The sequence below is a fragment of the Macrotis lagotis genome, chromosome X (genome assembly GCF_037893015.1).
Source record: "Macrotis lagotis isolate mMagLag1 chromosome X, bilby.v1.9.chrom.fasta, whole genome shotgun sequence".
Classification (NCBI taxonomy): domain Eukaryota; kingdom Metazoa; phylum Chordata; class Mammalia; order Peramelemorphia; family Peramelidae; genus Macrotis; species Macrotis lagotis.
In genome coordinates, this window is record NC_133666.1 from 596,949,515 (window position 1) to 597,237,872 (window position 288,358).

The 288,358-nt window shown below is 34.8% G+C and overlaps 1 long non-coding RNA gene across 4 annotated transcripts; it reads left to right on the forward strand.

Annotated features, from left to right (window-relative positions):
• Positions 1-35,098: 35,098 nt before the first annotated feature.
• On the forward strand, positions 35,099-220,162 carry LOC141499694 (uncharacterized). 4 transcript variants are annotated; one of them, XR_012471730.1, is made up of 6 exons: positions 35,099-35,470; positions 78,644-78,732; positions 202,935-203,074; positions 210,569-210,614; positions 214,733-214,809; positions 218,698-220,162. It is a non-coding gene; the product is annotated as an uncharacterized LOC141499694 (long non-coding RNA). The 4 variants fall into 4 exon arrangements; XR_012471729.1 differs by lacking the exon at positions 218,698-220,162 and having other exon boundaries at positions 35,101-35,470; positions 214,733-218,667; XR_012471731.1 differs by lacking the exons at positions 214,733-214,809; positions 218,698-220,162 and adding an exon at positions 213,457-214,010 and having other exon boundaries at positions 35,101-35,470.
• The last annotated feature ends 68,196 nt before the right edge of the window (positions 220,163-288,358 follow it).

Below are 288,358 nucleotides of genomic sequence, written 5' to 3' on the forward strand. Positions count from 1 at the left end.
ATTTTCTACATTTCTTTTGATCTTGGTTACATTGGTTTTATCTGTGCAAAAGCTTTTTAATTTAATGTAATTGAAATCATCTTAGTGGTTTTTGGTGATGTTCTCCAACTCTTCCTTAGTCATAAACTGTTCCCCTTTCCATAGATCTGACAGGTAAACTAGTCCTTGATCTTCTAATTTGCTTATAGTATTGTTTTTTATGTCTGTGTCCTGTAACCATTTGGATCTTATCTTGGTAAAGGGTGTGAGGTGTTGGTCTAATCTAAGTTTCTTCAATACTAACTTCCAATTATCCCAACAGTTTTTATCAGAGAGGGAGTTTTTATCCCAATGGCTGGACTCTTTGGGTTTATCGAAGAGCAGATTACTGTAATCATCTCCTGCTTTTACACCTAGTCTATTCTACTGGTCTACCACTCTATTTCTTAGCCAATACTAAACAGTTCTGATGACTGATGCTTTACAATATAATTTTAGATCAGGTAGGGCTAAGCCACCTTCTTTTGCACTTTTTTTCCATTAAGCTCCTGGCAATTCTTGACTTTGTATTTCTCCATATGAATTTACTTACAATTTTTTCTAACTAATTAAAGTAATTTTTTGGAATTTTGATTGGTAGGGCACTAAACAGATTGTTTGGTTTTGGTAGAATTGTCATATTTATAGTTCTGTTCATTTCAATCAACATCAATTCATGAATGCTTATCCAGGCTTTTCTGAAATCCCTTCCCTCAATAATTTCTTATAGAACAATAATATTGTATCACTTACATATATCACAATATTTTCAGTCATTCCCCAATTGATGGGCATCTCCTCAATTTCCAATTCTTTGCCAATATAAAAAGAACTGCTATGAATATTTTTGCACATGTGGAATTTTTACCCTTTTTACTTGATCTCTTCAGGATGCAGACCCCCCCCCCCCCAAAGTGATTTTGCTAGATCAAACAGTATGCATTGTTTTATTTTCCTTTGGTCATAATTCCAAAGGCTGGATCAGTTCACAACTTCAATCAACAATGTGTTGCCCATCACTTCCAGCATTGATAATTTTCCTTTCTAGACAGTGACCAATCTGAAAGGTGTTTTAATTTGATTTTCTCTAATCAATAATGATCTAGAGCAATTTTTCATATGAATATAGTTAACTTTGATTTCATCCCCTTAGAATTGCCTTTCCATATCCTTTGGCCATTTATCAATTGGGGAATTATTTGTTTTATTTTAAAAATTTGACTCAGTTTTGTATATATTTTACAAATGAGTCATTTAATAGAAACACTAGTTGTAAAAATTGTTTTCCAACTTATTACATTTATTTTAATCTTGGTTGCATTGGTTTTGTTTGTGCAAAAACTTTTAATGTAATCAAAATTATCCAATTTGTTTTTTAAAATATTCTCTATCTCTTATTTCATCCTAAGCTACTCCTGTTTTCAAAGATTTGAAAATCAATTGACTTATAATATTATCTTTTATGTCTTAATCCTATATCTATTTCTACCTTATCTTGGTATAGGCAGTGAGATATTGTGCTATGCCTAGTTTCTGCCACAATATCTTTCAGTTTTCCAAGCAGTTTTTTTTAATCAAATAATGAGTTCTTTTTCCAGAAGCTAGAATCTTTGGGTTTATCAAAGAGGAGATTAATATAGTCATTATTGCTCTTTTTTTGTACCTAATCTATTCCATAGATTCACTACACTATTTCTTAGCCAGTACCAAACTGATACTTTATAAAATAATTTTAGATCTAGTATGTCTGGGCCAACTTGCATTGTATTTTGTTTTTCATTAATTCCCCTGATATTCTTGACCTTTTGTTCCTCTATATGAATTTAGCTATTTTTTTCTGTTTTACTAAAGTAATTTTTTTGGAAGTTTGATTTGTATGGCACTGAAGAAGTAATTTAATTTAGGTAAAATTGTCATTTTTATGATATTAGCTTGGCCTACCCATGAGTAATTGACAGTTATTTAAATATGATTTTATTTGGGTGAAAAGTATTTTATGGTTGTTTTCATATAAGTTTCTGAGTGTGCCTTGGCAAGTAGATTCCCAAGTACTTTATGTTGTATTTTAAATAGAGTTTCTCTTTCTATCTCTTATGTATCTTCCTAGTAATAGAAATGCTGAGGATTTATGTGGGTTTATTTTATATAGTGTGATTAAAGTTGCAAAATTGTTTCCAGTTGTTTTTTTTTAATTATTTTTCTGGTATTCTCTGGGTATACCATCATTTCATCTGCAAAGAGTGAGGGCTTTGTGTCTTTGTTACTGATTCTAATTCCTTCAATTTTTTTCCTTCTATTATTGCTAAAGCTAACAATAATGCAATATTGAATAATACTGGTGATAATGGACATTCTTGTTTCACCCCTGATCTTATTGAGAGTATTTCTAGCTTTTCCCTATTACATATAATATTGTTGATGGTTTTATATAGATACTACTTATCGCTTTAAGGAATATTCAATTTATTCTTACACTCTCTAGTGTTTTTAATAAGAAAGGGCATTGTATTTTGTCAAAAACTTTTTCAGCATTTTGTGAGATAATTGTATGATTTCTACTAGGTTTATTATTGATATGGTCAATTATGCTGATAGTTTTCCTAATATTGAACCAAGCCTGCATTCCTGGTATGAATCTTACTTGATCATAGTAAGTTATCTTAGGGATGACTTAACTGTAATAACTTTGTTAATATTTTATTGAAAAATTTTACATCCATATTCATTAGGGAAATTGGTCATAATTTTCTTTCTCTGTTTTGACTCTTCCTGGTTTAAGTATCAGTATTGGTATTTCACAGTATTGGTGTCATGGATAAAATTTGGCAGAACTGTGCTTATTTTTTCAAATAGTTTATGTAGAATTGGAAATGGTTGGTGAATACATCTGACCTTTGAGATTTTTTTCTTAGTGAGTGCATTGATAACTTGTTCAATTTCTTTTTCTGAGATCAGATTATTTTAGTATTTAATTTCCTCTTATTTTAACCTGTCAGTTTATACTTTTGCAAACATTATTTTTTTAAAAAATAATAAGTAGTTATATTTATTTTGTTTTTATATCTTGGATATCAAATCTTTATTTCATAATTTGATACAAAAAGTTTTTTTTTCCTATTCCACCAATCTTTTTCTTTCTTTCTTTTTCTTTTTTACTTTTCAGTTTTTGCAAGGCAATGGGGTTAAATGACTTGCCCAAGGTCAAATAGTTATGTAATTAAGTGGTTGAGGCTGGATTTGAACTCAGGTCCTCCTGACTTCAGGGCAGGTACTCTATCAACTGCACCACCTAGCTGCCTCCAATTATTTTCTTATTCTAGATGCACTAATATTGTCTTTGCAGATGCTTTTCAATTTTATGTGTATGAACTCATCTTTTTTATTTTCATATTGATCTCTATCTCTTGATGGCTAAATAAAATCTCTCCTTCCTATAACTATGAGAGCTATAGAATCTGCTCCTTTTCCAATTTTCAATAGTGTGATCTTTAATATTAATGCCACATCTTTTCTTTTCTTTTTTTTGTAAGGCAATGGGGTTAAATGACTCATCCAAAGTCACAAAGTAGCAAATGTTGAAATTCAGAGGTGAACTCAAGTCCTCCTGACTTCAAGGTGAGTTCTCTATCTACTGTGCCACCTAGCTGCCCATCTTTTTAAATGAATTGTGTATGGTGTATACAATAACTGTGTAAATAATTGTATGGTTTAACAAAATATCTCTTATTCTCTTCATTATTTCAGTAGAATAAAATCTAAGGTAATGAATAGGCCCAAGAGAAGCTTATTCAGTTTCCCAATCTATGTCTGATCCTCTTCAGGATTCAAAAACTTAAATTTTAGCTGAAATTCTTTCTTTTCCATTGTTATACTTCCTTTACATAGTTAACTCCTATGAATATATTTTTGTAACTATTCAGCCATTTCACTTAGATGATTCTCAAATTTATTGACATACAGTTGAGCAAAATAGTTCTGAATTGTTCCTTTAATTTCCTTCTCATTGGTGGTATATTCATCTTTTTCACTTTTGATAGTGGTAATTTTGTTTTCTTCTTTCTTTTTTTTAATCAAATTAACCAAAAGTTTATCTGTTTCATCAGATTTTTTCTTAAAACCATTCTTGGTTTTATTTATTTATTGGTTCAATAGTTTTATTACTTTCAATTTTATTAATTTCACCTTTAATTTTCAGAATTTCTAATTTGGTATTTAATTGAGAATGTTTAATTTGTTCTTTCTTTAATTTTTTTAGTTTCATGCTGAATTCATCAGCCTCTTCTTTCTTTATTTTAAATAAGTAAGCATTTAAAGATAATATATTTACCCTAATAACTGCCTTGTCTGTATCCCATCAGCATTGAAATATTGTCTTGTTATTGTCATTACCTTAGATGAAATTATTATTTCTTTCTATGATTTAATGTTTGATCCACTTATTCTTTAAAATTAGACTATTTAGTTTCTAATTAGTTTTATGGGTATCTCTCCAGAGCCTTTTATTGCATATTATTTTTTTATATCTTCATCTGAAAAGGATACATTCAATATTTCTGCTTTTCTGCATATGATTATGAAGTTTTTAATGCACTAATATGCACTAATATATGGTCAATTTCTATGTAATATAGAAAAAAAGGTCTATTCCTTTCTATTTCCATTCAATTGTGTCCAGATGCCTATCAAATCTAAATTTTTTTGGTTTTTTTGGGGGGTGGAAAGGCAATGGGGTTGAGTGACTTGCCCAAGGTCATACAGCTAGGTAGTTATTAAGTGTCTGAGGCTGGATTTGATTTTAGATCCTCCTGACTCCAGGACTGGTGCTCTATCCATTGTGCCACCTAGCTGCCCCCAAATCTAAGTTTTTTTTTTAACATTCTATTCACCTCCTTAACTTCCTTCTTGTTTATTTTATGGTTAGATTGATGTAATTCTGAGAGAGGAAAGTTGAGGTCTCCCACCAGTAGAGTTTTGCTGTCTATGTCTTCCTGTAACTCATTTAGTTTCTCCTTTAATATTTTGGATGTTATACTATTTGGTGCATGCATGTTTAGTATAGAAATTAATTCATTGTCTATAGTACCTTTTAGGAGAATATAGTTTCCTTCCTTTTTCCTTTTAATGAGATATATAATTGTAATTGCTTCTTCTGAGATAAGGATACTACCCCTCCTTTTTTTTTCACTTCAGCTGATGTATAATAGATTCTGCTCCAGTCTTTTACTTTTACTTTGCGAATATATTTCTCAAATATATTTCCTGTAAGCAGCATATTGGAGGATTTTGGTTTTTAATCCATTTTAATATCCCCTTCCATTTTTATGGGAGAGTTCATCCCATTCCCATTCACAATTACCCATCCATTGCTATCTCACCTCCATTTGCATTTTCCCCCACCTTTCACCTTATCCCTCCTCCTCAGTATTTTGCTTCTGAATACCACCTCCCTCAATGTGTTCCCCCTTCTATCCACCACCTTCCTTTGTCTTTGCCCTTTCTTTTTCTTCCTTCCCTTCTTTCTATTAGTCCCACCTCTCCTACCCCACCCCAGAGAGAGAGAGAGAGAGAGAGAGAGAGAGAGAGAGAGAGAGTGAGAGAGAGAGAGTGCTTATATGTTAATTGTTCTTTGAGTCAAATTCAGTGAGATTAAGATTCAGGCAGTTCACACCTCCTCCCTGTTTTTCCTCTAGTGTTATAGATCCTTTGCATGTATTCATGTGATGTATTTGCTCCATTTTATCACCCCATTCCTCCCATCTTTTTCAGTTCCCTGCCTTTTTTATTGTACTAATTTTTTTAAATCAATCCATCAACATCATGAATGTCCATACCTTCAGCATAAGTGTATATTCTTCTCTAACAGAGTTATCATTCTCAAGAGTCATGAGACTTTCCCTCCCAGGTAGGGAAGTAACCAGTTTAATCTAAAACAGATTTTTTTTCTTTTCCTTGTTTACCTTTTCATGTATCTCTTGAATCTCCTGTTTGAGATCAAATTTTCTGTTCAGCTTTGGTCTTTTCATCAGGAAAATTTGAAATTCATCAAATATGCATCTTTTCCCCTGAAAGAGAAGGGTCAGTTTTTTTGGATAGCAGATTCTTGGTTGTAATCCAAGTTCCTTTGTTCTCCAGAATAACATATTCCAGGCCATTTACTCCTTTAACTTTGATGCAGCCAGGTCCTGAATTGTTTCTTTCTGGTCATTTGCAGGATTTTCCTCCATGATCTGATAATTCTGCCATCTGACCACAATATTCCTTGGTATTTTCAATTTGAGATCCCTTTAATAAGGGGATTGATGGATCCTTTCAGTGACAGTTTTGCCTTCTGATTCCAGGATATCAGGACAGTTCTCCTTAACTAGATCCTGAAGTTCATAGAGTCCAGGTTCTTTTTTTTTTTTGATCAGGCTTTTCAGGTTGTCCTGTGATGTTTAAATTATCTCTGGATCTATTTTCCAGGTCAGTTGTTTTGTCAATGAGATGTTTTATATTTTCTTCTATTTTTCATTTTTTTAAAAAAAAATGTTTATCAGATTCTTATTGTCTCATAAATTCATTATCTTCTACTAGTCCTAATTTATTTTTCAGATAGGTATTTTTTCCATATAGCTTTGTATCTCCTTTTCCATTTGGTCCTTTTTTTAAAGGAGTTGTTATCTTTTTCCATTCACTCAATTGTGTTTTTGAAGGAATTATTTTATTTTTTGCATTTATCCAATTGCATTTTTAAAGGATTTATTTTCTTCTTCATTTTTGTTGCGATGTTAATTTTATCTTGCACATGTTAATTTTCTCTTGTATTTGCTTTCCAAATTTTTCCATTTGATTTTTAAACTCCTTTTTGATCTCTTCTAAAAATATCTTTCTTGGCTGGAGATCAATTCATATTCTCCTCTGAAGAATCACATATAGCACCACTTCTGTCCTTTTCTGAGCCAGTATCCTTATCTTAAGGTAACATTCAGTAGACTTTGCTTTGTCCTGAACTTTCTTCATTTTGGAATGGTATTTTTCTCTAGGGGAAATAGTCCCTCTTGTGCTAGGGGAGGGACTGGTTTGCATACCTTTGGTGTTGAGAACCCTTTGGTGTTTACTGAAGTTAGGAACTCTGGGGGATTTATTTAGTGAACCAACCAGTAAGGAATGCCAGAAACTTTTTCTGGATTGTCTGTGATGTGAATGTCTGCCACCCCACTCCTGGTGCTTGGGCCTGGATCTTGTTTGTCCTCTCACAGTCTAGTCAGTGGGCTAGGCCATCAGGACTAGAAATATCAGACATTCTTTCTGGACATTCGTCATTGGGAAAGTCCCCCACCCATGCCTTTGGAAAAGGTGTGAAAAATTGGGGATGTTTCTGTGTTTTCACTGGGAAAAACCAGGACCTACCACAGGAATACTGGGGCTAGCAGTTCAGCAGTCCACACTAACTATGCTGGCTGGCTGGATCTCTCCCAATCTACTCAAAGCACATACCACAAAGGCTTCCATTCCTTGGGCACCCCCATACTCCCCAGTGACAGACCTTGATGGAAGATGTTCCTCTTTGTTCTTTTGTGGGTTATGTTACTTCAAAATCTGTTAAGTGGAATGAGGGTTGTTTCTGAGACAAAAATAGGAGAGCTTAAAATAGTGCCTGGCTTCTCTTTGCCATCTTGGCCAGAATCCTTTAATTCTTATAAATTTGACTCAGTTCTCTACATATATTTTAGAAAAGAATCCTTTATCAAAAAAATCTATATGTGAAAATTGTTTACCAATTTTCTGCATTCCTTTTAATCTTGATTGAATTGGATTTTTTGTGCAAAACCTTTTTAATTTAATGTAGTCAAAATTTTGAAATTCAAACTATTTTCTTTCACTTACTTGGTCATAAACTTTTTTCCTCTCCAGAGATCTAACAGAAAGTTTATTCTCCTAATCTCTATGTTAGCACCCTTTATGTCTAACTCCTCTACCCATTTTGACCTTATTTTGGTATAGAGGGTGAGTTAGTCTGTGCCTAAGTTTTGCAAGACTATTTTCCAACTTTTCCAATTTTTGTCTAATAGTGAGTTCTTGGACCAGAAGCTGGAATCCTTAGATTTATCAAACAGTAGATTACTACAGTCATTTATTACTATGGGTTTTTTTTTTGTACCTAACTATTGTACTGATCCATTTCCCTATTTTAACTGTGCTGGCTGAATGGGCGCTCTGGGCAACCTCACTATCTTTGAGGATGAGAGCAATTTTTTTGGCACATTGTTCCTGGTACATAGTAGCTATAAGGTTAAACTTAAGAGGAGTTTCTCAAAGTCAAAAAAGGCCTGAAGAGTCTGGCCTGATAGTCACCTCTCACCTGATTCACCTCATAGTTACCTCTCTGTTAAAAAGAATATTTGAACTTAGATTCACTCCAAATTCCATTTTCAGGCCTATTATTAAAGCCTTTCTTGCTTGGTAGGCCCAGGCAGTGAGTATGTTCCATTGGAATAGCTTTTGAGACCCCAATGTCATATCCATCCCATAAGGCATAAAAGAATAGTAGTAGAGCTATTAATTAAAAGTGCTTTCCAATTTTTAAGCCAATTGTCTCATTATAGATCTGTTTGGTAGGTAGCAATAAATTATTACAAATATATTTTGTTAATATGTTCATCATAGTAATGATTGTCCTCAAAATTTAACAAAGTACTTTACATGCATTATTTTATTTTAATTCAATGATGAAGAAACTGAAACTCAACCTGGCTAAGTGACTTGTTCATTGGGAAACTGTTGGAAAGACTCAGCATGGTACAGTGCAAACATTACATGATCTAGAGAAACAGAACAAGCTTCAAACCTACCTCAAATATTCTTAGCAGTTTTGAACCTCAGTACTCAGGACAGGTTTAAAACCTGACAAGTTTGTATTCTATACTAATTCTGTAAGTCTCACTCCCTTTTTACAGGTGAAGAAACTGAGGTTTAACATGTTGGTTTAACATGTTAGTATAACTTATCCACAGAGTCTATCTAAATCATGAATCCAGGACTCCTGAACCTAAATTCAGAGAATTTTCTTTCAGAGTCCTTATGAGGATAGTGAGTTTAAGGTGATCTCTTTCAAAATGAGACCCAGATTAAATTGTAAGGTAGCAAACGACATTTGCAGAACAGGTCAAATCCAGTCCAGTCCTCCTTCCTTTTTCTTATTAAGATCAGAAAGAATTTTTTTGACATTTATATATAAAATTTTATTGAAATCAAAAATGTTAAAAAAAATTCAAAAGAAAAAACTAACAACTACCATTTAGCATTCTTTGTTCGAGGGCAACAAGTGGTCAAGTTTTGGATCATATTTTTTTTATCCTTTGGATTAGAGGAATGGAAAAAAAAGAAAGGAATTGCCTATAAAGAATATTGTGTGTGACCTCAGAGATGAAAAGAAAACCCCAAACCAACCCTCCCCAAAACCCAGAATTCCAGAATTCTTTCAACAACTTGAAGGAGGAAATTACCTGAGGCCATCTTTCATAACTGCCCTGTGGGTGACAGACAACATATTCAGGCTCTGAGATTAGCCGTGGTTTCTGAGGTGACATTGCTTTTCACTTAAGGATAAATTATTCTTGGAACTAATTCTTAAGTACTCTGAACAAATGGAACCATCTTCCAGTGTCATGTGGCTCCTTTCATTTGTTTCTTAAACAGATGCATTATTATGTTTCACACCAGGAAAACCCTTTTGGCCCTCCATGTTTTTCTGTTTTTCTTTCTATGTTGGGGCAGTCACAGAACAGAATCAAGTTCCACAATTCATCTTGGACCAGTCATTCAGTGCTCCCTCCTTACACTGCCCTCTCTCAGGATTTTTTCCCTTCATCTTTTTTTTTTAATTACCTGGAGAGTATTTCCTTTTGACAGAGTGTGGGAAAACTCTTCTTCTTTGTGGGAGACTACTTATCTTCAATGGATTTGAATCTACTCCCAATCCCTTCCAAGTCCCAGAAGAATGAGGCTTTATAAAGATGTGGATGAATGTCTTTGACTTCCTTCCTTCTCTGTGTAAACAGGGTATGGGCCATAGCTCCTGCCTCCCTCCAACCCCACCCCCCACCTCCCATACCACCACACTTTTCCATACAAATCATATACAATGGAATGAATCACAGTTGGTAGATTCTGAAGCATACAGAAGTTAGAGTGAAAAGAAAAAAGTAATTATTAACAATAGTATTATAGAAAGGATTAACTTTAATCTGACTTTGAGAATGTTATACGATAAGACAAACTGCTGGCTGTTATTTCCTAAATTGAATATTACCCTGTACTGTGGAATTGAAAACGTTGATAGTGTGAAGAGCAAGAAAATCAGGTGAGACCTCATTGAAGTGAAGTTTTACAGATCCTGGTTATTTGGTTACTTGGTTATCAGCCTCTGCAAACACAAAATTATTGTATACCTCTCCTCTCCCATGTTGTGTGAGATCCTGAAGTCTGATGCATTGGGTTATGCAGAAAACTACAGTTCATAAGATATAGTAGAGATTACCCTGTGTCAAAAAGTCAAGGTTGGTTAAAGCTTTTATAGCTTTTGAATCCTTCCATTTATATCAAATGATTGGCTCCATTTTCAAAACTGTATGTTCCTGCAAGACTTTCTCTCTATCCCCCAAAACGTTCTCTTATTTTCTCACTTAGAGAGAGTACTCTCTTACATGGTTTAAGCTAAGTTCCACATTCCAGGTTTAACAGATAGTCTCTCTCCCTAGTGGAAGAGAATTGAATTGGGGGTTGCTAATTAAAGACTGAGAGTTCCTTTGAATAGTGAATTCATTCACATACTTCCCTGGGATTTTAAAACTGCTCAGGATTTATTATAGAAGGTTACAAAATGGACAGATTGAAAACATTTCTCCTCCTAGAAAGAATATCAAGGACTTTGAGGACAGGCTACGTGAGATTGGGGGGGGGGGAGGGAGAGAAGACAGAGAGAACCATAAAGGCTGGCTAAGGACCGGCTTTGTATGGTCACATGGTATAGGAACCTATGGTTTCCCAGCAGGGCCTAGACTGGGAGCACATGGCCTAAGAAAGAGATAGAGATAGCCATCATTGAAAGGTGGGTGAAGGTAAGGTCAAGTAGAAGAGAGAAGGGGCATTGCTTCTTCTTAAATGCACTTAAATGGGTTGGACAAGGATGGTGCTTGGGGAGTGGTCCAACACCTGGCTCAGGTATAGGCAAGGTATTTACTAGTCCTTCCTGTCCCAAGGTGTGTGTCCTATTAAGTCCACCATGTCATTTCCTGTCCCACTAGCATAAGCTTGACTCAGAAATGGCCAAGCTCAGGTAGCTGGAAACCAGAAGCTGGGGGAAAGGGAAAGTTGGGTGAAAGGTGAACAATCTAAGGCCACTCCCATCCTGGAATGGAATTACTTGGAGCAACAACATTCCCCAGAAAGGTACAAGTAATATTTTTCCTTTCCTCAACATTTGTTTCCAATCACAACATCTCCCTTGCATCAACTGTAATTGCAACCTCCTATTCAAATTTGGTTTAATCTTGGGGGAGGGGAAAGGAGGGGGAAGAGGCATTTGGAATCATCACAGTGGATAGATTTGTCTCACAATAAGAAAAAGATTTAGATTTAAATAAGCCCATTAACAGTTCCCTCATTTGTAAAATATGGATAGTAATACTTGTGGTTCCTACTTCACACAGTTGATATAAAGCTCACATAAGATAATCTATGTTTTTATTTTGCAAACCTAAAAGTATAGTATAAATATTTTACTGTTACTGGTTTAAAATCATTAAAATTATCGATTTCCTTTCATTGTGTGCCTTTAAATTCAGTTTTATGAACAAAAGGTTCATTAAAAACATTCATTATACATACAACTTTGGTCTAAGCATTGGGAATAAAAACAAAGAAATTTCTGTAGGCAGAGAACTTATTTCCAATTATAAGGGAATAATACATATACAAGGAAGCATAATGGAAGTTCTGTTACCAACAAATGTAGAGGAAGTGGACAAAGTTCTTCAAGAAATATGGTTAAAGAAAAGTTATATTTAATGAAAGATCAAAGAAAGTTTCAAGGAGGAGGTGGTTCCTGAGTTGGGCTTTCAAGAAAGAAGAATTTCAAAAGATTTTGTTGTGGAAAGAGTACATTCCAGGCTTAACAGATAGTGTCTGTGAATTCTTAAAGGTGAAAGATAGAAGAAAATCAGAGAACAGTTTATTGTCCAATAATATTCCCAATTTAACTGGAATAAGGACTGTAAGACATCAAATAGGTTTGGAAATATAGACTGTAACTGATTTTGACTAAGAATTCAGGTCCAGATTTTTTTGTTTTGCCTATGTAATAGAGATTCACCACTACCATCATCATAACCACCACCACCATCACCACCACAGCATCACTATCATCACCACCATCATCATCATCATAGCATGAAGCTAGTTAGTATTACATAGCACTTTAAGGTTTGGGAGTACACTTTTTATGTTAGTTCATATGATTTTTCATAATAATCTTGCAAAGGTAGATGCTGTTTTTAGCCATATTTTTGCAGAAGAAAAATTTGAGATTATAAGAGGTACACTTGCTCAGGGTTGCACAGCTATTTAAAAAAGTGTTTAAGGCAGGGAATGATTCAAATTCAGATCTTCATTACTCCAGGCCCCTCAACCAGCCACCCTGCTGCTAATAAGTTATCTTATTAATAAGCTAATAAGTTCTATTAATCTGTCAACCAATGCTTAATATCTACCTATTGTTATCATGGTGCTCCTCTAAACATTTGAGATAAGAAGACAAAAATATAATTGCTTCTACTTTCAAAGAGTTTATGTTCTATCAGGAATCTATGTATCTATTTATATATGTGTAAGTGCACGTATATACAAAGAACTTTAAAGAGTAGCAGAAATTCTGTATAATTGGGGAGGGACTATTCATGGTGACTGTAATAATGTCTTCAGTTTATTTAATACTTTAGTTTTAAAAAGCACTTTTTATTCACAATTAACTTGTGAAGTCAATTTGCTAATATCCCCAATTTATAGAGAGACTGAGTGGCAGTCCAGGGTCATACAACTAAAAATATCATCAATCAATCAAATATACCTTCTCCTGACTTCCCTTCTCTCCACAAAATCAAGAGAAAACTTCTAGGTTAAATTTGAGAGGGTATTGGTGTATATAACAGTTTTGTGACTTTGGACATTGTTTCTTCTTTTCCTATCTCAGTTTCTTCCTCTGTAAAATAAGGAGGCTAACCTTGACAATTTCTAAGGACCCTCAATATATAAATCCATAATCCTGTGACTATGAATTATCAAAGGCTTGTTTAATACTCTCTTTAACCCCATGGCACTGTTCTCTATTAATGTTACAACTCTATGACTGTACCTCTTTGTTCTCTAATCATGGTTTCTTTAAGGAACATCTTAGACTACTTTTACCACAATCCCTTTCTCTTTGTGATTTGGACTAGTCACATGGACATTGAAATACTAAGAACAAAACATTGTTTTGTTCTGGTGATTAAAGGCTCACTAAACTGAACTTGCAGGTGACTATTTACTCGGAGTTCAAGAATATTACATATTTTTAAATAGAGCACCAAGGTACACAACCATAGACATGTCACTCAGAATAAAAAGCTATCAGAGCTGGATGGAACTCTGAACTTCTCGATGATTGCTTATATCACCATCGTTCCAGTTGCCAGGTTTCAGTGTCAAGTTCAACTCCTTCTTACTTAACCAACATATGGAATCAGTTGCCAAATTGTATTTGATCTTTTTCTGCAGCATTTCTCATTTATTTTTCCTCCCCATTTGTGCAGTCACCATCCTACTTCATATCCTTATCAACTCTTGCCTTGATAATTGGGATGACTTTTTTATTTCTCCAAATCAGTTTATCCTCTATTCAGTTATCAGAGTGATTTTCTTAAAATTTGGGTCTAACTATGTCAGTATTCCAATTCATTCCACTCAAAGTGGACTTCCTTATCTCCAGGTTCAAATATAAAATCTTCATTTTGGCATTTGAAGCTCTCTATGACCTGTCCTTCCCTTATTTCCCCAGAATTCTTATATATTATTCATTTCATGTACTCTTCAATACATCATCCTATTTGTTATTTCTCACATATGATGCTCTAACCCTTCTCTGACCTTTTGCTCTGGCTTCTCTGTAGATCTAGAAAACTTTTCTTTCTCTATCACCTACCCTCAGATTTTCTGGTGATATAACTTACAGAGCAAATCTTTTCTGGTTTTGCTGGTGTCTTCCCTTCTAAAGTGAACTTTTATCTACTATGTATATGTCTTGTATATACATATATATGTGTGTATATATATATATATATATATATAATATCATCCCCCTATTATATTAGATTGTAAGATACTTGGTTTTATTTTTTATCAGAAATAACAAGATTTATTCATGATAGTAAGTGTTTTAAATGTTTTGCAGCTTGATTGATTTGTGAAACTCATACATAAACAAAAAATTCTATTTTATAAATTCTTTTAAAATAGTCATCCAAACATTGCTTAAGACTTCCAATGATGGTGAAATCATTATCCAGTCAGTCAATAAATAAATATCTAATAAATACCTACACTGTCTCAGGCATTATATACTGTATATAGAAAGAGCAGTATTAAGAACATTACATATTTATTAATACAGCCTAAGATTATATATCCTTTATTTGCCCCAGAAGTAGAACTAGGAGTAATGGATAAAAGTTGATAAGAGGGGGCAGCTAGGTGGTGCAGTGGATAAAGCACCAGCCCTGGACTCAGGAGTACCTGGGTTCAAATCCAGTCTCAGACACTTAATAATTACCCAGCTGTGTGGCCTTGGGCAAGCCACTTAACCCCATTTGCCTTGCAAAAACCTAAAAAAAAAAGTTGATAAGAGGCAGATTTAGGTTCATTTGACCATGTTTTCCATTATATACATGCTGTAGCACAGGTTACGTATTGTATATTGTTAGCCATGTTGTTTCTGTAGTATCTCTCAAGTGCTACTTTCTATCAGGCCGAGGTCTAATGAATATTCTGTTAACACTGTACTCAGGCAAAAGAAAGTCCCTGGCCTTGAGTATCCAACAACCTAATGATGAAGATAATAACATGCAATCAATGATGTACAAATTATATGAATGATAAATGAAAAATAATCAAAAAAGGGACAGTATTAGAATTAAGAGAGGCCATGAAGGTAGTATTTTAATGGGGCCTGAAGGAAATTAGGGAAAGCCTGGTCAAGCTCTGTTTGTTGGAATGTTTTCTCTTACATGAAATTTATACTTATTTCTCTTCAACTATCACACATTTTTCATAGTTTTGCCTTCTGGGGACAAGCAGAGCATACCTAATCTCTTTTCTGTGTGACAGCTCTTTAAATACATGAAGACAGATACCAAGTCCCCATAAGTCTTTTTGTCTTGAGGTTAGGCATCCCTTTTTCTTTCATTTAAATTTCAACTTACCCTGGTCTCAAGTCCTTTCACCAAAGTAGTTACATTGCTCCAACTGACATTATAATCTCTCTTGAAATATGGAGAGTATAAAGAGAGCAGTATCAAGGACATTACATCTTTATTAATACAGCTTAATAACTTTATTTGTCCCAGAAGTAGAACTAGGAGTAGTGGATAAAAGTTCATGGAAGGCAGATTTAGGCTCATTTGACATGTTTTCTGTTATGTACATGCTGTAGCACATGAATGATTACAATTAAATTACATTTTTATCAGTCAATTAATACTGTCACTTTTACAGTTAGTTGCATGCCTTCCTTTTCTTTCCTGAACTTTCTCTGTAATGCTCCAGAAACCTCTGTATCCTGAAAGCTCCCTTTCATATCTGTAATTCATATAGCAGAAATACACTCCACCCACTCCATTTAATTGATTGGTTATTCTAGAATCTCCATTTTAAGGCTGAAATCCAGGTCAGTCATGTCTTTATTTCTCTCAGTGCTTCACTCCTAACTCTTTAGGAATTTCTCTATGATATCTCTATATACGATACCTTTGTCTCTTTCTCATCCCCACCTTTCAGCTAGCTCCCTTTTTGTGTGTGTTTATTCCTCTTTCACCAGAAGGCAAGCTCCTGTAGATCTGAGATTGTTTTTCTGCTTCTGTTTATGTTTCCAGAAATTAATTCAGTATCTAGCACAAAGTCAGTGTTTAACTTGATTTGCCTTAGTCACCTATGCTTTGCTCTATTTATGATTGATTTTTGTGTATCATTCACATATCTCTAATTTTTAAATGTGCATGTATTGTTGCAGTACTCTCTCAGGTGATATTTTGTATCTGGTCAAGTCTATTAAATATTCTGTTAACACTGTACTCAGGGGGCAGCTAGGTGGCACAGTGTATAGAGCACTGGCTCTGGAGTCAGGAGTACCTTGGGTTCTAATCTGGTCTCAGACCCTTAATAATTACCTAGCTGTGTGGCCTTGGGCAAGCCACTTAACCCCATTGCCTTGCAAAGAAAAACAAAAACAAAAAACTCCACTGTACTCAGGCAAAATAAAGTCCCTGGACTTGAGTATCCCACAACCTAATAATGGCTACAATTTTTCTACTCCCTTATTAGCTAGTATCAATGTCTCCCTTCAGGAAGGGTTAGCAAAGAATATTTAAATGACATTTATTTATGTTCTGTTAGCCATATCTAGATAGACTCATATGAACACATATAATCTACATGGGCAACCCATGCATTCTTTGACACATATCAAAAACTAGATGCATACAGAAGTGGAATGAGGTTTTTCTCAGGAAATAGTGAGTCCCAACTTTTAAATGAAAGGCGAGATTGGTGGCTACTTATCAAGTATAATAGGGGAGATGCTTATTTGGAAAGAGGTTGAACCGCATTTTAGTGCTTTCTGGTTTCAAAATTCTGTGAGTCTTTGACATTCCTTAGAGGGCAAATATTTGTACAGTGAAGTAGCTTGCAATGAATTTGCAGGCAATGAGTCTGTGTGAAAGTAAATCAATAAAATATTAAAGTTGTTCAAAAGAGTGTGTGCCAACCTTTGAGATAAATTAAAAAAGGGCTGTTGAAAAATCATCTGTTGTGTTACTAAAGAAGACAATTTTTCATTTGGATCTATCAGTCCTAGAATATTTATTAGAAAACCAGTCACAAGCTTTGTTAGAATGACTAAATGGGTAAAAAAACTAGAATTTAGCCCTGTTTCTCTTAGAGGTTTCTTCCATCTCCCTTCTCTAATTATTTTGATTTTTTCCTCCCATTTTTCGTGAATTTCTAAGCTAGACACAAAGTGTTAATCATCCCCCACCTGTTGATCAAATCTAAAAGACCTAGCCATCGAACCATGTTGTCCTCATATGGAAGTAAAGAACCAGCAAGCAACATATAATCCTCCGTACTGAGGTGATCCTGAACATTTGGTGCTTATCTTTGAGTTTCATACTCAACATTCAAACTCATTCATTTAGTATAAAGTGGGGTGTGCTATGGTTTGTTTCCTATATAGCTTTCTTATGGCCATATATGTCTGCCTAGACATGGCCCACAGGAAGGCATGAATATATGTTATAAGTGTATGATGATGTGTTTTACATGTAATATGTATGCATGTGTTTATGCACACAAACATACAGCACATATATATATATACAAATATATGTATATACATATATATATGTATATATCTGCCTGTCTGTCCATCTATCTATTGATCTATTTATCTATCTGTTTCTATAGTCTCCTTTGCCTAATCTTCTCCAAGGGAGAAATTTATTCCTATCAAGAAAGGAAACAGAAAGTTGAGAACAAAGATAGACACTCTAATCTCCACAGGGAAAGGGTACTGGACTAAAATTATATTTACTTATCCCCCCATATTATTAATCTAAGGGAAATAATTTTAAGGTTCAAGCTGAACTCCTGATTGTCAGTCTTTAACAGAAAAGGATAATCCAAAACTATATATCCAAGGCTTGATTCTTTACCAAATAGAGATTCTACAAGGAATACATAGTAAATAAATTTATTTATCCAATATGGTTGAAAATAGAAATCAGTAGAAGTAAATAGATGAGAATATATATCAGACAATACCAGACTTAAAGACTTCTCATATTAGGAATATGCTAATTAAATTCAACCAAGAGATAAGAGCCCCAGTTTTCATTCAAAGGGATAGTTCCCAAATTCTCTAATGTGGTAATCTGTCACTAGTAACAAGAATGAGGTGCTGATCCTCCATATGTTGTTTCTTTCCACATTACATCTTTTTCTCTAGGAAATGAAAGAGAATCCAGAATTGCAGGTCTTTTCTCTCAAGACTAGAAGAAAGAAAAACAGGATCTTTCTTCTCACTTGAGCTCTTGCCAACTCTACCTCTCACATGGGCAATGGACCTTGTAACCACAGATTACACAAGAACCTTAGAATCTCAGAAGTGAAAGGGACATTGATGATCATCTGCTCTAATCCTTTCTCAAAGCATCAGAAGTCTGAACTGAATTGAACAGGAGTCATTCATTAACAGACTGAATGATGAAGATTGCAGCAGTGATGAAAAGTTCAGTGTCTAAATGGCAGACAATTCCCTTGTTGGATCTTTGCAATTTTAAATATACCTCCCCATAAACTTCTCCCCATAACTGCAGCACAGCCTTAGTTCTAATTTCTGTAGCCACAGAACAAACAGGTTCAAATTCTAATCCTATTATTTATTACTTTTGTGACTTTGGGCAAGTGATTTTAAGAATCTCATTTTGTTCATTTGTAAAATGAGAGAACTGGATTAGTTTTTTAATGTTCTCAAATCTATTGCATTCTGGGTTAAACACCCTTGATTTATAACATGTATTTTGGATATTGCAGCATTTTTTTCTATGTATCATAGGTATGGCTGCTTGCAATTTCATCTTTGAAACTCAGGGTCTGTGATCCTGATTCTCTGAACTGATGAGAAAATAATAGAGTAAGTAAATATTACTTAAATGATATGGACAAACTGGTATATAAGATGAGTATCAAATTAGTGTAAGCAAAGGTAATTGTAGGACAAAATGTTGACTTAGAAGAGGAAGAACATTAATCCAATACACAAAAATTAAATGGAGGAAAATGAAAATCCAAATGATGATAGTCTTAGATAGTAATGGATTAAATGATCCAATAAAATGAAAGAGAATAACAGAATAAGAACATTAAATCCAATCATCATTAACTGTATGTCTCCATGACTGTCCTATCCCTCTAGCTCCTAAAAGTTGGAATATACTCTACCACAGATACATATGGCATTTTTGGGAAGAGTAGGCTCAATTTTAGAGTATAGAGCTGAAAATGTACATAAATTTCTGGCAAAGGCAACTTACAGTCTTTGACACTTCAAATTCTTAAGACACATTTTCTCTTTGTGAAGTCCTAAATCCACTTCTTGAGTGCAAAAATGATGCTGGGTAGATTGTTGGACTCCTCAGGCTCAGTTTTTCTTTGAGATTTGACTCTCTTCTCTTCTGCTGGGGAACTGTTTCCTTCTCTGTCCTTTTCTCTCCATGCCTACCTGGACTAGATCTCTGATCACTGCACATTGTGTCTTCTGCTGAATCAATAGCTATTCTTCAAAATTACATGACCAATGAGGAAGGGTGATAAGGAGAAATTAACTTTCCTTTCCCACCCCAAAGTTTCCCACATGCATCTTCTGGATAGCTCTCAAAATCTTGAACATAAGCTAATATAATCCATTTAAGGTTATTTCAAGCCCTAAAGACATGACTAATTTATTTACCCAGTCAATCACATTATTCTACTTTTTATTTGATCACAGAGGTGTTTGTGCCTAATTAAAGGAATCAGACTAGTTTAATACTTTTTTATTACTTTATGATTAAATTTTGGATCTTCTGTGTTGACATCCAATGAGGTGGGGATGGGAATTCCCTCCACAACAGAAATAAAAGAAGGAAAATGATTCAAAAAATGCTCATTACTCATATCTGACTAAGTCAGTATGATAAAAACTATAGTACTAAAATGAAATTATTAATTTATATGTGTAATACTGTACTGATTATACTATCAAATGAGCATCAATAATTTGAAGAATAGGTTTTTAAAATGTGATATATGAATATAATTGATTATTATCATGCTATAAAAACTACCAAAATAAGGATATGAAGGGGGAAAAACAGACATATGGTCCCCTGCAAAAGAGAAGAGAGTCAGAACATGAAGAAAAACTCACCCTGGGCAGTTCAGCAATCTACCCAAGTTGTAATTGCAGGGTTTTTGCTAGTGAACTATTAACATTTCAAACTATGTGTTCAAGATTGTGTATGGAGATAAGGGAGGTTATATTGGATGGGATAAACTGAGAGAGAATGTGAGTGGACCAAAGCATCAAAGGTCACAAAAGTACAATGAGTTTGGTAACTGTGAATAAGAGTCAATGAGATCAGAGTATAGAAGATAGTGATTGGAGAATATAATTTCAAAGTTTGAAATGTTGGAGATGGTTAAGGTACAAGAAATATGTATATCTAGAATGTGACCATGTCAGTAGGTAAAAGTGAGTGAGTGGAGAAAGAGGGTACTGGAACTGAGGAATTTTAGTAATCATGAATTCAGTTGTCCTGGAGAAGGAGGGCAGGCTATGAAGTATAAAAATGTGACTGAACCTGTACTAAAAAAATTGAGAAAGTTGGATGTTGAATTACTAAATGGAAGAAGACAACTCTGCTGGGTAGAAAGGGTTAGATAAAAAGTAATAATAAAAATTGGAAGAAAAAATAAAAGGTTTTTTACACAATGGAAGCAAAAAATAATAGTCTAGAAAGAGCAATGAAGAGTATTGAAAGTAATTAAAGGGCTGGCCACCAGGGGACAGGGTTGCAAGAGGGGTGATTTTCTCATGGGAGAGACATAGTTCCATTTAGGAAGAAAAGGGAAGGTATGTGGATTGAAAAATTTAAGGATATAGTGGAGTCCATAGTAGGGTACAGGAAAAGAGAAGCTCTAATAGGCACCATAGAATGATGGTGATAGATATATTGGAATGTAGTAAGCTGAATAAAAGCAAATATGATTTAAAAAGGTCAGGAATATCATCATTAATTTTTGGACCTAAGGCCAGGGAATTGAATAATTATATTAGAATAGGATTAGAGTGTCAAACAAAAGGTAGATAGACATAGTATTTTCTGTTGATGGTAAAAAGAAACTACATGGATGTAGCACCAGCCATATAGTCAGGTGAACCCGATTTCAATTCCAGTCTCAGCCACTTAATAATTGCTTAGCTGTGTGGCTTGGGGAAACTAACCCTATTGTCTTAAATAAAAATAAAATAAAAAACATAGAAACTTCTACAAAAGTTCTCTCTAGAAGTTGGGTCATTGGTCCCCTATTTTTTATTTGACTTCTCTTCTACAGATTTCTTCCTAGTATGCTTTTCTTCTTATTTGATTCATCCAAGCATTTGAGCTCTAGGTCACTGTGGGTGAGAAGGGAGGCTTCCTTAGGCTATTGCTATCCATGAAATTTGAAAAATCATTGAGAACAGAAAATGTGCAACAGAACTGGAAGAGGTAGGGTAAGTCAGAAGTCAGAGAGCTCCAGAGACAAGGCTTCTCAGGAAATCTCATAAAGTTTCTGGTACCTCAAGGAACCGATGTGTCCTTGGACCAAGAATGCCTTGATTAACTTCAGCAATAAAAAGTAGTGTCTCTGAGAGGGAGGTGATGGCTAGATATAACTGCCCCACCAAGACTGTTTAGGAACACATCTTCTTAGCAGCCTGTAATTGTTGTTGGGAATATATATATTATCATCTATAAATAAGCAGCTCCTAGTCCTGCTCACAGACAATAAATTGCTTTAATCTTAACTAAACCTTGCTTCTATTTTGAATTTTTAATGAAGAACTATTTTAAAAACACTTTTCTTTTTCTCTGGCTCAAATTCACACAAAAATTTCCTTTTAACTGCTCTTCTACCTTATCACCCTCACGTCTGATTTAATTGCGATCAATTGGACGTTGGCCTTTCCTGATAATGCTTTCCATCCTTCTACTCATCACAAGCCATCTGCCATATAAGATCAACTCTGCTCCTTTATATGTCTGTCCTCTTGTCTATTCCCATCATTCTCTTTTTCATTCAACTGCATAAAAAGATAAGAAAACAAATCAGGACAACTTGATTAACATGAGAAACAGTTTATCACTCATTTTTCCTCTAGCACATTCTAGATGCACAGACTGGAGGATATCATCTGCCAGAATAATAAAAGTCTTCTACTTAATAATAATAACTAAAATTTTATTGCTGCAAAGTTTGTCTCATGAGCATTATTTTTATACCTAAAAAACAGTTAGATAAATAGTATAAGTATTATTATCCAAATTTTATAAATGTAGTAACAAATATTTTAAAAGACTCACCTGTGTTCACAGAGCTAGTAAGTTCCTAAGGTAATATTCAAAACTCAAGCCTTCCTAACTTCAGACTCAGAACTCTATGATGCCACCTAGCACCCTGTAGTGGTGTATTGTGAAATGCTATAATATCAAATGATTTACAATTGAAGACCATTCAAGATACAGTAATGCAGATCATGCTGCATGCAGATCATGAACAGATCATGAACAGTATTAGTAATCAGTCATATCTCCTTCTTTATGATCCCATTTGGGGTTTTGTGGCAAAGATCCTGGAGTGGTTTTACATTTTCTTCTCTGGCCCATTTACAAATGAGGAAACTGAAGCAAACTGGGTTAAGTCACTTGCCCAGGGTCTTTTGTCACTGTATTGTTGAGAAAAGCTGTCTAAAAATAGTTAGTCATCACACAATGTTGCAATTCTGTGTATAGTTTTCTCCTGATTCTGATTACTTCATTAACCATCAGTTTATATAATTCTTTACAGGTTTTTCGGAAATCTGCCTGTTCATGATTTCTTGTAGAACAGTAGTATTCCATCACATATACATATAGTAAATAGTGAATATATATATATATATATTTAAAACAACTTGCTTAACCATCCCCAATTGATGGGAATCCCTTCAATTTCCAATTCTTTTCCGCTGCAAAAAAGAACTGCTATCAATATATATGTGTTCCTTTCCCCCTTCTTTTTGTTCTCCTTATACAGTTCTAGTAGTCATATTCTTGGATCATAAGGTATAGATAGGTTGCTTACTCTTTGTATATAGTTCCATCAGGCTCAACACAATGATTGTTCATGAGTCCATCAACAATGTCTCAATTTTCCCACATCTCCTTCAACATTCATCATTTCCTTTTGCTGTCTTAGTAGCCAGTCTGATAGATTGGAGACATTACCTCAGGGTTATTTTAAATTATATTTTCCTAATGAATAATGATTTAGAGCATTTTTTTAAATGACTTTAGATAACTTTAATTTCTTTCTCTAAAAATTGCCTACTCATATCCTTTGACAATTTATCAGTTGGGAATGTTATATATTCTTATAAATCTGATTAAGTTCTCTATATATTTTAAAAATGAGTCCTTTATTAGAAAGACTGATTGTAAAAGTTGCTGAAAGGAATCTTAAAAATGTCTTGTCCAAACTTCTCATTTCTTTCAGATGAAGGAACTAAGTCACAGAGAAGTGATCTGCCCAAGGTCAGAAAGGCAGAGCTGCAAATTTACGTCTTCTAATTTCTTGGATAGAGACCTAAACGTTGTTCTTGCTGTCATATGCCTAACTCTGCTAAGTACTGTAAGTACAAGGTAGAACCATCATAAATTTTGAATTGAAAGGTACCTTCGAGTCTATTGAGTATGAGTACCTCAGTATACATATGAAACAGAAGCTAAGAAAGTTTAAGTGACTTGTCCTTTATAAAATAGTTCATAAATATCTAAGGCAAGATTTAAATTCAGGTCTTCCTGACTTCAAGTCCTGGCCTCTCCCCATTGTACCACCAACCTGAATTCAGTGACTTTAGTGACTATCCCTATTTACTTTTTCTAGGATTCAAAGGGGCAAAAAAGAGCAGATCATCAGTCTGCTGGGCATTTTACTCTTTCTCTAAACTAATCTATATCAATCATTTATTTGACCCAAACATTTCTTTTACTCCCTGCTAAACAAAACCAATCATACATGATTCCATTTTAACAGGTCACCTAAGTTCCAAATATCTTTTAATATTTGAACCTACATCACTTGATTCCAAATATTAAAAGATAATTACCTTTTCTTTGCAACCATACAGCTTAAATTTATTAGAATAATATTGGCACACCATGAGTTACTCCCCTCCCCCTTCTAGGAAAGTCTTATTCATTCATAAATCCTAAATTTTAACTCTTATAACTCCATGCTAGAGGCCCATTTGGGAACTTTGATAATATTGGGTTTAAAATCCCCATCTGATACTCAGTATGAAGGAAATTTGTTTCCATGGGAGGAAATTATATGACTCTAATGCAGGGGCAGAGACAGATTATGTTATCAAAAAACTCCACTTTTTCCATCCAAATACAGTGTATCAATAAATCAATAAATAAACATCTAGCAAGCGTTTCCCAAACACTCAAAGAGACTACATTTAATTGGATTCTAATTGTGCAGTTACAGGTGAGATATGACATAGGCGGTCAGGGAAGGAAAAGCTGCTTGTGAACTGTAGTAGAAGAGGTGTGATACTATTCATTGAATTTGTGTAGATTTAAAAGAGAGTAGAAGGCATGATCTTGATGGGAGGTGGAGCTTCAGTCTAAATGGAAAGTATAGCTTAATTCCAAATATAATAAAATTCTTACCACTATTGCTTCAACAATATTTTATTGTATTTGTTTAAAACAGAACTGATCCAGTAGGCAGACTGCATTTTAGGACCTCACTGTCAATTGCATACCAAAAAAAATCCACCCCTGGATATCAGCTATTTCTGCTTTGCAACCAAAGTCACTGAGAATTTCATGAAGGAAACATAAAAGTATTTAACTCAGCCTGATTGGTTGAGAGGCAGAATGAGTAACCTTATTACTTAATGTGAATCTCAGAAGGACAAGAAATTAAAGGTAAACTATAAACATCTTCATCAGCTGATCCCTGCTCATCCAAATACAGCCTCCTCTCTTCTCTTTTCACTCTATTTATCTGGAAGTTTGGGGAATTTCTTCCAGTTCATTAATAGACTCTTCTGGTCCTAATTTGTACTATGATCCAGAAGAATCATTCTGTGAAAGACTAGAAAGGCACAGAGAGAATATAAGAAGTATTTCCAGTAAATTTAATGTATATTTATACAGAATATAATGTGACCTAAGAGAGATGATCTTGGGATGGAGCTAGAAAGAAAAATGCTGTGTAATGAATTACTCAAACATTTATGAAGGGCTTTTTACATTTCAGACATTCTGTTAGACACTGGGGATAAAAACAAAAATCAAACAATTTCTGCTTTCAGGATGCTTGCTGTTATTTGTCCTTGATTCTTGAAGACAATCAATGACATCACAAGACTCAAAGTGCTTAATTACTCCTAAAGAAATATATATGTATACATACATACATATATACATACATATATGTACACACACACACACACACACACACACACATATATATATATATATATATATATATATATATATATATATATATATATATATATATATATATATATATCTCAGGGCAATTCCTGAAACATTTAGTTTCTATGGAAAGAAAGGAGTAAAGGGGATTCTTGGTGAGTTGTCAGATTTTTAAAAGTGAAATATGGGGCAAGGTTGATTATTACATTGTAAGGATTAATTGAAAGGTACATAGGATATTTGAAGGATGAGGTAGATGCTATGGTGGGTATAATAGAGAATAACATAGAAAAGTAGTCAGCTAATAACAATTTATTAATAACCATTTATTATTAGTAGATACTACTGTATGTTGTACTTAGTACTAGGGATAGAAAGTAATGCAAAAGACAGTCCCTTTCCTCAAGGAGCTCTCAGTACAAAGAAGTTTTATTTAAAAAACCATGGAAACAACTATGTACAAGTAAACTATATGGAGAATAAATAGGAAATAATGAGTAGGAAAAAAGGCACTGTATTAAACAAGGATTGGGAAAGGTTTTCTGCAAAAGGTGGAATTTTAATTGAATACTGAAGGAAGTCCAGGAAACCAGGAGGTAGAGATGAGGGGGGAGAACATTCCAGGCTTGGAGTCCAGCAACTGAAAGGATATGGACTCAGGAGATGTAGTATAAGGATTGCATGCTGTACCAAGGTTCCAATTTAGATTAAATAACAAACATGTAGTAAACTAGTTGGCATGAATTTTGTGATGTCTTCTAGCTCTGTTCAGTGCTTATGAGTCATGGTTTAAAAAAAAGCAGATGGAATAATTCCTGCTTTGGGCTTGGCAGTGCAGCCAGTGATAGGGCAAGGGAATAAAAGATATGAGAAAGACTTCTGTGTAGTGAAACTGCTTCACCAAGGGGTCAAGATGGAGAGAACAACTATTTAGTCAAAGGACTACTGTTCAGTCTTAGGTGAATACTTGAGAAAGCTCTCGGAATAGAGTTTAGTGGTCATGGTGAAGAAAAAGAACTGCATTAGGAGATGTAAAACACAGGGAAAGGTGACATGATAAATTATCATAACCAGAAAAAGAAATGTCAGAGATCTTGAATATGAAAATGTAATGTCCATGGGACATAGAATGATTAATGATATGACTATTCTTTATATGGAGTAGATGAAGTAATATTGGAATTGAATGGAATGAGGAACTAGGGACTAGGAATTTAGAACATTTGAGGGAACATTGGTATTTATGTTAAAGATCTCTAGTGTAAGGGCAAGATTTGAGGTAGTGAGGGAGATTATGATATGGGCAGTAAACTCATTGTGGAGGAAAAGTCACCAGGCTTTGTGAGATAATAAAAGCTACCAGATTTAGGATAGCATGAATCTTAAAGAAGAAACTACTTAATGATGTTGGAAGTGGGAGAATATAGACGTGAGAGTGAGGATCAAAGAGTATTCCAACTCTGATTCCAAGATCAATGAATCAATGGGTATGAAAGAAAGTTCAATTAGTACTGAAAAGGGTAGCCAGGGGTGTTAGTGTTCATGATTATGAAAGTGAAACTACTCCTCTTGGGAGGATACTTGCTATTCACAGTTGAATGAAATAGGATATATATCAAATAAAGGGAATGTTTATTAATGAAGTTGACCAGAGAATAGCAGCATGGTGGGTTCAGGTTGAATTAGTAAGAAAGTAGTCCAACTGCCCAAAATATAGGACTTTGGAAATGGTGGTGAGCTCAACAGAAGTAGGAGTGACTTCTGGATGAAATATGATGAGTTCAGTTTTAGATATTTGATTTTGAGATCTATTATGAAGAATTAGCCTGAGAGTTGTTTTATCATTTCATAGAAATTTGCTAGCTATGTGATTTTTAGAGTTAATTTAAAGAAGACAACTTACTTCTTTATTTTTCATCTCATGGTAGGGAGTGCCAGAGGAAAGCAGATGTCTAGATGAGGCAGTACAGTTGCTTCAAGCCCACACCCCTGAAGCAAAGTCTGATAGCTTTATAAACAATTATGGTCTCAGTAGGAATTGTAAACTTTCCTTTCAAAATATGATCCCCTTCAGAAAAAAAAAAAAACAACCAAACAAAACAACAGAACGGAAAGTGGTGATAACACACAGAGTTCCTTTGGGGTGCAAAGAATAGTATTTTATAATTGAAGGGGTTTTGTTCCAAAGATGATTTTTTTTTCCTTTTGTGACCAGTGGTGATTTGGATAAAGACAGAAACAGTAGTTGATGAGAGTCTAAGAAGCAATCTCATCCTCTAACACATTGATTATCATGGTTAATTGGTTGGGAAAAGAACAAAGAGTATTGTGGAACTGTTGATATGAATAGCAGTATGGTGTATGCAATATTAACTCTGTTTGCAGAGGACTATCAGCCTAAGCTGATATAAGGAACACTAGGAAAAAAGTAGTTAAGCTACTAGGCAGTTTTCTGGTCAGCTCATAAATGACTATGAAATGGCAGTAAGCACAATTCCTATTTATTTGTGCCTACAGCTGAGAGAAGGCAGCAGAACAAAGATGTGGCCTTTTGGTCCTCCTGTGAGCATCTTCCATACCTGCTGAGCTTAGTGAAGTTCTACTACAACAAAAATTCAGGGTCAAAACTAAGACTGTGAGCAATTTATATCTTTCTGGGATGTGTGCAGTTTTAGAAAATTGAATGTGGAAAGGGCTCTGGATTTAAAATCAAAAGACCTGGGTTTGAGCCCTCTTATTAATTAGGGGACAGTGGGCACATAAATCACATAAAATTCTTTGAATCCTTTCAGGTTAATGAAGACACTAGACTATATGATCCCTAAGTATTCTTCTAGTACTGATTTTTAATGTACCCCCGCAAACTGTCTAAAACCACATTTAGAAGTGAGGGGAAAGATGGAGAGTTTGATTTTTTCCTTGCCTTTTATTTTTTTTAACATCTACTGTTTCTTTTGAGTCTTGGAAAAATCATATATGGTAGGAGTTTCAAGCATTCTTTGTCTTCTACAGAAAGGGACAGCTCAGTGGCACAGTGGATAGAGCACTGACCTTGGAGACAGGAGAACCAAGGTCTGAATCCATCCTCAGATGCTTGATGCTTACTAGCTTGGGCAAGTCACTTAACCCTGATTACATCCAGGGCCATCTCCAGTGTCCTCACACAAATCCAATTCATGTTCTTGTCATGGAATCATATCCAAGATATCATGGTCTTCTTGAATAATGAAGGACAAACATTATTATTATTCTATTGAAAAGAATGTAAGTTAAACAAATGATGAGATGACATTTTAATCCATTTTTTCACAAGATTCTCACTCAGGTATGATAGATAATGGTACGAGGTATACAACTCTAGTATTAAAGATAGAAAGACCTGAATTTGAATCCTGCCTCAATCACACTAGTTTGTTTAATTCCAAGAATCTGTCTGTCTTGGTTTTTTATCTGAAAAATAAAGATAATAACAGCACCCTCTTCACAGAATTATTGTGAGGATCAAAGAAGACCACTGGATGAAAAACACTCTACGAACTTTAAAGACCTATATAAGTGCTATTAAGAGAATTATAATTGCCAAAATCAGAATTATTTTTAAAATAATTACCATAATCATCTTTATTATTATTATTATTACTTCATTATAATTATAACACATTTGATCCTCCTAATTGGATTCTAATCTTGTTGAAGGAAGGGAATTGTATTTTATTTCATCTTTGTAGGTTTCTTAGCACATATTTATATCTGAGTGGATCTCTGATTTCATTTTTATAGATATTTCTCTTCACAGGAAATAATATAATTTCCTCATCCCTACTTAGGTGGAGTAGTGAATAGACCACTGACCTTGGATTCAGAAGGACAAGAGTTCGAATTTGACCTCAGACACTTGACACTTACTAGCTGTGTGAACTTAAGCAAGTCACTTAACCCTGATTGCCTTATATCCAGGATCATCTCGAGTTGTCCTTATCCATATCTGGCCACTGGATCTAGATGGAGGAGAAAGTGAGGCTGGTGATTTAGCACAGTACCTTCTCACTCAAATCCAATTCATGTGATTGTCATGGCATCACCTCCTGATGTTGTGGCCTTCAAGGACAAAGGAAAGAGAAGACACTTTCACACCAAAATCTATGACAACTTCTGTTGCATCATATTTTCTTTTGGGTTTACACTACAACAGTCATCAGTGACTAAGGAGACCTTGCTCAGTGAGTCACAGGAGTTACATTGTCCTCATACAACTTGAAATGCCTCTTTTCTAAGACTTTTTATTTGTCCAAGGCTATTCTTCTCTCTCTCTCTCTCTCTCTCTTTTTTTAAAATGTTTTTTTGAAAGGTAATGGGGTTAAGGGGCTTGCCCAAGGCCACACAGCTAGGTAATTATTAAGTGTCTTTTAAGTGTCTGAGGCCGGATTTGAACTCCTGACTCCAGGGCCAGTGCTCTATCTACTGTGCCACCTAGCGGCCCCCCTTCCCCTGGCTATTCTTTTTTACATGTGGAGATAGTATTCAACATTCATCTATTTGTAAGCTTTTGACTTCCACATTTTTCTACTTCCCTCCCTTCCCTCTCCCTCCCCATGACAGCTAGCAATTCATGCACATGTATTCCATATTATTCATGCTGTGAAGGAAGAATTAGAACTCAAGGAAAAAATGAGGGAAAAAACATTAAAAAATCGTTTTTAAAAAAGTGAATATAGTTTGCTTTGCTCTGCATGCAGATTCCATAGTTTTTTCTCTAGCTGTGGATGGATTTTCCAACAGAGCCTTTTAGAATTGTCTAAGGATATTCTGAGACACATATGAGGCATATTGCATGTATGTTCTTGGCAGTCAGATAGACGTACTACATGTGAATTAGTTTGCCAGGTTTTGATGAGGATAAGATCTAAAAAGGGTAGAAGATCCCTACTTTAGAATTCCAGTTCAAAATCTATGCTCCTTTGAGCTCCTTCATGCTCAGGATTTGATGGCATGTTCAGCAGTAGCTGTTTCCTAGTACATTCTGAATATTCTTAAGTTAATGTACTAGGTACTCTCTGGAAATTGCCCTTTTTCCATTAAATCATTTAGTTTCTGATAGTAGAATTTCTTCCAAATGTCTCATAGACCCACAAGTCACTGAACTTAGAAATAATGCCATTTTAAATTGTATAAGGTAGGGTAACTGAGAGAACTGCTATTCAATCTGATCCTCTCATTCTGATGAGATTATGGAACATGCACTTATGTTGAAAAGCCTTCTCAGGTAGATAGACTTGCAAACCCATCTTTTACTGATTGCATTTCAGAGATTATTTATAGGTATTATTCATATTTTTCAGGCAAAAAACTGAAGAATGCAAAAGCTAAGATGATAGGTTAGTCTTAGACATATGGTTTGACTTTTAGCCTTCAAACTCATTCATCTATCTGATGAGGTAGCTCAATGGAAGCTAATGATGATATTACAGAGAGGCAGTAGAGTAGAGGGAGAAAGGGAAAGGAAGGAAATGAGCATTTATTTTTCTCTTACTATACCAGTCACTGTATTAAGTGCTTCACAGATATCATCTATCTCCTTTGATCTTCAAGACAACCTTGTAAAATATTTGCTATTACTATCCTCCTTCTGTAGATGAGGAAACTGAGGTTAAATGACTAGCATTGGGTCACACACCTCATAAGTGTCAGTCTGGATTTGAACTCAGTTCTTCCTTACTCTAAGTCTAGTGTTCTATGATTGAAATGAACTTATTGACCTTTAAATCCCTTCTTGTTCTAAATCAATGATCCTATAGATAAAGGATATTTTGGAAATTGATCACCAGGGACAAGGACTTTTTTAAAAAAATCTCAATACTGTTATACTTTATCACTTCATTTTTATGTTGCTTAATTATTCATAATAAAAATTATATAAATATATTTTAACATTCACATTTATCTGTGATTTCTTTGTTGTGGAAACTCCCTCTGTTAGGTAGACTATAGCCCTAGGATGACTTCAGTAGTTGATGTGGTCAGTCTGGTAATGAACAATTCTGAAGTTAGAACTGATCTGGTTCTCTGAAAACTGATATACATTCATTTACCAGCTCATTCTTTGAGATTGTTTCATTGATTAGGACCTGTCAGAGCTTCTTCTCCACTGGAATGACTTGGCTTCCTTAGCAAACCTAGGGTCTACTCCATGCAGCATAGTTATTTTAGAATGAAAATTACAGTTTTAATTCTGAAGAACTATAAGCTTATATATATATATCATTAAATCAATCAACAAACAAACATTTATACAGACTGCAGGGAGGTACAACTAGGAGACAAAAGACAGCTCCTACCCCTTACATCTTTACTTTCTAATGCGAAAGTAATGCAAAGAAATATATAAAAAGTAAGTTTTATATTTAGGACAAATAGGAAATTAAAAGAGAAAAAGCACCAGAATTAAGAGGGGTTAGGGAAAGTTTCCTTTAGTAGGTAGAATTTTAACCTACCTAAAAGGAAGACCTAAAGGAAGCCAGAGAGGAAGAAGGAGAGTATTCCAGGCTTGGTAGAGAGCCAGAGAAAATCCTCAGAACTGACATGGAGTATCTTGATTATAAGACCATTCAGAAAGCCAGTGTCACTGGATTAAAGAACTTGGGGGTTAGATCTTTTATTTTTTAGGTGAAAGAAATATGCTTCAAAGAAGTTGAGGTACTGGCTTAAGTTTAAAAAGAGAGTAAATGGCAAAACCCAAGTTTTTAAGCTATCCCCTTTCCAATTATGATACTTATAGAGTTGATAACACCTTACATTTTTATGGTAAAAGTTTATTTTATGGTAATGTTTACAGGATCATTTTTTCCTAACTGTCCTGTGAAGTTGATAATATAAGAACTGCTTCTTCTAGACTGACTCTAAGAGCCATAACATCAGAGCAGATGGGTGAAATTTAACTAATTCTGTAACAGAAGAAATGTTAGGCATAGGAAAATGTTCTATAATTAATCTTTACCCTCATTTCAGTGCTCAAACTTATCTCACCAAAAGCTACTTGAAGCATGCTCCCATCTCATTGTCCAAGCTATCAAACCACTTGAGACATATCTGTACCCATCCATTCCCATCCCATTGTTATCTAGAATAAAGACCCCATTTGGAGTTTTCTTGGCAAAGTATTGGAGAGGTTTTTGATTTCCTTCTTCAGTACATTTTATAGATGAGGACCGAGGCAACAAAGATTAAGTGACAAGCCCAGGTACATGTACCTTGTAGCTGTTCTTCCTTTGTTCTCCAAGAAAAGCAATGCCATCACAAAGATGATTTCTTAACTTGCCAATGAATTGGGTTTCAGTGAGACAGAGCTGTACAATGTCATCAACCTCTCCTCCCAAGTCTACAGAGTCCATTAGCGAAACAAGAAGACCATGACATCAGGAAGTGACAAGCAAGTGTATTGGATTTGAGCAATGAGGATGCTGTGCTAGGTCACTAGCCTCATTTCCTTCTCCAGAGCCATCTAGGTCAGATATGAATCAGAGCAACTGGAGATGGCCTTGGATGTGAGATAATCAGGGTTAAATGACTTGTCCAAAGTCACACAGTTAGCCAGTGTCAAGTGTCTGAAACCAGATAAGAACTCAGATTCTCTTGACTTCAGGTCTGGTGTCCTACTCACTGTGTCACTTAGCTGCCCTTAAGTGCTAGGTAAGAATTGAAGCAAAAGATGGCCTAATTTACCATCATAAAAGGATTAGTCTGAAAGAGGAAGACCCTCAGAGTTTCTGGTTAGAACAAGAAAATCATGCTAACTGTACTCTAAGTCCTCAAAATCCAAACAATGAGCAAGGAAGATTTGGTCTGGGTCCTGTTATTGGTCATTCAGTGAAAACAGAATCACCCAAGATAGTAAGTAACCAATGTCAGATTAGGAAAGATGTGTCTTCCTGAAACTAGGTCTGATAATCTATTTACTGGGCAACTTAGCTGTCCATAACTTTTGATAAGCAAGCTTAAATTGAAGCAGGAGGAAATGTTAAGAGAGATATGTTTTATATTAGTCTTGCCCATGTACATGACCACATACTTTATCTAGACACTGACTTACCTACCTCCCATCCCATTGTCCAAGGCAAAATATGAGATGAGGTCAGTGAATTTTTAGTGAAGTAATTTATCCTTCCCAGACTAGGACTCTGATAAATCTTTGTCCCCAGGCATAAAAGTCCTTATCAACAAAACAATAGATCCCTTCCTTAACCTGAAAGGATTAAGTCTTTGACCTACCACCCTCATCAGCATATCTCATTATCCCTTCTTTGCTCTCTGAGCTATGTCCTCCTTAAAAGCTCACTCACTCCTCAGTTGAGGTTTGTCTTCCAGTGAAGCTAGCCTGCTGGGGGGGGGGGGGGGGGGGGGATTGATTCCCTCATCCCTATACCCTGTATCCCCTGCTTGCTTGCCTTCCTTTGGAGGGCAACCCCCTCTGAAAGTATGTGACCCCCCAAATTCTCCTGCCCTGATGACCCTCTCTTATTGCTTATAACTTGATGGTTCATCCTTCTTTGGAGGAGCCTGCTCTTGGGAAGCATAATTCCCCATATGATGATTCTTTCTCTTCTATACTTTTCCTTACTGCTCTTTAGGGCTAGGTTCTTTGCTTTAGCTTCCTTCTCTGCTTAAGGATCAGTGTTTTCCTGCCTTCACTTTAGTCTTTCTTTCCCTTAGTTTCTGCTTATCACAATAAATTCCCCTGCCTCTATTACCTTTCCTTACAGTTGGCTTTCCTTGTTTTTGAGGGCAGCCAACTCTGAGGAGTATGATTTCCCAAACTCTTCCACCCACTTCTCCAATCTGAATCCATGTTGAACTAATCATAGTCACACTTGTAACTGGTTCTCTTTCTTCCCTCTTAGCTGTTTTTGATATTCTCTCCAGCCCAGTTTGCAAATCGTTTCTTCTTTGCTTAATTTCACTACTTCTATTGAAATACACTATTATCTAGTTGCTTCTTCAAAGTGAAGTTTTTGTAGTAACTTGTGAAATTTTTCAGGAACCTGTGAATTAAAATTTAATCTTTTCTTACCACCCTCCCTAAGTCAGAGAGCTGGTGGTTTCTTCAACCAAAACAAACACACATGGATCCTTAAGCCTGTTTTTCAAGATCCCCATTCTCAGGGCAGCTAGGTAGCACAGTGAATAAAGCACTGTCCTGGAGTCAGGAGGACCTGAGTTCAAATCCGACCTCAAATATTTAATAATTGCCTAGCTGTGAGATGTTGGGCAAGTCACTTAACCCCATTGCTTTAAATAAATAAATTTAAAAAAAATATCCCCATTCTCCCAGCTATATAATGGTAACGATGAAGTGATTGGTTCCCTGAGCTTCACCTAGGGAACAAGAAGCAAAATGACTAATAGTAGCATTTTGTTTATCGGGGAACAAAAGACCATAGCTTCCTCCCCTCTGCCTCCCAATTAAGGAGAGCTGGAACTGAATCAAGAAACTATTCACATGTTCCCAGTAGTTCTTTGAGTGAAGGAATACTAGCTGTCAGTTTATTTAAAAACCTTTAAGATTGAACTCCCTTCCTGGAATATTTCCTTGTCATGGCAGAGGAGATTGTGTAGCTCATTGAAATATGAACTATGTCCTACAGGATTCTCTAAGACAGATAAGCCATACTGGAGAGTTCTGACAAAACTTGATCCATTGGAAAAAGAAATGGCAAACCAATACAGTATTTTTGCTAAGAAAACTCCAAGGTCAGTATTAATATGTATGACAATGGCGGATGAGATCTTCAGGTCCAGTGTAGTCCACAGAGTCACAAAGAGTCTGACATGACTATACAACAACGAATAAGATGAATCAGTGGGAATCCAGAACTGTAAGTCACACTCAAGAACTGCATACATTTCAATTATTATTGTTGTGATCATTACTCCTGGGCCAATAGCTTAAATATAAATGAATAACTGGGTTCTAGAAATGTCCTTTTAAATGATTTACAAACAATATGTGTAGCCATTTTCATATATGTCTGACTTTTTGTGACTGCATTTGTGATTTTCTCAGCAAAGATACTGGAGTCATTTATTATTTCATTCTCTATCTCATTTTATAACTGAGAAAATTGAGGCTAACAGGACTGAAATAGCATCACATAGCATTTTTGCCCCTGTTCCACCTAACTGTCCATTTCTGAACAATATTGAGTATCAGTAAGATCAGCAACATTTAAATAAGTTAAATTCAAGTTATTAAATATCATAAGAAAGTTTTATTTACTCTGTTTCTATCAGCAGTTTTCTGTTGACTGATTCCTAGTAACTTGCTCGAAGTGATTGTAATTAATTTGTACTGTTCTTTTTTTTCCTGCTTTTTATTTTTTTTTAAGCTCTCAAGCATTTTAAGGGTCTTTCCATATTGCCTTATATTCCTCCTACTTGTTATCTTATTTGCATTTAGTAATCCTCTACATTAATGTGCCACAGTTTAGTCAACAAGTCTTCTAAGATGCAAGTATTTTTTTCATATTTCTAAATAATAATACTATGAACATCCTGAGATATATGCATCTTCTTTTTGGTTTTGTTTTTGTGTCTGATAACACTTTCATGGTATTTTCCCAAGCAAGCAAAAATTGGGTCAAAGGATAGGATTATTTCTGTAACTTTTATAACATATTGCCAGATTGTTCTCAAAAAAAGATTCGACAAGTTTACAGTTCCACTTAGAAAGAATGTGTGCATTTTTTAATGTCCTTGCCAGCCTTGTGCTTCAATGCTTTTATTTATTTATTTGCTATTTGATAGAGATGAGGAGATAACTCAATTTAGTAAGGTTGAGCATTTTTAAAGAATGTTATTAAAGTTTTCTCTTGAAAATTTTGATACATTTGTACACATTTTAGAAGTTACTTATGTCCTTAGACATATGTCCTTAGACATCATATTCTTATTCATTCTGCTTGTCATAATCATTTTCCCTAATTTTTTTTCCTTTGATAATGAAGACTTTTTTTGGTAATAGTGCTTCTTTTTTTGACAAAGTGTACTGAAGAGACATGATAGCCTATTATCTTACCATGAGCATGGAAAATCTTTATTTCACTAATATACCCATTGTCCATCCTATTTGTTATTTCTTTCATCTTAAATTTTTCATTATTAGGTCACTGTTTGGGATTACATTCTTAGATCTTTCTTGGATTTGGGACCTGAGCAATTTATATTTTAAATTCTGTAATTTTTAATCACATAGAATCATAGGTTTAAAAATAGAAGGTATGTCATAGGTCACCTAGTACAAGTCCTTCATTTTGCAGAGAAGGAAACTAAGGCCTATATGGTTTAATTGATAGCCTAAGGCAAGTGGGACCAAGAGAAAGCTGGTGACCCAGTAGATAGAATACTAGAACTGTAATAAGGGAGACCTGAGTACAAATGTGATTTCGAAATTCATTCATTGTATAAACCTCAACAAGATATTTATTTTCTTTTTGACTCAGATTACTTAAAGGTAAAACAAGGATATAATAACACCTACTGCTTGTTGACCCCTAATTACAAATTCCATTATATCAGGTGTCATTTCTTTCTTTCTTTCTTTCCCTCTCTCTCTCTTCTTTCCTTCCTTCCTTCCTTCCTTCCTTCCTTCCTTCCTTCCTTCCTTCCTTCCTTCCTTCCTTCCTTCCTTCCTTCCTTCCTTTCTTTCTTTCTTTCTTTCTTTCTTTCTTTCTTTCTTTCTTTCTTTCTTTTTCTTTCTTTTCTTTCTTTCTTAAAGGTTATACATGTACAATTATATTACACATGTTTCTATATTAGTTACCCTGTGAAAGAAGAATCAGAATAAAGGGGGAAAACTAGAAGAAACATAAAAAGCAAAAAAGAAATTTGTGCTGACATTCTGGAGGGGAAGAATCGCATTGCTTTCCCGGATGTCTTCAGCATATCTGACAAGGCAATCCTTTTAATGGATTGTCTGATATCTAGCTCCTCCATTCCATCCTGAATTGGGGACTACTCCATTCTTTGATTGGAAAAATCAAAAATGACTTTTCCAATCTGGACTTCTGATGTCAAAATATATATCAACACTAATTTGGGACTCCATTTTGTGAGGATTAGCTTTCTAGTCAGACCTCCAATGTGCATATCCATAATCAACAAGGTTAGGGGAATTATTAATAAATACTTATGTTAACCCAATTCTGTTTCCTATTTCTTGAGGCCAAGCCCTTAAGATTAATGCTTGTCCCTTGTTAGGACAAACTCTGAAGGTTGATACATTTTTAATCTAATTATTATTTTTAAGACCAGACTCATGGAAATTTTGCGATATTTGCAAAATATTCAGTGTCTAGTATTCTGGAGCTGTTAAATACATGCTCATTTCCTTCCCACAAGGTTACATAGATAGTAAACATCAGTGACCTGAAACCTGAATTTAGGTATTCTGATGCTAGAAACAGGCTATCTTCCACTAATATCTTGAGCCAGTAACTCTCCTCTCTCGGGTCTTCTTCCCTTGAGTTCTGTTGATTGCTCTTAATAGCAAATTCATCATCTCTATTACCCTCACTCCCTTATCTTTTAGCGATGAGTAAGATACACTAAGGGAATATGACAGAAATTGTAAGAGATAGAAATAAGGACATTGGTAGCTTTTCTCATGTAGACATCTTTCATTTAAAGGAAGAAGAGAGTCATTTAGATAGTGCAGTAGAAATAGGATTTTACTTAGAGCCAGGAAGACTTTGGGTTCAAAGCCTACCTTTGCCAGTTATTAAATGTGTGACCCTGAGTGCATCACTCAACTCATCTGTAAAATGGGGATAGTAATGGCACACCTAGTTTCCAAGGTTGTTTCAAGAATAAATTGAGATAATATAGAAACTGTTTTTCTTCTTTTTTAAAAAATTTATTTAATTTGTTTTGTTAAATATTTCCAAATAATGCATAAAATTAATATTATTTACAATTTGAATTTTTAAATTCTCTCCATCCTCTTTCCTATCTCATCTCCTTAAAAAGTCAAGCAATTTGATATTGATTGCATATGAAGTCAGGCAAAATATATTTCTATATTAGCCATATTGCAAAAGAAAACACAGACAAATAAAACATAAGAAAATAAATAACAAAAGAATTTTTCAGTCTTCATTCAGAGTTTAGGTATTCTCTCTGGAGGTAGATACCATTTTTCCTTATGGTTTCTGTGGACTTGTCCTGAATCTTTGTCTTGCTCACAGTAGTTGTCCCTCAATATTGCTGTAACTGTATTCAAAATTATCCTTGTTCTATATCTTTCACTTTACATTGTTTGTATTCCCAACTTTTTCTGAAATCATCATTTCTTATAATGCAATTGTTCCTTTTATATCTGAGAAATGAGGCATTTATCAGGGAAATTTGTTCCAATTTTGCCCAGTTTTCTGTTTTACTTCTAATTTTGATTGCACTAGTATTAATTTTAAGAACTTAGAATTTTCCATTTTACTTCCTGTGATTCTCTCTATCTCTTATTAGATCATAAATTCTTGCCTTATCCATAGATCTGACAGGTACATTTTCCCATGCTCTCCTATTTTACTTTAGATATCATTCTTTATTCATAAACCATTAATCTATTTTGATCATAACTTAGTTTGCAGCAGGAGATGTTGGTCTATTCCTAAGTTATGGCAAATTGTTTTTTGTCAAATTTTTAATTCTTACCCCCCAAAGTTTGTATCTTTGGGTTTATCAAACATCAGATTACCATAATTACTAATTATAAGATTACTGTATATTGTAGGCCTAATCTATATCCCCTGATCCACCATTCTATTCCTTAGCCAATACAAGATTGTTTTGATGATATCCATATTGTAATATATTTAATATATGAAATTTATAGGTCTCCTTTCACATTTTTTTCCCACTGATTCCCTTACAAGTCTTGAATTTTTGTTCTTTGATGAATTTTGCCATTTTTTGGCAGTTTGATGAGCATGTCATTGAATAAGTAAATAGACTTGGAAATGCTTCATATTTTGTATTGTCAACAGTTATTTTAAATGAAATTTCTCTTTTTATCTCTTGCTGCTAGGTTTTGTTGGGATTATATAGAAATGTTGATGATTTATTTGAAACTTTTAAAGGTGATTCTCTGAGTTTTTCAAAGTATGTCATTATGGCATTTGTAAAGAGTGATAATTTTGTTTCCTCATTACCTATTTCTATTCTTTCAATTTCTTTTTCTTGTCTTACTTTTATAGAGAGCATATCTGATGATATTGTCCTTTTTTTCTTTCTTTTTTTTAGGTTTTTGTAAGGCAATGGGGTTAAGTGACTTACCCAAGGTCACACAGCTAGGCAATTATTAAGTGTCTGAGGTCAGATTTGAACTCAGGTACTCCTGACTCCAAGGCCAGTGCTCTATCCACTGTGCCACCTAGCTGCCCCCCTTTGTTTTCTAAGAAGACACCATGCCATGCATGTGAATTGGATTTGAATGAAGGGGGTTGTGCTAAATTGCCAGCCTCACTTTCTTCTCTGGAGTTACTGGGTCCAGTAGCCAGATATGAATCAGGCTGACTGGAGATAACCTAGGCTGTGAGGCAATCAGGATTAAGTGACTTGTCCAAGGTTATACAGCTAGTAAGTATTGAGTGACTGAGGCATATTTGAACTCAGATCCTCCTGATTCTAGGAACAGTGCCCACTATGCCATTTCACATGTCAAGCATAATATCAAATAATAGTAGCAATAATAGACATTTTTCCTCCATACCTGATTTTATTGGGAAGATTTCAAGTTTATCCTCATTTCAGATAATGCTTCCTCTTGGTTTTAGATAGATGCTACTTATCATAAGAAAGTCACCATTGCTTTATAATTTTTTAATAGAAATGGGATTATTTTAATGGTTTTTTTCTACATGTATTGACATAGCCACATTGAACCAGTGATGCATTCTGGTATAAATCCCACCTGCTATGACCTCTATAATATATTGCCTTAATCTTTTTTCTTTGGATTCTATTTAAAATTTTTTTATTTGAATCTAGAATTTCTTGATTCTGAATTCAGTACAGTATTCATAGCACTCATCACCTAGTAAGGAATTGAGCTTATTGGATAAATAATGAAAAAGTGATTGAAGGAAAAACTATTTTAAGTATTTACTATATATGCCCAAGCTTTTCTTTTTTAGTTTTTTGCAAGGGAAATGGGGTCAAGTGGCCTGCCCAAGGCCACACAACTAGACAATTACCAAGTGCCAGAGACCAGATATGAACCCAGGTGCTCCTGACTCCAGGGCCAGTGCTTTATCCACTGCTCCACCTAGCTGCCCCCACAGCCAAACTTTTTGAAAAAGTTTGTGACTAAAAATCCAAATGCAAAGATTGTTTTTTACCCTTAAGAAACTTCATTGGAATGGAATAAACAATATACATAGGAGAATGATGTTCAATTACTGCCACTAACTGTTCCAGAAAACTATAGGAATGAAAAGTGGGGATCATAGAGAAGATTGACATCTACTAACAGAATAGATTTAACAGTGATTCATGGTTCTGGAACCTGGAAGGGGGTAGAAAAGGAAAAGTGGCAAAGTGTATAGTAAGGATTTAAAGGAAGTGTACAAGTGGTATGAATGAAGAATGGCTGTGACTTTCCTGAAATAGGCAGTCATCTATCAACTATGAAGTACCCCAGAATCCTTATGGAAATGGGAAACAATAGGCAAAATAAGTTTTGATGAGAGCTCAGTTTAGAGTATACTGTACACTATGACCTCTGGAATATATCATAATAATAGTTTGAATTTAACAGTGATTTAAGTTTTTATGAGGTTTTTCCTTTTATTTCAAATATCTCTGCATATTAAAGATTTTGTTCAGTCATGTCCAATTCTTTCTGACCCCATTTGGGCTTTCTTAGCAAAGATACTAAAGTGATTTTCCATTTCCTTCTTCATCTCATTTGACAGTTGAGGAACTGAGACATACAGGCTTCATTGACTTGTCCAGGTTCCTGACTCAGGACCAGCATTCTGCATATTAGGACACCTAGTTTCCCATTAAAGTCCATAGGGAAGGTATTATTATCCTTATTTGTAGAGGAGGAAAATTAGGTTCAGGAATATTTGGAGACTCACTATTTATTATATAAGTACTATACTGTGTTAAACCAGTTCTCAGACACAACTCTCCTGACTTCATAGACTGTTTACTTGTTATATACTATTCTATGGTAGATTATGTTGTAGTATCCTATATGAGTTGCAAGAGGGAAGATCTTGGAATTTAGAGTTAGAAGGATCTATGCTTAGGTATAAATTCAACTTTTCATAAATGAAATTGAGACCCATTGTGGTTAAATGACTTGCTCAAGTTCACAGAAGTAGATGGTTAAGCCAATATACCAGCATGGGCTGGCCACATTGTTAGAATGTCAAATGTACCTTGCCCAAAACACCATTTTAATGAGAACTCACACAGGGCAAGTGCTCACAAAGGGATCAGAAGAAGCAATATTGGGACACCCTGAAGGTCTCTCTTAAGACCTTTAGAATTGACTGTGCAGCATGGAAACCACTGGCACAGGACTGTCCAGTATGGCATGTCCTCAGCAGTGAGGGTGCTGCACCATATGGGGAAGGCAGAGTTGAAGCAGCTCAAAGGAAATGTGAAATACTAAATTTGGAGTCAACATCCCAGGTGTCCACATGGACTATTTGTGCCTGATTTGTTGTAAAGAATTCTAAATCTATACTGATCTGATTAGTCACAGACCAAGGGTTGTAAGAATTCGCTTTGAACATTGTGATTTCATTTTGGTCTTTTTTGATAACAAAAAAAACCAATAACCAACCAACCAACCATTATGAACTCCAAAACTCATGACCTTTCTGTTTCACTAACTTATAATACAGATAGTATAATCTTGAAAGATAAGACTAAGGAGTTTGTACTTCATTCTGTAGAAAGGGATTTATCATTTAGGTAAGATAATAGACAATAAAAATAACTAAATTTCTGTTTTGGAAGGTGACAGTAGAATACTTAATATTCATATCAGTTTTTTTAATTTTTCTAGTGCTAAGAGTGGATATGAACCAATCTGATCTATTCTGTGGTTTACCTAGTTTTTCATCTTGTCAAATTTATATTAGACCGAATGGCAAATATATCATTTGAGCTTTTTTTGCCTTTGAATGAAGATATTTTCATTATTAATTTTTGACTTTCTTCCCTTTTCTGGCAACAATCAGTAAGTCCTGACAGGAGGTAACATCTAGAGGTCAGAAAATAGTGAATCAAATAGCTGTCGCACTTTGTGTGTCTGGCAATATGCCTCAGAGGAAGTAAATATAAAGACCATTCCAGTCATACCATGCATACCTATTTCAGGATTTCTCCTGAATCCTTTCTCAGGATAGGAAAAAGCAAAGTTGACTTTATAATGGCTTTGCAAAATATCCTTGCTTGAACTCAGGTCTTCTTGAACTCAATTGCCTTCCAGCCAAACATTGGTTCCTCCTTGGAATTTGCCTGTGATAGGTACCTTTTGACACAAATATACCTTTCAGTATAATATGAACCCTCACAGTTCACTTAAGATCAAATGAGATACTTGTTAATCACTTCAACAAAATTTAAAGATAAATGTTTAAAGTCACATTTCCTCCTCATAATTAGGTTTATATCTTTAGACTTGCAAGGTCCTTTTGCTGCTTTATTGTTGGAATTAAAGATTTACTTAACCTGATTTCTCATCACCTATCCTTACAGGAGGTAAGACAAATGCATACCTGCATCTACCATCCAATCCTTCATTTCCTTCTCTCCTCCACCACTCTGAACAAAACTCCAAGAATGTGTGTGTGTGTGTGTGTGTGTGTGTGTGTGTGTATATATATATATATATATATATATATATATATATGTACTGGAAAATGGAATATATAGATTCTAACAATACAATACAAAAAGAACTTAGAAAAGTCTTTTTTTAATTTTTTAATTTTTTTTAATTTATTTTTTATTCTCATTTTGTACAAATTTTTTTTTACATTAATAAAATATTCTTGTTTACAAGTAAACAAAATACCCCTCCCCCATGAATATAGATAGACTTGCTTGGGTGAAAAAAGTAAAGGGGAGAGAAAAAAAATTAAAATTAAAAGAAATAATAGTAATAATTGTAGGTATGGACAAAGCACCAGCCCTGGAGCCATGAGCAACCAAGCCCACATCCAGCCCCATAGACCCAACAATCACCCAGCCATGTGACATGCAAGCCACCTGATCCCCACTGCCCTGCAAAAATCAAAAAGAAGAAAAAAAAAGACCCAAAATAAAATAAAATAGTAATAATAGTAGGGGTGGCTGGGTGGCAGACGGAGCATTGGCCCTTCAGCCAGGAGCACCTAGGTCCAAATCCGGCCCCAGACACTCAAAGATCACCCTACTATATGACCCCAGGCAGGCCACCCAGCCTCACTTGCCCTGCACCCTCCCCCAAATAATAATAACAAAAAATGTGCTTCAGTCTTTGTTCCAACACCAACAACTCTGTCACCGGTGGCACATTCTTTATGATAAGTCCATCACAAAAGTTACTTCCATATTTTTCCAACATTGCCATTGCTGATTGCAATTCCCTTCTTTCTTATTTCTCCACTATCATGTATTATATTTTCTCTCTCCTTTCACTCTGACTCTGCTTTAGGGTCACTGAGTGGCGCAGCAGACAGAACCCTGGTCCTGGGGCCAAGAAGCCCTGAGCCCCCATACCACCCCTTAGGCCCAGAATCCACCTGGCCCTGTGGTCCTGGGCAGGCCTTCCAATCCCAGCCCCTTGCAAGAAGTAAAAAAGAAAATGTGTTATATCTGACCACTCCCTCCCATGGTCCATCCTCTCCTCCTTTATTCACATCCCCACCCCTTCCCCCTGCTCCCCCCTCCTTCTTACTCCAGATGTCTATACCCCATTGAGTATATTTGCTGTTTCCTCTCCTAGCCATCTCTGATGAGAGCAAAGGTTCCCTCATTCCCCCTTGCCTCCCCCCTTCCATATCATTACAATAGCTCATTGTAATAAAAAAAAATCTTATTATGTGGAATATCTTGGCCTATTCTCCCTCTCCTTTTTCTTTCTCCCATTCCATTTCCCTTTTTTTCTACTGACTCCATTTTTACACCATATTTTATCTTCGAATTCAGCTTTCTCCTGTGCTTCAACTATAAAAGCTCCCTCTACCTGCTCTATTAACTGAGAAGGTTCATATGAATATTATCAGTATCATTTTTCTATACATGCAGTTCATCCTCATTAAGTCCCTCATATTTCCCCCTTCTCCTCCAATCTCCATGCTTCACCTGAGTCCTGTATCTGAAGATCAAACCTTCTGTTCAGCTCTGGCCATTCCAAAAGGAACCTTTGAAATTCCCCTGCTTCATTGAAAGTCCATCTTTTTCCCTGGAAGAGGACATTCAGCCTTGCTGGGTAGTTCATTCTTGGCTGTATTCTAAGCTCTTTTGCCTTCCAGTATATTGTATTCCAAGCCCTACGAGCTTCCAATGTAGTTGCTGCGAAGTCCTATGTGATCCTGACTGCAGCTCCACGATATTTGAACTGTGTCCTTCTGGCTGCTTGTAATATTTTCTCTTTGACTTGGGAGTTCTGGAACTTGGCTATAATATTTCTAGGGGTTGGTTTTTTGGAATCTCTTTCTCGGGGGGATCAGTGTATTCTCTCCATTTCTATTTTGCCCTCTGCTTCTAGAATATCAGGGCAATTTTCCTGTAGTAATTCTTTGAAAATGATGTCAAGGCTCTTTTCCTGATCATGACTTTCAGGTATTCCAATAATTTTTAAATTATCTTTCCTAAGTCTGTTTTCCATATCAGTTTTTTTCAATGAGATATTTCACATTTTCTTCTAATCTTTCATTTTTTTGGTTTTGGAGTATTAATTCCTGATTTCTAGCAAATTCATCAATCTCCCTGAATTCTATTCTTTGTCTGAAGGATTTGTTCTCCTCAGAGAGTTTTCTTATCTCTTTTTCCATCCGGACAATTTTGCTTTTTAAAGCATTCTTCTCCTCAATAACTTTTTGAACTATTTTATCCATTTGACCTAAGCTGGTTTTTAGCATGCTATGTTCTTCAGCATTTTTTTGGATTCCCTTGACTAAGCTGCTGACTTCATTTTCATGTTTTTCCTGCATCTCTCTCCTTTCTTTTTCCAGTTTTTCTTCCAACTCCCTCATTTGATTTTCAAAGTCTTTTTTGAGCTCTGTCATAGCCTGAGACCAATTTCTGTTTTTCTTGGAGTCTTTAGATGCAGGAGCTTGTGCTTCCTCATCTTCAAACTGAGTATTTTGATCCTTCTTGGGCTCATTTGCAAAATATTTTTCAATAATCTTCCTTTTGTTCCTCTGCTTGCTCATTTTTCCAGTCTGGGCCTGGTTTTGGGGTGCTTCCTGAGCTTTTGGGGCACTCCCACAAGGGTCTCAGTGTGTGAGACTCTGTCCTCCCTCCTGGTCTGTGAATGACCATATGTACCCCCCCCCTCTCTGCCATGGGGCCGAGGTGGGGGGGGGGGCGCTGCTGTTCTATGGGGCCGGGCCTAGACTGTGATCAGGATCTGAATGTGGTCAGAGCCCCAGAGTCCTGTTCCAGAGGCAGAGGACAGAAGAACTCTGCAGTCTCTCTTCACTCCCCTCCCTCATCTCAATGGGCTCATGCCCTGGAGGCTCCTGCTTACTGGCTCTGCCTGCTTCTGTTTCCTGGATCAGGGCTGGGGAAAGACTAAGCTGCTAGCTGTGTGCCTTGAGGGCTGGGCTCCATGTGCTTGCTCTGGCAGAGGTCCCCAACTGTTTCCCCACTTTGTGCCCGGTGCTCCCCAGGGTGCAGCTCAGGGGACTCCCCCGCTGCTGTGAGTGGCTCCCAGTGCCCTCGGGCTGCCTCAGGGAGGCCGAAGTTCTTTCGCTCTGGGGGGGGGCCACACCTCCTGCGGGCCACCCCTCGACCCAGACCCTGGGGAGTAGAGCCTTTCTTCTCTTTTCCAGCTTACCTTGAGTAGGAGAACTGCCTCACTGGTTCCCTTTGTGGGTTCTGTCTCTCGAAAATTTAGTTAGAGTCCTTAGTTTATGAGTTTTTATCAGAGAGCTCCTAAGACTGGATCCCTTCATGTCCCCATCTTGGCTCCGCCCCCCTAGAAAAGTTTTTAAAGAAAAACTACTAAAAAACTTTTAAAGGAAAGCTACTCAGCTTTAGTCACCTCCTATGTTGAGTATTTTATAATTAAGCAAATAGTAAATTGTCAGTACATATCATTGTGTTTGTGTGGTAAAATATCTGGTAGATAATAAGTGATTAAAATAGTTCTTTTCTGTATACATATATATATATATACATATATGTATATATATGTATATATATATATATATATATATATATATATATATATATATATATATATAATCTGGCATTGTGTTATTTCCTGGGACATTGTTCTAAGTCAATGTTTTGAACCTTTGTTTCTGGGCCAATTAAGTTTCAAAGATAGCTTTATTTTAATTTAAAAATAACCCCTTTCCCCAAATCCATTGATATGGGACTCTTTCCTTGTTGGTATAAATGAATGACCTGACCTATATGAAGGATATCCCACTTTTTAGACCTCCAAGTAAGAATTGTGAAGACTAGTCTTGTCCTAGCAAAGCATCTAGCCAGTTTCCAGTTTTGAGAGAGAAGATGGAAGAGGCCAACTCTGCATCCTGATAAAGGAAAAGACCCTGAGAAGACTTGAAAAGAGTGGGCAGACTCCATCATCCCCCTATTTTCAGACTGCCACTCTACAGATTTCAGGAAATTTGCCCTTGGGTGAGATCTAGTAACTGCTCTCTTGACTAAGCTGAGTTATTTATCTCCAATGGGAGACTTTCTTCATTCTATATAATTTTATATATCCTCTTCTCTGAATTTATTTTTATTATTTCTGTTTTGATAGGGTTTGGATAAATGGATGTCTTTCATTATCTTTATGTAGTCATTATGAACCTGGTATTAGGTGAGAAAGGTGTCAAATCTGGGATATAGACTTTTAGTCTCCCTTTCCTCCTCAAAATGACAGAGTGGTTAAAGTTAGATGGAACTCAATCACACTCCTAAACAAACAATATTTAAGAGATACATATACTATCCCAGTATCTTATCCCTCTCTAAGAAAAGTAGAGAAGTAACCTTTGGCCCCAGACTCCTGCTTTCTCCACTGACTAGAATGAAAGTCTTAAAAAAGAAAGGGCAGGGGAGGGTGAGAGGAAAAAGGCAAGGCTAGAGGTATCTAGTTTGCTTTTCTTTGAGTCACACAAGGATAAGTTCTAGGAATAGATGGAGCTTCACTATACAGTTCAGAATATGACTGCCACTGTGGTCTAATAATGGTTTCATGATTCTGTGTTCACAAAGCAGTAGACTGGTGCTCCAAAAGACTAGCTAGACCTGGATATAGCTAGCACATCCTGTGATGTGAGAGTCAGTCACATAGAAGTGATACTTGAAGTGAGAGAATGAATGAATAATTTTCTGAGCTAGAGACAGAGAAAAGATAATTTCTTCTGTTAATATACCTAGAGAATGAATTGTTAATGAATTCCACAGACTGAACTTAAACTCCAGAAAAGGAATTGGTGTTTAGTTAAGAAAAGAAAGAGAAAGATAACAGGATAGAATCATCCAAGTGAGACCTCCTAGAGGGAATGAATTTCCATTGAAGAGGTCTTCCACATTCTGATCCCATGTATTTTGACAGAAACTCTGGCCTTCTTGTTAAGACCACACATGTGGACTTTGACTCTATGAGCAATTGAATAACACAAAGAAAACATTTCCACATTTTATCTTACAGTAACAATTCTGGCCAGAGCAGAGACTATCAAGGGAACTATGCCTGTCAGTATACTTCAAGTTTTATGGATGGTCTCTAGATTTGGATCACCCACTGCTTACATTAAAAATAAATATTAATAGCCAGGATTGAATCTTTGTTGATCCCTTCCCTGCCTTTATTTACCACACCCAGAAAACACCCCATCTTATTCATTTCTCCTATTGAACATATCACATATCATGTGGTGTAGTGGAAGGAAGCCTGTATCTGGAATCAAAGACTAGGGATCTACTCTCATTTGGTAACTGTGTATCTACTGAAAAGTCTGCCTATTTATCCTTGGCAATATCCCAAATACAGTTAATATCAAATTTTCTTCAGCTGTTTGGAATGGGAGTATAGGAAGAAGAAAAGCTCGCCTCTCCCCCAGTCAGATCATTAAGATTCTAAAAAAAAAAACCCATGATTTCACTGAGGCCCTGGTTTTCTATGTTGCACGTCATAGTGGAATCTGGGATAGATATAAAGGCAGGAAGACCAAAGTTTGAATTTTGCCTCTTGCACTTACAAGCAGTATTTCACCTCACTGAATTGTTTAGAACCACTTCCTGTACAAAATAAGAATAAGATTTGTAGCCATCTTATACAGTTGTTACAAGGATGAAAAGAATTATCATTGCCATTCTTTGAAATTATTCTTCCACAACTCTTTCATTTCTCATAAAAAATCATAGAAGAAAATTGTTTTCACTGTTTGTCTTCTCTTTCTTACCTTCCACTCACTTCATGAACTCTCTCACATCTCTCCTACTCTCTTCCCCTTTTGCTTTTTTCTCTTTTCCTGTTCTTTTTCTTTTCTCCTTTTTGATTTTCTTTTCCTCTCCTTCCCTTTCATCTCTTTCTCTTTCTTCTTCATTACTCTTCTTCTTTCTCTTCCCCCTCTTACTCTTCTTTATCCTTCCCTCTTTTCAGGTTCTCCCCCTTTCTCCTTTTTGCTCTTCCACTTCCTTCTCTCTTCCTCTTTCTTTGTACTCCTTCCCTATTATTTTTATACTTTCTCTCTCTCTCTTCTCCTTTCATGCTTTGTCCTTTTTTTCTTTACATATACACTATGATTTCCACAGTTTCTTTTTCTTCTTTGTGTGATTTTCTTTTTGTAAATACCTCCCACATTTAGATATTATTCCTGAACTCCAGTACTATGTTGTTAACTGTATGTTGAATGTCTATACCTAGATGACCCACAGGCATCTCAACCTCCATTTTTTTTTCAAAGAAGAACTTGTCTCACTTCCTCTAAACTGTTTCTTTTCTTTTTTTTTATGCTTTTGCAAGGCAATGGGGTTAAGTGACTTGCCCAAGGCCACACAGCTAGGTAATTATTAAGTGTCTGAGGTGGGATTTGAACTCAGGTACTCCTGATTCCAGGGCTGGTGCTCTAGCCACTGTGTCACCTAGCTGTCCCTCTCTAAACTGTTTCTAATTTTGTAGGGGAAACCACTGACCTGGAAATTCTAGTTTTTGAATATAGGAATCACATTGACCCTTATTCATCCTAGATTTCAAATCAGTTGCCAAGTCTTGTCAATTCTATCTTAAAAGCATCCACTCATCCCACAACCATGCATGGAATATTATCTCCTTTCACCTATATTTCTTAGAACCCTCAGTATCCTTCAAAGCTCAATTTAATTGCTAAACTACAATGTAACTTCCCATCACGAGGACCTTTGGAGGAAACAGCATTATCAAAATCCTTGTTGTTTTAGAGTAAATGATATTCTACTTAAATTCTCTTTCCTTATCCAAAAGAAAACTGAGACAAAGAATTTATGTTTCTTGGCCAATATCATAGGCAGAGATGGAATTCAAACTGTTTTCAGACTCCTGATGATCTAAGGTCTTCTCTCACTGTACCACATTATCCTGCCACATGGAAGCTCTGTGATTTTTTTTTTTTGTTTCCTTACGTTAAAATAGTTAACATTTACATTATACTCATGTCAAGCACTATGTTATTATTATTATTATTATTCCCATTTACAGGTGAGGAATCTAAGGCAAAGAGCATTTAGTTGAATTGCTTAGAGTGATGTAGTTAATAAATGTCTGAGTTGAGATTTGAACTCATATCTTTTTGTCTTCACCACCTAGTTGTAGGTCAAGTACCACCCATGGTACAGGGATATCTCTGGTCTCATTTACCTATCTCCAACTTCAGCTTTGTTCATGCTTCTAAAAAACATAACCTGGAAGAATTTGAAAGATTACTGGAGGCAGGGAAGGATGCCGCTTGGACACTTCAAACAGCAATGAGATTTTTCTGATTTAAATTCTGTCACATTGAATCCTACTTTGGTCAGAACAAAACCTTTTTGCAATTGACAATGTAAGCCCTCTTCTCCATGTGGCAGAGATAAAAATAGGTTTCTTGCTTTGGGGAGTGCAATCACACTTCACCTTTTATTTCCCTCTTCCACACTTCCTCTTCTCCCCTCTCCAAAGCAGAGAGCCTTAGAAAATGACAAGCTTAGTGTTCTCAGATTGGGATATGGCAATATTAGGAATAGGGAGTGAGCTGGTAATTTCATTAGTATAGGGAACCTTGAAGTGGGGAAATTCTTTCAGTGGAAGGAGACTGATTCTTAGATAGCTTGCCTGGGACACTCAGGGGTTAAGCAGTTTGGCCAAGGACACCATACAAACTGTATGTGGCTTTAAATTAAGTTTTGGCTCAGGGTCAGCTTTCTATCTACTATACTATGCTGCTTCTCATTATAGTTCACATTTCTAGAATCAATTCAGTTCAACAGAGTACTTTTCTCACATTAATCCTGTGAACTAGGAACTATTAGTATTATTATCCTATTCCAGATAAGGAAACTGAGGCACAGAAGTATGACGTGATCTTCTCATGGTCATATGGTTACTAAGGTTTGAGGTTAAGACTCAAAGACCAGTAGTAATGTGCTTTTTTACTTTAAAGATTTTTTTATTTCATTAGGAAAGAAGAGGATTACCATCTCTAATGTTTCTGCACTGCTCATAAAACTTGCATGTCTTAGTTTATGGTCTTTGTGACTTTCTGTGGATAAGGATAAATAATGATTTATTGCATAATTCATTGATGATAATCCTCCCTTTTTTTTTTTAGCAAGGTTGTTCCTCAGACAATCAGCTGGAGAGATATCTGAGGCATATTTCATTTTAAGAAAATGTGCCAGTTAGTATTTCCATTGGCATAACCTCTGAAAGCCAAAAGGTAACATTCCTTTTTGTCATCAGCTATCAGAATAAGACGTACCAAAAACAATAGCTAAGATTTCTAAAATGCTTTAATAAAACATTTCAAACATTTTCTAGTCTTCACAATTAATATTTTCTGAAGTCGATGTAGGAATTTTGATATTCTTATTTTAGAGATGAGGAAGCCAAGGCACAAAGAAGTTATATAGCTAACATGACAGATTCCACCAAACTTCATCATTGTTCTCTTTTCCAATTCATCTGTAACATTATTTTTAGTTTTTTCCTAAACACTGCTTTTATCATGGTAAAAAAAAAACCTGAAGTCTTCCAAAGTACTCACAAAATAAATTCCCATGTCATTAATTTGGTATTCAAGGTGTTCTATGATTTAATCCTAAAATCACTTACTAGAATTATTTCCTACTTTCTGGGGAAAAAAACCCACATTGTGGTCAAATTGAACTATCTACTATGCCTTTAAAACATCTAATTTCCCTTTCTCCACTTTGGGGAACTCATTTTCCCCCTGACTAGAATTCATTCATCATTTTAACAAATGTTTAGCAAATTATCTTCTTTGTACAATGCACTGTGTAAGGTGAATTTATAAGTAACATCTGCCCAAATAGAGCAGACAATGAAGAATTAATCCCATTCTCTTTCATTTCCCCTTCAAATGTCATCTCCTCCATGAATCTCAATCTGCTTCTGTACTCCAGTAGAATGATGTTTGAGTCTTTTTCTATGATCTACCTTATTTTAGTTGTATTCTTTTTTTTTCATTAAATAACCCATTTTACTAGAAAGTAAGGTCCTAAAGAGGAAGGACTTCAACTTTGTATACTTCCTAATACTAGCATGTCTCCATGAACACTGTTGACAGCAAAATATTTGCTGAATGTTAGCTTTTTTTTGTCTGAATTAAAATATCATATTAAAAATCTTAGCCAGAATCCCAGTCCTTGGAGCCCATCAATTTTTTTTTCCTCTGATGCATTTGTCAGTTCTGTAATGGGGAGATTTTTGTTTAAGTATTGATTAAATAAAAGGAAAGTTCATAGCTAAAGAGGTAGAAAGAGTTTCAGAGACCAATTAACCCAATGTTTTATTTTATAAATTAACAAAATAATACCAGGGGTAGTGGGGATAAGTGAATTTTCCAAGGTCATAAAATTGGAAACCATCAAAGTAAGGATTTGAATGCGATAGGACTCTTCTAACTATGGCATTCTTCCTCTATTGATTTGAGACTCTGAGTGTACAGAATTTATAAAGAAAGATGGATATCACACAGTTAAATAGTGCCCTCTCCATTTCCATCTCTGGGCTGGATCTATGATCACAGCACTCAGAATGGAGGACCTTCTATTTTCACTCTCTCAGCCTTCTATGATCTTCATTGATCAAATACATAACATTTTCTATGTCAAGAAAAATTGAATCATGACTTTTCAACAATAAAAAGAATCTTAGTAATTCTCTTATCTATTTTCTTCATTTGAAAAGATTAACTGGATGTTAAGCTGAGAAATGTGAAATTCAGAAAGGTGAAATGATTGTCTAGGATCCTTAAACAGTGGCAAAGCTTTTTCTACTGAAACTACTCTCTTCAAAGGTAATAATGATCCTTTCGTTGCCAAATACAATGAACTTTTCTCAATCCTGTTTTCCTTGAAGTCTTTGACACTGTTTTTGACACATTCTCCATGATAATCTCTTCTTACTAGGTTTTTGGGACAGCATTCTCTTCTAGTTCTTCTTCTACCTTCCAGACCACTTATTCTTTAGACATTTTTGTTGAATAAACATCATCCAACCTTCGATGTTACACAAGGTGTTTTTTTCCTGGACCCTCTTGTCTTCTTCCTTTATACTACTTTACTTGGTGATCTCATTAGATTCCATGGATTTATGCCATCTCCTTGCTGATGTTCCTCAAATTTAACTATCCTCCCCTAAATTTTCTATTGACCTCCAATCTTACATCTTCAACTGTTTTTCAGACATCTTTAACTGGATTTCAGTTTAAATGGGATTTCAGTTTAAAATTCAGTTTAAATTGGATTTCAGGTTAAAATTAGCATGTCTAAGTGTGCTTATCTTTCTGTCTCACTCTCCTCCCTTCTTTCTTTACCTATTGTTGTTGTCTTTGTTTTTTGAAGAAGACCAGTGACATCATGGGTGAAGTCTTGACTTGAGCACTAGAGTTACACAATATTGTCAGCTTCACTCTCTCTTCCAGAGTCACTGAAGTCCATTGGTAAGATAAAAGTAAAGATAGCCAGCAATAGTCTGGGCTTCAGTGAATGACCTTAGTGTCTTCAAAGCCTGATCAAGCTCCAAACAGCTTCAACTGTCTCCATGACAATTGGGAGGAAGTTTCACATTCATGGAATAGATATCCCCTAATTCACCCATGAGTTTGAGTTCGGATACCCTCAACTTGGTTTAAAGCCCTCAAAACTACAATAGTTTTCTGGAGTGAAACAACTGAACATAACACAATATCTTGCAGCCATATATGAAAATTGGGTGATGAGCAGCACTGAAAAGGATTCAGTAAGTCCTCGCATCAGTGACATTAGCTTTTCTGAACACCCAATACACTCCATATTTTAGCAGTCCCTCTTAATCAAAACCTTGGCAACATTCTGGACTCCTCACTATTTCTCACCTTCCCATATCCAAGCTGTTGCCATATTGATTTCATGCATATAATAATTCTCAGTCCCTTTCTCTCTTCTGAAACTGCTGTGTTTCTAAGGCAGGCCTCCAATCACCTCACTCCCTGGACTATTGCAATAGTCTGTTGGTTGGTGTTCTTGCCTCACATTTCTTTCCATTTCAATGTATCATCCAAGTAGTCAGCAACATTACAAATATCTATGATACTGTGCCTGTTCAATAAATTTCAATGGTTCCCTATTGTCTTTGCAAATAAAATGCAAAATCCTCTTTTTGATGTCCAAAGCCCTTCATAACCTAACCCCCTCTTACTTTTCTAGTCTTCTTCAACTTTATTCCCTGATCCATATTCTTTAATCCAGTAACATTGGCCTCATTTGCTGTTCTATGTACAAGTACTTTACCTTTTGGCTTCAGGCTTTTTCTCTGTCTAGCACCCTCTTTCTTATCTTTTACCTCTTGACTTCCCTCACTTCCTTTAAGTCCCAATTAAAAATCCATCTTTTATTGAAAACTTTTTTCCAACTCTTCTTAATTTTAGTGCCCTTCCTTCTTTTAATCATTCCCTATTTAACTAGTATTTAGCATTTATATATTGTCTGTTTATGGTGTTCGCTACCAGACTGTGAGCTCCTTGAGAGCAGGGGCTATCTTATGCCATTATTTAAACCGCCAACAGGTAACAAAGTGTCTGGTACATAGGTAGGTGATTAATAAATGTTTATTAACTGATTCACTGACTGATTGAAGCCCAATCTCTTGAATACTCCTTCAAATTTTTCACCTTGACCTAAGAGGTCACCATAGTCTTCTCACTAAGGTAGAAGTAAACCAAAAAATCTGATTTCCATCAGGGAATGCTTTAACAACAACAAAAAATATTTCAATTAATCAGAAAATCCTGTTTGCCAGATCCTTTCAGAGCATTCTGGTTAATTGAAAGCTTATTTGACTAGAAGTGTCAACATCCTGTGTGTCAAAAATGATCTGACTACTGCAAACTCTTTGTTTATTCATTTTGAACCATGGTCTTTGAACACATCCTAATTAACTGCCAGGCAGAATGGCTGCTTGGAATCTCTAATTGCTTTCAGAAGTGTCCTCGGGGGAACAGGAATCCTTGTTCATAAATCATATTGGGGAGGAGTCTGTCCATCTTGATATGTCATGAATGTCCTTTGCATTCACAGATGACTTTGCTGATGGTGGTTCTTTCATTATTATTATTATTATTATTAATATTATTATTATTATTACTACTATGATGGTAGTATCCTAAGACAGAAATACCAATCTGATTTCAGCAGTATAGTGCTTTCAGTCTTTCATATTTTACAAATAAAAATTTTTCCCACCTACTTGCCCAGGTCTTGACTCAACTTCAGGTTTCTAGCTCCCCAAACTTCCTCCTTTTTAAAAGGTTTCTTCATCATCCATTCTCCTGTGGGAGGAGGATGGGGAATAGTAAGGACTCAGAATTTTTGCTTGTTCCTGCTATATACCAATCTGTTTAGTTTTTGTTAGTGGTTGTCACTCTTTTGGGCAGCAAGGTGGTGCAGTGGATAGAGTGCTGCTCCTGGACCTCTTCCTGAGTTAAAATTTGCACTCAGACACTTATTAGCTTTGTGACCCTAGCAAGGAATCAATCCTGTTTGCCTCAGTGTCCTTATCTATAAAATTAACTAGAGAAGTAAACAGAAAACCATTTCAGTTTCTTTGCCAAGAAAACTCCAAATAGGGTCACAAAGACTCAGGCATGACTGAACAACAACAAACATTATTTCACTTACTTTAATAACAGAATCCCTCATTTCTCTTAAGACCAAACTTCTATGATCTTTTCAATAAAGCCTCTCCCCAGGAAGTAATTAAGAGTGATGCTTCTATAGTCAGGAAGATCCAAACAATTTACTAGCCATATGATCTTGGACAAATCTTTCAACCTCTAATCACCTCAATTTCCTCTTCTGTAAAATAGAGATAATAATAACAATCATTTCTCTGGGTACTTCAAAGGATAAACTGAGGTATAGTTGTAAAGTGCTTAGCATGATATCTGCCATGTGGTAGGCAATAAAAAAATACTTATTCCCTTTCCCTTCCTTTTTATTCCTGTAACACTAGTATCTTTTCTCCTTAAACTGTCTTTTATTTTGTATTTATTCTGATCTTGTCAATAATTGTATATGTGATCTCCCCCAATAGAATGATACCCTCTTCACCAGGGTAAAAACTGTTTCATTTTTGTCTTTGTAGCTCTAATGCCAAGTTCAGTCTACTATATATTTGGTACTTAATAAATGTTGGGAAGTTAGCTTGGATTGTGGAGAGAGAACTGGACTTAAAGTCAAAAAGATCTGAGACCAAACCTGGCACTGGACATTTACTAGTTGTATATTCCTGGACAAATCAAAAAACTTCAGTCCCCTCATTTATATAAAGGGTATTATAATAGTACCTCTTTACTAATTTATTATGAGGATCAACTATCATATTTTCAACGTACTTTGCAAACTGATGCTTCTATCATCACATCTCCTCGTCCATCATCATCATCATCATCATCATCATCATCATCATCTTCTTCTTCTTTTCTTTTTCCTTCTTCTTTTCCTTCTTCTTCACATTCTCCTCCTTTTCTCAAACAGTGGAGACTTTCAGTTGACCATTGCATAAGTGATGTTGTAGAGAGAATTCTTGGACAAGCACTCATTTAATTAAATATATTCTGTCTATTTTACAATCTTAGATCCTATAATCCTGTGAGAACATCATAACCTCATGAGTAAATGTACTTCCCCTAGTGAAGCAAGTCTCAATTCATCCACCCTCTCCTGAACATTTCCTTCTTAAGTCCTCCATAGAGGGAATCTGTTAGTCTATAAAAAGTAAGTAATTTCTATGTGCCAGTGTTAGAGTTACAAAGAAAAGCAAAAGACAGTCATTGACCCCAAGGAGTTTTTGTTCTAATGGTGGAAAGGAGATTGTATAATGAATGAATGAAAAAGTATCTATTAGGAGTTCAATCTACTAAAATCACTATACTGAGCACTGGTGATATAAGTATAAAATTAAGAAATTCCTGACTATCAAGGTGTTCAATTACTAATTGGGCAAGACATCACTGGAATATTTAGCTTCAGGAGGGGATGTTATAAAAAAGGGCAGCATCAAGAAGAATGACAAGGTCTAGTTGTTCCTAGAATACATGGACAGGTTAGACAGCAATACTTGGGGGTCTAGATTACCAACTTTTGTGGAGGTCCACAATTATTATTATTGCATTTCAAAGGAAGAAACAAGGATGGACATAAAGAAAATTGGACAGGAAAATAATAGTCAAGTAGATAAGTTGATTTAGCCATTCATCCATGCATCAATCGACATTTATTAGTATGTATGTGTCATATATATGTACATGTATGTAAATATATACATATATATTTATATATGTATATATATATACATATCTTGATAAATACCTGTTTAAAAAAGTTTAGTGAATTCTTAAAATATTATAATACTGGGGTCTATCAGTCAGTCTTTATTCTATTAGAAAGAATTATGGAAATATGCTTGTCTTCTTGATCAGACTGGTGGGGATAAACCTTACAAAAGGGGTTTTTGTCTTTTAGTGAAGTTTTTCTATTATTTTCTCTCTCTCCTTTTGTAATTGCAAACAGCAGCCCTAAATTTCATTCTCATGTCAATTCTTTCACTCTTTGGTTTCACCATTAGAATGATAGATCTTAGAGTGGAATAATAGGTGTAAATTTGACCTATCTAGGCTATGTAAAGATTAATTTAGGTTAAAGAGTGTCTTCCAGTGTGGAAGTCACAATATAAAGTGATTCCTTTGACTCGGGAAAGGAAGAAATCTTAAATCATTTATCCGATTAGAAAAAAATTTCATTAGCCATAATTTTGCTTAGTAATAAGAACACCCAACCCAGAGTCAAAAATTGAGTCATGTCATTTTCGAGGCAAATACTTAAAAGAGCATCCCAGATATTTGCCACCTACTTTGTCTTTTTGGTATTTTTGTCAAGGACCTTTTTTTTGTTTATTTATTTTATGTTATTATAAAAATCTTGTTGTGAGAGTAAACATAAATTCCTCCTCCCCCCCCCCCCCCAAAATGAGAAATCACAACAATAACGAGAGAGAAAAAAATACACTTCAGTCTGTGTTCAGATTCCAATGGCTCTGTTTCCAGGATGAGTTATATTCTTTATCATAAGTCCACCAAAGAAGTTACTTCAATTTTTTTCCCACAGTTGCTATTACTAGCTCTATTTCCCTACACTCTATTCCTTCCCATTCTCAATTATTCTATTCTCTCTCTCCTTTCACCCTGTCTCTATTCAAAAGTGTGTTATATCTGAGTATTCTCTCCCACATTCTTCCCTCTTTCACCTACTCCCCCCCTTCTTCCCAACCCCATTCCTCCTTATCCAATCCCTTTCTTCTCAATTTTCCTTAGGGTAAGATATATTTCTATACCCTATTAAGTGAGTATGTTATTTCCACTCTGAGTCATTTCTGATGAGAATGAAGGGTCACTTATTCCCCGTTACCTTCCCCCATTCCACTCCATTTAAAAAGATTTTTCTTGATTCTTATGTGAAATATCTTAGCTCCTTCTTCCTTTCCTTTCTCTTCCTCCCAGTACCCTCCTTTATCATCCATTGACTCCATCTTTTTACTATATTATACCATTATATTCATCTTCTTCCTGTGTCTTCTCTCTCTCTCTCTCTCTCTCTCTCTATATATATATATATATATATATATATATATATATATATATACTCCTTCTAACTGCTCTTATAAATGAGAAAGTTCATATGAGTTATCAGTATCTTCTTCCCATGCAGGAATACAAACAGTTCAACATCATTAAATTCCTCATAGTTAGTCCTTCCCATCCAGTCTCTCTATGGTTCACCTGAATCCTGAATTTGAAGATCAAACTTTATGTTCAGCTTTGCTTGCATCAATAGGAAAATTTGAAAGTCCCTGTTTCATTGAAAGTACATCTTTTACCCTGAAAGAGGATGTTCAGTTTTGTTCGGTAGTTGATTCTCAGTTATAAACCAATATCGTTTTCCTTCCAGAATTTCATACTCCAAGCTGTATGAGCCCTTAATGTAGATGCTACCTGATCTTGTGTAATTCTATTAGAGCCACAGCAGTTGAATTATTTGTTTCTGGCTGCTTTTAGTATTTTCTCTTTGACTTAGGAGTTTTGGAATTTGGCTAAAATATTGCTGAACGTTTTTCTTTAGGGATCTCTTTCAGGAGGTGATCAGTCAATTACCTCAATTTCTATTTTACCCTCTGCTTCTAGGATGTCAGTGCAGCTTTGCTGTGTTATTTCTTGAAAAATGAAGTCTAGGCTCCTTTCCTGGTCATGACTTTCAGGTAGCCCAATAATTTTAAAATTATCTCTTCTGAATCTGTTTTTGAGGTCAGTTGTTTTTCCAATGAGGTATTCACATTTTCTGTTATTTTTTTGAAATAGTTTTATGTCCTCCTGATTTCTCTCAAAGTCATAAGCTTCCTTTAGTTCCATTCTGCATTTGAAGTAGTTATTTTCTTCAGAGAGCTTTTTTATGTCCTTTTCGAGCTGGCCAATTCTGCTTTTTAATACATTCATCTCCTCATTTGCCTTTTGTGCTGCCTTTTTCATTTGGCCTAAACTGGTTTTTAATCATATGTTTTTCCTTTAGTATATTTTTGTTTTTCTTTCACCAAGCTGCTGACTTGGTTTTCATGATTTATCTTCATTGCTCTCATTTCTCCTGCCAATTTTTCCTGTACCTCCTTTAATTGCTTTGTTTTTGAGCTCATTCATAGCCTGATCCCATTTCCTATTTCTCTTGGAGGCTTTGGATACAGAAGCTTCAAGTGTGTCATCTTCTGAATCTTCCATGTGACAAAGTAATTTTCTATGGTCAGATTCTTCTTCTTCTTTTTCTTTTGCCCATTTCCTTAGCCTATGACTGATTTACTGCACTTCCAAGGTGTTATGGGGATTTTGGGGACAACCCACAGGGACCTTAATTTCTCCAAGGTCTTATGAGAGCCTCTGACTACTCTTTTGCCTGCGCTTTGGTATGTGGATGACCACAGGCCCTCCCCTCTGCACTGGAGCTGTGAGGAGGGTCCCTGCTTGGCTCTGATGGTATGGGAGCCCCAACTGCAACCTGGATCTGTGTGGGCAAACAGCAGAGTCCTGCCACAGGGAGCACAGAGAGGCCTCTGCAGTCTCCCCCAATTCTCTTACCATCTGTGGACTGGGCTCTGGAAGTGTAGGCTGGGTTCCCTCATTCCTGCAGCAGGTTCTCATTGCAGGGCTGCTCTGAGGTCAGCACTTGCTCTGGTGTGGCAGAGTTTTCTCACCACCCCTTCAAGCTGTTTTGGATTATCCCTTGGCCAGGAGGTCTGGAAACTGCCCCCTCTGCCATGACCCAGGTGCACCCAGGGATCTAGGTACTCTGCCCAGCTGTGCATTGGCTTTTTCCAACCCCTGGTCCTGATGAAACAGACCTTTCCTGTGGAGCTTTCAGGTTGTCTTGGACTGGGAATTTGTATCACTCAGTCTTTCTGTGGGTTCTGCCCCTCTAAATTTTTGCTAATCATAATTTGATAGTTTTTTGGGGAATGAGTTTCTGGGAATTCCCACCTTCACCCTGCCATCTTGACTCCACCCCCTCAAGGATCTTTTTTGAAATCTAGGCAGCATTTTTTTTAAAAACAAATCAAATTTATAGATGATAGAATTAGAAGATATTGTTACCCTGTTTTATGATAGACTTTGGATTGAAAAAGATATCAACAGGCTTCAATAAGTGTTACAATCAAATAGAATGAGATAGAGAATCATGGATAGAGAATAGTTAAGTGTGAAAAAAATATAGGTGGTTAATAGACTGAAGAATCCAATATGAAGTAACTATGTGAGCTTCTACATCCATCCCTTGTCTCTACTTATAGCACAAGGACTCTAATTCAGGCCCTCTTTATTGTAATATTTCAATGACCTCTTAATTGGTCTTGCATTCATCTCTTCAATCCATTTTTTTACATAGATGTCAAAAGGGATTTTTGTAAGTCCTGGCATTTCACAACCTGACCAAAACCTATCTTTCTAATCTTATCATGTTACTTCAAGCTGATCATATTTCTTGTTCTTCATAAATGATAGGCAGCTTTTCAATTCTGTGAACAACAGTGGTCTAACTTTCCTCTCATATCTGTAACCCAGGACCCCTAGTTTATTTCAAGGTTTGGTATAAATATCACCTTAAAAAAGTCTGTCTTCAAGCTGGTGGAAACAAATTCTTCTTATCTACCCATTCTTCCAGAGGAAGTTTTCATATGCTTGGTGTAGAAATTTCCCTGACTCACTGATCTCTCTTCAGTCATTGGTCACCTTTAAATTGAGATGGTTTTACTAGGGTATGACCACTACATATGCTATATCTTCTGTGGAAGAGCCACAGGTGAAAGCTATGTGGACACTGAAGATGGATGAGCTTCCCTGAAAAAGACCTTAGCAAGACCTTACACCATAAATACTCCACACACCCATAGCAATTCATGAAATCCCCCCATCACAAAGTATTTATTTTGCATGCATGCATCCTATATTTACTTATTGTGAAGAAAAATCCTTCCAGAAGATTTCAAGTTTCTTGACTGAAGGAATTGCCTCACTTTTGTGGCAATTTAGAATCCAGCATAAGGACTGGCAAATACCAACATCTTAATAAATTTTCATTAAGTTGAATTGTCCAATCCAATATTGTCCAAAAATCTATTATGATATTAAACTGCCAATGATCAAATTGGAAATGTAATAATTTTGTGTTACCCTGTTCTAGTCAGACCACATTTATATTATTCTATTTAGTTTAGCTTATTCACTCAATGGATAGAACATTGAGACTTCAGTCAAGAAGACCTGAGTTTAATCTAGCTTCAGATATTTACTAACTGCCTGAACCTGTACAAGTCATTTGACTTCTTCTGTTTGATTCAGTTTCTTCATTTGTCAAATGTGGAAAATAGCTCACAAATTTGTATGAGGATCAGATGAAATATTTGTGAAGCTATTTGCAAACTTGAAAACCTTATATAAATGCTAGTATCATTGTTATCACATTTTAAGAACATTGACAAATTAAAGAGTATCCAAGAACAATGACCCGGATATTAATGAATCTAGATTCTATATCTGGTGATGAAGAAGTCAGTGAAGTTTAACCTGAAGATGAAGACTTGTAAAATGAGGGAGAATAATAACTATATTTAAATACTTGAAATGATTTTAAGTTGGAAGAATGATTAGTTTCAGAGCGCTATGCTAGGACTGAAATATGCAGTGGCACAAATTCAACCTCTACATAGAGGAAAAATATAAATGCTCACAAATATACACAACTTCCTAACCACTGAAACTATTGAAATGTAGAATGAAATGTCTCCTTTCTAAATGTTCAAGGAGAAATATTAGGGAAATATTCACCTGGCATTTTCTGTATTATTAAGGAAATATTATCCAGCACCTCAACCCATTTTGAGATTTAAATTCACTGAGAAAAAACCAACTTCAAGTATTCCCCCCACCTCTTCCTTTAACCTTCTAGCTTTAGAGACAGGGAATAAACTAAGATGTTAAATTTAAAAATAAGGCTTTATTAAACTGAATAGTATAGGGTTAGAAATAGAATCCTATTAGAGCTGTGAAAATAATTATTTGCCAGCTTCTGTGTGATAGGACAGTGGCTTTCTTTCAATTCATCATGGTTACTTCTGATTACACTTAGTTATAGAATCATAGGACTCGAAGGACCTTAGAGGTCATCTAACCCAGCATCCTCATTTACTGATGATGAAACTGAGTGCCAGAAAGTGACTTGTCTAAATGTCAAATACCAGCATCATAAGCATATCAAATACAGGATTATATAACTTAATATTGGGAGCAATTTTAGAGATCTCTATTCCTCAGCCTCATTTTAGATACAAGGAAAGTTGGAAGAAGGGAAAACATTGGTAATACAAATAAAAATAAAAAGATAAATAGTTCTTGCCCTCAAGGAGTTAGGTTTTTTAAAAATCATTTAAGATACAATATAAAAGGAAGCTGTGATTGGAGACTGACAAAGAAAATGAAAACTTGTCTGTTCCCCTCAAAAAATGGCACTCACAAATAGGAGAAGGGTATAGATCTTGCATGTGGATATTCCAGAATGAGAAGCCTGCAGCTTTGTTCCCAGGTAAGGAGACCCCAGGTCTAGAGGGAAGTCCCAGGATAATATATCAGCAGAAGAAGTTTGAAAGAAGACCCCAAACTAGACCCCAAAATATTAGTTCACTAATCTAAAGAGAAAACATGATAAATAGTAAATTGGGATTTGAATCCAAGTCCTTCATCTGCACTTGCCATTACACAACATTTTGTTATTCTGTGTTATGAGCAGCTACATGGTTCAGTGAATAGAGCACCAGTCCTGAAATCAGGAGAACCTGAATTCAAATCTGAACTCAGACACTTGCCCATTACTAGTTGTGTGACCTTGGGTGAGTCACTTAACCCTGATTGCTTCATATCCAGGGCCATCTCTAGTTGTCCTGATTCATATCTGAACACAGGACCCAGATGATTCTAGAGGAGAAAGTGGAACTGTGACTTAGCACAACATCCCTTCACCCAAATCCAATTTACATACTTTTTGTGGCATCACCTCCCTAATATCATGATCTTTGAGAATGAAGGGCAATCAGGGTAGCTAGGTGGCACAGTGGATAGAGCACTGGCCCTGGAGTCAGGAGGACCTGTGTTCAAATCTTGTCTCAGACACTTAATAACTACATAGCTATGTGACCTTGGGCAAATCACTTACCCCCATTGCTTTGCAAAAACTCCCAATATAAAATGAAATGAAATGAAATGAAATAAAATAAAATAAAATAAAACAAGAGAATGAAGGGCAAATGTCTTCACCTGGCCTGCCAGGGTGTGTGTCTGACAGAGGGCTGGATTGCTTAAAAGCTCTGCTTGCTCTTTCCACCATGCTGACCTCAGCCAGATTGCCAGCTACCTTCTCTTCTCCATAGTCCACCCTCCTGCCCTCTCTCTTGTGCTATTTATGGCATCTGCTCCCATTGCCACTACTACTGTTGATGATGCCCCTTCTTTCCTTAGCTTTACTTTATGTACCTTGTTGTCTCCTTAAAGAACTCTGTGTATTAACTTAAACTTTTTTGCCTCTTTCATGTAAAGTAATTAAGTCCATTATAGCCCTTCTTTCTCTTTCTCCCAGTACATACCTTTCTCACCATTTAGTCCATATTTAAAATATTATAATCTTCAAATTCAACTTCCTCTTGTCCCTTGTCTATATATGTTCCTTCTAACTGCCCTAATAAATGAGAAGGTTCATATGAGTTAACAATATTTTCTTCCCATGCAGAAATACCTGCACTTCAACATCATTAAGTCCTTCATGATTTGGCCTTCCCATTCACTCTATGTTTTACCTAAATCCAGTACTTGACCATCAAACTCTCTGTTCATCTCTGCTTGTTTCATCAGGAAAGTTGAAAGTCCCCTATTTCATTGACGATCCATCCTTTCCCCTGAAAGAGTATATTGAGTTTTGCTAGGTAGTTAAATCTTGGTTGTAATCCAAGCTCTCTTGTCTTTCAGAATATCATATTCCAAGCCCTACAAGCCCTTAATGTAGAAGCTGCTAATTCTTGTGTTATTTTGATTGCAGCTCCACAATATTTTCATTGTTTCTTTCTGTTTGCTTGAAATATTTTCTCCTTGACTTGGGAGAGTTGAAATTTGGCTATAATATTCCTGACAGTTTTCATTTGGGATCTCTTTCAGGAGGTGATTGGTGGACTTTTCAAGTTCTGTTTTACTCTCTGCTTCTAGAATTTCAGGGCAGTTTACCTGGAGCATTTCTTTTTTTTAAATTAATTTTTATTAAAGATATTATTTGAGTTTTACAATTCCCCCCATCTTGCTTCCCCCCCCCCAGAAAGCACTCTGTCAGTCTTTACTTTGTTTCCATGTTGTACCTTGATCCAAATTGGGTGTGATGAGAGAGAAATCAATCATATCCTTAAAGAAGAGAAGTCTAAGAGGTGACAAGATCAGACAATAAGATGTCTGTTTTTTTCTAAATTAAAGGGAATAGTCCTTGAACTTTGTTCAAACTCCGCAGTTCCTTATCTGGATACAGATGGCACTCTCCTTTGCAGACAGTCCAAAATTGTTCCTGATTGTTGCATTGATGGAATGAGCGAGTCCTTCAAGTTTGAACATCACTCCCATGTTGCTGTTAGGGTGTACAGTGTTTTTCTGGTTCTGCTCATCTCACTCAGCATCAGTTCCCTGGAGTATTTCTTGAAAAAAAATGAAGTATAGGGTTTTTTAGTCATAACTTTCAAGTAGTCTAATAATTTTTAAATTATTTCTCTTGGATCTGTTTTCCAGGTCAGTTGTTTTTCCAATGAGATATTTCACATTTTCTCCTAGTTTTTAATTATTTTGATTTTGTTTTATAATTTCTCTATTTCCTCACAAAGGTCATTGGCTTCTCATAGCTTCATTCTACATTTGAAGGAATTATTTTCTTCAGAGAGCTTTTTTTATCTCCTTTTCCATCTGGCCAATTCTACTTTTTTAAGACATTCTTCTCCTCATTGACCTTTTTTGACTGCTTTTTTCATTTGACCTAAACTGGTTTTTAAGATGTTATTTTATTCAATATTTTTGGTATCTCTTTCACCAACTTGCTGTCTTGGTTTTCATGATTTTCCCACATTTCTCTCATTTCTCTTCCAAATTTTTTCTGCAACCTCCCTTATTTGATTTTCAAAATTTTTTTGAGCTCTTCTATATCCTGAGAAAAATTCATATTTTTCTTGGCAGCTTTGGATACAGAAGCTTTAACTTTGTTATCTTCTGAGTGTGCATTTTATTGTCCTTAGGAACAAAGTAATTATTTATGGTCAGAATTTTTTCTTTCATTGTTTGCTCATTTTCCCAACCTATAGCTTGATTTTTTACTCCTTGTTAAGGTGGGGTTCTGCTTCCAGGGTGGAGGATGCACTGAGGGGTCTCAATTCCTCTAAGGTCTTCTGAGAGACTCTGGGCAATAAAATTCCTTAGCAAATCAAAAGAGTCCTGCCTCAGGAATAGCAAAGAGACCTTTGCAGCCCCCCCCCCCCCTTTACTATACATGGACTAAACGCTCTGCAAACAACTGCCAGTGACTCTGAGCCAGGTGACTCCCCAGGTCTGCTGGGGGTTCTCAGGCCAGGGCTGCTCTGAGGTCTGTGCTGGACTGGCCTCCACTCTCACTCTGGTGGGTCAGAGTATTCTTGATGACCTTTTCGTTTTCCTCGGCACTCCCTGGACTGATAGATTTGGAAAATGCCACCACTTCCACCAACCCAGGTGCCCTCAGGGATCCAGGAAACCCTGATATCTGTTCCTGATTGCCTGGAGCCAGTTCTCTCAGGCTGTGCTACAAGTCCTTTCTAATCCCCATATAATAGAACTTTCCCTTCCAAGTTGTCTCCAACTGGAAAATTGTTTCACTCAAGCTTTTGGTGGGTTCTGCCACTCTAGAAGTTGGTTATTTAAAAGTATTTGGAATGGTTGGCTGAGAATTTGCTCAAGCCTCCACTCCACCATGTTGGCTCCACCTCCCATTAAACCTAAGGTCTTTTTCAGGTCACAGTTTGAGTGAAGCAAAGCCCATTCAGTGATCAAGGTTACTTAAGAGAAAGGAGGCAAAGAGACCTAGAATGACCAGTTTTTCTTAGTTCAAAAATGAATTCAACTTAAATGGTAAGACTCTCAGGGCTTTTCAGTTAGTAAAACAGATAAGTAAGAAATGAAGCAAAGAATAGTCACTCTTTCATAATTAAACAAAAAAGAATCACTCTGGTAGGGGACACTCAGGTTTTCTGGCCAAAGCAAAAATAATTTCCATTTCCATTTACTCTAAATCAATCAAGGTCCAAACAAACAATGAGCAAGTGGGCTTACCTTAAACTACCTTGGGACTGACTAGTAGACCTCTAAGGGGTGCTACAAGATGCACAATCTACAAATGATAAGAATTTTCTCTTGCATGGTCTCTAGCTAGTGCAAAGAATCCTGAGCAAGCATAGAGTGCTGAAACATTTTTCCCTGAAGTGTAAATGCAAGAAGTACTAGTTTTGATGAGTTCTGAAGTCTATGAGTATCCGGGTATGACTGTATCAATACTGTACTGAACATTATGTGATGATTTTAAGGATTCAAATATGGATAATGTAGTGTTTTTAAAGATGCTCTGTAAACATAAAATTTCAGGCAAAAATTTTCCTAACAGATTTTTTAAAAAATTTATTTAATTAAGCCAATGGGAGTTAAGTGGCTTGCCCAAGGTCACACAGGCAATACTTAAGTGTCTGAGGTCAAATTTGAACTCAGGTCCCCCTGACTCTACAATCAGTGCTCTATCCACTGTGCCACCTAGCTGCCCCCACCAATTGATTTTTGATATTATTTATGTTCATTTAAACTATCTTGATCCTGAATCACTGAATGATAGTTTTATTTTGTTGTTTTGTTTTTCTCATTGCTCACCTAAGTTCTCTCCTTCATTCTTAGGCACCTTTTTTTTTCTTTTTACTTTATTTATGTCAGTGGCCTATTCATTTACCTCCTACCTGATGGTCACAACTTGTGGAACTAAAAATAAATTACACTGAATACTGAGCTACCTACCATCTATTAATCAAAGAGTTTGTGTTTCTTCAACTTTAGAGACTGAAGTTACAAAACAAGCTCTTTAGAGAGAATTTAATTCTCACCACTGTGTCAACAATTTTCATATTTGTCAAAAGGTGACTTAGTAGCATGTTGGGTTATGGTTTTATGGTTCACCTTAAAATTTCTTCCCTACATTTGCATGAATAGGTTACTAATTATACAATTAATCTGTCCCATTTCTCTATCTAGGAAAAAGATCTATCACAGAAAGATTTTAAGAAATATAATACTCAGTACAAAATAAGTGCTGTTCTGACTATCTTCAGACATTATTAATCATTATTTATTTCTCACATCAACTCTTTCAAAGATTTCTTAAAGTAAGGAAACTTTTGAAGTAGCCAAATAAACTTTGTGGTCCCTTCTTGATTTGGTAAGAAATAATGGACTCTAATATATTGCTCCCATATTGCTTGTGTTTGAATCTTCAAACAGCTTTACAAGCAAAAGACTTTACAGAGTTCTCTATAGTGACTGCAATTTATCTTCTGAGTATTTCTCCTTCAGTGAATAGTCTCTATTCTCACTGTCTTTTCTCCTCATTTTTATTGTTGCTCCACAAAAAACCCACCTATTTTCTGTTTTACAATGTTTTGTTTCATCCAAAAGAGAGAGTATTACAACTTTTATATTGGGCCTGTTTAAAATCTAGTGATGATGTTTTTTTAATCAGAAGAAAAATATATCTAATTTATTCTTTTGCGCAATTCTCTGATTTTTGAAGGTTCCTCTGGGAAAAAAAAAGACAAAATTTTGTATTGAATAGCTTAAAATTGCCTATTAACTATGCATATACTTCTAGGAATTTTATCTCCTGATTCTTTCATAAGCTTGCTTTTTATGCTTTAAGAAGTTAGATATTTTTTCCTTTTACCAAAACTTGCATTTATGGGGCAGCTAGGTGGCATAGTGGATAAATCACTGGCCTTGGAGTACCTGGGTTCAAATCTGGTCTCAGACACTTAATAATTACCTAGCTGTGTGGCCTTGGGCAAGCCACTTAACCCCATTTACCTTGCAAAAACCTAAAAAACAAAAAACAAAACAAAAAAAAACTTGCATTTAAAAACACATTTGAAAAGAATAATATGCAATTTACAAATATCTAACAATTTTCAGATAGATATCTGTCTGTATTTCATTCTCTTTTATAAATCTGAAATTTCTGAAAGGGCAAGGATTAACTTTTATATGAAGTTTGTATGCAAAATAGTGACATGATCCTATAGGGATTCTATCATTAAGGTTAGCTGTGCCTGGGAACAAATATTTTCCACAGAGGGCTTTCCTAACTATACTAAGAAATAAGGAAGCTCAAAGAGGGGAACAGATTGTTACTTGTGGTTCATACTATCATGATATTGGAGAAGGCAAATAATATAAGAAGGTAGAATTACCCCATTATTATCTTGCTTCCCTTTTTTTCTAGCAGGAATGTATTCTTCACGGTGTTAAAAGGAAGACCAAAAAAACTTTAGTGGGGAGTTGAAAACCAAGATAAATGAGGAAATAAAGAGATGGCAAGAGCATATATGTTTGCCCCTATTGAAATCAAATCACCTCACCAGGAAAAAGAAAACAAGATTTCAGAAAAATGAAATTTCAAATGTGAATGCAGGAGCCTCAATGTTTGAATAAAACAATCCTGAAGTCATTTAGGAAAATTTGAGACAAGTAAATATAGTTGATTTCAAGAAAACAAAAAAGAAAAAGAAAATGGAAAAAAGTTGTTTTTTCAAATTGTAGGCAATGATTTTTGTTTTAAATCCTGGCTAAATTCTACAATTCATGATTAATGGAATAGTTAGAAAAGCAAGCAGTGATTTATATTAGACAGCATAGAATTATTGTGACTATGTTGTATCAGATTGATGCTGATAAAAATGTAGTTGGTTAAGTTTGGATGGCACAGAGAGAATTCATGTAAAAGACTGACTCTGACCCAGAAGAAATTTTAGGAAACAAAAAAGGTTTATTTAAGTATTGCCATGGTTAGCAAAGCTAAAGGAAATAAAGACTAAAGACAGAGACAGTTAGAAGCCATTGATCCCTTAAGGGGCATTAGCAGTAGCAGGACCAAAGTTGCTATGAGAGGATGAACAATAAGAAAAGTTATAGGAGCATGAAAGATTACTTGAGGGATTCTCCAGAAGACAAGTCATCAGGGGGAAAAAATAAGGAAGAGTATAGGGGAAGGAGAATTTATTTGGGGGATCTTGCTCCCCCAGAGTAGATTGCCCTGCTAAAGTAAGATGAACAACTCAACTGAATAGAGGGTGAACTTTTAAGGGGTACCTAGGGAACCATAGAAATAGTTGGGAGGGCTGGTAGCTCAGGGAGTGGAGATAAGGTAAAGAGCTTAAGGAATGGTTGATCAAGTTGCAGTCATTTCAGGATAAGGCAAGGGTCTATTGCTTTTTGCTAGGAGCTTGTTTTATGTCTGAAGGCAGGGATTTACCAGAAGTCCTTGCCTGGGAGGAGCAAGGCATTTTTCTAGAAGTTCATTGATCTTATCTCATAGCTAGGAAAATGGGATGGGGTGGTGGATCACTGTTAATGTAAGGTACATAGTACAGAGGGAACAGATTAATTGCAGAATATTAACATTACCTCTACTTTAAGTTTAATTTCTTTCTCTTCATTGATGGAGCTATGGCTATCCTTTACATAACAACATTCTTGTTTTTCAGAAAGACATTTGAGAAATGGACTAATACTAATATTGGTAAAATAGAGAACTATGGAATGATCATCTAATTATATGGATTAGGGAATTTTTAAATAATTGGATCTGAGGAGAGATGATAAATGGATGGATGTCAACTTGGAGGGCATACTACTAGGAAATGACACATATATATCTCTCTTCTCAAATTAGTCTTAAAAATAAGATATTCAAGACTTGGGTGGGTTTATGTATTTCATTATTGTCAATTTTTTTGGTGATTTGAGGTTTAGAGTATTTATCTCAGGATATATATCTAATACCTCAGATGAGGATATACATAGACTTCAAAAAATCTAAATTAACAAAGCAAATCTAATAAGATGAAAATTAATAGGAATCCATATAAATTTACTCTTGAACTAAAAGCAAACAAAGAAAACCTCAATATAGTTATAAGATGGGGAATGCTTGACTGGGCAACATTTTATATGTAAAGTCCTAGATGGATTTCTGGGAATGCAACTTTAAGAGATTTAGAATAAATGATAAAAACTAAATTTAATAGATAGGAGTACACTCAACAGAAAAAAGAAAATGAGAGTCTACTCTAGTGGTTCCATTTATGTAATATTGCATTCAAATTTAGAGACCTATTTTATGGAGATCATCAGCAATCTGAAACACATTCAGGAAGAAGGCCACACAAATTGGGCCAGGAATTTTAAACTGTACTATTCGAGAAACTGAATGAAATGTGGAACTGAACAGGAAGAGAAAGTATGTGGGAGGCCTGAAGAGTTGTCATAAATATTTGAAGATTGTTGTGTGAAAGAGATTAGTCTTGTGTTTTGTTTAGGAGAGAGATATGAGGTAATTTATATGAATATGACAGAAAAAAAAAAGATTTTAATTTGATGCAAATACTATTAGAACTCAAAGTGGAGTGGGCTGCCTGGGTTGCTACTGCATTCCTCTTTTCTCATCAGGAGATGATAGGATAGATTAAGAGATAAAAGAGGAGTTGGATACCATCCAGTTCAACCCCTTTATATTACAGACGAAATTTAGGTTGGGAGAGACTAAGTAATTCACTCCAAATTACATAGTAAGACTCTGAATTTGGATTTGAAATTGAGATCAAGTCTAGGGATCTATCTTCTGTCCCTCCTAGCTGCCTCATAATTATTAAGAAGAGACTGTTGATGTGTTTTGCAGGCATATAAACAAACAGAGAAGTCCAGGATCTGAGTCAAAAGTAACCCATAACTCCAAGGAATTCTTATTATTAAAATCAATTAACTGATGTTTATTAATGGTGGGCATGGTAATAAATGCTGGAGACACAAAAATAGACAAAAAATTACTCTCCTCAAAGAATTTACTGACAATGGATTATCAAGCTACTATTTGAAGGATATGACATGATTCATATTTCAGGTAGAGGTGGGGATATGAAGTCCCTTCCAAATGTGAGCTGCTAATGTTCTGTATTGCAACAGGATTTTACTATGTGAGATTATGTTTTGTGGGATATTGTTTGAAGCAAAGCAGATCTAAATTTCAGTGGAGACAGCTAGATGACTCAGTAGATAAGGTGCTGGGCCTAGAATCAGGAAGACCCAAGTTCAAAATTCAGAATCAGACATTTATTAATTGTGTGACCCAAAGCAAATCACCTTTACTTCTCTGTTTCTGCAACTGAAAATAGATGTAATAGTAATACTATTTAATACTTACTATGTCTCAATATAGAAAAAATGACAAGTCACTCTAATATCTTTGCCAAGAAAACTCCATGGATAGCATTGGTGTGTTATCATTTACATTCTCATGAAGAGTCAGATACGATTGAATGACTCAACAACATATATCAAGAAATGGGTTCACTACTATTTGGAATTATGACCAAAGGGCAATAAAACTGTGCTTACCCTTTTATCTTCACTACTGTGTCTATATCCTGAAGAGATCACAAAAAGGATAAAATTCCTACACATTCAAAAATATTCATAGAGGCTTTTAATAGTAGCATAGAATTATAAATTGAGGGATTCCCATCAACTGAGGAATGGCTGAGCAAATTGTGATATATGTATGTGATGGAACATTATTGTTATATAAGAAATCATGAGAGAGCGAGAGGATTTCAGAAAAGCTTGAAAAGAATTGTATGAATTGATGCTGAATGAAATGAGCAGAACCAACACATTATACACACTAAAAAGAACATTGGATGATGATCAGCTATAATGGACTTGTTCATTTCAACAGTACAATAATCAAAGAAAAATTTAAAAGACATGATGGAAAATATCATTCATATCCAGAGAAGGAACTGTGGAGTTTAAATGAAATCCCAAACTTAATATCTTCAATTTTTAAAAGTTGGTTATGTTTTATATCATTTCCCCCGTCTCTAATGATTCTTTCTTCTGTTTGGATTTGATTCTTCTCTCACAATATGATCAATATATGTATTGTTTAGTATTATTATTATAAATGTAGAACCTACATTAGATTGTTTTCTGTTAGGGGGAGGAGGAAGGAAAGGAAGGGAAGGAGAACAATTTAAACTGAAAACCTTAAAAAAATAATGATCAGTAGAAATTACTATTGTATGAAGATGGAAAAATAAGCAAATAAATATTTTAAAAATCAATAATAAAAAATAAAGCAGAACATTATACAAATAAAAAAGAAGTATACTCACTTCTTATAAAAAAGAGCAAGGTACTGATCCTCAAGCAACTTGTGTTCTAATAGGAGATTGAGTCTTTCTGACTCAAGGCGGATACACATTACCACTTTGCTGCCTAGATCTAGTTTTACATAATGCAAAAGCTAAGATCCCATGATAAACAGTTATTTGTCCAAGTTATCGACAGAGCTAGTACTAGATCCCATTCTCTGACTCCTAATTCAGTGCCATTTCTGTGTCACAATTTTGATTATACACTATTAAAAATAAGCATGAAATTTTTGTTTAATTTTAGTAATTAGAAATGAAAGCAACATTTTTTTCTTCTGCAGCAAGCTCTTTTTCCCCAATGATTAAATTTTGTTTACTCTTCTTTTTTTGTCATCTGTGACTTTGGATATTGAATTTCATAGTTGAAGTCCAGAAACCCTGGAGCAACAACATTTCATAATGGTATTGAATCCCCCAAGTCTAGAAAGCCAAATGAAAATTCCTTCTTACTAGAGATACCAGACCCTCACAAACCTTGAGAAAGGTTTGACATAACTCAGGTGTTTATGGAATTTTTATTAGTCATTTTTCAGTCATACAGCTATGAAGAGACTTATTAACATTCTGAATGTTATCATCCTGATACTAATCCTAGAAAACCAGGAGGCAATCATAATTTATGCTGGTGCTTTGAGTGATTTGAAAAATTTTTCATCACAGCAATATGAAAAAGACAATTTTCTCTTTATTTGTTTAGTGCCTTATGTTTCTTCCCCTCTTCTTATGGTATCACTGAAGAAGGAAAATAAAAACTTTCTGTTATACTGGGGTGATAAAAATCATTTAACATTAAGCAGTTATTTCTTGAACCACCAGCTCTGGTTGTGATTAAGTTATGTTAGGAAGCACAATGGCTAGAGAAGGAAGGTCAATTTAAGGAGAATTACTAGTAACTTATTGCTTATTTTATCAGCAGGTAGTATGGTGGGGTGGTAAGAGATTTAGTCCAGAATCCAATCCAATTCATCAGACATTTTATTAAATAATCATCATGTGTAAAGTTCTATTTTAATTGCTTGGGATTTAAAGACATAAACATAGACACATATACAGACATATACAGACACACATACATACATACACCTACTCATGAAATAGCCCCTGTCCTCAAGGAGTTTACATTTTATTTGTGGTAATGTTAGAGGTAGTAAATCTAAATCTGAGCCCAAGTACTGATATTAATATGTGTTTGATAATAGAAAAGCCATACCAACTCTCTGAACCTATTTCCTTATCTGTAAAATGAGGATTGTAATTATATGAGGAACTCATGAAATGTTTTCTATATGTGTACCTTGCTATTTCTGTATTTTAGGGTTAAACTCAATCTTCCCATAAATTCCCTATTTGTCTATAGAAGCTGAACCCCTGAAGTCCAGGGGGACATTGGAAATGTATTTGCTAAAAGCTGGCTTCCTGTATTAAAAAAATTATTAAATCAACATGTATATATATATGTATATATATATATATATATGTATATATATATATATGTATGTATATTCTGCTTTTTTAAATCAAAAATATTACCCAATATTCTCCCATCCTACCTCTAGGGAAATTATACAATATAACAAACAATATCCTTAAGAAAATGAAAAGAAAAACAGAAAAAAAAATCAGTAAAACTGAACAATTTCATTGAAAATTTGTAATATATCATACTTGTGCATGCCTTAGCTCTGCAAAGAGTGGGATCAAGGTATCTTTTTGATATTGTTTCCCTGGAGCACTACTTATTTTTTTGATTTTGAAACATTCATTTTTTTAGATTATTTTGTTGTTTTCTTTCTATTTATATTAAAATAATCATGTATATTTTCTTGTTTCAACTTACTTCTCTATGAAATCTCATCATGAGTCTTTCCATATTTCTCTTAATTCATTATATTCCTTATTTCTCATAGCACAAAAAACATCATATTATGTTTTATATCATACTTTACCTAGTCGTTTTCCAATCTATATTTCCTTTTCCTCAAAAAGTGTTGCTACCAAAATTTTGTTGTATATGAACCCTTTTTTCTTAACAATTAGCTCAGTTAATTTTTTCTATGTGAATTTAGATGTTAAGTAGCATATACATTTAATATTTATGTTGATGTGTTGTCTAGGATTTATTTCAGCATTAGATAAGATTCTGTTTTTTCAGTTTTTGCAAGGCAATGGGGTTAAGTGGTTTGCCCAAGGCCACACAGCTAGGTAATTAAGTGTCTGAGGCTGGATTTGAACTCAGGTACTCCTGACTCCAGGGCTGGTGCTCTATCCACTGCGCCACCTAGCTGGCCCATGAGATTCTTAATTGTTTCTTTTTTATATTGTGAATTTCTTTTGACTGATAGAATGATTACAACTGCTTTTTTTACATCCTCCTGATACATAGTAAATGATATTCTAATTTCTATTTTCTATTCTCTATATAGCTTTGCTTTTTAAGTATATTTCTCATTAACAAGAGATTGTAGAAAATTTTTTACCAGATTTGTCCCTCTTTTTGTCTTATTATATTATTTATTCACACTTAAAGTTATGAGTTGGGTTTATATTTTCTTTCATTTATATCTAATATTTTTTTTCTAAATAAGGACTTTCTTTTGATCTTCTTTTGCTATCAGTTAATAGTACTTTGTTTCTCCAGTTATTATTAGTTAACCAACTTTAAGGCAGTCCTATTCCCCCTGGCTCTCTTTTCCTCATCCTCAACATCCCCCTTCCCATTTGTCCCTTTTCTCCCTATTTTTAAAGTTTTGCTTCTTTTTTTTTTTTTTTTTTGCAAGGCAAATGGTGTTAAGTGGCTTGCCCAAGGCCACACAGCTAGGTAATTATTAAGTGTCTGAGGCCGGGTTTGAACTCAGGTACTCCTGACTCCAGGGTTGGAGCTCTATCCACTGCAGCACCTAGGCACCCCCAAAGTTTTGCTTCTTAACTTATTAATTCCCCTTTCTTCTTTTCCTTTTTTTCTCTTTCAGTTGTCAGCAAGAAAAATCCCCTTACCTCATTTCCCCTTCAACTTGCTTTATTAGATTTATTTTTGCAATTTTCAGTGCCTTTTCCTAAAAATGATTTTTCCCCTCATTTATTTATCATTATCCTTCATTATCCAATCATTATCCCATTCCTATCTACAAGACTTCTATTCATAGATTCACAGCTCTTATTCATATCTTCTTTCATTAGTCTCTATTCCTTATGAAATTAAAGTGTCTAGGATAACTATTTTGAGTTCTCCCTTTTAAACAACTTCAATGTCAGTGCTTTGTAGATATTGTTCCCAATTCAATTTTTTCCATGCTTTCTCTCTCTCTCTAAGGATAAAGAAATGAAGGGATGGACCCCACATATGAAGTGAGGACTCCATGAGTATGGAATGAGGTGTTATTATAGAGTGTGGTTCAAAGGGAGGAGAAAAGTCATCTTAGTTTCTTTTCTCTCCACCCTTCTTCAAAAGAGACTTTGAATACTGCCAAGAGGAGAAACAAAAAGTTGGGGAAAGAGGCTCCTGCTCTGCTCTCCTCAGATAGAGGGAGTATTGGATTAGAAGTACATACATCTTGGGGGGCAGCTAGGTGGCACAGTGGATAGAGCACTGGACCTAGAATCAGGAATACCTGAGTTCAAATCTGGCCTCAGACACTTAATAATTACCTAGCTGTGTGGTCTTGGGCAAGCCACTTAACCCCATTGCCTTGTAAAAAAACAAGTACACATATCTCCCTTATATTTCATTCCATGATGGAATATCTTTGGGTTTCATGTAACTTTTGATTGTTATATCATTTGGGGAGAAATCGAATACTCCAAGCTGTGTAGTCAAAACCTGATTTCCTTCCCCTCAAATACCACTACAATGAACACACCTAATGAAAAGCAAAGAAACCCATTTTTTTCAAATTATAGTAAAACAAAAATCAAAGGAGATATAAATAGGAGTCTTATACCAGATAATACAGAATGTAAGATCTCTTTCACTGAGTAAGCTAATGTACTTCAACCAAGAGAATGTCCTGGATCTCACCCAAGGGGAAACTCCTTATGGACTCTTGCTTGGTTCTCTCAGGTCTCCCCAGAGTCTTTTCCTTCAGAAACTTAAAATGTCATTGGTCTCTTCCATCTTTTTTTTTTAAAAGCTAGAATCTAAAAGCACTCATTGATGAGTCTCTACAGAGAGATTGACCCAATACAGAAGCTCTTACATCTTATCTTCTGTGCCCTGCTTCTCATTTAGGGCAGGAAATTAATCTCCACTAATAAAAGGAGAATGACATGTCAATGGGATAGATTGGGCTTATACATCTTTAAAGCAAGAGTTAGAGAATAGGTCAGGTATTGGGAGATTTAATCCATTATGACACAGATTTCTTCCTTGACCATTACTTCCTTTTGTTTTACTTTTACCCTTAATTTTTTTTAGGTTTTTTTTTTGCAAGGCAATGGGTTTAAGTGACTTGCCTAAGGCCACATAGCTAGGTATTTATTAAGTGTCTGAGCCCAGATTTGAACTCAGGTGCTCCTGACTCCAGGGCCTGTGCTCTATCCCCTATGCTACCTAGCCACCCCTACCCTTAACTTCTATAGTTTTTGTCAGATATTTCTTTCTGGTTCCTCTCATTATTTTGTTGCTATTCTAGTGTTTTCTTTTTAACACAAAACATTCCTTTATTCCGCCCCCCCCCCTTATTCTAGAGTAAATATTTTATACTTTTGCCTTCCTTGGTAGTTTCTCTCTCTTGTGCTTCTATTATCTAGAATGTTTGCAAAGTAAATGATCTCCTTACAATCTAGATTTCTTTTTAGGAATTTCTTCTTTATATGCAAAGGATTTTTAATGTCATTTGCAGAATTTGTTGCTTGATAAGTTTAAATATTATGTGCCTTTGATTTCAAAATACAGTTTTTTTCTTTTCTTATTTGAGACAATATTGAGTTTTGTTTTTTTTTCCTCTGGATGTGGATGGCACATCCACAGGTTCCCCCAGGGAAGGTGTGCTAGATCTTTGAACTACTGAGAGGAGCTGTATCCATCATAATTGATCAACTCACAATGTTGCTGTTAATGTAAGTTTCCTGCTTGCTATCTTATAGGTTGTATAAAGTGATGGCACATTTACATTCAATTACTTAGTATTGCAGAATAATAGCAGATGTGTGGGGGAAGGGAATGTATCACAGAGAACATGCTATCTAAGAACCTAAAAACAGAATTGCACTACTGTCAGTCAATCAGACTGCAAGTATTTATACACTATGTGTCAGGCAATTGGCTAAGTGATGGGGATACAAAGAAAGGCAAAAAATATTCTTTGCTCTTTGAAGCTCACAATGTAATCAAGAATACAAGAATATGTACAAAGAAACTATAAACAGGAGAAATAGGGAATTATAAAGAGAGGTAAGTCTCAATTTAAAATGGATTAGAAAATGGTTCCTGTAGGAGGTGAGATTTAAATTGAGACTTGAAGGAAGCCATGAATGTTAGAAGGCAGAGATGAGGAGGGAGAGCATTCCAATCATTGGAGATAGGCAGAGAAATTGAGTGAAGGTGACTTATTCATGGGGCTTCAATCAGGACAGTGCTATGAGATCAAAGTGCACATTTGAAGTTTTAAAGTGTAAGACTGAAAAGATTTGGAGGGGGGTTTATTGTGAAGGGGTTTCAGAAAAGAAAAAATTGTATTTGATCTTAAAAGTGATAGGGAGCTAATGGAATTATGCAAGATGGGGGGAGGAATGCAACATGGTCAGAACTTCAATTTAAAAAATCACTGGTAAGTGAATGGTATATTCCCTATATTAGGGAAAGAATTATGGTAGGCATCAGATTCACCAGTATTCTATAAGATAGTTCATTTGTGATGTAATGAGGGCTTATATCAATTTGGTGACAGTACCAAAGGAGAAAAGGGCCATCTTTGAGAGATATTGCAAAGATGAACTCAACAAACCTTGGCAACATATTGGATATGTTGGATATATAGAAATAGTGAAACCTTGATGATGAAACCTAGGTTTTAGGTGTGGGGAATTAGAGGATGATGGTCCCCTTGATGGTAGTAGGGAAGTTTGGAAGGGGAGAGGGTCTATGAGGAAGAGAATGCTTTTCCTTTTGGACATGTTGAGTTTAAGATGTCTAAGGTATCCACCAGACATCTAATGTAACATGTGTAAAAAAGGAGAGAGTTTGTTTTTTTCTTTAAAAATAAAGTCTATGGGGTCACCTAGGTGGCACAGTGGCTAGAGCACTGGCCCTGGAGTCAGGAAGACCAAATCCGACCTCAGACACTTAATCTTTACCCAGCTGTGTGACCTTGGGGAAATCACTTAACACCATTGCCTTGGGGAAAAAAACAAATACAAAATATATAAAAATAAAGTCTAGGTCTACATATAGAATAATATTCAAAGAAATCCTTTTTTTGTGAAAACCTGGTAACAAAGTGGATGCCCATAAATGAAGATGGTTCTGCAAATTATAATCTAGGAATATAATAGAATATTTTTGCCTCCTAAGAAATGATAAGAGAAATATGGGAAGACTTGAATGACTAGATGCAGAGGAAAGAAGGTAGATCTCAGAAAATAGTACATAATGATCTAAATGAAACTATAACCTTTTAAATTTTCTTGACTTAAATTTTCATTATTTCTTAACCTTGAAGAAGAAATGAGAAAATTCAGGTTCCTCCTTTCACTGAAGGTATTGGGAGATGAAGAAATAGAGTATTGCACAGATTGTTGGACATGGTTGCTCTGTTTTTGTTTATTTGGCTTTTGTTGTTTTTTTGTTACTAAGAAACTGTCATTGAATAAATGGAACTTTCTGGAAGTGACTATGATAAACAAAAAAAAAACAAATAAAAAATTTCAGAAATATTTAAAAACAAATAATAAATGCATACTTACATATATTAGAATGGGTTCTAACTCTACTTCCAATTAATTATAGTAGAGACAGATACTGAAATAAACTGAAATAGTAAATATATCTTTAATCATTTTGAGAGTATAATGCTTTGACTGTTGGCTATAGTGAGCTAATACCACACAGAAAACATTTTTATGACTGACTGAATCAAATCCAATTCTAGGTCTATTTATAAAAATAACAATTACTCTCTTAATGAGCTCAGAAAAGCAGTTCAATTAAGTGCAAGGCAGGGGAGTGGTCCCATAATATGCTTCACATATGTATACATCAAAAATCCATCAGATAAATATGTGCCACTTAGAAATAACACATTACTCCAAATATGGTCAAATCAAACCATAGTTCAGAAGACCCATCATCTCAGTTTTTTTGAACAATAATTATTGATTTGGGGTTTATCTATAACAATTCTTCCTCTCTCAGAATTTTTAACTATATCATTACCTCTTCCTCAGTCTGCAATATATTAGTTAGTATGATTGTATCTTCTCAGTCTGAAGTCTATGATGTTCTTAATCTTAGTTATACTTGAATCAAGGCTGGGATGAGAAGTATTCTTTCACTTCTTCACTCATTTGTTCATTCAATTGGTATTTATTTGGGAAGAAAATGTAAGTTGTTTTTCTTTTTCCTCAAGGAGTTTATGTTTACAATCCACTCAATGGGGAAAATACATAGTACAGAAAGCATACTATATATACACACGTATGAGAAATGTAAAATTTATACAAATTAAATAAAGATAATCAGCCTAAGGGAGAGGTTAAAAGCATTTTTTCAATCAATACCTTTTTTATTCATTTAACAAAATTTAAATATTAATGTAATATTTAAATATTTTCCCAATATTTAAATATTACATATAACACACACACACACATATATATATATATATATATATACATATATATATATATATATATATATATATATATATATGAAGTTCAGAGAAATAGATTTCAATGTAATGTAAAGAAATCATCCTAACCATTAACTCTGCTCCAAACTGGAATTAACTATCTTGGAAAGTAGTATGACCTGTCATTCTGGGTATTCAAGAAGAGTTTGGATGACCACTGTATAAAATTGTTTTGTGGGAGATTCCTGCATAGCCAGACTTGACTAGATGACTATTAATGATTTTCCTTTTCTGTAATATAAGGTACAAGGCATTATTTTAGTAAAAGCATCCTCTCAGGCTTCAAAAAACTTACAGTTTAGTAAGAATGATTATCAACATCCGATACTCCTTCCTCCTATAAGCTCCTAACTAGGAAATTCATCAGCATGTAAGCAGTGTTTGCTTCAATACTCACCTTTCATCAATAGCCCCATTTACATCTGCCTCTCTATTTGTGGGGCTGGAGGGTAGAGCAAATAGGAAAACAAAAACTGCTTTCTATGTTCTCCTTTACTGAAGGTTCAAAATCCAAGCCATCTTTGCATTTTCCACCAGCTGCTCTGCTTGGTTCTGAGTTTATCCATCATCATACCTCTAAGTTAAGATCCTTCTGGCAGTGCATCCTATCTGCTTAAAGTTTCCTTTAGTATATCATATCCCCCCCATTAGATTGTAAAGTTTTATCTTTCATTTTCTTATTTGAATTCCCAGCATTTAACATAGTAGCTGGCACATTATAGATGCTTAATAATTATTTATTGTATCTTATTATGTGATTTTATATATATATATATATATATATATATATATCGATAAATATAATACAAATTAGAATAGGGTCAATAGGTTCTTACATCTAAACCTGGAGCTCCTCAGAGGTGATCTTGCTTAACACCCTCATTTTCAGATGATGAAACTAAAGCTCAAGGAGGTTGAATGACTTGGCCATGGTTATAGAACTAGTAAATATCAGAGGAAGGATCTGAACCTGAAGTCTCTGAGTCTCTAGTCATTACTGTTTTCCCTGATTTGTGATATTATCCATATATTAAATTCATGGAAGTAACAAAAATAATTTGAAATCAGATAAGGGAAAACTTCATGATGAGATAATCAAAGAAGTTTTTCTGAAGACAGTTGCATTTAAGAGGAGTCTTGAAGAAAAGGAAAAAAAGGTAAACAGATTGAAATGAAGGGTATTTCCAGACTTGTGAGACAACACAGACAAAATTATAAAGATAAGACATGATGGACAACATGACTCATATATAGGGGACAGTAAATAATATAGCCTGCTTGAAGTGTAAAACATTTGAAATGGTAAAAACAAATGAATAAAATTGCCCCAAAGACTAAAATTGTAAGGTTATTCTGAATTGGCCAGTATTTTGAGACAGGAAATTTATTATGTTCAATAGAGACAATGAGGAATTAATGAATTTTTTTTGAACATGGGAATGACATTAGCAGTTTTGTACACAAGAAAGACTAATCTGAAAGTAATATAAAGCATGGATTTGTAGTGGATAGAGCACTGGCCCTGGAATCAGGAGGACCTGAGTTCAAATCCAGTCTTAGACCCTTAATAATTACCTAGTTGTGTGATCTTGGGCAAGTCACTTAACTCCATTGCTTTGCAAAAGCCACCTCCCCCAAAATAAAAAAAAAAAAGAATGTATATGTTGGACAGGCATTTCAATGGATAGAATGCTGGACATGGATTCAGGAAAGGTTGAGTTTAAATCATGTTTTAAATACTTAATACTTATGAGATCCTAGGCAAGTTTCTTAAACTCCCTGAATCTCAGTTTTCTCACTTATAAAATGGGAATAATAATAGCTTCTACCTTACTGTGTTATTATGAAGACCAAACATGATAAGTATATAAAATATTTTGCAAACTGTAAAAAGTGCTATACCAATGTTAGTTTTTAATCACTATTCTTGTATTCTGATACTTTCCCATTTCAATGAAGTTCCTTTCCTCAAGTCTCATCTATGATTACCTTAATCTGACCCCTTCAATGGGCTCTAAGCAATGAAAGAAAACAAATGTTCAAGAGTAAATCAGGCCAAAAAGAAGAAATGCTGAAAATAAGGAAGATCTAGTTATAAAGACATGTTTTAGATAATGTTAGAGCTACATCAGAATGTAAAATACAAACAATGGTTTTGAGATATGAGACATCTGAGCTAGGTCAGAGTCATCCAGAAGAATTAAGAGAGATTCTCTTAACTCTGAAATAAGATTTGTGTTTCAGAAGTGTTTTCAGTCAGTAAATCCTGCTTGATGCCTTAACTAGTTATTTCATAATTCTTTTTTGTTCAGAAAAGATTGGGCCAAGAGAGATAAGCAAAAAGATATGAGAATGTTATGTTAGAAATGAAAGCAACAACAACAGCAACAATAAATCAGTTTTAGTAGGCTGCCCTTAAACCTAGTGTCCTCTTGCCTTTCTCATTACTGTTCTTTTTTGTCTTTGGAAATTATAAAATGTTACACAGTGTCCTAGGTGATTTTTTTTTTAGGTTTTTGCAAGGCAAATGGGGTTAAGTGGCTTGCCCAAGGCCACACAGCTAGGTAATTATTAAGCGTCTGAGACCGGATTTGAACCCAGGAACTCCTGACTCCAAGACTGATGCTTTATCCACTACACCACCTAGCCGCCCCCTAGGTGATTTTTAGAATGTTACTTGTTAGCATATTTTTAAAGGATTCCAAGGAGAAGAAGAAGAAGAAGATTTCAGAGGTTAGGGGAAGACAAGGCAAGAGATCATTCTGTGTTGGAAATGGTTTTAAACAGCCATCTAAACCAATTTCCCCTGTTTGGAAATCTCTTGTACAATAGTAATCATCCAACTTTTGTTCAAAATATATGCAAGGTTAGTAAATTATGAGAAGAGATTTTTGTGAATCTGGACTTGCTTATTTCCTTTTATATTATTCACCTTAATCATATTAATTAATGTTTGTATAATACTTTACTCTATATAAAGCACTTTCCAAAACACTAGCCAATTTGATCCTCAAAATCATCCAGTGAGTCAAGAAGAATATATCTTATTACCAATATCATTATGCAAGTGAATTAAACAGGTACAAAGAGGCTAGTGCATTGTATAAACTTAGTCAATAAATAATGGAGACTTGAATCCCGATCCCTTGACTCTTTGGTCCATTATGCTTTTCATTGCCCTGTATTGCTTCATAAATTAACAACACTTGGAGAATTTTCAATTTTTGTTTCAAACTCATCTATAAAAGTCTTCCTGAGGTAATGATAGAGTTGGAAGTGGGTGTGGGAAGAGAAACAAGTTAGAAGTAGCATGGGTTATGAATATTAACTGACATGGAAATTAGTGCATTCGAAGTAGGATGTAGCTAAGAGCAAGTAATTGCTCCCAGCTATATGGAAGGAAGAAAGTATGTTTTTAGAATTCACCTACTCTGTGCCCTGGGTCTGTGATAAGCACTTTATAAATATTATTTCATTTGGTCTTTACATCAACCCTATGAAGTGAGTGCTATTTTGAACTCTGTTGAGAAAACTGAAGCAGATAGGCTAGATTTGAACTCGTCTTTTGAAGAGCAAGACCAGCCCTATTCACAGCATCCCCTAACTGATTCTAAAAACTATAGGGTAGGATTCTGAGAGTATCCAAGAAGTAGACTATGCAGAGACAGATAACTGGTCTTATGATCCAAGAGTGCTCCAGGAAGAGACTGATCAGTACCAAGGCTAGCTCCCTGGGGGAAGACTAATTCTGTGATGAAACTAAGAATTTAGTGACTTCAGAACTCTAGATTTAATTTATTGGTGATTAATCACCAATAAAAAAGTTTTATAATAGGCTGCTTTCTCTTTATGGAGCAGGGGATAGGAGCAGTGTCTTCCTTCTTGATACCATGAACTTCCCATAAATAATAATTAAATATTATAAATTACAAAAATATCAATAATGTTTGTATTAGACCTAAAAATAAAGGGAATACCCTTCCCTCCCCTCCCCTCCCCTTCCCTCCCCTCCCCTCCCCTCCCCTCCCCTCCCCACCCCTACCCCTCCCTTCCCTTCCCTTCCCTTCCCTCCCCTCCCCTCTCCTCCCCTCCCCTCCCCTTTCCTTCCCTTCATTTTAGGTGTTCTTTAGAATATAGTATAGTACAGCTGAAACAGTCTTAGAACAGATTGTTAGAACATTGAGTATTGATATTGGAAAAGAATTTGAGAGAACATTTTGATATAATTATGATTCAAATATAAAAATACCCCCCCACACATATGTAATATATTTTTTCTACATTCTAAGGATTATAAAACACTGCATTTCTTAGCTCTTCTATCCTAATCATAACCCACTAAGGTAAATGCTAATATAATTTCTCTTTTTGTATTAGGAAGCTGAATTTAGAAAAGATTGAAAATCTTGAAGAACAACACATTGCCAGTATATGTATGTGATATCTCTCAGCTGAGAGACTGAAAAATCTATCCCTGCATTCCAATTGATTTAGCCAGTGTTAACAATTCTGGTAGCAGAATTGTAATGTAACTTGTCCAAATTAGTGGCAGACCCAAGACTACTCTTTCCATTATACCATGATGCTATTCCTTCTGAACCTTGTCAGATACAAATCCCTGAGCAGTGTGAGCAATGGTTTGATACAAAGTGGAAATTATGGAATTAGTTCCCTGGGTTAAATAGCATAAATGGAATGTTCTCAACACATGTTCTTAAGAGTCAGCACCATACTGATACTTTTAAAAGTTGTTTGGATCCACAATGTTTTGATTAAGAACTTTAAGAGGAACCAGCCTTCCTTCAGTCTCACTAGGACAGATTTAGTGCTAAAGTTTCTCACATATTTTGGCTTCAACAAAGAAAGAAAAGCTTTTCAGAATGTCTTAATATTTCTATTCATGGCAGAAAACAGTCCCAGCAGAACAAATGGAAATGAACACAACAAACCAAACTTTTGTCAATCCTCCAAATCTGGTAGCTTAGCTCACCCCCAGTTTGGGGCTCAGATAGAATTTGTCATAAAAAACATATTTTTGTGATTAAGCTACTAAGATTTAGAATCCTCTAGGACTTCTAGGACTAGCTCTAGGACTCAGTTTCATTGAACCAATTTCCTGCCATGCTTTCTTGCCACTCAAGTATTGCTGAGTTTCCCATTTGCCTTCCCAATCAGATAGACCATGCTCAAGCAGAGATAAATCAAAGCTTTGGAATGCTTGTTCTACAAACATATTATTCTGATTGGTAAATGCTTGAAAGAAAATTCATGTAGTTTACTATATCTAGCCAAACCCAGATACCTAAACAAACTACATCCTGTCCATCTTTCTGTCATGCTGCCAGAGTTGTGCATGGCCCTTACTTTTCTCTCTTCATCTCTTGCTCTGGAATAGATGATCAAATAAACAAAACATTTAGAAACAGTATGTTAATCAACTGACATATGGTTCCATTCATCATTCTTGTTATTTTATGGAACAGAACCCCATTCCTATATTTCTATCTTTCTATGTATGTATGTATGTATGTATCTACCTATTTAACTATCTATGTTTCCCCTTAATAATATGAATTTCTTGAGCTCAGTGACTATTTTATGTCTTTCATTTCATCACCAGCTCTTAGCACTGATCTAGCTCTTCATATAATAAGTGCTTAATAAATCTTTGCTAACAAATTTAATGAATATATTTTCACCTCTTGTCTTAATGCAAACTTTTTGAGGACAGAGACTATCTTTCTTGGATATTTTTATATCCAAAGTTTCTGTCACATACTAAGCACCTAAGAGGCAGCTTGATGATCACAGTGAATAGATTGTTGGACCTGAATTTAGTTTGACCTGAGTTCAGATTCAGCCTTTAGATACATTCTAAATGATAAGTCACAAACAATGTCTGCTTCACATTTCTCATGTATAAAATGAGGATAATAATAATAATAATAATAGCAACGACCTCCCAGGAATCTGGACATGGTGACCATGTTCAAAAATATATGCCTCTGCACTTTTTTTGTTCATCACCACTCTGCCAAAAGGTGGGTACTATACCTCATCATAATTATTCTGACAATATATTCATCATTGCATTGATCAGAATTCTTAAGATTTTCAAATATTTTTTCTTTTATGATGTATCTATCCTGTATGAATCATTCTGGTTCTGCTAGATTCAAACTACCCAGTATTCTCTGAAGTCATTTCTTTTATCATTTTTATGGCTTAATAATATTCCAACTGCACTCATATACTATATTTGTTCAATTATTCATCAATTGAAAAAGTAACAATATAAGGAAATCTCTTAGACTTCAAATTCTTTGCCCTCATCCTTTAAGTCATTCCTTTGGATAAGGAAGTTTGCTTGGGACTATTCCCTTCTCATTATCTTCTTTCCTCTTATTTATCCTATCCCCATTCTCATTTTTCTGTTACATTTAATATATTTCTATACAATTTTTTATGTTTTCAACCCTTCTTTATTCATTTCACTTGAGTGAGGTTCATCAGATGCACACCCTCCTTGTTTGTTTACTCTCCTTCCCACTCACCCCACTCATAAAAATAACAAAATTCTACTTCATTCCTCTTTTCTATGTTAGTTTATGCCTTCTTTATCCTCTTTCCACTAGCCCCGCCCCCATCCTATTAAAATCCTCAAGACATAACCTATGTATTTCAGGACTTCTATCTTTCTTATTCAATTTCCTCAATAACCAAAGGGACACATTTCTTTTCTGCCACTAGAATACCAGCACTAAAAATTTAATTTAAAAAAGAATGTTAGCACTACACCAACATGCACCATTTTCTAATTGCTCAAATAAATTTACTTCATTACTTTGCATTCTTGTATTTATATTTCAAAGTTCCAACTCAACTCTAACATTTTTTAACAATCAAAAATGCTTTGAATTGTTCTCTTTGGTTAAAGGTTCATTTTCCCTTATAAAATTATACTCACTTTTACAGAATAAATTAATCTTAACTAAGAATCTATTTTTCATTCCCCATTTTAAATATTATATTCCCAGATCTTCCTTTCTCCTGGGTCCTGTGTGATCCAGTTCTTTGGTACTTTAAATATTTCTTTCTGGATACTTGTAGTATTTTTTCCCTTGGATATGGAAGTTTTGGAATTTGGCTTTGATATTTCTTTATTTTCTCCTTTTCAAGTTCCTATCAGGAGTGAAAAGTGGATTCTTTTTTGTCCTCTAGTTTATTTATGACTTATTGAATAGATCTAATATATCTGCCTGTTTTTATTTATGACTTACTGAAATGCACCTTCTAGGATTTTTTTTAAATCAAGACTTTCAATGATAAGCTCATTGATTTCTTTTTGGCAAGGCAATAGGGTTAAGTGACTTGCCCAAGGTCACACTGCTAGGTTATTAATGTCTGAAGTCACATTTGAACTCAGGTCCTCCTGACTCCAGGACCGGTGCTCTATTCACTGTGCCACCTAGCTTCCTGCAGCTTGTTGATTTTTAAATGATCATCTTTTAATCTGTTTTTCAGATCAGTTCTTTTATGATATTAGTTATCTGAGTCTCCTTCCATTTCTTTCAAACTTTTGGTTTTATTCTAATATTTCTTGTTCATTTATGGAGTCAAGGACTTCTGTTATATCTGTTGTAGTCTCAGAGTTCTTTATTTGGATAAGGTTTGTCATTTTCTCTTCTAAGATATTTATTCTGCTAATTCTTTTGTTTAATATTTTAGGTCTTCATATAATCCTATAGTATTTTTTTTTTAGGTTTTTGCAAGGCAAATAGGGTTAAGTGGCTTGTCCAAGGCCACACAGCTAGGTAATTATTAAGTGTCTGAGACCGAATTTGAACCCAGGTACTCCTGACTTCAGGGCTGGTTCTTTATCCACTGCCCCACCTAGCCGCCCCTTATCCTATAGTATTTGTGTGGTCATTTATAAAATATTCATATTTTCCTTTAAGTTTCTGCTTGCATTTGTGAAGGGAATCTCTCTCTCTCTCTCCTTATCCTCCAGCTCCTTCTTTCCTCCCTTCCATTTTCCTTCCTTCTTTCTTGCCTTCCTTTTTCCTTCCCCATTTGTAAAATGCAAGTACTAGTCCATATAACATTTGAAGTTGCTTTCAATTCCCATCTGTAACAGGTTCTACCTCTCTCATTGATTTAAAATTCAGAGAAAAACTCTACTATTGTTTACTATTGTTCATCCATCTTCACACTGCTCTTTCATGGCAGACTTGTTTATGTGTAGCAAGATGCACTTTCCATTTCTTTGCCATTTTTATAAGCATCCTAAATATCACTGTACAATTTAAAACTGCAAACGTGAATCCCTCAACTTTCCTTTCCCATTAATCTTTTGATTTTAAATCAGTAAAATGAGAGAATTCTTTCATCAGAACTGATGAAAAAATCCTCAGACCCTTGAATCATGCTAGCCCAAGATTACAGTTTGAGGCAACACAGGATGTGGTTAACTCAATTTCTCTTCCTCGCTGATGACCTGCTTTTATGGATGTTTTTCTAAACCAAACAAAGCCCATGACATTTCCTCCTTTCTTCTAAAGGTAATGGAGAAGCTTTTTATAAATGTCAAAGTGATGTTCTTTATTACTGTAGTAATATTCACAATAAATTACTTTATTTATTGTTGACTTGCCTTTGCTGCTTTGTTTGACAGGATTGTCATGTTCTAGAACTATGTGAGGTTTTCTTTTTTCCCACTGGTTTCTTTTAAATGCAATTATACCAGTTGTTGTCACTGAATTCCCTCGGGTGCTTCTGTAATTCCTCAAAATGTTTTATGAATCTTTTTCTACCTTTGTACAATTTAGGAAAAAGTCCTTCTACCTTCTGCTCTTTTTTCCCAAAGATTTCATATGGAAGGAGTAAGAACAGCCTGTAGATGTTTTGTAAGATTTTTGGATTTTATAAAAAGGAAAGTGTAAAGCACTGTTAGTTATCAAACAAGGTGAGGGAAGCAGATTAAAGACAAGAAGAAGGAAATTTTCTGAAGAAAAAAATCAGATGCCAAATAATTTCAGTGAATTAAATACCATCAGTGATTGAATTTACTAATGTAGTGGAATGAGTATTTGTTCTGGAGTTGGAAAAACCTAGTTCAAATTCTACTTCTATCATTTGCTACATACATGTCTTAGACAATTCATTGAACCTTCTTTTTTTGGCAAGGTAAGAGGGTTAAGTCACTTGCCCATAGTCATATGGCTAGATAATTATTAAGTGTCTGAGGTGAGATTTGAATGCAGATCCTCCTGACTCCAGGGTTGGTGCTCTATCCACTGTGCCACCTAGCTGCCCCTTCCTCTACCTAGCTTCCCCCTCCTCCTTAAACTTCTAATAAGAGTTTTGAGTTAGATGGCCTCTCTTATCTCAATCAGTTCTAAAGTTAGTATCCTATATTATAACCCTGTTTCTAAATTAGTAATTATAGAAATTCAGCTCCTTGTGGTACCCCATGGTTCAGGGTCAAAAAGAGTACTTATCATCACTCATAGTCCAGTGCACAGTTCAGAGGAGCAATAACCAAACCTCTGCTTACAACTTATCATCTTGAAAGATCGGGAAACAAATCCCTCTAGAGGTAGCTCTGAAAACAGTAGCAAAAAACCTTTTAAGTTTGGAACGTGAACCCTGTGCCCCAGGAACAGAGACCAATTTTAATATAAAGTTCAAAGTTGAGCAATTGACTGGGAAAATGAGTGAGCAGCAACAACCAAAAAAAATCTAATAAACTGGCCATAGAAATTTTTTTATGATAAGGAAAATCAAAACTTAAACTTAGAAAAAGAAAACAATGTCAATTATATCTGAAGAGTGTCAAAGAAAAAAATAATTGATTGCAGATCCCAAAAGAATTCCTGGAGGAGCCCAAAAAAAGTTTTAAAATTTGAATAAGAGAGGTGGAGAAAAATTTGGGAAAAGAAAGGATGATCAACTGTGATTGACATATATTTTCACAAATATAGTGATCTAAGACATTTCTAATGGACTTTTGATTAAAGATGGTATCCTCCTCTAGAGAAAGAATTAATGGGATATGAATGAAGATTGAGGAAAACTTTTTAAACTTTCTTTTATTTCCTGGTATTTTTTGAGGAGTCTGTATTTTCTTTCACAAATGTAATTAATATGGAAATATGCTTTGACTCCACATGTATAACCTATATCAAATTTCCTGCTGTCTGGAGGATGGGGAAGTCAGGAATTAAAATTTTAGTTTTTAAAAAAATAACAAAAATTTTTAAATGTAATTGGAAAAAATATTTTTTAAAATTTAGATCCTTCTGAAACATTTTGATTTTTTTTGCAAGCTTTTACTTTTCCTTCAAGGTTTTCTTCCTTTCCTTAATGTCTAAGCTTACATTCATCTTTGAACTGGCAACTCAAGACACTGAGTCACTTGACCTTGAATCTTGGATTCCTGGGTGCAGACATCTATCATAAAAATGTATTAGATATCTTTTTCTTTTCTTCTATGGCTACTATAACTAAATGCCAAGTTATGATTCTTGTGCCTTTTAAATCTTCTACTTTCCATTGATGACTTTCAAGCTTTTCTGGAGTATGAGGTCCTTGTCTGGCATAGAGCTGACTTTTGATTTTCAAAATCTAAGTCAGAAAGATACAAGATCAAGAATCTATCAAATTGGAAAGATTTTTAATATGATATTGCTGGATGGCAAATATCTATAGTTCAAGGACCAATCTTACCTGGTTCAAGAAGCCACATCTCCAGGTTTTCTATAAGGTGATGAATATTTCACCTGAAACAAATATCAATGACCATTTATAAAAGAAAAGGAGGGAGTGCCAATTATGTCAGTGTTTTCCCTGAAGAAATCACAGACCATTGAAGAATTATGCTCCAAACTTGATGATACCAATGAATTGATTTCAGTGGGATCTGCATTCCCTTCAACAATTCATTTCTGTTCATCCTGCTGAACTCTTATTTACATCCTCTTCAGCACTTGTTCAGAGGTGACCTCTACCAAAGACTTCACTCAGTAGCCTGGAGGACTGCCTCTAGACCTTTTACCAATGGCCTTTTGACTTTGCCTTTAATCTTGTTTTATAATGAACCTTTCTTTTTTTTTCTGGAATTATAAACTACTTAGTCACATCCCAGGTAGCTTCCATAACTAATTTATCTAGCTTTGCCCCCCCAATACCTCATTCAGACAATAAGTTTTTTAAGAATGGAAAAATTAAGCTTCCTTATGATCTCCCAAATACAATCATAACTCATACCAGAAACTCTTAGACAAGTTGGAGATTTACCTAGTTGTTTGCTTGGCAGTCAAATTTATTTTTCTGTTCTATAGTCCTAACCCTACTCTACCCTCTCAAGAGTCCTGATTTTTATCTATATCACTATATAAAATAACAAATAACTAAATAGTTAAACCAAATTGGGAGAAGGGGATAAAAAAGAGCTTTTATCAAGTAAGATTATATTGCTTCTTTCATAACTTGTATAAAAAAATTCTATACCCTTTGAAAGTACACGCAAAATGTTTTGCCTCTCCTATAGTATAAAGCTTAGAAATGCAGAACTGCAGGCCTAGAAAGGTCACCAGAGATCATTAGGATCAATCTCTATTTAAATAAAAATACTCTTGCAATATTTCTTCAAATTATTTAACCAGCCTTTACCTGAACACTTTATTTTGGAACATCGTTTGGAAAATGGGCTATATTTGGTTTGCTTGATCCTACAGGACAAATAGGGAAGAAGGGGTAAAAGACACAAAGAAGTAAATTTAGATTTGATGTATAGAAAAGTTTCTGAACATTTAGATCTGTAGAAATAGAATGGGCTGCCTGAGATAGCAATGGGATCTTCCTAATGGGAGATCTTTATACCAAAGTCCATTTATGCCTTGTCTCATGTACTGTAGAGAAAATTCCTGTTCAGCAACGAATTTCAGATTCAGATCAGATTAAGCTCTCCAAGGGAAACCTGAGATTATCTAGTTCATCCCCTCATTCTACATATGAGCAACTGAGGCCCAGAGAGCCAAAGTGATATTACCAAGACAATAAGTAACAGAGTCAGCATTCAAATACTCATGTTCAGTCTTACTTCATAATATTGCCACTCTTCTGGCAAATAGGCCTAGGTTCTTTGATACTCCATGATTTCACTGATACTGACTCAAAACTTATGAGAGCATGTAATAATTCTTTTGAAAATAATTTATTTAATGTTGGATATTCCATTTCATTTATCTTTGGTCTGATATAGAAGAACCTATAAAAGAGAAGATTCTTTCACTTCTGGATGATTAACAAATTAAATCATTACTAAAAGAAAGTATAATGACGAATAATGGTTAAAATGAATTCTGAGCAGTAGCTAGAGAGGGGCAACAAGAAAGGATAATAGTCTGATAAGATTTGATGTATGAGAAACTTCTGAGATCATCAAACCCCTCCTTTTATAGATGAGGAAACTGAAGTCTAGGGATCCTGTGTGATTTACCCAGAACTTTTATTTTTGCAGAACTAATAAATACTTGAGATAGGATCAGAAACAATGTCTTTGTGTTCCCAAGCCCATTGTCTGCCCACTATAGCACATTGTTGTAGATCATGCCTTGAATATCTCTTAAAATAATTAAGAAAGTAAGAGAAGAGAATGCTTGGTAGTATGAATCAATGTTTTCAAGTGATTCAAGAGCTATAGTTTGAATGATGAATTAACTTTGTTCTGTTTAGTGATGCAGAGCAGTTCTAGAAGCATTCAACTAGGAGGACTGAATGGAAGATCCAAAATCAGATGCAGTTTTCCAGCAATTAGAGCTGTAAAAAACTGGAATGGATGGCCTGCAGAGTAGTCCAGCCATCTTCTCTTGGAGATCTTAAGTAAGGGAAACCTTTATTTACGGTACTTACTTATTTACTTACTTACAGTACCTCCTAAGTTAGTCCATTATTTTTTGGATTGCTCCAAGTTTTAGGAAGTTTATCATTATTTGACACCTAAGTTTGTGACTTTGTAATTTTAATTCAGAACTGAATGAATGGTTTGATACAAGCACAGTCATTACTTATTCAAGATCAAACAAAAAGTTCACCAAATTAAGCCTCCCAGAGATCTATATTTGATCAATGCTTTTTTTAAAAATCACTTTTACCATTGTCTCAGAAGAAGTGAGGTGTGACATGTTTGTCACATTCTTCTTTTGAATACTCCTAACTATAAAGGATAACTACTGTGCTGAATAACAGGATCACAATGTTAAAAAAAAACATACTTCAAAAAAAGTAATTTTGATTGTTGATAAGATGAAATTGAATAGGAATTGTTGTAAAGTCAAATAGTTGGGTATAAAAATATCAACTTTGTAAGTACAAAATGGGAAGCATGAGTAGTTATAAGGTCATTTGAAAATGTTTGGGGAATCCTTGAGAATGGTGGGTCTTTTCTATAAAACTACCATGGCATCTGAGGTTAGTGGATCACTTGTACTAAGGAGTTCAGAACTGCAGTGGACGATATCAGTTGAATGTCTATACTGAACTTTTCACCAGTTAGCAGATCCTATCAAAGAACTCATCTATAGAGGGGATGTTATTGAAGTTGAACTTTGAAAGATGGGTAAATGTGATTATCTTCTTCCTCATTTGTCAAAGATATTGTAAGCCTTTTAATGAAGGTGACTTTGCAAGAGTTTTCTTTCTGAAATATTTTTGATTGATTATATTTGTGTAAAAATATTTCCATTGCTCTTCAGCAAATTTCCATAATTCCAAATTGTCCCCCACACAAGAAAGCTCTTGAATGGATTTTGGAATGTTGTATTAAAATTAGCATATGAATGTTCATTAATAGTTGCTATATAATACATTGAAGCGGGAATAAAAATAGTAACACATTATAAAAAGCTTAGCAGTAAAAACACAGTTCTATAAAATATCCCCATGAGGAAGACTTTCTAGAGAATAATTTATAAGAATAAAATGTTTCAAAGTATTTGATAATGTTTTCTTGGAAAATATGAAATTTGCTGGTTTGTAATAAAAATAAGAGCTTACAGGACTTCTGAGTTGTATAGACAAGATAGAGAACTATAAATTTTTTTCTCTCACTACCTTTCGAGCTCTATAAAATAAAAAATATGCACAAGAAACAAAACAGTTTGAGCTGGTTCCAGAATCAAGGACATCAAAAGCACTAATAAGTTAAACATTCTCGTAAGGTACCAAGGGTGTTATCCTCTGACATACAATGGATGTGTGTGCTTCTTAGCAAGACACCTTATCCTTGCAATTTCCTCAGGAAACTCTGTGGAAACTAGTAAGTTGCAGGTACATGCCAATATGCGTTGGAATTTTCCTTAAGGGTAGTCGCTTATGCCTATAAAATCAGAACTGCAGTACAAAAAAATTATTCATTTATTCACAGGTCTGATTGCAATATAATACAGAATTATGCTGAAGAAATCTAAATTTCATATGCATACACAAACTACACACACACATTTATATTAAATGTGTGAGTACATCTTATTACACAGACATTAAGAAGTAGTCTTAGAACAATAGATGCATTATTACATTGAAGGAAACTAAAAGACAACTTGCAAAGTATTAAGTGTAAAATGCCTATGTAATAGTGACTTTGGTTGAAAGGTGATGTTGCTACAGGTAAGTTTACAAAATGGAGATGAGCAGAGGTAATTCTTATAAGAATGCCAGCATTGGAAGAAAAATAAGCAGAAGACTCATCAAATTAAGTATTTTTGAATGATTTTAAGACCTATGAAATGAATATAATTAACATAAAGGAAATGCATCATTGGGTAGCTGTACATTTATATTCTTATCCTATCAAGTTTCTTTTTTTCCCTGATCTGTTGATTGCTTTTGTGCTTCATCAACTTCTGATTAAAAGTGGACAGATGACTCAAGAGCAAATTGCATGCTTTAAAAATATGGATATTACTTTTGCTCATTTTCCTGTTGTTCATTTAGTTATATCTTTTTTCTAAATAAATGGACATAATGTTTCAGACTCAGAAATTATGACTGAATGAGTGATTAAAAGTCAGAGTAGCAGAAAAATTAATGGACAAGACGATGGAAATTGTGATAAAAAGATGAACTGGGATTCTTTGACCTTAAGTAGTAAGAACATGAAAGCATAATTCAAATTCCAAGGAAAAATTTAATTATCAGATTATGATTGTGAGGAAGTTTGTGAAATGTCAGCCTTCTGGACAATTGGAAACCATGCTTATATCAGTCTTATTTTAGGTCTTTGCATACCCATACTCCAATGTCTGTGACCAGACTGATTTGGCAGTCTTTGCAAGATTAGAGTAAGGGCAGCTAGGTGGCAGAGTGGATAGAACACTGGGCTGGAGTCAGGAGGATCTAAATTCAAATCTGGCCTCAGATACTCACTTAATCCCATTGCCTTATATAAATTAAAAAAAAGATTAGAGTCCTCAAAGGATCTTGTCCTCATCTTCCTGGTAGGCTTTCCTGGGAAAAATTTGAGCTACTGATACCATTTACAATTTGGATCTGTTGTATTTGATATTAACAATATTAATAGTTAATTTTCTTGTCAGCTGTTATGTCTCTGAAATGAATGTAAAATATACTGGTTCTTATATCAGTTCAGGGACAATGCAGGAGAGATGTTAGTTTTTGCTGAGTTTCCTCATAATAATTCCCTTCACCAAGCTGATAGTCTCTATATCTTGAAATGGTGTTTATTGCATTGTCAATATTTTCTGTCTACTTCTGTAGTACAAAGTGCAAAACTTTCATAGAATATAAGCTACTTGAAGGAAAGGACAATTTTATTTTTGCCTTTAAACACAATTAATTTCAAATGGTTAACTATTCCAACAAAATTCAGATACTAATGAGATTCCAAAATAGCAACACTGTCCTGGTCAAACAAGAACAGCTATAACATATATATTAGGTTGTCCTTTGTTCTCAGAGCAGATCAAAATGATATTACTTTGTTAAAGTCAACTTGCAGTATATCTGACTGTGGCTGATCAAAGCAAAGCAAGTTTGGAATGCTTCACCACAAGTTGGGCACAAATAGCCCATAAAAACATTTGGGGTGATTTTTCTAAATTTATGTATCTTGTATTTCTTTTGCGCTACTGCAGTTCTGCTTTGCTTATAGAGCACAGTATCTTCTCTGATGAGGGCACAAAATGCTGGGTGGTCCTATGTGGGTGTCTACCATGTCATGAAATCAATTCCAAAGTTCTTAAGAGAAAATTTGAGAATTCCTTGTATTGCCTTTTCTGACCAACACATGAGTACTTGCTCTGTGTGAGCTCTTCATACAGAAGTCTTTTAGGCAAGCATATATTTGTCATTTGAAGATTGTGGCTAGACCACCAGAGTTGTCCTCTCTGCAGAAGAGTTTGAATTCTTGTCAGTTTAGTTTGAGAAAGGAACTCAAGTGTTTGTTATTTTATTCTGCCAGGTGATCTTCATAACCTTGCTAAGACAGATCAAATGGAAGCAATCATTTTCCTAACATGGAACTAATTATACTGAATATATATATAATATATAATATATAATATATATATATATATATATATATATACATAAAACTGAATAGTTATCATAGGCATATAACATTGATGTCAGCACAATGGCTCTATAGAGTTTAAGTTTGGTATCAATCTGATACCTCTTGTCTCCCACACTTTTTATTGGGACATCCCAATATTGAACTAGCTCTGGCAATGTGTGTATTAACCTCATCTTCGATGTGTACCTCCTTGAAAAGTCCATGACCAAAGTAAGTAAACTTATCCATAGCATTCAAAACTTCTCCATTTGCCGAAACCAATGGCTCCACTTATGAAAGGTATGGTGTTGGTTCTGTTTTCTTGATGTTAACTGTAAGCCAAAATTAGCCAAGCAGCAGACAATTGGTGCATACTTTCTTGCATCTCAGCTTCAGAGGTTGTACTAAGTACATGATCATCTGCAAACAGAAAATCATGCATCAGCATTCCTGTCACTTTATTCAAATTGAAGAATTTACTATCAGTGTGTTAATTGACCTTGTTGCCATGTTTGTCCTCATTAAAGACATTTTATCAAAACACACAGTTTTGTTTTACCCCATTAATGATGGAAAAGTGGAAGAGCATTGTCCCTTATCCAGAAGTCAAGTAAGCATGTTGTCATGAAATTGATGTACAATACTTATGAACTTTTCTGTGCCACCAAATTTTGACATAATTTTCCTTAAGCTCTCACAACTGACAGTATCAAAGGAATTGGTCAGATCTACAAAGGTATATACACACCTCTTTTCTACTCTTGGCATTAATTCTGGAGTGGTTTTGAAGCAAACACCATCTTGAGCAGTCCTCAGCATTTTCTGAATCCACACTTGTTCTCATCTAGATGACCATCTTTAAGATGAAGGATAAGCCTCTTAAGGAGGATTCTGATAATAATCTTTCCATCAGTGATTAAAAAAGAGATTCCTATTTCCCTTTCTTTTATAGAGATGAACAATAGAGGCAGGAAGACTTGAATTTCTGGGGTACAACCATTCTTTCTACATAACCAGAAAAATTTCAGTTAGCCTTTGAGCAATGAACCCCCTTTGTAAATCTCAACTGGAATAGAATCAGCAATAGGTGCTTTGCCATGGAAGAGGAGTCTAGTGGCATTCAAAATCTCTTCCTTCAGTTGAAAATTTGTGTAGATACAGATTGACTTTAACCTGAGGCAAATTGTCAATGAACTCAGCACTGATTGACAATGAATGGTCTGTTGAGAACACTATGGAAGTGTTCAGTCTATTTCTCTAGGATCATGTCTTTATCACTAATCAAGCACTGAGTAGTTGAGATTCACCTCAGGTCTTTGGTTCATAAATAACCTTCAGGGAATTATAAAAATCCTTTGGATTGTTACTGTGAGCATAAAACTAAATTTCATCTGCCTTCTTAATGGGTAAAGAATTCTACATTTCTTAACTTGTACTTTACTTTTGATGGAGGTAAAAACTTCTTTCTTGGAAATGGATGTCTTACCCTGCTGATAAATTCTGGGGAGTTTTCATTTTTCATTTTCTGAATTTTTCCATCATTTTCCTCAAATCATTCTTAATATTTGTGAGTGGTCTGACGCATAGGAGCAAATGTAGCGTTGTACGCCAGATCTCTGAAAGTTGCCTGAAAGTTCCTTTTCTGCTCCACTGTTTCTAGTCATGTGTTGACTCAACTTTCCATTCAAACTACAAGTTATTCTCACTCAGAGAATCACTGTGACATTAATCTTCTGGTAGTCATTTTCTGCCATTTTTATTGAATGGAAATATTTAGCATGAAGTGGATAAATCTATGATTAGTTCAGCACTATGAGCCACACATTTCCTTTGTCACTCTCACATCTTGTCAGCTCTCATATGGTGGTCAACAAAACCCATTTATTCTCTTAAGAACTCTGGAATTGATGGTCTAACATGGGAGATGCTGGCACAGGACAACCCATCATGGTGTGCCCTCATCAGAAAAGGTGTTGTGTTTTATGAGCAAAGCAGAATTGTAGTAGCTCAAAAGAAACAAGAGATACATACAATTAGAGAATACACACCAAATTTTTACATGTCCTATTTGTGTCTGACCTGTGGAATAGTATTCCAAGCTTGTATTGGTCTGATCAGCCACAAATGAAAACACTGTAACTTGAGTTGAACATAATGTAGCTATTTTGATCCTGTTCAAGAATGAAGGACAGCAAACAACCATTGTTTATTGCTAGGGTATTTCCATGAACTTTTTATTGCAGTTAGGTAAAAGAAAAACAATGTTGGTGATGAGAAAGTCATGAGATGCATAAGTCTTCAGTGTTAAGTGACTATTGAGGCTACTGTTTCCTACTCCATACTTCCTAAAGACTCTCTGTATGTCTGAGAGTATGAGACTACTCCACCACTAAAGTCAGCCTGAATTATTTATTTGTCCTCTTTTAGAACATTGATGATAAGAGTCTTTATGTCTTCATAAAATTTGTCTTTGACTTCATCAGTGTTTGTCATGATGGGAACATAGGCACTGGTGATAGTAATGTAGTATTTTTCTGCAGGTGGCAACAACATTGTCATGAAGCTTTGATAGGCATACAAGTTGTTGACTGGATTAGTTATGATTGCCAAACCTACCCTGGCTTCACTGCACTCTTCTTCATTTCAGCCAAACCAGAAAAAAAAGTATATCCTGCTCTCAGGAGGTTGGGTTTTTATTTGCCAATGGCAACTCAGGGTTGCTATTTGGATGCAATACCTGTAAGTCCTCTTGCAATAAGAGATTTTTGTCTTTCAAGTCTATTGGATTTTGTGGGGTTTTTAATCATAATTTTAAAATATTTTATTTTTTAATTTATGAAATGAAACAATAATTTTCATAACACAGCACAAAAGGATAGTTGCACATGAAATGCAAATCTATGCACAATTTGTATTCCTTTCAATTATGCAACAATATTATCATATAAATTTCTTTTTTTAGCCTAGAAATGACTCTCATTCGACTCAAACATATATATATATATATTATATATATTATATATATATGTATGATATGTGAAATTATTCTGTAATTCTGTACAGCCTTTTAACAGTTGTTTCTCTGGATGCAGATAGCACCTTTCTTCAAATAGCCTTCATAATTAATTTGGATAATTATAATATATAAAATAACTTATTTACTCAAAGTAATTTAAAATGTTTCTTTTGGGGAAAAGCCAAGATAGCAGCATGAAGGCAGCATTTCCCAGGAACTCCTTCCCCAGGTAACTCCAAAAGCCAACAAATTATGACTCCAGTCAAAATTTAGAGGGGCAGAATTCACAGAAAGACTGAGTGATACATTTTCCCAGTCCAAGATAACTTAGAAGTTCCAAGGGAAAGCTGTGTTTTACCAAGACCAGGAGTTGGAAAAGCCCCAATTCCAGCACAGCCCTGGAACAGCTTGAAGGGGTGGGGGAAGAACTCTGTTGCACCAGAATGAGTGTGGAATGAGAGAGTTCCGGCCACAGAATCTTCCCCAAGTATCTAATAAGGGCCATCTACATCCCCAGAGCACAGCCCACAGATGGTAAGGGGGTCAGGGAAGACTGCAAAGGTTTCTCTGCTCTCCCTCGGGGTATGATTCTGCTGTTTATCCACAATCAGATTCAGGTTGCAGTTTGGGCTTCCATGCTAGGTAGCCAAGTGTGACTCCTCCTTGAAGCTCCAGGGCAGAGGGAAGTATGGTGGTCATCTATATATCAAAGCACAGGGAAGAAAGCATAAGATCTTGGAGGAATAAAGGTCCCAGTGGAATATCCTCCCAACACCCCCAAAGCCTTGGAAGTGCTGTAAATTAGTCTTGGGCAGAGAAAATGAGTAAACAACAGAAAAAGAAGAATCTGACCATAGAGAATTACTTTAGTCCCATGGAAGATCAAAACACATACTCAGATGACAACAAAAATCTAAGCTTCCATATCCAAAACTTCCAAGAGAAATAGAAAATGGTTTCAGACTATGGATGAGCTCAACAAGAAAACAAAACCTTAGAAAGTAGAATTGGACAATTACAAAATGAGAACAATTCTCTCAGATCCTCAAATGAGCAAATGCAAAAAGAAATTAATTCTCTCAAAACCTCAATTGGTCAAATGGAAAGCTCTTTCAAAAGTAGAATTGACCAATTGGAAAAGGTTAATGAAGAAAACTCCGCCCCCCCAAAAAATAATGGAGTCTACAGAAACTAATGACTCCACGAGACAGCAAGAGTCACTTAAACAAAATCAAAAAACAGAAAAAATAGAAGCAAATGTGAAACACCTCATCAACAAAACCACTGACCTCGAGAATAGATCGAGGAGCGGCAACCTGAAAATTATAGGACTTCCTGAAAACATTGAAGAGAAAAAAAAAGCCTGGATTTAATATTACAGGATCTAGTGATGGAAAACTGCCCTGATATCATCGAATTGGAGGGAAAAGTAGTTATTGAAAGAGTACATCGATCTCCACCAGAAAAAGATCCTAAAATGAAAACACCAAGGAATGTTGTGGCCAAACTCCAGAACTATCAGATAAAAGAGAAAATCCTGCAAGCAGCCAGAAAGAAACAATTTAAATATCAAGGAGCCACAGTAAGGATCATGCAGGACCTGGCTGCATCAACTTTAAGGGATCTAAGGGCCTGAAACGAGATATTTCGAAGAGCACAGGAGCTTGGAATGCAGCCAAGAATCTACTTTCCTGCAAAGCTGAGCCTTCTCTTCCAGGGAAAAAGATGGACATTTAATGAAATGGAAGAATTCCAAAAATTTCTGATGAAAAGACCAGAGCTAAACAGAAAATTTGGATATCAAAAAGGAGGTTCTAGAGACACATGAAAAAGGTAAAAAAGGGGGGGGGGGCGGTAAAAGGAAAAAAAATGCAATCCAGTAAGTTGAAACTGGCTATATCCCAGCATGGGGGGGGGGGGGGTAGAGACTCTCATAAATTCTGAGAAATGTAACACTAACAGAGAGAATATACCTAGCCAGAAATGATGGACATCCTGACCTATTGATGAGACTGTTATCTAATGGGATGCAACTGGCTTTAACTCCACTGGGTAGAAAGACTCTAATAACTCTCAGGAATTTTCACTCTATTCAACAGAATATACTGAACTAGAAGGGACAGACACTCAGAATTTTCTATGACTTAGATAGAATGATCTAAAAAAAATACACTACCTCCCTAAAAAGGGGGACAGGAAAGAGAGGTGAGGAGGGAGGGGATTGAATAGGACAAATCTCATTACACTAAGAAGTACAAAAAACCTATGCTAATAGAGCTGAAGAAGGGAGTAGAGGAGAAACACCTGAATCTTCTTCTCATCAGACTTGGCTTAAAGGCAACCTACACATACTCAGTTAACTTATAAAACATCTAACCTTTCAAGTATTAAAAGGGGAAAAGGGGAGGGGGGAATGGAGAAAGGGAAGGGGAGTGGGGGAAATAAGGGGAAATATCAAAAGGAAGGGAAGGGAACAGGGAAAGGGGAAAGAAAGGGGAGGGTGTGATATAGGAGGGCAAATACACTGAAGGGGGTGGTATTCAGAAAAAAAATACTGGGGAATATGGATAAAATGGGGAGAAGGGGGAAAAATACAAACAGAGGGAAGATAGCACAGAGGGCAATAAAGAATTAGTAATCATAACCTTGAATGTGAATGGGATGAACACTCCCTTAAAACTTAAGCAAACAGCAGAGTGGATTAAAAACCAGAATCCTACAATAGGCCGCTTACAAGAAACTCATTTGAAGCAGAGAGATACATATAGAGTAAAGGTAACAGGTTGGAGCAAAATACATTTTGCTTCAGCTGAAGTAAAAAAAGCAGGGGTAGCAATCCTTATCTCAGACAAAGCAGCAGCAAAAATAGATAGCGTTAAAAGAGATAAGGAAGGAAACTTTATCCTCCTAAAAGGTACCATAGACAATACAGTCATTTCAATATTGAATATATATGCACCCAGTGGGACAGCATCCAAATTATTAGAGGAGAAGCTGAAAGAATTACAGGAAGACATAAACAGCAAAACTCTACTAGTAGGAAACCTCAACCTCCCGCTATCAGATCTAGATAAATCAATTCATAAAACAAACAAGAAAGAAATTAGGGAGGTAAATAGATTGTTAGAAAAATTAGATATGGTAGACTCATGGAGGAAACTTAATGGGGATAGGAAGGAATATACCTTTTTCTCTGCAGTACATGGAACTTATACAAAAATTGACCATGTACTAGGACATAAAAACCTAATGATCAACTGCAGAAAGGCAGGAATAGTGAATACATCTTTCTCAGATCACAATGCAATAAAAGTCACATGCAATACTGGGCCAAGGAGATATAGACCCAGAGCAAATTGGAAACTGAATAACCTCATCTTAAAAAATGAGTGGACCAAAAAACAAATTATAGAAAAAATTAACCATTTTATCCTAGATAATGATAATAATGAAACAACATAACAAAACCTATGGGATTCATTCGAAGCAACTGTCAGGGGATATATTATAGCTCTAAATGCTTATATGAATAAATTGGAGAAAGAGGAAATCAATGAACTAAACATGCAACTAAAAAAATTAGAGAAAGAACAAATCAAAAATCCCCAATCAAATACCAAATTAGAAATTTTAAAAATTAAAGGAGAAATTAATAAAATTGAAAGCAAAAAACTATTGAATTAATAAATAAAACCAAAAGTTGGTATTATGAAAAAACCAATAAAATTGATAAACCTCTCATCAATTTGATTTAAAAAAGGAAAGAAGAAAACCAAATTGCTAGTATTATAAATGAAAAAGGTCAACTCACCACCAATGAGGAGGAAATTAAAGTAATAATTTGATATTATTTTGGCCAACTTTATGCCAATAAATTTGATAATCTAAGTGAAATGGATGAATATTTACAAAAATATAAGTTGCCCAGGTTAAATGAAGAAGAGATTAAATACCTGAACAACCCTATCTCAGAAAAAGAAATTCAACAAGACATTATTGATCTCCCTAAAATAAAATCTCCATGGCCTGATGGATTCACAAGTGAATTCTACCAAACATTTAAGGAACAATTGGTTCCAATCCTATATAAACTCTTTGGAAAAATAGGGAAAGATGGAACTCTACCTAACTCTTTCTATGAAACCAATATGGTACTGTTACCTAAACCAGGAAGAATTAAAACAGGGAAAGAAAATTATAGACCTATATCCCTGAGAATATAGATGCAAAAATCCTAAATAAAATCTTAGCAAAACGACTACAACAAGTCATCACTAGGATAATACATTATGATCAAGTAAGATTTATTCCAGGAATGCAGGGTTGGTTCAATATTAGGAAAACTGTTAGTATACTCAATTATATCAATAACAAACCTATCAGAAACCATATGATCATATCAATAGATGCTGAAAAAGCTTTTGACAAAATACAGCATCCATTCCTATTATAAACATTAGAGAGTGTAGGAATAAATGGATTGTTCCTTAAAATAATTAGCAGTATCTATCTGAAACCATCAACAAGCATTATACTCAATGGGGAGAGGCTAGAGGCATTCCCAATAAGATCAGGGGTGAAACAAGATGCCCATTATCACCACTACTATTCAATATTGTATTAGAAATATTAGCATCAGAAATTAGAGAAGAAAAAGAAATTAAAGGAATTAGAATTGGGAAGGAAGAGACAAAACTCTCACTATTTGCAGATGACATGATGGTCTACCTAGAGAATACCAAGAAATCATCTAAAACACTACTGGAAACAATTGGCAATTTTAGCAAAGTTGCAGGTTATAAAATAAACCACCATAAATCCTCAACTTTCCTATATATGACTAGCAAGAAACAGCAGGAAGAGCTAGAAAGAGAAATCCCATTCAAAGTAACCTCAGACAGTGTAAAATACTTGGGAGTCTATTTGCCAAGACAGACTCAGAATCTTTTTGAAAACAATTATAAAACACTTCTCACACAAATTAAATCAGATTTAAATAACTGGGCAAATATCAACTGCTCATGGATAGGTAGAGCTAATATAATAAAAATGACAATTCTACCAAAACTAAACTATCTGTTTAGTGCCCTACCAATCAAAATTCCAAAAAATTACTTTAATGAGTTAGAAAGTAAGTAAGTTCATATGGAGAAATAAAAAGTCAAGAATTGCCAGGAACTTAATGAAAAAAATGCAAACAAATGTGGCTTAGCACTACCCGATCTAAAATTATATTATAAAGCATCAGTCATCAAAACTGTTCGGTATTAGCTAAGAAATAGAGTGGTGGACCAGTGGAATAGACTAGGTGTAAAAGCAGGAGAGGATTATAGTAACCTGCTGTTTGATAAACCCAAAGAGTCCAGCCATAGAGATAAAAACTCCCTCTCTGATAAAAACTGCTGGGATAATTGGAAGTTAGTATGGAAGAAACTTAGATTAGACCAACACCTAACACCCTTTACCAAGATAAGATCCAAATGATTATAGAACATAGACATAAAAAACAATACTATAAGCAAATTAGAAGATCAAGGATGAGTCTACCTGTCAGATCTATGGAAAGGGGAACAGTTTATGACTAAGGAAGAGTTGGAGAACATCACCAAAATACCACTAAGATGATTTTGATTATATTAAATTAAAAAGTTTTTGCACAGATAAAACCAATGTAATCAAGATCAAAAGAAAAGTAGTAAATTGGGAAACAATCTTTACAACTAATGATTCTGACAAAGGACTCATTTCTAAAATATACAGAGAACTGAGTCATATTTTTCAAAAAAAAAGCCATTCCCCAATTGACAAATGGTGAAAGGATATGCAAAGGCAATTTACAGATGAGGAGATCAAAGCAATCCATAGCCATATGAAAAAAATGCTCTAAATCATTAATTATTAGAGAAATGCAAATTAAAGCTTCTCTGAGGTACCACCTCACACCTCTCAGATTGGCAAGTATGATCAGGAAGGATAATGATCATTGTTGGAAGGGATTTGGGAAATGTGGGACACTATTACACTGTTGGTGGAGCTGTGAACTCATCCAACTCTTCTGGAGAGCTATTTGGAACTATGCCCAAAGGGCAACAAAAATGTGCATACCCTTTGACCCAGCAATACCACTACTGGGTCTATACCCTGAAGAGATGAGGAAAAAGGGTAAAAACATTACTTGTACAAACGTATTTATAGCAGCCCTGTTTGTGGTGGCAAAGAATTGGAAATCCAGTAAATGTCCTTCAATTGGGGAATGGTTTAGTAAACTGTGGTACATGTATGTCATGGAACACTATTGTTCTATTAGAAAGCAGGAGGGACAGGATTTCAGGGAAACCTGGAGGGATTTGCATGAACTGATGCTGAGTGTGATGAGCAGAACCAGAAAACACTGTACACCCTAACAGCAACATGGGAGTGATGTTCAACCTTGAAGGATTTGCTCATTCCATCAGCACAACAATTGGGAACAATTTTAGGCTGTCTGCAAAGGAGAGTGCCATCTGTATCCAGATAAGGAGCTGTGGAGTTTGAACAAAATACAAGGACTATTCCCTTTAATTCGGAAAAAAAAACCCAGATGTCTTATTGTTTGATCTTGTTACCTCTGAGAATTCTGTTCTCTTTCAGGATATGATTTCTCTCTCATCACACTGAATTTGGATCAAGGTACAACATGGAAACAAAGTAAAGACTGATGGAGTGCTATCTGTGGGGTGGGGTTGGGGGGAGGGAAGCAAGATTGGGTGAAAATTGTAAAACTGAAATAATATCTTTAATAAAAATAAAAAAAAGAAATAATATAGCAAAATTTCCCTGAGATCCTAGAAGCAGAGGGTAAAATAGAAATTGAAGGAATTCATCAGTCACCTCCTGAAAGAGATCGCAAAAGAAAAACCTCCAGTGATATTAGAGCCAAATACCAAAACTCCCAAATCAAACTAAAGAATTCTAAAAGCCTCCAGAAACAAAGGATTCAACTACTGAGGCTCCCTAGTCAGGATTACACAGGATCTGGCAACATTTACATTAAGGGCTCGTAGGGATTAGAATATGATAGTCTGGAAGGCAAAAGATCTTGGTTTACAACCAAGAATCAACTACCTAGCAAAACTGAACATCCTTTTTCAGGGGAAAACATGGACTTTCCATAAAACAGGGGATTTTCCAGATTTCCTATTGAAACAACCAGAGCTGAACAGAAAGTTTGTTCTCCAAGTATAGGTCTCAGGTGAACCGTAGAGCAGGTGGAGGAGAAGGACTAACTATGAGGAACTTAATGATATTGAAATGTTTGTATTCCTGCATGGGAAGAAGATAATGATGACTCATATGAACTTTCTCATGTATAAGAGTTGTTAGAAGAAGCATATATAGACAGGGCACAGGAAGAATTGGAATATAATGGTACAATATAGTAAAAAGATGGGGTCAATGGGTGATAAAGGAAATACTGGGAGGAAGGGAAAGGAGCTGAAGAAGAAGCTAAGCAATTTCACATAAAAGTCAAGAAAAAGCTTTTATCAATGGAGTGGAGAGGGGGAAGGCAGGGGGAATGAGTAAGCCTTCATTCTCATCAGAAATGGCTCAGAGAGGAAATAACATACACACTTAATAGGGTGAGGAAACCTATCTTGCCTTAGAGAAAACTGAGAAGAAAGGGATGGGATAAGAGGGAAGGGGGGGAGGGAAGGGGGAGAATAGGTGATAGAAGAGAGAGAAGATTGAGGGAGAGGGTACTCAGATACAACAGACTTTTGATCAGGGTCAGGATGAAAGGAGAGAGAGAACAGAATAAATGAGAGCGGGGAGGAATAGAGTGGAGGTTCTACTAGTAATAGAAAATGTAGTAAAAATATTGAAGCAACTTCTCTAGTGGACTTATGATAAAGAAGGCAACTCACCCCAGAGACAGAGCCATTGGAATCTGAACACAGACTGAAGTAGATTTTTTTTCTTTCTCTCCCACTGTTCTTGAGGTTTGTCATCTTGCGGGGAGAGGGGCAGTTTATGTTTACACTTATAACAAAATTATTGCAATATAGTAATAATAAAATAAAGTTCACTTGTAAACAAAATACATTTTTCTTTTATTTTCTTTTTAAAAATTTTTTCACATTATTGCAATAGTCATGTTGTAAAAGTATACATAATTATCCCTCCACCCCCCCCCCAGAGAAAGAGAAACTTCAAAAACTAAGTGAGAGGAAAAAAAAGTGTGCTTCAATCTGTATTCAAATACCATCAGCTTTTCTTTGGGATGGATAACATTCTTTATCATAAGTCCATCAGAGAAATTGCTTCAATACTTTTCCAACAGTTGCTATTCCTCCCCACCCTAATTTAATATGTTCTCTCCTGTCTCTCCTCAAAAGTGTGTTTTGTCTGACTACCCTCTCTCACAATCTTCCCTCTATTCTATCAACTACTCCCCCTCATCTTCCCTGTCCCCTTTCTCCCATCCTATTCCTCTCCTATTTTCCCTGAGGATAAGGTAGATTTCAATACCATTTGAATGTGTATGTTATTTCCACTCATCTACTTTCAATGAGAGTGGACTCACTCCCACTCACCTTCCCCCTTCCATTCCATTGCAAAAAAATTTTTTTAATTTAATATTTTTTTAGTTTTTGCAAGGCAATGGGGTTAAGTGGCTTGCCCAAGGCCCCACAGCTAGGTAAATATTAAATGTCTGAGGTCAAATTTGAACTCAGGGACTCCTGACTCTAGGGCTGGTGCTCTGTCCACTGTACCACCTAGCCACCCCCTAAATTTAATTTAATGCCTCTATTATATGTGAAATAGCTTGGTCCATTCTACCTCTCCTTTCCCTTTCTCCCAGTATATTCCTTTCTCATCTATTATCTCCTTGTTTACATTATACTTTAATATTCAGCTCTCTCCTATGCTTTGTTTATAATGTCCACCTTTTCACCTAAAATAGTACTTTCAGTTTTGCTGGATAGTTGATTCTTGGCTGTAATCTAAGCTTTTTTTGTCTCCTGGAATATTATATTCTAAGTACTATGGGTCCTTAATGTAGAAGCTGATAAATTCTGTGTTATCCTGAGTATAGATGCATGATATTTGAATTATTTCTTTCTGCTTTTTTGTAATATTTTCTCTTTGACTTGGGAGTTCTGAAATTTGGCTATATTATTCCTGAGAGTTTTTATTTTGGGATCTCTTTCAGGAAATTATCAAAGGATTCTCTCAATTTCTGTTTTACCCCCTGCTTCCAGGATATTAGGGTAAGTTTCCTAGAGAATTTCTTGAAAAATGAACTCTAGGAAATTTTCCTGGTCATGACTTTCAGATATCTCATTAATTTTAAAATTATCTCTTCTAGATCTGTTTTCCAAAGTCAGTTATTTTTCCAGAAAGATATTTCACATTTTCTTCTAGTTTTCATTTTTTAATTTGGTTTTATTGTTTCTTGATTTCTCACAAAGTCATAAGTTTCCTTAGCTCCATTCTTTTTTTGAAGGAATTGTTTTCTTCATAGAGTTTTTGCATCTCTTTTTCCATCTGGTCAATTCTGATTTTTAAGGCATTCTTCTCCTCATCGACCTTTAAGACTGCCTTTTCCATTTGACCTAAACTTATTCTTAAGATGTTATTTTCTTCAGTATTATTTTGTATCTCCTTCACCAAGCTTTTGACTTGATTTTCATGATTTTCCTGCATTGCTCTCATTTCTCTTCCTAATTTTTCCCTCTGTGTCCCTTACTTGATTTTCAAAAGTTTTCTTGAGCTCTTCCATACCCTGAGACCAATTCATATCTTTCTTGGATGCTTTGGATATCAAAGCCTTGACTTTGATGTCTTCTAAGCATGTATTTTGAACCTCCATGGGGCTAAAGTAATTGTCTTTGGTTAGATTTTTTTTTATTCCTTTGTTTGCTCGTTTCGTTTTCCTCACTTGTGACTTGATTTTATCTCATTGTTCAAGTGAGGCTCTGCTTCCAGAATGGAGCACACCTTGTCCCATGCTTTGAGAGTTTGTGCAGCTGTTTTCAGAGACACCCTCCAGGACCTCAGTTTTTTCAAGATCTTATGAGTGTTTTTGACTCCTCTCCTGGCCTGTGCTGTGGTCTTTGGATGATCACAAGAACTCCCCACTGCCCTGAAACTTTGAGGAAGGTTCCTGCTCTGATATGGCAGCAAAATTCCTTTTCCTGAGATTGGGGCCCAGACTGTGACCTGTATCTGAGTATGAGTAAAACAATAGAGTCTTGCCTCAGAGATAGCAAAGAAACCCCTGATCCCCTTACCATCCTCTGGCTGAGTGCTCAGGAAGAAGTAGCTGGGTGGATCCCTGCCAGATGACTCCCCAAGCCTGCTCCTCTTTCCTGGGGCCAGGTCTGTGATTAGGTTTACATTAGACTGAAGTCTGAACTCTCTCTGTGCTGCAGGGAAGGGGAAAACCCTTCTGACCTTCTCAGTTGTCCTTGGCAATCTCTGGACTAAAAAGTCTAGAAACCATCACCACTGCCATGGACCCATGCAACTCCAGGCACAATGAGGAGCCCAGATGCCTGGTAAGCTGTTCCTGGTTGGTTGGAGTCAGTTTGCTCTGGTAAGGCCTAGGCTGTACCACAACTTCCTATCCCCATTGTAACCAGCCTTTCCCATGGATCTACCATGTTGCTGACTGAAAAATTGCTTCACTCAGTCTTTCCACTACTCTAGAATTTAGTTAGAGTCATTATTTAAAGGTATTTGGAGTGATCTTGGGGAGAGCTTCCAGAATTTCCTGCTTTCACTCTGCCATTTTTGCTCTGCCCCTGTATTGTTTAGTGAGTATACTCACATTCCATGTACTGATGGTGAGTGGCATTATCTTTATCAGTGTTCTGTATCAGTGTTTATTTATGTGTGTGTGTGTGTGTGTGTGTGTGTGTGTGTGTGTGTGTGTGTGTGTGCAGTATCCTGACCTCTTGTGGCAATCAGGTCAGGGTTTTTGTTCTCATTCATTCATTTACTTGTTTTTTAAAAATATTTCAATTTATTTGTTTTTCCAACAATATGCACCTGTAGTTTTCATCATTTTTTTGCAATTTTTGGAAACATTTTTGTTTTGAGTTTTTTGTTTTGTTTTGTTTTGTTTTTTGAGTTTTACATTTTTTCTCCCTCCTCCCTTCCCTTCCCCATCCCTCTGACAGAAAGCAATTTAATATAGCTCTATATGTGTAATCATGCTAAATATAGCTCCATATTATTCATTTTTAAGAAGACAAATCCAAATGGAAGAAAAAAGCAATACAAAGAAAAAATGACATAATACTTAAGACAATGTTTTAAAAATAGAAGATAGTAAGTTTTGGGCTTCATTTAAATTTGGTTTCCATTTAAATTTCACTTAAACAATCCCTTCTGTGTATATGGGAGGTATTTTTCATCGCAAATTTCTTAGAATTATCTCTGATTATTGCGCTGCTGAAATGAGCAAGCACATCATAATTGATCATCACCTAATGTTATTTTTAGTGTGTGTAATATTTTTCTAGTTCTGCTCATTTTATTCAGCTTCAGTTTATATAAGTCTTTCTGGACTTTTCTAAAGTGCTGTATCTCATGATTACTTATAGATTAATAGTCTCCCATTATTTTCATAGACCGCAACTTGTTCAGTCATTCCCCAATTGATGGGCATACTCTCATTTTCCAATTCTTTGCTACTACAAAAACAGCTGCTATGAATATTTTTGTACGTGTCAGTTTTTTTTAATCCTTTTTCATGATCTCTTTGGGATACAGTCTCAGTACTGTTATTACTGGATCCTAGAATAAGCATAGTTTTATTGTTCTTTGTACATAATTCCAAATTACTCTTCAGAATGGTTGGAGCAGTTTACAACTCCACCATCATTGAATCAGTGTCCCAGTTGTTCCATATCCCCTCCAACATTGATCATTTTCCTTTGTAGTCATATTAACCAATCTGAAAGGTATGAAATGGTTACTCAGAGTTATTTTAATTTGCATTTCCATAAACAATAATGATTTAGAATCATTTTTTTCATATAATTATAGATAACTTTAATTTCTTCATCTTGAGAATTGCCATTCCATATACTTTGGCCTTTATCATTGGGGAATGACTTGTCTTATAAATTTAAATCAGTTCTCTCTATAATTTTAGAAATGTGTCCTTTGACAGAAACACTGGTTGTAAAAATTGCATCAAAATTTAATACATTTCTTTTTAACTTGGCTGCATTAGTTTTGTTTGTGCAAAATCTTTCAATTTAATGTAATCAAAATGATCATTTTTGTCTTTTAAAATGTTATCTATCTCTTCTTTGGTTGCAAATGGATCCCCTTTCCATGGATCTGAGAGGTAAACAATTCCTTGTTTTCTTAATTGTCTAATGACATCACCTTTTATATCTATATCTTGCATGCATTTTGACTTTATCTTGATATAGAGTATGCGATGTTGTTCTATGCCTAGTTTCTGCCATACCAGCTTCCAGTTCTCCCAACAGTTTTTTTTAGTCAAAGACTAAGTTCTTATCCCAGAAGTCAGAATCTTTAGGTTTATCAAATAGCAGATTACTATAATCATTTACTGCTGTTTCTTTTTTACCTAGTCTGTTCCACTGATTCATCACTCTATTTCTTAGTCAGTATCAAAAAGTTTTGATGACAGATGTTTTATTATATAATTTTAGATCTGTTATAGACTCCTTCCTTTGCATTTTTTATTAATTCCCTTGGTATTCTTAATTTTTTCTTCCTGATATGAATTTGTTTAATATTTTTTCTAGGTCAATAAAGCAATTTTTTGAAGTCTGATTGGTATGACAAAATAAGTAATTTAATTAGGTAGTATTTTCATTTTTATTATATTTACTCAGCCTACCTATGAGTAATAAGCAGACAATTTTAAAGGCATCTTTCCTATTTCCTTCCACACATCAGGAGGTGAGCAGAGTAATCCTTAATGCATTACTCAGACATCTATGAGACTTCCAAATTCCCTTGGTAGTTTCAGTGAGAAGAGGACCTGTGTACAAAGTTGTGACTTTAACTTCAAGTGTATCTACACCTGCTGCTTCATCACTTTCCTGTTGCTAGAGGACTTTAAAAGATAAAAAAGGCAAAATGGTATGGGTGATGTCTTTTGCTTTGCTCATAAATTTGATTTGTGAGGCAGAGTTTCACAAAGTTGCTAGTCTCATTCTCCTGTCCATAGTCATCCATGTCTAGTGCCAGGACAGAGTCAAGACAACTGGTTATTACCCAAGATGCAGTGGATGACCTTGGGGTCTTCAGTGCCAAGCTCTGAGTGCTCTACAAAATTCCAGCTTCAGCTGCTTTCAAGGTTCATTGGAACAAATTATTCTCATCTATCCATTTTACCAGGGGAAGTCTTCACATGCTTGGGATAGAAACCTTCTTAACTCACCAACAGATTTGAGTTCCCTTGGTTACCCTCAAACTAGATTTGTCAGAATTGTTTACCAAAAGTCATGACTTCGTGCATACTACAACTTCTTGGAGCCACAGGTAAGAGGTGGGTGGATTAGGTAAACATCAAAGGTAAAAAGCATCCCTGAAAGTACCTTACACCAGAGGTACTAGTTCTCCTGAGTATACTGTATACCCCAACCATAACAACAATAAACAATGCTTTGCAAAGCATTTTCCATATGTTAGTCAATTTAATTTTCACTAAAAGATTGTCTTTCTTACATATGGGAAAACTGAGGCTGTGATTTGATAACAACTTACATTAACAAATATTTATTTCTTTTAGTTGTTGCAAGGCAATGGGGTTAAGTGACTTGGCCAAGGTTACACAGCTAGGCAATTATTAAGCATCTGGGGTCAAATTTGAACTCAGGTCCTCCTGACTCCAGGGCTGGTACTCTATCCACTACACCACCCAGCTGCCCCAACAAATGTTTATTAATCACCTATTATCTTCCAGGCATTAAACAAAGTGGTAGGGATACAAAGTGTCAATATCCCCATACCAAGCCTATTATTCTCTTTTTTCCCTCCTCTATTTGACTATTAGGAGACCTGGTTTGATCCTGACCCAACTGGTCTGTCTTGGCATCTTGGCTCACAATCAAATAACTACTTTACCAAGCTAGAAAAAAATAGTAACAAAATTCATCTGGAGCAACAAAAGGGCAAGAATAGCATGGAACTTATAAAAAAATGTAAAGGGAGGTGACCTAGCTCTACTAGATCTAAAACTATACTGTAAAGTGGCAGTCATCAAAACTGCCTGGTACTGGTTAAGAAAGAGTAAAGGGGAAGTGGATTAGGGTAGCTCTAAAGAAGTTGCCGTAAACGACTACCATACTCTCCTATTTGACAAACTCAAAGACATCAGCTTCTGGAATAAGAACTCCCTTTTTGATAAAAAATTGTTGGTAAAACTGGCAAAGAGTATGGCAAAAGTTAGGCATAAATCCATACCTCACACTTGATACCCAAATAAGGTCAAGATGGGTACAGGATTTAGACATATAGAACATATAGAACTATGCCATAGATAAATTAATAGACCAAGAAATATACTATCCATCAGATATCTATCAGGAAAGTGATAAGTTTATGACCAAACAAGAATTAGAGCACATTATAAATTGCAAAGTGAATGATTTTGACTATATTAAATTAAAAAGGTTTTGCACTAATAAAATCAATGCTACCAAAATTAGAAGGAAAGCAGAAAGGTGGGCATAACTAGGAGTTCTGATGAAGGTCACATTTCTAAAACTATATAGAGCATTACATCAAACTAATAACAAGTCATTCCCCAATTGATAAGTAGTCAAAGGATATGAACAGACAGTTATCAGATGAAGAAATTAAAGCTATATATATATATATATAATCATATGAAAAAATGCTCCAAATCAATTTTGATTAGAGAAATGCAAATTAAAACAATGAGGTATCATCTCACACCTATCAGATTGGTCATGATGAGAGAAAGGGAAAATGATCAATGTTTGAGAGATTGTGGGCAGATTGGGATATTGATGTGCATTGCTGGTGGAGTTGTGAATGGATCCAACCTCTCTGGAGAGTAATATGGAACTATGCCCAAAGAGCAATAAAACTGTTCATACCCTTTGACCAGCAGTTCCAATTCTAGGTCTAAATACAGAAGAAATTATTTTAAAAAGGGGAAAATCCTACTGTTCCTAAATATTCATAGCACTACTTTTTTTTAGTGGCAAAGAATTGGAAATTGATGGGATGCCCATTAATTGGGGAATGGCTAAACAAGTTATGATACATGAATACTATGGAATACTACTATTCTATAAGAAACCATAAAAGGCTACACTCTAGAGAAGCATGGAATGACTTGCAGGATCTGATGTTGAGTGAAGTAAATGGAACCAAGAGAGCAATGTACACATCAACAACAACATTGTGAGATGAACAACCCTGATGGAAGCAGCTATTCTTATCAGTTCAAAGGGCTAGGACAACTATTTTAGACTGGCTATGGATTATATTATCCCCATCCAGAGGAAGAAAAACAACAAAACAAAACACATACAAAAAAAACAAACCAAAACAACCCTTCTGAATATGATGAATACTTTATAAAAATTATCTCTTATGCATCTCTTTCCCTTAATATTAATTCCTCATACTGAAATTTACTCATCTGTAAGCATATTTATCAAAATATGTATGTACAATGCTAACCTGACTGTGGGTGGCTGAGGGGAGTGGGGTGAGAAGGAAACTTAGTAACTTAAAAATATGCATGGGCATATGGGTGAAAATAAATAAATAAATTTTAAAAAAATTTAGTGGTTCTGACTCCAGTTAGTGTTTTTCTCTACCATTTCATTCTAATATTGGGAAGCAGAAGTAATAGCAGCTGACATTCATATATGACTTTAAGGTTTGCAAAGTGCTTAACATACATTTTCTCAGCTGATCCTCAGAAAAGCCTTATTCTTTTCTTCCTTAAGGCATCTTTTAGGCACTACTTCCTCCATGAACACTTCTATAATCCTCCCACTTGATGACCCTCACCTCCAATATTTCTGGAATACCTTATGTAGACTTCTCTTTTGCCACCAACTGTTCCTATCTTTTTTTAGTTTTTTTCCAAGGCAAATGGGGTTAAGTGGCTTGCCCAAGGTCACACAGCTAGGTAATTATTAAGTGTCTGAGACCGGATTTGAACCCAGCTACTCCTGACTCCAAGGCCGGTGCTTTATCTATGCCACCTAGCTGCCCCACAACTGTTCCTATTTTGAATCACTATGTAGTCAGGTGAAGGAGTTGAGGATGATTTTACTGAACCACAGAAGGTCAATGGAGACTACTCAAATATTTGATCATTTCTTAAAATAAATATTTGTGGGGAACCTAGGTAGTGAAGTGGATATAAAGTGCTGACCCTGGAGTTAGGAGGACCTGAGTTCAACTCTGTCCTCAGAGACAAGATACTTAGTTACGTGACCTTGGGCAAGTCATTTAACCCCATTCCCTTTCAAAAATGAAAAAAAAATAAATATTTGTTCTGTTTGATCTCTCAGGGAAGAACTAGCACAAATGAGATGAAGATCACAAAGTGGTATATCCCTTCATCTGTAGTTTACTAATCTGTGAAATAAGAAATTTGGACTTAATGATTTCTAACATCTATTTCACTGTTATTGGATTTCTTTATCTTCTTCAGCATTTCTTTCATACCCCCATTCTAGGTAATTTCCCTCCCTTCATTTGGTTCTCCCTGTCCAACAATTTTTAACTTTCTTATATGTATTGTCGGCTCTCATTAAATTGTTAGTTCCTTAAAGACAGAGATTATGTTTCTTTTTTATATTTGTAATGTTGTTTTTAGCATAGTATCTGGAATTTAATAGGCACTTAATAAATGTTTATTGACTATGACTGTGACTTCTAACTCTAAAACCATGATCCTATATATTTTTTAAAAATTTCTATGAGGCTATTCTAGACAAAGAAATATTTCCTAAAATTTTGTTGTTACTATTGTTGAGTTATTTCAGTCATGTTCATCTCTTTTTGACCTCATTTGGGAATTTCTTGGCAAGGTAATTTGTGTGGTTTGACATTTTCTTCTCCAGCTCATTTTACAGATCAAGAAACTGAGGCAAACAAGGTTAAATGATTGCCTGGGGTCACACAGTTTGCAATTGAAGTTGGATTTGAACTCAGGAAGATATCTTTCCGACCCCATTTCACAATTTGCTTCAAATAGAGGGTGTCCTTGAGTGATAGTGATGTGTCCATCACTGAAAAAGTGCTTTCACAGTGATATTGTAGAAATTTTTAATTATTTAGGAAATCAATTGGTTGATGAACTCCCTTCCAATTATATAGTCCTATCTATCACTGAAGGTGGGCAGGGGCAGTTGTAAGGGCCTTGTCATTCCTGTTTAAACTCAATGTTATATTGGGCAGGTTAAATTAATATAATTTTATAACTGCTTAGGATGAAGCAAACAAGTTAGCACCCTGACAGAATGTGGAAAGAATCTCTCCTTTTAAACTACATTAAAAATATTTCTGAATGTATATAAAAACAAATTAATAGGGGTGGCTAGGTGGTGCAGTGGTTAGAGAACCGACCCTGGAGTCAGGAGTACCCGAGTTCAAATCTGGCCTTAGACACTTAATAATGACCTAGCTGTGTGGTCTTCGGCAAGTCACTTAACTCCATTTGCCTTGCAAAAACCTAAGTAAACCCAAATTAATAGCTTTCTAGGGAATATCAGTGATGTTTTTAATATCCTTTCAATAACCTTACCAATTCTGTTTCATAAAACATAGACGCTTGCATATCATAGTGGTTAATTCCCCTCTTGATATCTTCTCATTCTCTGCTGATCAAGCATTTGTTGAAGCTAGTTAGGACTCATTAAGATAAATTATGCTTAAAATGAAAAGAAACTTATAGTTTCCTAAAATGGGTGTGGTAGATTTTAGCATAAATTTTAGCAGATTATTTGATAGAGGGTTCCCATCTTGTACAATTTTCCTTTTAGTCTACTCAGTTTCTTTGAAGCAGTGATTAGTCTTTGTAATCTCAATACTTTGTTGAACTCAATGTTTGTTGAATTGAATTGGATATAGTGCTTTTAATAGTTTTGTAAAAAGGTTTTGCTATAACAACTCAATGAAGTAGGTGGAAAGTGTAGATAATGACAATGAAAATAATAATGATAATGATATTACATGTTTATAAAGCACCTACTATGTACCAGACACTATGCTAATCACTTTATAATAATAATAATAATAATAATAATAATAATAATAATAATATAATTTGATCCTATCAACAACCCTGAGAAGTAGGTGCTATTATTATACCCACTTTAGAACAGGAAGATACCATGGCAAGCTGAGTTTTAAAAACTTGCCCAGAATCATGCATCTTATAAGTTTCTAAGGCCAGATTTAAACTTGGGTCTTTCTGAATCCAGTCTCAACATTTTACTCTATTCCCTTGCTGCATTATCATATTATTTTAGATGTGAAGAAACTAAGGTTCAGAGAAGTGATATTTTATATCATATGAGACATGGCAGAAGTCTGTTTCTCTGATTCAGTGAATGAGGGAGTCAGTCAAAAACCATTTCCCAAGAGTCAGGCTCTGTTTTAAGCAAGAAGTATTCAAAGAAAAGCAATAAACAAACAAACGAACGAATGAATGAATGAATAAATGGATAATTAGAAAAACCAAAAGTAAAACAGAGCCAGCCCTTGTTCTTAAGAAACAGGTATTCAGATGGAGTAGAAAGTATATAAATTGGTGCATACCTCTTTCAGTGCAGGAGCATGTTTTGTTGAAAAAAAAAGCCATATTTTCTGCAAGTGTTTTTATTTAATTGTTTTATGTTATTTATAGAGTGATTATGAAGAAACTAACATAAATCATAACTATAATTGATCCCTTGGGAAATTTGTATTTTGACCCAAATTTGTCATTTGTCACAAGATATTTAGCACTGGGAGAAATAATTTTTTTTTTTTAGCACTGAAAGAAATACTCTCTTCTTGATAATGTGACTTTAATTTTACTGTTGCTATTTGCTGGTACTTTAATTTTTTTTGCACAATGTATCCTTGTGTGTTTCTTTTGCTTTCAGTTTTCAAAGAGAAAAAGAATCTAAGATGAAAGGGAAAAAAATTGCAACAGCTATTAGTCAATGCCTTCCAACTGTAGAAATGGCTGTGGTATTGGTGGCTGGTACAATTAAGAAGCAGTCTGTATTTTAATCTCAATATTCTTAGGAGAGAAAAAAAAGGAGAAAAATCAGGTACTACATTATTCAAAGGCTCAACTTATTCTGAAACAAGCCAAAAAAACTCCACCTGTAAAAATTCACCCTGTAAATTACTAACGTGGCTGTACTGTTAATAGTCTCAAGTCTTTGGTAAGAAATGAAATCATTAACACTCCATTCATATTGCAATAGCTTAAAATATTCCTCAACTGACATATCATATAAGGGGCTTAATTTAGAAGTCTTCAGATGAAGGAAATCCCAAAGAGTAAGTCCTTCTTCTCATAGGAAAAATAGCTACAAACTCAGAACTTATGAGGAGAGGGGGAGAAGGAGAGGAAAATGAAGAAGGAAAAAGAAGAAAAAAGGAAAGAAGGAAGGAAGGAAGGAAGGAAGGAAGGGAGGGAGAGCAAGGGACAAGAGAAAAGAAAGACAGAGTAAGAGAGAACTGAAAGTTGTCCTTCTAGATGACTTTTCTCCATGCAGTTCTCCTAGATGGCAGGAAACATAGAACTTTGGACTTCAGTTAGGAAGATTTGAGTTCACAGCTCTGTGACACTGGGCAAATCAATCTTTCCTAGTTTCAGTGTCTTCAACTATACATAGGGTTAATGATGATAGCAACTAAGTTGCATGTTGTTATGAGCCTCAAATGATATAATATTTCTAAAGGTTTAGAATAGCATCTAAACATATTCTTAATAAATGTCTTTCCCTTTCTCTTTTCATTCCTGCCTTGGAGCAAGTCTTCTTCCCCCCTCTCCACCCCCCCCCGCCACACACACACCTTGCTATGGCAGGCCATCAACTGTATAAAGATTCTAATCAGTCCTCTCCACAGGGATTTTTTTTTCTTTTTCAGGCAAGAGTACTCTTTCTTTTGCTAAAAAGAACATATATACCTATACCAAATATTTCATTCTCCCCTATTTCTATAGACTTTTAAAAAAGAGAAATGAGGGAGGGCTCAGAGAAGATTGTCCTGTAAGGTACCTTATTATAATTATAAAAACTTTATGATATTCCCCAGTCTTAAATGATCATTTAAGTAATGATCAGGATTCAATGGATTTGCTTGAGAGGAAAGAGTGAAAGTTTCAGGATGTCTTTAAACTCCTAAACTCCTCAGTTCTAATTTGTTAGACACTAAAATTTAATGGTACATTAATATAAAGAAAACAGCCATTTTAAAGTCTTGAATTTCTCAGTTTTTTTTTCACATGTGCCTTCAACCTTAATCTCTGCATATTTTCTACAAGCAATTATAAGAGCTCTGGCATGGTTTGGAATTTCCTTATCACAGGTCACTTTCTTCTGGACACCAGCAAACTTAGCAATGTTCTTGTAATTGTAGGAGTCAAAACCCTAATTGATGTTCCAGGTTCTAGACCAATGGTCTTTACAGAATAGAATAATCCTGGGGACAAGAAGAGAGATGAAATTATAGAGCCTCTGAACTGGAAGGGATAGAGAGGCTATGGAAGAACAAAAGCTTAGGGAAATGGGACTCTGTGTATACCAAGCATTATATCTCTTCCCAGTATTCCTAAGGGTTCATCTTGAGAAGCAATGAGACTTGTTTCATGAACTGAACAGTACTGAACAGACCTTTTACTCCTTTTCTAGCTTCAGCAGAAGGATGAATCATACAATTCATAGAATCTCAATGTTGGAAGAGATCTTTGGGGTCATCTGATACAACTTTCTGCCCAGTGGATGAATTCCTGCACAACAATAGCCAGATGAATGGTCAGCCAACAAATATTTTAATACCACTAGGGATATAAAGCTCATCACCAACAATTCAAAAAAAGTGACTTTGGGGAGGCTACGTGGCACAGTGTGATAGAGCACTGGCCCTGGAATCAAGAGTACCTGAGTTCAAATCTGGCCTCAGACTCTTAATGATTACCTAGCTGTGTGGCTTTGGGCAAGCCACTTAACCCCATTTGCCTTACAAAAAAAAAAAAACAACCTAAAAAAAGTGACCGTTAAAATTCTGAAAATGTCAATCAATACCTCAGGGGATCAGGGAGTTGTTGATCACAACCACTTGATAAACATTCTATTAGTACAAATATAAGCACACTTAATCTCACCTGATTTGTTTCAAACTTATACCTAAATCTATATTATTTTTTAATATACATTTGTATTTTCTCCCTCTCAAAGATATCTCATTTTCATAGTGTTATTTACCTATATTCAGGTGGAGGCTATATTTAACTCAGCATGATATCACTTATAGCCTTGTACATAAGCTGAGTTATAGTTTGCCCAATCAATACAAATTCAGAGGTGCTGAAAGCCATCCCTTCCATCACGGAATACTCTCTCTCTGTATTATATTTAAAATCTTCAGCAGTGAAGTCATTTCTTAAGGAGATAAATTATCTGAAGCAGGCAACCTATTCATTAGGTAACCTATTTGAGAGAATAAATTGAATAGTCAAAATTCACTGCAAGAATCAATACTCTAGAATGTTAAAGTGAAACCAGTATGTTGTATTTTAAAATAGGACAAATATAAAGTCTTACATTTTTAGCTTCAAAAATCCCACTACTAATTTGGCTGAGCTGTTCAAAATATTCTACCCCTATTGCCTTGGCTAAAAGGGCAGGAGGGGACATGTATTGATTAAAGGAGAATTAAAAGCTCCATTTTTCAGAATGCCATGTGGCTAAATAAGCTGGGCAAAGGCACAGAAACAGCACTTGATTGGAAAAGAGAAGAAAGGACCAAAGAGGAATGAGGAAGCTAGTCAACAGCTTCTCTAGGATCAGCCATGGCCATTTTATTTGTTATTTTTTATATTGTTGGCCCTCTAATCTCAGGTGCTTGGAGGGAAGCAATGTGATGAAAAGAACATTATGTTTGGGGGCAGCTAGATGGTGCAGTGATAGAGCACTGGCCCTGGAGTCAGGAGTACCTGAGTTCAAATCTGACCTCAGACACTTATAATTACCTACTTGTGTGGCCTTGGGCAAGTCACTTAACCACATTGCCTTGCAAAAAACCTGAAAAAAAAAAGAACATTATGTTTTCAGGAAGAGAATCTAGGTTCAGTTCATTAAAGCTGTGACTCTTGAGCACAAGAACTTGGGTTCAAATTCTGTCTCTGATGCTATATGACCTTGAGAAAATTACTTAAACTCACTGAGCCAGGTTTCCTCAAATATATAAAACAAGGAATAGGACCAGATGTCTTTGAACTTCTTTCCAAATATTTTATTCCATGATTCTTGCTCTTAATGTACAATCTTGGACAACTCAAATGGCTTCTCAAAATTTAAAGTTTTCCATAGTAAAGTAAGGAATACCTATGGAATAATTTTGCTTGCTTAAATCATATATAAACTCTTCTCATTTCCCACATCATAAAATGTGAATAATGTCTATTTCACAAAGTTGCTGTGAAGACCACATAAGATAATATGTGTAAAGGTATGTATGTGGTTGCTTAGTTATTTTAGTTATGTCTAACTTTTTGTTACCCTCTTTGGGGTTTTCTTGGTAGTGAAATTAGAATGGTTTGCCATTTCCTCTTCCAGGTAATTTTACAGAGGAAGAAACTGAGGTGAACAGGGTTAAGTGACTTACCTAGGGTTGCAGAGTTAGTAAGTTTCTGAGACCAAATTAGAACTCAGATCTTCTTGACTTCAGGCTCAGCACTCTATACACTGTGCCACCTAGCAGTAAAGAAAGCAATGTATATACACTGCTATTTGGGGGGATGTTATTTTACAAAATAGTGATGGTAATATTAGACTTATTTCTCTCACAGACATTTGTGAAAAAAAGTATCTTATTAATCTAGAAAGAGTAATATAAATACAGGAATTTTCATAATATTTTTTGTTCAATTGTTTCAGTCATGTCTGTCTCTGTGACATCATTTGGGAATTTTCTTGGCAGAGATTGATGTAGTCTATCATTTTCTTTTCTCTTAATTTTTTCAGATGAGGAAACTGAGTCAAACAGGGTTAAGTGACTTGGCCAGGGTCACACAACTAGTACATGTCTAAGATCTATGTTTGAATTCTAGCCACTGTGCCACCTAGTTGCTCTGACATCCCTGAGTGAGCACAATAATAACTCATATTCACATAGTACTTGTAGATTTGAACAGCATTCTGCATATACTCTCATTTGATCCTTACAAAAATCCTAAGTAGGTTCTATTTTTATTCCCAATTTTCAGATGAGGAAACTAAGAGAGATTAGTTGAGTGACTACAGAGACACAAAGTTAATAAATACCTGTAACAGGATTTTGAATTCCAAGTCCTCCTCATTCCAAGGTCAGCACTATTTCTGCTCTGTCCACATAGATTACCATCTAAGAAACCATCTATTTCAACTCTGTTTTAGCATGAATTAAACAGAAACTCTGAGAGGGAAAAGGCTTTTCCAAGGTCTTGCAGCTAGCAACTAGTGGCAAAACATATTTAATGCAGGTCCCCGGACTGCTAGCTCATCTGGAAAGCCCTTGAAAGTTGCCCAGCAATTTTCCCATAACCATCTTTGACTAACAAGTTTCTCCTTCCCGCTTTCACAATAATTAGGGTTAGTTTTTTTTTTCTTTTCTACTTCTGGTTGAGCACTAAGGACTTAATTAAAACTAATAGCCTTCAGTACTGCTCCAGTGGTAATTACTAGGAGTCTATTTCATGGCATTTGGGCATCTCAAAGCTTAAAGGGAAATTAAAACCAAAAGTGATTTGCCAGCAGTCGTAGCAACAACATCAACAAGCCCAACTTCAAAACACTTTCAGACTGAGCCTGAATCTTAATCATACCATGAAATGCAAGAGGAAATTCAAAACTGTTCCCTCTAAAGATATTTTCAGTTTTTGGCCTTCTGTTCATCCGTTTCTACTATTGCCATCGAACAGATGAGTAAGAGATTTGTCTCTGACATTCATTTTTAAAAGTGGAGTGGAGTGGAGTGGAAAGGGATTACCTATCTTTTTTTCTGCATTGTTTTGTGGAGGCATTTTAAGACTTCTACATAATATTTCTCAATCTCAGGGTGGAATATATATCTAAGAAGCCAAAGTCTAGTCCATCTTATACCTGATCAAGTAGATGAGAAGGTTCGGTGGAAATCACTGTCACTTCTAATTATGTTGTTTCTGAAGAATATCACCTAGGTGAAAGGAAAGTTTCTCAACCTGATGTAATCCCAGAGTAGGGGAAGCCTAGAATTCAACTTACGAGAGCTCAGAAATAAACAAAAGTATGATGCCAGAAATGACCAAAGCAGAAATTCAGAAGCATAGAGTGTCTTAGAAACATCTACAATCAAAACTTCAAAGAAAAATAAGGTATCTTCCTTGTAGGAAACAATTAAAATTCCCCCCAAAATATGATACAAAACTTTTAAAAATATGGCAAGATAATGAAAGCTTTGGATGAGAGAATTAAAAAAAAAGAATCAACCATCTAACAAAAGCTAGTATCCTAATAACTTTATCCTAGTGACAAACTCCTAAAAAATCAGAATTGACCAAATAAAAATTAATGACTGTGGGATACAAAAACAAGTCTTAAAACAAAATAAAAAGAATGAAAAAATGGAGGAAAATAGAAAATACTTTTCACATCCAAAACAACTGACCCAGAAAAAAGATCAATGAAACTTCATGATACCTTGCATCATAAGATTATGATTAATAATAATATCTAGCTTCATAGTCATTAATTCATGTATTCACATTAGTTAATTAATTAATTAATGGATATCACAATTCAATAAAGAAAATTGTTCAGTTATAATAAAAAGAGAGGGCAATCTGAAAATAGAAAGAAGGAATTTACCTTTCACCACCTGAGATTAATCAGCAAAGAAGTAAAACTTTCAGAAATTTTCAGAAATGGCCTTTCAGAAAGGTCAAAATCTAAAACTTCCAGACAAAATAAAAATACTTAGCAGCATCTAGGAAGAAATAATCAAAAATTCAGGAAACTAACTATAGGTTTCAAAAAAAGAATTGAGAACATGGAAAGAGAAATTTCAAATGAAAAAAGACTGATCCATAACCAAGATCAATTTATACAGTAAAACTAAGCATCATCCTACAGGGGTAAAAGGAATCTTTGATAAAACAGAGATTTTTCTAATACTACTGGTTTTACAAATTGAAACCAAAAGGAATTTTGAAATATAAATATGGAAATTAAGAAAAAATAAGACTACAAGTGAACAATCAGAAGGAATTTTATAAGGATAAAATTAATATTATAATGTATAGGATGGAAATAAAAGGTTCAAAGGAGAGCACAAAATATGCAGAAAGTTTTGTGTAGTAAAAAATTCAATTCAACCTGGATACTAATAGGAACATGAAGAGGAGAAAGAATATTATAGGAGAGTAAGTTTGTTCACTGTGGGATTAGTAAGAAGCAAAATAAAGAACAGTGAAATAAAGGTTAAAGAAAAAAAGAATAATAAGCAAGTTCAGAGAAGTATAGAGAAAAAAAGTTTAAAAATACACTAGAGGAAAGTTAACAATTAAGCTTCTTAAGTGTAGGTGTGAATGGAATAAGCATGCTTCTATACTGGAAGAAGTTAATAGAATAGGGGGAAGCTGAGTGGTGCAGTTGATAGAGCACCTGTCCTGGAGTTGGAAAGACCTGAGTTCAGGTTTGGCCTTACACATTAAATAGTCATTGCCTTGCAAAAAGAAATGAACAAACAAAAAAAGATTTTAATAGAATGAATTAAAAAGCAAAATACAAAATTTATTATTTATAAAGCACATTTGAAGCATTAAAATTTACAGAGTTAAAATAGGGGTTTAAAACAAAAATCTGGCATGCCTCAATTGAATGCATATAACAATTCAAAGTGACAATTATAATTTCAGAAAAAGTAACAATAAAATAAGATTTTAGAGAAGAAAATTACTTTCAATTGATTTAAATAACTATTATTCATCCAGTGAAATAATTTCCAAATACTTAAAGATTAAAAAAAGAACCTAAATGTATTACAATAAGAAATAAACAATAAAACTATAATAAAGATAGATACTCTAATCAGTACTAGATACATCTAATCAAAAATATAAACAATAAAAATTTAATCTGAGCATAATTTTAGGAAAAAAATGTATGATAGACCTCTGATGATTATTGAATAGAAATAGAAAAGAGCATATATATTTGCAACTGCTTATGGCAACTTTTACAAAAAAGTGATCCTGTTTTAAGAAATGAAAAATTCCAAATAAATACAAGAAAGAAGAATATTGTGCATATATTTTATTGATCACAAAGTAATAAAATTATATTAAAATAAATACCAGTAAAATATTATTGATCAACTGGGGACTAAATAACTTGTTTCTAAAGAATTTTTGGTTCGATAATATATCATAAAAATATAGAAAATTTCATTAAAAATAATGACAATTGTGAGATAGCATTCCAAAATTTTACCAATGTGGTTAAAACAGTTCTGAAGGGGAAATTTAGATCTATAAATACTTTAATAATTAAAAAAGAGAAAGAACTGTTTTTGTATTTTTTTTAAATTAGATTTTGTTTGAGACAAAGAAAGCCAAGAAAGTCAATAGGCAGATATAAAAAGGGAAAGCATTTCAAGAATGGGGGAAAAACTGTTACCTAACTCAGTTAAGAAGATAAAATAAGAAAATCAATTTAGCTACTTCCAGCCAAGATGGAGGAGAGAAGACAGGCACAGTTCTAAAGTCTCCTGATCTCTTCACCATCTATCACATGAAACAAACCTCTTAAAAGAAATCTGAACCGGGAAACCCAGAAAGAAAAGCCAGGAGAGGAAGATCTACCTCAGGATTTGTCTCCAGCAGCAGCCTTGGCTGAGTACTGGCAGGTGAGTCTGGGCTCCGAGGGAGACGCAGCCTGGGATCAGCCAGATTAACAGTTGAATTGGAACCGGGAGTCTGAGGGCCCGAGAGCTGGACCTACTGGATCAGCGGTGGGGCTGGATGAAAGGGGCTTGGGTCCACGGGGAAGCAGAGGCGCTGGTGTTGTTGCTGTCCCCCTGGAGCTCGGGGACCAGGCTGGGGGAAGAGTTCTGGGCAGGAGAACGGCAGACACCATCCCTAGGCTTCTCCGGTCTGAGAAACTCTGAGGGCAAGTCTCCATTGCACTGAGGCCTCTCCTCAAACAAAGGCAAATTACTTCTGCCTCATGCCCAGGTGTGTGAGAAGAAGAACCAGCCCAGCTGAGGAATGACCTCAGGCCAGGGTAAAGCCCACTATTGAGTGAAGGCAAAAGAATTCAATAGTTCCAATTCCCTCCCTCAAGCAAAGGGAGAAGGCCTCGCAACCAAGGTCACAGACACCCCAGAGAGGGCAACCAGCTCCTCCTACTGTCCAGCCAGAGAAACTGCACTCAGTAAAGCCTTCAGCGATCTCAAGCTCAGGTGAACCAGCCCCCCCTCCCAAATCAAGGTCTTAGCATAATGAAGAAGGGTCAGCAGAAAGGTGGATCCATAGAAAAATTCCTGGAAGGGAAAGACCCCCAACTCAGAGAGACCTGGAACCTCTGAGGAGAATACAATCTGGTCTCCAGCACAGAAAACTTCCTTGAAGAAATAAGGAAGGAGCTTAAAAATCTGGGAGAGACAATTAATACCTTAGAAAGTACAATTGGACAAACATAAAAGGAGAATAAATCTCTCATATCATCAATTGGACAGTTACAAAATGAGAATAATTCTCTCAGATCCTCAAACGAGCAAATGCAAAAAGAAATTAATTCTCTCAAAACCTCAATTGGTCAAATGGAAAGCTCTTTCAAAAGTAGAATTGACCAACTGGAAAAGGAGTTGCAAAAGGTTAATGAAGAAAACTCCTCCCCCCAAAAAAGAATGGAGTCTACAGAAACTAATGACTCTATGAGACAGCAAGAGTCAGTTAAACAAAATCAAAAAATAGAAAAAATACAAGCAAATGCAAAATACCTCATAAACAAAACTACTGACCTCGAGAATAGATCAAGGAGGGGCAACCTGAAAATTATAGGACTTCCTAACAACATTGAAGAGAAGAAAGCCTGGACTTAATATTACAGGATCTAGTGATGGAAAACTGCCCTAATATCATGGAATCAGAGGGCAAAGTAGTTATTGAAAGAGTACATCGATCCCCACCAGAAAAAGATCCTAAAATGAAAACACCAAGGAATGTTGTGGCCAAACTGCAGAACTACCAGATAAAAGAGAAAATCCAGAAAGAAACAATTTAAATATCAAGGAGCCACAGTAAGGATCATGCAGGACCTGGCTGCATCAACTTAAAGGGATTGAAGGGCCTGGAACAAGATATTTTGAAGAGCATGGAAGCTTGGAATGCAGCCAAGAATCTACTTTCCTGCAAAGCTGAGCCTTCACTTCCAGGGAAAAAGATGGACATTTAATGAAATGGAAGAATTCCAAAAATTTCTGATGAAAAGACCAGAGCTAAACAGAAAATTTGGACATCAAACAGGAGGTTCAAGAGACACATGAAAAGGTAAAAAAAAATGGGGGGGCCGGTAAAAGGAAAAAAAAATGCAATCCAGTAAGTTGAAACTGACTGTATCCCAGCATGGCGGGGGCGGGGGGGGGGGGGGCTTTCATAAATCCTGAGAAATGAAACTCTAACAGAGAGAATATACCTAGCGAGAAATGATGGACATCCATGACCTATCCATGAGACTCCTATCTAATGGGATGTAACTGGCTTTAACCCCACTTGGGAGAAAGACTCTAATAACCCTCAGGAATTTTGACTCTATTCAATAGAATATACTGAACTAGAAGGGACAGACACTCAGAATTCTCTATGACCTAGATAGAATGATCTAAAAAAATACACTACCTCCCTAAAAGGGGGGACAGGAAAGAGACGGGAGGAGGGAGGGGATTGAATGGGACAAATCTCATTACACTAAAAGGTACAAAAACCCTATGGTAATAGAGGGGAAGAACGGAGCAGAGGTGAAACCCGTGAATCTTCTTCTCATCAGACTTGGCTTAAAGTCAACCTACACATAATCAGTTAACTTATAAAACATCTAACCTTTCAAGTATTAAAAGGGGAAAGGGGAGGGGGGACATAGAAAGGGAAGGGGAGTGGAGGAAATAAGGGGAAATAACAAAAGGAAGGGAAGGGAAAAGGGAAAAAGGGAATGGGGAAAGAAAGGGGAGGGTGTGATATAGGAGGGCAAACACACTGAAGGGGGTGGTATTCAAAAACAAAATACTGGGGAATATGGATAAAAGGGGGGGGAATACAAACAGAGGGAAGATATCACAGAGGGCAATAAAGAATTAGTAATCATAACCTTGAACGTGAATGGGATGAACTCTCCCTTAAAACGTAAGCAAATAGCAGAGTGGATTAAAAACCAGAATCCTACAATATGCTGCTTACAAGAAACTCATTTGAAGTAGAGAGATACATATAGAGTAAAGGTAAAAGGTTGGAGCAAAATATATTTTGCCTCAGCTGAAGTAACAAAAGCAGGGGTAGCAATCCTTATCTCAGACAAAGCAGCAGCAAAAATAGATAGCATTAAAGGAGATAAGGAAGGAAACTTTATCCTCCTAAAAGGTACCATAGACAATAAAGTCATTTCAATATTGAATATATATGCACCCAGTGGGACAGCACCCAAATTCTTAGAGGAGGAGCTGCTGATGCTGAGTGAAATGAGAGAACCAGAAAAACACTGTATACCCTAACAGCAACATGGGAGTGATGTTGAACCTTGAAGGACTTGCTCATTCCATCAGTGCAACAATTGGGAACAATTTTGGGCTGTCTGCAAAGGAGAGTACCGTCTGTATCCAGATAAGGAGCTGTGGAGTTTGAACAAAGTGCAAGGACTATTCCCTTTAATTTGGAAAAAAAACCCAGATATCTTATTGTCTGATCTTGTTACCTCTGAGAATTCTGCTCTCTTTAAGGATATGATTTCTCTCTCATCACACCCAATTTGGATCAAGGTAAAACATGGAAACAAAGTAAAGACTGACAGAGTGCTATCTGTGGGGGGGGGGGAGTGAAGCAAGATTGGGGGAAAATTGTAAAACTCAAATAATATCTTTAATAAAAAAAAGAAAATCAATTTAGCAATATAAAAACAAAGGGGAAAAGAAGAATAAACAACAAATGAAGAAGAAATGGATATTATTAGGAACCTTTTTGTATATATCACTTACTGTTTTATTTATTCTGTACGAAACTTGTTTGTATTTGTTTGTGCGTTGTTTTTCTCATATGAGCATAAGCTGCTAGAAGGAACTGTCTTTTACATGCTTTGTATCCCTGTTATTTAGTAGAGTACCTAGCACATACACACACACACACACACACATATATGTATCTATACAGATATAGATACCTGTATACATCAACAAAATTAAGTGAGCATTTACACAAATATAAAATACCTAGATTAACAAAATAAGAAATATAGGTTAACAAAACCAATTTCAGAGGAAGAAAAGGAATTTTCAGGAATAGTTTGAATCATAAGTGTATTCTGTCAAATATTCAAAGGGCAATTCATTAAAAATAACATAAATTGTTTGTAAAAATAGAAATAAAGAAGTATCAAACTAAATTCCTTATTTGATATAGACATGGCCTTGATAAACAAATCAAGGAGAGGATCTGGGTGCAAATCTTCCTGGTAAAATAACTCTTACTTTGGCCAAGTAACTGAGTCTCACTGGTCCACAATCTACTCATATATAAGGTAAGGAATCAGAGTAGGCTTCTCATAGGCTTTCCTTTTGTACATATACGCAACTTGCTCTAACATACCTGAAAAGTGGTCAGTCAGGTTTTTATTTAACCCTTCCAGTGAAATGTTATTTAGTTGTTTTTTGATTTTTAAAATTTTCTTTATTTTTTATTTTTTTGCAAGGCAATGGGGTTAAGTGGCTTGCCCAAGACCACACAGCTAGGTAATTATTAAGTATCTGAGGCTAAATTTGAACTCAGGTACTCCTGACTCCAGGGCTGGTGCTCTATCCACTGTGTCACCTAGCTGCCCCTTAAAGATGTTTTTGTTTAGAAAAGAAGTCACAGCATCAGTGAGTAATTTCATGAAAAAAACTTGAGTTAACTTATTCCTCAGAAAATAGGGATCTAACCTGCACTAGAATTGTTGCCAGATATCTCAAGGCATTATGATCCCTCTCTCTCTCTCTCTCTCTCTCTCTCTCTCTCTCTCTCTCTCTCTCTCTCCATATAAAAGAATATCTATAACATAACCTTTCTGAGACTGCCCATTAATAACTGACTTTTCTTTATCATTCTTTACACTTTTACTCTTTATGGGAAGTTTCAGGAAAGAAAGCAAATTCCTTACATGGCTCTCAAGGAAGGAACCAGAAAGTTGCAGTGATTTGGAGCTTGTGAGGAGATGGCAAAGCCCTCAAAATATGCAGCCACAAAGAGATCAGTATCAGTGAGCAACTAATGATGGAAACTGAGAAGAATAGAAGGGAAAGGGTGGAAGATTAAGAAATAGCTTAAGTAAAAGAAAGATACATTGTGACCATAAAAAGGAATGGAATGTTTCCCAAAATAAATGAGAACATCAGATAATGAAGTGATAGTAAAGACCTGACATAGTCATTTGATAGAAAGTTATAATTAATATACATTCAGGTGCATAGTTAACTGGCTGTACATTGGTACGGTTTCAATTAATTAGAGATCAAAGTTTAACTGGACCTCTAGATGCCTGGATGAGTTGAAGACTTCCAAGGACCAGGGATCAACTGTCAGTCTAGACTTGCTATTGTGGTTGTTCATCTTTCATTCTAAATGATGTTGGGAAGCAGATGTCTTATTTGCAAATGAGTTGGATTTGAGTGAGGCAAAGCTGTGCAAAGTCATGAGTATCACTCTTTTCTCCAGTGGTAAGCTATAGGTAAGAATGACTGGCAATAGCCCCAGATGCAGTAAAGACCATGACATCAAGGAAGCAATGTCATGACACACATGTGAATTGTATTTAAGTGAGGAAGTACTATAAAAAGTCACCAGTTTCACGTTCTCCTCCAGAGTCATCTGAGTAGGATAAAGGGTTTGCCCAGGATTACACAATTAGTCAAGTGTCTGAGGCCAGATGTGCACTCCTGACTTCAGGACCAGTGCTCTATCCATAATGCCAATTTGCTGCCCACTAGTTCAATGTATACTGTGTTAAGAATAGGAGAGAGGGATGGAGCCAAGATGATAGAGAGGAACTAGTAACTTCTATAAGCTCTCCCAGGTTCCCTCAGAAACAACATTGTTCAAGTCTCTGATTATATTCTGGAGAAACAGAACCCAGAAAAGAACAGAGTGTAGCATTTTCCAGCAACGTCTGTGTCAGGTGGAGCAGGATTGTGATTAGGAGTAGAGAACTAAAACCCAGCACATGTACTGGGTGAGGAGGGACTAAGTCAGAGATTCCTGGCCACAGGAAAGATCTGAAGCAGAGGCCCCTGGGTTTATGACTCAGCAGGTCAGCAAGAAAAGCTCCAACACAGGTACTCCAGATGCCCTGTTCAGCTGGTGGAACTGGTCTGGATGGAATAAGAGTAAGCCTTTAGGGGCCTCAAAGTGGAATTTCTAAAAGTGGATCCCTCACCCCAATACAAGAAGCATGGGACAGGAGAGACCAAAATGAGTAAGAAAAGTCAAAAAGCTGGATTGTAGAAAGTTATCTTGAAAATAAGGATAGGCAAAATGCCATCTCAGAAGAGATAGAAAATATACTACATGTGAAGCTGCAGAAGAAAATATAAATTGGTCTCCAAAAAGTCTTCTCAGAAGAACTCAAAAAAAGATTTTTAAAATCAAGTAGAAAAATTGGGAAAAGAAATGCAAGAGAAAGTCAACATCTTGCAAAAGAAAGCACAAAGATTGACTGAAGGAAATAAATCCTTTAAAATTGCAATTGGGCAAATGAAAAAAGAAAATAATTTCTTCAGAAATACAATTAAACAAATAAAAAAGATAACAGCTCCTTAAAATATAATTGATTATATTTTAAAATAAAAAGGAGATGAAAAGAAACTGAAGAAGATAATTTCTTGAAGAATAGCCTGGAGCAAATGGAGGCTAATGACTTTATGAGATATCAAGATTCAGTCAAATATAATTTTAAAAAATAAAAAAAATGGAAGAAAATGTAAAAAACCTCTTTGGAAAAACTGCTTTCCAAAAAAATCAACGCAGGAGAAATAATTTGAAAATTATTGGACTACTGAAAGCCATGATCAAAAGAAGAACTTGAACAACATCTTTAGAGAAATCATCAAGGAAAACTGTCCTGATATCCTAGCATGAAAGGAGAAAATTTTCATTGAAATAATACACTGATTACATCCTGAAATGGCTTCCAAAGTGAAAACACCAAGGAATATTGAAGAATAATTTAAAAAATTCTAGATCAAGGAGAAAACCCAGTAGGCATCCAAAAAGAAGTGATACAAGTGCCAAATTGCACAATGAGAATTTTGTAAGACTTGGCAGCAAAAATATTACAGTATTGGGGGACCTGGAATGTAAAATCCCCCAAACCTCAAAGAAGCTTGAATTACAACCAAGAATCAACTACCCAGCAAAACTGAGCAAACTTTTCAGGGGCGAAAAAGCTGAATGTTTCATGAAATAGGTGACTTTCTGATTTTTCTAATTGAAAAAAACAAAATTGAACAGAAAATTTGATCTTCAAACATGAGAATCAAGACATACATAAAAAAGTAAAGAAGGGGAAAAGAAAAAGAACGTTATTCAATATGATTGAATTGGTTATATACCTACATAGAAGGATGATACTTTTAACTCTTGTGAACTATATTTCTATTAGAGGGAGAATACTTAACAAAGGTATAGACACATTTTGATTTTGATGGGATGATTTTAAAAAATTAGGACATTAAAAAAGGGATTGTACTGGTATGGGACTAAGGGAGAGGAAGAATAGGGTAAATTACATTACATGAAAAGGCACAAAGGACTTAACATTAGAGGGAAAGAATGAAATGGGAGAGAATTACTTGAATTTTTGTTTTCATCAGATTTGGCTCAAAGAGAAAATAACATTTACACTTAGTTGGATTTAGAAATTTATCTTACCCTTCAGGGAGTTAGGAAGGGAAAGGGGCAGGGGGAAGGGAAGAAAGACATGATAGAAGGGAGGGAAGAAAGGAGGGGAAAATTAAAGGAAAGGGGGAGAGAAAAGTTCAGGTGATAGATGGGGGCAGATTGAAGGAGGTGTATTAACAAACAAAACCCTGGTGAAGAGAGATTTGGTGAGAGTTTAAAGAAAAATACAAAGGGAGGGGAGATAGGAAGGAGGGTAATAAAGAGTTAGTAATTATAACTGTGAGTGTGAATGGGGTGAATTTCCCCATAAAATAGAAATGAATATTAGAGTGGAATAAAAATCAAAATTCTATATTATGTTGTTCAAAAGAAACACATTTAGGGGGCAGCTAGGTGGTGAAGTGGATAGAGCACTGGCCCTGGAGTCAGGAGTACCTGAGTTCAAATCTGACCTCAGACGCTTAATAATTACCTAGCTGTGTGGCCTTGGGCAAGCCATTTTACCCCATTGCCTTGCAAAAAAACCTAAAAAGAAACCCCAACACATTTGAAGTAGATTGATAGACATAGAGGAAAAAATAAAAAACTGGAGCAGAATATACTGTGTTTCAACTGAAGTAAAAAAAAAAATCAAAGCAAAAGCAAAAATTGATGTCATTAAAAAAGGATGAGGAAAGAAACTATTGTTATCTAAAAGGTACTATAGGTAATGAAGTAATATTAATATTTATCATATATGTACCAAGTAATATAGCATTCAGATCCTTAGAGGAGAAGCTAAATGAGTGACAGGAAGATATAGCTAGCAAAACTGTACTGCTGGGGGACTTCAATCTCCCTGTCTTAGAATTAGGTAAATCTAACCACAAAATAAACAAGAAAGAAGCTAAGGAGGTGAATAGAATTTTAGAAAAGTTAGATATGATAGAACTCTGCAAAAAAAATTTTCTCAATGGTACATGGTTTTTACACAAAAATTTACCATGTTTTAGAACATAAAATCCTCACAATCAACTGCAGAAAGGCAGAAATATTAGATGCATCATTGATCACAATGCAACAAAAATCACATGCAATAAAGGACCATGGAAAGATATACTAAAAATTAATTGGAAACTAAATAACCTAACTTTAAAGAATGAGTACATCAAACAGCAAATGTAGAAATAATAATTTCATTCCAATAGAATGCCAATAATGATACAACCATTCAAAACTTGTGGGTTCCAGTCAGAGCAGCTTTTAGGGGAAATTTTATATGTCTAAATGCTTACAAGAATAAAATAGAGAATAAGGAGATCAATGAATTGAGCACATAGCTAAAAAAGGTGGAAAAATAAAAAAATTAAAACTCTCCAATTAAATACAAAATTAGGCATTCTGAAACTCAAATGAAAGATTAATAAAATTGAAAGAAGACTATTGAACTGATAAATAAAACTAAGAATTCTTTTTTTATGAAAAAGCCAATAAATAGGTAAACCTTCGGTTAATTTGATTTTTAAAAAGACAGGAAAAAACTGAATTACCATTTATAAAAATGAAAAGGGTGAAATCACAACTAATGAGATAGAAATTAAAGCAATATGGGGTGGCTAGGTGGTGCAGTGGATAGAGCAGTGGCCCTGGAGTCAGGAGTACCTGAGTTCAAATGCAGCCTCAGACACTTAATAATTACCTAGCTGTGTGGCCTTGGGCAAGCCACTTAACCCCGTTGCCTAGAAAAAAAAAGAAATTAAATCAGTAATTCCAATCCATATTTGACAGTGTCAATAGAGTTGACAATCTAAGTGAAATGGATGAATATTTACAAAAATATGCCCAAATTAATAGAAGAGGAAATTAAATACTTAAATGATCCCATTTTAGGAAAAGAAATTGAACTAACTCCCTAAGAAAAATCTCCAGGGTCAGATGGATTAACAAGTGAATTCTATGAAATATTTAAAGAACAATTAATTCTAATTTTACATAAACTCTTTGAAATAGGTGAAGAAAAATTCTGACAAATTCTTTCCATGACACCAATATGGCACTGATACCTAAATGAGGAATTCAAAACAGAGAAAGAAAATTATGGACCAATTTTCCTAATGAATATTGATGCAAAAATTTTCCTTAAAATGAAAAGCAGTATGTGTCTAAAATCATCAGCAAACATTATGTGTAATGGGGATGAGCTAAAAACATTTCCTGTAAGATCAAGAGTGAAACAAGGATCACCACTATTATCCAATCTTGTATTAGAAAAACTAACTCTAAGCAGTAAGAGAAAGAAAAAAGTAATTGAAGGAATCAGAAAAGGTAATGAGAACACAAACTTACTCTTTGTAGGTGATATGATGATATATTTAAAGAATCCTATCAAATAAAGTAAAAAATTACTTGAAACAATGAACAACTGTAGTGAAGTTGAAGGATATAAAATTAACTCACCTAAATCCTCAGCATTTCTTTATATTACCAACAAAGCAGTAAGAGATAGAAAGAGAAATTCCATTTAAAGAACCTGTGGACAACACAAAATGCCTGAGAGTCTACCTGCCAAGACAAACCCAGAGGCTAATGAAAACAATTACAAAACACTTTTCACACAAATAAAATCAGAACAGGATAATTGGACAAATGTCAATTATTCTTGAATAGGTCAAACTGATATGTTAAAAATGACATTTCTCCCTAAATCAAATTACTTTCAGTAATCAGCTATATCAATAAAAGTACAAAAAATTTATTTTATTGAACTTGGGGAAAAATAAAAACAAAATTTATATGGAGGGACAAAAGTTCAGGAATATCACAGTAATTAATGAAAAAAATGCAAGGGAAGGTAGCCTAGCTGTATTGGATCTAAAATTATATTATAAAGCATCAGTCATCAAAACTGCTTGGTACTGGCTAAGAAATAGCACAGTAGATCAGTGGAATAGATAAGGTACAAAAGAAACAGTAGTAAATGAAAAGACTCCAGATTCTAAGATAAGAACTAATTCTTTTAATAAAAACTTCTGGGAAAACTGGAAAATAGTGTACAAAAACTAGGCATAGACCAACATCTCATATCCATACAAGATAAGGTTGAAATGGTACAGAATTTGAATATAAAAGGTGAAATCATAGGTCTATTATGAGAATAAGAAAGTCTAACTGTTAGATATATGGAAAGAGGAACTATATATAGAGAACATTATAAATCACAAAATGGATAATCTTGATTATATTAAATTAAAAAAGTTTTCTCAAATCAATACAACCAATATTAAAAGGAATGAAGCAATTTGGGAAACAATTTTTAGAGCTAGTGTTTCTGATAAAGGACTCATTTCTAAAATATATAGAGAACTGAGTCAAATTTATAAGAATACAAGTCATTCCCCAAAGGGTTAAAGGATATAAACAAGCAGTTCTCAGATAAAGAAATTAAAGCTAACTATATTCATAAGTAGTAATGCAAATACCATCTCATCTTTCTCGGATTGGCCAATATGATAAAAAAAGGAAAATGATAAATATTGTAGGGGATGTGGGAAAATGGAAACACTAAGCCATTGTTGTTGGAGTTGTGAACTTATCCAACTTTTCTGGAAAGCAATTTGGAACCATGAAATTGTGAAAACCCTTGTATCCAACAACACTTCCACTATTTCTATATCCTGAAGTGATTATAAAGGTTAAAAATTCAAACATACAAAATTTTTACAGGAGTTTATTTTGGAAGTAGCAAAAAATTGAAAATTGAGGGAGACCATTAACAATGCCTGAACAAATTTTAGTATATGAATGTGATGGGGGTACTATTCTGTAAGAAATCATGAGCAGCTGAAATTCAGAAAGGTCTGAAAAGAGTTGCATGAACTGATGCTGTGTGAAATGGGCAGAACTAGAAGAGCATTGTACACATCAACAGTAACATTGTGTGATGATCAACTATGGATGTACCTGCTCATCTCGGCAGTACAATAATTCTAAAAAACTTGTAATGGGAAAATACCATCCACAACCAGAGAAGGAACTATGGAGTCTGAATGTATCCCAAAGTTTACTAGTTTCAATTTTTAGAATTTTGCTTTATGATTTTTATTCTCTTTTATATTTTTTATTTTTTTTCACAACATCATTAATATGGAAATATGTTTGACATAATTACACATATATGAATGGTCAAAGATTGGTTGGAAGAGTGATATTGTTAATTGATTTTTGAACAAAGAAAGAGAAAAAGCAGGGAGCTGATCAGATACTGGATCAAAGGGAACGCACAGTTTTATTGCTTTTTGGTCTTAGTTTCAAGTTTCTTTCCAGAAAAATACTAGGTAGTCCACAATTCAAGGCTTGGACATAGACAAAGAATTAGGAGATGTTTCCAAAAGCTGCAAAACAGGATTTTTGTCTAGGACCTCCATCATCTATGGTTAAGTGAGTCTCTGAAAATAAAGGTGTCTCCTGATAGTCTATAAACCACTAAATGACTCAGAATCTGCTTCCCAGCTTGTATGTGCTTAATTAGTGTTAGTGTTGCCAATTTTCTGCATTTCCAGATGGATTTACTCTCAGTCAACATAAAAAAATTGCTGGTATATCAAACAGCCTTGGACATGAGAAGTCCTCCCGTGTTTAGTTACTGTACTAATTCTTGCTGATTCCCCTGTGAAAAAGGGAAGCTTTAACATGTTTAACTGTTTAGTATAAGTATTACAAAACTCACATTCATACTCATAATTCATTTAGAAAACATGTGTTTCAGTATTTAATATTTTTAGAGCATTGTGCTAGGTTGGGCGGGGGGAAGAAAGATTAGATAAGAAAGTCTCTGCCCTCAAGAAGCTTCCTACTTTCAAGAAGGAAAAGTTATCTACAGGTGACAATAACCATATTAATATATATATATATATATATATATATATATATATATATATATAATAAAGATAACACTTTGTGGAATTGGTATTTCTCCATCTGGAGGAGGCTTGAAAGATGGTTTCCAGGAGAACTATGAATATTATAATGGAAGTCCTTTGGAGAGACTTTTAAGGATTCATAGAATTATTTTTCTGCTTCTGTATAGTTAAACACATGATGAAAAGTAGACTGATTGGGAGACATTTAAAATGGCTAGTGACCAAAGTCTCAGACATTTTCTCTTTAACTGGGCTTTTGGCAAATCTGATAGAGTCCTTCATTTTGCATTCAAAGAGAGACAGCACTAGAAAGAATAAGACTTAGCCCTTCCCTATGAAAGGTGATAAGTGCTCTATGAAGACAAAACTGTTTTGCAGGGATTTTTTTTTCTTTTTGCCTGACTTGATATTTGTTCTTTTTAAATTTAGATGAAAGAAATTAATTTGAATATACTTACCCTGGAAGTTTCAAAAATTTAGAAGAATAAGTTTCCAGGAATCCAAGAGTTTAAGTTATTGTTGGGTTTTTAAACCAGTCCAGTTCCAAAGCCCAGAAGAAATGACCTTTTGGGATATAGCTAGAAGTAAATCAGATAAGAACATGATTTTGTTCAGATATTTCATTTGAACATGAATTTGGGACAAAACTATGTAGGAATTTAGCCAGTTTCTCCAGAAAGTAAGGTAAATAGGAAAAGACATATGCCTTGGAGTGTGGGTGAGATGTATATACTTTTTGATTGTTGTATCTTTGATGTAAATACCCCTTCTATCATCTAATTAATGTGAAGAATTAAATAACTTGAGGGTGCAAGTAAATGGCATCTTACTAGTGCACATAAAACATAACAAATTGGTAATTTGAATCAATGTCAACAGAAAAGAGATATTTTCAAAAGTCACCAAACAAAATCACATAGAAAGCTTGTAAAGACTATGAACTAATAAGGTACAAAATATAAGTTCTAAAAGAGTGTTGAATTATTAAGAGACTTCAAAGGAGAGCTTAATCTAACCTCTTCATTGCTTAGAGCAGGAAAATGAAGCAAAGAAAGATGAAGTGATTTATTTTAAGGTCAAAAATGAATTGATAACAGAAATTATAATCTGTTATGGCTATGCTGGAGTAAACTCATATTGTCTTGAGAGAAACAATTGTGACATTTTCAGTATAAGTCTTTGAACCTTGGAAGTTGGAGAGTGCTAAAAATGAGAGCTTGATTTATTGTTTTGTTGATTTTCTAGTCTCAAGATGTGATGAAGAGGTCTTCCAGGACATAGGAGCCATAATATATCAGACTATATATTTCCTCTGATCCTCACAACCTCTTATACCTCTCAAAAATAGAAATTATTGACCAAAAATAAAGCAGTCTCAGCTGTTTCCATGACCTGTTTTGAAACACCAAGAATCCAAAATAAGATAAACTCACCAATCCCAAATTAAAAAAAAAATCAAGAAATCAATATTCACTGACCCCAAACTCACACAGTACTTTTTATGTTATGGGCTAGCAGACCCAAGGACATGACATAGGCTAATTTTTTTCTTTAAGAATTTATTTTGAGTTTTACAATTTTCCCCCAATCTTCCTCCCTGCCAGAAGGCAGTCTGTTAGTCTTTACAATGTTTCCATGGTATACATTGATCTAAGTTGAATGTGATGACAGTGAAATCTTATCCTTAAGGAAGAAAAATAAAGTATAAGAGATAGCAGAATTACATATTAAGATAACAGTTTTTTTCCTAAATTAAAGGTAATAGTCTTTGGTTTTTGTTCAAACTCCACAATTCTTTTTCTGGATACAGATGTTATTCTCCATTGCAGATACCCCCAAATTGTCCATGATTGTGGTACTGATGGAATGAGCGAGTCCATCAAGGTTGATCATTGCCCCCATGTTGCTATAAGGGTGTGCAGTGTTTTTCTGGTTCTGCTTATCTCACTCAGCATCGATTCATGCAAATCCTTCCAGGCTACCCTGAATTCCCATCCTTCCAGTTTTCTACTAGAACAATAGTGTTCCATAACATACATATACCACAGTTTGTTAAGCCATTCCCCAATTGAAGGGCATTTACTTGATTTCCAATTCTTTACCACCACAAACAGGGCTGCTATGAATTTTTTTTGTACAATACAATTTTTGTACACTTTATTCATAATCTCTTCAGGGTATAGACCCAGTAGTGGTATTGCTGGATCAAAGGGTATGCACAGTTTTGGTTGCCCTTTGGGCATAATTCCAAATTTCTCTTCAGAAAGGTTGGATGAGTTCACAGCTCCACCAACAATGTATTAGTGTCCCAGATTTCCCACATCCCTTCCAACATTGATCGTTATATTGGCCAGTCTGAGAGGTGTGAGGTGGTATCACAGTGATGCTTTAATTTGCATTTCTCTAATAAGTAATGATTTAGAGCAATTTTTATATGACTATGGATTGCTTTGATCTCATCTGGAAATTGCATTTGCATAGCCTCTGACCATTTGTCAATTGGGAAATGGCTTTTGTTTTTGAAAATTTGACTCAGTTCTCTGTATATTTTAGAAATGAGTCTTTTGTCAGAAATACTAGTTGTAAAAATTGTTTCCCAACTTACTATATTTCTTTTGATCTTGGTTACAGTGGTTTTATCTGTGCAAAACCTTTTTAATTTAATGTAATCTAAATTATCTAGTTTGTTCTTAATGATGTTCTCCATCTCTTCCTTGGCCACAAACGCTTCCCTTTCCATAGATCTGACAGGTAAACTCCTCCTTTGATCTTCAAACTTGCTTATAATATTGTTTTTATGTCTAAATCCTGTATCCATTTTGATCTTATCTTGGTACAGGATGTGAGGTGTTGGTCTAATCTAAGTTTCTTGCATACTAACTTCCAATTTTCCCAACAGTTTTTATTGAAGAGAGAGTTTTTATCCCAATAGCTGAACTCTTTGGGTTTATCAAACAGCAGATTACTATAATCATTTCCTGCTATTGCACCTAATCTATTCCACTGATCCACCACTCTATTTCTTAGCCAATATCAGACAGTTTTGATGACTGATGTTTTATAATATAATTTTAGATCCAGTAGGGCTAAGCCACCTTCTTTTGCACTTTTTTCATTGAATCCCTGGAAATTCTTGACTTTTTATTTCACTATATGAATTTACTCACAACTTTTTTCTAACTCATTAAAAGTATTTTTTTTTGGAATTTTGATTGGTAGGGCACTAAACAGGTAATTTAGTTTAGGTAGAATTGTCATTTTCATATTAGCTCGGCCTACCCATGAGAAGTTGATGTTTGCCCAGTTATTGAAATCTGATTTTATTTGTGTGAGAAGTGTTTTGTAGTTACTTTCAAAAAATTTTTGACTCTGCCTTGGCAGATAGACTTCCCAGTATTTCATATTGTCTGAGGTTACTTTGAATGGGATTTCTCTTTCTAGATCTTTCTGCTGTATCTTGCTAGTCATATATAGAAAATCATGGTTTTATGAGGGTTTATTTTATATCCTGTGACTTTGCTAAAGTTGCTAATTATTTCTAGTAGTTTTTTAGATGATTTTTTGAGATTCTCTAGGTATATCATCATGTCATTGGCAAAGAGTGAGAATTTTGCCTTTTTCCTTCCCAATTCTAAGTTCTTCAATTTCTTTTTCTTCTGTTATTGCTGAAGTTAAAATTTTTAATATAATATTGAATAGTAGTGGTGATATTGGGCATCCTTGTGTCATTCTTGATCTTTTTGGGAATGCCTCTTCCATCTTTCTAGGTTCATTGAGACCATACATTCAGGCTACAGAAAACTGCCTGAGTCTTGATAATCACCTTAACAAAAGTCTTTAAAAACAAAAGACTTCCAGGGGCTGCAATCCCACAAATTGAAGTACAAATCTACAAAGCTCTGAACTGCCAGTGTCAGCCAACTCTGAACTGTTGGTGCCAGACCAGAGAAACAAAAGATAGAGGGGATAGGACAAATCATGCTGTATGTGAGGAGTTGTTCCTCTCCTGTACCTCTACTGAGAAAAAAAGAGCATTTCTGATAATTCGAATATCAGCTGGGGCACAGAACAAGGCTGATTAATTGTGAATTGACTAGTTTGAGAGATGAATGAGATGCTTTGAGATCTAGTCCTTAAGGAAAATCTAATCATAGAGGAATGAGTCAGAAAGTGAATGAAAAAGAAAATAAGAACGGATAGGTGGGGAAGAATACTGAAATAACCAAATATCCAGGGGAAAAAAATTTCAAATACTTTGACCATAAACATACAAATCAGCAAGAAACACAGTAAAAGAAGTAAATATGACCTTCATATCTTGTAACTGAATTCAGATACTACTGAAGAAAGAAATGAAAAATGAGAGAAAATGATCCAACACTTGATGTGACTTTGTAGAATTTGAGAACAAGTAATCACAAACAGAATACAGAATGTTTGTCCTTCATTTTCTTTTCAAGACAATGGAGTTAAGTGACTTGCCCAAGGTCACACAGCTGGGTAAATATTAAATGTCTAAATCTGGATTTGAACTCAAGCCCTCCTGAATCCAGGGCCAATGTTCTATCCAGTGTGCTACTTAGCTATCGTTTTTTGAAGAAGACTATGACATCAGGGAGGTGATAACATGATAACATGGATTTGGCTAAGTCACTAGCCTCTCTTTCTCATCGAGTGTCATCTAGGTCAAGTAACCACATAGGAATCAAAATGATTGGAGATGGTCTTGAACGGGAGGCAATCAGGGTTAAGTGACTTGCCTAAGATCACAAAACACTTTTGTAAGTGTCAAAAATATGAGGCACAGATTCTTTTGAACTCCAGTGCTGTGATTCCAGGGTCAGTGCTCTCTCTACCGAGCACTGTACCACCTAGCTTCCCCTAAGTGATTTAAAAGAGAACTGAGAATTAGGAGATCAGGTTTCACGTTCTGCAGATCAAAAATAATGATCAACATAAGAAGGAAACAACTTTGGTCTACCTTGGCAAGTTTCATCAAAGAAACAAAAGAGAGAACAACAGATAATGAATGCAAAAACTTAGAAGTGAAAGATAACCTAGAAGAGAAGCAAAAAAACTCCAGAGCTTTAAGATAAAATATGTTTCACTATGCAAGTAAAGCCTGTATTTCAAAGATCTTAGTTCTTAGTTCTTAGTTCTCTGAGAATATAATAAGACAAAAAAACCTTAAAATCAAAATGAAAGAAAAAATATGAGACTTATCCGGAATGTCTCAACCCAGAAAATGAAATTTCAATTGAAACAATTCACAAATTACCTCTAGAAAGAAAAGAAAAACTACAAACTCTAAGACATGTAGAGGTTAAATTTTAAGAATTTAATTTTGAAACCATTAAGTTCTGCAAGTCATCAGAAGAAAAACCACTAAAGCCAAAAGAAAGGATGGTTCAATAAAACAAAACTATTTTCCATCAATTCCCAAAAGTAGGAGTGAATGAAAAAATGCTTTCTGAAGATCATTGGAAATTATATGTAGCCTAATGGAACGTATCCTACTAATTTAACTATAACCATGTAGTACAAAGGATGGTCATTCAACAATAAAGAGTTGATTTCTTTAGAAATAAAGTTTTTAGAAAGAAAATGAAAATTTATGCATTTTTAATATTCCAAAGAACAGAATTGTAAGAGAAGCAAATAAATGCATATAGTAACAGCAAATGAGTAACAACAAAACAACAAATCAGGAAGAGACTTCCTTATATACAAGGAGACTGGGGTGAAGGGGAAATTTTGGTAGATATAACAGTGAATAAGATAGACAAGGGGCATTATGAACACAACCTGTCAATACCCTACCTACAGGTGAATGTTTCATTTGTGCAATTACATTAAAGCATGAGAAGATATGAAATAGGGAAGAGAGGATAGCATTAAATGAAGGATTTACCAGGGTCAGATCAAATGCTAATAATGAGGAGAGAATAAAAGAGAAAAACCTATAGAGGAGTAGTTAAGAAAGAGAGAGAGAAAAATTGAGAAGGTTGGAGGCAAGATTTTGATTGGGATGTGGTAATGGGTTCCAGTGATTATTGCACTGGGTGAAGCATCCAACACTGGATGAGACTGGAGAAGTGAAAAACTATTCCTTGGTGTATGAAAAACTTCTTGTTCTCACAAGTTAAAGGAAAAAGAAAAGGAGTGAACAATAAGAGAGAGATCAGAGGCTAGGGGAAGAGATTCATTGGGAATGAATCCACTTTTAAAAAAAAACATTAAAGTACAGCAGAAGGGAGATATTATCACTTTAAAAAAATAGAGCTGAATGGAAGAAAATATAAACTTAACACTTAAAACTTTATGTGTCATGGACAAATGATACAACAAAATGAATGAGTAACAGGTTGGATAAGAAAACAAAATTCTTCAATCTGTTGCTTATAAGAAACAGATATTTTAAAAGAAAGAAACAACAGAGAATTAGGCAGTGAAACATAAGAATCCCAAATTTACAGAAGAAAACTTAACATTTTTGCTTCATGAACCTCTTTGACAGTCTGGTATAATGCGTGCAACCCTCCTGAGAACAATGTTTAGAATGCATAAAATAAAATACATAGGATAATAAAATTTTTAAAAAGCAATTTTTATATAATTAAAGGGCTTTGCAAACATTCTTTGCAATATACAACTGTTAGCTAAAATCATAAACATGTAATTAATGCAAATTCTTTGAGAAAAATCAAAGATGCACAAAATAAAATTATGGGGATGAAAAAGAATTATTATTCATCAAATAAAACAAAAAAATCAGGAGGTGCCAGCATGCTATCAGACAAGCAAAAAACAAATATTCAATAACCAAAAAAAAGGAACTAAGAAAGAAACTATATTAGGGTCAAAGGAATTATATTCAACAAAATTATATCAGTAATAAACTTGTACAATTCAAATGACATAGCATTCACATTTCATGAAAGAAACGTTATCAGCGCTCCAAGAAAATTGTCAGTAGGAGCAATTAGATGGTGCAGTAGAGCACCAGCCCTGGAGTCAGGATGACCTGAGTTCAAATATGACCTCAGACACTTAATAATTACCTAGCTGTGTGACCTTGGGCAAGTCACTCAACCCCATTGCCTGGCAAAAAACTGAAACAAAACAAAACCAAAACCAAAACAAAACAAAAGAAAAGAAAATTGTCAGTAAACTATGCTAAAATGTGAGCATCTAATCTACCTCCCCAGAGATGATGTGATAAGGGCATTGGAAAAAATGTCCGTATGTTTGCTATTACTGTATATTTGAAGTAAATATCCTTTTAAAAGCTAACCTGAAGTTAATTGGTTAAATGGAAATAGGGTGATAGTCAATGGGAAAGAGCAGAGAAATCTCCAATCCTCTTTGAATACTGGAAAAAACCTTTGGGGTATCACATGGAACATGCTTGGTCTTGAGATAGTAGGTCCAGAATCAATCAACCATATTCTGGAAAGCAGAAAAAGACAGCCTGAGATTCATGGAAAGAGACAGAGACAGAGACAGAGACAGAGACAGAGAAAGAGAGAGAGACAGAGAGAGAGACAGACAGGTAGACAGATAGACAGACATAGAAATAGACACACAGAGAAAGACAATGGAGAGGCAGACCTAGACCATTGCTTTCGTAGCAAACATGGTAGTAGTGAGTGATATAAGTGTGGAACATGAATGACAATCTAGTAAAGGGAACAGCAGGACATATAAACAGAAGAAATAAATGCTTTAGAAACCAAGGAATGAAAGTATATGGGAAAAGGGGATGCTTGGCAATTTCAAATCCTGCAGAGAGTCAAAGAATAATGAGGACTATATCAAGTTTATCAGATTCAGAAATTAAGGGAATGATATCAACTTTGTAGAGAATAATTCCAATTGAGTGATAAGTTTGGAAGTTTGGATAAGTTTGGAAGATTTCAGAAGTTTGGACAAAATAAAGTAGAAAATAAATGTAGATGACTTAAAAGAAGGGTTATATGAAAGTCAGGAGAGATACAATATAATAGTACAACTTAAAGGGGTGTTTGTTTTAATGGGTTAGGTAGGGTCTGGATATGTCTGCAGAGAGCAAGAAAGGAGCCAATCTAGAGGGAGATGAAAGACTGAAATCAGACAAATCCCAGAGTAGAAGAGGAGGAATAGAATCAGTGGTCTACCTTTGCAAGAAGGATCAATAAGAAAATGGGGAACATTGTTGAGTGAGTTCTATTTTTGACCTGCTGAATTTAAGATATCTATAGGATATCCATTTTGATAGCTGACAGTTGGAAATGCATTTCTTTCCTTCCTTTCTTTCTAAAATTAGAGTAATAAAAATCTATAGTATGCATGAAGTCAAGAAGAATTAGATGAAAATTTTGTCCCTGATATCTCCAGCTTTATAAGCTCACAGTTACAGTAAGAAAAGTTACAATGAATTTGCTAAAGAACCCATCTTTAAGAACCCCTTTCCCTGAAGGCATTTGCCAGTCTTCAAGAAGACAAGATTAATAGTAAGGTCTTTTAGATAAGAGTGCTTTCATATTCCCAGGCTTTGTTAAATGTAGGTAACAGACATTTAATAAATGCATTGTAATTGATTGTTTTTAAGTATCAAAGGACAATCTTGTGGAAGATGTATATGACTTCACTTTCTCCAAGAGGGCAGAACAAGAAGCAATGGATAGAAGATGAAAAGAGCATATTCTGGCTTCATGTAAAAAAATTAAAAAAAATAAGAAAAAATTCTTCTTTCACAAGTAGAACAATTGTCTTGAGAAAGAATTGCCTTGAGAAAAAATAAAAGGTAGAAGTCTTCAAGCAAAGAATATTAGGGGGCGGCTAGGTGGTGCAGTGGATAGAGCACTGGCCTTGGAGTCAGGAGTACCTGAGTTCAAATCCAGCCTCAGACACTTAATAATTACCTAGCTGTGTGGCCTTGGGCAAGCCACTTAACCCCATTGCCTTGCAAAAAACTAAAAAAAAAAGAATATTAATAATTGCTAACATTACTATTACAAAACACTACTGGCAAATTATTTTTATAAATATTCTCATTTGGTACCTCATAATTACCTTGTGAGATTTATTATCCCCAATCTTTAGATGAGGAAAGTGGATGAAGAGAGTGTGACTTTTTCAAGGTCACATAGGTGATAAGAGTCTAAAGTCAGAGTTAACTCGGGATAAGTATTTATAGTGCTTTACATATATGCTTTACATATAAGTACCTCATTTGATCTCCACAGTAACCCTGGGAAGTGTGTGTTATTAGTTCTTTTTTTTTAACAGATAAGAAAACTGAGGAAGACCAAAGTTAAGTGACTTCTCCAGGCTTACAAGGTCAGAAGTCAGATCTGAATTCAGGTCTATTATTCTATACTTTGAGCCATGATCTTTAGTCAAAGGTGCTGTATAGGGGATTCTCCTTTTAGTTCTGATTAGATGAAACAGTAGCTAAAGTCTTTCCATTCTTAAGTTTTTTGATTCTGTAATTATTTTGTCTTTTTATATACATAACCTCTTAAATGTTTTTTGAATTGAATTCGTTTGAGATTTGAACTTGGCATAATATGGGAAACATATGTGGAGTTTAAGTTTTCCTGGAAGAGGGTTGTCTTGCAATGTGCCAAAAAAGACAATGATGTCCACCTATGGTCCATACAATGGGGATAAATGTAATGGGGATAAATTACCAGCAAAATGCACAACTCCTGGCTTACAAATTGTTCATTCTGTATGTACTGTCCTCTTCTCATTTGGATTGTCTCATTTCCTTTGTCCCAACTTCAATCATCCTATTACTTCTGTGGTTGTATCTTCCTGGTATTCAATTTGTACATATTTGTGAGCTGAGTATTGCTGCATCTTATTGCTTCTAACCTTAGTTACAGAACCCCCATTTCCAGTGGAATATGTCTTACATGCTTAGGCTAGACCTCTGAGGGATTTCTGATTACTAGCTATCTATTCCATTTTTGGATTAAGAGAAAGGCCTTCAGGTTGAACTCCAATCCTTTTGCAATAGTCTTACCACTTTAAATCTCCCCCATCAATCTTTCATGATCTCAAATTTCCATTATGATATTAGAGTCAGTCAAATTTTCTTGTTTTCTCTTTGCTCACTTATTGAGTTTTGTCTCAGTAAAGCCTAAGGTTTTAAAATGAGTTAGGATCATAGCCAAGTCTCAATCATTTACTAACTGTGTAACACTGGGAAGTTATTTTCTTACCATCAGTTTCTTCATCTCTAAATTGGGAATAATTATAATATATAGCTCCAAGAGTTATGAAGATCAAATAACACATAAAATGTTCTGCAAGCTTTAAAAGTATTATATAAATGCTACTTTTTAGCATATCATATTTTGCTCTTTGTTTTCTTTTTTTGTTTTATATGACTGAATGTTTTATTGATGATCATTCAGTAAAAACTCAAATATCATAGCATCCCTATATATCTCTCAAGATTTTCTTGAGCACCTTTTCTACTTCATCCCTGGGAAAATTCACCTATGGGACTGAGTCTACAGAAATGACCCCTTCTTGGTTATTTGGTGGGTGAGAGAAACTGCACATGGTTATTGTGAATTCTTACATATGTAATAATCTTGGAATATTACCTTGATGTTAAAGATATCAAACTTGTTTGTTATCCTTGAAGAGTGGGGGAAAATATGCTACATATAATGGAATGTAAGAAGGATCATAAAATTTTAGAAATGGAATGAGCTCATTTCCCTCAGATATTGGTTGCCTGAACTGGGTACAGACAAAGGATCTATAGGACCAAGAAGAGAATATTGCTTCAGAAAAGGAAAGTGGTAAGTGGACAGTTCCAAAACATGATTGGATAGCTACACTGAACAAGAACTTTAAACTTCTGGAGAGAGGGAAAAGAGATTAGGTATAGCTCATCTCAGTTTATATTAACCTAAAAAGAAAGATTAGTAAGTATCTTGGGGTGAGACACTCTAGGTTCTATAACTTGGTAATTATACATTTTTGTAATTTATTATTTTTATATTATATATCTTTTACCCCTTAATTGCAAGTTAATGATATTAAAAACCAATTTCTAGCTTGTTCATACTTGTACAAGAAGATCCACTCAAGCAAATATGCTATGAACTAGTGCCAGTGATGAAATGACAACATAGATTGGAATGGCTTTTAGAAGATCATTTGTTTCTTTTCTGTTTCCTGATTTATAAAATGGAGGAATTAACATCAATGACCAATAAGATCCTTCTCATTCTAGTCATCTGATTCTGAATTCTTAAGTTCTAAGATCCTTTTTAGATATGGATCTTTTTTTTTCAGGGCATATGGGGTTAAGTGGCTTGCCCAAGGGCCACACAGCTAGGTAATTATTAAGTGTCTGAAGCTGGATTTGAACTCAGGTACTCCTGACTCCAGGACCAGTGCTCTATCCACTGTACCACCTAGCCTCCCCTTTAGATACGGATGTTAGAGTCCTTTTACTGTCCAGGTGAGTCACTTACTCAAATAATGAGCAACACAGGATATATTTTATCATGACATTGAAGCATTATGGATAGAGGGCTATCCTTGGAATCAGGAATACCTGGCTTCTTCTCTTTCTTCTTACCCTACTAGCTATGTATTCATAGAAAAATAACTTATCTTTTCAGTGAGTATCCCAGACAATTCTATTTGACTATTAGTGGTACATAACTGGGTGGGGGGAGGGGAATAAGCAATATGAACTATAGCAAGTTGAAAAATGGAGTGTTTTGCTTATGATAGTGGGTTCATAGTTTATATATTTTCTATGTCCTTTGATTTTCTAAGCCTTGATTTCCCCTTAATAGGGATCACACTCTCAGATATTTCCATAAGAATTGCTATCATTCATTGAAAGTGGAGGGAGGAGAGTTTGGGAAGTCCTTATAAGTTATTAGTTCAAATTCCATACTTTTGTAAGAATTACACTTTGGAATGAAAGGTTTCTCAGTCTCCACTCACTGTTTTTGCTTCCTGACTGACTTGATGCTTTTTTTTTTTGTTTTACAATTTCTATAAATTAAGGGAGTGTTGCCATGGAGAAAATCATGATATCATTAATAATAGAAGGTCTATGACGTCACAGAAGTTGCTGTGAGGCTGCACTCCAAGATTTTGAAGGAGCAAAATCTATTTACAAATGCAAAAACAAATCAATAATTTTAAATAGGCTGCTGTGAAGTGGACTTGAAATGTCAGGGTCTAGGACATTACACACGGTAGGAAGAGATCATGTTAAGTGTCACCATATGTTAATAAGGAGATAATTATGAACATGCCACAACATTATCTGCTCCCAGGGACTGGGGGTGGGGGTGCAAAGGGGAGAGGGATCTCTGGAATGTAGTCAAGGCTGTGTATTCTTTTCTTTAAACAAAAAAAAAAAATAACATCCAAAAGACATTTGCTCTGCTTATTTATTTTCAGAAAGCCAAGGTCTGTTTGCCACAGGTGCCCTGCATATGCTACTCCTAATTTCTATTTGTGTTTAGGACATTGATGACTGCTTGCATTGTACATTATAATAACTTCTTTTTTCTCTTTTTTTTCTGCAATGCAGCAAATTCTCCATTTGTCTTTCTATTTAGTTACTGAAAGAAAGCAAAGAAATCTGCCTCTCCACTTTTCTCCTCAATGCCTGGGCACACCAACAAACAGCAGTGGATTCTCACATTGAAGCCCAGTTTCATTCCAAGAATACTTTTGTCCCTGTGGTTGGGTCTAAATGGTCATATTAAGGTCTTTATGGTCTCATGAACCTCCCCCGCCCCAACAAACCGATATGATGATGTTGGGAAAAAAAAAACCTAGATCCATATAACAATTTTCTTGCAGCAGGTTCAGTGGACAGAGGACTTGATTTGGAGTCAGATGATTAGGGTTTGAATCCTGGCTCTGATAATTATACTTATGTAGCCTTAACAAATTCCCTTTGCCTCTCTGGGCTTCAGTTTCCTCATGTATACAATCAGAGCTTGGACTAGTTTACTTCAACTTCTGAATCTTATTTTCTTAAAAAAAAATAATGTTCTGTTTTGTGAAATCAATCATCCTACCCTTTCCCCACTCCCTCTCCCACCCTTTTTGGGCTTGTCCCTCGTTTAGAGACAGACCTCTTTAGTACTGTATGGCAACAATAGAAAGAGTTATCTATTAGAATCTGCAAACAGTTTCTGGTCACTCACTGTATTTGGGGTTTGCTACAGTCTGTTGATGGAGATAACTTTTCCACTCAAGGGTACTCATTCACAGTGTTAGGTCAAAAAACATACAAGACACAAAAAACGATATCCTAAGGTCCAAGGTCAGTCATCTCAGAGTTATATCTTGAGTAGTTCTCTCAGACTTCAATGAAAGAGTTCAATTTTCAGTTAAATCAGTATACTGAGTTACCGAAGTAAAAAGAATCCCATTTGATGCTTTATTGCTAGAGAGTACTTTCCATGCATCATATCTTTTGATTCTAAAAGATATTATGCGTGAAACCTCTCATTTTCATTTGATAAACACTCTGACTGACACTCAAAGAGCTAATAAGAATGCAGAAGCACAGGAGTAAAGATCAAGATTTGAAAAGAACTTTGGAGGTCATATAGAACCCCTACATAAATCATGAAATCTATCTACAACGTCCATGACAAATCATTATCAGATGTTCAAGTCACTACCCTCTTCAAGTAGCTCATTTTGCTTTTGTACAATACTAATTTTCACAAATTTAAAATAGGAAGGGATCTCAGAAGTAATTTAACCCACCTGTTTCATTTTGTGGATGAGAAAATAAACTCAGAGATGACTGGCATAGAGTTACAGAAGTAATGATAGAAGTGGAATTTGAACTGAAATCCTCTGACTCCAGAGACCTTAAGAGCTTATTAGTTTATTATTTAAGATAGTAAATGTGAGATCAGGCATTTGAATCCTGCTGCTTGAACTTCAGTTACAGTGTTCTTATCTTGAAACACAGTTTTATTGTCTTGCAGCATTTTTTTTGCATTACTATTATTACCCACTTTTTCCTCCCTGTCACTAAATCCTCCTTTTAATTAAGAAGTAGGATCAAACAACTTCACACATTGATCCTGTTCAAAAATATGCCTCATTTTGCTATTTCCCATTAGGATGCACCCCCTCAGTCTTTCACCATCCCATCTATGGCATACTCTTTAACTCTGAATATCAAGTCAACCCTGGAATGCAAACCATCTTAGTACCCGCTGCTCTGGGACCTTTCTGACTGATTGTGGAGGGATACTCTCAGAATGCCATTTATGGAGGTCACCCAGACCAGGAACCTCTTCCTTTCCCATTTGGCTACACTCCTTTGAATTTCATCATATTCTTCTGCTAGGTAATAAATATCCCCTTCCCTTTCAACTTCTTTTTATGGCTTCTCTATTAGAATAAAAACTCCTTCTTGAGGGCAGGGACTGTATTACCAGTTCTTAGCAGAGTACCAGTACATAACAGTCACTTAAGAAACGTTTGTCCCCCCTATTCTTCTCTTAGTCTGTCATTTTCGTCAGTTCCTGATGAGGCTGTTAGGTGGCATAGTAGATAGAGTGGCAGCCCTGTAGTCAGGAAAACTCATCCACTTGAGTTCAGATTTGGATTCAGATACTTATTATCTGAGTGACCCTTGGTAAGTCACTTCAGTCTGTTTGTCCAAGTTTTCTCATTTGTAAAATGAGCTGGAAAAGGAAATGGCAAATTATTCTGGCATCTCTGCCAAGAAAATCCCAAATAATATCATGAAGAACTGGACAGGACTGAATAACAATAACAATAAACTCCTTAATGGATGCTTAGACAGAGGAAATATTCCTAAATTAATTTCTTCAATAAATATCTGAAAGAGAAGATGTTTCATATAGTGCAAAGAGTTCTTGGCTTGTAGTCAGAAGATCTAGGTTTAAAAGATCTGGTTCTTTTACTTTATGAGTTGTATGATGATGGGCAATTCATTTCACTTCTGGGATTCAGTTTCCTCAAAAATAATGTGGGGACAAAATAATTCAACCTGAAAGATTTAAAGAGAAAATGAAGCAGAAATTTGAGCCAAAATACTTTATTAAGGTAAGGGGACCCCAGACCTTCCTCACATCCTCCTTCCTATGCCTTATTTTTATAAGATTTATTTATAGATTTTCTGAAGAATCTATACAATGAGTGAAATGAGCAGAACCACCGGAACATTGTGCACCCTAATAGCAACATAGAAGTTAATGATCAACCTTAATGGACTTGCTCATTCCGTCAGTGCAATAATCAGGTACAATTTTAGGGTACCTGTGATGGAGAATTCCATCTGTATCCAGAGAAAAAATTGTGGAATTTAAACAAAGACCAAAGATTATTACTTTCAATTAAAAAAAAGTTGTCTTATGTACTGCATAATTTTGCTATCTCTAATATTTGATTTTTGCCTCAAGGATATGATTTTTCTCTCAACACCTATTTTGATCAATGTATAGCGTGGAAACAATGTAAGAATTATCAGATTGCCTTCTGAGGGAGGGTGGGGGAAAATGGGGTAAAAATTCAAAACCCTCCCAAAGGGTGATGGGTAGAAACTACTATTGAGAACTACTATAATTGGAAAAACAAATAAAATATTTATGTAATAAAAAATAAAGAATCTATAAAAAGTTTGAAATCCCATTGGTTGACACAAGAACTAAAAAAGGTAAGTCAGTAGTGTCTTGGGTTGGATGAAGCAGTAAATATCTCCACTGACTAAGCTGTCACAAGATAGATAGACTTCTCCTTAGGCTAGGCAAGAGGAGCTGGTGTGACCTATACATATGCTTCAAGAACATACTGGGTGGGATTTTCCATATCATGCATCACTTACTTGATTTGGTCATGAAATTTGAACAAAATAGGATGGAGATATCCACGTCAGCATCCTTGTGGTTACACAAATACGTTCCCTAGTTGGTTGGTTCTCTTGTCCTTTGTATTGAAGAAAACCAAAACAATATCAATATGCTAGAGACAAGTTATAGTGTGTCCCATTGTGGTTGATAAGATCAATAGATCAGATTGCTCAAGTGGTGAATATTATTTAGAAACTTGAAGCCTTTTATAGGGCCCTTCTATTATAACCTATCTTCCTATGTGAATGTATAAAATTTGGCTTAATACCTTGATCATTCTTATACCTATTATGAGATGGCTGATTAAGCATGTATTACTACATGAGTATAATAAGATAATTGCTATCGTTATAGTTATAGAATCATAATGAACTGACTAATACTGATTAGTATTTGAGTAGCATCTCTCACAGTAAAATAAAAAGGTAGGTATGTTAAATAACAGGTGAAGTACCAAGTACTACCAAGCAGCAGGTGACGGCAAATAGAATGGTAGAATACTTGTCTACAGAACATTAGATTGTGTCAGTGCTCAGCCCCAGAGCTTATCATTACCACATCCAAATTATCTACACATTGCCAATCTCAGGGGTTTCTATAACTTGTCTCTGAGGGGATGCTACTCTGCCAGAGAAAGTTCAAGGTGATTTGAAATGGAAATTCTAGGAAGTAAATTCTTTTTTGTTGTTTGTGTTTTTCTTGTATGTGTGTCAAGATAAACAATGCTTACAGAGAGAATAAAACAAACTTTAAAATGCTACTTTATGTAGATATGATTACATTTTCCTTTCTAGAATTTTACTGTATTTGTTCTATTTCAGGGATAGTATGTAATGCAAAGACTATCAAAATTTCTAAGATAACGAACTGTGATACAAAAAAGATAATTTCATGGTATCTCCCTTTCACTGCCTCATTCCCTAATTTAATTCTCTTAATTTTTATAAAATAGGTGCACCTGAGAATATAAAACAACAGAAAAAACATAAACAGTCTCTCTCTCTCTCTCTCTCTCTCTCTCTCTCTCTCTCTCTCTCTCTCTCTCTCTCTCTCTCTCCTCCCTCCCTCCCCACCTCCTCCCCACTCAGAGAAAATCTAGTGTATTTTTTTTAATTTTCTGGTGGTCCAACAGAAGGGATTCTGGGGCAGTTTTTGATTTAACAGTCTTTAGCTCTTGACCTGCTAAGACCTCAGACATGAAGCTCACAGGCCATCATAGCAAACACTTTGATTATCATTTTTAGAATTTTCCCATTTGTATCTGGGAATAAGTAACTAAATATTTTCCATCCCTTTATTACTGGAAACTGTACAATATCTGGAATTTGGGGGAATATGAGTATAATAAGGAACAAAGATTTAAAGCATCTCCCCTCCTCAAACTACTTCTGATACTATACTTGGACTTCATCCTTGCATTAAAATTCCTTTTCTTTGATATTTTAGCTATTTAAAAAATCCTTCCTATTATTAAAGCATATCTTCAAGCTCTAATAATGTTTTTCCTTCATTTTAGAAGACTATGACATCAGGGAAGTGATGCCTTTAAGTTCTAACACATGGAAGGAAAGAGATCAGACTAGACCTCTAAATTCATTGACATAGAGGATTCCAGGGTGAAGAAACTCCGTCTATCAATGCAGATTGCATTTTTCCTAGCTTAAAATTTTATAGAGTTTCTTAGGAAACTGAGAGCTCAATTGACTTGGCCAGGACTAAACAACTAATGTGTTTAAGGCAGGACCAGAATCAAGGTATTGCTGGGTTCAAGGTTATTTAACTCTTTATACTTTATCTTGGACATGGAAAAGTTTAATCAGTGTTTGCAGAATTGAGTTGAATTGTCAGTAGGCTATTAGCAAGAGAAATTATAAAGGTCTCAGTACTTTTCTCATCTACATGTGTTTGAACCTCAATGCATGAACCATTCTTCTGAATAACCAATCAATTTTAAATGTAAATGTATGTTTAATGATAAGAAAGGAGTTTATAATGGAACTCTGAAGGCTAAAACTAATCTCTTGTTCTTGATTTTACACTACACATACAATAAATAATAAATGTCATAAGGGGCACAGAAGGCAAATCTGAATACCTTCAATTCAAGAAGCACACTTAGACTGGGGTTTGTAGTATATGGTATCATAGATTAATACTTAATTAATAAAATTAAAAGGGATTATCAAGGTCATTGAGTTCAATTGCCTCATTTTATGGTGGAGGAAACTGAGGCCCAGAGATGTCAAGCAATTTTTAGAGGTTATTCAGTAAATTCCTGGTGATTGATTCAATTACAGGTCTTCATGACTCAAAAACATGCCATACTCTTTCCAGGATATCACGGAATCAAAAGTTCAGTGCAAATTTAGTTGTGAATGATCATGAGAGAAATTATTAATGAGAGATTATTAATAACCAATGATTTGGGGAGATACAGAATTTATTCACCTTTTCTAAAGCTCTGATTTTAAAAGTTCAGTCTTTTAAAAGTCATTACTAATAATGAAATTTGGGTCTTGTTCAGATTCCACCCCAGTGAGAAAGTCATAGTGTTCTACTCAGATTAGGTGGGAAAGAATTCTTTGAAAAAATTTCCTAAGGTTGGGGATAACACAGAAGTATATGACATAATCAAAGTTCATTTGAATAGGTTCAGTTCTCTGTTTTAATATTCATTATCTCACTGATTGTTAACAAATCAGAGTTGATTGTCACCCTCAGGAACACCCCTTTTCTATTGGGCACAAAAACTGTGACTCAACTACCATGCCTGTCTGGTGTAAGAAAGAGACAGTCAAATAGCCATCATTTTAATAATAAATATGATTAAATTAAATTAAAATTAACTAAATCAAACATTATTAATAAAATGATTGAATTGCTCAGTAATTATGTCTCTCAGACTTTTAAAATGGCACAATGAATGGAAAGCTACATGAACAGGCAAGGATAAACTAAATATAGGATAATAAAAATAATAATTAACATATAGTACTTACTTTATAACCAAAAACAGTGTCACCTTTTTGTAACAGAATTTTTTTTTTTGATTCATTCAGGGTGGAGAAGGGAGGAGAGAGGAAGATATTAGTGACTTCCAGTAAATAAATCTAAGAAAATAAAGTGCTTTGCAAAATTTGACAGCTGTATAAATGACAAATGATAATAAACTTTGGCACTGAATTCAAAGAAGTTGGGGAGAATGAATTGAAGAAATATAAATAAGATATACCTAAAGAGCAGGTATTGTGAAAGCAATATCATCTATGATTGAGATGAGGCTAATTTTTCCTTGAATGTATTGAGATAATTGTCAAGACAAGATTGATTCAAGAGATGTAAAGGTTTAACTGTTGAAACAACTTCCTGGTGCTGTTAAGAACAAAAACCATACATCTAAGAAATAATGAAGGAGTTAGTTTCAGAGAATTCTGGAAACTCTGGAAGATTTGATACAGAATGAGGGATGTAGAGTCAAGGACAATTTAATCAACAAACTATAAATTTATACAATAAACAATTTTGAAAGACTTAAGAACTCTGATGAAGACAATCAACTGATTTTCTGGAAGACTAATAATGAATTCTGACCATCTTCTGTTAGAGAAATGATGAAAAATATGCAAAATGAGATGCATTTTCAGAAATGGTCAGTATGGGAATTTGCTTTGATAGACTATGCATATTTATTATGAATATTTTATTTTTCTTTTTTCAATTTTGGAAGGAGAGCAGGGTGATAGCATTGGGAAGGAGAAAACAAATACTTGTTATTTGAACAAGATTATTTTTTTAAAAAGTCCAAATAATTGCTCAACTCATTGCTTGGGCTTCTGATAATCAAACCAGCACCTTGATCAATATCAGTTTGGGAGAAACAGTAGTAATTTGAATCAAAACTGTATTTTTTCTGAATATTCTTTCCCTTTTATGAATATACTTCTCCTTCTTTTTGTTAAATGGCATGTGTTCGCTGTTTTATTTTGCATTAGTACCAAACTTAAGGAACCAGAACAACTTGAATCCTTGGCCCGTAACAAAAGTCTAGGTGAATGTTGGTCATTTGTTGGATGTTTTGAAGGCATGATTTTTGTTCAGATCTGAGTTGGAAGAAATATCCTTTGAATTACTTTCTACCTCTGATATCTGTGATCTATTGATCACATACATGCACAAACACAAAAAATATGTACATAAAATATATTGTATTTAACAAAGAGATAAAATGAGAAAAAATAAGAAAAGTCATATATTTTAGTAAAAGGAACATAGCTCTTAGAATCCTAGTGTTGGAGTTCGCATAACCACAATAGTGGGGTTGATGCTGATCTGAGAAAGAATTACAACTCTCCTACATAAGTTGACATTTTATTGGATACTGTGCTGGCACAGTGGGCTGAGAGTTGGGAGATACTCTAGCAAGGAGATAGAAGAAGAGGAAGGAAGAGAGAAGAAATGATTCAGACAAATGATTGTAGGTATGGAGGTCAGAAGTTGACACAACCAGAAGGACAGACTCTCTAATAGAGTTTTAACACATACTTATAAAAAAAGTGTACCAAAGAATACCCTAGGTGCTAGAACACTTTACTGATCATTGTATAAGGTTGAAAGATAACCCTATTTAGTATTCTGATAGCAAAAGACACAGTAGATCAAAGGCCTTGGCCAAGAGGTAAGAGATAGGGATTGTAGGACCAGTCATAGTTAGAATTCCTGGTTTTAGCAAGGACCCAGGAAGGATAATCAGAGCAGATCTGAATGTCAGAGAGGAGTCTCATTAATTGGAACCCCATCAATAGGACCTTGGTTCAAATTCTACTGTGTGTAAAATAACTATATGATCTTGGATAAGTCACTTAATCATTCTAGAACTCAATTTCATCATCTATAAAATTAAATGATCTAGATAGCCTCTGATACGTCTTCCAGTTCTATATCTATAAGCCTATGAGGAACACTGCTAAGGCTTAAGAAAAAAAGATTTCTCTAATATTTTATACAGTGGGTACCTCTTATAAAAATGAACATTATCAGAAACATAGAATATTTTATTATTCAGAAAATTGATGTTTTGGAGATGAACTAAAAAAATTGTAAAAATGTCCCTTTGATATTAATACATGCATCTTAAATATTATAAGTGGAATTGGAATCTGTTAGTAGATGCTATGATTGTTTAAAATGATTTCCAGGAAATTCTACCAGGTGATCAAAGGGTAGGTGAGTTTGTAGTTCCTATTCCTAATTCACTTAAAAATGATATAAAAAGCAAAATGCCCCCAAATGATAAAATAACATCCATGATAATAAGAAAATTGGAAGAACGCACAAAAGTAATGCTAACAGAAAAAAAAATAATGGAAGACTAACTCATTAAAATGTAGGTCCCAGTTCTACTATTCTCAATTCAGCTCCTTCCAAGGCTATACCCTGACACCTACATTATACAAAAACAAACAAAACTGGCAGTCATAGTTCCCAAGTGGTATTAAGAATCAGCTTTTGAAGTCTCCCGGGGTGCCCATATTGTAGGGTAAGGGGAAACAAATCAGCCTAAGGATATTAAAAAAAAGTGTTTTTTTAACTAAGATCAAGTAACTGTTTTGATTTTCAGCATTTTAATTACATTTTAATGTAATTGGTTTCCTCTGTAATACAAAACTTTGTATCCATAAAATGCAAGAATATTTGTTTTAGAGGAAGGAAGTAGAGTGAAATCTAGGGAAGAAAACTATGGAAGAGAGAGGATCCAAGAAGTGCAGCTATTTTTGCAATTAATCAAATTGCATATTTATGATGCACTTAGCTCAGTACCTCACCCATAATAGGTGCTTAACAAATCTTTGTTTTTTTCTTTCAACCATTTAGTGGAAAACAGGTGTAGGAGTGAGAAAATTGTATAGACTTTTTGGAATTTTGCTGGTCTGAGAGGACCTCTCCTTATATAATCAATTTTTCAAAGTCAGGATTACCTAAAAACTGAAGAAAATAAATCACAAGGTATGTCCCAGAGAATGAAATAGGAAAGGTGGAAAAAAAGCTTAACTACAATTGCCTCTCAGTACCTTCCTAACACAATATTCAACTCCTGAGGATCATTTATTTCATGAATGAAGAACAAATTGAATGTGGTGGGAGAGAGGAACAATAAACATCCTACTAAATAAAGGAAACACATGTTATAAAAGGTTTATCACCAGGAAAAATTGGAAAAATCAGCAGAGTGAATGATAGCTCAAAGTTGAATGAGGAGGAGCAACTTAATAAGGGTTATCTTAATGAACAATTAATGCACAACAAAGGAGATTAAATGAGAATGGTAAAAGCTTTACCATACATTGTGTAAGTTCTTGAAATGAAATGAAAATAATACAATTCTAAAAGCACCTAGAATGATTCAAAAGTATAAGCAATGAATTAAGTGAAAATATCAAAGAAATGAGTTTAAGAAACTATCTTTCTGGAGCACCAGCCCTGGAGTCAGGAGGACATGAGTTCAAATTCGACCTTAGACATTTAATAATTGCCTTGGGCAATTCACTTCACCCCACTGCCTTGCAAAAAAAAAAAAGCAAAAAAGCCAAATTATCATTCCCTAGGAAAAACCCTTCAAATATTATAAGGGAGTAGATAATTTAGCAAAGAAATGAGTGAACATGTTTGTTTAAAATATGATTACAAAACTTCAGGTCTGGAGGGAAAAAAGTAAACAAAACACCAGAAGTATAATAAGAGAATATTGAATTTTGGAGGAAATTCAGAGGCATTCCCCAAAACAGGAGATTTTTTGACAAAGAGAACAGAATTGGAAACCAAAAAAAGAAAAATAAAAGAACAGAAGGAAAATAAATTGAATAAAAATTTAAAAGCAATAAAATCAGAGGAAGATAAAAGAACTCAGAATGAAACTTCATTTTGGCATGAGAATAAATTTTCAAAAAATACTAAATGTAGGGGCAGCTAGGTTGTCGAATGCATAGAACAACTCTTTCTGGAGTCAGGAGGGTCTGAACTCAATTCTAGTCTTAGACACTACTAGTTGTCTAACCTTGAACAAGTCATTTAAGCCCAATTGTCTCCAAATACCCATCAACACAGATATAGACATAGATACAAACATATAAGTATATATGTATATGATGAAGTAAAATTTAAAAAAGGAAAAATACTAAATATATTCATTAAATGGCATAATATTTAAATTCTTAAATAAAAAGCTAGGTGAGTTGGGAAAAACATGAATAATAATGTAGTAGCATACTTTAATATGTTTTGCTCTAAGACCTGAATATATCCAACAGATAAATGAGAAGGAATGTAAATTGAACATTTTGTTTTGGAACGTAGATTTGACTCATCTTTGATGATTTTAAAATGGGAATATTAAAGAACATTCATGTTTTCAACACCCAATAGTATTTTTGCAAAATAATCAAATATAAAATAAATATAACTAACAAATATGAAACATTCAGAAATAAAAAACATCTCCTTTACAGATAAGAGAGCTATAAAATAGTAATAAATAAAGGAAATAAGAGTTAAATATATTGTCCTAAATAGATAGATTTAATAATGACATAAACTCTTGAAACAAATGTGCAGTCAATCAAAAGAAAATTCCATATTAATCATGCTCAAAAATAATTCATTTTGTAATTTTACTACATTAAGTCTTTTTTGGATGGACAGCAATTTTTTTTTATCAATGATGACCTCAAAGTTGATCATGATGTTTAAATTTATTGTCTTTCAAAATTACTTATATTTACAGGTTGTTGTTATTGTGTAAATTGTTCTTCTGGTTCAACTCAGTTCACTCAAGATCAGAATAAAAGAAATAGAAGACAATTGACTAGAACTTCTGAACATAGAAATGAAATTCCAATTGAAATATTTTACAAAATCACTTCCAGAAAACAAAAGAAAAACCAGGATTTCAAATTCCATGTAACACTGTAGATAAAATTAGTAATTTAATTCAGAAACAAGAAGTTCTGCAATCCATCAAAATAAAGACCTTCTAATACAAAGAATTTGTTGTTCTTCAGTCATTTTTTTAATCAATGTCTGACTCATCAAGACCCCATTTGGAGTCTTGATACCAAAATGTTTTTCCATTTCATTGCATAGCCCCTGTTATAGATGATGCAGCCAGTGTTAAGTGATTTGCTCTGGGTCATACAACTAAGAAGTTTCTGAAGCCAGATTTGAACTCAGGAAGTTGAGTTTTCCTTCCTTCAGGCCCAGCACTTTATAGTAAGATTCTTTTACTTTTTTATGTTATTTAGTTTCTAATTAATTTTTTCATCTATCTTTCTTTGGCCCTTTATTACATATTTTTATTGCATCATAATCTGAGGATACAGTTAATATTTATACCTTTCTCTATTTGTTTTTTATATTCTAATATATAGTCAAGTTTTGTGTAGGTGCCATATATCACTGAGAAAGGTATATTCCTTTTTATCTTCAATTTTCTCCAGTAGTCTATCATCTCTAACTTTTGGTTTTTGTTACTTTATTTTATTTATTCAATTACATGCAAAGATAGTTTTCAACATTCATCTTTTCTGTAAGTTTTTGAGTTCCACATTTTTCTACCTCCCTCTCTTTTTCCTCTTAATCCCAAAGCAAAGAATAATCTAATATAGATTACACATTTATAATCATTTTTATCATACTTCCATATTAGTCATGATGTGAACTGAAGGGAAAAAAAAACATGAGAAAAAGAAAATAACAAAAAAGTAAGTTTTAAAAAGTGAAAATAGTATGCTTTGGTCTACATTCAGACTCCACAATTTTTTCAATGGGTGTAGCAGGCATTATCCATCACAAATTAGAATTATGCTTAATCACTGAACTGATGATAGGAGTTAAGATTAGCATAATGTTGCTTTTAATGTGTACAGTGTTCTTCTGGTTCTGTTCACTTCATTCAGCATCAATTCATGAAAGGCTTTCCAGGTTTTGCTGAAGTCTACCTATTTATGGTTTCTTACAGAACAATGGTACTCCACATTAATATACCAATATCTAACTTTTCTAACATTCTATTCACCCTCTTAACTTCTTTCTTGTTTATTTTGTGGATAAATTCATCTACTTTTCTATTAATATAATTTTGCAGTCAATTTCTTCCCATAAACCACTTTAATTCTTATCTAAGAATTTGAATGTTATATTATGTGGTGCATATATAATTAGTATTGATATTACTACATGTCTATGGAACTTTTTAGCACAATGTAATTTCCTTTCTTTTCTCTTTTAATTATATCTATTTTTGCTTTTGCTTTGTCTGAGATCAGAATTGTTACTTCTGCTTTTTTTACTTCAGCTAAAGCATAATATATTCTACTCCAGTCTTTTCCCTTTACCTTGCATGTGTATCTTTCTGTTTCAAATGAGTTTCTTATAAGCAGCATACTGTAGAATTCTGAGTTTTAATCCACTTTGATATGTGTTTCCTTTTATGGGAGAGAATTACTATTTTTTTGCTTCATCTTATTTTCCCCCCATTTCTCCTTTCATCCTACCTCTTTTTACCAATGTTTTACTTTTGACTGCCAACTCCTAAAATCTTTCCTTCCTTATATCAGTGCCCCCTTTTTCTTTCTCCTTTCCCCTTCTGTTTTCCCTTATGCCTTCTCTTCCATCAGTCTCTCCTTCCCCTTTTATGTCCTACTTCCCTGTAGGATAAGATAAATATCTAAACCCAAATGGAATGGTATGTTTTTCTCAATGAGGCTAAGAGTCAGTCACCAGGAAACTAGGTGGAAAAGTGGTTAGAGCACTGGTCTTGGAGTCAGTAGGATGGGAGTTCTAATCCAGCTTCAGTCACCTCCAACTCTTACTAACTGTATGATCTTAGGCAAATCACTTAACCCTTGCATCCAGAATTATCTCCTGTCTTCCTGATTCTTATATGGCCACTGGACTCAGATGACTCTGGAGGAGAAAGTAAGACTTGTGACTTAGCACAGACCCCCCTCACTCAAACCCAATTCATATGCTTGCCATGGCATCAACTCCCTGATGCTGTGATTGTCTTCAAAAATGAAGGACAAACATTATTATTATTTTGAGTCAATTAATACTTATCTCCTCCCTTGTTTCCTTTACTTTAATGTGTCCTTTGTGCCTCTTTAAATTATGTTATTTGTCCTATTCTGCCTCTATCTTTCTTCTTCTCCCAGTATAATCCTTTTTTATGCTTTTTTAAAAATATTACTACATCAAAATCAACTTATATCCACATCCTATGTCTAATTATACTCCTTCTAACTGTCCTAATAGAAATATAACTCTAAAGAGTTACAAATATTTTCTTCCTGTGTAGGGATGTAGTCAGTTTAATTTTATTGAATAACTTTATCTTCTTTTTATTTACTTTTTTATTCATCTTGAAGAACAGATTTTTGTTCAACTCTGATCTTTTCATCAGGAAAATTTGAAAACTCATGACTTTGTTGAATGTCCGTATTTTCCTTTGAAAGATTATGTTCAGTTTTTCAGGGTAATTGATTGCTGTTTGTAATCTAAGTTCCTTTTTCTTTTTGAATATTATATTATTATTATTATTATTAAATTATTATTGAATATTATATATTATATTCCAATCTTTAAAGTTGAAGATACTAAATACTTGCAATCCTGACAGTGGTTCCTTAGTATTTGATTTGTTTCTTTCTGATTGCTTGCAATATTTTATAATTGAGATGATAATTCTTGAATTTGGTTATAATATTTCTTAAAATTTTCATTTTGGGATCTCTTTTAGGAGGTGAACAATTAATTCTTTCAAGGACTATTTTACCCTCTTGTTTTATGATCTCAGGGAAGTTTTCCTTGATAGTTTCCTTAAACATATTGTATAGACAAGTTTTTTTTTTATCATGACTTTCAGGTTGTCCAATAAGTCTTAAATTGTCTTCTAGATCTATTTTTGAGGGCATTTATTTTTCCAGTGAGGCAATTTACATTTTCTTATATTTTTCCAGTCTTTTCATTTTGTTTGACAGATTCTTGATGTCTTATAGAGTCATCAGGTCCACTTGCCCAATTCTAATTTTTAAGGAGATATTTTCTTCAGTGAACTTTTGTATCTCCTTTTAGCATTTGGTCAATTCTATTTTTAAAGTAGTTGCTTTCTCTTGTCAATTTTTGAGTTTTTTTCAAGCTGTTGAATCTGTTTTTTTCCTCTTGCATACATAACTCATCTTTTCCCATTTTTTCTTCTTATTATCTTACTTAGTTTTTAGGAACTTTTAGAATCTTTTAGAATCCAAGAGGATTTTTTGGACTTGTGATCAATTCATATTTCATAGATAGGCATTTTGCCATTTACATCTTCTGAATTTGCATTTTTATCTCCTTGTTGCCATAGTAGCTTTCTATGACTAGGGTTCTTTCTAGTGTCTTGTTTTTAAATATTGAGCTCTACTTCTGGGGTACATGAGGCATATTCTGAAGTTTCTTGTACTGGAGATAGATGTTTGTTTGTTGACTTTCTACACTGGGGCTTCAGAAACTGGTAGTTCGCTTCTTGGTCTGAAGTTGCCTGGCCAAGTCCTGTCTTTTACACCTGTGTTCCAGGGCACCTTTGCTGGGGCTGGGGCCCTTACTGCTAGTCTGCTGAACTGGGACCCATGGACCTTGGTTCATGATCTGTGTTGTGGTTCATAGCTTCCCTCTGACTTACCCTCACCCTACCTGAGCTCTCCTTTGACTCAAGTGAGACAAACATTTGCTAAAGTATCTTGAGTTGCAAAATTGTTTTACTTTGTCTTTTTGTGGATTCTGTCACTCTAGAATCCACTTAGAGGCATGATTCAAAGTTGTTTCTGAGGGAAACTGGGAACTTCCTGACTTGTTTCCATCATCTTGCAAGATTATTTTCTACCCATGGTCAGCCAAGTGGAACAGTATCTAGAATAACAGGACTGAACTCAAGAAGACCTAAGTCCAAATCCAACCTTATTTACTGTGTATCCATGGTTACCTTTTTTTGGGCTGTTTTCTCATTTATAAAAATGATCTGGAAAAGGAAACGACAAACTATTCAAGTATCTTTGCCAAGAAAAGTACAAATGGGATTGCAGAGTCAGATATGACTAAAGAACTACAATTTTGAACCTACTGGAAAAAGAACAAGAGAACTAGAAAGAGAACAATGGAATTCATGAAGCAACCCAATATGACCACTCTTGTAAAACTGAATTTAACTATAGAGGTCAAAGGTTGGACCTTCAATAATAAAGAGTTGGAAATATTTTTAGAAAGAAAACATGAAATTATTTGCTTCTTGAACACAAACATCAGGAGTGAATAAATGCAACAGGCAAGGACAGTCACAGCAACAGAATGACGTGAGAGAGACTACTAAAATTTGTTTCTAAATGTACACAAAGAAATGAGGTAAAGTCAGAAATCTGGTAAAGATAATGAATAAGTGATCAGAGAGAATTATAGAAAGCTTTTTAATACTCTATAAGTGAATCAATGCTTATTTTGTGGGTCTACATTTTAACATGGAAGGGGAAGGTGATTGATGTCATCTCAGAAACAGAAGAGCCTGAAAAAGAGATAAAAAGGTGGTCTGCTGATAAATGCTTCTGTGGGTGAAGAGATGTGTTTGTGAAAAGAGATAAGGACCTTATATTGAGTAGAATAGGATGTTTGATGCTTGAGAATTTATTTTTCCTGGGAGGAGGGTCAGTTGGAACCTCTGGGGACAACTGGACCTTAGAGGAGTGGGGGAGTATGGAAATAGGGAGAGGATTTTAAGGTAAATGTCAAAAAATTGGGTCAGTTATTTGGAATATTGATAAGTGGTGGTAGGGGGACCCTACTATGGGCAATACTGTGGGCTATAATTTGCATTGTACTACAAGACAAAGACAAAAAAGTGGTGTTAGCTTCAAAGAGATACCTTGAAAACTGATTGCATTAAGAGAAGAAAGAGTGAGTCTTTGGGTTATTAGGGTCATGAATCAGAGAATTAGGCTCTAGAATAAACAAAGAAAATGGATAATGAGGAGAATGGGAGAAATTCTTTTTTTGGAAAGGTTGCAAAAACTAATGAATAGGAAGAGTTGAAGAAGAGAAGACAGAAAAGTGTATAACAGATAAAAGTAACTGAGACAAAATAATTAATAAAAAACAAACCTAAAAGGAAGGGCATAATAAAAAGATGGGAGTGGATGGAGGAAGAGAATTAGTGGGAACAGAACCATGTTAATAAAAAAAAAAATTGAAGCAAAAATTAATTCCTTTGCTCATTTTTTTCTGAAAATAGAAACAAAAGATACTCTCCCATTTTCCTTCTATGAGAACAGAATGTCCTAATACCCAAACTACAGACAGAACTATGTAACAATAAAATTAATTAGCCATGATACAATGAATTGAAAATAAAATACTTGGAAAAAATTACAATAATATATCCCAAAAGTAATTTATGATGTCCAAATTGAATTCATAACACAAAATCAAAGGGGTGGCATAAACATTAGTATAATTTATTACATAAACAAAAACAACAAAATTTAATGATTATTTCCATAGATATTGGAAAAAACTCTGGCAAAATACATCACTCATTTGCATTAAAAACTAAAAATTATAGACTTGGAAAGGCCTGCTCTATTATAAAAAGTATATATATATATATATATATATATATATATATATACACATATACAATATATTTGTGTGTATACATATGTTATATGTATATTATATATGTGAACTAGCATGACTTGCTATGTAGAAACAAAAAAAATGGTAAACTGAACTCTCTATAGGAGATTTAGATCTTTTCTCCCAAAAGGGGGAAGATATCTGGAGAATACAAAATTCAGTTTTTGGAATGTAAATCCCTCTTTATCCCAAAGGGAAGAAAACCAGAGGATGATGATGATGCCTGTGAAATTAAAGATTTTTATTAAGAAGGACATAAAAATATGTGCATGGGAGCAACCAGTCTAATGTTGATCCACTTATCTCCATTACAGAGAATCAATGGACAAACCAATTGACATAGTAACATCAATGAATAGCAAAACAATAAAAATAAAAAAATGCATGAACATTTAAGTATAATATTCATAATAACTAGGAAGAAATGAAAAGATAATTCTATTCAAAACAATTACAAAATGCAAAAAACATTCTGAAGGTAAATATGAGAGACACATAAAAGATTTTTTTAAAACAACTACACTACAAAACACTTTATGAAAATAAAGGACACTAAACAACTAGAGAGAGGCATTTACTGCTCATCAATAGACCCTGCCATAATTTTTTTTTAAAAATGCATACACATATGTATATACTTTGTCTCTAACTTATAGTAGAAGCTCAGTAAAAATAACACATTTACTAGGATTGTAATCCTGCCAGTTTATTTTATCTAGCTGAAGTTCCCATATAGTTTCTTTGTTCATCTTCATGGTTGTTTTGGGCATCTTGAATACAGGAAAATTCTTTCAAAGATAAATTTGCGGGGTTATATATTAAAGTACAACAAATATAGCAGAATGATCTTTTAGTCAGTCAATAATCAATAAGCATTTGTTAAATATCTACTATATGATAATCCCTGGTTTGTCCTAGGGATACAAAAAAGAGGCCAAAGACAGTCAACTCTCTAGTTGTTCACAATCTAATGATAATCTATATAGCTCATACAAAATATTCTTATGCAGATTATCACTCAAGTAAATAATGTGTGACTGTGACTTAGCACATACTTGTTTTAAAAAGCTTGCTCTTCTACACAATTGTCCCCAGAGGAAGCATAGATTATTTTTGCTTTTTTTATAAAAAATGAACAAATTCTGCTATAGAAATTCATCCAAAACTTGTAAATGTTTGTGCATAGCCTGTCTTCAGCTGATCAACTGGATCAAAGCAGTCAGAAAAAAAAAAACTTTCAGGAAAAAAGTGGTCTATGCCCCAAGGGCAATGTATGAAATGAAAGAACAGAAGATGAGACAATTGATGGAAACATGGGTCAATCAACAAAAGAATCAACACTATGTGTTTCAAAATAGCAGAGTGATACCTCATGAACTTTAAGCAACCATTCTCTTGTTTTGAAAACATGCACCATCTTCTCTGACAATTTTAGTTTTAGTAGAAATTTTGAGTATTGGGATAGATGTTGCCACAATGTCCCTTTCCAAAATTATTACTTACATTTTATTGGATTTTGATCCAAAAGATCTGCACTGGCCAATTAAAATCTTTTAGGAAATTATATAGAATTGAAATACAAATTTGCTGAAAGCCATCCTATTATAATGGAGAGATTACTGGATATGAAATCTTGAGAATCTTAGGTTTCAATCTTGTCTCTCCCCATACTCCCCCTAATATTAGTGAGATGACTATGGACAAGTCAGATTTGTCTCTCTCAGCCTGAATTTCTGCATCTGCAAGATGAAAATAATAATGGTTGATGTGTTCCTTCAGAATATACTCCATATTCCAACCATCCTAAAACTAATAGTTGTAACCTGATTTAATTTTGTACTCTCATTTCTGTGCACTGTTTCTCCTTGCCCAGAATTCACTAATTCCTCAACTTGATCTCTTAATATTTTTGATTTTTTCAAACTTTAACTCAGATGGCAACTACCTTCAACCACCCACATCATTGAAAATTGCTCCTCCACCCATGAATTTTCTTATAGCATTTTTCAGGCAGATGTCTTTTTGCCCTTATCACATTTCTTTTGTATATGTATTGCCTTTCGCTCCCCTATAAAATTACATTTTTTTCTTTGAATTCATAACCTAAAGCACATAATAAAAGTAATTAAAATTACATATTAATTAAACTGAATTAATCAAAATCACCAATCACAGACTCTGAAAAATGTGGGAAAATTGAAAAAAGATTTAGAGGAAGACAAAACAGCTACTTATGCTTAAGTAATTCAACCATTCTTGACTGTTATTAATTATTGCTTATTGGCATTTCTTTCATTTGAGTAGAAAAGTTTTTTGTAATTATTTGAAACTCCTAATTCAGATCCATAACTTTCCTGGGAAACCTGTATGCAGAACATTCATTATTATCATAAGGAGTCTTTTTATCTCAATTATCTGTGAGTTAAAAGGATTACCATACTATTTAAGTTTGCCTTTATTTCCTTCTTGAAGGGGCTATATTTAACCCCTTCAATTCAATAATAATAATAATAATAATTAATAAGGATCTACTATAATCAAGGTATTGGATATTTACTGGTGTTTATAAAATATTAAAATTAGTCCTAATATCACCTCTGTGTGGTCTTAGAGATATTAGGAAATTCATTTTATAAATTCAGAAACTAAGGATCCTACTTTAAGTGGCATGGTTATAATAAAAATAATGTTGGGGGGTGTTTTGTCCTTTATTCTTTTGTTTATTTTTTTATTTTTTTAGGTTTTTGCAAGGCAAACAGGCTAAGTGGCTTGCCCAAGGCCACACAGCTAGGTAATTATTAAGTGTCTGAGACCAGATTTGAACCCAGGTACTCCTGACTCCAGGGCCAGTGCTTTATCCACTATGCCACCTAGCCACCCCTTGTCCTACATTCTTGAGGAAGACCATGACTTCAGGGACACAAGTACATAAGTTGGATTTGAGTCAGAGGGTGCTCTGTTAAGTTACCAGCCTCACCTTCTCCTCAAGAGCTATGTGGATCCAGTGACCAGATATGAATCAGGATGAGTGGAGATGACCCTGGATGCAAGGCAATCAGGGTTAAGTGACTTGTCCAAGGACATACAGGTAGTATCTGTCAAGTGTCTGAGGCTAGATTTGAACTTGGGTCCTCCTGACTCAAAAGGTCAGTGCTCTGTTCATTGAGCCATCTAACTGCCCCCATAACAAAATAGCTATTAATTGTCAGAGGGATTATTCAAGTACTATTTTCTCCTTATTTCAACTTCAACACTTTATTCACTTATACCATTCAGGTTAATTTGTCACATGGTAATGACTACTTTTGGAATGAAAATCCTGTTTTGTAGTTTCCATAATGACTTTGGGCTATATTGTCTTGCACTGGTGAAATGATTAAATATTGTACATTATGAATGATCCTAGTAAACTGTATGTATTCCAAACTCCTTTTGTTTAGCACTGGTGCTCTTTTTGTCTTTGTAATCTTTTCAGCAACAGATTATATTGATGCTTGGGAGAGTGTAACTCATTGAATAAAGACAACTTTACCTGGACAAGAGAAAAGGGTTTGATGAGAACTAAAAGCTTATGGGTGATTGAGAATTTTTAAGCTTAATAACAAATATGTAAGTTCATCAAAATGAATTCTTTACAGTGAGAATATAATATTTATCAGTAACCTTATAAATTGAAAATCCATTTGTATTTCTGAAGAGAGATTAGAAATGAACTCCTAGTCAATCTATGTGCTAGTCCCAGTAAAGTCTCCCATGTAGTCACTGGAGAACAATAGAATTAGATTGTGTCATTCTTTTGGAACAGCAAAGGTCAGGGAAAAAGAGAGAGCAGCTAACTCAGAGGACAGAAGACCATACTTAAAAAAAATACTTCTGTTTTCATTTAAAAATGCACTTCCCGTCATAGCAGAAGTTAGATTGGTTAACGGAAAGAACACTGAATTTAGAGTCTTGAAATCTGGTTTTCAATCTTGTCATTGCCATTTACTATCCATGCCTCCTTCGAAAAATCATTGAACTTGTCTGGGTCTCATTTTCCTCATTTATAAAATAAAGAACTTGAATTATATGGTTAAGTAGTTCTCAAGATCAGTACTTCTTGGCTCCCTTGTTGCTTTCCTAGTCTTCTGACTCCAAAGTCTATGGTCTGTTGATGGGGCATACAAAAATGGTCTTATCATAAGGTTAAAAAAAGTACTTTGATTCTCTTGGAATTTGATTTGTAGAGGCAAAGGGAGAATGCAAGTTGTAGTATCTCCCTTTCTTTACAGAATAGTGCTCTGTGTGTAGTGTGAGTTTAGTATGTGTTTGCTGAATTTATTAACATTTACAAATTATTTTCTTTGAAATGAACTAGTGAATAGATAGATAATTATACTGTGATAACTTTCATTTTATAGATGAAGAAAGTGAGTGTTTAGTGTTAGTACATGGAAGAGTCAGGAGTAGAACCATGTATCAAAACAACATGCATATCCATTGCAGAACCTAATAGTACTATTTTGTGATTCTGTGCCACTTCATTTAGGTAATCTTAAGAGAGAGAGAAAGAGAAAGAGAGAGAGAGAGAGCCCAGTTTGCCATTGTTACTCTTTCATTCAGATGTCTGAATAAGTCAGCTATTTTACAAGACAGGAGGGGTAGAGGAAGAAAATAACAGTCACATGAAACACTTCTACATAAGCAATATGATGTAAACCATCATTAAAGCAGTGGTCCAACTCTTGTTCATGCAGGAGTTGGGAAAATTTTGGTTTTACTGATAAGGACAAGGTGGATATACTAATGTTACAGCAGTATGGTACAGTGTACTGCTGTGGGTTAGTGAAGGATTATGAGGAAAGACAGGTGGATGGAATTTTATGAGAGGAAGAATCATTTTCCCCATAGATATGGACAAAAAAATTTTCCTCATATTAGTTAAGGCTATGAGTGCTATGGCTATATTTTTCCAGTCACAAAAATAGAAAAACAAAATAGGGACTTCTGTGGCAGAGCCAAAGCCAAGCTTTTCCCTACCAAAGATATATGAAGCTTCTACTCTGACATTCACACTACAGATCCCAGCAAGAAAAAGAGAAGATTCAAAAACATTTTCAACTGTAGACATCGGAGAATCTCCAGTGAAGCTCTGTCTCTTTGGTAGTAAGGGGAAGTAAATTCCAGGAGGTGGGAGAGTATGAAAGCCAGTAGGAGACTTTTAGCCACAGTGCAATCCAGGTCCTGACAGCTTAACAACAGCAGAGGTCCCAGCAGCTATATAGCAAGCCAGCAGGGAGGACACCAGCCCCAAACAAGCCCCTAAGAACACTGGGGTAAAAAATAGTGCTGGGTTGGGAACAAACCACTGTCAAGTCAGAACCTGGACATAAAGGAGGAAAATACCTCTGCAGAGGAAAAGCCTGGACTGCATAGGCAATATCTTAGGCAGTGGCAGGTCAGGGATCAGATCCCAGTCCCAGCAAAAAAAAAAAAAAGATTGGATGTATACTCCCTGTACCCTAGGAGCATAACTAAAAATCAAAGATGAACAAAAAAAGCTAAAAGAGCAATCACTACTGAAAACTACATTTACAGACAAAAATGAAAGTAATGCCATGTCTGAAGAAGAAAGCACTTCCCAGGGGAAGTATTAAAACAGTCTATAAATTGGAATCAAATACAAAAGCACATCAAAGAACTTTAAAAAAATTTTTAAAAAAAAGAGAGAAAGAAGAAAAACAATAAAAATGAAAAGCATGCAGGAAAATTATGAAAAATTGACCAAAGAAATCAACTCCATTAAATGTAAAAATAACCAACTGGAAAAGGAAATGCAGAAGCTAATTGAAGAAAATAAAACCCTAAAAATTAGAATTGAACAAATAGAAACCAATGTATCTACAAGATTACAAGATTCCATAAAACAAAATGAAAAGGCTGAAAAAAATTGAAGAAAATGTAAAGTACCTTTTAGGGAAAGTGCATGAGCTGGAATATAAATCCAGGAGAGACAGTCTATTAATCATCAGACTACCAGAAATCCTAGATCAAGAAAAGAACCTGGAAAACATCTTGCAGGAAATTATAAGGGAAAACTGTCCAGCTCTACTAGAATATTATAATAATATAACCATTGAAAGAATACACAGAACTCCTCCAGAAAGAGACCCCCCAGGATCAAAACTACAAGAGCTATAATATCCAAATTCCAAATTCCAGAACTCTCAAATAAAGGAGAGAATATTGCAAGCAGCAAAAAGAAAATTCAAATACAAAGGAAACCCAATTAGACTCAATTAGAACCTATTAGCATCAACAATGAATGACTGGAAGACCTGGAAGAGTATATTTAGGGAAGCAAAGGACCTGGGATTACAAACTGGAATGTACTACTCTGCAAAATTCAGCATATACTATCAGGGAAAAAAGATGGATGTTAAATGAAATAGTACATATCCAAAATTTCCTGATACAAAGACCAGAACTGAACAGAGAATTCAATCATCAAATACACAAATCAAGAGTTGCATTAAGAAAAAGGTAAATGGAAAGGGGAAGGAAAAAAAATAAAATAAATGTTGGTCAAGACCATCAAATTGTATACAACCCTAAAAGGGAAGTTGTAACACTTCTAATTCTTCCTACAGGAAAAACTGAGTGAATTACAAGGAGACATGGACAGCAAAACTTTAATAATGGGAGACCTCAATCTCCTTCTCTCAGAACTAATAAATCTAACAACAAAATAAACAAGGAGGAAGTTAAGAAGGTAAATAAAATCTTAGAAAAGCTTAGATATGATAGACCTCTGGAGAAAACTTAATGGGGATAGAAAATTTCTTTTTCTCAGCAGTACATGATACCTACACCAAAATTGACCACGTACTAGGGCACAAAAACATTACATTCAAATGCAGAAAGGCAGAAATAATAAATACACACTTCTCAGACCATGATACAATAATAATTACATGTAATAAAGGGTCAGGGAAAGATAAACCAAGAACTTTATCTTAAATAATGGGTGGATCAAACAGCAAATAATAGAAATGATCAATAATTATATTAAAAAAATGATACTTATGAGACTTCACACCAAAATTTTTGGGATGCAGTCAAGGCGGTTTTGAGAAGAAGCTTTTTATCTCCAAATGCCTATATGAATAAAATAGAGAAAGAAGAGATCAATGAATTGGGTATGCAACTAAAAAAGCTAGAAAAAATTAGAGATTCCCCAACAAAATAACAAATTAGAAATTCTGAAAATCAAGGGAGAGAGATTAATAAAATTTAAAGCATGAAAACCATTGATCTCATAAAAAAAATCTAAGAGTTGGTTTTATGAAAAAAACAATAAAATAGACTAACCTTTGGTTAATCTGATTTAAAAAAAGAAATAAGATAACCAAATCAGAAATGACAAGGTTGAACTAACCACACATGAGGAAAAACTTAAAGAGATAATTTGGAGCTACTTTGCAGAAATGTATGCCAATAAATTGGATAACCTGAGTGAAATGGATGAATATTTTCAAAAGTACAAACTGCCCACATTAACAGAAGAGGAAATAAATTATTTAAATAGCCCCATTTCAGAAAAAGAAATTGAAGAAATCAACAAAAACTCCCTATGAAAATGTCTCTGGGTCCAGATGAATTTACAGGTGTATTCTACCAAACATTTAAGGAAAAATTAATTCTTATTCTACATAAAATATTTTTTAAAATAGGAGAGGAAGGAGTTCTGTCAAACTCCTTTTATGACACCAATATGGTGTTGATACTCAAATTGGAAAGAACCAGAACAGACAAAAAAATTATAGACCAATCTCCCTAATGAATATTAGTATAAAAATCTTAAATAAAATTTTAGTAATGAGACTGCAGCAAGTTATCACTAAGAAAATTCCCAATGATCAGGTAGGATTTACCAGGTAGAAAGGAATGGTTCACAGTTAGGAAAACATTCAGCATAATTAAATATATCAGTAGCAAAACCAACATAAATCATATGACTATCTCAATAGATACTGAAAAAGCATTTGATAAAATCCAACATCCATTCCTTTTAAAAACATTAGAAAGTTTAGGAATAAATATAGTTTTCCTTAAAATAATAAATAGTATCTATATAAAACCATGAACAAATATATATATATATATATATATATATATATATCATAGAAATAAACTCAGAGCATTTTCATTAAAATCAGGGGTGAAGCAAGGATGCCCATTATCACCATTAGTATTCAATATAATATTAGAAATGCTAGCTATACTAATAAGAGAAGAAAAAGAAACTGGCAATGAAGAAGCAAAACTTTCACTCTTTGCAGATTATTTGATGGTATACTTAGAGAAGTGGAGAAAATTTTCAAAACAAACTACTTGAAACATTTAACAAATTCAGCAAAGTAGCAGAATATAAAATAAACCCACATAAATCATCAGCATTTCTATATATGAACAAAAGAAACCAAAAGCAAGAGATAGAAAGAGAAATTCCTTTTAAAATACCTAGACAACATTAAATACTTGGGAATCTACTTCTCAAGACAAACCCAGACACATTCTGAACACAATTATAACACACTTCTCACCCTAAAAAGTCAAATCTAAATAATTGGAAAAATGCCAAATACTTATGGTTAAGTTGAGCTAATATAATAAAAAATGACAATTCTATCCAAATTAAATTACTTATTCAGTACCATACCAATCAAACTACTGAATAATTATTTTACTGAGCTAGAAAAAAATAGTTACAAAATTCATCTGGAGCAATAAAAGATCAAGAATGGTAAGGGAATTAATGAAAAAAAATGTAAAGGAAGGTGGCCTAGCTCTACCAGATATAAAACTATACTATAAAGCTGCAGTCATCAAAATTGCCTGGCACTGATTAAGAAATAGAGTAATGGATCAATGGATTAGGATGACTAAAACACAAATCCCTAATCCAAAGAAGTTCACAAGCTATTATAGGTGGAATGTAAATGAAAGACAACACAAAGGGAGTATGAAGTAAAACCTGAAAGGTAGCAAATCACAGTGGTTAGGGAGCTGGCCAACCAGGGTTCAAGCCCTTTCTCTGTCTGACGCATACACCATGGCTGCAGAACTCTGAAGAAGTTAATTTAACCTCTTAGAGCACCAAGTTAACACTTTAATGCTACAAATAGAGCAAGTACTGATCAACAAAGGATCTACAAGAAGGAAGGACGGAAATATTTCTTAAAATACCTTACAATGTTTCAGGTATTTTGTTTTACAAATATCCCAAGAGGTATTTGATATTATTATTCCCATTTTTTGAGTTGAGGAAACTGAGACAAACAGGACAAATAACTTGTTCACTGTTACACAGTTATTAAATGTTACACAGCTATTGAATTTAAGTCTTCAGAACTCTGGGTCCAGTGTTCTATGCTTCAACACCTTGCTCTATATTTCAAGTCTCAGTATACAGTTCTAGTAAGGAAAAAAAAAGAATATCTTGGATTCATTGATTCATCAGTGTGCTTAATGTTACATGGTAAATGCTAAAGAAGTCCAACTGTGGAGTAGGTGTGATGCCAGGGAAAATATAGCCAGACAAAGGTTTGGGGGTTCAGGTGAACATGAAAGCATTCATTTAAAAGACCGACTTTGACATAGAAGAATTCAGAAACAACAAAAATTTATTTAAATTACAGTGGATAGCAGAAGCTAAGGGAGAGAAAAAGTAAAGGCAGTTGAAAGTCACTGATTCCCTAAGAGGATTAGAAGCTGCAGCAACATCAGCAACATGAACTTCCACAAGAGGATGTCATAGAAAAGGTATATGAATATGAGAGAATATCTGGGGGATCCCACTCCCCAAGATCATGCTAGCTTCACAAAGAAAGGCAAGCAACTCAACTGTATAGTTTGCCTTTAAAAGAGGTACATAGAAAAAAGTAGATGTAGGTGGAAGAGCTCATAGAGGGGTTAAGGAAGAATATGTGGATGAGTGTCGGTAGCTCAAAGACTTAATCCTTTCAGGCTAGGGCAGGGATTCATTGTTTTGTTGATTGGGGCTTATTCTTCCCAGGATGGTGCAGGATACTATACTAAAATGTTCATTGATCTTATCTCAATTACTTTGGACAATGGAATGGAGATATATTATCTTGATTAGTGTTAAATGTAAAATACTAGGTCAGAGCAGAGGGATCAGATAAATAGTAGAACATATTTGTTTATCTAATAATTCTTCTACTTCAGGTTTAGTTTAGGAAAGAGTTTTTTGGAAGAAATAGCATATAGGATGGATCTTAAAGAATATAGCTCTGACAATAAGAAGGTTCCAGGAAGAAAGGATAGAAGTAGAAAAGATAAAGGACTTTTCTGGGAAAAGTAAATAGGTTTTTGTTTTTTTTTTTTTGTTTTTTTTGCAAAGCAAACAGGGTTAAGTGGCTTGCCCAAGGCCACACAGCTAGGTAATTATTAAGTGTCTGAGACTGGATTTGAACCCAGGTACTCCTGACTCCAAAGCTGGTGCTTTATCCACTGCGCCACCTAGCTGCCCCAAAAAGTAAATAAAGGAGATGTTTATGTAACTATAATTTTGCTCCCAGATCCCCAAGGCAGGTCAATTTTCTGCTTTGTGGGGGGAATGGCAGATCAAATCAGGGAATTAATTGAAGGAGTGAGAATGTCAAATTAGTGTCTCTTATGATTGACTGAATGCAGTCACACATATTCACAAAATACTGCTAGCAGACTCTATAATGAAAATGTGTGTGATATTTTAACAAATAGTTTCATTCCTGGAAGTTTCATGCATTAAATGGAGGACCTCAGGCAATCACTGAAAGACCTGAAGCCACATTTTCTTCATCTGTAAAATGGGATAAACACACTGTGAAATACTGTTTACTTCACAGCTACAATTTAGGAAAGAATTTTTTTTAATGGTATTATATTCTGTAAACATACCCTTTATTCTCATTGTCACACTTCTCAGAGAGGCATAATAACTTTCATCTTATGATGAAATCATTTGATACAATTTTATTTGACATTTGATTTATCAGGCCATACTATATCAACAGAGCATGTGATAAAGACAGCTCAGAGAGAACTGGTTTTGGAGTCAAAAGACTGGGCTAAAAAGGAAAAACCTATTAAATAAGGATTAATATCCCCATTTAACAGGTAAGTAAACTGAGGCTTAGAGAGCTTAATTGATTTGTTTAGAGTCCTACAGATAGCAAATAATTGACACAATATTCAAACTCTTGTCTTCCTTGCTTTAGTTCAACACATTCTTCATTATGCCACCCAGTTACCTCATATCACATCAATTCACTCCAGCTTCCTAGCTGTTCTGTTTGAACTTCATAGAATAAAATAACTCATAGTATGCACCATCTTTTTAGCTTCCTTTCCCCATTAGATTTTAAATTTTCTGTGTTTTTCCCCTTATTTGTTCTCTTAATATTTACCACAGTACTTGGGACACGGTAGACACTTAATAAATGCTTATTAAATTACTAAATCAGCTTGTCTAAGATAGTTGATGAAGTGTTATTTTAGGAATTAAGATGGAAAGACTGGGTGCCACAATTATGAAAAACTTTAATTTCCCAGATAAGGAACTTATATTTTTATTTTCAGTAAAAAGGGAGGATAAAGTGAAACTTTAAGCAAGGTACTCATATGATCAAAATAGTACTTTAGGAAGATTAACCCTTAATCCATGAGCAGAGAAGATGTTAGCTATTATTAGGAGAATTTATTCTTAGAGAGGGAACATTTTGAAACTATTACATTAAAATGGTAGTGAGGAAATAAAACTTGAACTAGAACAGTGGAAGTGAGTCTGGAAAAGAAAGATTATACAAAAAGATGACAGGTAGGAAGAATTGATAGACAGCTTTATATAAACATGGAATAAGGGAAAGGGAAACGTCAAAGATGATTTCAGGATTTTTAGTGAATGTAGCTTAGTAATGAAGCTTTTCTTCTCCATCAGTCAGTTAAAAGATGGTATAACAATAACTTTGGGTTATAAAATAGGGAGTTGATAAGATTCCAGTTTCAGGAATGTGACATAACAGTAAGAACCCAGATAAAATTGAATATTATAAATTCATAGCACATGGAATCTTTAATTTCCCAGAACCTAATCTGGTGCCACATAAACAGTAGGCACTTAATATGTATAGAATAGAATTAAGTTCCATATAGTTATTTCCTTCAGAAAGAATTGCTATCCCAGGAACAAGATCAGGGAGGTTAGATGCAGGAGAGTATCTAGGAACAAGGATTTACAGGTAGCAAATGGTAGAAGTTCCCAGGAGCAGTAGGTAGCAAATATACAAGAAGTGAAAGATCCTAGGATAAGATTGAATATGAAGACAGATGTGTGAAGGAAGGGTGAGGGGATAAAAGTATAATAGACAGGGAGAATTGATCAAATGACTGGGGGTTCAAGACAAAGGCAAAGAGATTTAGTCTGATTGAGGACAGGAAAGGTTTAGGGACAGGAAGTTGTGGGAAAATGGAATTTATCTAATAGTACAAATCTAGAAATATGAAACAGTCAAACAAATGACTATGTTGGTGAGGGACTGAAATGATGTTAAGAAGAAATAATGATTATTAGGATTTGATGGGTTAAGAAACTGAATAACTATTTTTAGAAGAATTTTCAGTTTGAATATTGAAGTCTCTGAGGATAGTGACAGGTAATGTGATAGAGAAAAAGACTAGTTCCATAAGTATTGTGGTTAAGAAAGTGATTTGCAAATGTATATGTGAGGGCAAGAGATGGGGACAGGATGTTATTTTGTGTGGAGTATCCAAGTGGAGCTCTCTAATAGGTATCAATGAGGGAAGTGAAGAACATCAAATATAGTATACTGAGGAGTGGTGAGCCTTGGGAAAAGGGAGTCTAAGAGAATCCAGGAAAAGAAACTGAAATTTTCCTAACCTTTTACTTTCTTCAATTCATTTCCTTCCATTTGTTGTTTTCATAACTTGAGACTAGAATTCACAGAGTGATAAAAACCCCAGTTGAGCTTAATTGTTGAATCTCTTTGTACATATTTCCCCTAATTTGTCCTCTTCCATTTGTCCTCTTGTTTTCCTGTTAGATCCTCTAGCACTAGCATAAATCTTTTGACAAGTGTAATTAAGGTCACTTCAAGAGCAAATTAACACTTGTTTATCTCAAAGTCACTTGCTCAGCAGGATCCCTAGAAATTTGGCAGACTGGATCAGATTCCCCTCTTGAGACCTTCCCCAGAAATTGTACAAAATGGTCAGCATACCAAGTAGACTACGCTGGATGCCCAAGGGAGGGTGATTTGTTCTACTGTGCACTAGGGAGAAGCTCAAGTAACTTGAATTTAAAATTGTCCAGAGAACCAGAAAATTCACCCCAATATGCTTTTATATGGCATAGGGAAAAAAATCACCAGCCCAACAGATTGAGAGACCTGAGTTCCATTCTGCACTCTAATAATAATAACAATAATAATAGTAATGATAATGATAACTTCAATTATTGATGTGTATATAGCTTTCTAAGGTTTAAAAATCATTTTAAAATATATGTCATTTGATCTTTAACAATCTTTTGTTAGTTTGTATACTAATATCCCCATTTTATGGATGAGGAAAGGAGGAAAGGGAGCATCAGAAAGTTGCCATGACTTTTCTATGATCAGTCAAGTCAACAAACATTTAAAAAGTGATTATTATGTGCCATTGTGCTATGGTCTATAACTACTATTTGCAACTTCTTGGAATCTCATAAGATCATAGATTGAGAGCTCAAAGGAATGTTAGAGGTGAATTACTCCAGTACTAGGATATTATAGATGAGAAAAGTGAAGTCTATTGAGAATACACGACATGTAAAAGATTGAACAAATATTTAAGGTAGTTTTTTTCATCTAAAAAGTGAGGAATTCGGATTAAATCATTTTCATTTCCTAACTAATACTGTCTTCAAATTCTATCTTGAATTTGGTCAGTACTAAAGCAACTATATAACTAGACTGACAGAACTATTCAAATGAGCTAGGACTCTTTCTTGCTCTGTCTCTCTGTCTCTCTTTCCGTCTGTTTTTCTCTCTTTTGCTCTGTCTCTCTCTCTCCCTTTCTCACTCTGTGTCTGCCTATCTGCCTATTTCTATCTCTCTATCTGTCTGTCTCTATCTCTGTCTCTGTCCCTCTCCAAATGTTTGGAATGACAGTCTGATTCAAGGTGATCATCTCTATCAAAACTTGCCTAAACAAAGTCACATTTTTTTCTTTCTCCTCTAAGCACATATACAGCCTTCTTTAACACTTATGTGAGCAATGTTGTTATATTCTGTTTTCTTTTTCTATGTAATGACTTCCTGTGTCCTCAGTAAGTAGAAGTTCTTTTATGGTAGATCTTCTACTACTTTTGTATCCCCACAATCCAAATCCAGTGGTGAACCCAGAGTAAGAGTTCTATAAATAGTAGTCAAGCCAAATTGAATTCTATCTTCTCCTTATCTAATGGAAGTAAACAAACAAGCAAATAAAAAAAATCAAATATGAAAGCAAGAGATGGAGCTGGAGATGAAGGGAGGAAGTGTAAAAGGAATCTTTTAATACATCTGAGTTGTATCACAAGCTCTGACACTAAATGACTTTGTGACCCTAGGCAAGTCGCTTCATGTTCTTTCAGTGTCCTTATATACAAATGAAAGACTATTACTAGATGATACTTCATGTCTTTTCCAATTTTAAATCCTTTGATTTATGTTAGGTCAAATAAAGAAGTTGAAATTTTAAAAAAATCTGGTAATATCCTTTTTTTAGCTCTTTGTTATTATTCAGTTAGGGTTTTCTTGGGAAAGATACAGGAGTACCTTGCCATTTCCTACTTAAATGTGTGCCCATTTTACAGATGAGGTACTGAGCAAACAGGGGATAAGGGACTTGTCCAGTCATTCAGCTAGTTAAGTGTCTGAGGTCAGATATAAACTCAGATTTCCCTAACTACAGGTTCAATGCTTTATCCACTATACTACCTAGCTGCCTACTACTAGGAATGTTTTAGCATTCTACAAATTTATGGATAAATATTCAGTTTCCTTTCTTTTTTACAGATTCAGATTGAGAGCGAAAGTGACTTTCTTAATGCAATGGATCTCAGACATAATCTCCTGATGTTTTGATGCAGAGTCAAATCCTTACTGTTGTTAATGCTGCCCAAAGAATAATAAAAATGATATTCAATTTCAAGTACTTTGAGATTTCTAGAGTCACATTCTATTGAAACTGGAAGAAGAATTTGGTCTATCCTAATGATATCAATAAACAAGTTAGACTAAGAGAGAATTATGAAAATTGTAAAGCCTTCTGAGGGAAAAGATATGCCTACTACCCTAGGTACTATATCCTAGAGTCTAATAACCTTCCCTATCACTGAACTGTTTGTTATTTCCAAGTCCCTTTGATGCCACTGAATTGCCCATTTCCGTTCTTGTTATTCTTAGTGATGATGTTGAACAGCTGGCCACCATCTTCTGTATAATAATGCTTCATATGCTTGAAGACTGTTATTAAGTCATTCCTTTGCCTTTTCTTCAGACTTAATAACCCTCATCTCTCTAGACTTGTTTTCAAGGCCCCATTTGCCAACCCTTTCATCATTTTCATTACTGTCCCCTGGGCCAACTCTAATTGTATCTCTACAAAGTGTGGAACTTCTCATTGGCTACATTTCTTCTGACAAAGTCCAGTGCCAAGTTTGACTTTTAATTACATAGCAAATGGTTATGTAACAGTCTCAGAATATTTGATATTTTGAGGGAGGGGTTGGGGGTGGTGATGACATAGTTTGGCAAATGACCCCAAAAGAGCCTACATTCTAAGGATTGGGGGATGCTAATGTTGCTGATGCTGATGCTAAAATATGACATTTAAATAGGACTTTAAAAATTTGCAAAGTGTTATACATTATCTCTTTTGGGACTGGAAGCAACTCTGTGAGGCACAATAATTATTATCATAATTCTATAGATAAAAAATGTCTCAAGGAAGTTCATTTATTTATCTTTGTGTGTCTGCCTTTTGTTTAAACACAGTAGAATGTGGGTTCCTTAAAGTCAGAGACTGGTACATTTCTAACTTTTGTATTTTAAAGGTCTATCATGGAATCAGGCAAACAGGAATTAATTAAATATTTGTAGACTGAAAAAGAAATTACTAGAGATTTATAACAATTTTACTGTTACTACTCAATGACACTTGAACATGGTTAAAGGAAATATCTGAGAGCAGAATTTCAGGAACAGAGGCAGAAGATGAGAAACCCTAGGATATACATATTCCTCCAAAATGGAGAGGGATATAAAAAAGTCTAACCCTGTTAAGTAGAATATTCTGGTTAGATGCAAATTATCAAAACATAGAGTTATTTGAATCCCAATTTTGAAAAAAACAATCACCTTAAAAATTAGAAAAGGGCATCTGGTTCAAATGGATTTCCTGAGAAATTTTATTAAGTTTTTAGAAAACGAAGAATATCTATTCTACAGGAATAAATATTAAAAATTTAAGGATAGCTATACTCAGCAAACTTATGAAACAAATATTTTCCTAATTCATAAATCAAGGAAATATAAAGAAACAGGATTGTAGTCCAATATCACTTATGAATGATTCAAAATTTTAAAATTAATTCATGGTGAAAATATAGCAATTTATAACAGGAATCATTCATTTTGATCCAGCTGGGATATATATGTCAGGAATGCATGACTATTGACATGCATTTCTAATGTCATGATAATTTACTTAGAGAATCCTGGGAATTTAGCAATTTGAGACAATAGACAATAAAAACCGGGCAGTTTATAAAATAGAACCACAAAAATAAACAGTTAAATTCCTGTTATAAAATTCAAGACCAATTAAAAAATAATTTTTTTTCAAAACAACCACAAAATTCATAAAATATTTGAGAGACACTCTACTAAGACATATTCAATATCTTTTATATAAAATGCCCCTTAAAAATATAGAGAAAAAACCCAATTAGAAGTATGTCAGTGTATGTATGGAACATGCCCATATAAAAGAACAATGTTTACAAAATTAATTTATAGATTTGGCACTATCCCAATCAAATTACCAAGGAGATATTTTATAGAAAAATAAAAATAGTAATAGAATTAGTTTGGAAGAGAAAAAAAGAACAGATTATCAAGGAACAAAATGAGAAAGAATTAAGGGAGAATAGCACTTTTGAACTTCAAACTATATTATAAATCAGAAGCAACCAAATTATTTTGTTCAGGTTAAAAAGCAGATCAATGAAAGAGAAAAGACCAAGAAAAATAAAAAGCAACAAATTCAATATCTCAGTATTTGATATTCCAAATGCATAACTTACCTAATGTATAACTGATTATTTAAACAAAAACATTGAGAAAACTAGAAAGCAGTCAGATATAAATTTTATTTAGACAAATGTTTATAATATCATAACATTATGATATAATCATGATGAATCCAAAATTGTGAGATGATCTGAGTATATAAAAATTATAAAAATTTTAAAGGTCTTCACCCACAGATATATGTTGTTATGAATTATTCAATAAATAAATTGGTTACAAAAATTAATAGATCATTTGTCTTAGATGAAATTGAAATGTTCAGGCTGGGATAAAGTTAATTTAATTAGGATAATAATGAAATAAGCAAATTGAGAGGAAAGACTTTGTAGCAAATATTTCTGATAAGATTTTGATATTCAAAATATGTACACAAATAACACAATAAATAAGAACACAAATTATTACCTAATTGATAAATGGTCAAAGAAAATTAATTGTTTGCAAAAAATAGCAAATTAAAATAATTATAACAATGAATACTGTAAATCTTAGTAATAAGAGAAATGAAAACCAAAACAATTCCAAGATTTAATTTCACAATCAGAAAATTAGCAAAGATGGGAAGAGTTGATATTGCACTATTTGTACTCTTAGGGGCATTTTAAATTGGTTCCCAATCTGGAAAGTAATTTAGTATATTTGAAAAAAAGTGATTAAAATGTTCATATTTTTTTGATGCAGAGATTTCTTGGTAGGCATATGTCTCAAGTAGAACGATGACAGAAATAGGTCCCATATACATCAAAATATTTGTAGCAGTACCTTTTTATTGTTCTTGGAGCAATGATTTGGAAACAGTAAATGCCTATCACTTATGGAATGGCTAAAAAAGTTGTGGTATATAAATGCTATGGACTATTACGTTGATATAAGAATCAGTGACTATGATGAATACTGAGAAGCATGGGAAAATTTACATACACTGACGCAAAGTGAAGTAAGCAGAGTCAGTAAAATAATATCCAAAAGGACTATAGCAATGTAAAAAGGAAGAAAAATCACTGCAAAACAATTGCAACTGAGTGTTGCAAGATTATAATGACCAAATTTGACCCCAAAAAAGAGACACGAGAAAATATTTCCTCCCAGTCTTTTTGCAATGGTTTTCTCTTGTTTCCACTCTGAGCTTTGACTTTCTTGTAAACAGATATTGTACTTCCCCACAGGGTTCTTAAAAATTAAGTAATAGTGGAAAGTATTTTGTAACCATGAAATAAATACTATATGAACATTAGTTCTTGCTATAATCACCATCATCACCACTAGCATTTTCAGACAAATGAGATGTTTTTATGCTTGACTTCCTGGGATTTATTACCTTACTCATTTTGACAGTTTATTTACCCTTCTTAATTATGTTTAGCTTGGACTTTTTGTCTAAATGAATAATAATATTTAAATTAGTTACTCAGTGCTTAAAATGTACTAACTGATGGCAGAAGAGTAGAAATCTTGAAATTTACTATTTGTCATAGATAAAACAAAGGGAAAAATCAGGGTTTATGCAAATATTATTTTTGGTGAATTGCTCCATTTCTTTTCCAATTGCTCACCTTACAGGCAGAATATGTATAAAAATGTTTTCTTAAGATCTGAGCTTGTGTTATTTCTCCTTGAATCTTTGCTAGAGAAGTAACTGGAAAAGCGACAAGATTGTCTTATATGAGGAAATGACTTTTTCTTTTTTTTCTGTGAACTTTTATAAATTTATTTTTTTATTCTCATTTTGTACAAATTTTTTTTACATTAATAAAATATTCTTGTTTCCAAGTAAACAAAATACCCCTCCTCCCCCATGAATATAGATAGACTTGCTTGGGCAAAAAAAAGTAAAGGGGAGAGAAAAAAATTAAAATGAAAAGAAAATAATAGTAATAATTGTAGGTATGGCCAGGTGGCGCAATGGATGAAGCACCAGCCCTGGAGCCACGAGCACCCAAGCCCATATCAAATCTCATAAAACCAATAATCACCCAGCCGTGTGACATGCAAGCCACCTGATCTCCACTGCTCTGCAAAAACCAAAAAGAAGAGAAAAAAAAAGACCCAAAATAAAATAAAATAGTAATAATAGTAGGGGTGGCTGGGTGGCAGACAGAGCATTGGCCCTTGAGCCAGGAGCACCTAGGTCCAAATCCGGCCCCAGACACCCAAAGATCACCCTGCCATGTGGCCCCTGGCAGGCCATCCAGCCCCACTTGCCCTGCAACCTCCCCCCAAATAATAATAATAAATATGTGCTTCAGTCTTTGTTCCAACACCAAAAACTCTGTCATGCGTGGATCTCATTCTTTATGATAAGTCCATCACAAAAGTTACTTCCATATTTTTCCACCATTGCCATTGCTGATCGTTAACTCCCTCCTTTCTTATTTCTCCACTACCATTTACTCTATTTTATCTCTCCTTTCACTCTGACTCTGCTGTAGGGTTGTTGACTGGCTCAGCAGACAGATTCCTGGTCCTGCGGCCAAGAAGCCCTGAGCCCCCATACCACCCCTTAGGCCCAGAATCCACTTGGCCCTATGGTCCTGTGCAGGCCTTCCTATCCCAGCCCCTTACAAGAAGAAAGAAAATGTGTTAAATCTGACCACTCTCTCCCCATGGTCCATCCTCTCCTCCTTTATTCACATCCCCACCCTTTCCCCCTGCTCCCTCCCCTTCTTACTCCAAATACCCCGTTGAGTATATATACTGTTTCCTCTCCTAGTCATCTCTGATGAGAGCAAAGGTTCCCTCATTCCCCCTTTGCCTCCCCGCCTTCCATATCATTGGAATAGCTCATTGTAATAAAACAAATCTTATGTGGGATTGTTTTAATTTGCATATCTCTGATCACTAATGATTTGGAGCTTTTTTATGTATGATTGATTATATATAGCTTTAATTTCTTCATTTGAAAATTGTCTGTTCATATCCTTTAAACATTTATCATTTGGGGAATAACTTCTAACCTTATTAATTTGATGCAATTCTCTATATATTTTAGAAATGAGATCTTTATCAGAACCCCTAGCTCTGAAAACTGTTTCCCAGTTTTCTGTTTTCCTTCTAATTTTGGCAGCATTGGTCTTATTAGGGCAAAATTTTTTTAATTTAATATAGTCAAAATCATCCATTTTGTTGTTTATAATATACTCTATTTCTTGATTGTTATAAATTTCTCCCCTTTTCATAAATTTGACAGTATTTCTGTTAATTGGCTTATGGTATCATATTTTATGTCTAAATCTTGTATTCATTTTGACCTTATTTTGTTGCAGTATATTAGATGTGGGTCTATGCTTAATTTTTGCCATACTATTTTCCAGTTTTCCCAACAATTTTTTTTTGAAATCGTGAGTTCTTATTCCAGAAGCTAATGTCTTTGAGTTTGTCAAATAGTGGATTACAATAAATGACTACTAAAAAAGTCATTTACTACTGCTTCTTTTGAACCTATCCTAACCTATTCATACATTATGCTATTTTTTAACCAGTACAATGCAGTTATGATGACTGATGCTTTATAATATAGCTTTAAATCTGCAAGAGCTAAGGCCACCTTTCTTTACATTTTTTAAAATCAGTTCTCTTGATATTCTTGACCTTTAGTTGCTCTAGATGAACTTTGTTAATATTTTTTCAATCTTGGTAAAGTAGCTATTTGATATGGCACTGAATAAGTAATTTAATTTGGGTAGAATTTTCATTTTAATTATATTATCTTGACCTAATCATGAGCAATTGACATTTCCCCAAATGTCTGGGATCTGACTTTATTTGTGTGAGAAATGCTTTGTAATTGCATTCATATAGTTTCTGGGTTTGCCTTGTTTACAGCTACTTTAAATAGACTTTTTTCTTTCTATCTCTTGCTCTTGAGTTATGTGACTGATACATAGAAATGCTGATGATTTATTTTATATCCTGCTACTTTCCTCAATTTGTTACTTGTTTCAAATAGTTTTTTAAAATGATTTTCTCAGGTTATCTAAGTATACCATCATATCACCTGCAAAGAGTAAAAGCTTTGCTTCCTTATTCTGATTGATCCAATTTCTTTATCTTCTTGGATTGCTAAAGCTAACATTTCTAATACTTTGAATAGCAATGGTGATAATGGACATCTTTGTTTCACCCCTGATGTTATTGGAAATGTTCTTAGTTTATCTTTATTACATATAATATTTATTGCTTACTATTTTAAGGAAAACTCCATTCATTTCTATACTTTCTAGTGTTCTTAATAGGAAGGATACTATATTTTGTCGAAGGCTTTTTTCAGCATCTATTGAGATAATCATGATTTCTGTTGATTTTGTTGTTGATATGTTCAATTATGTTGAGTATTTTCCTAATATTGAACCATCCTGACTATCTGGTATAAATCCTATCTGATCGTGGTGTATTATCCAAACAATAACTTGCTGTAATCTCTTTCTATTCTATTTAAGATTTAATTTAATTTAATTAATTTAATTTAATTCTATTTAAGATTTTTGCATCAATGTTCATTAGGGAGCTTGATCAATAATTTTCTTTGCCTGTTTTGACTCTTCCTGGTTTAGGTATTTGGCACCATATTGGTGTCATTAAAGAAATTTACAGAATTCCTTCTTTGCCTATTTTAAAAAAATAGTTTATGTAGAATTGAAATTAACTGTCCCATAAAAGTTTGGTAGGATTCACTTGTAAATCCATCTGGACCTGGAGACGTTTACTTAGGGAATTTATTGATGGTTCCTTTACTTTTTTTCTGAAGTTATTTAAGTTTTTTTTTACTCAACTGTTAATGCAGCAATTGTATTTTTGTAAATATTCATCCATTTCCCTAAGGTTATCAAATTTATTGGCACACATTTCAGCAAAATTACTCCAAATTAACTCTTTAATTTCCCCCTTATTGATATTTAGTTCACCCTTTTCATTTGGTTTTCTTCTTTTGTTTTTTTTGAACAGATTAACTAAAAGTTTATCTATTTTATTGGCTTTTTCATAAAACCAACTCTTTATTTATTAGGTCAATGATTTTCTTGCTTTCAATTTCATCAATTTTTCCCTTGATTTTCAGAATTTCTAATTTGGTATTTATTTGGGGATATTTAGTTTATTCTTTTCCTAGCTTTTTTAGTTGCATACTCAATTCATTGATCTCAACTTTATTTTATTCATATAAGCAGTTACTGATATAAAATTTACCCTAAAATTGTTTTCCCATAAATTTTGGTATGATATCTCATTACTATCATTTTCTTTGATGCAATGATCGATTATTTCTATGATTTGTAGTTTGATCCACTCATTCTTTCAAATTAAGTTATTTACTTTCTAATTAATTTTTGGTTTGTGTTTCCATGTGTCTTTATTACATGCAATTTTTATTGCATTATGATCTGAAAAGTATGCATTTCTTATTTCTGCCTTTCTGCATATGATTGTAATTATTTTATACCCTGGTACATGGTCATTTGTGGTACAGGTGTAATGTACTGCAGTGAAAAAGGCATATTCTTTTCTATCCCTATTCATTTTTCTACCGAGGTCTATTATATCTAACTTTTCTAAGATTTTATTCACCTTCTTAACTTCCTTCTTGTTTATTTTGTTAGATATATCTAGTTCTGAGAGAGGGAGGTTGAGATCCCCTATTATTAAAGCTTTGTTATCAGTGTCTCCTTGTAATTTACTCAGTTTTTTCTCTAGAATTTAGATGCTATACCACTAGGTGCATACAAGTTTAATAATATTCTAACTTTATTGTCTATGGTACCTTTCAAAAAGATATAGTTTTCTTCCTTATCCCTTTTGAATGAGATCTATTTTTAATTTTTGCTTTGTCTGAGATAGGATTGCTACCTCTGATTTTTTTTTACTTCAGCTGAGGCATAACATATTTTGCTCCAACCTTTTATCTTTACCCTTTGTGTATCTCTCTCTGCTTCAAATGTGCTTCTTGCAAACAACATATTGTAGGATTCTGGTTTTTTAATCCATTCTGCTCTCTGCTTCCATATGATGGGACCATCCCATTCAGATTTACAGTTAAGATGATTAATTCTGTATTTCCCTCCATGCTATCTTTCTTCATTTATATTTTTCTCTTTCCTTTTCTCTTATTCTTTGTCACCAAATTTTACTGTCTTTCCCCTTTGATTTTTCTTTTAAAAATTTAACTTTCAGTTTATTTTGACTTATACCCTCACCTTCCCTTTTATCAGTCCCTTCTTTCCTTATCTTTCCCTTTCCCAGTCTCTCTCCCCTACCACTCCTGCTTCCCTGTAGATTAGGTAAATTTTTTAAACCCAAGTAGGTATGTGTCTTGTTCCCTCTCTGGGCTAAATCTATTGAATAGAATTTACTCAGCATTCACATTCTCCCTTCTTTCCCTCTAAAATTATAAATCTTTGCACTTTTCCCCTTGGTATTATTTATCACTCTAATATTATTAATCATTTATCATCAATCACAATTAGATTGTTTGCTTGATAAGTTCATATTGTTATCAAATTATCACCACAGATTTGTTGTTTGATTGCTTGATAAGTAGCATTGTCTCAAATTGCATCAAATTATAGTTATGTTCATTTTTTACCTTACCCCCTTTTCAAGTGTCTTACAAGTACACACAATCTTCCTCATGATCCAAAATATCATCCAAAGTCATATTATTTCTTGAACTATTTGTGCCCCTCCCCCCCAAGGTCTATTTCTCTCACACATCACCCCCTACCCTCAGCCAGGGTTAGGGTACTTAACCCCTTGTTAAGTGAAGTACAGGTTATGTCAAACCCTGATCTAATTAACTGCAAGAATATTAAAGATCTTGACGTACTGAGAAGCTCTGAAGGTCTCACCTGAGTACTTTAAAAATGATTATAAGTTACAGAGACACTGACTCAGGTCCTCCCAGTTTATGATGCCCTCATTAGACAAGGTTCTAAGCACAGTAGAATTAAAGTGGAGACTAATTCCTATTTTTATTGGAGACTTTGGATACAGAAGCTTTGACTTTGCCATCCTCTAAATGTGTGTTTTTATCCTCCATGGGACCAAAGAAATGATCTATAGTCAGATTTATATATCTATTGAGTCTTATATTTAGAGACTGAATTCTCTGTTCAGTTATCTTCTTTTAGTCAGGAAATTTTGGAAGGCCTCTATTTTGTTGAACATCCATTTTTTCCCCTGAGAGTATATGCTGAATTTTGCAGGGTAATATACTTGTGGTTGTAATCCAAGGTCCTTTGCCCTCAAAAATATGGTACTCTGGGTCTTCTGGTCTTTCAGTATTTTAGTTGATCAGTCCTGTGCAAGTCTGATTGTGTTTCCTTTCTATTTTAAATTGCTTCTTTTTTTATTTCTTGCAGTGTTTTTCCTTTATTTGAGAATTTGACTATGATAGTTCTTGGAATTTTTATTGTGAGGTTTCTTTCTGGAGAATTTCTGTGTGTTATTTCAAAAGTTATTGTGCCTTCTTGATCTAGCAGATTTGGACAGTTTTCTTTGGAAATTTTCTGAAAGATGTTTTCCAGATTCTTTTTTTGATCTATGCTTTCTGGTAGTCCAATAATTTGTGAATTATCGCTCCTGTATCTATTTTACAGGTCATTTGCTTTTCCTAAAAGGTAATTTATGTTTTTCCTTTAATTTTTTTCAGGCTTTTTACTTTCTTTGATGGAATCTTGTAGTCTCATGTATTCATTGGTTTCTATTTACCCAATTCCATTTTTTAAGGTTTTATTTTCTTCAGGTAACTTTTGTGCTTCTTTTTTCCAGTTGGTTAATTTTACTTTTTTCTTAGTAGCATTCCCTTTCCAGTTGGTTGATTTGAGTTTTAGATGCACTGCATTCCTTTTCCAGTTCTTCAATTTGAGTTTTAGATGAGTTGCATTCCTTTTACAGCTGTTTGATTTTATTTTTTGAAGAGTTACATTCTTTATCTTGTTGGTTATTTTTACTTTTAAAGGAGGTAATTTATTTGGTAAATTTTTATAATTTTTCTGTATCACATTTCTTTTTTCTATTTCTTCTTTTCCTCTCTTCTTTAGTTTTTTACATTATTTTTTTAAGCTCTTCTATGAACTTTTGGATTTGAGTCCAATTCATAGACTCTTTTGAGACTTCTCATGTGGTAATTTTTCACTGCTTTCATTTTATGGGTTGAATCTTTTCATATCTTGATCCCCTCCACATATTCTGAGATTCAGTGAAAATGGCCAAAACTTTCCTGCCTCAGATCTGCCTCTTAGATTCCTTGGCTTCCTTCAAGTTCAAGTTAAGTTTTACATTTTTCAAGAATCACTTTTCATACTACTTAATCTTAATATCCTTTCTTTGAGATTATCTCTATTTTATCCAGTATATATCTTGCTTGTACATTGTGTTTGTTTGTTATCTCCTGACTCCAAGCTCCTCAAGAGCTTTTTGCTTTGAATCACCAATGTTTGGCACTTGATATCTGCATCATAGCTTTTTATGGTTAGCATTCTTTTAGCTTTTTTATTCACTTTGATTGTTTGAGCTCTCCTCCTGGAGTGTAGGGATAATAGACCCATGCTTTTTTATGCTGGGGCCTGGGTCTGATTCCTGGCTTATCATTGACCAAGATGTTGCCTATGCCAGCGGTTACTTTTGCAGAGGTGTTTCCTCCTTTATGTCCAGTTCTACCTATGTAGTGGTTGGTTTCCAACCCAGGCCTGTATTTTTCCCAATATTCCCAGGGTTTAGACTTTGGGGTTGGGACCCTCACTGTTGGCTGACTATATAGATGCCAGGACCTATGCGGTTGCTGCACTGTGACTAAAAGCCTCCTATTGGCTTTCCTGCTCTCTCACCTAGTTGGGCTCTACTTCCCTTTTCCCTCCAAAGAGACAGACCTTCACTGAAGATCTTCCACAAAGTCTACAGTTGAAAACTTCATTTCAATTTTGTCTTTTTTCTTTTTTTTGGTAGAATCTGTAGCTTTAATGTCTATACTGTAGAGGCTTCATTTAGCAACATGTAGGGAAAAGCTCCAGGTGCTTGTTAGTTTCATGCCACCATATTGGTTCTGCCCTGGAAACTTCCATTTTCTGAGGAAGATCTTTATTACATTAAGATACAGTTTAGAGGGCAGCTAGGTATTGCAGTGGATAGAACCCTAGATGGAGAGTCAGGAGGGCCTGATTCAAATTTGGTCTCACACTTAATAATTCCCTAGCTGTATGACTTTGGGCAAGTCACTTTACCCTAGTGACTTGAATAAATAAATTTTTTTTTAGGTTTTTGCAAGGCAAATGGGGTTAAGTGGCTTGCCCAAGGCCACACAGCTAGATAACTATTAAGTGTTCTGAGGTCAGATTTAAACTCAGGTACTCCTGGCTCCAGGGCCAGTGCTCTATCCATTGTACCACCTAGTCTCCCCTAATAGTGCACTCTTGAATGTTTGGTTTGGCACTTTGCCAAGTAGATGGGGCTGTTTAAACATGTCTCTTCTTTAACCAAAGACTATTACTTTCAATTCAGGAAAAAAAAATTATCTTATTATATAATTTTGCTATCTCTTATACTTTATGTTTCGTCCTTAAAGATATGATTTCTCTCTCATCACATTCAACTTAGATCACTGTAAACCATGGAAACAATGTAAAGACTAACAGACTGCCTTCTATGTGGGGTGGGGGAAGGGAAGCAAGAATAGGGGGAAAATTGTAAAACTTAAAATAAATAAAATCTTTCTGTAAGAAAAGTCTCTTCTTTATCTTATTTTGTTTTAATTAAAATATATATATAAGTATTAATTAAATCTGTCATTTCATTATGTACAAAGCTCCATTTATGGATATAACTCAGAAATAGTTTTGTTTTTTCCTCTAATAGAAGCAGCATATGATCATAAACACACACACACACGCAAACACACACACACACACACACACACACACACACACAAACACACACACAGAGCTTAGAGTTTCCCACAGATTCAATTCTGGTAGCTCTAAGAAAATAAGTAAAAAGCTCTCTCTTTATTTCTTGTTGATCCAGAATATATGCTAGAAAACCTGAGAATATAGCTGGAAATAATTGGATAAGAGAGTAGGGTCCCCACATACTAAATCAGCATTCAAAATAACATTAGAAATGTATGATAGTCTTTATTCAATACCATAGAAAATATAAAAATAGATGCGAATAATTCATAGGCACCCATAAATAGGTGTAGGAAACAAATAAAAGAATTTATAATAGTACATGAACAATTATAATAATTCCCCTATATAAAATGCCTTGAGGACTTCAGAGTCCATGACTCTCTTTTCTTGCAATATATGAAATCCTCCATTTGGCTTTTAAAACCCTACATTATATATCCCCTTACAATCTTTTCATATCGTGATCCCCTCCACATAGTCTGAGATCCAATGACACTGGCCAAAGCTTTCTTTCCTCATATTCATTGCTTGGATTCCTTGGCTTGCTTCAAGTTCAAGCTAAAGTTTTGCATTCTTCAAGTAACCCTTTTCATACTTACTTAATATTAATGTCATTTTTTTAAGATTATATCCAATTAATCCAGTATATATCTTGCTTGTACATTGTGCTTGCATGTTGTCTCCTGACTTCAAGCTCCTCAAGAGCTTTTTGCCTTTGAATCACTAATGTTTGGCACTTAATAGGTTACTAATAAAGTCTTTTCCTATGTCTTTTTTTAATTTTATTTTTAATTAATGAAATAAAACATTTCGATTACATAGAATTAACAAAAGATGATTGCATATGGCATTGTGAGTCTATTATATCCAATTTATTGTTCTTTTATAATAATTAATAGTTATCTATATTTATTTTCTTCATTTTTTTCTTCACTCCTCTCCTGACTCCGCTCTGGAGATGACTGCCATTAGACACAAATCTGTATAGAACTTATATATACTTCAATTTGTCAATTGCATTCTTTATAGACTGATAGTGCTTTCCTTCGTAGGTCCTTTGAAGGTAATTTGGGTTTTATAACAGTCAAAATGACTTATTTGTTCAAAATTGTACTTGAAACAATATTGATATGTCTGTATACAATGGTCTCTTAATTCTACTCATTTAGTTCTTCATTATTTTGTGTAAGTCTATCCATATTTTCCCATAAAATGAACAAATCCACCATATTTTCTAGTACAGTAGTATTCTATCATAATCATATACCACAATTTGGTCAACTGTTCCCCAACTGATGGGCATTGTCACAATTTCTAGTTCTTTACCACCAAAAAGGAAGCTGCTATAAATATCTAGTACATACTGGTTATTTTCCTTTTTTTTCCTCAATCATCTTTGGAAATAGATCTAATAGTGTTGTTGCTGGGTCATAGGGTATAGTCAGTTTAATCACTCTTTCAAATAATTGCAGATTTCTCTTCTTGAAATTGTTTGTTTTGACTAGAAAGCCTAAAAGTCTCTGCCAGAATGATGTTTTTTCCCCCAAGTTAAAGAGGCCATTCTCTGTCTCATTTCTTACTTCACCTCACTTACTGTATTGGCATTACCTTTATCAAAATGAGACCTATTATATATCTTAGCTAAAAAGACAAAGTCTCCCACTATATCCAGGATCATCTCCAATTCACTTTCATGTCATGGCATGACACCCTCCCCCCCCCCAGCCTGCCCCATATGAGAGTCTTCCTCAACAATGAAGAACAAACAACACCAGATTGTACTCTAAAATGGTTTGATCAATTCGCAGTTCTACCAAACAAATTAGTGTCCCAATTTTTCCACATCACTTCAATGTTTGTCTCTTTCCCCTTCAATTATTTTAGCCAATCTGATATATATATATATGTATATACACATATATACATATATGCACACATGTATGTATATATCTCAAGATTATTTTAATTTGTATGTCTCTTTTTTATAATATAATGATTTATTTTGAAAATTCCAAGTACTCAACAAAAAAATTAGTTGAAACAATCACTAATTTTTGTAAAAATAGTAGGATATAAACCATTACTATTCCTATACAAGTGAAACCGTATAAGAAGGACTAGGGAGAGATAACATAGTTTAAATAAGTCTAAACAATATAAAATACTTGGGAATATATCTGCCAAAACAAACTCAGGAACTATATACACATTATAAAAATTTATACAAATAAAATCAAATTTAAATAGAGAAATATTAATTGATCAAGTGTAGGCAGGGCCAATATAAAAAAAAATGTCAGTTTTATCCAATCAATATATTCAATCCCATTCCAGTTAAGTTACTAAAATTTTATTTTTCTGAATTAGAAAAAATAACAAAATTCATTTGGAAGATTAAAAAGCAAAGAATATCAAAGGAACTAATGAAAACTATATAAAGGAAGAAGAAGGTTTAGCAGCACCACATCTTAAATTAGATTATAAGGTAATTATCAAAACTTTCTGTTGCTGGCTAAGAAATAGAAAGGTAGATCATTGGAACTGAGAAGATAAACAATTTTAAACAGCAAATGGCTAAAGTAACTTTTTATTTAACCTCTGTGAAAGATAAGATTTGGGCTAAGAATTCATTATTTGGTAAAAATTGTTGGGAAAATTAGAAAGCAAAATGGCAGAAAGTGAGCATATACCGATACCTTAACCCATTTACCAATATGCTTCTTGTCCTTCATCATCGAAGACCAAAATGTTCAGACTAATAGAAGTTTGGAATAGTTCATATGAACACATAGGGTGCTTATGCTAAATTTACATATGTCACTTTTCCATTGAGCTACTTCATTTGTGCCATGCAGCACCCTCACTGATAAAGGCACACCTTATGCTAGTGTCTCCCATGCTGTATAATCAGTTCTAAAGTTCTTAACAGAGACCTTTAGTGTGTCCCAGTATCACTTCTTCTGACTCACTTGTAGCACTTGCCCTGTGATGTTCTCCATAAAACAATCTTTTTGACAAGCATATTTCTGGCATTTCAACATTGTCCCTAGTCTAGTTACACTTTCTGTGGTAATGTTGGAATGCTCGTCAGTTTAGCTCAAGAAAGTACCAGAGTATCTGGGATCTTTGGAATCTTCCTAAGACAATTTAAATGGAAATGATTCAATTTCCTGACACATCATTGGTAGACTGTCCACATTTTGCAGGCTTTCAGCAACAAGGTCAGCAAATGGCTTTATAGAACTTCAGTTTGGTAGTTAGTCTAATATCTTTTCTCTCCCACACTTTCTTTTGGAATTTCACAAATACTGAGTTAGTTCTGGCAATGTGTGTATCAACCTCATTGTGGATGTGTACCCCCTTGGAAAGGACACTGCCAAGGTAAGTGAAATTGTCCACAATACTCAAAACTTTTCCATTTGCTGGAATTGATGGTTCCACATATGGATAGTGCGGTGCTGGCTAATGAGGCACTTGCGTTTTCTTGATGTTAATTGTTAGACCAAAATTAGCACAAACAGAAGAGATCCTTACTTTGTTGCAACTCAGTTTCAGAGACTGTCTTGAATGAACAATCATTTGCAAACAGAAGATCATGCACCAAAATGTTTTCCACATTGGTCTTGGCTTGTAGTTTTTTTCAAGTTGAAGAATTTGCCATCAGTGTGATAGCTGATATTGAGACCACATTCATCCTCAGTGAAGGTGTTGATTAAAAGACTAAAACATCATGCTAAAAAATTGGGGGGCAAGGGTATATTCTTGTTTTGCTCCACTGGTGATTGGGAAACATCAAGAGCATCATCCACTATATAGAACCTGGGCAAGCCTGCCATCATGAAATTGATGTACAGTGCCAATGAACTTTTCCGGGCAACCAAATTTTGACATAATTTTCCATAATTCCTCATGACCAATGGTTTCAAAGGTTTTGGTCAGATCTACAAATGTTGTATACAGATCTCTGTTCTGTCCCTAGGTTTTTCTTTGAGTTGTTGAGCAGCAAACACTATATTGACTGTTTCTCTACCCTTCCTAAAGCTACACTGGCCCTCAAGGAAGTGACCATCTTCCAGGTGAAGGATCAGCTTATTGAGGACACTAGAAAGAATCTTACCAGCAATGACTAAAAGAGATATACCCCTGTTATTGTCACAGGACATCTGTTCTCTTTACCTTTATAGAGATGGACAATGGAGGCCTCCTTGAATTCTTGGGGGATAATCTCTTTATGCCACATAATCTGGAAAATTTCAGTCAACTTTTAGATGCGCAATGGACCCATCCCCCAACTTGTAGATCTCGGCTGGAATACAATCAGAACCAGGCGCTTTGCCAGTTGAAAGGAGCCTAAAACCTCTTCTTCAGTTAGAACTTCAGTTAGGGACTGATTGACTTCAACTTGAGGTAAACATTCAATGGCTTCTGCATTGATTGATGATGGTTTGTTAAGAACACTTGGAAGAATTAAGTCCATCTCTCTTGGATCATGTCCCTATTTGTTGATCAATGTGGATCCATCAGCACTGAGGAGCAGAGATGCACCATAGATCTTGGTCCATAAATACCTTCATGGCATCATAATAGCACTTTGTCTTGTTATTATCTGCCTAAAGCTGAATTTCATCTGTCTTCTTATTGAGTCAAGAGTCTTGCATCACTCTAAGCTTTACTTATTCTTTACTTCTGATGGAATTAAAAGCCGCCTTCTTAGAAATGGATACTAGATATCCTGCTGGTAAACCCTGAGGAAACCTCATTTTTCATTTAGCACCTTCTGTAGTTCCCCATTATTTTCATCAAACCATTCTTAATGTTTGTGAGTCTTCTTACTCAAACGAACAAATGCAGTGCTATATACCATATCTTTGAAAACTGCCCACTATTTTTCTGCTCCTCTGTTACCAACTGTGTTGGCTCAGTTTTCCCTTCAAGGTAGCAACAAACTCTTCTCGCTCAGACATGCTTTCTAATCTCTTGGCATTAATTTTTCTAGCAGTCATTTTGCCTGTGATTGAATGTGAATATTTAATTTGGAGAGGATGAGTCTGTGATGAGTCCAGCACTCTTCACCACACATTACTTTTGTCATTCTCATATCCTTTCTGTCTCTTCTTCTTATAATCACATTGTCTATTGGATTCCAGTGTTTGCTATGAGGTTATATCTGGGAAGTTTTATTGCTTTTTGGCAAATGGAAAACAGTGTTTTTGATGAGATCATGGGATGAGCAAGTCTTCAGTAGTAGGTAACCATTACTGTTGCTGTTCTCTGCCATGTCTGGTAGGCAGAGCCTACTCTAGCATTAAAGTCACCCAAAATTGTAAACTTATCCTCTTTTGGTACAAAAGAGACCAGGTCTTCATAAAATTTTTCTTTGACTTCATCAGGGTTCATCATGGTGGGAGCATAGGCACTAATTAGTGGCATGGAATTTTTCTAGAAGTGAAAAATCTCATTGCCATGGGTCCTTTTGATAGGCATTCAAGAATGTTGACTAGGTTAGTTTTGATTGTCCAACCTAACCCAGATTCACAGAGCTCCCCTTCACCTCATCTACTCCAGAAAAATGTGTATCCAGCTCCAACTTCAATTTGCTGACCTTTGTTTAACTATCTTGTTTCATTCAGGGCTGCTATTTGGATATACCTGCTGAGTTCTCTTACAAGAAGAGCTGTTTGTCTTTCAGGTCTATTGTATACTGTGTTGTCTATAAGTATGTGTATGCTGTAAGCACTGATAGTGAATGGCATCTTCTTTGAAGATTTTTTTGGTGTATCAACTGCACTGTGGGATCTCTGCCTGCCACCGTAATCAGGCCAGAATTAGGTAAGTAGACAATATTTTTATTTTTTATATTTTTTATTCTCATTTTGTACAAATGTTTTTTTACATTAATAAAATAAAATATTGTTGTTTTCAAATAAACAAAATACCCCTCCTCCCTCATGAATATAGATAGACTTGCTTGGGTGAAAAAAGTAAAGGGGAGAGAAAAAAATTAAAATAAAAAAAATAATAGTAATAATTGTAGGTATGGCCAGGTGGCGCAATGGACGAAGCACCAGCCCTGGAGCCACGAGCACCCGAGTCCATATCCAGCCTCGTAAACCCAACAATCACCCAGCCGTGTGACATGCAAGCCACCCAATCCCCACTGCCCTGCACAAAACCAAAAAAAAGAAAGGGAAAAAAAAGACCCAAAATAAAATAAAATAGTAATAATAGTAGGGGTGGCTGGGTGGCAGACAGAGCATTGGCCCTTGAGCCAGGAGCACCTGGGTCCAAATCCGGCCCCAGACACCCAAAGATCACCCTGCTATGTGGCCCCAGGCAGGCCATCCAGCCCCACTTGCCCTGCACCCTCCCCCAAATAATAATAACAAAAAATGTGCTTGAGTCTTTGTTCCAACACCAACAACTCTGTCGTGGGTGGATCTCATTCTTCATGATAAGTCCATCACAAAAGTTATTTCCATATTTTTCCAATGTTGCCATTGCTGATCGCAACTCCCTCCTTTCTTATTTCTCCACTACCATGTACTCTATTTTCTCCTTTCACTCTGACTCTGCTTTAGGGTTGCTGAGTGGCGCAGCAGACAGATCCCTGGTCCTGGGGCCAAGAAGCCCTGAGCCCCCATACCACTCCTTAGGCCCAGCATCCACCTGGCCCTATGGTCCTGGGCAGGTCTTCCAATCCCAGCCCCTTGCAAGAAGTAAGAAAGAAAATGTGTTATATCTGGCCACTCTCCCCCCATGGTCCATCCTCTCCTTTATTCACATCCCCACCCCTTCCCCCTGCTTTCCCTTCCTTCTTACTCCAGATGTCTATACCCCATTGAGTATATATGCTGTTTCCTCTCCTAGCCATCTCTGATGAGAGCAAAGATTCCCTCATTCCCCCTTGCCTCCCCACTTCCATATCATTGCAATAGCTCATTGTAATAAAAAAAATCTTATGTGAAATATCTTGGACTATTCCCCCTCTACTTTTTCTTTCTCCCATTCCATTTCCCTTTTTTTCTATTGACTCCATTTTTACACCATATTTTATCTTCAAATTCAGCTTTCTCCTGTGCTTCAACTATAAAAGCTCTCTCTACCTGCTCTATTAACTGAGAAGGTTCATATGAGTATTATCAGTGTCATTTTTCTATGCAGGAATACATGCAGTTCATCCTCATTAAGTTGCTCATATTTCCCCCCTCTCCTCCAATCTCCATGCTTCACCTGAGTCCTGTATCTGAAGATCAAACCTTCTGTTCAGCTCTGGTCATTCCAAAAGAAACATTTGAAATTCCCCTGGTTCATTGAAAGTCCATCTTTTTCCCTGGAAGAGGGCATTCAGCCTTGCTGGGTAGTTCATTCTTGGCTGCATTCTAAGCTCTTTTGTCTTCCGGTATATTGTATTCCAAGCCCTACGAGCTTCCAATGTAGCTGCTGCTAAGTCCTGTGTGATCCTGACTGCAGCTCCACGATATTTGAACTGTGTCCTTCTGGCTGCTTGTAATATTTTCTCTTTGACTTGGGAGTTCTGGAAATTGGCTACAATATTCCTAGGGGTTGGTTTTTTTGGCATCTCTTTCTCTGGGGGATGGGTGGATTCTCTCCATTTCTATTTTGCCCTCTGCTTCTAGAATATCAGGGCAATTTTCCTGTAGTAATTCTTTGAAAATGATGTCAAGGCTCTTTTCTTGATCATGACTTTCAGGTATTCCAATAATTTTTAAATTATCTTTCCTAAGTCTGTTTTCCATATCAGTTGTTTTTTCAATGAGATATTTCACATTTTCTTCTAATTTTTCATTTTTTTGGTTTTGAAGCATTGATTCCTGATTTCTGGTAAATTCATCAATCTCCCTGAATTCTATTCTTTGTCTGAAGAATTTGTTCTCCTCAGAGAGTTTTCTTATCTCTTTTTCCACATGGCCAATTTTGCTTTTTAAAACATTCTTCTCCTCAATAACTTTTTGAACTGTTTTATCCATTTGACCTAAGCTGGTTTTTAGCATGCTATTTTCTTCAGCATTTTTTTGGATTTCCTTGACTAAGCTGCTGACTTCATTTTCATGTTTTTCCTGCATCTCTCTCCTTTCTTTTCCCAGTTTTTCTTCCAACTCCCTCATTTGATTTTCAAAGTCTTTTTTGAGCTCTGTCATAGCCTGAGCCCAATTTCTGTTTTTCTTGGAGTCTTTAGATGAAGGAGCTTGTGCTTGCTCATCTTCAGACTGAGGATTTTGATCCTTCTTGGGCTCATTTGCAAAATATTTCTCAATAGTCTTCCTTTTGTTTCTTTGCTTGCTCATTTTCACAGCCTGGGCCTGGTTTGGGGGTGCTTCCTGAGCTTTTGGGGCACTCCCACAGGGGTTTCAGTGTGTGAGGCTCTGTCCTCCCTCCTGATCTGTGAATGACTATAAGCACCTCCCTCTGCCACAGGGCCGAGGTGGGGGGGGGCCCTGCTGTTCTATGGGGGGGCCTAGACTGGGATCAGGATCTGAATGTGGTCAGAGCCCCAGAGTCCTGTTCCAGAGGCAGAGGACAGAGCTCTGCAGTCTCTCTTCACTACCCTCCCTCAGCTCAATGGGTTCATGCCCTGGGGGCTCCTGCTTACCAGCTCTGCCTGCTTCTGTTTCCTGGATCAGGACTGGGGAAAGACCATGCTGTTTGCTGTGTGCCCTGAGGGCTGGGCTCTATGTGCTTGCTCTGGCAGAGGTCCCCCACTTTGTGCCTGGTGCTCCTCGAGGTACAGCTCAGGAGACTGCCCCACTGCTGTGAGCTGAGACTCCCAGCGCCCTGGGGCTGCCTCCGGCAGGCTGAAGTTCTTTTGCTCTGGTGGGCCACTCCTCCGATCCTGGGGAGCAGAGCCTTTCTGCTCTTTTCCAGGTTACCTTGAGTAGGAGAACTGTCTCACCGGGTCCCTCTGTGGTTTCTGTCTCTCGAAAGTTTAGTTAGAGTCCTTAGCTGATGAATTTTATCAGAGAGCTCCTAAGACTGGATCCCTTCTTGTAGCCATCTTGGCTCCGCCCCGTAAGTAGACAATATTTAAAGCACACTTTCTAGTTCCTTCCTCACATCAGGAGGTGAACACTGAGATCCTTAAAAGAACTGCTCAACCACCCAGGAAGCCACTAAATTTCATTGCTGTTTTCAGTGGGGAAACCACCCTATGGCCTGGGTTGCCTGTGTGCAGAGTTGTGACTGCAGCTCCCAAAGTATCTGCACCTGTTGCTTCATCAATTGCATTTCATCACAGGACTTTGAGGAATGGTTAAATATGGGTGCATAAATTTATACATGCATAAATTGTATTTAAGTGAGGTAGAGTTGCATGAAGTCATCCACCTTACTTTGTCTTCCAACATGATCATGATCCAGCATGGCAAGACAGAGTTAAGACAACTGCTGATGATTGTAGAAGCAGTGTATGACCTTGGTGTCTTCAATGTCTAACCAAACTAAGTACCTACTTCACAGAGACTACTTCAGCTGTCTTTGTGGCCATTGGAACAATGTGTTCTCATTCACCTATTCCACCACATGCTTGGGGTAGATGGCCCCACAACTTACCTATGAATTTAACTGGCATTAAATTAACATAGTTATATTCAAATAAAAAATGCAGTCAAGATCAGAAGGAAGCAGAAAAATTGACATAAAAATTTATATATATATATGATTATTTATCCAAAGATTGAATATCTCAAACATATAAAGATCTTTGTAAAAACTATATGAATATGAGTGAATGTTCAATTGATAAATGATAAGTGGTTTTTCAGTGATGAAATCAAATCAATTTATAGTCATATGAAAAAAATGCTCTAAATCATTCCTGTTTGGAGAAATGAAAATTAAAATAACCCTTTATCATTATGATAGAACAGTAGTGTTAATCACATTCATATGCTATAACTTGTTCAGTCATTTTCCAATTGAGGGCTTCCCTTCACTTTTACCCCAACACAAAAATTGACCTTTTCTTTTTTCCCTCTATACTATTTTACATGGTGATCTCATTTTCCCCATTATTCAATTATTATCTCAATGCAGATGATCTTCTGGGAAGCTAGGTGCTATAGTGAATAGACTGTTAGACTTGTAATTCATCTCAGCTACAATCCCTTCTTCTATAAAAAGACTTTTTTGAATCTCTTTAATGCTTATTGACTGACAAATATTTTCCCTAAGGTCACACATTTACTGAGCAGCAGAACTAGGAATCTAAAATAGCTTTTTCTTGCTCAAAGTCTTGTGCTCTTTTTTAAAATTATGAATACTTCCTGACAGTTTGAACACTACTATAAAAATATGAGATAATTGAAATGAAAAATTTCTGAGGTGAGAACTCAGAAGATCAATGTAATGCAGTGAGGGCATAATGTATTGACAGTCAAAACAGCATAATACCTGCTCACTTTTAATTCTAGAGTCCTTAAAATGATGAAATCTTAGAACTGAAAGAGAACTGCAAGCAGCAGTGTTGCATATTTCATAGCATATTAGAACTGGGCAGTTTGGAGGCCCAATGGGATGAGCCCTAGGCTTGGAATAAGGAAGACTCATCTTTGTGAGTTCAAATCTGATCTCAGAAAGAGCTTTTTGGATAGAAAGGAACATTCAAGCTCTCTGCATGACACAGATTAGCTATGGAACCAAAGGCATATAACTTAATCCTCAGCATCTGAAGTCTGTTTCTGAAGATTACTAATTTACTAAGAGTTACTATTCTGCAGGAATGGAAGTTTCCTCATCAATAAAATTGAAGACCCATAATTAAAATAAATATTAAACAATTAAAAAAGAATTAAAGAGGCCTGTTGGTAGAATGGACAGAAAGGAAATGGAATTTAGTATGCATATCAAACACCTTGGAAAAAAACTTTTAATTTGAATTTTAGTTTCCTCATTCATAATATGGGGATGATCCATCTTGTTTTGACTTTCATAGGGGGTCAAATGAGGTTTCTTCTCGGTGTTTTAAAAGTACTAATGAATGTGAGAATTGCACTGTTAATTCTTTCTTTTTTTGTACTCAGTACTTGCTTTTATCTTAAAGCATACATTTACTCTATCACTCAGTGTCTATTAGTGAAGAGAGAATATCAGTACTCACATTCAACATCTTTATGAAGCATTTTCATTTTTCTAGTTCTACCTGTTCCCTTAAAATGCTTTAAAGAACATACTTTTCTTGCCTGTCCTCTCTTCCATATCAACTAAAGGCTCATCTTTTTGGAAGTGTTCTTGACTGGAATGTTTTTTGATTCTAGCATTTAGAAATTTGACAATTTCCTTCTGCCTTCCTAACATGTCATATTAGCAATTTGATGTCCTTCCAGCTAAAACATTCATTTGTACTTTCTCTAACTCTGCTACCTTTTCAGTCTTTATGATTCTCTTCTCTCTGCTAATCAGAATCTGTATACAATAGAGACTGAATATCATTATGTTTGTATAATATCATCCTCCAAACAGTGGGAAAGTATTGAGATTATATCTCTAATTCTTAAATAGCCCCTTTGAAACTGTTACTATTGAGAACTGTTACTATTAGCAATCTGAATTTTATTTAAAGCATAATTGTTGGGGCCATCACTATATTCCTATTATATTAGGCTCTCTCTTTCCACAGTGAAAATGAAAAGTAGTCATTCCCCTGCCCTACTGATCCCAATACCACAAAATATTAGACATTCTACCATCAAGTCTTTTGGCTTTACAGATTAAACGTTCTTGTTAATATGCACATGTTGTCTGGGAGCGAGATAGATTATGATAGAGTACAAAGTACACTGATAGGGAAAGCTATGTCAGAATAGAAAGAGCAGCAAGGTGACTCAATGGATAGAATATTAGATATGGATTCAGGAAAACTTGAGTTCAAATCCAGCTTTGGATAATCATTACCTTCATCCCTACTTAATAGTTAAGTGACTTGCTTTTAATGAATTGATCTTAATAAGATACTTAATTTCTGTATGCCTCAGTTTCCTTAATTATAAAATAATAATAATAATAACAATAATAATAATAATAGCTCTTACCCAGGGTGATTTTGAGAGTTAAATGTGATCATATTTTTATTTATTCATTTTTATAGATTTATGTATTTATTTGAACAACTTCATGTCAAACTAGTTTTCAGAATTCACTTTTTGTAAAGTTTTGAATTCCACATTTTTTCCCTCTCTCCTTTCCCTCTTTCCCTCCCATTGATAGCAAGAAATTTAAAATGATTCAAACTATGTTGAATATATTTCCATATTAATCATGTTGTGAAATAATCAGAATAAAAGGGGGAAAACAACGAGAGAAAAAACCATAAAAGATAAAACAAATTAATGAAAATTGAAAATAGTAAGTTTGGTTTTGCATTCAGACTCCAGAGTCTTCTCTGGATATGGATGGTATTTTCCATGTGGTCATATTTTCAAAGTGCGTAATAAAATACAATACAATCTGTTTCTTTCCCTCCTGGGAATTCTGAGAACTGGGTTCTAATCATTGATTTGATACTACTGTACTCTATTATTGGGATTTAGAAAATTGATAGTGTTGGACTATATCAGGGATGGGGAATCTTTTTTCTGCCAAGGGCCATTTGGATATTTATAATTTGATAATTGATCATTTAACAACTTAAAAGTTAGTCTTCTATATTTAGTTAAACTTTTAAATAATTCACCCCTAAAACACTCCTAGATTTGTTGAATTTTGAGTTCTGCCTGTGGCTGCTGTGGCAATGTCAGACCAAATGGTCTTGCCATTGGTCCAATGTTTTCTACCCCTGGAAAACAGGATCCATGAAGATGTGCATAAAAGGATGAAATCATAGGACTTGAGTTCAAATTCCAATTCTTGTGATTAATGCTTTTATGAATATGGCCAATATTTTCTCATCGGAAAAAGGAGACAGTCTACAGTCCCTGATGTCTCTTTTAGTTCTAACTTTATGCTCTTAAGGGTTGGCAGAATCTGGAAGAACTGATTTCAAATCCAGCCTCAGGCACTGACTAGCTGTGTGATCCAAACAGTCAATAAATATTTAATAAGGTCTTATTCTCTACCAGGCCCTATGTTAAGTTCTAGGGATACAAAAAGAATAAAAACAACAATTCCTGCCTCAAGGAACCTACCACTCCCCCCCCAATTAATAAGTCATTAACCTCTGCCTGGGTTGCCTCATTCATAAAATCAGGGTAATAACAGCACCTACTTCCTAAGATTATTGTGAACAGCCAATAATTTTATTTGTAAATCACTTAACATAGTGTTTGACACAGAGCAGGAGATTAATAAATGTTTGTTTCCTTTCCTTTATAGCTGCTGTGCATCTGTCACACTCTCAATTGTCACTGATGTGCCTAAGGTAATCAAGTCTACTTTCTCAGAAGATGTTATCAAAGATGTAGCTTTCCCTGAACTTGTGATAAAGACCTCATAACGTAGTCCTCTTCTGGCTAGTGTAAAATGTACCTACAGTGAATGGTTCAAGCAAATACATAAGGATATAAGGGAATAATTTAATTTGGGAAATCCACTCAGTTAATTGGTCTCCCAAGGAACATTTATTCTAGACTATCACTTAGTTCTCTTGTCCCATCTTCTGTCATTGTCATCAATACTTCAAGCATAATAGGAGAGCCTGGTTAGGCAAAAGCAGCCCACAGACCATCTCACAAGTAACCTCAGGGTAGAAAACAGGTTTATGGTCTCATCACTGTCAATGGTACCACTTGCTGGTGTTTTCCTGTCAGTAAAAAAAAATAGTCAATGTATTCATTTATTAAATGTCTACTATTTGCCAGACACTGATTGAAACATAGGGATTATAAAAAGAGGCAAAAATCAAGTCCCTGATTTTGAGAAACCATCAATCTAAAAAGAGAAACAACAAGCAAACAAAAGAATTAGAAACACCTTATCTTTAACTTTAATAGGAAATACCTAACTGCCTTGTATCCTTAATTAAGTTAATACTGCAAATATTATTATTCTCATTCTGCAGTTGAGGAAATTAAAATGACTCCCTCTACTATACTTCTAAATGTCAGAAGCTAGCTTTGAGCTCAAGTCACTCAACTCTTCAATCCAGAGCTCTTCTGACTACGCCACACCACGCCACTCTTGGGGTCTCAAGGCAAAGTGGGGTGAGAAGGGAAGAAATGAGATAGGGAAGAGATGAAATGAGTTTCAGTCATTGGGAGAATATTCTGTGTGAACTGCTCTCTAGTTCAGAGACCCTTCTGATAGAGCCTACCCCCAATTGTTGATAATCACCTCCTTGAACAGAAGTACATGAGGGTTACTCCCCCTCCTTTTCAGCTGCAATTTATCACTGAACTCAATGGTACAGTTACAGAGAGTTGGTACCAGACGCAGTATCAATCCCTACTGTATTTTTAGTTATTCATTGTGATGTAAATTAAACTAATTGCAAACTATACATTAGAGACAAATAAGCACATACCAAAGGAAATAGCATGTATTTAGATCATTATTATTTTTGTCTTTCTTTTGACTCCCAGATTTCTTTGCTCCCTGAACTTGTTTTTGAACTCCTATCCACTTCCCCTGGCATGGAAGTGGCTGCTCCCAAGTGAATATTTACTGAATCTGTATATTTAGTTGGTGTCAGAGAGCTCACCAACTATCATAACTTTATCCTTTCATTCTGAAAGTAGAGATTGGGGTTTTATAAAGTGGTGATTAGTCAGCCAAAGATTATATCCCTGTTTTGCAGGGGAAGTCATCACATCATGTTCTTTAGTAGTAAGTCAGCAAGAAGATTCCATGTATGGGGGGAACAGATAAGACAGGAGGAGCAGGAATAAATGAGAGCCATAAAGCCCCACCACCTGACAAGGTTTTAGGACTAGATTGACAGTTCAGAGAATAAAGAATTCTGTTTATTTCCTGGGCTATTGGAATGCTTGTCTCACTCACCTGAACTGCTAATTGCCCAGATGCTTTTGCTACCATTCTCTCATCAGGTGTTCTCACTGAAGTCCTTGACAGACATGCCCATCATTTCTATGGCACTGTCACCGACTTCACTTGGAGCTCTCTTTGTATGGTGGAGATAGGTGACAGGAGACCTGGGAGCCCTATTTGCTTCCCCCTAAGCAGAGGGATCACTTCTCTGTGTAAGTGGTTATTTCTGGACTCAGCAATTGAATATTTAGTTTTCTTTCCTGACTGAGGAGAATACTGTTCAGTATATGACTACTTATTTCACTTCTTCACATTAAGCCTGGCAAATCCTGCTATATTTCCAGACTCTGGGAAGATGATAGGGGAAAAAATAATCACCATTACTAACATGAGTATATACTATGACAAAACTCATGTCCAAGCTCATTACCATGACCGGGTAGCCATCACTACAATCATCACTGCTCCTCAACATCTCCATCAGCATCACTTTCATCATTATTATTGACCCATACCCATTCTTACACTCACTCTCTTACAATCACCATTACAGTAGCCAACAGATCATAATCATTTATCAATGGCCTTCACAATTGCAATAAATACCATAGTCATTGCTTTCATTATCATCATTGTTGACACTGTCATCTCCTATTATACCAAGAACCAAGCAGTGATGGATATTTTATTAGTGCTTTTCTAACCATTTGCCTACCCACAGTAATCCAATGAAATGTGTGCTGTCCTTAGAGGCATATGTTGAAACAGATGAATCTAGAGTTGAATAGAGGGAAAATATTCACAAATAAAATACAGAATTCTTTTTTATTTACAAATATAGGATGGTGGGCATTTTATATTTTAAAAAATTAATGTGTCTTGTTTTTGTATAATTTCCAGATATAGCTCACTCAGAGAATCAAACTATCACATTTGCTAATTCAATTATTTAAAAAAAATAAGCATTTGTTTTTGAATCTTCTGCTAATCCACTGGAAAAAAATAAAAAACCCCACCAAAGCAAATATGCAAAGTTGAGCAAAACAAATTTCCTCTTGAGCTATATCTAATATTAAATGTCTCATTTTGCAAATTTTATCATAAATGAATATAATTCTTTGCTGCTGTGCCAAAGGAAACAACAAATAAATTTCAGAGAAACCTGGAAAGGCTTGCATGAACTGAGGCAGAATAAAGTAACAGAAAGAGAACAAATTACACTGTGCATATATGTTTAATATTAATGTTGCTTCATTGTCTATGTGCTTTTAACCCAGATATGGTCTTCCTGCTTGTCTCTTTTGTGTGTGGACAGTCTCAGAGTGGTCCCTGTGATCAAGTGAACATTGGAAATGATATATCTGCGTTAAACTGCAACTTAAGTTTATTAGGCAAATTATTAAAACAAGTTATCAACACTAAGAGGGGTAAGAAGTAATGATATTTGTGTCCTCGTACATGCTGCACAGTGATGACAATATTAAGCAACACTAGGCAAACTCTAGGAAGCCTTGGAAGAGTAGTTTCAGTTTCATGTTTCAAAACTGAGCTGGAATCATCTTGGCTGAAAGGTGATAGCTTAAAAGGTAGAAGTCATCACTGGAGATGCTTCCTAACTTTAAGTCAAGAATTTTAATGCCTGAAAGCATGTCCTGTATTCCCCAAATTTAATGAGTGTCTTGATTTATGAAAGGTTCATAAAAGGGGATCTCTGCTGGTGAGGAATTTATAATCCAAAAAGGAAGAGAAGGTCATCACATACATCAATACAATGCAAGACAGGATGTGCTAAGTTCATCAGAGAAATACAAAGAGGAAGATTCTAATAGAACAGAGGAAGGAGGGGAACAAGGGGAAAGAGAAAATTCATTCAGTGTTCTGGGTGAGAGACAAAATCAAAGTCTGTCATTTCTTACCTTATCCTTTACATATCACAATAACATACTAATTAAAAAGTCAGCTGTTAAATCTTTATGGCATAAAATTGAAAGGGAAGTGTGACTTCTGGAGAACTGATTTTTATTTTACTTTAACCAGAAATAAGTAAACTTTTATTTTTCCTCCCTTCCTTTCTTTTCTCTTCCTTCTCTCCTTTTGTCTCTTCCTCTCTTCCTTTTCTCCTTCCTTCCCTTCCCTTCCTTCCCTCCTTCCCTCCTTCCTTCCCATCCCCTGGCAAAGACAAGTTCTAAATGAGGCATTGGACTAGAACAGCAGCAAGGAAATAATAGCATTTAATATTTTTTTTAAGGAGAGCTATCTCTTAAAGTATCCCCTTAAGGATATTTGATAGATTTCCCCTGGACTTAAGAGCAGGAACATGTAACCTCTGCTTCCTATCTGCCATCTGGACAATCTAAATGCTCAAATCATAGTTCTGTGGATATAATAAAGGGCCAATCCCTGAACCTCAGACTTCCTATTGAACTCCAAGTATAAATACATTGTTTGATTAAGAAGGAATCCTCTTTCCTCCTGTCTAGCTAGTCTCAAGACTTCGTGGATCTCTGGGTAAACCTGTGATTTTAATGGAATTTTCTCTCTCCTTTTCTTCAGTCCAAAAACATGGGACCAGGCATCTTGGATTGTTAAAGGTTGAATGCATCGTTTGGCTCTAACCTTCACAATTAGAGGTAAGGCTCAGCTCTTCCTCACCTACCACTCTCTCAACAGACATCCATGTTTGGGACATCTAGAAAGGTAGCTGATGTCTTCTTCCCATGAAGTTGCATCTGCAACAGTGGAAGTAGCCAACAGGTCAAGAGAGAGAGAGAGAGGGTTGCCCAAAGAGAAACCACCAGATCTTGATCAAGTTGTAATTCATGGAGGCAAAATATCAATGAGCCAATGAATGGCCCATGTGTCAAGGTCCCAAAGAAAACTTGAATTCTAGTATCTCAACTTGCTTTAAGTCTTCTTTATGGCTCTCTATACCCTTTCTGGGTGGGAATTCAACTGCCCATTTTACACATGCTCTACATTTGTCTCTGGATACCTGCTTTAGCTTCCTTCTTCCCACTCCTCTCCTTCTAACTTTCTCTTGGGAGGAACACAGAACAAAAGTCAAATATATAACTATTTTTTGATGATTCTGAGGCATGAGTAGAATTGAAGCAATTAGAGGTGTTGGCTCCTTGAGGGCAGATGCAACCTGTTTTTTGCCTTTTCAAAAATTCTCTGTGCTTAGCACAGGGATTGAATCATAGTATGCACTTAAGAAATACCTATTTCCTGACTGATTAATATCCCTATTGTGAGGACTGATAACCCTAGAGCAAAAGAACCCAGAGCAAACATGAAAAATAAAGGACAAGAATTGATCACCATACTCTTGATTACAAACTGATGATTCTTGACTAATTAGCCAGAACCTAGAATTGGTTACAGTTGTTTCATCTTTGCCTGATAATAACCTTCTGAGATACAGAGGACAGGTATTCTTAGTTCTGTTTTACAGATGAGGAATCCAGATTGTGGACTCATTGCAGTTATTCTAAAGGAGGAAATTGTGGCTATGAGGTGTTGAGGTTTATTCAAGATCACATAACTAATGAAGGCCAGTCAGAACCCTAATTCTAATGTAATGATGCAAAGCCTTGTGTGATCTCCATTTTCTTGAAATGCTGTGTAATAGGGCAATAAATGAGCAAAGTAATAGAAATGAGCATCTGGGACTAGGTCACTTTGTTCACTGGATAGTCTATGTGAATGCTCTTTGTCTTAGGGACTGCTCAAGCTTAGCCAAAATATCAGAGGCAAAATGGAGAAGAAATCCCTGAGTCACTTTACCTACATATTTTCAACTCTAACTAGGCAAAGGGCTCCCCCAAAAGACCTACCTAGATATTGATCTCCTTCACTTCCTTTTTTCCCCCCATAGTGGATGAGACTGTCTTGCTTCCAGTTTGATGAAAGGTCTCCAAAAAAAGAAAAATAAATTAGAAATGCCAGTTTCAGTTTTCATTCCTGACAACCTATTTGAAGAGCCTTGATATTCAAACTGACCTAGCATTTAACTCAGAGAAAGAGGCTACTGAAAAGTTAAAGGTTACACTGTCTTGTGAGCAGGAGTCGGTATTGTAATGAGTACCATGAGTTATCTCTTCATTCCTCTCTTAAAGGATAAGACAAGGACACATTCCATTCAACCTGAGTAGAATCCTAGAAGGGTCCATAGAGTTCATCCTCATCAATTTATATAAGAGGAATATGAGGAACAGGAAAGTCAAGTTACTTGCCCAGAGTCACACAGACATTAAGTTCCAGAATTGCAATTCAATTTAAATCATGTGATTCCAAACCAATATCTTTGCATCCTACCATGATAACTCTTTTGAAGGTACTCCTCACAACAAATCTATGAGGTGGTTAGTACTTCTTATTCCCTATTTTTAGAAATAAGTAAAATGAGACTTAGGGATTTGAAATGATATGCTTGTGGTCTCATAACTTATAAGTGGCAGAGATAAGATTCTAGCTCAGATCTGATTTCCCTATATACTATGCTATCCAATCTCACCTACTTGCTAAAGGTAAAGTAAAATTCCACTTCTTGCATGAAAACCTCCTCCAGCCACTTTAACCCTCACCTACTTTTTCTTCTTCAGACCTCTTGTATGCTCATTGTCTGGTCTGCCCATTTGTTGGGTATTTAGTGTCAATTCTCAGGCACCACTGAAAGTACAAGGGTTACCCATGGCTAGTCCAGGTTTGATAGTGCCCTCAGAAAACTTGGTTAGACATGACAGTTTTAGAGCATTTAATGAGTTATGAAAGGCCAACTGTTGGAGCAGGAGGATTGATGCAGAGTTTATAGACTTTATATCAAAAGGCAGAAGGAAGATGGATGGTTAAGGTGAAGAAATTTAAAATGAACTTAAAATGCTTATTTGTATAAAAGTTCTAGGTCAAGCTAGGAATCAGTTAATTACATAGGATTTGAAATCAAACAGGAATCAGGAAGAAAGATAATGGATTTACATATATGTATAAGTATTTACACATATAATTTTTGTAGATATATGTATTATATATACATATATACATTTATACACATATTCCGAACCTGAATGGATTTTCTCAGGGTTCCAAATTTATTTTAATGGCATATGTGTTGAAGTCCATTAATTCTAGATCAAGTTTTTCAATGCAAAAAAAAATACATAGAACTGCAGAGGAAAGATTACATTAAAATACAATTGTTGGAATATAGTTTTAATTCATGTATATAATAGGTTAAAAACTTCTGTTTGACATGAGAGTTAATGGGAGAATAACTTACCTCTGCCCTACTTAGAATCAGTCAAGGAAAGTGAGCCCCTACCATGTCTTGTTACCAAACTGAGAGGGCAGATATTTGTTGTAAACAGCACAGGCCAATTGATTCAAAAACCAAAAAGAAATAATTCCATGAATCTTTAGATCTGACAAAGGATTAGGAAGGAAAAAATTTTGAATAAGTCTCTAGAAAGTGGGAATAGGTCCTATTATGAAATAACATTTTAAAACAGCAAATAACCTACCCAGAATATGAGATGGACATAGCAGGCAAGCTAACTTCTGACTAAACTTTAATATTCTGAAACTTTTCCCTTTTTCTTTGTTGACGTGCAAGCTTAATAGTTTGATCCACTGTCTTCACTTCTTCCTTTTTTTTTAACAGAGGACAATGACTTTCATTATGGGCAAAGGGACAATCTAATATGGCCACATGAGAAGGTCTGCTAGACCCTGGGCAGTTTTGAAGGAATAATCCATTCTGAATTTTTTCAGTTTAAGTTTACTGTAAAGGGAAAAATATCTTCAAAATTTGCAAAAACATAATTTGATCAATTTTTAAATTTGTACAAAGTTAGACAGATCTTTAGTTGTCCCTATGCTGAACAATTTTCATTAAATGCTCTTTGCTCTTACTTGTTTGTGGTTTTGAGCTTACCAAGTATTTTATAATCCTTTCTCAAGAAAGAGTCCCAGGTAGGAGAGAGTTTGGACCTTTAGAGAAAATTCATGCAGTCTTTTTAAAATGCTGGCTAGTGTTTCTCCTACCTTTCCCTGTAGATCTGTATCATATTTCAGAAACACAGAATTATAGAATCCTAAAATACTGGCATTGGAAGGATACTTAAAAGCCACTTTGTGTAGACCACAAAGTAAATTACAAAGAGAGCTGAATTTGGAGCTAAAGGATCTTATCTTTGTTCTTTCTTTCATCCTTTTGTTATCTATTATTTTCACAAATATGTCATCAATTCCTTTATCTAAGTCATTAAATGATATCAGGTTAAGTACTGAATCATAAGTAATTATTGTTTGATTTCAAACATTCATCCATGTCTGTATATAGTAGTTCCTAGTTCCTAGTACTTTTTTTTTTGCAAGACTACCTTGATAGATTTTGTCAAATGTTTACCTTAAATCTAGGTAAAAAAGGTACATAGAATTATATTTATAACACTCCCCTGATCTTCCAGTGTAGCAACTCTTTCATTAAGCATATTTATGATCAATACTTCCTTTTTCAGATGCATGCTAAATATTCCCTTTATTAATATATTCTTGAAACATCTGGGAGTGGACACAAGATGACAGAGAGTTAATTGACCTTTCCCAACAACTACAAACAGCTTTAAATCAAAGCCTCAAATGGAGTGTCAAAAAGAACAAAAGATCCTGGTGAGACATTCTTCTACCCCAAGCTAATTTACAAAGTTAGAAGGAGAACTCTGTGACATGGGAATGGAGGCTGGCCAAGAATCCCTGTGAATTATACACCAATGGTGGTGGCAACAGAAACAACAATTTGGGGAGTTATAAAGCCAGAGATAGGAAGGGATCTGGCAATTAGACAGAAAGATATTCCACAGCACAATATGATAGAGATGGATTTGAGACTAGACATTGCTTGGCAACTCCACTTCTGGTCATGATTAAGGGTAAAGAGAGCACTTTTGGTATCATTTCTGTTTCCAAGTTAAACAGGCATCCTGAAGATTAGTACTGCTTCCAGTCTCAAGTGAACAGGGACCTTTCCTAGGTAAGGACTAGAGAGCAGACCAGAACAGTGACAATACCTTTATCTAGATTATATACCTTAAAAATAACAAAACTCCAAGTCTTTCAGTTAGCTTTGAAACATCAGTAGGAAAAAAAAGACTGAAGCTTGAAACAGCCTTTCCCCACTCATCTGCCAACAGACCCCAATATTAACATATATTCAAAGTCAGGAAATAGGTTGTAAAAATGAGGAAGAGGAAGAGGAGGGAAGAAGAGAAGATGAAGAAGATGAAGAAGAATTTGACTATAAGGGGATATTACAGTGAAACTGCAACAGAGACGATCAAGATCAGAAGACAGTGAAGTGAAAATAGTTACAAGCAAAGTGTTAGAGGAAAAAAAAAGCTAATCAGACTTGTACAAATTCATCAAAAATTCCTAGAAGAACTATCCAGCAAAATTGAGCCTTTTCTTCCAGGGGAAAAGATGGACATTTAACAAAATGGGAGACTTCCAACTTTTGCTGATGAAAAGACCAGAGCTAAATATAAAATTTAGACATTAAACAGGAGACTCAAGATACACATGAAAAGGTAAGAAAAACAAGGGTAAAGAAAAAAAAACTGCTATCCAATAAGATGTAACTGGCTATATCCCTGCCTGGGAGAAAGAGTCTCGTAATTCTCCAGAATTTTATCTCTATTAGAGAGAAGAAACTTAGCCAGATGTGATGGACACTCGTGACTTATCCATGACTCTGATATAATGATTTAAAAACAATAAGAGACAGGAGGATGGAGGGGATTGATTGGAGTGAATCACATAACATAAAAAGGGACAAAGGATAGAGGGGAATAGAGGGGAAATAGAGGCAATAGAGGGGAAAAAAGGAGGTGAGAACCACCTGAATCTTACTCTCATCAGAATGAGCCTAAAGTTAACAAACACACACTCAGTTAAGTTGAGAAACTTATCATACCTTTCAAATATTAAAAGGGGAAAGGGGGAGGGGAGAGGAAAAGAGGAACTAAGAAGAAAGAAAGGGCAAAGGGAAAGGGGAAAGAAAGGGGAGGGGGACTGGATACAAGGGGGAAAACATGCTGAAGGTGGTGATATCCAGAAACAAAATACTGGGGAATATGGATAAAGTGAAAGAAGGGGAAAAATATAAACGGAGAGAAGATAGCATGGAGGGCAATAAAAAGTTAGTAATTATAACTTTGAATGTGAATGGGATGAACTCTCCCTTAAAAATGTAAGTGAATAGCAGAGTAGATTAAAAACCAAAATCCTACAATATGCTGCTTACAAGAAATTCATTTGAAGCAGAGAGATACATACAGAGTAAAGGTAAAAGATTGGAACAAAATATATTTTGCTTCAGCTGAAGTGAAAAAAGCAGGGATAGCAAATCCTTATCTCAGACAAAACAGTTGCAAAAATAGATCTCATTAACAGAGAGATAAGGCAGGTACCCACAGACAATGAAGCAATTTCAATACTAAATATGTATGTACCAAGAGGTATTCAAATTTTTAGAGAAGTTGAATGAGTTACAGGAAGACATAGACAGTAAAACTCTTCTGGTAAGAGAGCTCAACTTCCCACTCTGAGATTTAAATAAATCTAACCATAAAATAAACAAGAAGGAAGTTAAGGAGATAAATATTATGTTAGAAAATCTAGACATGATAGACCTTTGGAGGAAGATGAATGGGAATAGAAAGGAGTACATGCTACTTACATAAAAATCGACCATGTACTGGGGCATAAAAACCTAATAATCAAATGCAGAAAGGCAGAAATAGTCAATACATCCTTCTCAGATCATAATGCAATAAAAATCACATAGAATAATGTTCCAGGGAGAGATAGACCTAAAACTAATTGGAAGCTAAATAACCTCATTTTAAAGAATGAATGGATCAAACAACAAATTATAGAAACAATTAATGATGATTTCACCCTAGATAATGATAATAAAGAGACAATATACCAAAACTTATGGGTTACAGCCAAAGCAGTTGCCAGGGGATATATTATTATATCTTTAAATGCTTAAATTGGAGAAAGAGGAAATCAATGAACTAAACATTCAACTAAAAAAATTAGAGGAAAAACAAATTAAAACCCTCCAATTAAATACCAAATTAGAAATTATAAAAATTAAAGGAGAAATTAATAAAATTGAAAGCAAGAAAACTATTTAATTAATAAATAAAACCAAGAGTTGATTTTATGAAAAAACAATAAAATTGATAAACCTCTGGTTACTTTTATTTTTTAAAAAAGTAGAAAATCAAATTACTAGTATCATAAACGAAAAAAGTGAACTCATCACCAATGAGGAGAAAATTAAAGTAACAATGCAGGATCATTTCGTCCAAGTGTATGCTAATAAATTTGATAATCTAAGTGAAATGGAGGAATATTTACAAAAATATAAGTTCCCCAGGTTAAATGAAGAGGAAATTAAATACTTAACCCTATCTCTGAAAGAGAAATTCAACATCAACAAGCCATTATTGAACTCCTTAAGAAAAAAAATTTCCAGGGACAGATGGATACATAAGTGAATTCTATCAGACATTTAAGGAACAATTGGTTCCAATTTTATATAAACTCTTTGACAAAATATGTGAGGATGGAACTCTGCCTAACTCTTTCTATGACACCAATATGGTGCTGATACCTAAACCAGGAAGAGTCTAAACAAAGACAGAAAATTATAGACTAATCTTCCTAATGAATATAGATGCTAAAATCTTAAATAAAATCTTAGTAAAGCAATTACAGCAAGTTATCACTAGGATAATACACTATGACCAAGCAGGATTTATACCAGGAATGCAAGGTTGGTTCAATATTAGGAAAACTGTTAGTTTAATTAACTATATCAATAACAAACCTATCAGAAATCATATAATTATATCAATAGATGCTGAAAAGGCTTTGAGAAAAAACACTAGCAAGCATAGGAATAAATGCCTTGTTCTTTAGAATGATAAGCAGTACCTATCTGAAACTATCAACAAGCATTATATGCAATTAGGATTAGCTAGAGGCATTCCCAATAAAATGAGGAGTGAAACAAGGATGCCAAGTATCACCACTACTATTCAATATTGTGTTAGAAATGTTATCTTCAGCAATAAGAAAAGAAAAATAAATTGAAGGACTTAGAATTGGGAAGGAAGAGACAAAGCTCTCACTCTTTGAAGATGACATGATGGTATACCTAGAGAATCCTAAAAAATCATCTAAAAACCTACTAGTAACAATTAGCAACTTTAGCAAAGTCGCAGGATATAAAACAAACCCTCATAAATCCTCATCATTTCTATATATGACTAGAAAGACACAGCAGTAAGAGATAGAAAGAGAAATCTCATTCAAAATAACTTCAGATAATATAAAATACTTTGGAGTCTATCTGCAAAGGCAGACTCAGAAATTCTTTGAAAACAAGTACAAAACAGTTCTCACAAATAAAATCAGATTTAAAAAACTGGGAAAATATCAACTGCTCATGGATAGGCCAAGCTAAAATAATAAAAATGACAATTCTACCTAAATTAAACCACTTATTTAGTGCCTACCAATCAAAATTCCAAAAAATTACTTTTATGAGTTAGAAAAAAATTTAATTCCTATGAAGAAATAAAAAATTAAGAATTTCCAGGGATTTAATAAAAAATATGAAAAGGTGGCTTAGCCCTACCAGTTCTAAAATTATATTATAAAGCATTAGTCATCAAAACTGCCTGGTATTGGCTAAGAAATGGAGTTATGGATCAGTGGAATAGACTAGGTGCAATAACAGGAAATGATAAAGTAATCTGCTGTTTGATAATCCTAAAGATTCCGGCTATTGGGATAAAAACTATCTCTTCAGTAAAACTGTTGGGAAAATTGCAAGTTATCATGGAAGAAACTTAGATTAGACCAATACTTTACACCCTATACCAAGATAAGATCAAAATGGATACAGGATTTAGACATAAAAGACAATATATGAGAACTAGGAGATCAAGGAATAGTTTACCTGTCAGATCTATGGAAAGGGAAGCAATTTATGATCAAGGAGGGGATGGAGAACATCATTAAAAACAAACTAGATCATTTTGATCACATTAAATTAAAAAGCTTTTGCACAGACAAAACCACTGTAACCAGGATCAAAAGAAATGGAGTAAACTGTGAAACAATCTTTACAACTAGGATTTCTGAAGAATGACTCATTTCTACAATATACAGAGAACTGATTCAAATTTATAAAAACAAAACACAACAAGCCATTCCTCAATTGACAAATGGTCAAAAGATATGCAAAGGCAATTTACAGATGAGGAAATCAAAGAGAAATGCAAATTAAGGCATCTTTAAGGCACCACCTCCCACCTCTCAGATTGGCCAATATGACCAGAAAAGACAAAGATCAGTGTTGGAGGGAATGTGGGAAATCTGTGACACTGTTGCATTGTTGGTGGATCCATGAACTCATCCAGCCTTTCTGGAGAGCAATTTGGAACAATGCCCAAAGGGCAATAAAAATATGCAAACCCTTTGATCTAGTAATACCACTACTGGGTCTTTAATCTGAAGAGATCATGAAAAAGGGAAAAAATGTCACTTATACAAAAATATTCATCACAGTTTTTGGCAAAGAATTGGAAACTTAGTGAATGTCCATCAATTTGGCAATGGCTGAACAACTTGTGCTATATGTACATTAGGGAATACTATTGTTCTATAAGAACCCAGGAGGGATGGGAATTCAGAGAAGCCTGGAGGGATCTGCATGAACTGATGCTGAGTGAGATGAGCAGAACCAGAAGAACAGTGTACACCATAACAGCAGCATAGGGTTGATAATCAATCTCAATGGACTTGCTCATTTCATAAGTTGAAACAATCAGGGACACTTTTGGGGTATCTGCAATGGAGAATGCAACCTGTATCCAAAGAAAGAATTGAGGAGTTTGAACAAAGACCAAAAATTATTAACCTTTAATTTTTAAAAAAAAGTTATCTTCTGCAATTTTGCTATTTCTTATATTTTATTTTTTTCCCTTAAGGATTTGATTTCTCTCTCAACACATTCAATTTAGATCAATGTATAGCATGGAAACAATGTAAAGACTAACAAATTGCCTTCTGTGGGGGATGGAGGGAGGGAAGAAAGATTAGGGGGAAAAATTGTAAAATTGTAAAATAAAAAAATCTTTTAAAATTTTTAAAAGAATATAAGTTACAAAACAAAACTACAACAAAAAGAGAATCCCTGGAAGAGATAAAAATCATCTTCAAAATCAAAGTAGTAGGAAAAAATTAAGTATAGAAATGAAAGTGAAGGAAGAAAACTATGAGGACAATTAGCATCTTGACAAGAGACAAAAAAAAAAAGAAAAAAGAAAACACCCTTAAAAACTAGAATGGGTCAAATGGAAAAAAGGAGTACAAGAGTTTACTGAAGAAAAATAATTCCTTAAAAATTAGAATTGAGCAAGTGGAAAACAATGATTATGAGAAATGAAGAAGCTAAGGTCAAAAGCATGAAAAATAGAAGTACACATAAAACATCTTGACATAAAACAACTAATCTAAAAAAACAGAATGAAAAGAGATAATATAAGAATTACTGTATTAATCTGAAAGCTTTAATCAAGGAAATAACTTTCCTATTTCAAGAAATTGAGGAAAACTACCTGATATCCTATGATAGAAGTTAAAATATAAAGTGAAAAATTCCACTGATAACCACTTGAATGATAAACTAAAATGAAAACTCCCATGCAGGAAAAATATAGTTAAGTTTCAGAATTCCTACGTCAAAGAGAAAAGAATTCATGTTGCCATAAATAAGTCATTCAAATTTTTTTGATTCAAAAATTTTTTTTTAATTAAGATATCTTAAAAAAATGGCACACTTCTCTCATGGTGGGAGAGAGGAGGTGGAAAAATCCCACAATGGAAGGTCTTTCAAGCAGCTCAGGTTACTCCTTGAGACCTTATCTTCTGGTAAAGAAGATCTGCTTAACATTTTACTCAGTTCAAAACATATGTTTTCATCACAAAACAATGATATTCTGGAGCTTATTACAATTTGAATGGCTTTGTTCCTGCCTTTATGCTAATCATAGGCTGAGGTCACAGTCTTATTGTTAGATTGGCTCTCATGCATTTCCTTATACTCATGCTTATTATATTAATGAGCAAGAACAGCTAGATCTTCATGAGCATGAGTAAAGGAAAAGGCCAAGACTAAGTCAACTTAAAAACAGGTGGGGCAGTTTTTGATCAAATGGAGGCTAAATCTTTTATCTTAACTTAGTACCTGCCCTTAGACAACAATATAGGCAGATCCTAGTCTTTGAAATGTAAACTAACAATCATCCCTTCACATTCTTGTGGACCCCAAACACCCAGATATTTCTCACAATTTCCCCCTTTTCTTTTATAATAAGAATTTGACATTCCACACCTTATTAGTGATTTCTTTCTTAAATTACAACCCTTGTTACTGACATAACTATTGACGTTTGCTTTTATTGAGATTTTTACTAACTCGTTATCAGAGACATGGACCCAGCTTATTTTCCAGGTTTGGCAGGATCACATGTCAACTTTCTGTTGTTTTTTATTATATGCCTATTGTCATCTATCTTTAGGCAATAACTTCATAGATCCAATTCACCACAAATTCCTCCTTTTCCAATCAATACATTTATTTGCATGGTTTAGCCAGCCAACAAGTCAAGGCCCTAGCTCTCTAATTGGTAATTTTTCTACGACAGCTTGGAATCTAATCAGGATATAAATTGGGGTTCTATAGACTCAACTCCCATCCTGTGCCCAGGTACTAGGTCATTAAGTATAGATAATAACTCCCTAACCAATCCTTTGGACAAATGGTTATAGGCAGTAGCCTCACAAATCCAATAATGTTCCTTTAGTTATGGTTAATCTTCCATGAATATAGTTTCCAATTTCCAACAAATAGATAATACTCTTCATTCTTACTTCCAAGGGGACCTCCTAAATAAGTCATATAATCATGATAATAGGTACATTTCCAAGCTTGCTGTACCTCTATCTGTCAACTGGCAAGTTTTTATAATAATGTCTTTAGATAGGTCTTCTTGGATCCAAAATTGACCAAAATAAATCTTTTGATTTTGTGCCAGTGGACCAACCCCAAGAATAGCTAATATGTCTAGTGATGTTCCTTAAATTATTTTTCTCATAATCAGTTTCCCTTAACAAGTCCCCCCATTTGTCCATCTTTACAAGGGATTCAGGTACCATCATTACATCTCATACGAGTATCAGCCCACCTATCTCTTTAAGTTCTACAGTTTAGACTATGTGTAACCTGCTTCTGCGTAAGTTCACACACATTTGCTACTTCCCAGGAAAATATCCTGGCCAGAGTGGTATAAGCAATAGTCACCCTGAACCCACTCAGTCAAATGTCAGTGGTGTTTCTCTCCTCTCAATCCTATGCCACAGTGCACCTCTGACCAGGAACTGAGAATCTAGGCCAGACCCAGGGGGACTGGCACCCAAGATCAATTCTCAAACAGTTGTGGACCTCTTCAAGTCCAACAGTTAACCACACCACAAGACTGGGCATTGACTTCTGTCAGCTAGATTCTCCTCCCACCATTACTAATACCCTGTTGTCTAAATCAGAGATAGGACTCTCCATAGATAGGATATATAGACTCATGTGGTATATAATCATGCCACCCAATGATCTCAATCTCCTTTTCTTTCTATGGAGAACATCTTCACCTGCCTCTCATCCTTTCTATAAGTAGAGGGGCATAGGTGAGGTGTCATACTTACAGAATCAAGGTGGTTACAGGTATAGAACTCCCTGACTAAATGATGTACACACACACACATAAGTGAGAGATGGTGGAGATGGTGGGGATGATGGAGATGAACTGGTCCAGTGTCTGTCCTCCTCTCTTCTCTTCTCCCCTGGAGACATCCAATGTCCTTCTACATATTCTGAATTTGTTCCAAAAAGATCCTCTCCAGCTCAGGTTACTCGCTGAGACCTTATCTTCTGGTAAAGAAGATCTGCTTAACATTTTACTCAGTTCAAAACACATGTTTTCATCACAAACAATGATATTCTGGAGCATATTACAATTTACATTTTGCTTCACTTACTGTCGTATTGACATACATACTTCAACACATTAAACTTCTGGAAGTGTTTTACTACATGAGTGAACTCCCAATGAAAATTATGATGTTAACTTATGCTTTTAACAGTCTTAAACTTTTGCTCTCATTACAATGACTCAAACATCCTTAGCTAAAATGAATTTTTTTTTCCCAAAATATTCCCATATTTTCCTTTTCTGATGTACTTATCTGATTCACATTCCTTTCCCTAAATCAGACTTTGAGACTGTAATTATCCTAAGAATTTCCAATTCTTCTTAGTAAATATCCCCTCTAACTTAAAAATTAAGGAAACTTAATTCCTATTTTATCATGTAGCTGATAGTAGATGTCAGAGTCATACACCTATCTTATCTCTGGATATAAAATCCTATTCACCTAAAACTTCCTTTTATGGTTTGAGTAGTAACTATAGAGATCCAGGACATTAGAGGAAAATTCCTTTATAGATATAATTATTGAATGTCAGTGTCTAGGCAGAGGTCTTGTGGATATTCAAATGTCTTAGGCCAGATGTATTCTTTCAAGTGAGAAATTATCCATGCCATTTTGGGGAAATCAAGTCAAAAGGGTCCAGCCTTAGGCCATACTGAGAAGCTGCCTCTTCGACTGTGCATCCCTGTCACCTCACATCTTCAACCCATTGGTTTTCTTGGCTCCAAGAACAATGCATTGCCCCAGTAACACTTTCTTTTTGCTGACCATGCTGGTATCTGACATAAAAAGAGAAAAATGATTAAAAGTCCCATGATTTAAAATAGTTGCTTTATCTAATTGGAACTTCCAGTGAGTCCAATTCACTAAATTCCAATTATAGTCCCAATGGTGTCCCAATTAATGAATCCCCTACTTAAAGCTATGAGTGTTCTTCCTGGGTCCTTGATAAAACCAGGTATTCAAACTATGACTGGCCCTACAGGCCTCATCTCCTTCCTCTCACTAGAGGTATCCCTTTGTCTGAAATCACATGTACTCTATTTCTACATAAAGATGGTGTATCAGATTCCCCTTGGCTAGAGAACCCTCCTTCTAGACTGTTGTATTTTACAACAAATAAATACCTCTTTTGGCCAGGAGATTACACAGAAATATCTCAAATTATTCTTTTTGTGTTTATCTTTGTCATATTACATAGGTGCTTTTACTTCAAAGTAAACAACCAGTTTTGGGATATATGTATATATATATATATATATATATATATATATATATATATATATATATATATATATATATTCCCAATTCACATATAGCTAGAAACTTCTACACATAAACTTGTTTCACTATTAGCCATCCTTAACATACAAATTATTATTTTTGTTTTTGAAAGGCAAATAGGGTTAAATGACTTGCCCAAGGTCACATAGCTAGGTAATCATTAACTGTCTGAGGTCATATTTGAACTCAGGTCTTCCTGACTCTAGGGTTGGTACTCTATCCACTGTGTCATTTAGCTTCCTTCAACATACAAATTACTTTCAGAATTCTTTAAGCCCATTAGAATATCTTAGGTGACTTTAAATTTCCAAAATGTGTTATTAATTTCAAAATAACAAAACAGCAATAAGAATAACACATAAATTACTAGACTGTACAAAGCAAGACCTTCATTATTCCATTATTCTTGAACCCACAGATCTAGCCTAGAAGTGGTCAGAATTTTTGATATTTCCCTTATTGCACTTCAAAGCAATCACAAGTTAATCCCAGGCTTTAGCAATACAGTATCTAAAAAACATGTATTCACAAAATATAACCCAATATTGTAAATATAATTTCTTTGAAGTTACAAAAGAACTGATAAATACATCTTATACATCAATAAGTCACCTTACATTGGGACCACACAATTGCTATTTGTTCAGTTTTCCAACAGAATCCCCCACATCAGCTGTCTGCATTTACCAAGAGAAAAGTTCACATTTTTGACTTCTTTAAAATTAAATGTAGTTTATTAATTTACATTAAACATAAGATTCTTATTTAAACAACTCACTCCCCTTAGAATAAGAGCAATATGAATATCCCACTATCTTTACACTTTCATGTTCCAGACCTCTTTACCCAGATTCTCCAAGAATCCAATCTCATACATATGATGCATTTAAAACCCCAATAATGCAATTACAACGAAACTTCCCAACAGTTTAGTTTGATAAAAGCTTTAGAGTACCTTATACAGAGAATCCAGCACTCACATTCCAAAAACTCCATCCAACATAAAAATACAATTGTTAGCATTATTAGGTTTAACATTAAAATGAATTAGAGGTTTTTTCTTTTTTCTTTTTATTAATTTATTTTATTTTGTACAAATAATGTTTTTTCTTTATTTTATGCTTTCTTAAGAGTAAACATAATAACTCCTCCCCCAAAATATAGACCCGCATAAGAGATAAAGTAAAGGGGAGAGGAAAAAAATAAAAATAAAAATTAAATAGTAATAGTAATAGTAATAGTAATAATAATAGTAATAGTAATAGTAATAGTAATAGTAATAGTAATAGTAATAGTAATAGTAATAGTAATAGTGATAGTAATAGTAATAGTAATAATAATAGCAGGTATGGCCAGGTGGTACAGTGGATGGAGCACCAGCTGGAGCCAGGAGAATCCGAGCCCAAATCCATCCCCAGACACCCAACAATCACCCAGCTGTGTGGCTTCAGGCAGGCCACCCAGCCCCATTTGCCCTGCAACCCCCTGCAAAAATAATAATAATAATAATAATAATAATAATGATAATGATAATAATAATAATAATAATAAATGTCCTTCAGTCTGTGTTCTAACACCATAAGCTCTATTGCAGGTGGATAACATTCTTTATGATAAGTCCATCACAAAAGTTACTTCTATATTTTTCCATCATGGCCTTTGCAGATCGCAACTCCCTCCATTCATACTTCTCCACTACCATGCACTGTATTTTCTCTCTCCTTTCACTCTGTCTCTGCTGTAGGGTATCTGAGTGGCACAGCAGACAGATCCCCGACCCTGGGGTCAAGAGGCCCCGAGCCCACATACCACCCCTTAGGCCCAGCATCCACTCAGCCCTATGGTCTGGGACAGGCCATCCAATCCCAGCCTCCTGTAAGAAGTAAAAAAGAAAATGTGTTATATCTGACCACTGTCCCCCCATGTTCCATCCTCTCCTCCATCACTCACATCCCCCCCTTCCCCCTGTCCCCCCTTCCTTCTTACTCCAGATGCCTATACCCCATTGAGCATATATGCTGTTTCCTCTCCGAGCCACCTCTGATGAGAGCAAAGATTCCCTCATTCCCCTTTGCCTTCCCCCCTTCCATATCATTGCAATAGCTCATTGTAATAAAGAATAAACTTATTAGATGAAATATCTTAGCTTATTCCTCCTCTCCTTTTTATTTCTCCTATTACATTTCCCTTTTTATCTAATGACACCATTTTTACACCACAATATATCTTCAAATTCAGCTTTCTCCTGTGTTTCATCTATATAAGCTCCTTCTACCTGCTCTGTTAAATGAGAAGATTCATATGAGTATTATCAGTATCATTTTTCTATACAGGAATACATGTAGTTCATCATCATTAAGTCCCTTATATTCTCCCCTTTTCCTCCACTCTCTATGTTTCACCTGAGTCCTGTATTTGAAGATCAAACCTTCTGTTCAGCTCTGGCCATTCCAATGGGAACATTTGAAATTCCCCTGGTTCATTGAAAGTCCATTGTTTTCCCTGGAAGAGAATGTTCAGTTTTTCTGGGTAGTTGATTCTCGGTTGCATTCTAAGCTCTTTTGCCTTCCAGTATATTCTATTCCAAGCCCTACGAGCTTTTAATGTAGTTGCTGCTAAGTTCTGTGTGATCCTTACTGCAGCTCCACAATATTTGAATTGTGTCCTTCTGGCTGCTTGTAATATTTTTTCTTTGACTTAGGAGTTCTGGAACTTGGCTATAATATTCTTGGGGGTTGTTTTTTTTTTTGGATCTCTTTCTTGGGGAGATGGGTGGATTCTCTCAGTTTCTATTTTGCCCTCTGCTTCTAGGATATCAGGACAATTTTCCTGTAGGAATTCTTTAAAAATGGTGTCAAGGCTCTTTTCCTGGTCATGACTTTCAGGTATTCCAATAATTTTTAAATTATCTTTCCTAAATCTGTTTTCCATAGCAGTTGTTTTTTCAATGAGTTGTTTCACATTTTCTTCTAATTGTTCATTCTTTTGGTTTTGAAGTATCGTGTCCTGATTTCTTGTAAAATCAGCAATCTCTCTCAGTTTCATTCTTTGTCTGAAGGATTTGTTTTTCCTCAGAGAGCTTTCTTATCTCTTTTTCCATCTGGCCAATTCTGCTTTTTAAAGCATTCTTCTCCTCAATAACTTTTTCAACTGCTTTATCCATTTGGCCTATGCTGGTTTTTAACATGTTATTTTCTTCAGCATTTGTTTTGATCTCCTTGACTAAGCTGCTGATTTCATTTTCATGTTTTTCCTGCATCTCTCTCATTTCTTTTCCCAATTTTTCTTCTATCTCCCTCACTTGATTTTCAAATTCTTTTTTGAGCTCTGTCATAGTCTGAGCCCAATTTCTGTTTTTCTTGGAATCTTTAGATGAAGGAGCTTGTACTTCCTCATCTTCAGATTGAGTGTTTTTATCCTTCTTGGGATCCTAGGCAAAGTATTTCTCAATGTTGTTCCTCTTTTATCTCTGCTTACTCATTTCTCCAGTCTGTGCCTGGTTTTGTGGTGCTTCCTGAGCTTTTGTGTATTATTGGGACACCCCCACAAGGATCTCAATGTGTGAGGCTCTGTCTTCCCTCTTGGTCTGTGAATGACTGTAAGAGCACTCCTCTTCCATGGGTCTGAGGTGGGGGGGCTGCTGTGCTATTGGAGGGCCTAGACTGCAATCAGGATCTGAATGTGGTCAGAACTCCAGAATCCTATTCCAGGGACAGAAGACAGAGTCCGGCAGTCTTTCTTAGCTCCCCTCTCTAGGCTCAGCACTCATGCCCTGGGGGCTCCTGCTTACCAGCTCTGCCTGCTTCTGGTTTCTAGATCTGGGCTGCCATGGTCATGTTGTTCGCTGTGTTTCCTGAGGCTTTCTTTGACAGTGGTACCCCCCACTGATCCCCCAAATTGTGCTTGATGCTCCCCAGGGTATAGTCAGGAAATTAGAGCTTTTTTCCAAAATAAATCAGTAAATATCCCTGATAACATAGGTATTTCCTCTTCTTAGTTAACCCAATACCATTTTCTTTTAACTCCTTGTGATAAAGTTACAGTAGTGTTAAAATAGTTTAAAATCCCAAACTAATTTAACAATCTAGGTTGTTTAATTCCTTCCATTCTTCACAAATTTTGTCAGAATGTAGCAGCATTAATTCCTTTCTTTTAAAAACCTCAGAGTGTCTCCTCAAACTCCAGTTCAGAAACCTTAAAAACAGTTGAGTTGGGGGTGGCTAGTCTGCACAGTGGATAGAGCACCAACCCTGGAGTCAGGAGTACCTGAGTTCAAATTTGACCTCAGACACTTAATAATTACCCAACTGTGTGGTCTTGGGCAAAGTACTTAACCCTGTTTGCCTTTCAAATCACTAAAACAAAAAAAAAATGAGTCATTACTTTTAGACCATGTAACCAGAGCAGAGACACTCATTAACATGATTTTCCTTTCAATAAATGTGTCTCCTTACCCCTGGATTTTGTATTTTCTTCCTTTCCCAATTACATATCATACCTGTGGCAGGGTCCCTTTCCTTTTAAGTCTCTTTCCCACCCTCATGGACAGGTGGGGCACTTCTCAGCTGAACTCAGTTTATATTTCAAGTCTTAACAAGATGGTGGATAAGATCAAGATTATCACAGTCCACCCCCCCACCCACCCAAGGGAGAAAACCTGGGACCTTTCCCAGGCAGAAGAATTAGAAATCTTCCCTCCTATAAATTCTCAATCATTACCTTAAAAGTTCGTGTTCCTCAACTATCCCCAAACCACAGCTTTTTCTCCTTAGGAATCCCCCTCCCCTTTTCTCTTTAACTCTACACACCAGCACAGCCACCACTGGCTCAATGAGGGAGGAGCTGATTCCACAAGAGAGATGCTGAAGACTTACTTCCAGACCTACTTCCTCCCCCTCCTTCTGAAACTCCTCAACCCAATTCCCATTTCCCCCACAGTTTACACAGAGCACTTATACAAGACAGGACATAGAACACACACACACACACACACACACACACACACACACACACACCCCTACACCCCTGTGCAGGAACATCCAAACTCACTCACACAGCACTGGATTCAATCAGCTACCTTTCTTCCTTCTGGCTCCCTTGACCCCCAATTCTGGAGGCAACCTTCCCCCTTAAGATTTTTGGGAAATTCCTGGAAAGGGGATCCAAATTCCCCTCCATTCCTTGGGGCACCTTATTATCATCATCTGACCTTTCCTTTGGGATAGATCTGGAGGACATCTCAGCCAATCCACCACTCTAGAGATCTGCCACTTACCACAGTACTACTCCCAAACATTTTAATCACTCTCACCTCCAAACCCGGGCCAATCTTCCCAGGAATCTCTGAGGTATCTCTCCAGAAAAGAACACCAAAACAGTGGGCTTGAAATCAAGTCATTTGTGTGCATTATCTTCTTATGTTCTTCCTGGAAAATAACGGGAAAGGGTAAAGAGATTTGCATTAATATCACAGATGAGCCCCCACATTTTTATAAATGGCTTGTGAATACTTAGTCTAGAGTGATTAAAATGATTTTTTTATTAAGCTATCTAAACAAAATGGTACAACCTCTCTCCTGATGGGAGAGAGAGGGGCCAGCCATTCAAATTTTGTGGAACCATAGTCAGGTTCATACAGGATAGAAAGGACTTGAGGCTTGCAAAATAGTATTACAGAAAGAACTGGGAGTACAACTAAGAAAAAGATACCTAAGAAAAGTTAGTATAATCATTCAAGTTGAGGACATTTTAGGTGATGCAGTGAATGTAGCATTGGCCTTGGATTCAGGAGGACAACAACTAGAATTTGGTCTCAGACACTTGCCATTTACTAGCTGGTTGATCTTGGGCAAGTCACTTAATCCTGATTGCCTCACATCCAGGATCATCTCTACTCATCCTGATTCATATCTGGCCACTGGACCCAGATGATTCTGGAGAAGAAAGTGAGACTGGTGACTTAGCACATCATCCCCTTTCTCAAATCCAATTCATGTGCTTGTCATGGCATCATCCTCTGATGTGGTCTTCTTTAAGAATGAAGGATAAACACCAGTCCATCACGTGAAAAATGGATATGTAATGAGATGGAGAATTTTTAAAGATTCCTGATGAAATGACCAGAATTGAATAGAAAATTTAACTTTCAAATATCAATCAAGAAAAGCATAAAAGAATTAATGTGAAAGAGCAATCATAAACAATTCAATAAGGTTAATCTGTTCACATTTCTATAGGGGAAGATAAAACATGTAACTTCTAAAAAAATCTATTATTATTATTATTAGAGCAATTGGAAGGATTCTAGATAGCCAGAGATTTCAGGAATGAGTTGGTTATTTTGTTATGGTATATAAATGAATACATAGATGAAAAAAGATGTATGATCTAGGAGAAGGGGGAAAGGAGAGGGAGAATGGGGAAAATTCTTTCAAATAATGGAGATGCAATAAAAAGAACTTTTACATTGGAGGAGAGAATGGTAGAAAGGAGATCAAAATTTGAATCTTATTCTCATTTAAATTGATTTAAAGAATCTTGACATACAGACACACATTCACAATTTATTGGTATTAGAAATCTATCTTATTCACAGAGAAGTAGGAGCCAAAGGGGATAAGATAAAAAAGGGAACAGGTTGATTTTAAATAAGGGGGGGGCAGATAAAGGAAGGCAGTAATCAGAAGCAAAACAAAATTTTGAAGAGAGATAAGACAAAATAAGAGTAGGATAAACAGAAGAAAATAAGGAGGAAGATGCAGTTTTCAATCATAACTATGAATGTGAATGGGATGAGCTAACCCATAAAACAGAAGCAGAGAGCAGAATGAATTTAAAACTAGAATCAAACAATATGCTATTTATAAGAAATACATTTTAAAGAGAGAAAAACATATACAGAGTTAGAATATGAGCCTGGAGCAGAACTTATTGTTTTTTAGCTCAAGTTAAAAAAAAGAAGAATAAGAAGCAGGGGTAGTAATTATGATCTCAGAAAAAGTAAAAGCAAAAAAAACCCCATAATTAAACAATATAAGCAGGGAAATTGCATTCTGCTAAAAGACACCATAGACAATTGAAGTAGTAGGAATACTAAAGATATATATGTATATATATACCAAATTCTTAAAGAAAAAGTCAAATGAATTGCAGGATAAAATAAACTGAATTTTTCTTAATGAGGAACCTCAGTGTTCCAATCTAACCATAAAATAAAGAAGAAAGAAATCAAGGAGATAAATATAATCTTTGATAAATTAGGCTAAATTTCTGGGGAAAATTGAATGGAAACAGAAAGGAATGTATTTTTTCCTTAACTGTACATCTTCACAATAACTGATCATGTATTAGATCATACAAACTTCATAATTAAATATAGAAAAAATAATTAGATGCACCCTTTTCAGAACATAGTACTATAAAAATTACATGAAATAAACATGAAAACAGATTATAAATTAATTGAAAACTAATCTATTCTTAAAGAATGAATGGGTTAAAAAAGAAATCAAAGAAATAATCAATAATTTCACTGAAGAGAATGACAATAATGTGACAGAATACCAAAATGTGTGGGATGCAGCTAAAGCAATACTTAGGACAAAATTTATATATCTAAGTGAGTATACCAAAGAAAAGAAGACAGAATAAAACAGTGAAATGGACATTCAACTAAAAATCTAAAAAAAGAACCACTAAAAAACTCCATTTAAACAGCAGTTTTTGAAAATCCTGAGATTCAATGAAAGATTAGTTTCATTGAAAATAAAAAAAAATCATTGAACTAATTAAAGAAAATTAGAAGGAGGATTTTATGAAATAGACTATTTGACTTGGTTAATTTTACTTTAAAAAAAAAAGAAAGAAGGAAACCAAATTACCAGTATTGAAAAATTAAAAGATGAATTAAAGACAAATAAAGATAAGATTAAAGGAAACTATCACTCTTTATAAATGTTATATGGTAATCTTAAAGAACCCCTAGAGAAACTACTAAAAAATTAATTGAAACAATCAACAACTTTAGCAATTTTCAGGAAAAAAACAAACCCACACAAACTCTAAGAATTTATATATATATATATTAACAACAAAACTCAGCAGGAAGTGAGAAAAAAAAAGAGAAATTCCATTTAAAATGATCGCAGAATGTAAAACACTTGGGAGTCTACCTGCCAAGAGAAACTCAGTGACTGTATGAACACAGTTACAAATTACTCTCTGCACAAATAAGGACAGATCTTACATTTGGAGAATATTATTTGCTCAAAGATGAACTAATCAATATTATAAATATAACAGTTCTATTCAAGTTAATTGCTTATTCAGTGCCATAGCACTCAAATCACCAAAGAAGTATTTTATAAAGCTTGAAAAAAATTGTAACAAAATTCATATGAAACAACAAATAGTCAAGAATATCAAGGAAACTAATGAAAAAGCTGTAAAGAAGATGTCTACTATATCAGATTTCAAAATATAATAAAATTTTAATCATCAAAACAATCTTATGCTGGTTAAGAAATTCAGTGGTGGATCAATGGAACTAAGTATAAAATAAACAACTAAATGAACACAGCAATTTAATGTCTCATAAAGTAGAAGATCCAAAATTTGGGGGTAAAAATTCATTGGACAAAAATTACTAGGAAAACGAGAAAGCTATTTGGCAGAAAATAGACAGATCAATATCTCGACCATATATGAAGTTTATATCAAAATGGATGGATATTTTTCAGATCAATGTTGTTATCATAAGTAAATTAGGGTACCACGAAAAATGTACCTGTCAGATTTATGGAAAAGGGAAGAGTTTATGACTGAACAAGAGATAGAAAGGATCACAGGAAGCAAAATGGCTTATTTTGATTACATGTAATCAAAGGTTTTGCAGAAACAAAACTTATGCAGCCAAAATTAGAAGAAAAACAGGAAACTAGAGGAAAAAATACAGTGTTTCTTTGATAAAGATCTCATTTCTCAATTATATAGGGAAGTGAACCAAACTTATAAAAATATAATTTGTTCCCCATATGATTAGATGGTCAAAGAAAATGAACAGAGTTTATAGATGAAGTGATCAAAGCTATCAACAATCATGTGAAAAAATGTTTTAAATCACTACTTATAAGAGAAATGCAAATGAAATCAACTCTGCGATAATATTTTACATATATCACAATGGTTAACATGACAGAAAAGGAAAATTACAATTGTTGGAGATAACATGGAAAAATTGACTGAGTTATGAACTGATCAGTCATTCTGAAGAATGATTTGGAACTATGCCTATAGAAGTATAAAACTGGGTAAATTCTTTGATTCCAGTTCTATCATTGCTAGATCTGCATCACAAAGAAATAAAAGGGAAAAGAACCTATTTTATGCACAAATGCACACATATGCAAGTTTGTACATTATGTGTGTATATACACACACATATACAGGTATATAATGTAGATACACATGATATATTTATATATTATATATATATACAACATATATTCATGCATATATATGTATACATGCTCTTTTTATGTTTAACAAAGAATGAGAAATGGAAGGAATGCTCATAAATTATGACTAAACAAGTTATGAGAAATGATTATGACAAATACTATTTTGTTATAAGCAATAAAAATCAGGGTGGTTCAGAAAAACCCAGGAATACCCACCCATGTGAACTTATGCAAAGTAAGTGAACAGAACCAGAACACTGTACATAATAACAGTAATATCATAAAGATCATTAACTGTGAAAGACTTAGCTACTCTGATTAAGACAATGATCCAAGGAAATTAATTATAAAGCACCTATGATGAAAACTGCTGTCCACCTACAAAGAGAAAACAGATGAACCCTGAGTACAGATTGAAATATCTTCTAACTTTTCTTATTTCTGTGTGTGTGTGTGTGTGTGTGTGTGTGTGTGTGTGTGTGTGTGTCTGTGTTTCTGTGTGTGTCTGTGTGTCTGTGTGTGTGTTTGGCAACACAGCCAATATGGAAATATGTTTTTTTAATTTCACATGTATAATCAATATAATTTTGTTTGCCTTCTAAAGGCATTTTGAGGGGAGAGAAAGAGAAGTTTTGGAACTTAAAATTAAAGAAAAAGAAAATTAAAACTGTGATCTAGAATGTCCCCAGGAATAATAATAGTTAATATGTATGTTGCACATACATATTATCCCATTTGATCCTTATTTCTGAAAAATAGTTTAAATCACTATTTGCAATTTACTGATGAGGAAAATTAAGACTATAAATATTAAATGGCTTATCCAAGGCCACACTATTATTATTTAAGGAAAGATTTGAACTGAAGTCTCCCTAATTTTAAGTCCAGATCTGTGCCAACTACCTACCTTAAATCAAAAGCAAGCTTCTATTTTGAAGACTCCACTCTCTTCTGTTTTGTAAAAATAAAGATATGTGTTCTCATCTAATCTTGAAATGCCTCTCTATTTCTGTGCCATCTGCTTCTGCTAGTCTATTTAGTGTTCCAGGATAAAGTTCATCTGGGTTTAGTGATTTGAACTCATAAAAGGCAGTTTGTTGCTGTCTTATCATCACAATAGAATATCTAATATGTAGGTAATGCTTTAAAGCTTGTAAAATTCTTTACATAAATTACCCCATTTGAGCAGTCTAATAACCCTCTGAAGTAGATAATGTAGACATTAATATCCATATTTTATAGATATGGAAACAACCTTAGATGCTTCATTCATTCAAGTATTGTTTAAATGCCTTACCCCTCGCAATCATTCACTATAGACTGAAACACCAAGAGAAAACAGACCCTCACCTCCATTTAATGGGACAAAATTAGATACAGAGATATGTATATGCAAAACATAGACAATTCAAATATGAAATAATTTCAAGAGCACTCTTTCTATGGGAAGTAAATTAAAATAGGCATTAGAAAGGAGGTGACAGGAGTTGATTCTTAATGTAAGTTAGAGAATCTAGGAGGTGAGGTATGTAGGAAATTTATTTATTTATGTATTTATGTATTTATTTATTTATTTTTGCAAGATGGTGGTGTTAAGTGGCTTGCCCAAGGCCACGCAGCTAGGTAATAAAAAAGATCTGAACTCAGGTACTCCTGACTCCAGGGCCGGTGCTCTATCCATTGCACCACCTAGCCACCCTCAATACTTAGTTTTGTTGTATTTTTCAGTCCTAAAAGAAGTCTCTTAAGCATAGAAAAAATATGGAAAATAGGGAGCAGTCTTGTCTTCTCTATATTATGTTATTATTTCACCTGAAACTGGCAATAGTTGTACCTATTTTTTGGTCTTTTTTTCCTCAGTTAAACTATGATTACTATATTCCTTTTGCTTTTCTTTGGCTATCTTTCAATTTTATCAGTCTCAATTTTAGCACTTCTAACATGCTCCTTTGTATTTATTTTCCATTACCTACCCCTTCCTTCCATATTGTATATGTATTTGCTTTGTTCTCTTTTTTATCTGCAACTTTTTGGATTTCTTAATCTTCCACTATGGTCTTTTTAAATCAAAGTATCAAACATTCTATAATAGGCTCACAATATTTCTAAGTGCTCTCTAAAAATATCAAGTTGCAATTCCTATCTGATTTTAATGAGCTTATGTTTCATGGATATTATCTTTTTGAAAACATATACTATATATTATATGTTATTTATTTTTGATATATAAAAACAAAACTATATATAATTATCTCTTTAGGCACATGTATTAATATGAATTATATATAAAATCAATATATTATATATTACTACAAGAATATATAATATAGTTCATGTTGCTAAATATATAAGATAAACCAAATATATAAACTAAACCATATAATATAGATTATATATAAACTAAATCCTTTATAAGTCCCTGTAAGCTGCAAGGTAACTTTCAGTCATACTTGCATGTCTATATGTCTGGAGATATATATATATGTAATATTTTAAGAGAGATTAAATATCAATGAAGGTGATATATTAATAAATTATACACTTGATATATATATATAATATGATAAACATTGAGAAATACAGACATAATTATACATATGCTTAGAAATATAATTATATCTTTTTCAACATCTTTCTGTCATATGTAACAAAATATATAACATGTATTTTATATATATTGTTATATCTCTGTCTCTCTTCATATATGTATATATATATATATATATATATATATATGTATGTATGTATATATGGTTTAGTAACCTTCATTTCTACACCAAGCAATTAGACAACTCCTCCCTATACTCAGTGTAAATGTTTCTCTTTGAACATTTAGACTTTTAATCTTAGATATTTTCTTCAAATCACTTCCCCTGTAAGACTAGTAATCCTTTCACTGAACCTTTGAAATCTTCCTTCCAAAAATGTAGGATGTACTTTGGAAGATAGTCAACTTTCCTTGTCCATCACAGTTTCTGTCTTGCCATCAGCAGATATCTCTTTTGAATAGGCACCATGGAGTGGTGTCTAGAGCATTGGATTTGGAATCTAGAAAACCTGGGCTCTCGCTCTCTCTCTCTCTCTCTCTCTCTCTCTCTCTCTGGTTTGTTTGTTTTTTGCAATGCAGTGGGGTTAAGTGACTTGCCCAAAGTCACACAGCTAGGTAATTAAGTGTCTGATGCCGAATTTGAGCTCAGGTCCTCCTGACTCCATGGTCATTGCTCTATTCACAGTGCCACCTAGATATCCCATTAAACAAGTTCTTGAACATACATTTTATCATTGGAAAAAAAAATAAAGTAAGGCTGGATTTGATGTCACCTGAGGTCACTCCTGTCCCTAAATCTATTAATGAGTTTCAGATCCTCCCCTTACTGCCATGCTTTCCTTAACTTTTGAATATTGATGACATCATTAAGGTAAGAGCATTTATCCTATTTAGACAGGGAGCGGTTTTGGCCTGACAATTGGATCTTCTCATCATGGAATCTCTTGGACACTATTGGTGCATAGTACCAAGGCTTGTAATCCTAAACTCATCAAGTCCCTCTTTCTGTCTCCATCATTTCTAGTATTCTCTGATATCAATATTGCTTCTTCTTCTACTACCATTCACCTTATTACAATTTTTCACTACCATCCCTTCTTGCTTTAGATTCTTAGATTTCTTCATAGAGCATATATCTGTTTACTGTACAATGCTAATCAATGCCCAATTATTTTACCTCTACTGATCCTTTTTAATGATGTATAGTCACAAAACAATATTTCAATCATGAGTCTCATAGCACTAAATTTTTAAGTGTCTATGAAGACAAATTTGTCTCATTGCCTTCCTTAGATTGCAAGAAGCTATTTCTAAAAGTATCTTTCTCCTTTATAGAAAATTTGTTTGACATTTTATTACTCCATTTGGGATTTTCTTGGCAAAGATACTAGAGTAGTTTCCCATTTGCCTTCTCCAGCTTATTTCATAAATGTAGAAACTGAGGCAAGTAGGGTTAAGTGACTTGCCCTGGATCACATATAGTAAATATCTGAGGCTAGATTTGAACTCAGACCTACTACTCTATCCACTGTGACATCTAGTTGCCCCTTGACTTTAGAATATCTTTAGTAAATAAATGTTGAGTTGAAAAAAAATTGTTCAACTATCTTTGATTGTCAATTGCTAATTCCCATTCAAATCTTCCAAACATACTATAACCAGGGAAAACTGCTGTATGTGAAGAGATTTTAGGTGGAATCCAATGATCAGGCACATTTTAAGTATTCAATTCAACAATTCAATAATTCTTTCTACTTGATCAGGTTTTAGAAACCTATTTCCTTACTGGTTCTCTAATTTTACCCCTATTTGCTAAGGAGACATATGTTACTAAGTCCTACACATTGTGGCAGAACTGTTGAGCTCTTACTCCAATCCTGTGATCTTATGAGTTACTCAAATAGGTCCTTTTGGTCCCACACTTTTAAAAGGACTACCCTGTACAACAAACCTTGGGCCAGTTTCATCTAGACAAGAGCAACATAATATTTGATAGTCTAGTATGAGACTTTGATTGTTTCAATTCAATAAATATTATTAAATAATTGACATGAGCCAAGCATGGTGATAGATATTGGGTCCCTAAAGACATGTGGATACAGTGACTGTCCTTAAGGAACTTATACTCTTTTGAGTGGGTACAACATGTAGATAGGTTAAACATAAAATACATACAAGAACATTTTGAAGTAATTTCACCTAGCAGGAATAAAGAAAGCCTTCAAGGAGGATGGACATTTAAACTGAAGAATTTCAGAGTTAGAATTCAGAGATTAAAAGTGGGTAGAGGACTGAGAGAGCAGAGATGACCAATATAATGGCACACAGACAAAAAATAGGATACCATGTACAGAGGAGTTTAATTTGGCTGAATTGTATGAGGGCAAGTAGAGGTATGAGGTAAAATCAGTCTAAGTATATAAGTTGAAGCCTGATTGTGAAAGAGCTTCAAATGCTCAAAAGATGAGTTTGTATTTTATTCTAAGGGGTACAGGGAACCATTTAAAATTTTTGACCAGGGGAATAACATGTCCAGAAAAATACATTATAAGGGGGGAGACACTTGGACAGAGAGATCAATTAAAATGTTTAAAGGATTCAAGAAAGATTATGAAGACATGAACTAGAGGGGTAACTGGGAGAGTAGAGATGAACAAGGTTTAATGACCTTAAATATATTATTATCTCGTAGACTCAGGAGTAGCATATTTTGAAGGACAAAGGCTTGCAGTTTAGTTATCCCTTCCTGCCTTCTATTTTTCTGAATTACATTATATTTCTCAAATTCTTGCTATTGATACAGTGAGCTAAGATTTAATTCTTAGTCTATATTTTAGGTATCCCATCTTGGAGCTGTTTGTATTGGCTGCCTATATTGAGTAACATTTATGAGAGCTATACAAATTATGTATGCCATACATTTGCTTAATTCTCTTTGCTGCAATTGTCAGGTGAATATTTGCTAATTTAATTCTTGTTGTGAGAATAATGTTATACTTAAATTTCAGTGTGGAAAAATGTGTTAATGACTAGATGGACTTGTTTCCATGACAACATATTGCTTTTAAGAATTAAGCAGAATATTAAAGCAGTAGTTCTTTGTCATACATATAGATTAGTAAAAATAATAATAATTAACATTTATATAATACTTGTATGTCTGAAGAATGCTTTACTTATGTTAAAATAGCCCTGTGAGGTAGATGATGTTTTAGTTAAATTATATTGATGAGGAAACTGAGAGACATTAAGGGTCAAACCCATACCTAAAGTCTCACAGATAGCAAATTATAGAGTGGGGTTCAAGTCCAGGTCCTCTAACTCAAAGTCCAGTCCTCATCATTAAAAATTTCTTCCCTTGTATTTATGAATATGTAATAGCATAAATATATAGAGAGGCAGTGTGGCATAATCATTAGAGGGCTGACTTTCAAGTCAGGAAGTCCCAGGTTCAAGTCCTATTTCTGGTTTCACACACATTTTGGTTGTGTGAAAGCAGGTAAGTCATTTAACCTCTCAATGTTCAATAAAACTTTCTAAGGTAGAATTGGCCCTTCCATCAGGGAAAGGAGCTTCCCCAATACCTTTGCCCCATACAGGTGAAATCAAAGTTCTGCATCTTAAAAAATTAAAAAATAAATAAGCAAAATACTGTGGTGAGATTTATCAACATAAAATTTGATTTACCCCTAACCTCTAAGGAATTTGCAAAAGAGGAAGGCAATGCAGAAAGAAGGCACAACTTGGGTTCATGGCTTCTACCATTTAATTCCAATGTGACCTTGGGCAAAGCACTTAGCCCTTCAGTTTCCTTGTTTATCCCCTGGAAGGAATTGACTAGGTGATCCTTAAGGACTTTTTTCCCAATTCTAGATCTTGGATCTTTTAGACTATAATATGAGTCAAAAGGAGTATATAGCAAGTGTTGAGTCCTGAGAGATTGAGGAGGAATAGTGTCCACTTAGGAGAATTAGTGAAGGACCCACAGAAGAGATGGCATCTTTATAGGGCCTTGAAGGAAGGAGGGTATGCCACCTGTTCCATGGCACTGAAGAAGGGGAATTAAAGGAAGACATTGGGAAGTTGACTGAGAACTACAGAAGTTTTACTACAATTTCTGTATTTTTTTTAAACATCATGAGTGTTAGTTTAATTGAGTATAAGCTCAGTGATAGTAGTTTTTTAAAAAATTATTATTTTTGTGTCTTTACTAATTAAGATAGTGCTTTGTCCATTGTACCTGTCAATAAAGGTTTGTTGAAGCAAATTGAATACTTTGAGAGGAATCACCAACTATATCAATCATTGACCTATGATTTCATTAATGGATCTACACCCTACACTGATGTAGATTCCAGTTCCACCTAATCAATTAATTTTTTTTTAAGTTTTTGCAAGGCAATGGGGTTAAGTGGCTTGTCCAAGGCCACATGTAGGTAACTTTTAAGTGTCTGAAGTCAGTTTTGAACTCAGGTACTCCTGACTCCAGGGCCAGTGCTTTATCCACTGTGCCACCTAGCCACCCCCTAAATCAATTAATTTTGTTGAGAAAATATTAATCAATTGGTGCCCCACCTATTGAGAGACAATGGGCCTTGCTACATTTAGTCAATATGGTGGTTGGATAATGTATTGCTAAACATTGCTAAACATTTAATCAAATGTTTTTTCCAGTCTGATAGACTTCTAGAGCTTGTTTATCTTCTAATGACACAGTTAGTAAGTTAATGAGTATCTTTCAAGTACTATGAAAGGGGGGCTAGGTGAAAAAAGAGTGAAAAGAGTCACTGGTCTTAGAGTCAGGAGGACAGGAGTTCAAATCCAGACTCAAATTCTTTTTTTTAGGGTTTTTTTTTGCAAGGCAATGGGGTTAAGTGGCTTGCCCAAGGCCACCCAGCTAGGTAATTATTATGTGTCTGAGGCCACATTTGAACTCAGGTCCTCCTGACTCTAGGGCTGGTGCTCTATATATCACACCACCTAGCTGCCCCCAGACTCAAACTCTTGATGCAGACACAGACACTAATTGTTTGACTTTGGGCAAGTCAATTACCTCTTCCTTGCATCCAGGTCCCTTTCCACTAATCCTGATTCATATCTGACCACTGGACCCGGTGAGACTGGTGACTTAGTATAGTAACCCCTCACTCAAATCCATGGCATCACCTCCCTGATAACATGGTCTTCTTTGAAAATTAAGGACAATTGTTAATTAATCCAGTATCAGGAACTGTGCTCAATATCAGTTAGACAAAGAAAGATAATAAAACACTGTTCCTGTACTTAAGGACAGAGTCAAGGTGGTCAATTAGAGAAAAATATACCAACATGTACATGCGTGTATTTATGTGCATGTGTGTAATCAAGGAAAAATGATTTCAAAGGGAAAGCACTAACATTGCAGAGGAATGGGAAAGGTGTCTCTCCTCTGACACTACCACCATCCTGGTTCAGGTTTTCATCAACTAGACTATTACAACAGATTGCAGGTTGATCTTGCCACAAGACGCTCCCCTCTTCAATGATTTCTCCACTCATCTGTCAAAGTAATGTTCTAAAAAGTAAATATTTGACCATGTCTTCATATATCCCCCCCACTCCACTTAATAAGTTTACTTAGGATATAAAAATATAAAATTTTCTATTTGACAGCAATGACTTTCATGAATTGCATTCCTCTCAAATCCCCATCCTTCTAGTCTTATTATACCTTAGACTTTACCACGTACTCAATGATTCAATGATATTAGTCCTTTTGCTGTTTCTTGAACAAAACACTTCATCTCTTGATCTTGGCATTTTTTACTTACTGTCTCTGTGCCCAGAATGCTCTCTTTCCTCAACTCCACTTCCTGGTGGGGTCTCAGTGAAAATCTTATCTTCTACAAGAAATCTTTCCTAATCCTTCCATTTATTGGTTATTCCAATTTATCTTGAACATGGATTAGTTGTATATAGATATTTGCATGTTGTCTTGCCCACTGGTTTGTGAGATCTTTGAGAACAGGGACTATCTTTTGTGTTTCTTTGAATTCCTGATACTTAAAACAGTGCTTAACACTTAGTAGGTACTAAATAAATATTTACTGAATGATTGACATCTGCCATAAATGAGATTTGAATTGAGTCTTGAATAACACCAGGAAGAACATTCCAGGCATGGAAGGGACAATGAGTGCAAAGACATGGAAAATAGACTGACATGTGTGAGGAAAAGCAAGAACGTAGGATCTTTGGATTATAGGGGTTATGGTTGGAAATGAAGTATAGGATGACTGGAAAAGTCAGAACTGTCCAGGTTGTCATGGATTTTAAATTAAAAAATAACATTTTATACTTGATCCTGGAGATAATGGGAAGTCCCTGGACCTTATTGAGTAAGGAAGTAACATAGACCTCTACATTAAGGATGGTATGTGTCCTTCATTCTCAAAGACCATGACAGGGAGGCAATGCCATGACATGCATGTGAATTGGATTTGTGTGAGGGCATGCTGTGCAAACTCACCAGCCTTACTTTCTCCTCTGGAATCCTCTGGACCTAATGGCCAGACATAGATCAGGACAACTGGATATGGCTCTGGATTTGGGGTATCAAGTATCTGAGATTGGATTTGAATTCAGGTCCTCCTGACTCCAGGATCCATATTCTATCCACTGTATCACCTGGTTGTCTCTAGAAATATCACTTTGATGGTATAAGAGAAGTCAATTGGAGCAGAAAGAAATTTGATGCAGGGAGATAAACCAGAAAGAAACTGAAGAACTCCAGGAAAGAGAACATGAGGACCTGTATTAGGGTGGCATTGTTGTGATTAGAGAGAAAGGAGGATATACAGTAAAGGTAGAAATGACAAGACTTGCCAACAGATTGAATTTGTAGAGTTCAATACAAGTGAGGAGTGGAGAATATCACCGAGTGGGTGTTTGGCAGAATTGTGGTGACCTTAATAAAAATCTCTAAGTAAAAAAGAGGAGAGAACTTGGGAGGAAGCCATGAGTTCTGTTTTGAATATATTAAATTTGAGAAACTCATGGAATTGCCAATTCATTATGTATATAAGGAAATTAACAAATTATTGATGTTAAAATTTCCCTTCAACTCTAAATCCTATGCTCCCCAAAGAATTGAAGACCCACCAAAGACTTTAGATATTAGAAGATATCTAGCGATCAGGAGAGAAGTAATTCATAGATATAGATAGTTCTGGGAATCTAAGATCTAGGTTCACCTCTCTGCCTTGATGGAGTATCAGAGTTTTATAGAGATTTATAGAGAAGTCAGCATGACAGAATTGAAGATTTTGAGGAGTTAGAAGACACGTCAGGAGTCATATAGTTCAACTCCTGCATGAAGGGTACACTACTTTTAAGTGAAATTCAAAGGCAAAGTCACTGATGTGCAGGACCACTACATAGGCTAATATTTGAAATATAAATTTATTTCAGCTCCTAGAACAACGATATGACCTTGGCAAAGTCATAACTCAGTTTCTTCAACTGAAAGAGAAGGATGATAACTTAGATTATTTTTTGACTCTTTATTAGCTCTAACCTTTGTTCTTCTTAGGGGCAGCTAGGTAGCACAGTGGATAGAGCACTGGTCCTGGAGTCAGGAGTACCTGAGTTCAAATCTGGCCTCAGACACTTAATGATTACCTAGCTGTGTGACCTTGGGCAAATCACTTTAACCCCATTTCCTTAAAGTAAAACCAAAAAAGAAGAGTCCATTTTTGTTTTTCTCATCTTCTGATATCTAAAGTCTTTGGTGGGGCTTCAATTCTTTGGGGAGTATAGAATTTAGAGTTGAAGGGAAATTTTAACATCAATAAATCTAAGGGTTTGTAACCTCCTGTGAACTTGTTTTTAAAAATTATTTTAATAGTTATAATATTTGGTTTCTTTCAAATTCTATGTATTTTCTTTTATGTATTTACAAAACTTCACTCTGAGAAGGGGTTCAATGGCTTCATCAGTCCATAGAATTCATTTGGCATCAGAATATCAATGGAATCGATGACTCAAAAAGGATTAAAAGTCCAAGCTCTTCAATTCATAGATGAGAAAACTAGAATTCAGATTAGCAAATAGCTTGCTCAAGGTCAGACAGATAATATATAGTCTTATTTGAACTTAATTCCCTGGATTCCAACTGCAGTATTCTTTTTCATTGCAAAGGTCAAAGGCTGCCTACATTATTGTATTTGTGTTCTAAGAGCTTATGACATGACTTTCGTCCATTTTATTGTCAGTTAGGAAGGAAGTCTAGAATATGGTACTTAGAGATGTACAGATGTGCTTGGCACTATGTTGTACAATATTTTTAATTAATAGATAAGGCATATATGACATGATTATTTTTGCATACAAATATGTTTATAAGTCACTTCAAGAAGATGAAATTTAATAGAGATAAATGATAAAGTTATAGAACTATGGAACCATAGAATCATAAATTTAAATCTAAAAGGAACCTTAGAGTCCAATTGGTCCAGCCCTTTCATTTTTCAGATAAACTAAAATCAAAAGAAGTTAAATGATTTATTCAAAGTCATGCAAGTATAATATGACAAGTAGAATTAAACCTGAATTTTGTTCAAAATGCATTTCCCATTCCACATACCATGTTAACTCCTTATCCTTATGTCTGAGCTTTGGAAAATAAATTTCATGCTTATAAAATGGAACAGGGAACACTAAATAGAACTTTAGCTGACAAACATCTGGAGATTTCAATATACTGAAAAACTAAGGAGAAAAATATGGTAGCCAAAAATGTTAATATAATCTACAGCTATAACTAGAGGGTGAGGACTTTCTAGAAATGATATTGATATTAAGTTAAATAGCAATCAGTATAGTAAAGGTCCCTGAGATAAAAAGCCATTTGATCATTAGTTTTCTTGGAGTATGTGTAAAATAATTGGTTTCTGTTGAAATTCTTATGGTTTTTCCTCCCCTAGAATTTAATAACTGGTCAGGGTTGGTTCTTCGTTAAACTCTCATATTCCAGGTTTGATGTAGGGTCAAAATGAGACACTAACAAGTCATTGAACATTTCCAAACAGATTGACAGTGATCTAACACAGTAAATGTGTGCAACAAGAGTACAGTGTTACCTTCTCTGAGTGTGGTCCACCTTTTCTTTTTTATGGAAATGCATCTGGTCAGTAAATCATCTGGATATGGCCACTCATGTAGTCTTAGGCACCCGTCAAGAGTGAAAGGTCCAGACTCCAAATGAATGGGACATTTTCTACTCCAGGATGAACAAGAATCAGGGAAGTAGGTCTAATGAAGACTCAGAGGAAGTGTTGTCTTAATTTTTAATGAAGGTTCCCCATTTACAGAAGAAAGATAGAAGTTTCGTTAGGGCAATAGTCATAGAATATTGTGAAAGATAAGAAAAGAGGTATTAATACTTAAAACTGATGATTAAATTCTATTATTAAGCCACTTGAAATACAAAGATAAAAATAAAATTATCTTTGCTCAGAATAGACTTACATTTTTATAAATGTACATGGACTTGGCTTATTTTCCAGTCCCCATTAGGGAAAGAAAAAATAATGCCATCTAGTTCCATTTCTGGGTATTTCTACAGATCCTAATTTGTTTTGTGATGTTATCAACAAATAAATAAATAATCTAATGGTTATGGGAAATTATAAAATGTTTAGAAAAAAAGAGCACAGCTAGCAACAAAAATCTCAAATTCTTAAAGTGAAAATGAAATGAACTTTAACAATCTTTTACAACAGCGGCTTTATGTAAGTGAAGAGGAAAATGGACATTGTGGTGAGGAATATTGCATGATCAATTTTATACAAATTCAATATTGTTTCCAATTATAAAGCACTTACTGACATGAAATAGCTACATCCTCACATTTTTTTCCACAATACAATTAGATTCAGCGATAAAATTGATCTGTAAATGTCAGATTTAAAAAAGTGTCTAATGCAAATTGGCCCGATTATTAGGAGGTATTAGGGATATTTTTGAGTGATTTTAGAGCAAGAATCCTGCTGAAATTGCTTTTAGAGTATTCTGGACAGTGAGTGTGATACTGAAAAAACTCAGGTCATTTAGATAAATGAGGAATCTAAAACCCACAGAGATCAAATGATTCACTGAAGGATCACACAGGAAGTAAGCTGCAGAGCCAAGATTTGAATTAAGATATGACTCCAAATTCATAATTCTTTCTATTATATCATACTACATCACATATCAGGATTAGATGCCAAGAGAATGAACAATGGAGAGATATCTCTTTAGATGACTGAACTAAGGAGATGAAAGGGACAGATAGACAATAGAGAAAATCACTGGCTTTTATCACAGAGACAAAATATGATATGTACCCAGAGGAGCTATTTTCCATTTTTTCCCCTTCCTGGTTTGTAAATTCTGTGGTCTCCTTCAGTCTAGGTTTCGGGATTATCTTTTCTAAATTCGTATAGCACAGTATCAAGGAAGTTGTAGTATAGAGGGGAAAACATTGGATCTTGAATAAGACATGGGTTTTAATCCACACATCATCTCTGACTATCTGTGTAAACTTGACAGGAAACAAACTCTGTTTCCTTATCTGTAGGATAGTACATATTTCATATAGTTGTGAGGATCAAAGAACTTCATCTATGTCAATGCTTGGAAAAGTTTAAAACACTATAGTCTTACTTTTTATTGCTCAGTTGCATCTGACTTTTCATGATCCTATGTCCTATAGCATACCAGTACTGTTCTTGGGAATTTCTTAGCAAAGATACTGGAATGGTTTGTTATTTCCTTCTCAGTGGATTGAGGCAAACAGAAGTAAAGTAACTTGAGAAGAGTCATACAACTAGTAAGTATCTGAGGTTGGTTCTGACATAGTGCTCGATCCATTAACCACCTAGCTGCCTCATAAAAATGCTAGTTAGATATTATTCTGGCTATTGTAATAATCACTTTATTTTCCCAAGCTTTTAATTTTATCTACAAAATTTGTGAGGAGGAGAACAGAAGGAAAGCTAAGAGGTGGGGCAAAGGGGGGTGCACAAGGGCAGCAAAGAAATGTAGTAAAAAGAGTGATGGATGTCTGAATGCCAATTCTGTCTCTGACATTAGCTGTTTGAGTCAAGGGAAATCACTTAATCTCTCCATGCCTCAGTTTTCTCATCTATAAAATGAGACAGGTGGATTTGATTAATCTTGAGGAACTTTCAAAATCTAAATTTTTGCTATGATATTCTGAAATCTAAGACTTCTCTTAAAGATACTATTCTATGTTTGAAAAACCTATATTTAAAGGATTAATTCAACTCTAACATATCATACTTTAACTTTGTGCAAGAAAACCTTCCTGCAATTTTATTCTTTCAACTATAGAATTGTATAGGAGAAATGACTAAAGTATCCTACTGATGTGCAATATTCTAATATTTTTCTGATCATATAGTCTCTCTTACACACTTTTTATGTGCATTACTTAAGCTACCATCTCTAAGGAAAAAAAAAGTTCCATCCTGCCATCTTTCATTCTGTGGCAGGTGAGCTTTTGTTAAAATTTTTTTTGTTGTTGTTGTTAAAGACCTTCAGGGATGGGAACCTATAATCTCCCAGTAGAGCCCATCCTTTTTGAAGATAGCTCTTTGAGAATTTTCCTTCAAAAATCAAGTCTAAATTTGTATTTTTTTTTATCTTTCACCCACCCACTGCTCTGAGATCTATCTTCTTGTCTTTTTCATCAAAAGTATTTTAAGGTCTTCTATTTAATTGAATATTCATTTTTTTTTACCTGAAGGATGACAACTCAGTTTTACTGGGTATGTGATTCTTGATTGTAATTCTAATTCCTTTGCCCTTCCGAATATTCCAATATTCTAAGTCTTCTGATCCTTCAATATAGAAGCTGCTAAATCTTTTGTAAATTTGATTGTGGTACCATATTACTCAAATCATTTCTTTTTGACTGCTTACAACATTTTCTCTTTGACCCACACTAGTATTTCTGAGAGTTTTCATTTTGGTATTTCTTTCAGGAGGTGATCGGTAGATTCTTCAATATCTATCTTGCCCTCCAGGTCAGGGCTGTCCAACTTAACTTTTAAAAGTTTTTATTGAAACAATAGAAAATACATTTTGTTTTGCTATTTTAGTGAGAACTCTGCAGTGGCTCAGCTTCCTTTACTGAAGTATTTGGTAAACCTACAGGGGTCACAGAAAAATTGCACTGCAGGTTGCATGCAGTCCACAGTCTTGGAAAATCTTGTTCTAGGTCTAGAATATTAGGACAGTTTTCCTTAATAATTTCATGAAATATAATGTCTAGGTTCTCTTTTTGATCATAGCTTTCAGACTCTCCAAGAAGTTTAAAATTATTTCTAGGTCTACTTTTTAGGCCAATTGTTTTTTTAAGTGAAATATAACATATTGTCTTCTATTATTTCATTCTTTTTTAAAATTGCTTCTTGTTTCTCAACAGGTCAGAATTTCCCTTTGCTCAATTCTAATTTTTAAGAAATTATTTTATTCAATGAATTTTGTACCTCCTTTCCCATTTGGCCAGTTCTACATTTTTGTTTTGTTTTTTTCTAAGGCAATGGGATTAAGTGACTTGCCCAAGGTCACAGCTAGGTAATTAATAAGAGTCTGAGGCCAGATTTGAATTTAGGTCCTACTGACTCCAGGGCCAGTGCTCTATTCACTGTACCACTTAGCTATTCTGGACTATTTTATGCTTCTTTTTTTCCTATTTGAACAATTCTGTTTTTAAAAGCATTCTTCTCACTGACTTTTTTTACCTCTTTACCCATTTAGCATAGACTTTTTTAAGGTGTTATTTTCTTCAGTTTTATTTTGTGTCTGCTTTACCAAGCTGTTGACTCCTTTGTCATTATTTTCATACATTATTCTCATTTCTTTGATTCATTTGTCATTATTTTCTTACATCATTATTATTTCTCTTCCCATTTTTTTATCTCCCACTTTTATTGATTTTCAAAATTCTTTTTGCACTCCTCCATGGTCTAAGCCATGGTCATATTTTTCTTTGGATGTATTAACTTTGGTTTTCTTATCTTCTGAGTGCATCTTTTGATCTGCCTTGTCACCATAACAACTTTCTGTGGTCAGATAATTTTATGTTATTTTTTCATTTTTTTCTGCCTATTTCTTAGCTTTTGACTGTTAAAGTAGGGCTCTCTTTTCAGGGTGGAGCATGCCCAAACTTCTGGAGTTTTGTGTAGCTGTTTTCAGAGTAGTTCTAGGGACCTATAAGTTTTCGATTCTTCCAAGGTGGAATGACCTAAGGAAAGGTGTGTTTACTATTCTCCTGGTCTGTACTCTGGTCTGTGAGCAACCATAAGTCCTTTTTTCTGCCCTGGATCTATGATGGGGATCCCCACTCCACTAGGGCCATAAGCTCTGGTGTGTTAGTATCCCTCTGCACCCTGGGTCTGCTACCCAGGATAGATACCGGAATTCAAATATGGACAAAACAACAGAATCCTGCTAGCAAAGAGACCTCTGTAATATTCTGACTAGTTCTTTGATTCCCCTAGACTCTGTGGACTTAGAGTTTTAGAAGAAGCTGCTTCTCCCAAGGTCTGCTCCTGGTCTGCTGGAACCTGGTCTGAGCTGGTGATGTTTTGTAGGTTCTACTGCTCCCAGGTGTTCTGAGGGGTTTTTGGGGGTGGGGAGCTCAGCTAAGTTGCTGCCTTTTCTCTAACTTTGCTCTGCTCTGTCCAGTCTAGATTTTTTATGATTGACTCTCTGCTCTTGCCATTCTTCCTCCTGCCTTTTTTAAGGCTCCCCCCAAACCCCAATAAATCTGGCTAGAATTATCCTTGTCCTCAGGCAAAATTGCTAATTGATATATCCTTAGCTAATGACATTAGAGATGGCAAAACTATCTGATGTACCTAAGCAAGAAAGACTTGCTCCTTATAAAATCTTGGTATTTTTCAGTATCATGAGGTAGTTGAAACCTAGGTATTGCTAAACTAAAGTAGGAAGAAGTATGAGAGCCTGGCATAGGCTGGAGTTGGATAGCTGAATTTCCTTGAATCTTCAGTATTTTTCCCCCAATGCTCTTCTGAAGAACACTTAACTCATAGCTTAGATGTCCCAAACTATTATTCAAGCTTTTATCCTGCTCTTCCAAAGAACCAGAGGTTGATATCCTTGCTTCTTCATCTCTTTCTCCACTTCTTTTGATGTCCAGTGTATCTAGTGAAGCAAAAAAATATTTTTATATGTGTTAAAATGTTCCAAATGAAACACTCTAATTTTTAGCATCATTGGCTATCCACTTTGTTAATTCTGGGGAAAATTCTAAGTCATTTGAGGCAGGTATAATGAAATGGGACACAGTTTAAGCGGCTTTTTAAAATAAATCAATGTTAAAATTAAGGGCCTATAGTTTTCAGATTTGACTTGTTTCTTTTTTTGAAAACTAGTCTAGCATTTGTTCTTTTTTCAATCCCATAGGAGCCCTGTAACTTTCCATGATTTTTCAAGGATCAACAATGGTACAACATCTAGCAATTCTTCTAGTATCTGGGGTTGTAACTTATTTGGATCAGAGTCAATGCATGAAGAGCAGACAGATATTTAAAAAAAAAACTTTTCCCCCACTTCAAATCCCCTAGTTTCAACTGGGTAATAACTTTTTTGTTTTATCCTTCCAGTATAGAGATAACATTCTTTTTTTTTTTTTAGCACAGAAGCAGAAGGGAAATTAAGGGTTGAGCAATTCTGCTTTCTCTTCATCATCCTTTTTTATCTCATCTCAGTCAGTGAACTAGCAATCTTTTATTAAGAGCTTATTATTTGCTCAGCACTGTGCTAAGTGCTGGGGTATACAAAGAAAGGCCAAAAAAAAAAAAGCAGTTCCTGGGCTCAAGATGCTCCCATTCTAATAGAGGAAAAAACATGAAAATTGGTAATGGCAGATCCCCTCTCAGGATGGAGGAGATACTGGGTAAGACCCCTGTAGAAAATAGGATTTGAATTGTTTGAAAGAAACCACACAGGCCAGGGGGGCTGAAGAGAGGATAAACATCCTAGACTTGTGGGACAACCAGTATGAAGGAGGGGAAAAAGTACAGAATCACTGAATCACAGAGTAAGTAAAAAAAATATAAAGTTTAAGAATACTGTAAAGTTAGTAAGGAATCAGCTTTTGAAAAACATTAAAAAGTTAAACAAGGGGCCGCTAGGTGGCACAGTGGAGAAAGCACTGGCCCTGGAGTCAGGAGTACCTGGGTTCAAATTCGGTCTCAGACACTTAATAATTACCTAGCTGTGTAGCCTTGGGCAAGTCACTTTAACCCCATTTGCCTTGCAAAAAAAAAACCCTAAAAAAAGGTTAAATACAAGATTTTTTTTGTTACTAGAATTCAGTATATACCTTCTTTGTTCTCCTTTTCTCCCTAATGCAGCTCAGAACAACCTTAAGAAGAAATCCTCTTTGTTGTCCTTATTATCTTTCAATTGCCTCTGCTCACTTTGAGCTTTGGTATTTAGACAGATAGTTCAGACTAAAAGAATCTCTCATATACATTGTATATACATATACACATACACATACACATACACATACACATACACATACACATACACATACACATACACATACATATACATATACATATACATATACATATACATATACATATACATATACATATACATATACATTCAGTCTGGGAATCTACTCCAAAAGATTTAGTGTCCAAAGTCCTATGTGGCAGCCATTCTAGTGGAAAGGCTTTGCAATTTAACCTAGAAAAATTCCACTCCATTCCATAAACATTTATAAAGCTCTTACTATGTAGAAGGCATAGGATCAGGCATTAACAAATTATTCAGGACAGCAAGGTGGTACAGTGAATAGAGCACCAGCCCTGGAGTCAGGAGGACCTGAGTTCAAATGCAACCTCAGATACTTAATAATTACCGAGCTGTGTGGCTTCATATAGGTCACTTAACCACATTGCAATGCAAAAAGATAAATCCTAATGAAAAAGTCAGCTAATAGCTGAAGTTTGGAGAGGTTTTATGAAAGTCTCCTATAGTAGTAAATCCATGAGTTACATCTTCAGGGGGAAAATTAGGATTCTGGGACCTGAAGAAGTGGTATTGAGGAGGAAGTACATTCCAGACACGGGGCATATTCTACACAAAGACACTGGGGCAAAAGTTGGCCTGCTGAACTGGTAGGACAGGATGATGGTCATTTGGACTAAATGGAGAATATGTCCAAGGGATTAATTTGAGTATGTCTGGAAGGATAGCATGGGGTGAAACTATGGGCTTAGATTCTTGTATTTTATAAATAAGTGACTGATTGTAATCTAGATATATGTATATGTATATGTAGAAATGTAAATGTGTATGTAAATACATAGATTAGATCTGTGTTATATATGTATGATATATGTGCATATACACAAACACAGATGTATAGCCACACTACAGGCTAGGCTGAGAGAAATGATTATTAACCAATTATGGGAGAGATCTGGGATTTTTCCCTGTCCTATTTCCTTGTTAATGTCCTCTGAAGAACATTACTGACCTCTGACAAAAATTTACTCTACCTAGCCCATCTTATCTAAGTGAATTCCTGACCACTGCTCTACTCAGGTTTGGTGGGATAAATTCTTTGATTAAATTATTCAAGGTTGGGGGTGATTTGGATGTAAATGACAAGATCAAAGTTACATTTTTTCCCCAATATTAAAATAGACCCATTACTTGCTAATGAATCAGAGGCAATTGCCACTGTCAGGAACAGCTATTCTTCCAAGGCAGTATAAGCATTGGAATGGGCTCCATGAAGGGTCTTTGGCATTTGAAAGTCCTTTTTGACAATAATATGCTAACATTAATTATAAAATGATTAATGACCCAGAAACTGTCTATCAAACTTTTAAAAGTTTTTTACCTGTCAGATCTATGGAAAAGGAAATAGTTAATGACTAAGGAAGAGATGGAGAACATCATTAAAAACAAACTAGATAATTTTGATTACATTAAATTAAAAAGCTTTTTGCACAGACAAAACCACTGTAACCAAGATCAAAAGAAATGTGTAAATTGGGAAACAATTTTTTGCAACTAGTATCTCTGACAAAGGATTCATTTCTAAAATATACAGAGAACTGGGTCAATTTTTTTTTAAAATAAAGGCCATTCCCCAATTGACAAACAGTCAAAGAATTTGCAAAGATAATTTGCAGTTGAGGAAATCAAAGCAATCCATAGTCATATAAAAAATGCTCCAAATCATTACTTATCAGAGAAATGCACTAAGATACCACCTCACACCTCTCAGACTGGCCAATATGACCAGAAAGGACAATGCTCAATGTTGGAAGAGATTTGGGAAATCTGGAACACTAATACATTGTTGGTGGAGCTGTGAATTCATTCAACCTTTCTGGAGAGTAGTCTAGAACTATGCCCAAAAGGCAATGAAAATGTGCATACCCTTTGGTCCAACAATACCACTACTGGGTCTATACACTTAAGAGATTATGAAAAAGGGTAAAAACATCGCTTGTACAAAAATATTCATAGCAGACCTGTTTGTGATGCCAAAGAATTGGAAATTAAGTGAATGCCCTTCCACTGGGGAATGGCTTAACATAATGTGGTTTATGTATGTCATGAATCACTATTGTTCTATTAGAAACCAGGAGGGATGGGAGTTCAACGAAGCCTGGAAGAATTTGCATGAACTGATGCTGAACAAGATGAGCAGAACCAGAAAAACATTGTGCCTTGATGGACTTGCTCATTCCATCAGTGCAACAACCAAAGACAATTTTGATATATCTGCAATGGAGAATACCATCTATATCCAGAGGAAGAATTATGGAGTTTGTACAAAGACCAAAGACTTACCTTCAAATTAGAAAAAAAATTATCTTATTAAGTAATTTTGCTATCTCATCTTTTCATTTTCTTCCTTAAGGATATTGTTTCATCACATTCAACTCTGATCAATGTATACCATGGAAACAATATAAAGACTAACAGAATGCCTTCTGTGGGGGGGGAGAGCAGGAATGGGGAGGAATTGTAAATCTCAAACTAAATAAATCTTTCTAAAATAAAATAAAATGTCACAATATTTACCTAATAAATCCCCACATATAATGCATATATGTAATATATATATATATGTTCATGCTTATATGCATATTCACATATGCAATATAAGATAGGTAACTAGCTATAATACATGTATAGGTAATATGCATAGTAAATAGAAAGTTGACTTCAGAGTCCACATTCCATCTATAAAACATACTGTGTGACCCCAAGCAAGTCACTCAACCTCTCAGTGCTCCAATTAAGTTTCAAAATTATGAGATATAGAACATTTTGTTTATCAATATTGTAAACAGATTTTCTCACATAAAGTTTCTCATTCCCATGAACTTATAGGTGCATACATATAATATAGTGGAATATATGACACAACAAATGATATGATATAAAATAATAGGATGTGATAGGATGAATATGAATATTATGTTTATATTATATAATATTTCACCATAATATATTGACATAGGTGGTACACATATTGCTGGCATCATTTTACAAGGGAAGAAATCAAGTCTAGATGAGGATAATTGACTTATCCAAAAGTCATAAAACTAGCTACTTTGGAACTGGGACTCCAATCCCCAAATTTAGCAAATTTAGTCTTTGCCAGACTCATCAGACAAGCTGCTCAATGGAAATGATAACTCTGTCTCACTGATTAATTAGAAGTAAGATAAATAGCTCATTTCCTCAGCTTTTTCAAATAATGAAATGTTTGCCTTTCTTTGGAAAGTTCCTTCAGGTAGATCCACTCTATGACATGGGGCTACAAATAAGCTTTTAATCATAAATTTTATAGCAGTATTTGGAGGCAATATGGTAAGAGTTTGAACCCTGCCTCTGTCATTTACTAAATGTGGGAACTTAGGCAAATTACTTCATCTCTCTAGTCTGTTTCCTTACCTACAAATTAGGAATTATAATTTTTGGATCGCTTACCTATATTTGAATTCTTCTCTGGCATTGAGCTATTCTGATTGGATAGTGAACACTCAAATTAACCATATTTTCTCTATATTACCTAATATTTATAAAGCTTTTTAGTGTTTGAAGAATGCTTTAGATGTGTTATCTCATTTTATTATCATATGAAACTGTGAAATAGGTACTACTATTATTCCTTTTTCTACAGATGAGGAAACTGGGGCTCAGAGTCCTTTAGTGCTTTATTCTGGAACAAACAGCTATTTAAATATCTGAGGCAGAATTTGATCATGGGTCTTACTAATTGCAGTTCCAATAGTCTATCTACTATATCATCCATCTGATTATCCATCTAACCATGATACTTTGCTATCTGCTGTTATGTATCTTTCATTTTCCTCTTCTCATTCTAAGAAGAGTAATCAAATTAATACTTCCATTGCCTTTGGAAAAAGCATGGAAATTGACTGCTCTGTGTCTCTGTTTCTTTTTCTTTCCTTTTTTTTTTTTTTTTGCAAGGCAAGGTCACACAACTAAGTAAATATTAAGTGTCTGTGGTTGGATTTGAACTCAAGTTCCCTGAATCCAGGGCCAGTGCTCTATCCACTGCACCACCTAGTTTCCCCAATTCACTTCTTTTTCTTAAGATTACAATCACTTTCTCCTACAATAATCCCTTTCCTTACCATTCTTACTTTAGATATATGTATATATATATATATATAGATAGATATCTATATATATATATATATATATATACATATGTTATCCCCCTATTAGAATAGAAGTTTCTTGAGGGCACAATTTATCTCATTTTTACATTTGTATTCCAATGTATACAATGTATACATTTGTTTTATATTTGTATTTATATTTTTATATATTTGGATTGATTAAAATAATAGTTGTCAAATTCACATATTAAGTACTTGATAAGCATTTTTCAAATATTCATTAATTTTTTTAATTGGTGAGGAATCACATGAAATTATGTAGGTAAAACTTTTTAAAGCACAGTACAATATAAATGTAATTTCACAATATTTTGTCTTATAGCCAAAATCAATCTCAGAAAATCATGGTTCATTCCCATGTCCTCAAGTTGATATGGCATTATTATTCCCATTTCTTGAGATAAATCAACACCTTAGAGAATCTTAGGTGCTATGAATACTTGTTTAGAGATCCCCACAAAGAAGACCAAGGACTCAGCTGTTGTCCTTGACCTAATGACATTGGGTTTTGGGGGGATAAAGTCTTGGGTATTTGTAGATTCTAATATTCCAAGTACCTTGTCGAGATGCAAGGAATTATGAAAATATGAGGCAAGGAATTATGGACATAAGAGATGTGATAAGAAACAAATTTTATAGAAGGAAAAATATTGTCTGTGTTTATTTGGGGAACCCTATTGGTCAAAGTGATTACACTGTTGAACATAAATTAGACAAAATGGGAGTGGCTTTGATTTATTCCTCTTTGTCCGGCTTCTGGTTTCCAGCTACCTGACCTTAGCCATTTTTGGGTCAAGTTGTACTGGTGTGACAGGAAATGACATGTTGGACTTAGAGGTCAAGCGCCTTGGGACAGGAAGGACCATTATGTAGTTTGCCTATTAGAGAATACCTGAGCCATGTGCTAGACCATTCCCCAGGTGCCACCCTTGTCTGGCCCACTATAGAAGTGCATTTAAGTCATCCAGAAGAGAAGCACCTCCATTTTCTCTCTTCTTCACCCTACATTCACCTTTCAAAGATGGATATATCTCTCTTTCTTAGGTTATGTGCTCCTGGCCTAGGTCAGCTAGAGAACTATGGGCCCCTCTACCATGTGGCCAAATTAAGCTAGCTCTTATTCTTATGGTTGTCTATCTTCTCTCTGTCTCTCTGTCTCTCCCTCTCTCTCTCTCACACACACACACACACACACACACACACACACACACACACACACACACACACCTTGTCTTGTCTGTCCTCAGAGAGCTTGCTGCTTCTTCTGGAGGAGAAAAGGTTTTAATCTCAGGGCTGTATATGAATTCTTTCACTATTCAAAAAAACTCTCAATCTTAGAATGGTGACAACAAACCCCTGACAAAAGTAGCATGACTTGCTTAGGTCTGAACTTAGCACACTTAGCACAAGAAAGTACAGACAACGTAAGGGACACCCCACAAGGTCTGTGTGAGAGTTTATTATTTTAAAGTCACCTCAGACTTTCAGAGTAGAAGCTACATTATTCTGACTCTCCCCAGTCTCACCTAATTTTCTTTTCTTCATTCCTCAACCACCTCTGTATGGCATAAAGGGAATGGCCTTTAATAAGTCACAGTTCTAACTGCTCCCATAGGTGGAATCTGAGTGATGCCAAAAACCTGTCTCTGCGACTGGATCAAGTGTGGAGGTGAGGTTTCACCAGTGATCACTAATCTATTATTGACTCCTTTGCCCTTCTAAGTTGCCTTCTAATATGGTAGACTGAAAGTATAAGAGTCTGCATGAACCTTCAATCCTATGAATGCAAAGACAGGAACAATGAATTAAAGCTATAGCAGCTGTTGTGTCCTTATCTCAGTCACTGTTCTACCATATTCATAATGACCATCCCATCTAGCTACACATAATATGTGAGCCTGAATTCCTCCCTGGCTTTTAGAGCTTGCTCATTAATAAAAAGAATGGGTTGCACCAAAGATTTGTAGAACTCATGAATCTTTTAACAGGAGACTTATTTTTCCCATCTCAGCTATGAGTGTGCTTTCAGAAGATGTGCCAGCTCCTTCATCAGGTCAACTTCACTCTACATCAAATGAATAGTAAAGGAAAACACATTTCTTTCTAACCCCTTGCTCCACCCCACTTCCATTTTTAGGAAAGTAGGATCCCTTCATTATAGGAAAAAAGTGTCTTCAAACCTCAATACTGAAGTATCTAGTAAAAGCAACATGGAGAAGAGGGGGACCAGAAAGGAATCTGCATACATTAAGTACCAACTAGATACAAAGAACTTACAAATAAGGTGTCTGGGGCTAGATTTGAACTTAGTTCTTCTTGACTCCAGGTCCAACTCTCTTTCTATGGTACTATCTATATGCATCTAGAAATATAGCCTCTACCTGTATTTTAAAGAGGAAATACTTATAATTCTAGGGTATTATAACACCTAACTGTGCAACCTAGGGCAAGTACTTCCCTTCTATGGGAATAGGTTTTCTCATTTGTAAAATGAGAAGATTGGAAGAGATGTCATCTATCATCCCTTCTAGTTTGAATTTCTGGGTCAAAGAGGAATCATAGACAACTGATGTATTATAGGTAAGCATTCCCCCCACCCCTTGCCGCCCCAACTGGATTCAGTTTCCAATATTAAGTAGTCACTTCAATATTTTTTCCTCTTTTACTCTTGGTAAGGCTAAAGTATAAAGACAATTCTTCTGGCATCATGGAGCAAGAAAGTTTAAGGGAAAATTCTATAGGGAAAATGTTGCTTGAATTTGAATTGTTGCTCTGAATTATTTTCCCTGAGTTTTTTTTTCCTATTGAAAGAGAAAACTCACCTGGGAGAAATGTGTGAATAAATATGGCAGTTTTCCACCTATTATTTCTTAACCTTATCCATGAATGAGGTTTCTAGTGAATTATCTAAGAAAATGTTAGCTACATGCTGTAAAGGAGAGAATATTTCTAGAATCAGAAGATTCCAGCGTTTAAGGAATATTAGAGAACATAGTACAGGATGAAGAGAAGGTTAGGGGTAAACATTAATTAAGTACCTACTGTATTCCAGGGTATACAGATTTGGATAGCTAGTGGTAAAGCAGATAGAAGTCAGGAGGACCTGAGTTCAAATCAAGCCTTAGACATTTGATTCTTACTAGCTGTGTGACCTTGGACAAGTCACTTAACCCTGATTGTCTGACATCCAGGGCCATTTCCAATCATCCTGATTCACATCTGGTCACTGGACCCAGATGACTCTAGAGAAGAAAATGATACTGGTGACTTAGCACAGCACCCCTCACTCAAATCCAGTTCACTTGCTTATCATGGCATCATCTCTCTGATATCTTGATCTTCTTCAAGAACAAATGACAAATAACAAATACTGTGATGTTGTGCTAAATGTTTTGCAAATATTTTCTTGATTCTCAAAATGACCCTAGGAGTTCAGGTTATTATTATAATTATTATTACTATTGCTATTATTATTATTATCATTATATAATAGAAGAAACTAAGGCAGAAACGTTTAGTAACTTGGCCAGAGTCACATAGGTAGTGAGCATATGAAGATGGTAAGCATATTTGAACTGAAGTTTTCCTGAAACCATGATACCACCTAGTTGCCTCTGGTTTGTTGGCTAGAGATCTGGCCTTAGGGTCACAGAGACTGAGATTTAAATGCTGCCTATAAATTGCAGACTTAATGTATGACCCTGGGTAAGTCACTTAATCCCTTGGATTCTCTAGACAATTCCATAAGATAAAATTGCTGAGAAGATGCCAACCTGCTGCAATAGTAGGGGAACTCACTCTAAAATCCATACTAAAAGTGGGGTAGGGGGAAAAAAGGGTAGAAGGTAGAAAAATGGATGGAGAGAGAGAGAGAGAGAGACAGAGAGAGAGAGAGAGAGAATATAGAATATAAGTCCAATTCCTATCTCAGGTATTTATCAACTATGTAATAATTTTGGTGAAATTATTTAAATGACTTATCTGTGAAATGAAGAAGTTGGACTCAATAGCAGTTCCTTACCAGCTTACATCTATGAATATATGAAACCTCTAATTATTAGGATTGCATTATCTCTCAAAGCAGCCTGTTCTCTTTTGGGATAATTCTAATTATGAAGACCAACTAAATGGCACAATGTATAGAATGCCAGACCTTGCAAAAGATTCATCTTCCTGAGTTCAAATTCAGCTTCAGACACTTAATAGTTCGATGACTCTTTACTTCTGTTTATCTCAGTTTTCTCATCTATAAAATGATCTGGAGGAGGAAATGGCAAACTATATCTTTGCCAAGAAAACCCCACAAGGAGTCACAAAGCACCTAGCATGACTGAACAACAAAACAACAATTATAAGAAATTTCTTTCTATTCTAATGTTTGTAATGCTCTGGCTCCTTGTAATTTCTAATCATTGCTACTAATTCTCTTTCTGGATCCAAATAAAACAAATCTAATACTTATTCCCTATATCCTTTTCCAACGTTAGAAGATAGAACTGACTCACTTCTTTATTGAACAGTGTCTAGTCTAAATTCTATATTTCCCTTAAGTCTTGTCTTCTGCACTCTTGATGTGTTCAGTTCTTCATTCCTTATGAAGCATGATTTCCAGACCCTACATTATGCTGGTTGCTATCTTCTGTATTATCTCCAGCTTATCATTGCCCTTCTTAAACTGAAGGCAACCAGAACTAAACACTTTCCTCTAAATGTGATCTGACAAGGGATGAGTAGAACAGTACTATGACTGCCCTGCTGTGTTTATCTCAATGTAATTCAAGTCTGCATTAGCTTTTTTGATTGTGATATTGAACTTTTGACTCATTAAAAGTTTGCAGTAGATTCTCCTGTATTTTTCTATAGTCTTAAAGCAGAAACTTATAATTTCTAATGTCCAAAAGATATGAGGTTTTAAAGTCTTCCTGAAAGGACCTAGAAAAAAGAAAAAAAGGGAATGAGAGGAGGAATATATTGCCAACTTTTAGTAGAAGAATGTGGTTGAATATTACATTGTTTTAAGCTTTTGATATATGTCAGAATTAAGAAGGTATATTAGTAGTGGTTTGCTGTTCTATTTTCTTAATCCTCTCTCCTCCAGAGGAAGAGATTAGATTTAAAAAATAAGAGTTCAGATAAGGGTGACTTGGTGAAAACTAAAAATAGCAGTTTTTGTCTTTGAATGGGGCCAGTTAAATTGGGAAGTAAATTAATCTCAGATTAGTAACATTCTTCCATGGTCTATTTGATCCCACTGTTGATATAACAGAGGCCAAATGAATGGAATAGAAACCCTGTTAATTAAAACCTAAATTCACATTGAACCCAAATAGACTTTGGGAAAGCTGAGCTTTAAACTAATGTGAAATGGAAATATGGTATAGTTAAAAGTACTCTAGCTCTAGACTTCAAAGTCTTTTCTATCTATAATCTGTGCCTTTCAATGACCTCAGTTTCTTTAGTTTCAAAATGAGGTGATTGGACTAGATGACCTCTGAATTATTTTACAGCATTGCTATGCTTTGACATTTCATTTCATTTCTCTCTCTCTCTCTCTCTTTTTTAAAGTTTTTGCAAGGCAATGGGGTTAAGAGGCTTGCCCAAGGCCACACAGCTAGGTAATTATTAAGTGTCTGAGGTTGGATTTGAACTCAAGCTGACTCCAGGGCCCATGCTTTATCCACTGCGCCACCTAGCCGCCCCCACATTTCATTTAATTTGAATGAAGATCATTAAATCTTAGATTTGGACTTGTAAGATTACTTAGAAGCTCTTATTTCTTCATTTTACATATAACAAAACTAGGTCTAGCAATGACTCAAGAAGAGCTACAGACTAGAATTTTGGAATGGCATCCTGAATGTTTAATATAACACATCTATATAAAACAATCGTTATTAAACTTGGAGATGTCTTTCAAACTGAATTAATTTTCTGTATTTGTCTTTGCAGAGTAAACCAACCTCTCTGATAAAACTCACACTGGTTGCCTTCACTTGGTTCCTGGAAGGGAACTCAGAGCTGATCGAGCCTAACCTCATTTTATAGACAAGAAAACTGAATCCAGTTAGACCCAGATAGATTTCCTCATCGCCCCAAAGTCATAGAGGTAGGAAGCACAAGAGATTCAAACACAGGTGCTCTGACTCAATCAGACATCAGCCAAGCAGATTATTTTAGTATTCTATCATAGGGCCTCCTACATGTTTTACATAAATGTAGTGCTAGAACCCTGGAGTAAAAGGCAAAATACTTGAATTTGTGTTCCAACTCATATTTTACAGATATGTAAAGGATCTGTGGTATCCTTAAAATGTGGAACTCATGGACTAGGAACCTTCCTACCAAGGCACATCTAGGTGCAACGTATCTATAGCACAGTAGATAAGATGTTACATGTTACCTAAGGGACAAAGAGATTAAATGATCTGTCCTGGGTCACAAAGTAAGGGTCCTTTTCAGAACTGAGACTTCTGGAGATAAAGCTGGCAAGTGCTGAACTAGGATTCAGATCCAGGAGAACTGACTTTGAATATGGCTATTTTCCCCACCACCCTCACATCCAACATAAACTGCAGGTGCTCAGCCTTAGAAGACCTCCTTTTTCATGTTCTTGGTTGCTATATGCATTTTTTACAAGGGAAGATGAGATACCCAGTGGTTCATTTTGCAAAAACAAAGGCTGTCAAGAAGCAGGGGTCTGACACATTTATAAAAGAATGAAAAAGTAGAAGAGAGAAGGCACTGAAGTGAGGCTTTGTCCTTATCAGGTCAAGAGAGCCCAAAGACATTAAGGAAAATGAGGTCACCAAAGGAGTTTCCAATGAAACACGCATGTCTGAATGTCACTGACTGAACACTTCAAGGTCACAGAATTACAGTTGTTCCACCCCAAGCCTGGAGTCAGAACCTGAGCTAGCCCAAGGAAGCAGGAAGGAGCTTTGAGACTAATAATAATAATAATAGGGACATAGATTGAATGAAGCCTGGGAATGCTTTTTAAAGTAGTGTAAATAATTAAGGGTCAGGCCAGCCAAGTCACAGTGCTTGATGGTTCCAGAATAAATGAATAGATAGAAAACAAAGTAATCAACCTTTGACTTATTTTATTACAGCCCAGAGGGGAAATTCATAGAATCTTAGCATTTGAAGAGATAATAAGGCATCATCTAATCAATGCAATTCAACTTTAAAAATATGAATTAAATTCCTGTTTAGTGCAAAACATTGCAAATAAGCTCAGGAGATTAAAAAACTGGATCTCGCCTGATCTTGGAGAGATTTAGTATGCACACAAATAAATAAATAAATACTAAATGATTTGAGGAGAGAAGGGGATAAAATAAATTATTTAAGAGAGAGAGAGAGAGAGAGAGAGAGAGGGAGGGAGGGAGAGAGGGAGAGAGAGAGACAGAGAGAGAGAGAGTGAGAAACAGGGGAGACAGCAGATAGGCTAAGAACTGAGGCCTAAAGAGTTGGAGGATTTGATCAAAGTTAATTCTTAGTAAATGAGAGCCTTTAAGTTTTGACATTTTGCAGTTGGGTTTCTGACAGAGACTTGCTTTTTATTTTTACAATTTAATGTGTAAGAGAATTTATCAAGATATTTCTGTTTCTGTCTCTGTCTCTCCTTATCTCTCTTTCTCTCTCACACACACATCCTCCTAATTCTAATGATTAGGACCTCCATAATATTTCCCCCTCCATTCTTTTTTTTTTTTGGCCAGTACATTCACTCCCTTTATTCTCTCAATCCATGCTTTACATAGTTACTAAAATATTTTTCAGGAGATTACAGAGATCAGTTCATTTTAGAAAAGATTCAGTGTTTTTTTATTGCCTTCAACATAAAATGCAGAATCACCTAGGTGTTTAAAATCCTTCACAATATTAGTAACTTAACTTTCTACTTGTACTTTACTCTCTCCCCCCTCCCCACATTCTATTATTCTGCAGCAAGGCAAACTCGAATTCATCCTGCAATTTTAGGCCTATATACTTGGGAAGTCTCCCTCTAGAACCTTTTGTGTTGAAATCCTTCTCTTGTTTCAAATGTCAGCTTAGTCACAATTTCTTTTATGACTTTATTCTAATTTTCTGTGATGATAGCAAACCTTTCTCACTTTTTTCTTTTGTCTTTATTCATTTTTTATTTATTTACACAATACTAAAAATTCTTGTTGTAAGAGTAAACATAATTCCCCTTCCCCCACAAAAATATAAAATCTCATGAGAAATAAAGTGAAAGAGAAAAAAACTGCTTCAGTCTGTGTTTCTAAAAGCAACTCTTTGTCTAGAATCCTTCTTTACTTTGACCATATAGTTCACAGTAGAATACTTTATTGTGTATATGTGGCATACACTAAGTAGAAGGCTTTTGGAAGGCAGGGAGACTATTATAAATGAATTGAAGAGTGAATAAAAAGTGTTAATAAGTTTTAACTAGGTGCCAAACAGGTTCCTACTCTCAGGGCACTCATACTCTAAAATTGGGGGAGATAATAATGCCCAATACTTGTCTTCTATGTAGTAGGCATATCTATCCATATCCATATCCATATCCATATCCATATCCATATCCATATCCATATCCATATCCATATCCATATCCATATCCATATCCATATCCATATGTACATGCACATGTATATGCATATGCATATGTATATGTATATGTACATCTACATCTACATCTATATCCTCTATCTACATATATATATATATATACACACACATACACACACACACAAACACACACACAGAAGAATCAAGGATCAATTTATTTCTCCATTAAACATTTTTGTTTTGTTCAAATGTTTAAACATTTGAAAACAAATTTGAGTTGAAATATCAGATTTGGATTGTGTAGTTTTCTCATAATTCTATTACAGCAAGAAACTGACATAAATATAATTGTCATTAATTACTAATAATGAAAATTTTATTTTTTCATTGGTTATTCACATTCATCTTTCTGCAATCAATCTAGTCAAAAAGGATTAGAAATAGACTGAATAAAAGAAGGAATTAAAGATTTTAAAGCATTAAAAACCTATCAGTCTATTTTCATTTCTATAATTTGACTCATATTATTCTAATATAATCCATAAGTATAAGCAGTTGGAGCAATGGAGGGAATCCTGAACAGGACCCAAACAGAAGAGGGACTCCTGCGCCGATCTTCTCATGCCTCTTTTAGAAGGTAGCACCACCATCCACTGTCTTTTTTTTTATTTTTGATAAAAAAATGCATGTATTAATGTATTTTATAACTCACACCTTTCTCCCACTTGTTCACCTCATTGAACAAATAAATCAAACAAGAAGAAACAAAAAATAGAACTTAGAATTATCCAGTAAAATTCTAGCATTCCAAAAATGTTTGTTTCCCCTCTCAATTTCAAGTCCATTACCTTTCTGGAAGGAGAACAGTCATATATTTCATCTTCAGTCTTCTGGACTCCTGGTTTATCATTCCATTATTCAATTATTCAAAGTTATAAAAGTTTTTCTTTTGAAATTACTTTCAAAGCAATTTTTATGATGTTTCATAAGTCTATGATTCTTCTTGTTTTGTTCATTTTGCTCTGTGCAAGTTCATAAAGATCTTCTCAGTTTCCTCTGAAAATGTCCATTTTGTCATTTCTCATAAAAATATTTCATTCATTCATGTACCATAATTTCTTTGGTCATTCCTCAATAGATGGATATTCCATTTCCCTGATTTACTTAATCTCTTTGAATTATAGGCTTAGAAGCAGTATAGATAGGTTAAAAAGTTTGCACAGTTTAGGAACTTTGGGCATAATTATAAATTACTTTCTAAAACATATGGGTCAATTTACACCTCTACCAACATAGAATTACTTATTTCTATTTTCTAGAATCCTGCCTTGCTAACTTTTTTTCATTTTTCTCTTTTTTCATCTTTGCCCATCTGATAAATAGAAGACGTGACCTTAGAATCACTTTCATTTGCATTTCTCTAATAGTGAAATTGTTTTGTTTTGTTTTGTTTTTCCTATAACATTGTTAATAACTTGAATTTCAGCCTTTGAAAATTTCCTGTTCATATCCTTTGACAATTTATCTATTGGGAAATTTCTCATAGTTTTTATAGATATGAAGCAATTCCATATTATTCTGGAAATGAGAACTTTAGAACTTTATTAGAGAAATTTGCTGTGAAGATTTTTTTCCCTTTAATAGTTCTCAATTGTTTATCACAGGACTCTTTCAGTGAGATACATTGTTATGGAAAATGAGTTAGTTTAATAATTCACATAGGAAAAATCAAGTAGGTAGTGAATCAATATTTTCTAGATTTTGATATGTGGTTGGTTAAGCAGCTCATCCGTGCATCCATTGAGGGAAGGCATTACAGATAGATAAAGAACTGGGAATCAAATAAGAGGAAAATGCATTTACAAACCATTAGTCCTGCACTTCTCCCACTCTCTTCAACTTCCATATCCTTCACCCACTGCAGCCTTGAACTCTGACCTTGGGATCATCTTATCTTCTTATAGATGAGTTTTCATCTTACCTTGTCCAGGTCTGGCTTCCAGGACCTTTCCTGACCATCATTTCCAAACCATGCTACTGTTCTTTACATCATTCTCTCCTCATATCTTATTTTCTATATTGTCTCTAGTTTCTGACCATTAGGATACTAGAACTCAACTTGAGAACAGAAATTATCTTGATTTCTTGCATTTATAGTCCTCATACTTACCACGGAGACTGACCACATAGGAGCAGGACCATTAATGAATGCCTTATCATTGATTCATTCATTTGGTCATTCCAAATTGTCCCCTTAACATAAAATAGTGGATTTTGAATACTCACATACTCTGGTCATGTAATATGACTGTTACTTTTGCAATACCACAATCCCTGAAGAAGCAAAATTATGGATAAAACAAAGGATCAAGAAAGGCTGCATACTGTATGTTCATGAGATTTTATCTTATGAATCAATGAGAATTTGCATCCAGAAATGGCAGAAAGGGAATCAATATAATGTATGTTAGTGGAAATGGGAGAAAGAGACTATATACAGTCATAGGACATTATTGATAAGACCAGGACTGAGTAAAGTTCTTTAGAACGGTGGTATTGGGGACAGAGTCAAGACGGTGGAGTAAAGGCAGGAACTTGTCTGAGCTCTCTCCTAAACCACTCCAAAAGACATTAAATAATAACTCTAATTAAATTATAGAATGGCAGAACCCTTAAAAAGATAGAGTGAAACAAATTCCTGAACCAACTCAACTTGTAAGATTGGGGGAAGGTCTATTGCTCTGGGATATGACAGGAGGGCAGAGGACCAGGCCACAGTGAACAGGACCTAGTCATCCAGAAGCAGAGAGTGGGTTACCTTATATGGTGGCAGCTATGATGGTTTTCAGACCTCTCAGCTCAGAGATTGCCAAGGATAACTTGGAAGGTCAGCAAGAAAACTCTGCTGCACCCAGGATGAAGGAGGAGCACAGTCCAATGCAGAACTCAGCAGACCCTACTCCAGCAGACCAGGAGAGAGGTTCTTGAGAACCAATGATTCAGGAATAGTGGCAGCTGCTTTAACAACTGCTTCTGCAGCTCTCAGCCCAAGAACAGTAAGGGATTCATTCAGAAGATTACAGAGGTCACTTTGCTATCAATGAGGCAGGATTCTGCTACTTTGATCTGTGTTGTGAATAACTTAGCTTTTCTCAGCAACATTGTGGCCCAAGACAACTTTGAAGGACATTTGGTAAAGAAGACTATCCCTACCAGACAGAGCTGATGGTGTCTGAATGCAGATTGAGGCATACTTTTTTTTAAACTATATTTTTCTTGAGGTTGCTTTTTTCTTGGGAAGAGGGGGTTATTCTTACAACATTATTATGTGGTAATGTTTTTCATGACTACACATTTCTAATATAACAAATAATTTGCTTTCTTAATTAGAGGGACTGAAGTGAAAAGGAAGGGAGAGAATGCAGAACTCAGGATTTTAAAAGTGAACATTGAAACTTGTTTTCACTTGTAATTGGGGAAAATAAAAATAACAGAATTAAAGTGGTGTCAAACTCAAATAAAAATAGACCATTAAACCATATTTATTAACCCTATCGACCATATATTGACTTAAAACATAATTATCATTTTGTGTATTCTATTCTATTTTTATTTATTTGGGCAAGGATTTTCCAATTACATTTTAGCTTGTTTCTAGTCAGACAGGAGTGTTATGGGGTTCATTGCCAGACTAGAACTGTATTTGGCATTTCTGCTCTAAAATGGAGCTTGGTAAGGTAGTGCAGGAACAAACTACTGAATTTGGATTTGGGGATATAGTACCTACAATGCAGGGATTCCCAGACTCTTTAGGGCCGAATACCTCCTTTTTAAAATGGTAATAAAATTTGTGGAATCCGTCCAAATAGTAATTGTGCTATTAGTAACTATTCTTTGAAAAAATACATAATGATAAAAGGCTACTCAATTCAGTAAAACTTTTTGATAAATGAATATATTATTAATCACAATGAATCTACATACATTTGAAAAGGAGTACTACATATATGCATAAGATGTATATTCACTTTCAAGTGAATTGGATGTAGGTGAGGCAGGGTTGAACAAAATCATCAGCCTGACTCATCCAGAATCATTCAAGGTCCAGTGACAGATGATAGTCCCAAATGCAGTCGGAGACTTTGGTCTTTTTTTAAGCTAAGGTCTATTCCAGTTATGAGTTTGTCTGACACACATTCAGAGATTAAAGGCTAGGTAATAATAGAGACAAAATATGTCTAGTTTGACTTCCCCAAAGAAGCAATTTGGGAGTGAATCTCAGAGCCAGAACAATTGCTATTTCATTTATTCTGAGTCAACAACAAAAAATACCTTTCATCTATTATTTGTTTGCATCAAGTTATATATGTATGTGTATATATATATTCTAACATAGGAGAATGCAAGCTCCTTAGGGGAAGGACCCTTTGTTTATTTGTTTGCTTTATTTCTTTTTATCCCCAGAGATGAGTGAAAAATCAGGCACATAGTAAAAACCTAATAAATTCCTGTTGATTGATATTTTGTCCATAGAGTATATGCTCACTTATCTATATATCTGTGCATCCTTTGAAATAACCACAGAACTACTCTGTAGGGTATAGGTCATGGGGGGAAGCATTATCCTAGAACTAGAGAAAGGCTTCAAGAGCATCATAATAATGTTGGAGATTTCTGGTACACTTTGAAAAATAGGAAAAATAATGAAAAAAGAAATGTGTTGAACTTGAGAAGTGAGAATAATCCCTATGGTAGCCCTTTTTAGTTATGTTCTTATTCCATCTACCTGTAACACTTTCTAGTTGTATAATTATGAGTAAATTTCTGAACCAGTGTTTCCTTATATGTAAAAAGAGAAAATAAAACCTAAAAAACTTTCTTCATGGAGTTGTTAAAAAGTTTAAAGGAAAAGAAAAAGTATGAAAACCTTAAAATAGTCTATCAGTGTGAGCTGCCATTATTTCCATTGACTATTTATAAGAAGTGAAGATTTATACAATGAGAAGAAATGGAAGGATTATGATCTGAACTGGTGAGTATTTATCCATAAAAACTACACAGCAACATGCATCCATAGAATTGCTGTGGCACAGAAATCAGAATTTATGAATAAATCCACTAGAATGGAATAAGATACTTGTCATTATGTCTGTGACATATTAATAAGACAAAGGGCTATTGTGGGGAAAATAGATCTTGGCCTCAAAAGAAATCCATGTTTAATCCTGTCTTCTACAGTTACTGAATACAGGGTCAAATAGTCAATGCACTTAAATTTGATGGAACATTCTAGATATGAAGTAAATTTTACTGTGGAGGCAAAGAGATGGAAACTGTGTGAAGAACAGTAAGACTCTATAGTTTGATCATTGATAATGTTGAGGGGAGTCAAGAGTAAGATTGTAAAGGGAAGAAAGGACCATGCCATAATAATAGTCTCTTCACTATCTATCTCACAGTATTGTTTTGACATTCAAATAGGATTATCCAGGTAAATAATGTTTCTTAATTTAAAGAGCTAGGTAAATACCATCTATTGTTATTATTAACTCAGATGTTACTAATGGGATATAGATGTGGCTTCAATTCTTTCAGGAGTGCCTTAGCATTACATCAACAATTAAAGGATATCCCGTAAATCTTATATATACTTCAAAGAACATCACTAGTGGAAAAGGAACGATTTATTCATCTATCCATTCTTTCATTAATTCAACACCATTTTAATTAAATATCTATTATTTGCTAAATACTCAAAGTATAACTAGCACAATAACTATGTAAATTGTTTTGACCACAGAAATGCAATCCTGGTCATCAAACGTTCTAGATGTAATCCTTTCTGACATGTTCTCAGAAACACAGATTATGGCAGGTTCTATCCTGGAACTGTGAATTTTGTACATCCGGTGAGATTTTTGTCCCATCCACACTTGCTAGCTAAGATGCAAAATGTCATCCAAGTTGATGAGGAATAATAAGCTGCATAGCTATTAATGATCAATCCCCTCTGAAGAAATTAAAAACCAGTTAAGTGATAATCTCTTTCATTTCTATTAAGATGAGGGAGTAATATGACATGTTGTCTTGCCATGAATAATGCTTGGGGAGAGATATTTGCTAGTGACAAATTATTAACTCTAACAAATTAGAAAACTAAATGGGGAAACATTGGGGAAATAAAACTAGAAAATACAATTCTAGCAGTGATGGCCCAAGTAGCATCTAGAGAGGAAAAAGAAAATCACAGGTTTCAGAGAGAGAAAAAATTTAGAGACAATCAGAAATTATTTCCTCTAAGATCTTTCCCTATGTCTATCAGTGCAGGAATGAGGCATGTTGCAGATAGTAAAGCCATATTTACAGTGATAAATTATTTCTTTGCCCCTTTTCCTTTGTAGTTTATCCTAGGGAAGGAAGCCGAAGGACCTGAGCCTTGTGAATGTCTAAATAGTCATGTAGTATTTTCCCCAAAACTTTTCAGAAAATTTCATATAGGTAGTTGACATGTACATAATGCTTCAAGTTTACACACCTATCATCTTATTTGGTCCCCATAATCACTCTTAATGAGGGCTACCACAGGGATTATTAACCACATTTGTTTTTGGTAAGGAAACTTGGACTCATAAAGTATTCAGTAATTTGACCATTGTTATATAGGTAACATACTTTATTTAGAAGTAGAATTAGATTCCCAGGTCTTCCTGATTTTAAAACTTCTATCCACCATACTTTCTTACTGCAAAGTATTGGGGTTAAGTGACTTGCCCAAGGTCACATAGATTGTGGCAGGGTCTATCTTGGAACTGTGAATTTTGCACATCCTGTGAGACTTTGTCTGAGTCCAGATCTGGACTCAGGTTCTCCTGAATCCAGTGCTTTATACTATACTTCTAAAAGGCAATAAATGGACACATGATGAACACAGTTGCATATATCATATTTAAAATGAAGAATTACACAGGAGAAGCAGCTTAAAAAGGTTCTGTCAGAGAAGGATATGATGAGCTTCAACTGAACTGTATGAATTACCAGGAGCTCTGTCCCAGCTTTAACTGAGCTTTAGTTCCTTGATGGAAGAAATGAAACTCCCACTATCCTGGCTTGTGGATTCCTGGCTGAAGTTTAGCTGACCTGATCAATGAGAGAATAAAAATAATAGGTAGTTTTGTTTTAAAGTTTGAAAAGTGCTTTACTGATTGTATCTCATTTGGGAAGGCATGTTGATGGTGATGATAATATCTTCTTCAAAATATACATTATCACACTTGTACCCCTAAATAATGTTAAAGCAAATAGTATAGGTATATTCTATATAGTATAGATATATACAATTCCATTTTTTTTCAAACTGGGAAAGTTATAACAGATGGAGAGGTTAATTTACTTCCCTTGACCTATAAACACATCTGATCACGAGTATAAGCAAAGAGTCAACTAAAAAAGGGAAAACAGAAACAACTAATTGAAGCAAAGTTTCAGGATAGAAATATACACAAATCACCATAATTTTTGTATATAATCCATATAATCCAGCAGGAAGAGTTAAAAAGATAAATTTCATTAGAAAATTACAGACATAAATATAAAAAAATACCTGGGAGTCTACTTGTCAAGAAACAGAAGAACTATATGAGCACAATTAAAAATATTCTTCACATAAATATAGATTTAAATATTTGAAGAACTATTAATTACTCAACAGGGTAAGCCAATATCATAATAATAATAATACTTAAATTAATTTACTTTGTTGATGTCATACAAAGCAAATTATTAAACAGTTACTTTAGAGAACAGAAAAGAAACAAAATTTATCTGGAAGAACAAATTCAAGAATATCAAGGAAATTAATGAACGTAAGAAAAGTAAGAAGAAAGATAACCTCAAAATATCAGCTCTCATATTCTATTACAAAATTGGGGCCATTAAAATAATTTGGGATTGGTTAAAAAAATAGAGAAACTGATCAGTAGAAGAGTTTAGGTACATAATAAGTAGAAACAAATAAGCAGTTATTGAGGCTCCACAGAGCCTGTTAACTGGGGGAATAACTCACTATTTTATAAAAACTATTGGAAAACTGGAAATCAATCTAGCAGAATCTAGGCATATATCAGCATATGGTAGGGTAGTACTTTCAGACTCCCTTTCTTACCACTTCTACAAAAACAAGCCCCAAATAAGAGCATAATTTAGACATATTGATATCACAAATAAATTAGAGGAACATGGAAGAAATTACCTCTCAGATCATTTATAGTAAAGAGTGCATAACCAAACAAAAGACTCTAGAATTTATAGAAAGTAAAAGGAACAGTTTCGATTAAGCAAAATTGTTTTTTAAAAAGTTTTTGAATAAATAAAATTAGTCCATCCAAAATCATAGGAAAAGTGGAAACTTTAAATGCTAAAGGTCATATTTCTCAAGTATATGTAGATAACTGAATTAAATTTACAAAAACTAAGCTATTGATATAAAAATGCTCTAAATCATGTAGTATGCAAATAAAAAATAACTCTTAGGTACTATATCATATTCATGAGATCAGCAAACTTGACAGAAAACAAAAATGAGAAAAATTTTGGAGGAATTGTGAGAAAACAGATTTATTAATTCACTTTTGGTAGAACTATGAAATAATCTAACTAATATGAAATTATGACCAAAGCACTATTAAGCTGTGTATACCCCCTCAAAAAAGATGAAAGAAAGGAAAAGGACCAATAGCTCTAGCCCTAACCCTAACTCTTTTCATGGCACCAAAGATTTGTAAACTGAGGAGATATTTATCTAGTGGAGAATGACTGTTATGACTATGTTATGGTGGAATGCCATTGAGCTATATAAAAATGATGAGTGGGATGGTTGAGAAAAATTTTAAAAGACTTTCATGAATGGATATAAAGGGAAGTGAGCATAATTTTTTTCAACAACAAAATTGTAAAGATAGATTTGAAAGACTTTGAAATTCTCAATAATGCAACATAATCAACCACAATTCCAGAGAATTCATGAAAAAAATTCTATCCTCCTCCAGTAAGAGGTAATAGACAGATGGAGAGAGTATAGACTGAAGCATATTTTCTTCAGACATAATAAATTGGAAATTCCTTTTACATACATATCTATGTAGATTTGCATATGTAATGTATATATATATATGTATATATATATATATATATTCCTTTTTAAACTTTTTTGTTTTGCTATTTTCTCAATAACTGAAGAAGGGGAGGTGAAAGAAATAGAATTCAGAACAAAAAACATGAATTAAATAAACCCCTTATTGCTTTGAATTTTGCATGTCTATATCCTTTGAACAGGAGTTGTTGGCCATGTCTCAACAAATGGATTGTTCAGATAATGAAGTTCTCAGTTCATATAGGGGAATGTTGTGCTAGAGAACCTAGGAATTAGGTTTTGGGTAGAGAGGGATTATCTAATAGAATTTTATATATATATTTCTATGATTATATTCCTGCCTCCAGTCTTTACCTCTTCAAATCATCTTTTATATTGTAGCCAAACTGATATTTCTAAAGCATAGATTTGACTACATGACTACTTTTCTCAAGAACACACAGTGACTCCCTATTGGCTCTGGAAAAAATGCAGAACTCTTAAGATTTTACATTTAAAGTGTTTCACAATATGATATCAACAAATTATTCAAATTATCCAAGCATTTAATTTGTACTTGCCTTATGCCAGACATAGTGCTAGGCTATTACAACACACCGAACAAAGAATGAAACAATCTCTTCCCTTGTGGAGTTTTTCTTCTGTCATGGTGCAATAACATGCTCATATATAATTACATGGAAAATTTTTGCCAAAAAAATATTCAAAGTAATTTCAAGAGAGGCAATAACTTAGCTTTGGGTGGGAAGAAAAGGATGAAATTTAAAAAGGTAGACAACAAACTGTGCAAAAGCAAAGAGGCAGATTATTGTGTTCTGGGAAAAGCAAATAGACCTGTTTGGTTAGAATTTAGATTGAATGCAGTGGAACATTGAACAAACAATCTGGAAGTGAAGACTACAGCCAGATTGTGGAAAAAAAAAAAAAACTTTGATTGCTAAGTAGTGGAGTTTTATCATAGAGTAAATAGGAAGCCACTGATGTTTCTTGAGCAGAGGAATATCACTGTAGGCCTTAGCTTAGGGAATATCACCTTTGTAAAGGAGGAGGAGATTGCTGTCAGGGAGACTAATTAGGAAGCTATCAAATAGGCCAGTTGATATAATACATTACCTGGACTATATTATGTAAATGATAAAAAGGGGACAGATGTGGGAAATGTTATATGGGTAGAATTGACAGTACTTACGAACTGATTGAGTATTGGGGGAGGACTGATAGAAAATGAGGGATTGAGGATAACTCTAGCTTTGTGAGCCCAGGAAACTAGAATGATGGTAGCAACTTTAGGAGGAATAAATGAGTTAGAGAGAAAGGAGCATTTAGAAGTGAAAGAATATAATGAATGTGTTTTGGAAATGTTGAGTATGAAATGTCAATGGGATATCTAGTAATTAAATGAAATTGGACTTCAAGAAAGAAAAGAGGTCTAACATAGGTAAATTGGGTAGTTTAGTATGTAGAGATGATACATTAATCCTTATGAGCTGATGAGATTAGGAAGAGAGAGCATAACTTTTTAAAAAATTTTCCCAATTTTTACATAAGTAACTTGTATATGTTTATTTATATTCACTTTTATGCAGTCTATATCTAAATATTTGCTTGTCTCCTTTATTAAAATTAAGGTTCAGGGAGTTGGATTCTTTCATTCTTCTGATATCCCCAGTGCCTAGCTCAGTAATCAGCATATAGAAGGCACTTAATAATGCTTTATTGCTCTATTGGACTAGATGTTTTGGGACTTGTAATTTGTTGGTGAGATTACCCTAGAGGATTTACCTGGTGAATGGCAGGTATGAATGATGTCATAGAGGAAGGGCATATTTCTCAGAACATTTCAAAATGTTCACCTTCCTCCTCTTCCTTCCCTTCATTGTGGTCCCAAGACAGAAGATAGAAATTCAGGGAGAAAACTGGGCTTTTGTCTTCATAAGGAATCTCTAGTGCACATAGATTGATAGATAGGGGAGAGAAGCATCTCTGGGATTTTGTAAAGCTTTATCAGGATCTAGCCTACAGAGTTTAACATCACTAGCACATCAAGTTTGAGTGACAAAAAAGAATCCAAGTGAAAAGCATGAGGTTCACTCATCTAAGGAAGGCAAGACAGTGTTGAAAATCAAGCCAAGGATAAAAATAAGGCATGGTTAAAAAAAATATTAAGAGCAATGAATGGCCAATCTTATCAAAAAAGAATAGAGATTGAAGAAAATAACAAAAAAAGTGATAATAGTAGTTTTGGCTAAATGATGGAGTCAAAAGCTACTTATAAGAGTTGGGAAGACTGTGGGAGGTGGTGTTTGGATATATTTTTCCCCCTCAGGAGACTGGCAATGAAGGAGAGATGGGGAATGATTGCTGTAGCATAATGGTAGGTATATAGTGAGGTTTTTTCCTAAGAGGAGGATATGTCTGGGAATTTGTTAGCAGTAAGGGAGAAGCCAGAAGAAAAAAGACATTTATAAAAAGGTTACCTTCCAGAGAAATAAATACTTGTGGAATTGATTTGGCGATAGAGGAGACCAGAGGGCATGCTAAGATCCAAGTAGAAGGATAATCCATGGCAAAGTGAAAGAAATCCTCTTCTTCCCACCTTTTATACCTGATTTCACATTACTCTATCTCATTTACTATAGGTTAACAATCAGACTTATTCACCCCATGCTCTGTGTAAGACTTTCCATCTTAGGACTTATGTCTTTTCAACTATCAATTTGTTCGGACTGCTCTCCCTTTTCACTTCTACCTCACGCCATCTCTAGTATCCTTTAAGTCTCATTTCAAGTGTAACTTCTAAATAAAGCTTTTCCCACTCATTTCAACTACTGGATCCCTCTCCATACCCCACCCCCCAACAATAAAAAAATCTTGTTAATTATTTTACATCTGTTTTGTGTATGTTTATCTACATATTATTAGTTGTCTTCCCTTGATAGATTGAAAATTCCTCAAGGAGAGGTAATATTTTCCTTTTGCCTTTGTATCCCTAGTGTGTCTGGTCCTTGGTATGCAACTGAAACATTACTTTTTGATTGATTAACTGAAAGATATTTTGTATTTTCCCATCATTGTATACATTATTCCTCTTGTCCCCAATAGATAACCTTTGAAGGCAAAAGTTTATATGTGTCTAATGAATTCTTCAATTAAATTGAGTAAGGAAAAACTGAGATATGGTCCTAGCGTCCATCCTTTATAATAGTGTTTTATTAACTGATATTAAAATGTATATTTGATGATTTTTTCATGAAAAATTTCTACAAGTTCCTAGCTGCAATTAAACAGTTTTACTTAACAAGGACATCAATGCTATTATTGTGTCAGGAATGGTTTTTGAAAACATATTTTATCACGTTCTACTCCCACAACCTTTCACTTCACTGACTTCCTGTTAAGTAATTGACTCTGAATGGGGGTCTGAGGTAATAAAGAATAAGTGTCTAAGACAAGCAATTTATCCAAGATGTAGATGAAGCAGTATCATTCAATAAAGGGCCTTGCTAACTCACAAAAAAGGAGACTTACAAAGTGAAATTAATGTTCTGGTTCCAGGCTGGTTTATTCGTCTTAATTTTTCTTCCGGAAGAAGAATATTGGAGGAGCACATAGTATTTAAAAAGAAAACTTTAGTTAAAAGCAACTAAAAAGTGCCCTTAGGAGCTTAGTGGTCATTTAGACCATCTAGTACCTGCAACGTCCTTGATAGATAGTACCCCAGATTATGTAGAAAGATGTTGACTAAGGGGAAAGTTTACTGGAGAATAAAAATGTTATTTTTTTGTTGTTGTTGTTTAGTCTTTTTTCCATCATGTCCCACACTTCGTAACTCCATTTGGGTTTTTACTGGCAAATGTACTGGAGTGGTTTCTCATTTCCATCTGCAGTTCATTTTATAGATTAGGAATCTTAGGCAAAGTGCCATAGGTTAAGTGACTTATCCAGGGTTACAGAAATAATAAATATCTGGAGTCTGTTTTGAACTAACAAAGATGAGAATTCCTGGTTCCAGTTCCACAACTCTTTCTGCCATTCCAGCTAGCTACCCATAAGCTTATTCATCTTTATTTACTGTGCTCTGATTTTAGGAAAGAGAGGCAAGTGATATAAGGAAAGAATTTTTGATCATTTTTTTAATAGCTTATTGATTGTGGTGTAATTGGAGGGGCATTGGATTCAAGGTCAGGCAGAAAAAGTAAAGGCAGAGGGTAAGAATGGAAAATACTGATCTTCTTGAGAAAGTAGAGAATGACCTAGAGACTAATATATTATAGTATAAAAGAACTATAAAGTTGTATGAATTAGCTGTGACAACTTAAAATAATTTTATTTGTTGACAAAATAAGCTTTACAACATTTCATGCTTTTTAAAATTAATATCTCACATATATTCCTTTAGCTGCAATTACTTGCACAGTGTGGTTCGCATTGAATTCTCAAGATCTTGATACATATTTTTAATTCTATATCATGAAACCACATGTTACTTTGGCTACTAAGCATAGCTTTGTTCATTTTTTTCCCAATAACAGCCCTGGTGGTAAAACATGAGGCTCTTTCTCCCATATTTATAATTTTACTTTTTTTTTTCAACAATCAAGCATTTTTCTTCCCTCCCATCTCCCTCACTAGAGGAAAATTCAGACAAAATAAATCTCCTTGTTGGTTTTCTATGGGGTTTGAATCAAATAATTTCTCAGGCCATTAAAGCACATTTAGTTTTATCTCTAAGGAAATTTTTCTTAGCTTTTTGATATGTGGGGTATAATACAAGGTCATACTCCAATCTTTCATTTCCATTTGGGAATTTCTACAATTCCAAAATATATCTGCTTCTCAGAATATCAATATACTTAACAGAAATCACCATTCTCTCATTAGGGACAAGACTTTGAAGACTATAATAAATAAAAAAAATGCACCCATCCCCACAATCCCCACAACATATTTATATGGAAGGAAATAAGTCTTTATTAAGTAAGTAGCTTTTATAAATCAGGCGCTGTGCTAAATCTTTTCTAATTATTATCTCATTTAGTCCTCACAACAAATTGAGGAGTATACAAATTCTATCATTATTCACATTTTTTTAGTTAAGGAAACTGAGGCAAGCAGAAGTTAAAAGATTTACCCAGGGTCTATTAAGTGTCTGAAGCCACATTTGAACTCAATTCTTCCTGACTCCAATTCCAATCCACTTTCCACTGGAATATTTAGTAGCCTCTAGAGGACTGTTTTAAAGTATAATACAAAGACCTGATCTTACAGGGATCACCTGGACTTCTAGCGATGCCATGGAAATAGTTTTGAATACGAAACTGATTTTCATGCATAAAAATTGTCTTCATCCTATATTTAATATTTCAGACATTGTACTGTTTTACTCACAAGAAACATTCTTCCTTTCATACCCATAGTTAACTTGATTTTTATGGTGTTTTTCATTGTTTTTTCTTACTTTTCTTTTGACTTCAAGAAGTCTAAGGCACACTGTAATCAGTAACAACCCTACTAGGTTTCTAATTCCCTCCATTGATCTTTATTTATTTTCTGAGCCTTAATTAGGGCAGTTTGTACAGTTTGTCAGTTCCTGACTTTGTTGTTGTTGTTGTTGTTAATTCTTTTGTTTTCAAATGTGTTTTTTTTTAATTTCACTGGGTCTGATCATTGAACATTGAAACGTGGACTTGAATAATCCATAAAATACTTGACTTCTTCACACTATTTGTTGAAATATCTCTATTAGTGATAGAAATGTGTTCCTTAAGAACTCTAACTTTTGGAAATTTCCTAGGAGAAATATCAATGTAGAAGACATGATAATCTACTTCCCTGAGGATCCCCTCAAAATTCAAAATCCCAAGCTACATTAGTTGAAGCTCCTATTACTATCTATGACTCTACCCATCTATGCTGTCTATTTCTTCCACTTTCTGTCTTCACTCTACCTAAAACTTTCACTGTGCTATCTGCTATCTTAATCTTTGATAACAAGCTTTCTTTCATGTTATATAGAAAAAATATATAGATGATAAAAAGAATGTAGGTAATAATAATAATAATAATAATCTAGCATTTCTATAACACTTTAAGATTTTCAAAGTACTTTATAAATATGACTTCATTTTATCTTCTCAACAGCATTGAGAGATAGGTAAGATTATTAATTGACATTTAGGAGGCATAGTGGATAGCCTGTGGATTCTGGAGTCAGGAAGATTCATCTTTCTGAGTTCAAATCTATTGTCAAATTCTCCTGGCTATGTTACCCTAGGCAAATAATTTAGCCCCATTGGTCTCAGTTTTCTCACCTATAAAATGAATTGGAGAAGAAAACTGGCAAAGCATTAAATTATCTTTGCCAAGAAAATCTGAAATGAGCCATAGAGAATGGAATACAATTGAGCACTGACAACTATTATTATCTCCTTTTTTTAAACAAGGAGAAATTGAAGCAATACATACTCATATGTACAAATATACATTCATATACACATGGATATACGCACATATATGTACAAACATATGTGACTGCATTAATTAGCAGCATGTCAGGCCCATATTTGAAACTGATGTTTGTTGAATTGAATTTCTTAGTAGTAGGTATTCCTTGTTCTATATTTAAAATGTTCATTTGAAAATTTTGTATTTAAAAGTCAAATCATAATATTACAATTTTATTGGTCATTGTCACAAAGCTTTCACATGATTAGTATTTTATTAAATTTTACTACTTCTATATTCCATGTAAAATTGGAACTCACAAAATTATTTCCTCCAAAAAAGCCATTTACCTCTACTTCAATCCCAATTGTAAACAAAAAATCTATAAAGAATACCCAACCGTGAGAAATTCGATTCAGTCAACATTTTTCGAGTTTCTACTATGGGGGCCAACACTGTGCTAAGTACTGAGGATATAAGGGAAAAAATTAAAATATATATGCATATAAACATCCTTTTTTCAATTTTTCTACTTTTTGGTATATTGGATATTTTTGTGTGAATTTCTGTGCCAAAAAATTTATTCCCTTGTATGCAATTTCTGGAGATAAATCTCTTCAAATTTAGAAAGACTAATTCCAAGGGGGAAAGAATTCTACCTGTCAGCTAGCTAACATTCTAAGATTTCCTAGTTTGGTAGGTCCCTTCAGAATTTGTGCTATATTCATGCTGAATTCAAGTCCACTTCCATGACTTAACAAACCATTAGAATAGATTGCTAGCAAAGGCAAGAAAGAAAATGGTCAGATAAAAATAGTAAAGGAAGTAAGTTTGGAGTGTAATACAGATCAAAGTTGTTCCCAGTCTCATTTTCTTCATGTGTAAAATGGGGCAAATATGTACAACTTACCCATGATGATAATGATAATGTTATTTGTCCTTTATTTTTGAAGATCATAACATCATGTGGGTGATGCCATGGTTATGCACATGAATTGAATTTGAGTGTGGAGGGGCTATGCTAAATCATCATCTTGATTTTCTCCTCTAGAGTCATCTGGATCCAGTGATTAGATATGAATCAGGATGACTGGAAATAGCCTTGGATGTGAGGAAATCAGGCTTAAGTGACTTGCCCAGGGTAACATAATTAGTAAGTATCTGAGGCTGTAATTGAACTCAGGTCCTCCTCACTTCCCAATTTGCCATCTAGCTGCCCATAGGGAGTGAAATGTGGACTATAAAATGGGCGATAATGGAGATCAAGATTTTCAGTCAACTATTCATACTTTAAACATGAGATGTATCTTTGGAAGACGAGAATCTGACATATTGTATTTTGGGAGGAGCTTAATAGCTTCATACTAATATTCTCCCTCTAATTAAAACCAGTAGACAAAGAAAATTGGACATTCTCTATGAGGACACAAATAAAGGAATTTGCATTGCTGGTTTTATCTTTTCTTGTAAGGTTCATAAGAAAGTAGTTCATGGTCTAGTTCATCTCATATCATCATGCTCCAGATGCGCACAAGCAGAGAGACCACATGGGGATAATTACAGGCTTTGCACTAGGTCTTCATTTACCAGGCACCCCAGCTAAGCTTATCTATGTACATATTGTCTCCCTATCATTAATATATGAACTCAGTGATAGCAAGGATTTTTTTTCCTGAAACTCCAGAGTTCAAAAGAGTGCCTAGCTGAGAATATTAGTTAATAAATGTTAATTGATTAAAATGATTGATCTCAGCTCCAATCCTTACTAAGTATGTGGCCACAGGCAAGTCAATTATCCTATGCTAGTCTCAGGTTCTCTATCTGTAGAATTGAAATAATATTTGTATGATAAAACATTTTTATAAGGATAAAAAATTTAAAAGTTGAAGGAGCAGCCCTTGCTTGTGATGTCAAGTCAGCAAACATTTTCTTCACTACCTATCATTTGCTAAGCACCTCTGGTAAGCACAAAAGGAAGGCAAAAAATAGCCACTGCTCTCAAGGAGCTCCTAGTCTAATGAGGGAGACAGCAGGCAAACAAGAAGTATATAGGGCAAACTGAGTTAGTCTCTTAGTGAAGACACTAAGATTAAAGACTGTGAAAGATCTTTTACAGAAAGTACAATTTTAGATGAGAAGGGAAGAAAGCAAGGCGGCAGAGACAAGGAGGGAGAACAGTATGTGAAAATGCATGATCAGGAGATAAAATTCTTTTGGAAGGAACAAAAAGGACAGAGTCACTGGATCCCAGCCTATGTGGAGGGTAGCAAGGTATTTTTATTATTGTTGTTGTTAGGCAATGGGGTTAAGTGGCTTGCCCAAGGTCATACAGCTCGGTAATTATTAAGTGTCTGAGGCCAAATTTGAACTCAGGTACTCCTGACTCCAGGGCCAGTGCTCTATCCACTGCTCCACCTAGCTGCCCCGTAGCAAGGTATTTTTAAAAAAATTCTAAGCACTATGCCTAGAACTAGAGATATATAAAAAAGAAAAAGAGTGCTTTCCCTTGAACCTTTGAAAACTGTTAAGAACTTAAAATACTCTACAAATTCATTCTCCCCCTTCCTCCAAGTCAAAAGTTAATCCCTTTCATAGGCTAGATTCCAATTCTCAAATTGGAATCCCCTGAACTGGAACTCTTCCACCATTAGATTGGTTCACCCCTTGACTGGCTACTATTTCTCTACTTTGTCCCAGAGGCATATCTGATTCTTTCAGTCATCCACTTGACTTCATCCAGTGGTTAAAGTGCTACAGTCCTTTCACATTGATTAAGGATTTATTCACACCTTACTTAAAGGCTTATTCACATCATTATGTAGAATTATAGGAAAATTCTTTAATAGTTTAAATTTTTGACTGATTTGTTGATTCAAGAGAGATGTTTGGGTTTTGTGTATTTACATTAACTGGGTGGCTTTGGACCCCTATACAGAATCCTATTTCTCAAAATCTTTTATCATCCTTCTTTTTAGATTTTTCCAAATAAATTCATTTTAAATTGGTATTTCCAATGATTTCCAAAATTTTCTGCTTAGCCTGGTGAACAAATGTTTAATAGATGAATTAGTTTCTAGGTTTGTATTTTAAAAATTTCTTTTTTGTGTTATTGATTGATATCAATTAAATTTATTTAAGAAATGCATTTATGATAGCATGTTCCATTTCTCAATTTTCATTGTCAGTGGCTTGTTTTACTAGGTCTAGGTCCCATTTCCCTAGGTTCCATTTCTATTCTTTCTTCTAATTTATTATTGATTTTGATCTTTCCTCTAATAAGTCAATGTCTGAATGTACATAGACTGCTGCTTCACAAATAATTCCCACCACAATGCCAGTCATTTCCTGCCCATTAAGATACAACAATTTCATTTTTAAACAATTTTTAATTTACATTTTGATTTATTTACACATTATTAAAATAGTCTTGTTGTAAGAGTAAACACAATCTCCCCTGTCCCCACAAAAAATAAAAAACAAATCTCATGAGAAATAAAATGAAAGAAAGAGAAAAAAAAATGTGCTTCAGTTTGTATTCCAATACCATCAGCTCTGCCTCTGGGGTGGATCATATTCTTTATCAGAGAAGTTACTTCCATATTTTTCCACAGTTGCAGTTTCTGATTATAATTCCCTTCATCGATTTCTCTCCACTGCCATTTATTATATTTTCTTTCTCCTTTCACTCTGTCCCTTGGCTGTGGGATAGCTGAGTGGCACAGCAGACAGAGCACCAACACTGGGACCAAGAGGCCTACCCCAGAGACCCAGAAACCACCCAGCCCCTTGGTCCCAGACAGGCCACCCAATCCCACCACATTGCAAAAAGTAAAAAAGAAA